Consider the following 204,019-nt stretch of genomic DNA (forward strand, 5'->3'; position numbering starts at 1 on the left):
AATTAACTATAAATACCCATTTATAGTTAATTATATACTGTATACATATAACTGTAACTATTTAATTAACTATAAATACCCATTAACTGTAACTTTAACTGTAACTATAAATATAACTATAACTAACTCTAAATATAAATATAAACAAATAGAAGTATACATGTACATAGACATATAAATATAGATAAAATTGTAAATATAAATACACTGTAATTGTAACTATACCTATATAACTAGTGCTGTGTTGCCTTGGTTTTTTAAGTTTTTCCAAGTTTTTTGATGTTAACATTTTTGTAACAAACTTTCTTACACGCTTTATGTAAATAACTTATTATTTCACATATATGGAGGAAAAAAATTTTTTCATTTTTTATGGAGGAAAAAAAAAATTTAACAGACTATTACCTTGTCCGGTGTCATTGGACAGGTGGCACTGTCACCCTCCAGTCACTGCCGCTTTTAGAAATCTATAAATGTTAAAACCAAAAATGAAAAGCTCTCTTTTTTACCTTGGTATCCATGTAATTTTATTTGGTGTTCTATCAAACAGTGCCACACAATTCCCTGCTACAGCTGATCCCAGCCCTGCTGCCATGGGATACACAGGGAGCACGGGATGTGGGCACTGCCATGGATATATTTTATAAGAAAAATCCTTTTGATAGGATTTTTTCCTAAATTTTTTCAACACCTTTTTTCTCTTGAGAAGCTGAGAAGCCTCAGAGGAAAAGAAAAACAATAATTATCTGCTGCTGTGGGATGCAACAGGGGCATCTGTGATTGGTCTCGTGGTTGATTTTAATTAATGGCCAATCCAGCTGTCTAGGACTCTCTGGTCAGTCACAAGATTTTATTATCATTCCATTCCTTTCTATTCCTTGCCAGCCTTCTGATGAAATCCTTTCTTCTATTATTTTAGTATAGTTTTAATATATCATTTTCTTTTACTATAATATATATCATAAAATAATCAATCAGCCTTCTGAAACATGGAGTCAGATCCTCGTCTCTTCCCTCGTGCTGGGACCCCTGTGAACACCACCACAGTTAACTACCAACTCCTAACTTCATCAAGGCCTACCCATTTATTTTAATTAACTCCAATAAAGTTTATCTGTGACTAAAATCTTAGCTCCTCTAAAATCTCTAAATTCCTTAAAGTTTCTGTCTCAGGGGGTGGCATCGCCGTGTGCCTGGGCTGCCTGCTCTGTCCTTCCTGCCCCTGAGCCCGTCCCTTGTCCTTGGCAGCACCACGGGATACTCATGGAATATTTTCCATGTCCGAGTGGCATCCGGCAGGGCCATCTGTGCCAGCTGCAGGGACAGAGCTGCTCCTGGGCGGGGAAAACTCGGGATCTGGCAGTGACATTCCGTGCCTCTGGTGTTTGTGACGTCCCCAGGACAAGAAGGCTGAGTAATTATTCTATTCTATTCTATTCTATTCTATTCTATTCTATTCTATTCTATTCTATTCTATTCTATTCTATTCTATTCTATTCTATTCCATATTCCATTCCATTTATTTTGTTTTCATTCTGATTTTTAGTCTTCCTATTCTATTCTATCATTCCTATTCTATTCTATTCTATTCTATTCTATTCTATTCTATTATCTATTCTATTCTATTCTATTCTATTCTATTCTATTCTATTCTATTCTATTCTATTCTATTCTATTCTGCTATACTAAAACTATACTAAAGAAAGAGAAGGATGCAGACAGAAGGCTTAACAAGAATGAATAATAAAAACTCGTGACTGACTGACTCCTCAGAGTCCGACACAGCCGATGGTGATTGGTCATTAAATAAAAGCAATTCACATGTTTGGATAAACAATCTCCAGAGCAGCAAAACGTGGAGAAGCTGAGGCTGCTCATCCTGCCAGGAGAAGAAATCCTGGAGAAGGGATTTTTTCAGTAAACATGACAGTGACACATGCCTTTGGAATGAGAATGGGAGTGACAGGATGGTTTGGGTGGGAGAGGTCACCCAGGGCCACCCCTGCCATGGCAGGGACACTTTCCCCATCCCAGGGTGTCCCAATGTCCAGCCTGGCCTTGGGCACTGCCAGGGATCCAGGGCAGCCCCAGCTGCTCTGGGAATTCCCAATGTCCCACCCATCCCTGCCCATTCCCTGGCTCCTGTCCCTCCATCCCTTGTCCCCAGTCCCTCTCCATCTCTCCTGCAGGCTCCCCCAGGTCCTGGAAGGTCCCAATTCATTCTCCCTGAATTCTCTCTTCCCCAAGGTGACAATCCCAAAATCCCATTTTGTTTGGTAAACTCCTGTGCTGATGCCACTGGTTCCACACAACCCCATGGACACAGACCTTGCAGGAGGGCTGGGACATTCGCCTGGGATGGTTTTTCAGGAGCAGTTTGTGAGGGATAACTCTCCCCACGCTCCCTGCAGGCCCTGATAAAGGCTGGCATTCATCACGGTGATGGAAGGGCGTCCTCAGGGCTGCTCATTCCTGTGGAGAATAATCAGGGCCTGGCATTAGGATCCCTCAGTTAGCTGCAGGGATAATTCCTGATGGAAATGAGGCATCCAGAGAGCCTCAAACTGTGCTTGACGAGGCTTTTCCTGATGAATCTCCCGAGCTTTTGGGCACCAGCAGAGCTGGGGCTGGGCTGAGCTGCAGGGCGCAAAGTGGGAGCTGGGCTTTGTAAATCTGAGCTTATGCTGTGGTAAACAGGGTCAGGTGGGAGATTGGGAAGGAATTCCTGGCTGAGAGGGTGAGGAGGGGCTGGGATGGAATTCCCAGAGCAGCTGTGGCTGCCCCTGGATCCCTGGAAGTGTCCCAGGCCAGGTTGGACACTGGGACAGTGGGAGGTGTCCCTGCCATGGCAGGGGGGGATTAGGAAATCTCTAATCCCTTTCCATTCAAACCATTCCAGGATTTTATGATTTTGGGCTCCATTCCATGATTTTATGATTTTGTGCTTCAATGATCTTTGGGAAGCTCAAGGCACTGCAAATACTCAAGGATTCATGATCCTGATGTCCGGTATGGAGCTATGGGAGCAGAGGATCCGTGGATTGTCCTGCCCCAGTGGCACCTCCTGATTTTGGAATCAGCCTCTGGAAGCCCCTGCTGAGCCTCACTCTGCCCCCCTGCCTGGATTCCAGGGGAGCAGATCCATCCTCTGCCCTTGTCTGAGGGCAGGAGTGGAAAAAAGCACAATCCTGAACCTATGGATGCACTTGGGAAATAAAGGGATTTTTGTGGGGCACCTGTGAGACCAAAGAGAAACAAACCCAAACATTTCCTTTTGTTATTTCCCAAGAAAAGTTACACCCACCATCCCTTGATTTTTCTTTCTCCCATCCAGGCTTTTCCAAAGCCATCGGACCCCAGGAGCAGCAGCTCCTGCTGAGCCCATTAATTCCACCTCATTCCCAGGGAGACAGTCCGATGTGAGGAGCAGCTCTCAGGGCATCCTTTATTCCCTACAAATAATTCCAACACAAAGCAACGCTGGTGTAAAACATCAGGACTCCAATTTATGAAATGCCTGTGGCCCGGATGAATCACTTTGCACATTAATTATGGTAATTTATGCAGATGAAAGGCCAGAACAAGAGAAGTTTCTATTTATTTAGACCAAAAGCACAAAAGACTCAGCAAATTGGGTTTTAACTGGTGAGGAAAAAGGGTTTTCAGTCATTGCAGCCTCACAATGGAACTCAGGCCGAGCTGGCATTAAAGAGATAAGGAAGAAGGATTTTAATGGGGTTTTTTAGCTGCTTTTTGCCATTAGTTCCTTGAATCATCCCAGAATCCTGGAGTTTTGGGTGGGAAGGGACCTTAAAGTTAATCCATGTCCATCCCCAACATCTTCCACTGTCCCAGGGTGTTCCAACCTGGCCTTTGGCACTGCCAGGGATCCAGGGGCTGCTCTGGCAATCCCAGCCCAGCCAGGAATTCCCAATGTCCCACCCATCCCTGCCCTCTGGCACTGGGAGCCATTCCCTGGCTCCTGTCCCTCCATCCCTGTCCCCAGCCCCTCTCAGCTCTCCTGGAGCCCCTTCAGGCCCTGCAGGGGCTCTGAGCTCTGCCTGGAGCCTTCCCTTCTCCAGGGGAACATTCCCAGCTCTCCCAGCCCTTGAATCATTGCACCAACAACATCAATTCCATTTCTTTTCTCCCAGAAGCCAAAGGTTTTCCTGCTGTATCCACCTGTTGAGAGCAGGACAAGATTTCCATTTATCCCCCAGCGCTGCCTTTCCCAATTTCCTGCTTTTATTCAGGATTTTGCACTGGAATCGCCTGGCATTTCCTTTATTGCCTAAAGAATAACTCAGTCAGTGCCTCTAAATAAACCCCCACAAGATTTCAGTGCTGAAAGTGGGAACAGGGGCCACCCCTTGGAAAAGCTGAAGGAACACGAAATTCTCAGCTCATTTGCAGAGTTGTCTTGATGAATAAATTAACTAAAATAGCGTTTGCTTAAACTGCAGCTTTCCAGGACAATTTGTTTGCTGTCAGAAATTAACACCCAAAAAAAGGAATTAAACCAGGCCACCAGGTCCTGTATGCAAGAGGGCAAAAAAACCTAGGTGAGTTTTCGAATCCTACAAAACCTGAAGGAATTGTATGTTACAGATAACAGTGCAGGAGGAATATTGTCCTGGAAATTCTGGAGAATCCCTGAGGGAGCCGGGCAGGGGCCGCACAATCCCTGAGGGAGCCGGGCAGGGGCCGCACATCCCGAGGGAGCCGGGAGGGCGAAATCCTGAGGGAGCCGCAGGCTGCACAACTCCCCTGAGGGTTTCCGGCAGGGGCTGCACAATCCCTGAGGGCCGGTCATGGGCCGCAAATCCCTGAGGGAGCCGGGAAGGGCCACCGGGACACAGGAGATCCCAGGATCTTCCTCTCTGCAATTCGCCAGGAGGCAACGGGCGGTCGGGCTCTGCTCAGAGGGACAGGAAGGGAGCGGCCTCAGGCGGCAGGGCAGCTCAGGGGGATTTGGGCAATTCCTGCAAAAGGTGCTCAGGTGAGCCCCCACCCTGAAAGGGATTTCACAGACTGTGATGTGGCACCTGAGAAGGGCAGGCTGGGAATGGTTGGAATTGGTGATCTCAGATGACTTTTCCAACTGAACCATTCCATGATTTTATCCTCGAGCATCATACCTTCAATCACCTTTACACCTTTCTGTCCCTCCTCCTCCTCCTCCTCCATGGTCTCACCCCCCCTCCAGCAGCCCTTTCCCCAAAGGCAGCTGAGGCCAAGTGCCAGAAGGGGAGGAAAGATGGGATCAAAGGCTCAGGGTGGATTTCCAGAGCCTCTCCTGGGTCTCCAGAGTTGAGAGCAGCTGAATAATTCATCCTTGGGATATCATCACCCGCCTTTGTAGGTCACCGGTGGCAGTGACAGACGTCGAGCACAAACCAGCGGCCTGAAATTGCTCCACAGAGGGAAATTTAATCCAAATCTGGGAATTATTTGGGAAAGCTAAAAATAAACTTTCAAAAAAAAAATCTGCTGGTGATGCTGGGTGTGCTCTGGGAGTCACACACTGGAATAAAGGAATTGTGAATCAGCTCCTCAGGGTGAAGGGTTTTGGGAGTCATCCAGGGGGCTGAAGCTGCAGGGAATGATGAGGGATGGAAGGTCAGATTTCAATCCACACAGGAGGAAAAAAGAAGGAGAAGGGATGAGGCCACCCGAGCACAACTGTGGCAACTCTCAACACTCCCTCAGTGACACGGAATTGGATCTCAGGCACTGTCCTCACCCTGTGCTTCCAGCCTGCAGTGCTGAGAGAAATCGGAAAGCTCTCGGGAAAATCTGATCCTGCTCGTGGAAAAGGTGCAGGTCTGGGTCAGGGAGGGGTTTGTCCATCAGGAACAGGCCAGGACCTGGCCCTTGGGAGCCTCCTCCCGGGCTGGGGACAGCTCTGGGACCCTCAGGACAAGAGGGACCCTGAGGGAGCTGGGAAGGGGCAGGGAAGGGAACAGGCTGGGAAGGGGCTGGAGAATCCCTGAGGGAGCTGGGAAGGGGCTCAGCCTGGAGAAAAAGAGGATCCAGAAGGGAAAAGCTCTGCATCAAAGCCTTCCCCAAACTCCCCTCACTTCTTTTTTCCCTCACATTTTCTCCCACTTTTTGATTTTCCCCTCATGGCAGGAGACACCCTGAAGGGAACCCAGCTGGGGAAGAGGCTGGAGAATCCCTGAGGGAGCTGGGAAGGGCTTGGCCTAGAGAAAAAGAGGATCCAGGAGGGAAAAGCTCCACATCAAAGCCTTCCTCAGACTCCCCTCATTGCTTCCCCCCATCATATTTTCTCCCACTTTTTGATTTTTTCCCTCACACCGAGGGGCTGAGGGGCTGGAGCTGGGCCAGGGAAGGAAACGGAGCCGGGCAGGGGCTGCACAATCCCTGAGGGAGCCGGGCAGGGGCTGCACAATCCCTGAGGGAGCCGGGCAGGGGCTGCACAATCCCTGAGGGAGCCGGCAGGGGCACACCTGGAGAAAGAGGATCCAGAAAGGGAAAAGCCTGCAGCAAACCTCTCAAACTCCCCCACTCTTTTTCCCTCACATTTCGATTTCCTCCCATTTGATTTCCTCGCAAGAGACCCGAAGGACCCAGCGGGATGAGGCTGGGAATTCCTAGGGAGCTGAAGGGCTGGCTAGAGAAAGAGGAGCAGGGGAAAAGCTCTCAGCAGAGCCTTCCCAGACACCCCTCATGCTTCCCGCCCATCATGATTTCTCCCACTTTTGATTCCCTCACAGGAGGGCTGGACGTGTCCAGGAGAAATGGAGCCGGGCAGGTGCTGCACAATCCCTGAGGGAGCCGGGCAGGGCTGCACAATCCCTGAGGGAGCCGGGCAGGGCCACTGGAGCACAGGAGGATCCCCAGGGATCTTTTCCCTCTCTGCAATTCCCTGCCAGGAGGGCACAGCCGGGCGGGTCGGGCTCTGCTCCCAGGGAACAGGGACAGGAGCAGAGGGAGCGGCCTCAGGCCGGCCCAGGGCAGCTCAGGGTGGGCCCAGCAGGAATTTCCCCATGCAAAGGGGGCTCAGGCACTGGAGCTGCCCAGGGAGGTTTGCAGTGCCCATCCCTGGGGGTGTCCCAGCAATTCTGGAGGTGGCACTCAGGGCTGGGGACAAGGTGGGCATTGGGGACAGCTGGGATTTGATGATCCCAGAGGGCTTTTCCAGCCTCAGGGATCCTCAGATTCTGTCTTGGGAAGCTCCAAGTTTGCATTTCCAGACATGCAGATGGAAAGATGCCGTGCAGAGCTGGAATTCCCCCCCCACCCCTGGCACACAGGGGGAAATTCCAGCTCCATCCCAGGTGGAGAAATTCCAGCTCCATCCTGTCTCCATCCCTCAGCTCTGCCCTGCTCGGTGCAACAGCTGAGCTGCAAACCCATTTTACTGAATTATTTCAACATCCAAACCAGGCTCTGCAGACTCACCCTGACTTTTAAATGCATTTATTTGAAATTCCTCAAATCCTAGTGGTCAGGAGACTTGAAAGGAGAGCAGGAATTTGTTTTCCTATCTTTTGACACCAAGAGCTGGAGGAGGAAGGGGACAGGCCTGGTTTGAGTGCCACGGGCACAGAACCTGCTGAGCTCTCCCACAGACAGCACCTGCTGGAATAAAACGCATTTTTAGACCAATCAAAATGTATTTTTATACATTTTTAATAGGGGCTGTCAGTTATACTGACACCTGCTGCCACTGCAGCTGTGGTTTCTAAGAGAACCGCTCATTCCCAGGCTTCCCTGGATAAATAATTCCTTAAAATCCTGCATTTCTTATAGGGAATGTTTCTCCACAATTTAATCCTGACACACAACTGGCTTATATTTCTCACAGCCACATCTTTTCCCTCATGATTTATATGAAGGAAATTAAGTGAGACAAATGAAATTCCACACACGACTAGAGACTTGATTTTCCTGGGAAAAATACTGCAGGAAAAGTGGGTTTGTGTCATTTGTAAGGACAAAACCTCCCCTAATAATTCCTTCTGCAATTATTTAGTCTTTAAATCTGCAACTAAATTCTAAACAATGCTAAAATATATACAATTTAAATGTACAATAACACAGCAGCAATTTTAGCCTTTGTCTGTTTGTCCAAACCCTTCTGTATCCTTGGTGCAATTAATTTTGGAATTTACTCCTGGCTGCAAATGTCTGGCATGGAATTAAAACTCCAGGATTTATGAAAACCATAGGGAAGACAAACTCCTAAAATCAGATAGAAAAGCAATCCTGTTTTCACTGAATCCAATAAAAATTCTTAAATAACTCAGTACCTGCGGGGTTAGAAAATAAAACAGTGCTGTACAAATATCACCGAGCCCAAGGGTTCGAATATAGGAACCCAAAATTGCTGATTTGTATCAGGTGGAAGTTAAACAGAAGGAGAAGTGAGGAAAAATTGCTGTATTTCATCACATTTTAATTGTAAATTGGTTTTGTCTGCTTTTCCCTTCATCTCCAAACCAGCATGAAAATAACATCAAGAAAATCAGAAAATTTCCCAGGGGTTTGGAATTCTGTGTTGTGTGGAAGATAAATATTCCAGTTTTGTGTTCAGACACTCCCACTGTCCCAGGGTGCTCCAGCCTGGCCTTGGGCACTGCCAGGGATCCAGGGGCTGCTCTGGCAATCCCAGCCCAGCCAGGAATTCCCAGTTCCCAATGTCCCATCCATCCCTGCCCTCTGGCACTGGGAGCCATTCCCTGGCTCCTGTCCCTCCAGCCCTTTCCAAAGTCAGCTCACGGGCACAGGCCCTGCCAGGATGGAAACACAACGTGCTGTAATTGCATTTTGCATCCAAATTAAAAAATCCAATTATACCCAATGCCTTTAAACACGGTTAATGAATTGAAAACTTCCTCAGGAACTCAGCCTGGAGGAGAGGAGCTTGGGGGTGACCTAAATGTGACCTTCCAGGGCCTGAAGGGGCTCCAGGAGAGCTGGAGAGGGGCTGGGGACAAGGGATGGAGGGACAGGAGCCAGGGAATCCCAGAGGGCAGGGATGGATGGGAGATTGGGAATTCCTGGCTGGGCTGGGATTGCCAGAGCAGCTGGGGCTGCCCTGGATCCCTGGCAGTGCCCAAGGCCAGGCTGGAGCAGCTGGGACAGTGGGAGGTGTCCCTGCCCATGGAAGGGGTGGGGTGGGATAGGATGGGATGGGATGGGATGGGATGGGATGGATGGGATGGGATGGGATGGGATGGGATGGATGGGATGGGATGGGATGGGATGGGATGGGATGGGATGGGATGGGATGGGATGGGATGGGGTGGGATGGGATGGGATGGGGTGGGATGGGATGGGATGGGATGGGGTGGGATGGGATGGGATGGGATGGGATGGGATGGGATGGGATGGGATGGGATGGGATGGGATGGGATGGGATGGGATGGGGTGGGATGGATGGGATGGGATGCGATGGGATGGGATGGGATTTAGGGTGTCAACTCAAACCAGTCTGGCATTCTGTGGAATGAACTCCAGAACGGGAATAAGGTTCAGTAAAAGAGGAAGAAGTAGAAGGAAAAAAAAGAAGAAATAAGGGGGGAAAAGCATTCACTAAGAATTTACCTTCCCAAGGGGAGGCCACACATGGATCTGGAGCTGATGTCCACAGCTATTCCCAAAAATCCCTCCTCAAGGCGTTTATCCCAACTGATCCCACTTGATATTCCCTGGAAAAGCCATGTTTGTTTCCCTTCCTGCTGGGAGTGATCCCATGCCCAGGAGCAGGGAATGGCCGTTATCCCACCGCTCTTCCCAAGGCTTGGGAATTAACTGCAGCTCGCTTCCCTTTAAGCTTTATCCCCACACTTTTATCTTCAGGCTCCTTAGGGCACATCCCAGGCAGCTCCAAAGTGGGAAAACAACAATCCCAGCCCATGCAGAGCTGTTCTATCGGGATTTCTCCACACGCTGCTCCCCCACCCCTTGCCCACTTTTATTTCCCGTATCCAAAGGCTCCCAAGTGCCTCTGGAGAGCTGGATTCTGGGAAGCAGCTGTCACCACTCTCTCAGCTTTTGAACATTTCTCTGGAGAGATTTTTTATCTTTCCAATTTTAATCCTCTCTTACGACTCCGGGATTTGTTTTTTCCACCAATAGTCCGGAGCCCGTTTTTATTTCTAGCACTTGCTGGTAATGAAATCGGGATTATTTGCCCTAAATCCATGAATTCATCAGCTATGCAGCAGCGGGATCAAGGCAGAAATATTACTGATCTCTGCTCCAGGGCGTGATTTTTATGGAAAGCAACAAGCAGATGGAAACAATAAGGTGGGAGCTGCAATTCTTTAGGATCAAATCCCTTGTTAACCACCCAAATCTGGGATTAGGCATGTGAGGTGCAGCAGGGTTTAACTGGGATTCTCCTGGAGGGCAAATCAGGTGGGAAAAATCCAACATTTATCACACAAAGTCCAAATTATCCCTCTTGGAATGAGAATTCCTGTAAACTAGAAGGTAATCAAGGGGAATGTCAATTTATTTTTGGAATTCTCACATCTTTTCCTTTGCTCCACCTGCCTCCCATCCCTCCTCTGGTGCTGGATTTAGGATGTGCTGCTCCTTATAATGCCCATTCCCCAAATTCTCATCTTCCTGAGCTGCTAAAAAGAGGAATTCCCTGGATCCTGAGTTTTCCAGGGTCCCAGATTCCCTCAAATGGATCTCCTGAATGGACACTTCCATGCTTGAGCTGCTCCAGGGACATTCCAGACACCTGCAGAGGTAACACTTCATTTCCAGAGGAATTCCCACTGTTCCCATCACACATGAAACATTCCCTAGGAATTATTAATCCTCAGATTCAGACTTTTTCCCCAGGAAAAGAAGCTGGATTTCGTGTTTTACTTTTCCCTACATTGGGCTGTGACAATCCAGCTGTGGCCTGATGTTTTCTGGGATGCAGAACATGCCTGGGATAACACATTTCCATAGGGAACACTGCAGCATCCAGAAAACCCAATCCCACAGGAAATTTATAAGGAAAATTCCGATTTATTAGGAAAATTCACTGCTGGGAAATTTGATTTTCATGGGCTGAAGAATGAAAAGCAAGTTTATCAGAGGAAGAAACAACAGCAAAAAATACTTGAGGGATATGGGGAAAAGCTCCCTGCAGCTGCTTTCCAAAGGCTGATGTGCAGAATCCATGGATTCAGACATCCTGGCACTCCTTTATGGGGAAAAGCTCCCTGCAGCTGCTTTCCAAAGGCTGATGTGCAGAATCCAGGGACTCAGACATGCTGGCACTCCTTGGAAGGAAAGCAGAGCTCCACCCTCCCCACAGAACCACTTTAAAACCCCAAATCACTGCAATTCTTAAATAATTTATCAGCTCTAATGGGGGGAAAAAAAACCACCCAAAAAACAATGAGCTAAATCTGCTGGAGGCGGAGCTGCTGGGAAAAGCCAGCCAAGGGAAGGCAGCCACAGCTTCCTGCTGGATCCCATTGGATCAAATCCTAATGGGTCCCCCATTGGATGGAATTCCATTGGATCCCATTGGATGAAATCCCCCTGGATCCCTTTGGACCAAATCGCACTGGGTCCCACTGGATGGAATCCCACTGGATCCCATTGGATTGAATCCTCCTGGATCCTGTTGGATCCCATTGGATGGAATCTCCCTGGACCCCACTGGATGGAATCCTGCTGGATCCCATTGTATGAAATCCCATTGGATCCCTTTGGATGGAAGCCTGTTGGATCCCACTGCATGGAATCCCGTTGAATCCCATTGGATGAAATCCCACTGCATGGAATCCCACTGCATGGAATCCTGCTGGATCCCATTGGATGGAATCCCGCTGCATCCCATTTGATTGAATCCCCCTGGATCCCACTGGATCAAATCCCACTGGGTCCCACTGGATGAAATCCCGCTGGATTCCATTGGATGGAATCCTGCTGGATCCCACTGGATGGAATCCCAATGGATCCCATTGGATGGCTGGAATCCCCCTGGATAGAATCCCACTGGGTCCCACTGCTGGATCCCATTAGATGGAATTCCATTGGATCCCATTGGATGAAATCCTCCTGGATCCCATTGGATCAAATCCCACTGGGTCCCACTGGATGGAATCCCACTGGATGGAATCCTGCTGGGTCTCACTGGACGAAATCCCGCAGGATCCCATTGAATAGAATCTCCCTGGATCCCACTGGATGGAATCCCACTGGATGGAATCCCGCTGGATTCCATTGCATCGAATCCCACTGGATGGAATCCTGCTGGATCCCACTGGATCAAATCCCACTGGAGGAAATCGCACTGGATTCCCTTGGATCGAATCCCACTGGATGGAATCCCACTGGATCCCATTGGATCAAATCCCACTGGATGGAATCCCGCTGGATCCCATTGGATCGAATCCCACTGGATGGAATCCTGCTGGATTCCATTGGATCGAATCCCACTGGATGAAATCGCGCTGGATTCCATTGGATCGAATCCCACTGGATGGAATCCCGCTGGATTCCATTGGATCGAATCCCACTGGATGGAATCCCACTGGATTCCACTGGATCAAATCCCACTGGAGGAAATCGCACTGGATCCCATTGGATCGAATCCCACTGGATGGAATCCCGCTGGATCCCATTGGATCGAATCCCACTGGATGGAATCCCGCCGGGTTGGAATGCCGGGTTCGGGAATGCGCAGAGCGAGGTTTCCCCTGAGTGGGACGTGGCTCCAAGGCCGCTGTGCCCATGGGACCACCCCGCGTTTTCCCGGGAATCCCAGAATCCCAAATGGATGGGAAATGAGAAATCCCTTTCCAAGCCCTCTGGTTCCAGTCCGTGCCCAGGGCTGCTGATCGGGATCCCGGAACATCCGTGAGATCCTGCCCGAGAGATTCCGTGTGCGAGCCCTCTCCCTGCTGGCCGCTCCAGGAATTCCCTTGGAATGCTCTGCCTTGCCACAGAAATCTGGCAAACACCTGAGGGCGATTTGATATCGAGTTTACAGGAAATAAAACAGTTTTTCTAAGAGAAAAACAGATTAAATACATTAAATACAAACCCCACTGCTTAGATACATTCCAGCTAACAGGTAAAACTCCATGGAAAAGGAATCCCAAGGCTCACTCTCCTCACTGTCCCAAATATCTTGTATTCCAGAATGCCATATTTCAGAATTTGCATGGCAGAATTTATAATTCCAAATTTTTATTTCACTTTTTCTTTTTGTTTTAATTTCAAGGTTTTTGTTTCAGAATTTGTATTCCTGGATTTGTATTTCAGAATTTTTACTTCCGTTTTTATTTCTAAATTTGTATTCCTGAATTCGGATTTCAGAATTTGTGTCTCGGGGTTTTTATTTCAGAGTCTGCATTTCCAAATTTATATTTCAAAGTCCTCTTTTTTAGAATTTTCAGCTCAGATTTTTTATTTCAGAATCTCTTATTTCAGAATTTCTATTTCAGAATCTGCAATTCAGAAACTGTATTTCAGAATTTTTATTCCAAAATTCTCTATTTCAGAATTTTTATTTCAATTTTCTTAATTTCAGAATTCTGTATTTTCCTACAAATGCTGTCTGAAAATCCGGATTAAAAACCAGGAGTTTCTTCCAGGATCAGGAAGAAGAGTGAAGGATTGGATGCTCCATCAAAATTTCTGTAAAACCACATAAACAATTTAAAAATCAGAAAAGATTAAATAAATTCTCTTCATTTGAAATTATTTTAGGCAGTTGTGATTAAAAATAAATAAATAAAAATACTCCAAGTACTAAAGTTACACCTCAGGCTGACAAAAGCAGCTGTGCCCCACTGGAGCTCTGCTCACTGCACACCAGGAGAGACTGAAATGAGATTTCAAGATTTAATTAAAAACCAATTTAGATTTTCATTTCACTGCTTGATCGTGGCAGAAAAATCTGATTAATGGAGGCCTTTTTGGGTGGATTTAGAGACCAGCCCCTGCCTCACTGCAGCCAAGAGATTTATAAAATATCTACACATTAAAGTGTAAAATGAGGTGTCTGATAAACATGGAGGTGCATGGAAATCCAGAAATATTACGGAAAATTAAATCCACATCCCTGAAAATCCTCTCTGCTCAAGGACAACAATGAGACACGGGCCATGCAATGCTGGGGACAGGAAAATATTGCAAGTTGTGCAATTCTAGGTAGAGAAACACGGATAAATAAATACACAAGGGAGCAGAGATCATCCCCTGGGTCTCCAGGGTCGTTCCCCTTTGGAGTCTCCCATATAAATTCATTTATCCCACAGAATTCCCAGCCCTCTCCCACTCTGCTGTGTGGGACAGACTCCATCCAAATAAACTTGGTGTGAGTGGCACAAGACCAAATTATAAATCATTGGGAATTTCTCCCCAACTTTCCCAGCTCTTCTCCCACTTCTTTGGGTGGATTTTGGGTATTAAACCAAGATTATAAAATATATCAAATGCATCTCTGCCAGGGATTTGATTGATGGGCAAGAATTTTAGGTCATACACAATTTTACTTTGTTTTAATCAATTAACTCCTTCCTCCGCACCAAAACCTTGGCAGGAGGGCTTTGTGTAAGGAAAACAGCGGGATTTTAATGTTTCCCGGAAAACCAGAGTTACATTTTAGACACTTCCATCTGAGGTTACATTAAGCTTTAACATTGTTCTCAGTTCTCCTTTTCGGGCCTTTGTTCCGCGGCCCTGAGGGACAGGACACAGGGAACGGGTTCCGTCGATCACAGGGCAGGGATGGATGGGATATTGGGAATTGGGGATTCCTGGCTGTGAGGGAGAGGAGTCCCTGAATGGAATTCCCAGAGAAGCCGAGGCTGCCCCTGCATCCCCGGCAGCGCCACGGCCTCAGGGCTGCCAGAGCTCCCGGAGCGCCTGGAAAGGACTCGCAGGCACCGGGGGGACTGTGGGGCTGTGCAGGTGCAGCAGTGGGACGGGCTGGTCCCTGTGGGTGCCGTCCCAGCGGGATATTCCCCGATCCCGATGGGATATTCCTCAATCCCAATGGGACATTCCCCAATCCCAGCGGGATATTCCCCGATCCCCTCGCGCTCTCCCGCCCGCCATGGCGGCCGCTCCCCCTCAGCGGCGCCAACCACGGCGGCGGCGCGGGGGGGGTCCGAGTCGGCCCGTACCACCCGGACCGTCACGGGGGGGGGAAAGCACGAACGCGGCGCGTACCACCCGCAGCACGGCTGAGGGGAGATCTGCCGCCACCTCCCGAGCTGAGCCGAAATGGTGCAGCGGGAAGTCACCCCCTCCTTCCGGCGCTGTTGGTACCGCCCGGCCGATCGCGCACCGCCCCCGGTCCCACGTGAGCGGTTTCCCGGCGTGCCCCGCGCTCGGCCGCAGCCGCCGCCGCTTCGCTCCGCGCCCCGCGCTCCCGGGAGCCTCCCGAGCCAGCGCCGCGCCGCGGGGCCGGGCCGCTTCTCGCCGCCATGTCCGGCGGGGACTCCACGGCCGCGGCCGCCGCCGCCTCCCCGCAGCCGCTGCCGTTCTCGCTGCCGAAGCCGCCGCCCCTCATGCAGCTGACGCCGGGCGACGCCGTGCGGCCGGTGGGCTCGGGCGCCGACCAATCGCCGAAGAGCGCGCGGCTGGCGGCGCGCCCCGATTGGCCGGCGGGGAAGCCCGTCAGCCTGCTGGCGCCGCTGCTCCCGCCCCGCGGGGAGCCCGAGCCGCTGCTGCCCTTCGGGCCCGCGGCCCCGCGGCCGCCGCTGCGCGGGCGCCTCCTGGGCCGCTGCGGGGGCTCCCTGCTCAGCCCCGCCATGCGGCCCGGCGGCGTCGACCGCGGCTCTCTCATGGTGAGTGCGGGCTCCGGGGGGGGGCGCGGAGTTACGGCGTGCGGAAGCTGGACCCGCCTTGCTGCTCCGGGGTCATCGCAGGGTTGGGTGGGATGGGCGTCCCGTGGTGCGGGGATGTGTCCGGGCGGTTCTGGGTGTCCCCGCTGGCGGAGACGCCAAAACCTCTCTGGCACCTGTCACCCGCACAAGGAGGAAGCTCTTGCTCGAGTACAGGTGGGACTTCCTGGGCATCAGTCCCTGCCTTGCTCTGGTGCCACTGCTGGGCCCCGCCTGGAGCCTTCCCAGGGCCAGCCAGGGCTGAGGCCCCTCTCCCTGGGGCTTCTCTCCAGGCTGAGCAGCCCCAGCTCCCTCAACCTTTCCTGGGCACTGAGATGCTCCAGGAGCTCCTGGCCCTGCTGTGCTGAGGAGCCAGAGCTGGACACAGCACCCAGAGGTGCCTCGGAGGGTCAGGATCCCTGGGAATGGGACGCAGCACCCAGAGGTGCCTCAGAAGAGCAGGATCCCTGCCTGACCTGCTGGGAATGCCCTTCCCGATGCCCCCCAGGGCACAGTGCAGCACAGACCTGGCTGTATCCAGAGCTGGGAAGGATCTGGAGCCCCAGGAGCAGCTGAGGGTGCTGGAAAGGGGCTCAGCTTAGAGCAAAGCAGGCTTGGGAGGATCTTCTCAGCACCAGGGTGGTAGGTGCCTCTGAAAGTGAATCAGCACTCCAAAGAGGGCCAGAGGATGTTTTTAGGAAACACTGTTCCACCTGGAATTACCTGGGGCTGGGAAACAGGAGCTGTCACTGCATGTGCTGTGGGAGGATGTGATTGGGAAAAGTCAGGAGTTCTGCCCAGAAGATTGAAAACTTTCTAGTTGCTCATGGTTTCTTTTCATCCAGCCCCAGGGAGACTTCTGGGATAAGAAAAAGTCATCAGAAAACTGCTTTTGGACTGAAAGGTGGTAGAGTTAGGGGAAATTAGGGGAGAATTCCTTCCCTGTGAGGGTGGGGATTCCTGGGATGGAATTCCAGGCTGCCCCATCCCTGGAAGTGTCCAAGGCCAGATTGGACACCTGCGATAGTGGAAGGTGTCCCAGAGGGTGGAACTGCAAGAACTTTAAGGTCCCTCCTACCCAAACCATTCTGAAGTTTTGTGATCAATAATTTCATATTTTTCCCTCCTGCTAAATGTATTTTCCAAGGGGAAATTCTGCCCAAGCTTTATCTCAAGGTACTCTCAGAGCTGTTGGAACTGCAAGAACTTTAAGGTCCCTCCTACCCAAACCATTCTGAAGTTTTGTGATCAATAATTTCATATTTTTCCCTCCTGCTAAATGTATTTTCCAAGGAGAAATTCTGCCCAAGCTTTATCTCAAGGTACTCCCAGAGCTGTTGCATCTGTGTGGAGCAGCAAGTACTGAAAGTGTTGCAATAATGACAAACTCTTTTCCTTTCTCCCTGTGGCGTGTGGGGCGGCTGCCTCGGTGCTGATTTCCCTGCTGTCGCTGTTTTGCAGATGGGGCACCCCGGAATGCCCCACTACCCCCCCATGGGGATGCACCCCATGGGCCAGAGACCCCCCAACATGCCCCCGGTGCCCCACGGGATGATGCCTCAGATGATGCCCCCCATGGGAGGACCCCCGATGGGGCAGGTAAGCAATTGCAGCAGGTTCTGTGCCAGGGCTCAGCCCTGAGGGGGAATCTCCTGGGGAAACTCGGGGTTAGAACTCTGCTTATGGGGAGCAGGGAATTGAGGCACCTCTGTAACTGGAATTGGAAACTGGTGTGGTAACAGGTAATTCATGCACCTCTAACTATCAATCCATAATTTGGGATTTATTAAAGTTTTTTGCATGATAACAGGTAATTAATGACCTCCAACTATCAGTCCATAATTTGGGATTTATTAAAGTTTTTTGCATGATAACAGGTAATTAATGACCTCTAACTTTCAGTCAGTCATTTGGGATTTATTCAAGTTTTTGGAATGAGAACAGGTAATTAATGCACCTCTAACTTTCAGTCCATCATTTGGGATTTATTCAAGTTTTTTGAATGAGAATAGGTAGTTAATGCACCTCCAATGTTAGTTATCATTCCATAGTTTGGGATTTATTTAAGTTTTTTGAATGAGAACAGGTAACTAATGCACCTCTAACTTTCAATCAGTCATTTGGGATTTATTCAAGATTTTTTTGAATGAGAACAGGTAACTAATGTACCTCTATCTTTAATTATCAATCCATAGTTTGGGATTTATTCCAGTTTTTTGGAATGAAAACCGGTAATTAATGCACCTCTAACTTTCAGTCCATCATTTGGGATTTATTCAAGTTTTTTTAATAAGAACAGGTAACTAATGTACCTGTAACTTTAATTATCAATCCATAGTTTGGGATTTATTAAAGTTTTTTGCATGATAACAGGTAATTAATGCACCTCTAACTTTCAGTCCATCATTTGGGATTTATTAAAGTTTTTTAGAATGAGAACAGGTAACTAATGCACCTCTAATTATCAATCCGTCATTTGGGATTTATTAAAGTTTTTGGAATGAGAACAGGTAACTAATGCACCTCTAATTATCAATCCATTGATATATGGATATATATATTCCAGTTTTTTTAATGAGAACAGAACCTCTAATTATCGATCCATAGGTTTGGAATGAGAACAGGTAACTAATGCACCTCTAACTTTCAATCAGTCATTTGGGATTTATTCAAGTTTTTGGAATGAGAATAGGTAGTTAATGCACCTCTAACTTTCAATCAATCATTTGGGATTTATTCAAGTTTTTTTAATAAGAACAGGTAACTAATGTACCTGTAACTTTAATTATCAATCCATAATTTGGGATCTATTCAAGTGTTTTGGAATGAAAACCGGTAATTAATGCACCTCTAACTTTAGTTATCAATACATAATTTGGGATTTATTAAAGTTTTTTTAATGAGAACAGGTAATTAATGCACCTCTAACTTTCAGTCAATTATTTGGGATTTATTCAAGTTTTTTTTGGAATGAGAACAGGTAATTAATGCACCTCTAACTTTAATTATCAATCCATAGTTTGGATTGATTTATTCAGGTTTTTTGGAAGTTTCCTGTAGATTTTGAAGGGATAAGTTTGTCTTGGGACTTCACGTTTCTGTAATTCTTGGCCAGTTCCTCCATCCACACACGTGAACATTCCAGCAAGAGCAGAACCAAGGAATTCCAGAATTGTTGCAGAATTCCTGTTGGGATCCTGGGCTTGGTTTGTAATCCCTGGATCCCATTGCTGCTGCTGCCCTGGCACTGGAAAAGGTGACACAGCCACGACCATGGCCCTGCTTTTGGCAGCTTTTCCTCTCAGTTCCCACATTTCCTGTGTGCTTTGGGATGAAATCCTCAACTCTGGAAAGAAATAATTCTCCTTGTGGGTTTAATAAATGTCCTTGGGATGCTCCTGTGGAAGAGAGCAGGGAAGGATTAAAGCTTTGGTGACAGCTCCTCTTCCCTTGCAATTCCCTGGGCACAACACCCATATTTTCCTTAAATCATAAGGGCTTGGTAGGAATTTTTTTTCAGTGGGGATTTGCAGCTTCTGGGGTAAAAATAAATTTCTTAAATTTTTAATTTTTAAAAAATGAGGAGTTTAAAAAATTAGTTTAAAAAATTGACTCATTAGTGCTGTATGTGTTCATTAGGAAGTGAAGTAGAAATTCTGGTTTATTTCTCTGCTTTTCTGTACCTCCTTTTCCACAATTCCCAGGGAATATTTCAATATTTCACATTTTAGGGAACAACTCAGGAGTTTTTGGTATCTGGAGAGCAAATGTAAGGTAAATGTCACACCTGGGAGTTCACCTTCCTTTGTTCCTTTATTCCCTGTAGCCTTGGGATTCTGCAGGAATTCATCATTCCCAACCTTTGCTGTTCCTGCTTCCACTCAGGATTTCAGTCATGGAATCAGCTCCCACATCATTTGCTCTTGTTCCTTCCGAGTTTAAATTGGTTTTTGTGTTATTTCCTGTCCAGCTTTGGAATCTGGACATGCCATTCCTAATGGGAACATCCCAGTTCCGTGGGAATGTGATGAAGGGAATCACAATCCCACAAATCTGTTTTATTTTTCCTTGCATAAGAGGGATGTTTGGGTTGTTTTAAATTAAAAAGAAGTATCAGATAATGGTTTTTAAATAGAAATACAGTATTTTGTGTGGAGAATATGCTGAAATGCTCTTGAATTGCAGATGCCTGGGATGATGCAGTCGGTGATGCCTGGCATGATGATGTCCCACATGTCCCAGGCTGCCATGCAGCCCACGGTTCCTGTGAGTTTCATTGCTTTTTTTAAAATTTTTAAAAACTCTTTTTAGAAGTTACAGTTAATCACTCTTGGCTTTCTTGAATTAGAAAAGAAGAATTGAAATTTTACATTATTTTCATTACAGTGGAGTTTTATGTGACTTTTGAATAATTAAAAAATAAGATTTTTGTGATTTTCAGCAGTCTTTAAACTCCTTTTCGTTTTTATTTCATTCCTTATCCTTCACTTCCTGCAGTGTGGCAGGAATCACTGTGACCTTGGATTGTTTAATTGTCTGACCAAGAGATTCTTCTCTCTTAAATTGTAATTTTTTAAAGAATTTAAATTCAATACTAAAGACATTTGAGTCCATTAGAAAGAGATTTTTTATTAAAAGTTCCTGAAATCCAGTTGAGTATAAAAATTGCTGGAATAGCTCAAGGAATGAGAAGTTCTTTGGGTGGAAATGGAAAGGGAAAAATTAAAACACAGGTGAAATCTGAGGGGAAAAAATATAAATTGAATCCTGTTCTTAAGAAATAAATTTAGTCCAAGCCTAAGAGATTCACTTAAAACCAGACCCAGCCATTTCAATATAGAAATAATTATTTTTATGGGTTTTTTTCCCATGCAGATTTAAATCCCTAAATTCCTCTGGAATTTCCTCTAGTGCTGAGCACAAACCTTTGCTGTGCTGATTTGAAGCAGTGAAATTTCTAAAAATCAGTATTTTGGTCAGATTAATGCTCTTAAAGTACATTAAAAATTCCTAGAAATTACTGGTTTGGTCAAATTAATGCTCTTAAAATACACAATAAATTCCTGAGAATTTCCTGGTTTATTCCTGTTGGATAATATCAAATCAAATTGATCCAATATGATTTATTTCCACTTTTTAACCATTTTTTTCTGTGTGCTTTCCTGAGGAATATTTGAAGTTTGTAGCTGAGTAGTGAAAATAAACCTTAAGCAAAGCTGAATCCACAAGGAGAAAATGGGAAAACTTGGAATTTGGTTGATTTTTTTCTTTATTGGAAGGAATTTCAGGCAGGAAGAGCTCCATGAATGCAATTTTAGTACACCCAAAGCCTTGTGCCCCATAATTATCCCCCCTAATGATGTTCCTAATTGCTTATTTAAGGAGCAGGAATAATTAGGGGGAAGCAGGAATCCTTATTTAAGGAATTGAGCCTTTTGTGGCAGAAAAGCCTTGTTTGAATAATGAATATTGGAATTTTTTTAGGATTTAATTCCTCAGGAATTAATTACTTTATTTAATTGTTTAAATGTTTAATTGTTTTAATTATTTTTACAGCCAGGAGTGAACAGCATGGATGCACAAGTAGGTGAGTAAAACAACTTGATATAATTTCAAAACATTTAACCCAAATCAGCTGAAACATTAAAAAATTCCCTTTTCACTAAAATGGAGTGAAACATTTCAGTCCTGGAGTCTCCATTGGTGCCCAGGACATTTTTTTCCTTGCACACATGGAGAAATATTTAGGAAAATGAAGCAACCAAACCATCAATTAATTTTTAATTGTTTATTTTTCAGGAGTAACCCCTCCTGGGACTCAGGTATGTTGAAAACACAATTCCAGAAGGTTGGAATTTCATTGTGGTGTGGGGCAAACTTGGTTGTGGGGATTTAAAGGAAAACCTTAATTCACTTTTTTTTTTCCAAGTTTTTGGTTGTTCCTTGAAATCTGTGGGCCTTGTCCCAATGTAATTATTAAATAGATGATGTCCACATTATTTCCATGAGATTTCTATCCTGTCCCTTGGCCTGTCAGGAAATCCAGTTTTCCTTGGCTGTATCCAATCCTCATCCACAGCAGGGATGCAGTCCTGATTCCAGGGAATTCATGGGAAAGCTGGCCATGGAAAGCAGCAGGAATTGTGGGAGGGAGCTCAGGGAACCAGAACCTTCCTGAAGCAAATTTTCCTCAAGCTGTGGGAACAGGGAGTGCTGCTGGAATTGTGACTTGGGGTTGTTCTGGTCTCACCCCTTCACTTGCACATCCTGAGGGAACCAGGCCCTTGGGAATGTGCAGTTGAACAGCTCCACTCCCAAATAAGGAGGGTTTTTGGGGAAAATACTGACTGAAGGTGTGAATTTGGCTTATTTGTGCTGCTGAACCACTTGGAAAATCCAGGATATTTGGGTGAAACCCATGAGTTAGTGAAGATTTTCCATTGTTTTGCCTCCCCTCAGACAGCGCATCCTGTGGTGGAATCAGGCCCTTGGGGATCAGGCCCTTGGGAATGTGCAGTTGAACAGCTCCACTCCCAAATAAGGAGGTTTTTTGGGGAAAATACTGACTGAAGGTGTGAATTTGGCTTATTTGTGCTGCTGAACCACTTGGAAAATCCAGGATATTTGGGTGGAACGCAGCAGTGAGTGAGGATTTTCCAAGGCCTGTTTTGTTTCCCCTCAGACAGCGCATCCCGTGGTGGAATCAGGCCCTTGGGAATGTGCAGTTGAACAGCTCCACTCCCAAATAAGGAGGTTTTTTTGGGGAAAATACTGACTGAAGGTGTGAATTTGGCTTACTTGTGCTGCTGAACCACCTGGAAAATCCAGGATATTTGGGTGAAACCCATGAGTTAGTGAGGATTTTCCAAGGCCTGTTTTGTCTCCCCTCAGACAGCGCATCCCGTGGTGGGATCAGGCCCTTGGGAATGTGCAGTTGAACAGCTCCACTCCCAAATAAGGAGGTTTTTTTGAGGAAAATACTGACTGAAGGTGTGAATTTGGCTTATTTGTGCTGCTGAACCACCTGGAAAATCCAGGATATTTGGGTGAAACCCATGAGTTAGTGAGGATTTTCCATTGTTTTGTCTCCCCTCAGCGCATCCCATGGTGTGGGATCAGGCCCTTGGGAATGTGCAGTTGAACAGCTCCACTCCTAAATAAGGAGGTTTTTTTGGGGAAAATACTGACTGAAGGTGTGAATTTGGCTTATTTGTGCTGCTGAACCACTTGGAAAATCCAGGTGGAACCCAGCAGTGAGTGAGGATTTTCCAAGGCCTGTTTTGTCTCCCCTCAGACAGCGCATGCCGTGGTGGGATCAGGCCCTTGGGAATGTGCAGTTGAACAGCTCCACTCCCAAATAAGGAGATTTTTTTGGGGAAAATACTGACTGAAGGTGTATTATATATTATATATTCTATATCCTGAGTGAGGGTTTTCCAAGGCCTGTTTTGTCTCCCCTCAGACAGCGCATGCCGTGGTGTCCGCAGTCCAGCAGAGCTCCAGCAGCAGCAGCTCTGCCAGCGAGGAGCACTCCAAGCAGGTCTGTGTCCCTCCCTTCCTGTGTGCTTGGAGCCCTTTTTGTACATCAGCACTCATTTCCCTTGTGATTTTCCCAGAAATCCACGTGGACGGAGCACAAGTCCCCGGATGGAAGAACTTATTACTACAACACCGAGACCAAGCAGTCCACGTGGGAGAAGCCAGATGACCTCAAAACCCCTGCTGAGGTAACCAAATCCCAAATTAATTCTGGGATATTGTGGGAACACAAGGATTTCCAGGCCTGACACCTGCAGCAGGGAGAATCCTGCTGGAAGCAGTGGTGTCAGCCTTCAAAACCACACAATCATGGGGATTTTATTTATTGAGAGCTCTGGGAATCGGGGTGTGTTCAACCCAAATCTGACTAGAACCATACATCCAAATGATCTATGTTTTATATTATATAATTAATATTGCGATGTTAAAATTATTAATACTTACATGATATTATTATAGTTATCATATATAACTTTCATGTTAATTATTAAACTTCATTGTTCTATTGTATACATAAATGTAGCCCTTCTGATTTCCAACATAGTTTCTCACTATTCTTCTTATGGTTATATAATAATTACATTTAATTACTAAACAATCATCACATCTAACAATTATATAATTTCTCATACTGCTTACACAGTATGCAGTTGATCTGGGAAAGCACAAAGCCTAACATTTTAGATTCTATCTTGAACTTTTTCCAGGCTTCCACTATCAGTGGGAGCAAACTCTTCCAATAGGAAATGTTCCTGAAATATTTGGATTGTTCTCCTTATGTGGGGAGAACCTGAGGGTGCAAAATTCCTCCATATTCCTCATTTTAAATAGGTTTTTTATTTTATAATGTGTCCTTTTTTATTTTTTAGAAAGTAATAGAAATAATTTAGAGAAGAAAAAATTCCTAAAAATTGCCATTTGGGTCAAATTAATTATCTTAAAATATACTACAAATTCCTGAGAATTCCCCTGGTTTATTTTTGTTGGATAATATCAAATCAAATTGATCCAATGTGATTTATTTCCACTTTTTAACCAATTTTTCTGTTTTCTTCAAGAATATTTGATGTTTGTAGCTGAGAGCTGAAAATAAACCTTAACCAAAGTTAAACCCACAAGGGAGAAAATGGGAAAACTTGGAATTTTGTTGATTTTTTTTTTCTTAATTGGAAGGAATTTCAGGAAGAAAGAGCTCCAGGAAAGCAACTTTAATGCACCCAAAGCCTTGTGCCCCATAATTATCCCACCTAATGATGTTCCTAATTGCTTATTTAAGGAACAGGAATAGGGAAGAGGGAAACAAGAATCTTTATTTAAGGAGTTCCTAAAGGAGATTTTCCTTGGAAAAATCTTTGTTTTCTCTCCATCAGCAATTGCTGTCCAAGTGTCCCTGGAAGGAGTATAAATCAGATTCTGGGAAGCCTTATTATTACAATTCCCAAACAAAGGAATCCCGCTGGGCAAAACCCAAAGAGCTGGAGGATCTTGAAGGTAAGAGTCCTGGACTTTGTATTTTTATTTTATATTTTTTTAATATTTTATATATTAATATATATAAATATATATTCATTAAATGTGTATTTTTTTTAAAGAGCAACAAAATCAGCTGGGGGGAAAGAATAAGTGGAAGAAAAATAATAGGCCGCAGTAATTTAAATATTTCAGTTCTTAAAATTGTGTTTAATAATCCTGACTTTCTTTCTGGGTCTTTGAACTATTTTTAAAATAATTAAAGTAATTATTTTAAACCTGAAAGTCATTTTTATATTCCCCTATCTTCCCATAATGGGATTTCTAAACTTTATTTTAATCTCAATTGATTTCAGTCTTTGAAGGGCACATACATTTGAAATTTTTGATAGTAACAAAAACATGTAAAACTTTGCTTTTATTAAATCAATAATTACGAGAACTCCCTGTGTACATGAACTATTTTTAAGCTATATTTTAATTGTTTTTCTCCTTTTTTCCTCTAGCAATGATTAAAGCTGAAGAAAACAGGTATATTTTTAACATTGTACTAATTTTTTCATGAGGGGCTGTGGTGGTTTGACTAGGAAGGAGTGGGAATTCTAGGATGTTGTGGTCAAACTAATGGTGTTCGGAGTTTTAATACTGACACTTGTTAGCTAGTGGAGTTTGGACACACAAACCCTTTGTTTGCCTGAGGGCCTTCAAGCCCTTTTTTTCCTGAGGGCCTTCAAGCCTGTTTTTTCCTGAGGGCCTTCACACCCTCTTTCCTGAGGCTCTTCACCCCCTTTTATTCCTGAGGGCCTTTTTTTCCTGAGAGCTCTTCAGCCCTTTTTTCCCTGAGGCTCTTCAAGCCTTTTTTCCTGAAGGCCTTCAACCCCTTTTTTCCTGAGGGTCTTCAACCCCTTTTATTCCTGAGGGCCTTCAAACCTTCCCTAGGATCCTTAAAACCCTTTTTTCCTGAGGGTCTTCACCCCCTTTTTTTCCCTGAGGCTCTTCAACTCCTTTTTCCTGATGGCCTTCAAACCTTTCCTAGGATCCTTCACCCCTTTTTTACCCTGAGGGCCTTCAGACTCTTTATTACCCTGAGGGCCTTCAACCCCTTTTTTACCCTGAAGGCCTTCAACCCCTTTTTTCCTGAGAGTCTTCAACCCCTTTTATTCCTGAGGGCCTTCAAACCTTTCCTAGGATCCTTCAAGCCCTTTTTTTCCCTGAGGGCCTTCAACCCCTTTTTTACCCTGAGGCTCTTCAACCCCTTTTTTACCCTGAGGGCTTTCAAACCTTTCCTAGGATCCTTCAACCCCTTTTTTACCCTGAGGGTCTTCAACCCCTTTTTTTCCTGAGGCTCTTCAACTCCTTTTTCCTGATGGCCTTCAAACCTTTCCTAGGATCCTTTACCCTGAGGGCCTTCAGACTCTTTATTACCCTGAGGGCCTTCAGCCCTTTTCCCTGAGGGCCTTTCACCCTTTTTCCCTGAGGCCTTACAAACCCCTTTCCCTGAGGGCCTACAAACCTTTTCCGTGTCTTTACCTCACCCTAAACCCCTCACTCCCCACTGTGGCCCCATCCCTAAGCTGCCCCTTTGCCCTGAATCTCCCGAGCAGAGGCAGCAGTGACCGCTGTTGTGTTTGTCCCCAGCACGAAGCCGGAGGACGCGGCTGCCGCCACCTCGGCTCCGGCCGCGGCCGGGGACGCTCCGAGCGGGGCCAGCGCGGCCCCGGCCGCCGAGAGCGCCACGGCCACGGCTGCTCCTGCAGGAGCTGCTCCCGAGGGAGAATCTGCCCCGGCTGCCACCACGGGGGACACGGACACGGCCAGCACGGCCACGGCCGAGGAGCAGGGCCAGGGCAGCGCCGCCCCCGGCACGCAGGACGGCAGCGCCGACACCGCGGCCGCCGCCACCGATGAGGCGGCCAAGCAGGAGGCATCGGGAGAGTGAGTGCCAGGGGATGGATGGCAGCTCCAGGAAAGGGGATTTGGGGGGGATCATTCCCTGTGAGGCTCTGGGATGGAGTTCCCACAGAAGCTGTGGGTGTCCCTGGATCCCTGAAGTGTCCCAGGCCGGGTTGGACAGGGCTTGGAGCAGCCTGGGACAGTGGGAGGTGTCCCTGCCGTGGTGGGATGGATTGGGATGATCCTTAATGTCCCTTCCTACCCAACCCATCCCATGGTTCCCATCCCAAACACCAAGGTCTTCCCACAGGCAAGTTCTTCAAGGGAATGAATAATTTACCACACGACAAGAAGGAATGGCTTTGAGGTGACAGAAGGCAGGCTTAGATCAGGGATTGGGAAGGTGCTGAGGCCCTGGCACAGGTGCCCAAGCAGCTGTGAGTGCCCTGGATCCCTGGCAGTGCCCAAGGCCAGGCTGGATGGGGCTGGGAGCACCTGGCACAGTGGGAGCTGTCCCTGCCCATGGAACTGGATGCAAACCAGTTACTGTCCCTTCCCAGCCAAGCCATTCCATGATCATTTATGAAACCTCAAGGCTTTGCTGCAGCTTTTCATTTCTCAGCAGCACCAGTGACAGAACATTCCATGGATTTCCCAGTGTCTGTAAGAATTTCCCAGGGTGCCATTAAACACTTCCCTATTTCTTCTCCTTTTCCATGGATCTGTGCCATTGCTTATCGCTGGTAGAAAATAAAATACTCAAGGGATTTTTATCTGTTCCAGCTACGATTCCTTTTTATTTTAAATAATGAAAGATCTATTGTGTGGAAAATTATAACTTAGGATTTTTATAATTAAAAAAAAAAGAGTTGCTGTGGGGGATTTTAGACAGCAGAACGTAATTAAGGAGAAGAGGCCCATTTTTATGCACTTTCTTTTATATTTTTATATAAAATGTTAATATTCCTGCTGAATTTCAACATAATATATTTAGGGATAATTTCTAGATAACCTTTGCAGGCAGTCAGTGTAAGGAAAACCCTTGTATGAACTATTAGAATTATTTTTTTACTTGAAGTTGCTGTTCATAAAACTCATTTTGTGGTGGTTTTTGACTCTTCAGTGCCTCTAACTTAGAAAAAAAATTCTGAAATAATAAAATTTGTTTTGCTTTAGTGCTGCTGCAAAGAAGGAGGATGAGGATGCACAACCAGTTAAAAAAACCTACACGTGGAACACAAAGGAAGAGGCCAAACAAGCATTTAAAGAACTGTTAAAAGAAAAGGTATCTGGGTCAATTATTAATATTTTATTGACCAATTATTAATGTTTTCTTGAGCTACAAAACCTGGTTGGTTTTTTTTTATTTGCCAGGTTTTACTTGGTTTTTTGGGGACGAATTCCTCACTCTTGAGGAAATGAAAGAAAAAGGACATTGCAATGAAAAGAATATTTTATTTTTTCCCCTTGGCTGTTTTTAAGGAATTATTCCTTGTTGGATGTTAATTCCAGGTCTGATTCATCCATAATTTCCTGTTTTCACAGCGGGTTCCATCCAATGCTTCCTGGGAGCAGGCCATGAAAATGATCATTAATGACCCCAGATACAGGTACTGAGCCCTTCAATTCCACACAAACCTTTTTTAGAGAATTTACTTCCAAAAATGTAAAGTTCTGTCTGCAACAGATCCTCCTGCACTCGTGCCATTGGCAGGGATTGGCTTCCTTCCTCCATAAAGAAATGCTTCCAACAGCTTCGTTGGTATTGGGAAAAAGTGTGGAAGTTGGGATTTCTTGTTGATTTGGGGATTAAAATGTTCAGATTAATTTTATCTCAAATCTAGATTATTCAAACCTGTTGCCTTTTGCTTTCTGGTTTTGATTTTCTTAGTTATTTTTCTTACGTTCCTTTTCTGATTGTTCTGGCTTTTCTTTCTTTTTCCTCAGTTTTCTTTTTTTTTCTGGTTTTCTTCTTTTTGAATTTTTCTTTTGATTAATTGATTTTCTTTTTTCTTTCTTTTTTGCTATTTTCTTTCATTTTTTTTTCCTGATTTTTCTGATTTTCTTTGTCTTCTCTTCTTGATTTTTTTTTTTTTTAAATTTATGAATAACATTGCTCTTTCCTTTCCTTTCCTGGGAAGTGCTTTGGCAAAACTGAGTGAAAAGAAGCAGGCCTTTAATGCCTACAAAGTTCAGACAGAGAAGGAGGAGAAGGAAGAAGCCAGATCCAAGTACAAGGAAGCCAAGGAATCCTTCCAGCGCTTCCTGGAAAACCATGAGAAGATGACATCCACCACCAGATACAAGTAAGAGACCTGGGATAAAAATCTGGGATACAAATCCTCATGGATACACTGCTTGGAGTGACATCAACTTCCATTTTTAGTTTTTTTCTTCCTTTATAAAAAAATTCAAAATATATCACAAAAAAAAAAAAATCTTCCAAGGGGGAAAATCAAGAATTCCTATAAATTTATTCCTTCTTGGAACAGAACTCTCCCTGATGATCTGGGGGATTGATGGATAATTCAGCCACCAATAATAATAATTAATAAATAATAAATTTATTTATTTATAAATAAATGAATAAATAGTGGTGTGGTTTTGCTGTGCTCTGCCCAGAAAAGCTGAACAGATGTTTGGGGAGATGGAGGTGTGGAATGCCATTTCCGAGCGGGACCGCCTGGAGATTTATGAGGATGTTCTGTTCTTCCTGTCCAAGAAGGAGAAGGTAAATTCCCCTCAGATCCACCCAGCAGCTCCTCACTTGTTCCTAAATCACTTTAAAGCTGTGCTTGAGGCTTTATGGCAGACAAACAGCAGCTTTTAGGGAAGGGTTTGGGGTTTATTGGGATTTATTGCTGCTGATTTTACCACGTGTTGAGTTTTTGAGGGATGTTAATCAATCACAGGATGGATTTTATTCTGAATCAGTGAAATAATAATAAGATGGGAAAATTGTGTTGTTTTGTGTCCAGGGATGAGGCTTGGAGCAACCTGGTCCCTGTCCAGGGCAGGAGGTTGGAATGGGATGAGCTTTTAGGACCCTTCCAACCCAAACCACACTAGAGTTCCACAATTTTATATAAATTAAAGATTAATTTCATATTTTCTTGGCGAACACGCTAGATATCTGACATTTCTATCCAAACCACCTCATCCTGAGCCCCAAAAATCAACTTTTCCCCTCAGGAACAAGCCAAGCAGCTGCGCAAGAGGAACTGGGAAGCTCTGAAGAACATCCTGGATAACATGGCCAACGTCACCTACTGCACCACCTGGTCAGAGGCCCAGCAGTACCTCATGGACAACCCCACCTTTGCTGAGGATGAGGAGCTCCAGAGTACGTCTGTGGGCTCTGGAATTCCCTGGGAAGGAGGATCCTTGCTGACATAGAAGGAATAACCTGATTTTTTTCCCTGTTTTCTTGCTAGACATGGATAAGGAGGATGCCCTGATCTGTTTTGAGGAACATATCAGGGCCTTGGAGAAAGAGGAGGAGGAAGAGAAGCAGAAAAGTTTGCTGAGGGAAAGGAGGAGGCAACGTAAAAACAGGGAATCTTTCCAGGTTGGTGCTGTTTGGGGTTCTGTGTAAAAATCTCAAGGAGTATCATGGGATATTTTTTTATTTTTTTAAATTTTATTATATATAATATAATAAATTAAATAATAATTAAATAATAATTAAATAATAATTAAATTTCATTATGTATATATATAAATTTTATTATATATAATTATATATATATATAATATATATATATTATATATATATATATATATATTATATATATATATATATATAAATATATAATTTTTTTTTTATTTTTGAGGGTTGGTTCAAGGGTGTATTCAAAGCCTGAAGTGTTGGGTTGTGGCATTTTCTCTGCTGTGTTACACACAAGGGAAAATCAGGGGGAATAGGCCCGGATGGGAAGGAGGTGCAGCCGGAATGTTGCAGGCGGTGGAGAAAAGCAGGAAGAACAACAGAAAAAGGGATTTTTGTAGAACAAAAGTGGAATTCCAGTTCCCAAGGAGGAGGAATGACTCCAAATTGCCATTTCCCTGTGTTTTTTGCAGCTGTTTCTGGACGAGCTGCACGAGCACGGGCAGCTGCACTCCATGTCCTCCTGGATGGAGCTGTACCCAGCCATCAGCTCCGACATCAGGTTCACCAGCATGCTGGGCCAGCCTGGTAAGGAGGGCAAACCTGGGATGGTTTGGGGCCACAGCAATCCTTCCTGCTTTTATCACCTCAAAATGCAGCTCTGGGGTTAAACCTGACCTGTGGCTTCACTAAACCCTCCCTCAGGATCAACAGCGCTGGACCTGTTCAAGTTTTATGTGGAGGATTTAAAAGCTCGTTACCACGATGAGAAGAAGATAATTAAAGACATCTTAAAGGTGAGCATTACCTGGCTCCTCCTTGAATGGCACAATTCCCATCCCAGGGAGCTGGGATTTCCTTGGAGTTGAAGGAATTGCTGATTTCCCTGGCACCAAAGGAGCTGTTTTTTCCAGGATAAAGGATTTGTGGTGGAGGTGAACACTTCCTTTGAGGATTTTGTCACTGTCATCAGCTCCACTAAAAGAGCCACCACGTTGGATGCAGGGAATATCAAGCTGGCTTTCAACAGTGTAAGTATGAATTAATAAATCAATTCATTAATTAATTGGGATATCTGGATAATTAAGATGGGAAATCCCTTCTCCAAACAGGAATTAGGGTTTCTTTTCTAACTGATTCCATAATATTTGAGGAATATTCTGTTATTTAGGGTTATTTCAGTTGCCATAGTAAAAATAAACCTTTATCCAAGCAGTCAGCATTCCCAAACTTGAGGAATTCTGATGCTTTCCTTTTGTACATAAGATTTGTGTGGTTCTGTGGTTTTGCATCATTGGATTTTCATCAACAGCAATTCCATGCTTGGAAAGGAAATAACTGATTAATTTTTGATAAAATAATTTAATATCATAGTTTTATTAATTAAGTAGAGGAAAAGCAATAAATTTCCTTGTCATTCCCAAGTGCCTCAGACACAGCTCTGAGGGTGCAGAAATCCCAATAAATGGAATTCTTTGCTCTCGTTGCTGCAGCTGCTGGAGAAGGCGGAGGCGCGGGAGCGCGAGCGGGAGAAGGAGGAGGCCCGCAAGATGAAGAGGAAGGAATCGGCCTTCAAGAGCATGCTGAAACAGGCCACCCCCCCCATCGAGCTGGATGCTGTCTGGGAGGATGTAAGGATGAGAATTCCCTGGGGAGAACATTCCCAAAATCCCAAACAGGCCCCTGCTCTTCCCTAAAAACCCCGCGTTCAGCAGGCTCTGCTGATGGGGCTTCAAAATCCCATCAAACCCCATGGATGGGGTTCAAAATCCCATCAAACCCCATGGATGGGGCTTCAAAATCCCATCAAACCCTGTATGGATGGGGCTTCAAAATCCCATCACACCCCATGGATGGGGTTCAAAATCCCATCACACCCCATGGATGGGCTTCAAAATCCCATCAAACCCCATGGATGGGCTTCAAAATCCCATCACACCCTGTATGGATGGGGCTTCAAAATCCCATCAAACCCCATGGATGGGGTTCAAAATCCCATCACACCCCATGGATGGGGTTCAAAATCCCATCACACCCCATGGATGGGGCTTCAAAATCCCATCAAACCCCATGGATGGGGCTTCAAAATCCCATCACACCCCATGGATGGGGCTTCAAAATCCCATCAAACCCTGTATGGATGGGGCTTCAAAATCCCATCAAACCCCATGGATGGATGGGGCTTCAAAATCCCATCACACCCCATGGATGGGGCTTCAAAATCCCATCAACCCCATGGATGGGGCTTCAAAATCCCATCACACCCCATGGATGGGGCTGCAAAATCCCATCAAACCCCATGGATGGGGCTTCAAAATCCCATCACACCCCATGGATGGGGTTCAAAATCCCATCAAACCTTGTGGATGGGGCTTCAAAATCCCATCACACCCTGTATGGATGGGGCTTCAAAATCCCATCACACCCCATGGATGGGGCTTCAAAATCCCATCAAACCCCATGGATGGGGTTCAAAATCCCATCAAACCCCATGGATGGGGTTCAAAATCCCATCACACCCCATGGATGGGCTTCAAAATCCCATCAAACCCCATGGATGGGGGTTCAAAATCCCATCACACTCTGTATGGATGGGGCTGCAAAATCCCATCAAACCTCATGGATGGGGTTCAAAATCCCATCACACCCCATGGATGGGGTTCAAAATCCCATCAAACCCCATGGATGGGGCTTCAAAATCCCATCAAACCCCATGGATGGGGCTTCAAAATCCCATCAAACCCCATGGATGGGGCTTCAAAATCCCATCAAACTCTGTGGATGGGGCTTCAAAATCCCATCAAACCCCATGGATGGGGCTTCAAAATCCCATCAAACCCCGTGGATGGGGTTCAAAATCCCATCAAACCCCGTGGATGGGGTTCAAAATCCCATCAAACCCCATGGATGGGGCTTCAAAATCCCATCAAACCCCATGGATGGGGCTTCAAAATCCCATCAAATCCCATGGATGGGGCTTCAAAATCCCATCAAACCCCATGGATGGGGTTCAAAATCCCATCAAACCCTGTGGATGGGGCTTCAAAATCCATCAAACCCCATGGATGGGGCTTCAAAATCCCATCACACCCCATGGATGGGGCTTCAAAATCCCATCAAATCCCATGGATGGGGCTTCAAAATCCATCAAATCCCATGGATGGGGCTTCAAAATCCCATCAAATTCTGTGGATGGGGCTTCAAAATCCCATCAGACCCCATGGATGGGGTTCAAAATCCCATCAAACCCTGTATGGATGGGGCTGCAAAATCCCATCAAACCCCATGGATGGGGCTTGAAAATCCCATCAAATCCCATGGATGGGGCATCAAAATCCCATCAACCCCATGGATGGGGCTTGAAAATCCCATCAGACCCTGGATGGATGGGGCTTCAAAATCCCATCAACCCCATGGATGGGGCTTCAAAATCCCATCAAATCCCATGGAAATCCCATCACACCCTGTATGGATGGGGCTTCAAAATCCCATCACACCCCATGGATGGAGCTTCAAAATCCCATCAAATTTTGTGGATGGGGCTTCAAAATCCCATCACACCCCATGGATGGGGCTTCAAAATCCCATCACACCCCATGGATGGGGCTTCAAAATCCCATCAAACCCCATGGATGGGCTTCAAAATCCCATCAAACCCCATGGATGGGGCTTCAAAATCCCATCAAACCCCATGGATGGGACTTCAAAATCCCATCACACCCTGTGGATTCTTCAGGAGAACTTGGAGTTGGGTGGGAAAAGCTTCATCCTTTTGAAACAAAAAACATCCTAAAAGAACTGGAAAAAAAACCAACCCCCCCCCAAAGTTATTTGAAATGATTTAGAACTTTGTCCTGCATAAAATACCCTGGAAAAGCTTTCCTTTCCAAGGATAATTTATAGAAATATTTGGGGTTTTTGTAAGGTTAAATGGAATGTGCAGGGAAAGCAGTGGGATTCTCCATGTTTCCATGAGTTAGAGCATTCCTGAACATTGGAAATTTGGGATTTGCTTGGAAATCTGGGATTAAAAATTTAGCCTTGTAGCAGTTCAAGGGCTTCTCAAATGGTGAAAAAAAATTTTTTTTGCAATTATTTATTAAAATAATTTTTTTATTTTTTCTATTATTTTTCCTTTTTTCTTTTTTTAAATTATTTTTTCATATTTCTGTTATTATTGGTTTAATTTTTCCCTATTTTTATTTCTTCAGGATTTTAGTTTTCTTATTTTTATTATTTATTATTTTATTTTTTATTTTTTTTTCTTATTACTTTTATTATGCCTTATTATTTTTATTATTCCTTTTAATCTTTATTCATTATTATTTATATAGTTTTTATTATATTCCTTACTTGTTTCTTATTGCCATTTTCATTACTACATTATATTTTATTATTTTCTTCTATTAATATTTTAATAATTTTATAATTTAATTTCTTTGAATTAATTTTCCTGACAGATCAGAGACAGATTTGTGAAGGAACCAGCATTTGAAGACATCACCCTGGAATCTGAAAGGAAAAGGATATTTAAGGATTTCCTTCATGTACTTGAGGTAATTGTTCCTTTATTTTTGAAATCAACAGACAAGGAAAATTCCTTCTAAATTGAATGGGAAGTGGAAGGATTTAATGGAATTTTTTCCATTAAATAATATCAGGAGATAAATTAGATTTTTCAGCTCTCACACTTGGGGGTCTTGTTGCAATTCTTGGAATTTGGAAGAATTTGAACTGAAATTTTGACTTTTAATTCTGTAATTTGCAATTAGGCAGAGCAGGGGTTGGGTTGGATGCAGGGAGCAGATCCATGGCAATCCAGGTGCTGCAGGGCAGCAGTGCCCATTTTTAGGTATTTTGACATTTAATGGTGATTGTGGAGTTTTTAACCTTTCCCATCTTTTGTGCATGAGGAAAAAGATCCCATCAATTCTTTGGGATGTCCTGTAGGAGATGATGAGATGGTTCTGCCATGAAATGGTGATTGTGGAGTTTTTATCCTTTCCCAATTTTCTTGGATGAGGAAAAGCATCCCATCAGGTTTTTGGGATGTCCTGTAGGAACTGATGGGGTGGTTCTGCCATGAAATGGTGATTGTGGAGTTTTTAACCTTTCCCAGTTTTCTTGGATGAGGAAGAGCATCCCCATCAGGTTTTGGGATGTCCTGTAGGAACTGATGAGATGGTTCTCTCATGAAATGGTGATTGTGGAGTTTTTAACCTTTCCCAACTTTCTTGGATGAGGAAAAAGATCCCATCAAATTTTTGGGATGTCCTGTAGGAGATGATGAGATGGTTCTCCCATTAAACGCTGATTTTATGGAATTTTTAACCTTTCCCAGCTTTTGTGGATGAGGAGAAAGATCCCATCAAATTTTTGGGATGTCCTGTAGGAACTGATGAGGTGGTTCTCTCATGAAATGGTGATTGTGGAGTTTTTAACCTTTCCCAGTTTTCTTGGATGAGGAAAAGCATCCCATCAGGTTTTTGGGATGTCCTGTGGGTGCTGATGAGATGGTTCTCTCATGAAATGGTGATTGTGGAGTTTTTAACCTTTCCCAACTTTCTTGGATGAGGAAGAGCATCCCATCAGATTTTTGGGATGTCCTGTGGGTGCTGATGAGGTGGTTCTGCCATGAAATGGTGATTGTGGAGTTTTTATCCTTTCCCAACTTCCTTGGATGAGGAGAAAGATCCCATCAGGTTTTTGGGATGTCCTGTAGGAGCTGCTGAGGTTTTACTGCCCATCCCTGAACTGCCCAAGGCCAGGCTGAGCCCCCTGCTCCAGGGAAGTTGTCCTTCCTTCCCCATGGTGGAACCAGCTGGGATTTTAGGGCTTTTCCAAGGGCAATCCCTGCTGGAATTCCGAGCTCTCCCCTCCTTGCCTTGCCCACAGCACGAGTGTCAGCACCACCACTCCAAGACCAAGAAACATTCGAAGAAATCCAAGAAACACCACCGGAAGCGCTCGCGTTCCCGCTCGGTGAGTAACCCTCCCTGTGCCATTCCCACTGCTGGAGCTGCCATTGCTGACTGGAACTCTCCCCTGGCTGTGTGTGAAGGGCTCCGAGTCCGAGGATGACGACAGCCACTCCAAGAAGAAGCGGCAGCGCTCGGAATCGCGGTCGGTGTCGGAGCGTTCTTCCAGCGCCGAGTCCGGTACGGGATGGGATGGGATGGGGTGGGATGGGGTGGGATGGGACGGGATGGGATGGGACGGGGTGGGGTGGGATGGGATGGGAAGGGATGGATGGGATGGGATGGGATGGGATGGGATGGGGTGGGATGGGATGGGATGGGATGGGATGGATGGGGTGGGATGGGATGGGATGGGATGGGGTGGGATGGGATGGGAAGGGATGGGATGGGATGGGGTGGGATGGAAGGGATGGATGGGATGGGTGGGATGGGATGGATGGGATGGGATGGGATGGGATGGGATGGGTGGGATGGATGGGATGGGATGGGATGGGATGGGATGGGATGGGAAGGGATGGGTGGGATGGGGTGGGATGGGATGGATGGGATGGACGGGATGGGATGGGACGGGACGGGATGGGATGGGAAGGGACGGGATGGGATGGGATGGGACGGGACGGGATGGGGTGGGATGGGAAGGGATGGGATGGGATGGGATGGATGGGATGGATGGGACGGGTTGGGACGGGATGGGACGGGATGGGATTGATGGGCTGGGATGGGATTGATGGGATGGGACGGGATGGGACGGGATGGGATGGGATGGGATGGGATGGGATGGGATGGGATGGGATGGGATGGGATGGGATGGGATGGGATGGGATGGGATTGCTTTGGGTTGGCTTTAAACCAGCTGGGCTCTTCTCCTTTGGGATTTATCCACTGATTCCTGGCGGTTTTGTTTCTCCCTGTGGCCGCAGAGAGGAGTTACAAGAAGTCCAAAAAACACAAGAAGAAGAGCAAGAAGAGGAGGCACAAGTCTGTGAGTGGAGCTCAGTTTTGAATTGGGTTATGGACAACCTGGCACCTGCTGTCAGTAATCCCAGCTGGATGATCCTAGGGCAAAACTGGGATCAAGCTGGAGGAGGGTATTGCCAAAATAACAACTTTCTGTTCTATATTCCCAGTATTAAACCACTTAAAACTGCTGAATGTGGAGGGTTTAACTCCAGGTGAAGGACTCCATGAGTAGCCTGGGATTTGCTGTTTATCCTGGCAAATCCAGGTGTTCTCCTAATGGGAAGAATCCAGGCATTCCTTGTGCCTGCCTGAGCATCAGGCTTGTGTTGGAAGCTCTGGAAGGATCCAGAATGCAGAAAGAGCTTCACTTCTTCCTGGGAAGGTGGGGAGGCCCTGACACAAGGTGCCCAGAGAAGCTGCAAGTGTCCAAAGCCAGGGTGGACAACCTGGGACAGGGGAAGGTTTCCCTGCTCATGGCAGGGGTGGAATGGGATGAAATTTAAAGCCCCTTCTAACTGAAATCATTCCATGATTCTACAATTCTTTAAATGGAAGTTGAACTCCAGAATATTCAACATTAATATTCACTATTCCCAATTTTTTTTTCAACAGGATTCACCAGAATCTGATGTGGAACGAGAGAAGGACAAGAAAGACAGAGAGAGGGACAGTGAGAAGGAAAGAGCCAGACAGAGATCTGAGTCCAAGCATAAATCTCCCACTAAGAAACGGCCTGGAAAAGATTCCGTAAGCTCTGCTTCCTGTTTCTCCCGATGCTTTGGGCTCTGCTGGATGCAGCTCCTCAGGTGTGCTCTGGGAGAGGTCAGAGGTTGCACTGGAGCATCCTGGAGGTCTCTGCCATTGCCCAGTTTGGATTTTGGGGTTTCTGAGTGGCACAGAGCAGCCCTGGCTGTGTGTGCCCATCCTGGAGCCTCCCTGGACAATCCCATCCTGACCTGTGTCCCTTCTCTCCACAGGGGAACTGGGATACCTCTGGCAGCGAGCTCAGCGAGGGGGAGCTGGAGAAACAGAGGAGGACTCTTTTGGAACAGCTGGATGAAGATCAATGAGAAGATCCTTGATACCAAAAATGTTTACAGGTGGCAAAATAAAACCAAGCCTTGTGTGGGCAAGGCCCTGGGGCCGGTGGCCGGTGGCCCATGGCCACAACAGCGGTGGCTTTTAGTTTTTTACCACTTCAATCCAGTCAAAAGTAGAAAAATCCTTGGAATTCTGAGGGCAGAGCTGTGCCTGGCCTGGAGCTGCGGGGTGGATGGGGCTGGGATCCCCTGGAGGGGACACCCAGGTGGCAGCAGTGTCCCCAAGCACTTTCCCAGTGTCCTTCCCAGGGCAGGGAACAACCCTGGGCTGCCTGGGCAGAGCCCAGTTCAGCTTAGGGAAAAAACTCCTAATTTAATTCTTTGTGCTTTTGTTCTTTGATGGATTTGCTTGGGTGGGATTTTTGGGAAGGCAGCAGGAGTAAGGAATCCGTGTCCTGCTGTGTTCTGCAATCCCCTGGATTCTGGGGCTTTTGTCCAGGACTGATTCGTGTCCCGATCCCATCGATCCCAAACGCAGGGAATGTCGTGGATGGGGATTCTCCTGCTGTGCCAGCAGAGGGAGCGTTTGGGACACAACCACCTCGGCATTCCCGAAATCCCAGCCCGGCCAGCCCCGGCTGTTACCCAGCGTTCCTCTCCACCTTTTCCCTCCCCCTTCCGAAAACTTAGGAATAAAAATCCAATGTTAAACGCAATTCCATGTGTTGCCTTAAGAACCTGCTGCAGAATGTAGCTGCACAGCCCAGAGGAGGGAGGAGGAAGCAGCTCCAGCCCTGTTTTCCAGCCCCTGCACGTTCAGGAAGGTGCCCCAGCCCTGCTCGGTGAGAAAATTGGGAAGCCGCTGTCCTTGGAATATTTTTGTACATTTTTATCAATGATTAAACCTTGTCTTTTAGCATGTACTGGTATTTATTTCTCCTTAAATACTCTGTACAGCTCTGAGCCACAGCCTCACTCACAAAACCTGCTTGAAGACTGTTCAGGTTCCTTTTCAGGAGTTTTTTCCTGAATTTTGACCACTTTTACCAGTGCATAAACACCCAGAGAGGATCAATTTATCCAGGGAATTTTCTAGCTGGGGTGGTTACAAGGCTCAGAATCCTTAAGAACACCCTGAGATTGAAATGAGTTATTTGGAATATAAAATGCAGGAGGTTGTAACCATTTTTCTCTGGGATGCTTTGGGATTTTCCTTGGGATGCTTTGGGATTTTCTGGGATGGTTTGGGATGGGAAAGCACATCCCAATCCTGCTGTTTCCCCCTGAAGGGTCATTGCTTATCACCCATTCCCTAGGGAAAAAACACCTGGATTTGGTCAGACAGGGCTTGGTGGGATTTTTGATATCCACGGGTGTTTGGTGTGGAAATCCAGGTTGGAATATTCCAGGTTTTTCCCTGCAGGCTCTCCTAAGGAAGGATGGGATATTTGCTGCTCCAGGACTGAAGAGTGAGCCAGGTTTGCTTTGCTCCCCTGTTTATATCCCAAAATGGGAACAGCCCAGCAGAGTTTGGGAAGCAGCTCCTGGAATCTGCCTTGGAGCTGGGAGAGGATTGAGAGCCTGACAGGTCCCAGGGTTTGTAAGCAGGGAGGAGCCTCTTCCAGTGCTCTTTTATTCCCTTGCATCCTCACAATTCAAGGCAAAAGTTGTTCCTAAGGGAATATCACCTTTAAAAGGTTTGCACTGATTTTTCCATCAAAAATAAAAACCTGGGAATGTCCATTATTCCAATGGTGGGGTTTTCTCAGCATCTTAATTCAGTTTGCTGGAAGAAACTCAGCTTAAACTGAGCCTGCTTTTAAACCAAGCAAGGCAGGATTGAGTTTTCCAGGGAATTGAGTTCAGGCTTATTTTTCCAGCTTTTTTTTTTGGTGTTTTTTCCCCTCTTTCATATTTCCTCAGCCCAATTTTTTTCCTGTGGCAGCACAGCCAACTTCTGCATTCCCACCTGGAAACTGGAAGGAATTTTAGCCAAATTGATTCTTCTTAATCAATTATTGGATTATTTTGGATGGTGTTTAACTGTGTCCTTGGCTGTGCTGGTTAATCCTGACCACCCCTTAGAATAATTTTATTAAACCATTTTAAAAATTACATTTAATACTAAAATTCAAGTTATTTAGGCCTTAAATATTTGGATTGTTTTGAGTGCATTTCTGGCAAATATTCATCCCCATTTATTTCTCTCCTGGTGTCTCCCAGGAACATCCACACCCCAAATTTCTTCCCTCAGCCTCTTCCAGAATAACAAAGAATTCTTTCAAAATTCTTTCAGTCTTCATCCACACAAGCTCCAGGTGTTCACCTAGCAAATATCAGCATTTTTTGGGGAAAGAAAACCAGGTAAAAGTGACCCAAAAAACCCCTCTGGATTTCAGTGTAGTAGTGTAAATAGTTTATTTGATTTTATGGCAGGAACAGACCAGGAAAGGAACGTGAACTGCTTTAGAAACACTTCTAATCTTGCTAAGAAGCAGATCTATGACTAGAAAAATATTAAAGAGAACATGCCAGCTTGGCTTTCATTGTGGGCTTTTATTATAAAAATACCTTTGAGCTGAAGAAAATGAGATTTAGTGCTTATACCCCAACAAGTGGTGAAATCTGAAATTCAAATTATCCAATTTGCTTTGATCCAAACACTCGTTCCAACAGTGGCATGTTCTCTTTAGCAGGTCAAGTACACAGTGCTGTAAATGCAAAACTTGGCAGTTTTTCAAGGAAAAATTCCTGGAAATTGGTCAATGTGGTAATTCTGAGTCCAAAACTGTCCTTTTAGTTAAATATAAAAACAAAAACTATAAGTTAAAATAACATTCAGATTGTATAGCACAGGCTTGATGCATTTATTTCCTTTTAAACAATATTTACAATATTACCCAGAGGCTAAAGTGGGGGGGAAGTGTAAAAACCATAAAAAACTGCACCAATTTTGTAGCAAAATATCTGTACATTTAAAAACAGATTATCATATAACTACACATTATCCAAGGGGGAAAAAAAAAAAAAACAAAACCAAAACAGGGACCTTCACCAGTGGTTCACAGGAGCACAATGGAAAAGGGCAAAGAAATTCAGTGGTTAAATACTATACAAGAAATTTTACAATTAACAGATGGATGAGCCCAGGCAGGGAAGCTGGAAGCAAAATGGGATTTGGGAAGGACGAATTTCTCCTCAGTCCAGCTCTTCCCAACTGCTGGCAGGGAGTGGGATCCATCCTGCTCCGGGCACAGGGAGGCACCGTGGTCCCAAACCAGCCCCTGTCCCTTTGCAGGCTGGAAATGCCTTGGAGAACCTAAACCCCACTGGGAGTGTCAGGCTGGGCTTCCCTTCCCAAGGAGCCTCAGCAGGATCTGAGCAGGATTGGAATCCCCCTGCCAGTCCACAGAGCCTAATACTGATTACTGGGTGTTAATTGCTTAGTGCTAATTAATAAATACGCTGTTATCCCAATGGTGCCCAGCCAAAGCCCCGGAACATCCCAAACCCCCGCGCTGGGCTGGGACAGCTCCTGTGGGCCCACCTTCCATGTGGAGGCTGCATGGGCTGGGAACAGGGCTGGGTTATTCCTTGAGATGATTTTAATTCCAGGTACAGAAAGCCCTCAAATGTCTTTGTTTGTAGATTGAATTAAAAAAGAGCTGTTAAGTGCAGCTGAAGGCCAGGCCTGCCCCTCGGCCCAGCGTTGAAAGCCAAGCACATCCCAGTATTCCCAGTATTCCCAGTTTCCAACCAGTCAGGCCCACGGGAGCCCTTGCTCTCACCAACCCAACCCCCCAACCCAACCCCTATTTTACATTTTGGTTACAAATCCTGCAGAGTCCAGAGAAACCCAACCAAGCCCAATCCTATTGCTTGGATCCGTCGGAGCGGGAGCTTCCATTCGAGGCACTTGGCGCGGAGAGCCCGGCGCGGGGCCGGCTCCCTGCGGAGGAGGAGGAGGATGAGGATGAGGATGAGGAGGTCGCTGTTCCCCGGAGCGGGACGGGCTCACATGGCCAGCTCGGCGCCGTTGGAGCGCAGCCCGTGCTCGTCGAAGCGGCGGCGCACGCTCCTCCTCAGCGCGTCGGCCCGGCGGTACGGCTGGTTCCGGAGATCTGCGGGGAGCCGGCAGTCAGCAAGCAGCGCCCCGCGGGACACACGGACACGCAAAGGACGGCACGACAGACACGCAAAGGCCCGCTGGAAGCCAGTCAAAGCAGCTTGTGGAGCACGGGAGCGGGGAAGGACGGGCGTGGCCGAGCTACGCGCCCCAGCGGCCGGTTAATACTGGTGGGAATGGCGCTGTGGGAATGGCGCTGTGGGAATGGCGCTGTGGGAGTGGCGCTGTGGGAATGGCGCTGTGGGAGTGTTGCTGTGGGAATGGCGCTGTGGGAATGGCGCTGTGGGAATGGCGCTGTGGGAATGGCGCCGTGGGAATGGCGCCGTGGGAATGGCGCCGTGGGAATGGCGCTGTGGGAATGGCGCTGTGGGAGTGGCGCTGTGGGAATGGCGCTGTGGGAATGGCGCTGTGGGAGTGGCGCTGTGGGAATGGCGCTGGGAATGGCGCTGTGGGAATGGCGCCGTGGGAATGGCGGTGTGGGAATGGCGCTGTGGGAATGGCGCTGTGGGAGTGGCGCTGTGGGAATGGCGCTGTGGGAATGGCGCTGTGGGAGTGTTGCTGTGGGAATGGCGCTGGGAATGGCGCTGGGAATGGCGCTGGGAATGGCGCTGTGGGAATGGCGCTGTGGGAGTGTTGGTGTGGGAGTGGTGCTGTGGGAATGGCGCTGTGGGAATGGCGCTGTGGGAATGGCGCTGTGGGAATGGCGCTGTGGGAGTGTTGCTGTGGGAGTGGCGCTGTGGGAATGGTGCTGTGGGAATGGCGCTGTGGGAGTGGCGCTGTGGGAATGGCGCTGTGGGAATGGTGCTGTGGCAATGGCGCTGTGGGAGTGTTGCTGTGGGAGTGTGGGAATGGCGCCGTGGGAGTGGTGCCGTGGGAATGGCGCTGTGGGAGTGGCGCTGTGGGAGTGGCGCTGTGGGAGTGGCGCCGTGGGAATGGCGCTGTGGGAATGGCGCTGTGGGAATGGCGCCGTGGGAATGGCGCTGTGGGAGTCTCCTCACAGCTCTCACCAAGGCCACATCGAGCCCAGCCAGGTGCTTTGGGGTGTTCCCTGCATGTTCCCACACACCTGAGCTGGAGGATGTTCCTCATGGCGGGTGTGTCACCCTAGCTGAGCCATGCCGGGATGGGTTTAGGATCCCTACAGCCCATTTAGCATGGAATGTTCAGGTTGGCAAGGACCTCCAAGATGTAAAGGAGGTGTCCTGGGAAAAGCAGCTGGCACTGGGTTGGGATTCTCCAGCTGCTTTCCATGGCTGGAGTGATGTTTAATCAGCCAAAGGAGGGGAGAGCTTGGGAGGGAACACTGAGCATGGGATGGGATGGGATTGGATGGATGGATGGATGGATGGATGGATGGATGGATGGATGGATGGATGGATGGATGGATGGATGGATGAGGGAGAAAACTGATGGATGGGATGGTGAAAGCCCATTACAGGTGCTACATGTGCTGTCACCTGTGCATCTACAAGAGAACAAGCACTAAAGACAATTCCTGTTCAAATATTGGTCCCCTGGCCAACAAATTTGTCTTGGATTGGGCAAATCTCTCAGATTTCCTGGATAACTTGTGTTGGGGGTTACACAGAACTCTCAAACTTCTCAGCTCTCCCCTCTCCACACCTGGAGTTGGAGATTGTCCACTTCATGTAGAACCCAACTGTGGGGCTGCAACATGAGGGACAAAACTATTTTGGGCTGGACTTGAAGAGAAATGGCCAAACCAGAGTGTGATGGTGGTCACCAACCAACAACACCTGGGGACAAGATTATATTGGGCTCAGCTTGAATTAAAATGGCCAAAATGGAGTGTGAAGATGGTCACCAACCAACAGCACCTGGGCACAAATCTGTTTTGGTCTCAACTTGAGAAGAAGTGGCCAAAACAGTGTGATGATGGTCAGCAGCCAACATCCTGTGGATCCCTGCACCTCCAGAGGTGAAAATCAAGGATCTGGGTCTCAAGTGGCCTCAAGGGTCTCACCAGTATTAGCTCAGCCACATCTACCACCAGCTGCCTGGCACAGAGAGAGAGGAGGAAGCCAAGTAAAAAGAGATGCTTGCCAGCTCTGGGAATCCTCCACCACGGCTGTGCTAGAAGAAATCCTTACCCTCGAGTGAACATTGGGAAATTTAGTGATATTATTCTTCTTTAGGGCTAAACAGAAAAAAAAAAAAACAAAAAACAAAAAACAACAAAGAAAAAAAAAAAAAACAAACAGAACACAAAAAAATGATGGTTAAGTAAAAAATGGGATGGAGAATGAAGAGCAAGTCAAGTCAGTGTTCAAACCTCCCGGGCAGAAACCACAGAGCAAGAGGGGTTAGACGGGGCACAGGGACAGGAGGCCGCTCCCTACCCCAGTTCCAAGCTGCTTTGAAGGTTGGCTCCAGGAAGAGAACACAGAGAGAACCCGGCAGAGCACAGAACCATGGAGGGGGTTAGTTTGTGCATTTATTGGCAGCACTGATGGAGTTACACAGGGAACGGCGGGAGGAACACTGCTGCCTTCTGAAGCTGAGTCCTTAATGAGGACAGCAGTGTCCAGGGCCATGCTGGGTGAGGGACACCACGATGGGAATCAGTTCCATGGCAGGTTTGCACTGACACCAACCTGGTGGTTCTGCCCTGTATTCCCAGCTCCCAGCCCTGCTCCACACACTGAGCCCAGCCTCATTCCCAGAGAATTCTGATCCCATGAAATAAAGCTGCCATGGAACTGACATGGAATAAAAGAGTTAAATGTGAACGTGACAGAACAAGGAGAGATTTCACCCCATGCAGCTGAACATGCAGGGGCTCCTTAGGATTCCTGGCCCACCCCATGGGTGTCATTCCCGAGCCAGAAGCCACCCCAGGCCCATTCCCAAGGTCCGTGCAGCCCGGAATTCACTCGGAGGTGCCACATGCACGGCACCCCGAGGTGACACCAGCCAAGTGAGCTGTCACTGCTTGGGCTCCCCAGCCCTTGCACTGCAGGACACTCATCCCAGTGACTCCCAGCTTGCTGCTCTATGGGACACGAGGACAGCAGATGGAATGGGATGGGAACAGGGATGGGATGAAGAGGACGTGCAACAGAGGGGACACCACTACAAAGTCAGGAGGACGCTGGACACCACTACACACTCAACAGTCACAGACTCCTGGCTGAGATCCGCACAAACAAAGTGGCAAAAAGTCAACAGCGACCTTCCTGGATTCTAAGAGCATCAGGTGTGAAAGAGGGAGAGTTTAGTAATGGAATTCCTCAGGGACAACAGGGTCGCAGAAGAACCGAGAGCCGCGCTTGGCGCTTCGGGCGGTGAACGGCACCGTCTTCAGCACTGCATGAAACAACAACAGCCACACACAAAGCACGGTCAGCCTGCTCCAGCAGGGCACACCTCAGGGCACACCTCAGGGCACACCTCAGGGCTCCCACTGGCCCTCTGGGACACGCTCCAGCCTGCTCCTCACTGGCCCTGAGGCTTCAGGAGCTATTTCATCCACTCGTGGAATCCCAGCCTGGTTTGGGTGGGCAGGACCTTAAACTCATCCCATCCCAGCCTGCCATGGCAGGGACACCTCCCACTGCTGCTCCCAGCCCTGTCCAGCCTGGCCCTGGGCACTGCCAGGGATCAGGGGCAGCCACAGCTGCTCTGGGCACCTGTGCCAGGGCCACTCCACCCGCCCAGCCAGGAATTCCTGCCCAATCCCTGACCTTTCCTTCATCTCAAAGCCATTCCCCCTCTATATAAAATAATTGCCTTGAAGAACTTGCTTTAAGGTGTGCTACAGGTTTGTGGGAAGACCTTGGTGTTTGGGATGATCTGGGTTGGAAGGGACCTTAAATCCCACCCAGTGTCACCCCAGCCACAGGCAGGGACACCTTCCACTGTCCCAGAGTGCTCCAAACCCCATCTGAGCACTCCCAGAGCTGGGGAGGTGCAGGATTTACTGGGAGATCTCCAGGGATGGGGAGGTGACCTTGGTCCTACCTGACCTTCCATGCCTGACCTTTCCTCCTCCATGACTTGAGGCCCCAAAATGGGCAAATCCAGGCACAAGAGTGCAGGAAATGTTTAATTGGAGCCTGGCACCCTCTCCCCTGGATGGTGTTTTCCATAGGGATGGGCATCTGCCACACAATCTGTTCCTTCCACAGAGCAGGAAACCATTTTTCCAATTAAATGGAGTCCCAGGAGTCCGGAGGAGTTGTGGAAGCAATGCCAGGTTGGATATTAGTGCCACCCTGCCCTTTAAATGGGGAATGTTATCTCAGGGCCATTAATCAAGGTTAAAAGGAGTTGGGCAAGCTTCACACACTTCATCCAATTGGGCAAAAATTCCCTGGCTCCCTTAGTGAGGGATCAAAGAGCTCTCCTGCCCTTCTGCAGGAAAAACTCCTGTGGAAAACTTCCAGGAGCAGTTGGCAAAGGCCTTTTATTTTTGGGCTCTGTGCAAGGAAATGGAGTTTGTGAAGCTCCTGAGGTGTTAAATCATTTTCCTTCCACACCACAGGTGAAAAACATGTGGAAAACTCCCCGTTCTGCAATCCCAGAAGCTGGAAGTGTTAAAAAGGATTTCATTCCTGGGAAAGATGCAGTTCAGGGGGCTCTCTCAATCAGCAAAGATTTGCAGCCAAGTCCTGACTGTGCCTGGCTGCACCAGGGGCTGTGTCCCTTCCCTCTGGGATCAGCAGGAAAACCTGGAGCAGTCTGGGGGCTGACTGAGGGATTTCTGGGATCAACCTTAATGAGAGCAGAGGCTCTTCATGCTGACCCTGATCCCATTTATGGGGAGAAAGGGATCTGGGACAGATCCACGGGGCTGGCATCAGGCGCTCCCTGCCTGCCCTACAACCCTGCGATGTCCCCAGGCTGGAAGAGAAGGAGCAGAACCCTCTGCACTGGCTCCAAGCACACAAGCAGGAGGGGAGCAGAGGAGGGGCAGATGCCAGGGCACGGCTGGGAGGGCAGCTGGCACAGGTACCTGTGATGATGTCCTCGATGGCGCCGTCCTTGCCCTCGTACACGTGCCGGTTGTCCTTGACCTGCCGGCGCCGCAGCTCCGCGATCAGCTCCTGCTGCTGCCGCTTGCTCTTGTGGGACGGGGACTGGGAACGCAGGGCAGGGTCAGCACGGAGCTGTCCCTGTCCTCCTGGGCTGCTGCTGAGCCCCACTCGCCCCTGTGCCCCGCGATTCCCACAGGAACTGCCATTCCCACCCCTTCCCAAGGCTGCAAACAGCCTCGTCCTCCTCTTCTTTCTCCTCCTCATCCTCCTTGTCCTCCCCCCAAATCTTCTCCTCCTATACTCTTCTCCTCCTCCTCCTCTTTCTCCTGCTTTTCTTTCCCTTCTCCTCTTTCTCCTCCTGCTTTTCTTTTCCTTTTTCTCCTCCTTCTCCTCTTTCTCCTCCTGCTTTTCTTTCCCTTCTCCTCTTTCTCCTCCTGCTTTTCTTTTCCTTTTTCTCCTCCTTCTCCTCTTTCTCCTCCTGCTTTTCTTTTCCTTCTCCTCCTCCTTCTCTTCTTTTCCTCCTTCTCCTTTCTCCTTCTCCTCCTTTCCTGCTCCCCCTCCATGGAGAAGTCAGGGAAGGATGAAGTTTAGCTCATTGCAACTTTCCACCTATTTAGTTTTCCTTCATTTTGCCGACTTCCAAAGCTGCAGAACCCACACTGGAACTTTATCAGCCTATCCCAGTTCCCTCCATAAAAACTTCCAGACTCTTTGGTAGGAAACTACAGTTCCTCACTTGGAGCTGAGGTTGCTGAAAATCAGGAACCCAATCCCACCTGGAAGCTGTGTCTGTGCCGTACCTTTTGGTCCTGTTGCTCCATCAACGCTTCTTGCTCCATGAGTTTTTCCATTAAGGCCTGCTCCTGCTTTTTCCTCAGCTCGTTCTCTTCCTCTGCTTGCTGTTTGTGAGAAAATCCACGGGTTAGAGATCCATGGGGAGCCGGGGAGGAATGGGATCTGTGCCACCATGGGGCTCTCTGAGGGAGGGACAGGACAAGGAGAAGGAGAAAGAAGAAGGAAAAAGGAGAAGGAGGAAAAAGGAGAAGAGAGGAGAAGAGAGGAGAAGAGAGGAGAGGAGAGGAGAGGAGAGGAGAGGAGAAGAGAAGAGAAGAGAAGAGAGGAGAGGAGAGGAGAGGAGAGGAGAGAAGGAGAGGAGAGGAAGAGGAGAGAGAGAGAGAGAGAGAGAAGAGAAGAGAAGAGAAGAAAGAGAAGAGAAGAGAAGAGAAGAGAAGAGAAGAGAAGAGAAGAGAAGAGAAGAGAAGAGAAGAGAAGAGAAGAGAAGAGAAGAGAAGAGAAAGTTGGGGGAGGACAAAGAGGATGAGGAGGAGGAGAAAAAGAAAGAGGAGGAAGAAGAGAAGGAAGAGGAGGAAAAGGACAAGGGAGCTCTGGTTTACCTTGTAGGCCTTCACAAAGCGGACAAACACCGGGAAGAAGACCGAGGGTGGGGTTGTCTTGGGATTCTCCCCGAAATACTTCACAGCATCATCGAAGGCATCCTGCAAGAGCCCAGCCTCAGTGCCCTGCACACCCTGCCAGGCATCCTGCCCATCCCCAGCACCCCATGGAAACACAGCCCATCCCTGGTGCCACCCCCCTCCCGGCGGAGCACAGGAGTACCTGGGCTATTTTGGCATCATCCTGGAGCTTCTTGAGCTTGCCCTCGTTGCTCTGGATGAAGTCCTTGAGCATGGTGTTGTGGTCGTGCATGGTGTACTCGCGCTTGGTCAGCTCCAGGCCCCGCTGCAGCTCCTTCACGTCCAGCAGGACGTTCTCCAGGGACACTGGGGAGGGGACAGGGACGCTGAGCGTGCCAGCTGTGCCAGGGATGTCCCAGCAGGGCAGGGCAGGGCACAGGAGGGGCTGTACCTGCTGCTGCCTTCTCCACATAGTGCAGCTCGTTGTAGAACAGGGCCACGTGCTGGTACTTCTCCTTCACCACGTTGGAGATGTAGTGCAGCAGCGTCTGCTTCCGGTCCGTGGACTTGGTCTCCAGGAGCTGGGAGCAGCAGGAACAATGTGGGGAGCAATGGGACTCACTGGGGTGCTCCAGCCTGTTCTCCATGCTGGGAACCACCAGCAGAGTCCCCAGCAGCCACCTGGGTCACCAGGACCCTCTGAAGGGCCACAGGGTTGGGATAGAGGCTGGAAAATTGGGAAAGGTTCTGGGGGTGATCAATGCGAGCCCAGGTAGGGAAAAGGCTGCGGTGCTTGGGTTGTGCCAGCCCTGGTGTGACAGAGCCCCTGTGCTGGCACTGCTGGGGCACATCCAGGGCTGGGGACAGCTCTGGGACAGGAGGGACCCTGAGGGAGCCGGGCAGGGGCTGCACAATCCCTGAGGGAGCCGGGCAGGGGCCGCACAATCCCTGAGGGAGCCGGGCAGGGGCCGCACAATCCCTGAGGGAGCCGGGCAGGGCTCACCTGGAGCACAGGAGGATCCCCAGGGATCTTTTCCCTCTCTGCAATTCCCTGCCAGGAGGGCACAGCCGGGCGGGTCGGGCTCTGCTCCCAGGGAACAGGGACAGGAGCAGAGGGAGCGGCCTCAGGCCGGCCCAGGGCAGCTCAGGGTGGGCCCAGCAGGAATTTCCCCATGCAAAGGGGGATCAGGGATTGGAATTGCAGGGATTTCACAGCCCTGTGGATGTGGCACTGGGGACATGGGGCAGAGCTGGGGATTGTTGGACTCCATGATCTTGGAAGGTTTTTCCAGCCTCAAGAACTGCACAGCTCCAGTTCCCAGCTGGTGCCCACAGCACATCCCTGCTTTTCTTACCAGGTCTAAACTCTGCAGCTTAAATCCATACACAGCCCCTCGTTTGCTGCTGTTCATGTAATTCCCAAGAGCCAGGATGATCTGCCAGGATGAAACAGAGCAGAGCAGGAATTCTCAGGACAAATTCCTGGAGGTTTAGACACCCCTGGAAGGAGAGCTGAGACCAGACCTACCTCCAGGATTTTCTTGAGTTTTTGGGATGACTTTATGGAGACAGAGGCAGCGATTATGGCGTGGAGTTGCTGTGGGGAAACACAGGGAGAGCTTTGGTTAATGCACATCCAGCCAGGAGGAAAATGAACATCCAAACACATCCTAGAAAAAAACCTTCCTGGTTTTCATCCATACCATGGGACAGAGCACTGATGTTCCTCTGCCATGGAGCCAGGCTGGGAGAGCTGGGAATGTTCCCCTGGAGAAGGGAAGGCTCCAGGCAGAGCTCAGAGCCCCTGGCAGGGCCTGAAGGGGCTCCAGGAGAGCTGAGAGGGGCTGGGGACAGGGATGGAGGGACAGGAGCCAGGGAATGGCTCCCAGTGCCAGAGGGCAGGGATGGGTGGGACATTGGGAATTGGGAATTCCTGCCTGGGCTGGGATTGCCAGAGCAGCCCCTGGATCCCTGGCAGTGCCCAAGGCCAGGCTGGACATTGGGGCTGGAGCACCCTGGGATGGTAGAAGTGTCCCTGCCATGGCAGGGGTTGGAATGAGATATTCCTTATTTTCCCTTCCCCCTCAACCCCATCTGGAATTCTGTGAATGTTCCCCTGCCCTGACACCCCAGGATTCCTAACCCAGGATTTACTCCCCTCAGATGTAAATGAGGATTCACATCCCAACCCCTACAGCTGTCCCAGGCATTCAGGCTGGATGAACACAATTCCAAGGGCCCATGAACCAGCACCAGCTTTTCCCAGCAATATTCCTTTGAGGCTGCCCAGGCTCCCCAGGGAATGGGCACATTCCCAAGAGCTCCAGGAGTGTTTGGACAGCACTCCAAGGGATGGCCAGGGTGGGGTTTTGGGGTGCCTGTGCAGGGCCAGGGGCTGGATCCATGATCCCCTGGTCCCTCCCAGCTGTGGATATTCCCTGCTCCCTCACCGGGGTGAGCATCTGGATGCTCTCGGCGAAGTTGCCGATGAAGGCCATGATGGTCATCTTCTGCATCAGCCTCTCGATCTTGCTGAACTGCATCATGAACCTGTCCTCGTCCGACAGGTTCTCCAGGGGCTTCCTCTCCCTCTCGTAGAGCCTCAGCACCTTCACCTCGTTCTCCGTGGGCAGGAACCGCATCAGGCACTCCACGAAATCCACCGGCAGCGTCTTCAGGTCAAAGCTGAGGGAAAATCCCAGGGAAGGGAGTGGGGACAGAGCTCCAGGCCAGGCCATGGGTGTCCCTCTGCCATGGAGCCGGGCTGGGAGAGCTGGGAATGTTCCCCTGGAGAAGGGAAGGCTCCAGGCAGAGCTCAGAGCCCCTGGCAGGGCCTGAAGGGGCTCCAGGAGAGCTGAGAGGGGCTGGGGACAGGGATGGAGGGACAGGAGCCAGGGAATGGCTCCCAGTGCCAGAGGGCAGGGATGGATGGGACATTGGGAACTGGGAATTCCTGCCTGGGCTGGGATTGCCAGAGCAGCCCCTGGATCCCTGGCAGTGCCCAAGGCCAGGCTGGATGGGGTTTGGAGCACCCTGGGACAGTGGGAGGTGTCCCTGGATGAACTGGATGGGCTTCAAATTCCCTCCCAGCCCAGAGCAGTCTGGGACTCAGCTCCACATGAAGAAAAGCAAAGAAGCAGCTGTGAAGCTCCTCCTGCCCTGCCCATGCAGATGGGAACAGGATCCAGGGATAATGGGAATGATGCTGCTTCCATTTCCAAACACGTGGCTGTTCCCCCAGCCCTCCAGGCTCACTTTTCCAGGGAAAAGAGGTGGGGAGGAGCAAATGTTTGTATTTAAATGGCCCAGAGCTCCCTAAAGCCCAACTGCTGAACCTGCCAGGACCTGGAGCAGGTTTGGGTCATTCTCAGCCAAAGGCAAAGCTTGGGCATCCACATTTGGAGATATTCCTTAAGGGAGGAGTGGGAGATGTTTGCCATGGCCAGGATGAGTCTGGATGGATTTGGGAGATATTCCTTAAGGGAGGAGTGGGAGATGTTTGCCATGGCCAGGATGAGTCTGGATGGATTTGGGAGATATTCCTTAAGGGAGGAGTGGGAGATGTTTGCCATGACCCCAATGAGTCTGGATGGATTTGGGATCAGCCCCAAGAAGCAGCTCCTGTCCCAGGAGCAGGGAAGGATCCATATCACTTCCTGAAGCTGCTCCACAAACCTAATTCCATGCAAAATCTGCTCCAGCACCTGGAGTAAACCCATCCTTCATGGAGCAAACCAGGAGAGCTGCCTCTTCCTGTGTTCCCTCTGGATTTTGCTCACTGGGACAGGAACCACCGTGGAGCTGCCCTGGCAAACTGGACAGGCTGGAAGGAGCTGCCTTAATAAAGGAAGCACTGGCTTGTCCAACCCCAACAGTGACTCAGCAGCACAAATCCAACTCTGATTTCTGGGAATGCACCATGGAATGTTTTCCCTCAGCACTCCCAGCCCCTCAGGAGCCCGGGGCAGGGTTCCTTGGCTGCACTCACACGTGGATGGCTTTGCAGATCTCGTCCGCCGTCTTGCCGGCCTTGCGCAGGGTGATGGCCAAGTTCTTGGCTCTGTTGGCATCCAGCAGTGTCACCTTGTTGGATCCCTTCTGAGGGATCTTCTGCTTGCTGGAGGTCAGGTCCATGGCGGGGCCCTGCGCTTTCGTTTTGAATATCTCCTCAAATTCATCCACGTTTAGATCCTGGAAAGGAAAGGAAAGGATTTATCCCGCAGGGAACACTCAAATCCTAATCCAGAACTGCAGGGAAAGCCTTGTGGTGGCTGAGACAGGGTCATGGAATCATGGAATGGTTTGGGTTGGAATCTTGAAGCTCATCCCAGTTCCACCCCCTGCCATGGGCAGGGACAGCTTCCACCAGCCCAGGTTTTTCCAGCCCTGTCCAGCCTGGCTTTGTAACCCAGAGAGCTCTGACAGAGGCTGAGGGATGGAAGGAACACACTCCTGAGCAGGGATGAGGAAATCCGGCCAGAACCCAGAAATCCAGCCCCAAACAGCTCTGCACAGGTGCAGAAATTCAGGAAAACATTGGTGAGCACTGGTGCTTTATCCAGCCATGGCCAAAGCATCCATGGGAGCATCCAGGACCTGGAATGAGCCCCTTCCCAAGGCCACTGTCATGGAGAACTTCCCACTCCCCACAACTCCCTGACAGGAGGGGACAGCCAGCTCTGCTCCCAGGGAACAGGGACAGGAGGAGAGCAAATGGAACCAGGCTGCTCCAGCAGAGCTTTAGTGGGATATTAGGAAATACTGGATATTGGCAAGCGTGGGCGGGCACTGGAAGGGGCTGGAGCCCCCATTCCTGGGGGGATTTAACCCCTGTGGATGTGGCACTTGGGGACAGGGGGCAGGGCTGGCCTGAGGGCTGGGCTGGGCGGTCAGAGAGGCTTTTCCAAGGCAAACATTCCCTGTGGGGCAGCAGGGAGGGAAGAGCAGGGCACCTCGAGGATGCGCTCGTCGTCGATCTCGTTGAAGACGGTGCCGTTGATCTGGTTGGGCTTCAGCGCCACCCAGTTGAACACGGGCATGCGGAACTTGGTCTTGATGGGCTTCTTGATCTTCACAGCTGGGGACAGACAGGGGCAGCTCCTGAGAAACCGCCTGGCAATGCCCCGGCAGCTCCCCAGCACTGGGGAAGGACTGGGCTGAGAGAATTCCCACTGGGAGCCTGGGAAGGCGGCAATGCCTGAGGAGGGGAGCCCCAGCCCTCAGCAGGGCAGCACCAGCCCCAAGGGCTCTGCAAACCTCCCAGAGGGAAATCTGGGATCCCTGGGCTGATCTGAACTGCCAGGCTCTGTCCAAACTCCACGGGAAAGGAGGAGAGTGGGTGAATCCCTGTCCTGCTGCTGGCAGAGCCACTCTGAGCTGTGTCACAAACAGGTGGCAGGAAGGGAAAAATGCCCCATTCCCAAGGGTTTGGGAAATGGGATTTGGGGAAACTGCAGCAGGGCACCTTCTCAGCAGGTCTGAGTTTCAAGGCCAAAGGGGATGAGCTGCAGCAAAGCTGGGCTTTAACAGGGGTTTAAAACCAGGTTTTAATTCCTGTGCTGAGCAAATCCAGCAAATCCGAGTCATTTGGGAACTTTGGAGTAATTTAGGAATTTAAACAGAGGAGCTGTGAAAATGAAAACTGGAAATGAGGCCTGACTGAGCAAGGGAACAACTCTATTTCTATTTCTATTTCTATTTCTATTTCTATTTCTATTTCTAGTCTATTCCTATTCTTATTCCTATTCCTGTTCCCATTCCTGTTGCTATTCCTATTTCTATTTCTATTCCTAATCCTGTTCCCATTCCTGTTCCTATTCCTATTCCTATTCCATTCAATCTGGAAGCCACATGTATTAATTTCCATAATCCAGTTCCCATTTCCTTTTCCTTACATGAGAACACAAATTTGCTCCTTGCTACAAAATCAATGAATTAAAGTCCATCAATCAACCTTTTGCTCCTGAACTACTCCCCAGAAAATCTGGCAAACACGGAACAGAAACCCTGGTCCTGCAGTGCTGGACACCAAGTGGGTAACAGAGAATACACAGAATATTCCAGTGGGAATTTTGGGAACTGTATTTATCCAGCTTGTGCTCATCTACACTAAACAGGGTTTTGCTCTCTGCTTAATTGATGGGGTTACTTAAAATAATTCCTAAAAGAAAAGAAGGAACAGCTTTGAACACCCATGGAAAAAGGAAATTTTCTACTTGTGCACACACTGGAATGGATAATTAACTGCTCCCAGGTTATTCCAGGACAGGGAAGGCAGGAATGCCTTGTGGCAAAGATAATGGAGCTCAGAACCCCTTCAGATTCCCCTTCCTCCTCCTCCTCCTCCTTTCCCGAGCTCTGGGTGCCCAAATCCCAAGGGCTGGCTCCAACCTCCCCCTGCCCATCCCCTGGGTACCCCCGGGTTCCCTGGACACCCCCAGGACACAGAAATGCCAGGATAAGGAATACTTAGCAGGAAGGAACCTACAGAAGAGCTTGATGGGCCCATCTTAGCAGGAAGCAGAGGGAACAGAGAAACAAGTGTTAGGAGAGGTCAGAGAAGCAGCATTTGTTATTTCCCAACTCCCCTCGGCCCCACAGCATCCCTGCCCTGGGAATGCTCCTTCCTGCAGAGCCCCTGCACCCAGAAAAGGCAATTCCAGTCCCATTCCCTTGGAATTCCCACTGACAAACGGGATCTGCAGCCCAGCAGCCCCCAGGCACCTCCACACCGACATCCTGAGGGATCAGGGCAGATTTTGCTACAGAACACCCTGGGACCCTCTGAGCCACCATGCTTCTTGTCTTCCAAGGAACCTTTTAAGGCTGGAATATTTAAGTAGATTTTTTTTGTCTTTAACAAAGCTCTTAATGAGAGTCTCTTGCTTTGGACTCCTAACGAGCTCTGGAGATTTCTGGGGACACCAGTGAGCCCTGAGACACCTGGCAGGAGGCAGTGACTAAAACACAGGTAAGGATGGGCAGCACATTGTTCTTCTTTCCAAAAAATCCCCAAATTTTGCCTTTTCTTCCCAAATTACCACGAAAAAAATCACAAATTTTGCACTGCTACTTCTTCTCAGAAGAAATCAAACCCATATTCTGTCAAACATAAACCGACCCTGTTCATAAAACATTTTTGGTGTGAGTTTTGCTCCACTGGAGAATCCAACTGTTCCAGACCAAACCCAAACCTTTGGGTTGATATCTCCCAGTGGTTTGGGGTGGGAGGAACATTGAGGATTACCCAGTTCCCCCATCCCAGGCTGCTCCAAGCTGGACCATTCAGGGATGTGTGGAGCAGCCACAGCTCCTCCGGGCAACCTCAGAGAGCCCGGAATTCTCCTTCCTTCCACTCCCAGGAGCTCCTCATCCCCACCGCAGTGAGGAACAGTGGGTTTGTGTAGGGACAGGAGCCCTGAGGGAGCTTTACCTGCCAGGCCGGAGTTGAAGACCACGGTGGGCGAGGCCGTGCCGGGCAGGGGCGGAGCCGAGGGCGGCGGCGGCGGCAGCGGAGCCGCTGGGGCCGCATCCGGAGCTGGGCCCGGCAGAGGAGGAGGAGGAGGAGGAGGAGGTGGTGGAGGAGGAGGAGGTGGAGGTGGCCCAGGCACTGCCACGGGGCCGTTGGGCACTGTGGGAGGGAGGGAAAATGGAGTTACTGTGGAGGGAGGGGCACAGAGAAAGAGCCACGGCATCCCCGCCATGTCCCCTCCTCACCCTGACGGAGTAAAAGATGGAAAACCCCTTTTTATTATTATTATTTTCCAAAAGCCAGGCCATGTCTTCCACCCTAAAGGAGCAGACCCCAAGGTGTGGGACACAAGAGGATTTTCCAGCCCCTTCCCTCCTGAGCCCTTGTTTAAAGCACAGCCAGGATGTTTTTTCCCCTATTTTGGGCCTGCTCTGCTGAGGAGTTGGAGTTTTTCCATGGAAATCCGCTCTCCCAGCTCCTGCACCTGTGCCAGGGGAACCCTCCTGGAAGCACAACCAGTGCCTGGTTCTCTCCCAGTTCAGATCCCAAGGCTTTTTCCCAGTAAGGCTTTTTTCCCCCAAACCATTCCCTGAGCCACCAAAGGCCTTCAGGGCCTGGAAGTGCCCTCGGGAAAGAAGGGATCACATTTCCATCCATGGAGGACGCAGCCAGGTGGGGGTCACGCTCTGCTCCCAGGGAACAGGGGCAGCAGGAGGGGAAGCCGCCTCAGGAATCAGGAGGAGTTTGCCCACGGGAATGGGGGTCAGGCCCTGGAACTGCCCAGGGCGTTTGGTGCCCACAGCTGGGATCCCCCTCTCTCCTTCCTCACCTGCCTCAGGTGAGCCGGGCAGGGCGGGCAGGGGCGGTGCAGGTGGGGGCAGTGGCACTGAGGAGGCAGCCCCAGGTGTGGCACAGGTCCCTGGCACTGCCTCTGCTCCTGCTGGCACCACCCCGGAGCCCAGGGCCACGGGGAGGATGGAGATGTCCCCATCCCCTTTCTTCTGGATCTTGATGGTTCCCTGCTTCTCCAGCTCGTGGATCTTCTTCTCCAGCGTGGACTGGCGCTGGATGGCTTCCTCCTTCTCCTTCACCATCTTCCTCAGGGTGTGAACCTGGCTGTTGGCATCCTTGTAGATCTCCTGGAAGGACACAGAGCAGGGAATGTGCATTCAGAGTCCCAAGGGTAGCACCAGAACAGCCTGATCCAGAGAAGGAATTGTGCTGCACGTGTCCAGGGCAGCCCCCCAGAGAAATTCTGGATTCTCCCACCCTTTGGAACCTCCACAGGTCCAAAACTCCCACCTGGAATGCTCCAGAGCTGGGGAATGAGATGTGCCCACCTCACTCAGTGATTCCTGGCACACCCAGAGGGATTTCTGTCCATCCTTTGAGTGCACACACAAACAATTCCACTGGAATCTGCCCCAGGTTCAATATTGGGAAGCCAAGAGAATTCCCCTGCCCCAGGTGTGTGATCCCCACTCCTGCATCCTGAATCCCCCCAGGGCTTCCCTGAGGAACCCACTCACCCTGATCACGTCCAGTTCTTTGTTCCTTTGCATCAGTTGCTTTTCCAGTTCCACAATTTTGGCCATGGCTTCGTTCTCCGTATCCTGGAGTTTTTCAGATAACTATCCAGCAAAAGAGAAATTAATTAAAGAACTAGAAAACTGGCAGTTTATCCATCAAAATAAGGGGTTAGAGGTATCCATCTTGGATAAATTGATAAATGATTGATATTGCAGGAAACCCTGAAGCCTTTCTTTGGAAAGAGAACAGATTCCTGCCTGAGATGGGAGACATCAAGTTGGAATGGGCTTGGAGCAGCCTGGGATAGTGGGAGGTGTCCCTGCCCATGGCAGGGGTTGAACTGGAGGGGTTTTAATGTCCCTGCCAACCCAAACCATTCCCTGGCTCCTACAGCACCTCAGAGAGGCAAACTCTGCACAGTGAGTTAAGAACAATATTTATTCCAAGTGATGGGAATACAGGGATGCTGAGAGAAGGAAAAGACTTTTCTCAGTTTTAAAGTAAGGAAAACCCCTTTTTATTTAAAATTATTCTCCAAAAGCCAGGCCATGTCTTCCAGCCTAAAGGAGCAGACACCAAGGTTTGGGACAGCAAACCCCGAGCATCTACACAGGAGGATTTTCCAGCCCCTTTCATCCTGAGTTTAAAGCACAGCCAGGATGTTTTTTCCCTATTTTGGGCCTGCTCTGCTGAGGAGTTGGAGTTTTGCATGGAAATCAGCTCTCCCAGCTCCTGCACCTGTGCCAGGGGAACCCTCAGTGCCTGGTTCTCTCCCAGTTCAGAGGCCCAGCAATCCCAAAGCTTTTCCCAGTGAGCCTCCCCCAGACTGGGCCAGGCCAGCCCAGAAGTGTTGTGTTAAGCCATTTTTATGTTAAAACGCTGTGAATGTGCAAAGCCTTGGCACTCACGTGGGACAGGTTCTCCTCCAGCTCCTCCACCCTCTCCAGGGCCGCGTTCTTGGTCTCGGCATCCTCCAGCAGAGCCCCCACGTCGAACACGTTGTCCAGGTAGGCCTGGATCTGCACCTGCAGCTTGTCACTCTCCGTGTGCTTCAGCTTCTGCAGGGCCCACGGGCACACAGGGCACACAGGGGACACTGGTGACACCGGGCACTGGCACAGGGCTGGGGACAGGGCCAGCTCAGGGCACCTCCACCACCCAGGGACACCCTCTGGAGCCCAAACAGGCCCAGGTCAGTCAGGCAGGGTCTTGTCCTCTGTCCCTGCAGGGGACATGGCAGCTTCCCTGCCCGTGGAATGGGAGCTTTAGGCTCCCTTCCAGCCCAAACCACCCTGTGATTCCTCTGTGCTTGCTGGGAAAGGCTCTGCCTGGTCCCCATGGGCTCCCAAGCACACCCATGGCCAGTGCAGCCTGTCCAAACACATCCCACAGACCCCACACGTGTGGGATCTCAGCACCTCAGGACTGAGGTGTCACCGAGACCACCCGTGGGGGGCTCGGGAATCCTGGAATGTTCCAGAAGTGTCTGGTGGCTGCACTTTGATCCTACACAGGAGACGACACCTGTATGAGGACAGGAGGGTTTCACCGGGGTGAATGGTGAAGGGATTGGTTAATTAGAGAGTGAAACACAGGGTTTAGGATTTCTGTACAGGGGGGTTTAGAGAAGTAAGATGGAGGAATTGGGGCGTGTCCTGTCCTTCTTCTTCTTCTTCTTCTCCTCCATCTTCTGTGGTGATGGTGGCACTTTGGGATTGGTCATTACTGAAAGTGCACCCGGCAATAAGAATAAATGGTATTGGGGAAAAATGATAAATATTGTACACGTAACTTTGGGTATAAAGATAGGTGACCGCCCGGAGGGCAGGGAGTGTGCTCATGGCTGGCTGCTGAGCAGAGCTCTGTCGGGCTGAGAGAAAATCTTTTAGATAAACAATTAATAAACACCGAGACCGAGACAAGAACTGAAGCCTCTTCTCGTCCTGGGCTGCCCCAAGGCCACCCCGGGCCTTTCCAGGCCCTTCAAACAGCCGAAAACCGGACACACACCCCTCTCCTGTGGTCCCTGGGCAGGGAGCTGCAGGGACAGGCATTGCCATGCCCACAGCAGCAGGGCTGCCAGGGATGTGCCACCGAGGATGGGCAGGAATCTGCCTGGAGAGGCTCTGGGGCCCCAACCCCTAAAGTGCCCAGGGCCGGGCTGGAGGGGCTTGGAGCAGCCTGGGACAGTGGAAGGGTCCCTGCCCAGGCCAGGGGGGGAATGAGAAATTCTTTCAGGTCCTTTCCAATGCAAAAGTTTGTGGGATCCCATGGAGAACAGAGAAGGGGAAACAAAGAAGCAGCTGACAGACAGACAGACAGACAGACGGACAGCAGAGGACTCTGGCTGTCAGAGAATCCCACAGGAGGCTCCTCCAGCCCCGTGGGGACGTGGCAGGGCGAGGGTGGCTGTGGTTCATCCTCCCTTTGTTATCAGGCTCCAGATTTAGCTGCAGGCTGTAATTCCAGCTGGCTGCAGCCGTTCCCTCCAGCTGTGGGGCAGCCCAGGGGCTGTGGGAAGGGGCTGTGGGGGTGTTTGGGGATGGGGGCAGCCCCACACTCACATCCAGGTACTCGTCCAGGCCCAGCTTGGTGAACTCGTACTGCAGGTGCACTCGGAAGTTCATGTCCTCCACGGAGTGCACCACGATGTTGATGAACTGCATGCAGGCCACCTGCAGGGACAGCCAGGGACACCAGGAGGGGGAAATGAAATGTAGGGATGTGGGGGAATCTCCTGTGGAGTGGCAGGAATTGGGTACAAATCCCAAAAATTCATCCTTTCCTTGCCACAACCTGCTGTGCCCAGGTGTCTCTCAAGATCCCATCTGACACCCCTGGAGCTGCTCCAGGAAGGAATTTCCCTCATCCTTGCTGGGTTCCTCATGGATAAAACCCAACAGCAGCCTCCCAAAATCCACCAGGATCCCTCCCAGACCTCCAGGAGGAACCTGAGGGTTGAAGCAATCTGATTTTCCTGCAGGAAGAGCCTCCAGAGACTCCACATCTCCAGGGCATTTGGTGGCAAGAAGGAACTGAAGGCACCCCCTGGATCACCAGTTTGGCACTGGGATTTGGCCACTTCCCTGGGATCTGTTCCAGGGCCCAGGGGAAAAGGGGATGGGATAAATCTGAGACTCCAGGCTGGTGCCTTGAGGGGAAATGCAAGGATCATGTCATTCCCTCCTTTTCTTTTTAAATCCAAGGAATTTGCCAGCCTCATTTTTAACCTGCTGGCCCTCAGGGCTGTGATCCCATCCTGGAAACATTCCTGGAGCCCACAGGAATCACCTCACTGGTGCTCTAACACTGCTTTTTGGCAGAAAAAGGTCTTTTACACAAAGCTCAGCACTAAACTGGTACAAAGCACAACAGAAGCCTCAGAATTCCAGTGCTGGGGTGGGAAATCCTGCTCAGAAGGGACCCACATCAGATCCAAGCCCTGAGCAGGAATTCAAGGGAGGCTTTTCCTGATTAAATCAGGATTTCAGTTTCTCACACTGCAGCAAAGACCTTCAACCCCCAGATTTGGGGGATTTTTGCCATCAGCCCTGGAACCATCGCCCTCCCTGGTGCTGCAGCTCTGCCTGGGCCAGCAGAAGGGCCCAGGGAAGGAAAATGCTGGAAAACCCAGGAGTTTGAGGCAAAGGGACTCACCATGAAGTCGATGTTGTTGTCCTCGTTCCTGAAATGCTCCATGAGCTTCTCAAAGCGCTGCTTCTCCCCACACACCTGAAAACAAAACCACACCTGGGTCAGCTCACAGGTCACCTCAAACACACCTGATCTGCCTGCTCACACCCTCTCCAGCCAGGGTAAAACACCGTCAGTAATTCCATGGGGGCACTGCAGTGTGGGGCTGAGCAGCCAGGCACAATTCCTGCGCCTCTGCAATTACAAAAGAACTCTTTTTATCTCTTTGCTCCTCCAAAGTTGGACCTCATCCACGAGTGGAAGGAGCAGAGCTGCACCAGGCTGTGCCGCAGCTCCGAGCTGAGTTTTCTCTGTAATTAGGGAGAAACCCAAATGACAGGGAGGGAAAAGAGAGAAAATTATCCCTGGCTGAAGGAGGAGTGGAAATAAATCAGTGTAACATCAGAATTCCAGAGTGACCTTCCCAAAAGCTGGATGAGCTCAATCCCAGTTTATTTTCTTGGCATTTCTTCCTGCCTTGGAGCAGAACACATTGGGTTCTTCAAAGCCCACCTTCAGAAAAGCTCCTCAGCTCTGGGTTTTTCCCAAAGCACCTGAATCCCGGGTTTATTTGGAAATTCCAGCCGATTTCCCACCCAGAGATGCCACGAGCACACCCTCCCCTCCCAAACTTGGTAATTCTGGAATGTTTTTGTATAAACCAACACAGCAGCTCTGCTGGGTGAGAGCCAATGCTGGGATTGCTCCCTGCACAGGGAATAATCCTGGATCCCTGTCCCAGCCTGGATCCCACAGAGCTCTCAGAGATTCTGGATTTCAGGGGAGCACCTGGAGCATCCCAAAGCTCCCTCTGCTCTCCTGGAATTCTGCTCCTCCTGCAACACCAACCTCGGGAAATGTGGATAAACCACGGAGCTGCTTCTGCCACAGCCATGGACAGCAGGACACAGGGCTGGGAGTGCTGAGGGAGCTCAGCTGGGACAGCCCATCCCAGCATTATTATTATTATTATTATTATTATTATTATATTATTATATTATTATTATTTCCAGTTATTTGGAAATTTTCCAGCTCCCCTGAAATCCAGAATCCCATTCCATTTTGCCTGCCCTGCTGGAATAAGAGGTGCTGGAATTGTTGGAATTAGAGCTCCTTTGCATATACATGGAAATGATGGATAATATCATTCCAGCAATTTGAATTATTGTTATTATTTCCAGTAGTTGAATCATTATTAATACTTGGATTTTTCTATGGTGGTTTTACCTGTTGGGAAACACCTTTTATGGTAAAAGGTATTTATTTCTTTTATATTTGGAATAGTACCAATTTGTATTTTGGGTAACAATTTGGTGTTTGTGTATCTCTTGTAGATTTTGGATAACATTTTGTTACATGTTTAAATTTTTAGTACTTGAAATATGTTTTTTGGTGAGCTTTGTTGTTATTATTTTTTTTGCAATTATTTTGTTGATGGGTTACATGGAAAGTTGTGACAGATTTTTTTTAGTTTTTGATTTGTTGTTTTCAGAAGTTCTTTGAATTGTTTTTTAAAGATGCTTGTTTGGATTGTTGTTCTATGTTGAGGAGTGTTTATTTTGTTGTAGATTTTTATCATTTGATTAGTTATAAATATAAATTACATATATGAATTATATGCTAATTAATTTAATTATTAATACTTATATTACTTAACATTATGTATTATTTATATATATAATTATTATCTTATATATAATATATATTATTTTTTAATTTTTATAATTATTTTATAATTACAATTAATAAATAGAATTATTAACTATTAATTATGTATTATTACTATATATAGAATTATACTTATTCTATAATATTAATAATTCTATTTAATAATATACTTATACTAACAATAATATATTTATATTATTAATTATATACTATTATATTAATTATAATTATTATAATAAGTATATAATTATTATAATAATATTATATTATAATATATATTATATTATATTATATTATATTTATATTATATTATATATATATATTAATATTATATATTTATATTATATATTGTATAATAAAATATATAATATATTATAATATATATTATATATAATTAATATATAATATTATATATTATATATTAATATTATTATTATAATATATTAATTATTAATTATATATATATTTTACTTATATTAGGTAATAATAAATAATTATTATTATTTATTATTGTAGTATTATATATTGATAAGGTAATGATAAGCTCAGTGGGATATCCATTCACAGTGTTTGAATTATTATATTTCCAGTTTTTGTAAATTTTCCAGCTCAGGTGGGATATCCCATTCCAGCAGTGTTTGAATTATTATATTTCCAGTTTTTGTAAATTTTCCAGCTCAGGTGGGATATCCCATTCCAGCAGTGTTTGAATTATTATTATTTCCAGTTTTTGTAAATTTTCCAGCTCAGGTGGGATATCCCATTCCAGCAGTGTTTGAATTATTATTATTTCCAGTTTTTGTAAATTTTCCAGCTCAGGTGGGATATCCCATTCCAGCAGTTTGAATTATTATTATTTCCAGTTATTTGGAAATTTTCCAGCTGAGCTGGGATGTCCCATTCCAGCACTTTGCTGCCCTGGGAGGTGCAGGAATTGTTGGAATTCCACTCTTCTGCACAAACATGGGAACCATGGATGGGACACCGGGGTGCTCCAGGCAGCCCCAGGAGAATTGGGGAGCCCCGGGTGTGCCGAGGCAGCCGCACCGACCTCCTTGAAGTTGTCGAAGGCAGCCAGGATGATCTCGTGGCCCCCTCGCACCAGGCACACGGCAGCCAGCAGCTCCAGCACCAGCGCCTTGGTCCTGTGGGAGAGCACGGGGACACTGAGGGACAGCAGGGACACTGCGGGGACGGGGGGAGCTGCAGCCTCACCCCGGGGGTGTGTGTGTGTGTGAAACCCTGCGGTGGATCCTGCAGCCTCTGTGTGTGTGTTTCACCTGGGATCCTCAACCTCAGTGTGTTGTGTGTGTGTTGAAACCCTGCGATGGATCCTGCAGCCTCTGTGGTGTGTGTTTAACCCTGGATCCTGCAACCTCTGTGTGTGTGTGGTGTGTAAACCCTGCGATGGATCCTGCAGCCTCTGTGTGTTGTGTGGTGTGTGGAACCCTGCGATGGATCCTGCAGCCTCTGGTTGTGTGGAGGTGAAACCCTGCGGAGGGATCCTGCAGCCTCAGTGTGTGTGTGTGAAACCCTGCGATGGATCCTGCAGCCTCTGTGTGTGTGTGTGTGAAACCCTGCGATGGATCCTGCAGCCTCTGTGTGTGTGTTTAACCCTTGAAATGATCCTGCAGCCTCATTTCATGGGTGTGTGTTTAACCCTGGGATGGATCCTGCAGCCTCTGTGTGTGTGTTTAACCCTGCAGTGGATCCTGCAAGCCTCTTGTGTGTGTTAAACCCTGCATGGATCCTGCAGCCTCTTGTGTGTTGTGAAACCCTCAGTGGATCCTGCACCTCTGTGTGTGGTTTAACCCTGCAATGGATCCTGCAGCCTCTCTGTGTGTTAACCCTGGAATGGATCCTGCAGCCTCTGGTGTGTGTTTAATCCTGCATGGATCCTGCAGCCTCTCTGTGTGTGTGTGTGTGTGAAACCCTGCGATGGATCCTGCAGCCTCACTGCATGTGTTTAACCCTTGAAATGATCCTGCAGCCTCACCTTCATGGTGTGTGTTTAACCCTGCATGATCCTGCAGCCTCGTGCGTGAAACCCTGGGATGGATCCTGCAGCCTCTGTGTGTGTGTTTAACCCTGCGGTGGATCCTGCAGCCTCTGTGTGTGTGTTAAACCTTGGGATGGATCCTGCATCCTCACCCTCGTGTGTTTAACCCTGGGATCCTGCAGGTGCTGCAGCCTCATCCTGTGTGTGTTTAACCCTGGGATGGATCCTGCAACCTCTGTGTGTGTATTTTACCCTGCAGTGGATCCTGCAGCCTCACCCCATGGGTGTGTGTTTAACCCTGCAGTGAATCCTGCAGGGTGCTGCAGCCTCACTGTGTGTGTTTAACTCTGCAATGGATCCTGCAGCCTCACCCTGTGTGTGTTTTACCCTGCAGTGGATTCTGCAGCCTCACTGTGTGTGTTTAACCCTGCAATGGATCCTGCAGCCTCACCCTGTGTGTGTTTTACCCTGCAGTGGATTCTGCAGCCTCACCTGTGTGTTTTACTCCGCAATGGATCCTGCAGCCTCTTGTGTGTGTTTAACCCTGCAGTGGATCCTGCAGCCACCTGGTGTGTTTACCCTGGGTCCATGCAGTCTCAGCCCTCCTGTGTGTAAACCCTGCAGTGACCATGCAGGTGGCAGCCCTCGTGTGATGTTAACCTTGAAATGATCTGCAGCTCTTGTGTGTGTTTAACCCTTGGAGTGGATCCTGCAGCCTCACCCTGTGTGTGTTTAACCCTTGAATTGATCCTGCAGCCTCACCCATGGGTGTGTGTTTAACCCTGGGATCCTGCAGGGTGCTGCAGCCTCATCCTGTGTGTATTTTACCCTGGAATGGATCCTGCAGCCTCTCTGTGTGTGTTTAACCCTGGGATCCTGCAGGTGCTGCAGCCTCTGTGTGTGTGTTTAACCCTGCAGTGGATCCTGCAGCCTCACTGTGTGTGTTTAACCCTGCAGTAGATCCTGCAGGGAGCTGCAGCCTCATCCTGTGTGTATTTTACCCTGGAATGGATCCTGCAGGTGCTGCAGCCTCTCTGTGTGTGTTTAACCCTGCAGTGGATCCTGCAGCCTCTCCCTGTGTGTGTTTAACCCTGCAGTGGATCCTGCAGCCTCACTGTGTGTGTTTAACCCTGGGATGGATCCTGCAGCCTCCCTGTGTGTGTTTAACCCTGCAATGGATCCTGCAGCCTCACTCTGTGTGTTTAACCCTTGGCCTCACCCTGTATGTGTTTAACCCTGGACTGGATCCTGCAGCCTCTCTCTGTGTGTTTAACCCCACAGTGGATCCTGCAGGGTGCACAGGGAGCTTTGCCTCTCCTGGGCCATGCAGCTCCCCCCTTTTTAAAGCCTCTCAAACCATGCAGGGATGGAAACCCCCAGTTGGAAACTGAAGCAGAAGGCTCTGGTGGGGCTGTGGCAAAGGCAGGGCAGTGTTTGAGGGGTGCTGCTCCCAGGGAATGCCCTGCACACCCCTGCAGGAGCAGCTTTGCACCCCCAGCCAGCCTTCCTTGAGCCCAGTTCTTAATGGGAGAGCTCAAAATTCCAATCTGCTGTTTCCCTGACACAAATCTGAATTATTCTCCGTGATAATTTGTATTTATAGCCCCCCACACACACACAATTCACTGCAGGCTGTTGGAGCACACATCCTTCTCCTGAAAAATCAGGAATCTGAGCTGATTTTCAGCAGTGAAGCGGAGAGAAAACGAGATCACTGAGGGAAAAACATGCAGCAAACTCTGTGTAACCCTGATGGAAACCATCCACAGTATTTCCTTCCAGGATTCCTGGAAAACAAAAGCCTTTCTGGGCAGCCGAGCTCTGAGCAGAGGCAAACCATGCACACACAGAAAAAAATTAGTCCCATGCTCAAGCAGCGACTCCAAGCAGATGTTACAGAACAAGAAATACCTTGTGGGCTCTCAAAGGGTCAGGGTTATCTTTGGAAACCAGAAAAAATGGTCACTTCCCTAGGAAATTTTAAATGGAATGTTCAATGCTGCCTCCTCAAGGGTTGGTTGTTCTCATTTTCCTCCTGGCACAGGAAGAACTCGCAGGGATTTTCAGGATCAAGGGGATTTGCTGCAATGTTCCCCCCATGGGGAGGGGATGGAGATCCCTGGGTGCTGCCCACCCCTCTGGGTGAGCCCAATTCCCTGGAGCTGCTGCTGGAACTGTGCTCAGCACACAATTGTTGGAATTGCAGCTCTGGGCACATCCAGACCTCACTCAGGGCTCTCCCACAGCTCCCCAGGGCTGAAACAAACCCAGGCTGGGATATGAGCAGGGGTTTGTCCTCACATTATTCCAGTCACACTTTAAAGCAGTTTTTTTATCCACCAAAATCAAAATAACCCACTTCTTCCAAAAGTGAAAACTTGGGCTCTCCCCTGATTTCCAGGCACTGGAAAACGATAAAAATTATAATAAAAAATGATGCTAAAAAATTATGATTAAAAACTATGACAAAAATGATTTTAAAAATTATAAAAACAATAAACTTCCCATTTATTCTTGGCTTGCTGACTTGGGGCTGAATAAAAGAAAGAAGGAAGAAGCTGCTTCCCTCAGGACAGAATTCCTGCTCTCAGCCTCAGCCCTGGAATCACATCCAGTGAGGTGATCAGCTCATCCCCTGCTTCACCTTTCCCTGGAACCACCTCTGTGCCAGAACTCCGGGATCTGCTGGAGCAGGGAGCACAGGGATGTGTGGAGAGCAGGGACATGGAACCACCAGCAGGCCCACAGAGGAGCCACAGCATCCTGACCCAGATCAGAAGTGAAACCTCTCCCAGAGAAATCCCAACCTAAGGATCTTGGATAACATTTCCTAAAGATTTTCCCTTTTTTTTCTTCATGCAGCTGCTCATTGCCACTGGGGTTTCCCTGCAGTGAACAGAGCTCAAGGGCTCCAGCAGCCACATTTCAGCTGAATCCCAAAACTCCGGAATGGTTTGGGTGGGAAGGAGGTCAAAGATGATCCAGTGCCACCCTGCCATGGCAGGGACACCTCCCACTGTCCCAGGGTGCCCCAGCCTGGCCTTGGGCACTGCCAGGGACCCAGGGGCTGCTCTGGCAATCCCAGCCCAGCCAGGAATTCCCAATGTCCCACCTAAACCCTCCCTCCCTCAGCCTGAAGCCATAGCTAGAGCTGGAGAAGCAGCAGCTTCTGGAAGCACTGGGATCAGACACTGCTGGTTTATCTGTACTGTTCCAGATCCCATCTGATCCAGAGCAAATCCTGTTCCTCCTCCAGATCCCCCTCTGGAAGCCCTTCCAGCCCTCTTCACTCACCTGCTCCGGCCCTGGGAGCCAGAGGAGCCTACCTGGGGTTCTTGTTGTTCAGGCTCAGGGCAATCTCATTGACGGCGTGGGGGTGGGACATGACCATGTTGAATCCGTACTGGGGAGGGAAGGGACAGCCCTGCCTCAGCCTGGCCCAAATCCCACCTGGCCCCAAATCCCACCAATCCCACCAATCCCACCAATCCCACCAATCCCACCTGGCCCCAAATCCCACCTGCCTCAGCCTGGCCCAAATCCCACCTGGCCCCAAATCCCACCAACCCCACTTGGAGCCAAATCCCACCAATCCCACCTGGAGCCAAATCCCACCAATCCCACCTGCCCCCAAATCCCACCTGCCTCAGCCTGGCCCAAATCCCACCAATCCCACCAACCCCACCTCCCCAACAGCCCCTCCTAGTTATAGTTATATGATGGTATTTCCCATTTATATAAAATAATAATATATAATTTTATTTATAACTTATAGTAATACACTAAACTCCATATTAATAATTTATTAATTATATTATTAATTTATATTATTTATATTAATATTTATATTTATATTAATATTTATATTTATATTGCATTATTTTCTATTTATATAAAATAATAATATATAATTTTGTATATAACTTATAGTAATACACTAAACTCCAGACTAATAATTTATTATTTATATTAATTTATTTTTCTATTAATGTTATAGTTATAGTTATAGTTATAGTTATAGTTATAGTTATAGTTATAGTTATAGTTATAGTTATAGTTATAGTTATAGTTACATGATGGTATTTCCCATTTATATAAAATAATAATATATAATTTTATTTATAACTTATAATAATACACTAAACTCCAGACTAATAATTTATTATTTATATTAATTTATTTTTCTATTAATGTTATAGTTATAGTTATAGTTATAGTTATAGTTATAGTTATAGTTATAGTTATAGTTATAGTTATAGCTATATGATGGTATTTCTCATTTATATAAAATAACAATATATAATTTGATTTATAACTTATAATAATACACTAAACTCCAGACTAATAATTTATTATTTATAATATTAATTTATTTTTCTATTAATGTTATAGTTAGAATTAGTTATAGTTATAGTTATAGTTATAGTTATAGTTATAGCTATATGATGGTATTTCTCATTTATATAAAATAACAATATATAATTTGATTTATAACTTATAATAATACACTAAACTCCAGACTAATAATATACCAAACTCCAGACGAACCTAATTAGCTGCACATCTAACGAACAGGATCTGGCCCAGCACATCCAGGCTCTCACTGCCCTTTCCTAAATCCTTAAATCCCTAAATCCCAAAATCGCGGTGTCCCATTCCCTCCCATGATGGGAATTTCCCGTTTCCATCGATGTCACCCCTAAATCCCAAAATCGCGGTGTCCCATTCCCTCCCATGATGGGAATTTCCCGTTTCCATCGATGTCACCCCTAAATTCCATCTCTGTGTCCCATTCCCTCCCATGATGGGAATTTCCCGTTTCCATCGATGTCACCCCCAAATCCCAAAATCGCGGTGTCCCATTCCCTCCCATCTGATGGGAATTTCCCGTTTCCATCGATGTCACCCCTAAATTCCATCTCTGTGTCCCATTCCCTCCCATGTGACGGGAATTTCCCGTTTCCATCGATGTCACCCCTAAATCCCAAAATCGCGGTGTCCCATTCCCTCCCATGATGGGAATTTCCCGTTTCCATCGATGTCACCCCTAAATCCCAAAATCGCTGTGTCCCATTCCCTCCCATGATGGGAATTTCCCGTTTCCATCGATGTCGCCCCTAAATCCCAAAATCGCTGTGTCCCATTCCCTCCCGTGTGATGGGAGTTTCCCGTTTCCATCGATGTCACCCCTAAATCCCAAAATTGCTGTGTTCCATTCCCTCCCATCTGACGGGAATTTGCCATTTCCATCGATGTCACCCCTAAATCCCAAAATCGCGGTGTCCCATTCCCTCCCATGATGGGAGTTTCCCGTTTCCATCGATGTCACCCCTAAATCCCAAAATCGCGGTGTCCCATTCCCTCCCATGATGGGAATCTCCCATTTCCATCGATGTCACCCCTAAATCCCAAAATCGCTCTGTCCCATTCCCTCCCATCTGATGGGAATTTCCCGTTTCCATCGCTGTCACCCCAGGCCGTGCCCACCTGGTAGTTCATGATGGCCCTCAGGCACATGATGCACACGTGCACGTCGTCCTTCTTGCTCACCAGCCGCGAGTTCTTCAGCGTCCTGCGGCTGGGCAGCGTGTTGTACCTGCAAAACACACCCATCCCATTCCCGTTATCCCGGGATTTCCTGGGAAAGGGACAGCAATAACCCTCCCCGGGGTGAGGGGGAGCACGCAGGGGTTCCACAGAGGAGGAGCAGAAAGCACTCAGGGGGATAAAGGAGGGAAAGGTCCTGGCAGGGATGAAATGAGGATGTTTGGCTGCAGCTGCACCTCAGCCCTTCCTGCCAGCACGGGTGACAGGGGATGTTCCCAATGGAACTGGGACAGGGAATTCCACACTGGTGTACTGAGACTCCCTGCCTCATCCCTGAAAATTCCTGGTTTAAATCCATGATAAAAGCAGGAACAGGGAATAGCACCGCAGTTTATTGTGACTTCCCAGCCCACCCCTGCAAATTCCTGGATTAAATCCATGATAAAGCAGGAACAGGGAATACCACACTGGTGTACTGTCACTCCCTGCCTCATCCCTGAAAATTCCTGGTTTAAATCCACGATAAAAGCAGGAACAGGGAATACCACCGCAGTTTATTGTGACTCCCTGCCTCATCCCTGAAAATTCCTGGTTAAAATCCATGATAAAGCAGGAACAGGGAATACCACACTGGTGTACTGAGACTCCCTGCCTCATCCCTGAAAATTCCTGGTTTAAATCCATGATAAAAGCAGGAACAGGGAATACCACACTGGTGTATTGTGACTCCCTGCCTCATCCCTGAAAATTCCTGGTTTAAATCCCTGATAAAAGCAGGAACAGGGAATAGCACACTGGTTTATTGTGACTCCCTGCCTCATCCCTGCAAATTCCTGGCTAAAATCCCTGATAAAAGCAGGAACAGGGAATACCACACTGCTGTATTGTGACTACCTGGCCCATCCCTGAAGATTTTTTGTTTAAATCCACAAAAAAGCAAGAATAGGGAATACCACACTGGTTTATTGTGACTTCCCAGTTCATCCCTGAAAATTCCTGGTTTAAATACACAACAAAAGCAGAAAGAGGGAATACCACAGGAGTTTTTGCAACTCCCTGGCTCATCCCTACAAATTCCCTGTTGAAATCCATGATAAAAGCGGGAACTGGGAATACCACACCGGTTTATTGTGACTTCCCAGCCCATCCCTGCAAATTCCCCTTTTTAACCTCACAACCCAAGAGAAGCCAGGCCCCACACCAGGGCTGGGTGCTCCCTGTGCCCACCCTGCCACAATTCCCAGCTTCCCACAATCCCTCCCCGGGGCTTCTCCTTCCCAGCTGAGATGAAAGAAATCCCCAAATCCAAACTCAAAGGAGTTTTTCCTTTTTTTTTTCCCCATCCATAAATATGAATGAACTCCTCAGCTCAGGGCACTGCAGGATTTTGGGAAACGTGACCCAGTTTGGGATCAGCACTCCATATTAACTAATGTATAAAGTATATCTAATAAGTAGATTAAATAATAAAAATATAATAAATTAAACATTTACTAATGAATATTAATTAAAAGAATTATAAAATCATGATAAATTATAAGTTATAAAATTATACATTGGTATAAAGGAGTTGAGTTATATTTAGTTTTTAGTGTGAGGGGTTGGAGCACTGGAGCTGAATTTTGGGAGCAGCCCAGGAGGAGGCTGCTGCCCCCAGCTCTGCTCCTGCACCTGGATATTTGGGATTTGGGATTCCTGGTGGGAATGGGGCTGCCAGGGCTGTCCCACATCCCCCTGGATCAGCTCTGTGCCCTCCTGTCCCAGCATCCCTTCCCCAGTCACAACAGGAGCTGAGTGACCCCAAACTGGGAATCTGAACTGGGAACTGTGGAAGCCTGGACACCCCAGAGCTGCCAATCCCACACATTCACCCCACCAAATGGGAAAAACACAGGAAAAAAAAAAAAAGGTTTTGAAGTATTTTTAGTCCCACAGAGACAGTTCCTACACTGGTTTATCTCAGATTTAAATTATGAAGGGCTGCAGGATTATTTTCCATACATTTTAAATCAGATTAATGAGATTTTTATCATGCCACTGATGGAAGAAAAATAATTTCCTCAGTGCCTGGTGAATGCCTGAATTTCAGAACTGAAGCATCCACCAGTTCTGTTGGCTCTAAGAAATGGGGAGCATTCTCCTTAAACAACAAAAATGACCATAAATACAGATTTTGGTATTTCCAGGTGCTTGGAAAAACAGAGTTTTTTCAAGCAAGGATACCCCAGCATGTTCAGCACTGGGTCTGACCTGCCTGGATCCAACCCCTTGGATGGGACCTTCCCAAGCTGAGATGTCCCTCCTAAACTCCTCCATACCGGGGTGGCTTTCCAGGCCAAACCAGAGCCACCAGAACCCAGCACCAACGACGATTTCTGGCTTGGACCCCCAGAAGGTGTCTCTGTCCCTGGAGTTCCAGCTCAGGATGCTTTTCCCTGAGTGTGCAGCCATCCCAAGGCTCCCTGATGGTTTTGTTTGCTCCCCAAGGTGGGGCAGTGTCACAGACATCTTTTATGGAAAATCCTTTCCTTAGGATTGTTCCTCCTGAGAAGCTGGGAGGCCTCAGGAACAAAATGCAAACAATGGTTATCTGCTGCTGTGGGATGCAACAGGTGCATCTGGGATTGGGCTCATGGGGTTGTTTCTAATTAATGGCCAATCACAGTCAGCTGGCTCGGACAGAGAGCTGAGACACAAACCTTTGTTATCATTCTTTCCTATTCTATTCTTAGCCAGCCTTCTGAGGAAATCCTTTCTTCTATTCTTTTAGTATAGTTTTAATATAATATATATCATAAAATAATCCATCAGCCTTGTGAAACACGGAGTCAGATCCTCATCTCTCCCCTCATCCTCACACCCTGTGACACCATCACAGGCCGCTCCAACCCTCCCGTTGTGCTGCAGCAGCCAGGGAAGGGTGGATGGGCCTGAGCTCCTCCTGCTTTCCCTCACGCTGCTCCCCAAGGCCTGGCCCAGCAGCTGGAGCACGGCTTGGCTTTGATTTCCTGTCTGCTGCAGGTCCCAGATGATGTCACCCCCAGGATATTTACCCTGCTAATTAAACTCAGATGGTTCCTCTTTCATTTCCACGGCCCCTCCTCGCAAGGGGAACCACAAAACCTTTCCTTGCCCTGCACAAGGGCAGGAGCTGCAGAGCTGGGCCTGGGGAAGGCCCTGCAGAGGGGAAGGGTCTGCAAAGGGGTGGCGCGTGTGGGGAGGGGGCTGGTCCAGAGGTTTGGGATGAGGAGGATGAGGAAGAGGGCAGGGTTTCAACAGCATTGTGGGGAAACCAACAGCCAGCAGAGCCAGGGCTGATCCTGGGCTGGAATACAGAGTTTGAAGTTCCTTTTCTCACTCAGATCTGACAGAAAAATGTTTCTATTAAAGAACAATTCCATCATTTTTTTATATTTTAGAGCCATGGAGGTGCTGCAGGGCTGGAGCCCCTCTGGAGCCAGGCTGGGAGAGCTGGGAATGTTCCCCTGGAGAGGGGAAGGCTCCAGACAGAGCTCAGAGCCCCTGGCAGGGCCTGAAGGGGCTCCAGGAGAGCTGAGAGGGGCTGGGGACAAGGGATGGAGGGACAGGAGCCAGGGAATGGCTCCCAGTGCCAGAGGGCAGGGATGGGTGGGACATTGGGAACTGGGAATTCCTGGCTGGGCTGGGATTGCCAGAGCAGCCCCTGGATCCCTGGCAGTGCCCAGGCCAGGCTGGAACACCCTGGGACAGTGGGAGGAAAGTTGGAATTAGATCCCAAACCCTGGAATTCCAGGACGTGCCCACTCCAATGGTGCAGACTTTGAATGCCCCAATTTAATACAAATCACTGCTGATTTCTCCCATCATTTTCACCTTTTTAGCTGCTAAAAATTATCCTGTTCTCCCCTGGCTCCCAGAGAGCAGCCCAGGCTGGGTCTCACAGAGATGAGAAGCTGCAGTTCATCAGGGCTGGGTGGGTTTTGGGTTCCATCCCTGCAATTTTTTTTCTGGCGGTGGGTTGGAAACTGTGGGGTTTGTATCAACTGACAGCAAAAATTTCCTTCAGAAAGGGAGGTTTTGGCTCATCCCAGCAGTTTGGGGTTTCTGTGATCTGCTGGAGCTGCTCAGAAAGATGTTCTGGTAAATTAGGAAGTATCTGACAAAAGGACGACTTCCCCAGGCCCCAGAGCAGTGGAAGTGTCACTGGCAAAGCCCAAATTCAGTGACTGCAGCTCCCAAAACCACGTCAGATTTAAGCCAAAATATCAGAGCCCATTTCTGGATTTGCCTGGATCATTCCCTCCTCACAGACCCGACAGATTCCAGAGGAAGAACTGAAGTTTCTCACTTCAATCCACATGAAAACTCCAACATTTTCCTCAGAAGAAAGGGAATTTCTAATGGGCTGGGACACTGCAAAGCCTGAATTAATATTTATCTGACAGCAGAGCCTGGCTCTCAGCAAAGCTCCTTCTCCCAAAAAAGCAGCACTGAAATCCCCCAAGGTTCTTCCCCCTTTTTCATCCTCCTGCCCTCATTTTGGTGTCGGCTTCCCAAATCCCTGTGCCTCCCCCGAAGGAAAATCCCCTCTCAGTTGCCAGGGAAACAGGAGCGGGGAATTGGCAGCTTCAGCACTGCTGAGGAGCCGCAGTGGGGCTGGAATTTGGGAGGGAAGGTCCTGGAGCAGGGACCCAGCTCTGCCCACCCCGGCCAGCTCCTGAATTCTGCATTTTCCTGGGGAGATCTCCTCAGCCTCCTCCCTTCCCCTCCAAACCTTTCAGCCCAGCCTGGGGAGATGGAGGTGTCCCTGCCCATGGAATGGGATGAGTCCAAACCCTTCCAACCCAAACCAGGCTGGGATTCCTCTGGGGTTCCTTCCTCCCACTGCACAGTTCCCACCATTCCAGGAGTGCCCACACACCCCAAAAATCTCATTTACCACCCAGAACCTCCTGGTTTTGCCCAAAAAAACCACCCTGCACCCCCTCCTCAGCGGAGCACCTGCCTTGTTCTGAGGAGAATGCATTCCTTCAGTTCACCAGTATTTACTTGTATTGTATATTTATAATATACAATATCATAATCATAAAATTATAATATACAATATTATAATCATAAAAATTACAATTCCAAAATTGGAATAGCAAAAAACCCCTCCCTTCTTAAAAATCTCTCACCTACCTTTATCTTTCAGGTTTCTGTTAATGCACACAATCCCTAGCTATTGAAAAAATACCGTTTTAAAAATAGATCTTTAAAAAACCCACGTATTTTTAAAAGACACATCTTTTTTAAAAATACCTCTTTAAAAGAATATAAAAAAATACAGATTTTAAATTTTAAAATTTATTTTTAAAATCTGCATTTTATTAAATGATTAAAATTATTTTATTAAATGATTTTAAAATCTGTATTTTATTAAATTATTTTATTAAATTATTTAAAATGTGCATTTTAATAAAAATACAGATTTTAAAATTTAAAAATTATTTTTTAAAACCTGTATTTTATTAAATCATTAAAATTATTTTATTAAATTATTTTAAATGTGTATTTTATTAAAAATACAGATTTAAAAAAATATTTAAAATTTTAAAACATGGATTTAAGGAAAGAAACCCTCCAAAACCCATTCCAAAAATGCTGCCCCAGCACTAAGATGGCTCTGGAGGCAGGAGGAAAATTTTGGGCTGGAAAACTCTGTCTGTGGCAGTTTCGGGTATGAGCAAAGCCTCTATTTATAACAAAAAGGGGAAATCAGAGGGACAAGGGCTAAAAGCTCTAAGTTCAGCTATCAAACACAACTATTTGCACCACGACAGGGAGAAGCCAGCTCCTGCTTCCATGCCAGCTGCTCCCTCTCTGCGCGGAAATGCCGCTCTATGGAAGCCAGGCTGGGAATTGTGATGTGCCAACCTCACGTGCTGAGCCCGGGTCCCTTCCCCTGGGGCTGGGCTGTGCCAGCCCGTGTGGGCAGCACCTTCTCCATGGCATGGCAGCAGGGCTGGCGCCGCGGTGCCCTGAGGGGACACAGCCCATGGCACTTACGGGACGATTTTCCGGGCGGCAGCGCCATCGGCGGAGCGCAAGGGGAAGCTGCTCCACAGGCAGTCGGCTGCCAGGCAGCTGTGGCAGCGTTTGAGCTCAAGGTGGTCGGGCAGAGAAACCAGTCTGAGGGGGGGTGAGAGGAGATGAGAGCACGGGGAACCGTGGGAGAGGTGGGAGAACGGGAAAAGAGCGGCCGAGCGGGAAAAGGGAACGGAGGAGATGTTGAAAGGGAGATTCAGACAGGTGAGGAATAAAGGGAGATGTGAGAAAGGGAAAGGGGTGGAAGGAGATGAAGAGAAACAATGTAAGAGACATGTAAGGTATTCCTGGGTTAGGCATTCCTAATCCCAAGCACTCCTCCCAAGGACACGGCAGAACCGGCGCCTCCTGCCAGCCTGGGCTCCGCCACTTCTGGCAGAACAATTCAGGAGCAAAAATCACCAAAAACCCTAAAAAATCCCTAAATCAACTGGCCAGGTGATCCTGCTGCACTCCACAGCTGGGTTTCTTCCCCAGAGCTCTTCTCCTCTGCACTCCCTGAGGGCTGGGAATTAAATCTTCCAGGTACAAGGTTTGGAGCCACTCAGCATCAACCCCAGGGCCGAGGTCAGTGCCTGGCACACCAAAACCATCCCTGCTGGAAGGGAAGGGCTGGAAGTGACTCCAGTTTGGGGCTCTGCAATGCTCACAGGATTATGGAGCAGAACTCCATAAAAACTTAAAAAAAGTCCCAAAGGATCCAGCACTCTGAGCTGCATCCTGAGTATCAGTACTGGGAGCTGAGGACATCCAAGGAATGGCAGAGAGGTGACAGCCAGCCAGCCCTGGGAGGTGATCCTGCCTTTTACCATAAATAAAAACTAAAAAAAAGGAATATTGGGAAAGAGAGAGTCAAGCATGGAATGGTGAGAGGGTGACAGCAGGTTTGGGGGAGGGAAGTGCCCTTTCCAAAGAATCCAGTGTCCCATTGATGGCAGCACAGAAGGAACGTGCTGCTGGGAGAGCGAGGACACAGGATGGGAGCCCCAGCCTGGCTGGGTCCACGGGAATGCTGAGGACATTTTGAATGGCACAAGGACACACATCCTCAGCCCATCCTGCCCCTGAGAGGCTCCCTCCACCTCAAACCACCATTCCTTCCCATGGCACGGGGCTCAGGGGGCAGGGAGGGATGCCCAGAGGGCAGAGCTGTCCCTCGGCGCCATTCCCAGGGATCCGTACCGGAGCGTGGAGTGGCGGCCGGAGCGGGACACGCTGCTCCCCACGGGCGAGGGCAGCTGGCTGCCCCTGTGCAGGTCCTCGATGGAGCGGCTCCAGGGCTTGGACTTGTCCATGGAGCTCTCCACGCTGCTCTCCAGGCTCTCAAAGTCAAACCTGCGGGGAAAAGGAAATTCCAAGGCTGGGTGAGGCGGGAGAGGCACATGCTAAGTTCTCATTCCCACTGCAGGTTTTGCTGGAATCAGAGAATCACTGGGCAAAGCCAAACAGGACAAAAAGATCTCCAGGACTATCAAATCCAAGTGATCCCCCAGCCCTGGGAAGGTCCCTTGCCACCCAAGCCATTCCAGGGTTCTGTGATCCTGGCAGATGGAATAATGATGGAAAAAGAGAGTTGTGGTGCAGGAGGGACACGGAAAAGCCCAGGGAAACAGGATGAGCTTCACAAGGGGAAGGAAATTCCTCAACAGGTTCACTCAGGCTGGGAAAGCCCTCCAAGAGCATGGAATCCAACCATTCCCAGCCTTGCCAAGGCCACCAGTAGGCCTTGTCCCCAAGTGCCACATCCACAGGGCTTTGAGGGCCTCAGGGACACATCTTCAAACAAACAAACAAACAAACAAACAAACAACTTCTTCAACACAAAATAAACCCAACACTGGCTGCTTGCTGAGGAATATCCCTGCCTGGAAGGAAAGGCTGCGAGTTCTGGGAGCTGTCTCCAGTGAATCTCCATAAATCAGCTGTGCCAGTGCCACTTTGGTTTCCTCCATCCCAGTCTGGCCCCACAGACCTCCCAGCACACTCAAATATCACCCCATCATCCCAGATTCCCTGATTTCTGACTCCCTGCCCGTTGTTCTGCTATTCCAAGCAGGAATTGCTTGTTCCCCTTCCAGCTCCTGAGGTCATTACTCATGTTCCCCATGCGAGAGGGGAAAAACCCAGCGAGCTCCTTGCGTACATTTGTATAAATTTAGGAAGAAAGGCTTTGTACAAACATTTCTTTTTGCTGTGCACGGTTTTTTCCAGTGGGTAACATTTGAAACCATAGGATTTTCCCTCATAAATTTTCCTGCAGCCCCACCACAAATCTCTTTTCTGGGCAGTGACGGACGTAAATCTGATGGCAGCCTTGCTAAAAATAAATTATTGGCTCTCCCCAGCTCGAGTTTCTACTCCAAAATTATCTTTAACCTAAGGCTTCTCTTTCATTTTTGTAGGAAAAAAAATCTGCTACGATATCCTGAGTGAATGTGGATTAATTCCCCATGGCTGGAATTGCCCACAGCCAGCTTGGATGGGGTTTGGAGCACCCTGGGGCTGGGAAGGCTCCCTGGCCATGGCAGGGATGGGATTTAAGGTCCTTCCCAACCCAAGCCAGCCTGGGCTGATTCCATCACCATAAAACAAAGTCTCAGCTGAAGATCTCCACTGAAAGCTGATTTTCCCCACTGGTTTTTCAGAGCCCATCTCGTGATTTACGACCCAAACAACTAAACCTGATCCCAACGTCCCAGATGTCAGAAACAAACTCAGTTTCCCAACTCCCAGACTGCCCCTGGAATTGCTGCTGAGCTGAGCTGCAGCACATCTGCTGCCCCAGCCTGGCTGCAGGGTGGGAATCCCTCTGAACACAAAGCCCTGGGCCCAAACTCCAACTGCAAACCTATTTCCAAGGAACCCTGCATCTTTCCACACATTTTGGGATGGGTTCTCTACCCCTAAGATGCTCAGAGACCAAAGATAAAAAATATGAACAGAGATTAATAATCCTAAAGTTTAAATTCAGGTTGGTTTTGGGGGTTTTTTTGTCTGCTGGGAAGAAATAATTCCAGCCTCACATCAAGATTTCCTCTGCTCTCAGGCCCACAGAATCATGGAATTATTGAGGCTGGAAAAGACCAGAACCACCAAACACTTCCATGCCACTTTTTGAACAATTCCAGGGATTGTGACCCCACCACTGCCCAGGGCAGCCTGTTCTATGCTCAACCCCTTTGGAATGAAGGAATATTCCCTAAAATCCATGTATTTCCTGGCATTTCCTGCCAGGAATGTCTCACTTACGTGACTGCATACTGGGCAAAGGACAGGTACTCCACCAGGACATCCAGGCCTTTGTTCTCCTCATTGAGGAACTCCCTGACCCACCTGTGACAGAAATATCAGACATTAGAGCCTTCCTGAGCCTTTGGGATTCCCTGGAATTCTCAAAAAACCAGAGGCAGAGCCACTGCAGCACTCTGAGCAAAAAAAAAAGGGTTTTCAGAGTGATTTAGAGGACTTTAAAGAGCCCTTTCCAAATGTACTGAAATGAGGGTTTTTTCAAGCACTGTGAAGGTCAATTCCTCACACAGGGACTTGGCTCGGTTTTTATCTCATCCTGGTTTCCAGCAGGCTGTAAAAGCAGGGAAAGAATCTCTGATGGACGCCCTGGGTGTACATTTAACAGCAATTCTGCCTCTTTTTTGTAAAAGGTGTTCACCTGTCACAGTGAATTCCGGCCCCTGGGCTTTGCAAAATAATTCAGGGAAGTCTGTTATGTTGCAAAGCTTTGATAATGCCAAGAAAAACCTGAAAATCCATCAATTTAGGGGCAGAGTGAGGGGGAAAGGGGGCTCAGCACAGCCCCAGCTCTTCTCTGAACCCCAGCTGGGGCAGCAAATCCCCTGGGAGGGGCTGGGTGCCACTGGCATGAGGGAATCCAGGGAGGGAATTGGGAATTCCAGGCTCGTGGAGTGGGAATTCATCACCTTGGACTGATTCTGATCTTCAGAATGGGCATTTTTATCATTTCCCTGCGAAAATAACCAGCCTGGTGTTTCATAAAATGGGTTTTGGAAAGAATCCCTCAGGCAGGGGCCCTAAGGAAATGGGCACTGGTGCTGTGCCCTCTTTTCTTGCCCTGGGGCATCAGTCAGGTTCCTCCTGCCCATCCTAAATCCAGGGGGATCCATGGATGCCCATGGGAGGGAATTCCTGGTGCTGGAAAAGGAGGGAACCCCTGGCAGGGCTGTGCGAGGAGGTTTTGGGATGGAGCAGCTCCAAGGAAGGTTCCCATCCCCACACTGAGACTGCAATTCCATCCACAGATTAAAATATCCCAAATTCCCTCAAAATGCCAGCAGAGTCCCCAAAAATCCGTGGGGCTGAGCTGGACACAGGGAGTGGGCCTGGAGAAAACCCCTGGAAAAGCTCCCTGGCCGATGCCCCAGTGCTGGACCAGCTTCAGGTGAAACTGGTGGCAACCAGGATGGGAAAGGGATGGCTGATAAAAACTAAACTCTGATAAAAACAAAACCCCTGGAAATTCCACTGCAGCAATCTGGGATGGATTTGCTGCTTTGTGCATAAATCCTGGTGCTGTTATTCCCAGCCAGGCTCCATGTTAAAGCTATGAGACAGCAAGGGGGGTAATACATACATTTATAGTTGCATTTAAAATTTAACAATTAAATAAATTAATACATTATATAATTTTATCATATTATAATTTTTAAAATATTATTATTTTTAATATATATTTTAGAATTTTAATTTTTTAAATTTTAAAATAAATTAAATTTTCTAAAAATATTATTTATTTAAATTTATTTATTATTTATTTGAATTTTAAAATGTATATATTATAAATTTATTACATACATATACAATTTTCTATATATTTATTCTGGACACAGCTTCACTCCCTGTGCTCTGACTGAGCAGGAGCTGACTCCAACCTTTCCCTAGCCCTCAGAAAAATGTGGATGAATCCATCAGGAAAGGATTAAAGCAGAATTATCCTCTTGAGATGCCCAGCTCCCCTTAACTAAGCCCATCAGGCTTTAATTAGCAATCAAGTGGCATCACTTATTGACATGCAAAAGGGATGTATTCTCAAAGACAGACACCTTAGAATTCAAAAATTAATTATTAAATAATAAAAAATAAATTAATAAATAAAATCAATTTTAAAATAAAATTAATTAAAATAGAAATAATAAAAAATAAAAATTAAATTGAAGCAGAGGCATCAAAAACTCTCACCCAATGTGGTTTGTCCTCAAGGAAATTTCCAGTTCTCGGAGCACCTGAGTTGACTCCTGGACTCGTCTCCTGAATTTCTGCAATGGAATGAGCGGCAAAAATAACAATTAGGCTCTATTAAAAAACATCAACATCTCACCCAGCACAGAGGGAATGAAGAAAACATGGGGGAAACTGAGAACTCCTCTAAATCCCCAGGAATGCAGCAACAACAGCCCAGCAGTCAACAAAACCACGTGTGGAGAGATCCCTTCTGTTCCCAGGAACATCCTGGAGCTTCCAGGATTAAGGAAATTCAAAACCTGGAGATAAATAAACATTTCTTTACAAGCCAAGCTTTGGTTTAACACCAAACTTTCTCCTGAAGGTTGCAGAGCCCCTCTGAAGGTGGCAGAGAGCCAGCGGGGGCACCTCGATCCCACCTGGAGCAGGACTGGAGGATGCTCCCCTCCCTGCCCATGGGAAGGGGCTGGAACAGCTGGAGAAATCCCTCTGGAGCAGCTCTTTTGGCTCATTCTCCTTCCTGAGCAAGGCAAATCAGAGCTGATCTTCATGGATGGAGTCGATCCCCATGGACAGAGTTGTGACTTTGGAACTGATCTCCATGGATGGAGTTGATCTCCATGGATGGAACTGATCCCCATGGATGGAACTGATCCCCATGGATGGAGATGATCCCCATGGATGGAGATGATCCCCATGGATAGAGCTGATGCCCATAGATGGGAATTGTCCCCATAGATGGGAATGGTCCCCATAGATGGGAATTGTCCCCATGGATGGAGCTGATCCCCATGGATGGAGATGATCACCATAGAAGGAACTGATCCCCATGGATGGAGCTGATCCCCATGGATGGAACTGATCCCCATAGATGGGAATTGTCCCCATAGATGGGAATTGTCCCCATGGATGGGAATTGTCCCCATGGATGGAGCTGACCACCATTTACAGTGCACTCAGCTGAGCCTCTGCCAGGCAAATTCCCAGAGAAAAGGACTCAAACCTGGGACACCCCTTCCCAGGGGGAGCAAAGGGCCATCAGACAGGGTTTAGCCAAAGCCAGCCTAAAGCCCAGCTCAGAGACAATGTGCCAGGTTATTTACTGAAGCCAACATTATTAAAACAAGCTGTGCTCCATGTCAGATGGTGTCCCTGGCTTCCCAACATCTGCTATCCTGCCCAAGCTGGAAAACTGCACCAAATTCCCAATTTCTCTCTGCTTCTCCCTGCAACTTTCCATGGCACTTGCACAAAGGCAGGAAGGAACCTGGAGCCCAGGACTGTCCTGGCAGGAGGAAACAAACAGGATGCTCCTCACCTTCCTGGTCACTGCTGGGTCCAGATATCCCTTCAGCTTCTGGATGTAAGTGTGGGGAGGATTCTTCACTTGGAACCTTTCCTGGAAAAGAGGCAGGAATAAACATCAGCCATTTTTCTGTATTTACCTTACCCAGAAAACACGTGCACCACATACATATTAAACAATACATATACATATATATATATATATAAATATATATAATCCTTTCTCTTCCTAAGTGGATAATCTATGCATGCAATTAATATAGATTGAAATGGATCTTGATACTTATATCAACAGTGTAAAAAGACACCTTAAACATTCAATGGGAATTGTGAATTTTAGGTGCACATCCATCTGAAGTTCCAGGGTTTCTGCTCAGCAGGAGCATGGAGAGGAAGGAGAAGGGTCAGGAGAGGAGATGCATGCACCAACACAAAATCCTTTTGGAAAAAGCCTTCCCCTATCCCAGGCTGCTCCAATCCCTGTCCAGCCTGGCCTTGGGCACTGCCAGGAATTCCCAATATCCCAATCTCCCACCCATCCCTGCCCTCTGGCAGGGGGAGCCATTCCTCAAGGTCCCAGCTCCTCCTGCAGGGATCACTCCATCTCCCATCAATCCCCCCTCAGCCCCAGAGCACACATTTTGGTGACAAACACCAAAGCCCTGTTTTCTGAGAGCTCCCCGATTTTCCCCTGCTTTCCCAGCTGGAATTTTATCCCCCCAGAGCTGCTGTGAAACACGAGCTGTTCCCTGGGCAGTGTGCTGTGTCCAAACCCCCTCACAGCATTCCCACACATTCTCATCCTACTTGTATCTTGGAAGAACTTTAGGCTATTCTAGCCCTTTCCCTGGAGGAAAGATCTCATCCCAATCTCCTGAAATTTCCTCTTTTATCTGAAACCTCCCTTTATTAGGTCAGGATGCAATTCTGACTGCATTATCCCGAGCTTATTCCAGAATGAACAGGACACTGCTGCCCAGTTACCAGAACTGTCTGAACACCACGAGTTCTTCCTGTTATTATCTTGCTGCTTGCTGGAAAAGAAGCAACCCATCATGGCCAGCAGGAAAAGAAATGAAGGAAAATCTCTTCTGTGAGCTCCACCAGCCCTGGTGGGAGCTCTGCAAGTCACAGAGCACTCATGGCTCTCCTCTTTTACAGCTGGATTCTTTTTCCATGCACCTCCACGCGGCTCTGGAATTGGCATTTCCTAGTTTATCTAAAAAACAGCTCAGGAAATGCAAAAAGTTCTTCCCTGAGGGTTCTTCTCTGGACAGAGTGACACCAGCAGGGTCTGTCCTGCTCCAGCACCACATCCACAATCATGGATTTTTCTTGGCTCTTTCTCAGGGATCCTTGGGCCAGGCTCACCTCAGTGGCTCCCATGGGGCACACAGAGAATTTCTGGATCCTCAGAGAGATTTGGGATGGAATAACCCTCAAGGATCCCCCAATTCCAGCCCCTGTCAGCAATGTCCCACCCCAACAATGCTCCACGTTCCCTCTCCCATTTATTCCCCACTTTCTGCTGACAGAGCTGTGCTCAGCCCAATCCCCCAGAGCAGCTCTGCTCTCATGGATTAATCCCTCTTCCCAAATAATCCACCCTCATCTGCTGAAGTGACAGGAGCTTTTGCCAGCCACCAGCTTTAATTGCCTGGAATCCTCAAAATGAAACGTTTAAAGAGACCCAGGGAGCACATTAAACAGTCTGGGATGCAGCTACTGGATGGTTTTGTTTGTTTTCTTCAAACCTGGCTGTAATTATGTATTTATGTAATAATCTCTGCAGCAGCTCCGTGTAAAAAGATGCTGCTCATTCTTGTGGAGTGGAATTATTTGGATTAAAGGACTTTCCAGACATTATCCATGAGCAGCAAACACCAGCAAGGCTCCTACCTGAGGAGTGACCAAAAATCACTCGTGGTAAACATCTCCTAGGCCTGGAAACATTTTTACAGCCCCCTCAAGTGTTTCTTTTTTGCTGGTTTGGAAAGCTAGGAGGGATTAGCCTTTAAAATTGCCCTTTCCTGGCTATGAGTGCTGTCTGGGTTGATCCAGCTCGGAGTGTTTTATATTAGAGGCTGATTAAGAAGCTGCAAGGGCCAGGCTGTGCAGGGAGGCCTCCAAGTCACCCTGGATGTCTGCTCACAGCCACCTCTTCCCAAAAATCCGACTGGGAGCTCCCAGGGGCTGGCAATGGAGTGGTTGCAAGCTGATCTTCCTGGAATCCACCAGGATCCTCTCTTGATCCCCCTTGGGAGCATCCCCACGCCCACACTTCCCAAGGCACTGCTGAGCCTCAGAAACCATAATTAAAGAGTTAAAAATCCCTGCTTCTTTTCCTGTCAGCTCCTCCCCTCCACTTCTGGCAATTCCCACCCACTCCTTGGCCAACTCTGCTTCCAAGCCCAGGATTTAACACATCTGAGTGATGAGGTCGGGCATTTTTTACCACACATACACAAAAAAAAGCCTAAAATCCGGATTGGAGCGGCCAAACCTTGCTCAGCAAATGCTGTGGGGTGACATCACGGCTGGGACGGGGTGGCTTCCCTGGATTGAGCCATTCAGACACAACAAAGTTCCTAAATCCGGGTGAAACCCTCTTTATCTGCCCTACGTGACTGCTGTGAGCTGCAGCATTATCTGCAGGCTGGGAGGACAGGGGCACGGAGCAGCACACTGCCTTTGTCAGCCACCTACAAAGCAAAACAGCTTCATTCCCAAGGATAAAGGTCCTTCCTGGCTTGGAAAATCCCTGAGAGGTGCTGTAAGCCAGGATGGAACAGCACAGGGAATGCAAGGACAGAGAGCAACGAGATGAGCTGGGCCCAGCACCTTCCTTTGGGGAATAAATGGGGAGAACTCAATGGGGTTAAATCCTGAGAGGGATTTGGGACAAGGGATGGAGGGACAGGAGCCAGGGAATGGCCAGAGGGCAGGGATGGATGGGACATTGGGAATTGGGAATTCCTGGCTGGGCTGGGATTCCCAGAGCAGCCCCTGGATCCCTGGCAGTGCCCAAGGCCAGGCTGGAATAACCTGGGATAGGGTAAAGGGTGGCATTGAATGGCTCTAAAATCCTTTACAGCCCAGCCCATTCCATGATTCCATAACTGAGGGGAAAATCAGGAGCACAACAGCTCTCCTGTGCCTCTTTCCCCCAGAATTAGCATTTTCTGTTCTGATGGACACAGAATTAAAGGGGGGCTGGCGAGGTTTGATTCAGCAGCCAGGAGGAACTGCTGGACCTGAGCACTTCCTCCTCCTCCACGCGATCCTAAGGGAACCTGACACATCTCCTGGTCACCCAGCTCTGGGAAACACATTCACTCCGGAACCAGGAAATTGTGCCTTCCCAACAACCCTGGCTCCCAAAGCCACTCAGGGCACTTTCTGCATCAGCCCATCTGCTATTCCCGTTATTATCGTTATCCTCACTAAGCTGTTTCGTTCCTGGCATTCACAGATGCTGGGGAAGCACCCGGGCTGGGATGAGAATCCCACAGGCTGTGCTGGGAGTGCACAAACCCCATGGATTGGGACAGTGGGGATGGAGATGGACAAGGAGATGGACAAGGAGATGGACAAGGAGATGGGGAGCAGGGCCTCAAACACATCATGAGCATGGTGCAGAATTCCCCATCTCCCTCAGATCCAGAGGGTGGCTCGGTCCTGTCCCAGCAATCCAACCATTCCCACCAGCAGGACAGCGTGTCACTGTGGAAGTGTCCTCGTGGAATGATATATAACAGTTATATATTCCAGGGCACTATTTATATATTGTGAATATATTTATATTTATATATTTATATTTATATTTATATTTATATTTATATTTATATTTATTGTAATATATTATATATTAGTATACATTTTATATATATATTTCTATAGACTACATGTAATATTTTTATTATATCTAATATTTATAGAGATAATATTTATATTTTCCAGGGCACTATTTTTATATTGTGAATATATATATTTTATATATTATTCTATATATTTTATATGTATCATATATGTATTATAATATATATTAGTATATATTAGTATATATTTATATTTTATTACAATATTTATAGAGATAAGATATATTTTTTCCATATATACATATATATACATATATATATATATATATATATATATATATATATATATATATATATATAAATTTATGTATTCCGGGGCAATATTGATATATTGTGAATATATACTATATTTTTATATGTTATATATATAATTAATATTAATATTAATTTTATGTATATTTATGTATTCCAGGTCAATATTTCTATACTGTGAATATGTACTATATTTTATATGTTATATTTATTAATATTGTGAATATGAATATATTAATATTATATATATATATTTAGATATTCCAGGGCACTATTTCTATACTGTGAATATATAAATATTTCACACCCCATATGCTGCATTTTGGTGCTTTCAGTGACACAGCTCACAGTGCCGTGCTCCCCAGGGAGCTGTGCCAGCCCCCAGGCTGTCCTGCCTGCCCAGTGTGCCCCATGGCATGGCTGGCCAGGGCAAAGGTGGCACCTGGTCCCCTGGCCCTGCTGGCCCTCAGTGCTGCTTCCCTGCCCTTCCAAAGGATGGGAAGGGCCCATCCCAGGGAAGGGACTCATCCCAGCCCGGGGGTGGACTGGCTGGCAGTTGTGCAAGGAGATTACTCCAGATTGCAAATTTCCTCCCCATCTGCTCAGGCTGCTGCCTCAGCCCGTGCTGGGCAGTGAATCAGCAGCAGCTGCAGAGGGTGGATCAGCTCCGAGGGGGAATTTGCACATCCAGGCTGGGATCAAACAGCTCCTGCCTGTCCCGCTGCCAGCAGGAGCTCAGCACGGAGCTCACACCTCTGCAGGGAACAGCCTGGCACAAATCATGGAATCACAGGCTGCACTGGGCTGGGAGGGACCCCAAAGCCATGGCAGGGACACCTCCCACTGTCCCAGTGTCCCTGGCCTGGGACACTGCCAGGGATGGGGAATCTAAAATCACTCACAGCAGCTCCTGCAATTTGTAATGTCCCAGTAAACTGCATCTTTAAATACCTCAAGCTTTACCTTCTCTGCACAGGAAACTCATGGGAAAAAAAGCAATTCTTCATTAAGCTTTACTTTAAGGTACCTGTGCAGTGTATTTAAACTGCCAGAGGGCAGGGTTAGATGGGATATTGGGGAAAAATCCTCTCTGTGGGGATGGACAGGCCCTGGCACAGGGAGCCCAGAGAAGCTGTGGCTGCCCCTGCATCCCTGGAAGTGCCAGGCCAGGCTGGACGGGGTTTGGAGCAATGTGGGATGGTGGAAGGTGTTCCTCAGGCTGGAACTGGATGGGCTCTAAGGTCCCTCCCAGCCCAAACCAGTCTGGAATTCCATGACTGTATCAGCCACCCCACCACTGCAACAGCTCAACAGGAAATGTCCCATAAATGTCCTTATCCCAATGTCCCTGACCTCCTGTCAAACTCACCCTGGTCCTGCTGAGCTTCCATCCCAAGGGAACATCCATCCCACTCTCCCAGTGTGGATCAATTATCCTCATTAGCCATTACTGCTGAACTGCATGGCATTTTGCTGCTGGCTCCCAAATTCAAATCCCACTTTGTCACATTTCATTTTTCCCCCCAAAATGCCATTGTTGTTGATCCACCACATCTGCTGACTGCTGCACACCCTGCACAGCTCACCAGCAGCTGCCTCAGCAGCTGGCACTGCACAACCCAGGCTGAACAGGGGCTCGGCCTGCTGGCCCTGGAGGGGACAGCTCCAGCTGCCACCATGAGCATGACGTGGGCAGCCAGACACTGCCCGGACTGAGATCATCTGCTCATTTGCTCATCTGCTCATTTCATCATTTGATCACTTGATCATTTGTTCATTTGATCATATGATCATTTGTTCATCTGTTCATTTGTTCATTTGATCACTTGATCATTTGCTCATTTGATCATATGATCCTATGATCATTTGCTCACTTGTTCACTTGATCATTTGTTCATTTGATCATTTGCTCACTTGTTATTTTGATCATTTGTTCACTTGATCATTTGTTCATTCGATCACTTGCTCATTCGATCATTTGCTCATTTGTTCACTTGATCATTCGATCATTTGCTCATTTGATATTTTGCTCATTTGTTCACTTGATCATTTGTTCATTTGATCATTTGTTCACTTGATCATTTGTTCATTCGATCATTTGCTCATTCGATCATTTGATCATTTGATAATTTGCTCATTTATTCATTTGTTCATTTGCTCATTTGTTCATTTGCTCATTTGTTCATTTGATAATTTCTTCTCATTTGCAAGACTCTGAGCTCAGGCTGAGCCTGTGCAGGGCAAACCCAGCAGCGTTCAGCAGCCAGAGGGAATCCAGGATGGAAGCATCGGAGGGGAAAGGGATACCCATCCCTCTGTGAGGGGGACATTGGCACCTCCAGGCTGGCATCACACAGCTGCTGCCTGCCCTGCTGCCAGCACAGAGTCCAGCCCAGAGCTGCCAGCCCTCTGGGACACAGAGAAACCCAAACCAGGGAAGGGCAGAACCCCAGGATGGGCTGGGGTGGCTGCAGCTGTCACTGCAAGGCCTCCAGGAGCGTTACCAACAAGGGAGCAGAAGGAATGAGTGTCTGAAGCCCCTGGGAACAGGAGGTTCCTGGCTCCTGTGTGGTCCTGCGAGCTCCTGCAAGGCCCAGGGTCGCTGTGGATGGAGCAGCTGGGAAGAGGCAGCTCCCCAGGCTCTCCAGAGCTCCTCACCTGGTCACAGATGAGCTCCCACTTCTTCTCGTTGTCGTACTGCCGCAGGAGCCGGGCTTTGTCGGGAGGCAGGTTCATGGCATTCTGTGGAGAGACAGCACACTGTGAGCATCAGCCCCAGCCAGGCCCACTGCAGCACACCCAGGCTGAGGCTGCTCAACTGCTTCCTGGGAATCCCTGATGCCAGGGCTGCTCAGGAACCAACCCTCCCATGTTGGTTTTGGCCCCAAAGGTGTCGGTGAATCACCAGGCACCCAAGGGCAGAGCTGGGACACACGAGGTGAGCGACCCAGGGCCAGCCCTGAGCTCAGTTCCTGGCTTTTTAGGAAAAAAATGTTCCCTACAAGGGTGGGCAGGCCCTGGCACAGCGTCCCAGAGCAGCTGTGGCTGCCCCTGGATCCCTGAATGTCCCAGGCCAGGCTGGACAGGGCTGGGAGCACCTGGGATGGTGGAAGATGTCCCTGCCCACTGGATGAGCTGTAAGATCCCTCCCAATCCAAACTAATTTTGGGTTCTGTGACCATCCACCTCCATCCAGCAGAGAGGACAGGATTCCCTGAGCTGTCACAGCACAGGAGCCACTCTGTGCCCCAGCCAGGTCCCATTCCCTTCCCCTAAGCACATTCCCAAGGGAAACACTGGCTGCAGGACAGTCCTCTCCCAACAGGACCATGAAACACCAACTCCATTTTACTCCAGCAGCCATCCAGGCTGGAAAAGCCACCACACAGCACTTTATCTGCATGACACAGATCCTGCAGCCAGGACTGCTGCTGCCCAAGCCCCAGAGATAACAATCCCAGACTGTGAGTGACAGGAGTCAGAAGGAAGGGGAGAGGCAGCAATTATGTGATCCCTATCGCTCCTTTGATGTGAGCTCTCCTTCCAGGACAGCTCTCTCTTGGGAAGGGTGGCTTTCCCAAGAGCCCTGGCCTGGAATGTGCAGCATAACTGTCGTGCTTGTGCTGCTGGAGAAGCCAGGGACAGCTGGATGGGACCCAGAACACCTGGACGGGACCCAGGAACAGCTGGAGAGCTCCACAAACACCAGGTGTGGAAAGGATCCTGATCAGCACAGCAAGGCCAAGAGGTGGTGGAGAATCTGCTGAGCATCTCCTGGGCTCCAGCATCTCCTGGGCTCCAGCTGGAATTCCCAGACTGGCCCCAGTTAACCCAGTTAATCCTGGGGACCATAAACCTCTGGCTGCCCATTCCCAGTGAGGAAGAGCCAGCTGGTCACGGTGGCACCGGACACAACAATAAATCAGAAATCAATAAATCAGGGTTTCAGACTGAAATCCCACTCCAGGAGCACCTTCCCAAGGAGTGTGACACACAACCTCCAGGTTTATTCCAGCAGGATGTCCTGGGGTCCCTGGAACCACCCCAGACCCATTCTCTGCCCAGACTTCATTTCCTCACACAGACCCCATCCTAGGAGGGATGTGGACAAGCAGCACCTGTGGCCATCAGCCAACCAGGACACCTCAGTGGCACCTGGAAAATGGGAATTGAAGGAAGCTGCTGGCAGGATCACAGGTGCCAAGGGTGGTTCTGTGCCAGGGGATGCAGTGCTGACCACACTGATGGGCACCAGGCAAGCCTTGGGAATGAGGGGCAGCTGAGGATCTGCTCCATCCCAAGGAGTGTTCCTGCTCCTGGGGATCCCCTGCACACCCCCTGCTCCCATGGCTGCTCCTCCCAGAGCTTGTTTTCCATCAGATAACAATGACTCTTTCTCCTGCTCATCCATGCTGTCATGTTGACAGTATTTATAGGCTCTGATCATATCTGTGCTTGCTTCTCCTCTCAGTCTCTCAGCAGGCACCTTATCAGCCCCGCTTATCATTTCATGCACTTCTTGGTATTTTTCCTGAGGGTTCTTCCAGCGCCATTGCTCACTGCTGAGCCATATTTCACAGCTCCACTGGCTCCCAGCTGGAGGAAGAGCTGCAGTGTTTACCTGCAGTGCAGCCCTTGCCAAGCCCTGATCTCCTGAGAGCTAATCAGCTTAGGCTCCCCGGCTGGCAGGGGGACAGGAACCTGCCTGGAACCCTGGGCAGGGCTCAGCCATGGCAGGGCTCCAGCAGGGATCTCAGCCTGAGCAGGGAAACAAGGGCCAGGCTGTGGTGGTGCTCACAGGGGTCCCAGGATGAGGGGAGAGATGAGGATCTGACCCCATGCTTCAGAAGGCTGATTGATTATTTTATGATATATATTATAATAAAATTATACTAAAGAACAGAAGGAACAAAATGTAACCAATGATTATCTGCTGCTGTGGGATGCAACAGGTGCATCTGGGATTGGGCTCATGGGGTTGTTTCTAATTAATGGCCAATCACAGTCAGCTGGCTCGGACTGTCTCAGTCAGTCACAAGCCTTTGTGATCATTCTTTCTTTTTCTATTCTTAGCCAGCCTTCTGATGAAATCCTTTCTTCTTATATCATAAAATAATCAATCAGCCTTGTGAAACACAGAGTCAGATCCTCATCTCTCCCCTCATCCTGGGACCCCTGTGAACGCTGTCACAGCCACCCCAGAGTCCCTCCATCCTTGGCCTGATCCCTGCTGGAGGGACGTGGGAAGGGCAGAGCCACCCTGGTCACCTGCACAGCCTGAGGGAGGCCTGGATGTGCCAGTGGGTGCCCAAGGAGGGCACAGGGATGGGGAAGGGTCTGCAGGGACAGACGTGCAGCATTTGGGGTCACTGGGTTTGTGCAGCTGCAGAACAGGAGACTGAGGGGAGAGATCTCAGCTCCTGAGGGACAGCCCCGACCTCTGCCTGCTCTCTGTGACCAGGGACAGAACCTGAGCAATGCCTGGAGCTGTGCCATGGGATTTCAGGTTGGATTTTGGGACAGGCTCTTCCCCAGAGGGTGCTGGCACTGCCCAGCCTCCCCAGGGAATGGGCACAGCCCCGAGGCTGCCAGAGCTCCAGCAGGGTTTGGACAGCCCAGAGTGGGATTGTTGGGGTGTCTGTGCAGGGCCAGGAGCTGGATCCATGATCCTTCTCACTCAGGATATTCCAGGATTCTTCCAGGATATATTATTATTATTATTATTATTATTATTCCAGGATACCTTCTCTGAAACCTGGACTAAGGATTTTCTTACTCTCAACAGCCCCTCCCTGCTGGAAATCGGGATCCCCAGCCACAATATTTTTACCTCCATGGGAAGCAATAGTTTGGTTTATTTCTACATCCCTGCATGGCACTGCCCCAGGTGGCTCCTGAAATCCCAGTGCACTGCTCCCAGGTCCCTAACCCCAGCCCCAGGATCTGAGGCAGGGGCTACTGAGCTGGCTCCAGGAGCTTTGCTGGAGTCCCCCCCAACCAGACACATTGGGTTTTCTCATTCTCCCTGCAATGACTCACCAACGTCTCCTGGCCACTTCCAGCTCCTACAACCCCAGGCTTCACACATCCCAGTGCTCTTCATTAATGACAGGTCTATGTCCTGTGGTTTCCCCTGCCATCTTTTCCCAATTAGAGCTTTGGAGGCTTCTGAGAGCAGAACTATTCCCTTCCTCAAACAATCCAAACCCCTGCCTGTGTCCCCTGTGTCACCACCCACTTGTGCAGCTGGAGCTGATTTCCATTAAAAATGGATCCCCAGCTTCCACGAGGATCCCATAAAACCCTTTCCTGTCAGTGGGAACTGCAGCTGAAGCAGCCCCACTGCTCTTCATCCTCATTTCCATCCTCATCCCCATCCCTGGCCAGGGATGGCTCCTCCCAATCCAGGTGAAAAATAACCATCCAGTGTCACAGACATCTTTTATGGAAAATCCTTTCCTTGGGATTTTTCCTCCTGAGAAGCTGGGAGGCCTCAGGAACAGAATGCAAACAATGGTTATCTGCTGCTGTGGGATGCAACAGGTGCATCTGGGATTGGGCTCATGGGGTTGTTTCTAATTAATGGCCAATCACAGTCAGCTGGCTCGGACAGAGAGCCCAAGACACAAACCTTTGTTATCATTCTTTCCTATTCTATTCTTAGCCAGCCTTCTGATGAAATCCTTTCTTCTCTACTTTTAGCATAGTTTTAATGTAATATATATCATAAAATAATCAATCAGCCTTGTGAAACACGGAGTCAGATCCTGGTCTCTTCCCTCACCTCCCTGTGAACACCGTCACAATCCAGCTTATTTTACTTTTAACATTTAAAATTTATTTTAAAAATTTTATTTTAACCTGGATTTAAAAAATAAAATAAATGAATTTCTGGCCAGGCTATTTTGCCCCCCTGTCCGAGCAGCCGAGCCCAGGTGAGCTCCACAGCTTCCCCCTGTTCCTTCCTCCCAGAGCGTGGGGGATCAGTCCCACCCTCCTCAGTGCAACTTTCCACTAGCTCAGGGTGCCCCCAGGCTGGGAGGGGGAGCAGCCGGGCTCTGGCACATCCCCCTGCCTGCAGAGGCTGCAGGAAAGCAGAGCCCTGCGCTTCCGAGGGCTCAGCAACACCTCCAGCACAGCCCTGGAGGAAGCACAGCTGGATCCTGCCCAGCCTCCTGCTGTCTGCAGGGGCTCCTGGCCAAGCCCTGCTGGCTCCAGGAGCACGGCACTTGGCTCTTCCCCCCCGAATTCCAAAGTTATTCACGTCTGCTGCTGCCTGCCAAACAACCTAGGTAAGCTTTCCATTCCTTTTGGTTTGCTCTGGCTTGGCTGGATAAAGCTGGGCCTTAGATTAATCACAGTAGCAGATGGAAAACTGGGGGGAGTACGAGCAGACCTCCAAAATATTAAACTGCTGAAGAGTTAAAAATAAAACCAGAGTGCAACAAGGAAATTTATGTGTTTTTAACCTATGAAACAAAGCCCGGCTCCATCCAAACTGGCGGAGCCTCCAACTCCAGGTTTTAGGACCAAAAATCTCATTTGTGGACTGATCTGCAGGGTTTGGGCACCACCACCATGGCTTGGCTTAGTCCTTGGTCACAAAGATGTCCCTTGGGGTTGTCCTGCTGTCCCTTTCCATGGGAAAAGGCAGCTGCTGGTGACCACACGTGGTGGCCCCAAAGTGCTCCTGCAGCCAGCAGTGTCCATGGAAAATGCTGGAACACATCCCATGTGGCAGAGCAGGACAAAGCACCCAGCCAGCACCATCCATGGAAAATGCTGGAACACATCCCATGTGGCAGAGCAGGACAAAGCACCCAGCCAGCATTATCCATGGAAAATGCTGGAACACATCCCATGTGGCAGAGCAGGACAAAGCACCCAGCCAGCACCATCCATGGAAAATGCTGGAACACATCCCATGTGGCAGAGCAGGACAAAGCACCCAGCCAGCACCATCCATGGAAAATGCTGGAACACATCCCATGTGGCAGAGCAGGATAAAGCACACAGCCAGCAGTATCCATGGAAAATGCTGGAACACATCCCATGTGGCAGAGCAGGACAAAGCACACAGCCAGCACCATCCATGGAAAATGCTGGAACACATCCCATGTGGCAGAGCAGGACAAAGCACCCAGCCAGCACCATCCATGGAAAATGCTGGAACACATCCCATGTGGCAGAGCAGGACAAGCACCCAACCAGCACCATCCATGGAAAATGCTGGAACACATCCCATGTGGCAGAGCAGGACAAAGCACCCAGCCAGCACCATCCATGGAAAATGCTGGAACACATCCCATGTGGCAGAGCAGGACAAAGCACCCAGCCAGCACCATCCATGGAAAATGCTGGAACACATCCCATGTGGCAGAGCAGGACAAAGCACCCAGCTGGAGAGGGAAGCACCAGCAGATGCCTCCAGGTGCCACCTGCAGCCCAGGTCACACCAGCACCAACGCCAGGGCCAGTGGTGGAATGGCTGAGCTGGGCTTTTTCCAAATTATTCCTCCTTTTCCTGAGGATCAAAAGGCCCAATGTTTTGGAAAACCAGTGTAGGAGCAACTCAAAAGCATGAGCATTGCTAATTAATAGCATTGCTAATTAATAGCATTGGGCTGCTGCTCTTATTGATCACATCAAGTCCGCATCCCTTTTATTAATGAATCCTTAATGACATTAATGAGCACAGAGTCCTCCTGATCCATTTGTTCCCATGAACGGCCCTGGATGTGTCAGTAGGAGCTCATGAGGCCCTAAAATGTGGGATTGTCCTCACCATCCAATGGGTGGGGATGGAAAAGGCAGGAAAGCACAGCCTGGCAAGGGAAGGGGAGTCTGACCAACACCAGCGCTGGAGGAAAGGACATTAAAACCATCCCAGCACAGAGTTAAACTCCATAAAAAGAGTTAAACACTCTCATGAAGGCACTGCTGACCTTGAAAGGAATAAAGGAATCCCAGGAAATCCTCCTCCTCTACCAATCCTCCACAACCATCCCTAAGCCACATCCCCAGGTGCCACATTTTGAACACTCCCAGAGATGGTGACTCCACCACATCCTTGGGCAGCTTGTTCCAATGCCTGACTGCTCTTCTAGGGGAAAAAAATTCCCAATATTTAACTTGAACCTCTCCTGATACAACTTGGAGTCATTTCCTGTCATCCTTTCACTTGGGACATGGCAGAAGAGCCCAAGCCCAGCTCACTCCACCCTCCTGTCCAGGAGCTGTAGAGATCAATGAGGTTCCCTCTGTGCCTGACAAAAATTCCAGAAGAAATTACGAAATTCCAGAATAAACTACAAAATTCTAGAAGAAATTACAAAATTCCAGAAGCAGCAGATCCTGGCCCCAAGCCCTGCTCACTTGCCATGGCTGGAGAAGGTTCCTCACCCTGCCCTAACCCTGCCCTGTTCCCAACCCCTGTCCTGTGACCCTTCCTGCAGAAAAAGTCTCTGTGTAGCTCCAGGAGCTGCCTACCAAAACAACCTCGGGATTTTTGTGCAGCATTAAAATTTAATTCCAGGGCCTGGCCTGTAAAACAGCCCTTAACATTCTCCTAGAATATTAAAATGCAACTTTTTGCAATTTTCTGTGCTGCTCAACTTCCCAGCCCTGCTTCAGTGTGTTTATTTAGGAAAGCCAGAGGCAACTGAAGCTGAGCTCCAAGTTCCCTGACTCTATGAGGAATCCAAGCTAGGCTAAAATTAAATGTGCTTATTGTTCTAATCCTCCTTCTCCCCTCCTGTTTTTTTTTTTATTAAATTTGTCTTTGATCTAAAAATACCAATGCTCTGCCTGCACCAGGCCTTTCTCCTCCTAAAGATGCCCTGGATCCGTAGGGAAGAGCAGGAGAAGCTCCCACAGCATGGAGGGACCTGCTGAGGAGAGAGGACACGGCGTGTGGAGCTCATCCCTGGGAAATGATTGGGAAAAACACCCAAGCCAAACTCCTGGAATTCTGGATCTGTGATTCCCCACGTGCATCTCTGTGGGCCTGAGGTCATCCAGGAACATCTACTTCACACATGGAAGGGGAAAGCTTCCAAAAGCATTTGGAAGGGGATGTAGAAAACCGTGGTGACAACCTGCGGTTCCTCAGCGGGTAAGGGAGGACTGGAGCATCCAGGAATCCTGTGGAAGGGGAATATTCCTTGGGACACCAGCACTTCCTGGGTGTTCATGGCCACCCAGCCCTGCTACACCATCAGCCTGGAATCGTGATGGAGCCAGGAGTTCCTGCCCCACGGGGCCCACATGCAAGGCACACACTGAGATTCCCATGTTTTGCCCCCACTGTGGTTTTCCATGACTTTTCTGAGCCCTTCTGTGCCTTTCCTCCTTCCCCACGTGCAGCTCTCTGCTCCCTTTGATCAGCACTCCATTTGCATATTTATCATTAATTAGCATTTCCTTCCCAGAGGTCAATCAGGGCACTGTAGGGATGGAAGCAGCACCAGGGAGCCACTGTGGGATCACTCTGAGTGATGGGACAGGCTGGAAATGAGGGACAATCTCCTCAGGTATTGGAATCCCCATCCCTGGAGGAATTTAAAGCCATGAGGATGTGGCATTGGGAGCAAGGGGCAGTGCTGGGGAATGGTTGGAGATCTTGGAGAGCTTTTCCAACCTTCAGGATTCTCTGATCCCAAACCCCTTCTCCTCACACAGCAGTGGGGTATCACTGGGAGAGCCATCCAATCCCTCTGAGGGAACTTTATCCAGGGAAACCTCTGGAAGGTTTTGGGACCTGAGGGCTGCAGAGACCACAGAGCTGCTTGTTCCTCTCAAAAATCCAGACTCAGCTTAATGGCCTCACGTTTTGGGAAAGCTGAAACCACATTAATTCACCACTGGGAAAGAATTCCATGGTAGGAACGCTTCAAAGGCCAAGCCAGGCCTGACTCACTCCAAGCTCTGAGCTCGTCCCATGGCTTCATCAAATTGCTCACTGCTGATAAGGCAAACCACAAAATCCAAAATTGAAGCCCTTCCAGTGAAATGGCAGAGAATGTGGCTCCCAAAGAACCAAGATGGGATTCGAAAGGAAGTGTCCCAGGCCAGGCTGGAGTGCCCTGGGATATTGGGAGGTGTCCCTGCCATGGGATGGGATGGGATTTAATATTCCATCCCAAACCAGCTGGGATTCTGTGATTTCTGTGATATTCCTGAGGATGAGAAGGGATTTTCAGAGGATGGGTGGAACAAAATCCCCCCGAGCTCCCCTCACATGGAGGATCCCTCAGTTCCCCTCCAAAGGGATGAGCTGCTCAGGGACATCAGCCAAGTCAACCTCACTCAGGAAAAGCTGGATAAAACTCTCATCAGAACACTTAAACTTCACCTAACTGCAATTCCTAAGGCAGTTGATGATCCCAAATTATCCTAAGCACACTTCTGTGATAGAGATGACGTGTATTTTCCAATCAGAAATGATGGAATTCCAGAGAGGGTGGATTGGGAAGGGCCTTAAAGCCCATCCCATCCATCCCTGACACCTTCCACTGTCCCAGGCTGCTCCAAGCCCCATCCAACCTGGCCTTGGACACTTCCAGGGACACCACAGCTTCTCAGGACAACCTGTGCCCACAGAAACTCCCCTCACACATGGACAGAAACCCATGGAATTCATCCCAAGTGAGCTCCTTATGCAACACCAACTGAGATCTCAACTGCAGCACCCACAGAAAAACCCCCACGTGGCAAAATCCCACCATCATCCCCTCACAAGCAGATGGAAAACATCCCCCAGAGCCAGAATAACCCACAGGGATGTGTTCAAAGGGACACAAATAAAATCCAAGAGCAAACCCAACCCACGGGCCCGGCACGGTTCAGTCCCAGGACACCCTGATGGATGCTGCTCTAGGAACAAAACCTTCATTTCAATAATATCAAGGGTTGGATAAACCAAGAAAAATAAATGAAGTCAGGGATAAAAAGCCTGGCCCGGGGCCTGGTCCCAGGTTTTCTGTCTCCAGTGAATGTCAGCATGATCCCTTCCTTGGAAAACCATGTCCCAGACAAAAGTGCTGCTCTGGAGGCAGCCAGGAACTCACTCAGATGCTCAGAACTGGAGCCTATTTTTAATTTTTTAATTCTCCCTGAGCTCCCAATTCTCTCTTCCCAACATCCCCCAGCCAATCACGGTCTCTGGAATCCCCTCACACTGCCCAGAGGGAGCAGATAAATCAAAAGAACTTGTTAAAAAATGCAAATTATTTACATCCCTCTTTGCTGCACTCAAGTGCTTGCTGAACAGGGACAGCAATTTATTTGGAAGCCTATTAAACCTAAAAATGTAAACACCAGAAAAGGCTCTCACACACCAAACCTCAATCCCAAGGGAATTTTTCACGGCAAGTCACAAACTTGGATTTATACTGGAAATATTTACAGGTCTCACTACAGCAGGCAGCACTCCAGCCCGGCAGAGGAGGTGCAGGGAAGCCAAAACAAACCCAAATCCTGCGATTTTCCAGCCCCAATGAGCAGTAATTCCTGCAGCAGGGCTGCTGTGTCCTGTGCTCCGGTGTCACTGTCCCCAGGGCTCCCTGACACTGCCTGGCTGGCAATAAATCACTGAAATCGTGTCTCACACACACATGGGCGTTGTGTGAGTGATTCCAGTGACTAAAATCCAGCATTTCCAGACACCAGCCCTGCTTTTTGCTGCTTCACTGGACACAAATCTCACGGCGCCTCTTTGAAATATTATTTCTGAAGTGTTCAAGGCTCCACGGATTTGCCAAGAGCAAGGCACCAGGATTTCAGTGGAAATCAGAGGTGTTTCCCTGAGCAAACACCTCTGTCTGCCCTCCCTTTGCTCCCTTCCCAGAAAACCCAGTGTCCAAATTCCAAATTCATCCACCTGTCCTGCCTGCTCCTGCTCCCTCCTCCTGGACACGGATATTTTACACATGTCAGACCCAGGAACGCATCAGTGTTAAGTTTCCTTAATTTTTTCTGGATTTGGGGAGTTTTCCATCCATTGTTTCTGGATCTCAGGTGGGTAATCATTTCCTTGAATTTCCCTGGGTCTGGGGGTTTAACCATTCTTGAGTTTCCTGGATCTAGGAGGGTTAAACTATTTCTTGAGTTTCCCTGTTCTGAGGGGTTTATACCTATTTCTTTGAGTTTCCCTGGATCTGTGAGGGTTTATACCTTATTTCTTTGATTTCCCTGGATCTGAGGGGTTTAAACCTTATTTCTTTGAGTTTCCCTGGATCTGTGAGGGTTTATACCTTATTTCTTTGAGTTTCCCTGGATCTGGGGGTTTAAACCTTATTTCCTCAACTTACCCTGGATCTGGGGGAGGGTTTATCCCTTTTTTCCTTGAGTTTTCCTGGATTTGAGAGGGTTTATCCCCCTTCCCTTTTATTTTCCTGGTTCTGGGGGGTTTTTCCTTCATTTCTTTGAGTTCCTGTGGATCTGGATGGGTTTATCCCCCTTCCCTCATAATTCCCTGGATCTGGGAGGGGTTTCCTCCCTATTTCCCTGAGTTTCCCAGCATCTCAGGTGGTTTATCCTTTTTTTCCTTGAATTTCCCTGCAGGGGCCATACAAGAAGCAGCTGAGGGCACTTGGTTTGTTGGAGAAAAAGACTGAGGGGAGACTTATCCCACTTTGGAGCTTCCTCCTGAGGGATCACTCTGCTCATTCCTTAAGCCCTTTTACTGTGGCCGTCCCAAAACCAGTCCCAAAGGAAGGTGCTAGACCAATAAATGTTTGAACTCGCCCATAAAATCCCTGCTAGGTTACTTTTTCCAAATAAATCTGTGGCTGTGCTGGCTGGGCTCCCGTTCCCGAGGCAGTTCTGGATGCTATTTTTAATCTCTGTGAGAAGATGAATCCCAAATTTCTGGGCAATGTAAGCAGGCACCTAAACTCAGGAAAAGAAGGGAAGGGAGAAGGAGAAGGAGAAGGAGAAGAGAGAAGAGAGAATTTCTTTCCAGCTCCTGTCATCCTTGCAACTGAATCCCAGAGGATTTCTCACCTGATGGCAACACATGTTTACAATTCCCTTTGTTTACCCACAAATATGTTTCTAATTTCATCTTTTCATGTCAGACACGCTTCACCTGCTCACCCCCCCCAAGACATCCACCTCGTGATTTTCCCGCTGCAGGAAGCCTGGAACCAGACAAAACTTGGATTTCATCAAAATTCCCTTTGATGAATGCTTATAAACTGTAAAACAACAGGAATTATGATGGAGAATTGTGCTGCAACACCACATTGGTATCTCCTGCCAGGGGCACACTGAAGGTGCTGCCAAAATCATGGAATCAAGGAATCATTGAGGTTGGAATAGATCTCCAAGAGCACTGAATTCAGCCTATGATGGACCACTCAGACCAGAGTGGTGCTGACGGCACAAAAATTGAGAAATTATTCCACACACCTGCTCTTCCTCAGGCTCTCTAAGGCACAACTGTCCCTAATTCCTGGCTGAATTCGTTTGGCTGTCAGGATGGTTCTGGAGAAGGAACTGGATTCAGTTACCAGTAAATACACAAGGACTGTGAGGTGCAGCTCCCAGGCAGAAGGAGCTGGGCTGGCTGTCAGCACAATCAGGAACTGAACAGATTCAGGCTTGAAGACAGAAACAGCCAAAAATTATTTCTAAAGAGGCTTTCCTGGGAATATTTTATTTCTAAAGAGGCTTTCCTGGGAATATTTTAGTCCCCTGGGAGCAGGTGCCTGTGGCATGTGGCACCTGTGTGCAAGGGTGTCACCCAGGAGTGAAACTCTGGGATTTCATGGTCACCCACGAGTGAAACTCTGGGATTTTCACCTCTGGCTCTGGAAGTGCTGACATGAAGAGAGCTTTGTGAAAGGAGCCCTGGCTCTCCTCGGCTTCCCACGCCAAGGGCTGGCAATGGGAATTGGGTGAAAGAGCTCCTGGGCTCCCAGGCAGAGCATGGCACGGAATGAAAAGGAGCCCTGGGCGGCACATGACCGGGATGAGCAGCAGGATTAATCCCACCCTGGCACCAGGAACAGCCAGCTCCCAGCCTGGCACTGGGACAAGCACTGGGTCAGGCTGGAATACCTCAAATTCCACTTGAAACGGTGCAAAAACAAACCAAAAATCCTTTTATCCACTAAGTATGATCCAAGTCTGGCACGGGCAGCTCCATCCTCGGAGGGCAAACGGGATCCAGCCCTGAGCAACCTGCTGGGATTGCCTCAGCCTGTCAGGGATTCCAGGGAATCTCACTGGTGCTGGGAGAAGCAGCAGCAGCAATCCCACAGCACGGGGCAGACAGAGCTGAGGAAGTTTTGTGCTCCACATCACAAACAGCTTTTACCTTCAGCTGGAGTTGGCAAAGCAGAAATATTCTTCCCGGCAATGGTACTTCCTTATCAGCCCCACACTTCATTACCCTTATCTGCAAGAACTCCGAGATGCTATCGGCAGCTCCCCGCTTCCGTGGCTGAAGGAATGCCAAAAAACCAGCCAAGAGTGCCAAAAAAACAGCCAAGAATGCCAAAAACCAGCCAGATCCTCGTGTGTGAGCTCAGCCACACTGCCTGGATGGAGTGCACTGGGGAGCCAGGGATCAGCTCCCCCTCCAAGCCAAAAACAGCTCCAGGGGGAGGCGATCCCTGCTGGGAGCTGTGTGTTCCTGGGGATGCTGTGCTTCCCCTGGCATCATCTCAGCTCCAGGGCCTCCACACAGCACCAGCCTGTGACTCCTGCACCTCCAGAACCCAGTGAGGGTGTCTGGAAGCCCTGTTGGAAGGGGCTTCCCTTCCACAAGACCCGAATTCTGGGTCCCACACAACGTGACGTGGTGCCAATCTGGAGATTTTGGGGGATTCTCCCCTCCCAGCCTCACCTGCCCCTCCAGTTGTCTGGGAACCTCTCAGGGATGGCCAGCAGGACTTGTGGGTTCATTTTTGGGGCACAAAGATGAAAAGAGAGCCCCACACCAAAGGGGAGTTGTAGATCTGGCTGTACCCAGCAGCTGCCACCAACACGGAGCAGTGACACCAGCACCCAGAGGAGAGGGGAGCGATGGCACAGCCAGTGCAGCAGCTGCTCCAGGACAAATCCAAACATCTCTCACAGCAATGGAGCTCTTGGATGGTGTTCCAGCACCACAGGGCCCCTGAGGGGAGGCTCCAATCCCAGGGTGCCACCAGCACCCCCATTCCCAAAGGGAGCCAGTGGGCATGGACCAGACCCATCCTTCCAGAAGGCTCCAGCTCCTCCATGCCTTTGGGAATGTCTTCTCCAGCTCAACAGGCACCAGAGATTATGGGAAGATTGTAAATCCCTGCATTACCAAGGCTGCAACCAATTGCTCCTAATGATGCCCCTTTGGAACATATGCTCAGCCTTCTGTCACCGCACTCAAAGTGGCTTTGGAAGCAGGGACAGCCCAGCACAGCCCCACAAACAGGATTTCACACTTCCAGGGGGGAATTCTGCCTTTGATCAGGCACTGGGGGACAGCAGCACCCCTGGGGCACCCACACAGCTCCAGAGGGAAGGACCAAATTGGGAGATTTGGGCTGGGACTTGGCAAACAGCTCCTTAACATTCAGCTCCAGACAGAGGGATGGCCCTGATCCCCAGGGAATGTCACATCCCCAGGGCTCCAGAGCTCAGGGAATGCTTGGACAAGGTCTCAGGGATGCACAGAGGTGGGGTGTGTGTGCAGGGCCAGGGGCTGGATCCATGATCCTGTGGGTCCTTCCAGCTCTGGTTCGAGGTGCAAAGGGAATTCCTACAGCAGCCAGGCACTCCAGCACTCAGGGGAAATGGGGCTGGGGGAATGTGGGCACCCCAAAGCAGGGGGGACACACTGAGCAGGAGCAGCAGCACAGCCCTGGCTGCCCCAGGGATCCCAGGCACGGAGAGAGCCTGGCTCTGCTCCTGGGAACAGCACACACAGAGCCACGCTGGGCACTGCACAGCTAATTAGTGTCCCTTTCTGTCACTAATGAGGCTGGGAAACAGCACTGGACGTGTGATGTCTGTGTTCCAGGATGGATCACAAACCCTCCTAGCCGAGCAGGGGAGGGGCTGGGATAAATCCCCTCTGCAGGAAGGGAATTACAGCTGGGGTAAGTTCCCTCTCTGCAGGAAGGGAATCCCAACGAGGAGCTGGGGTAAATTCCCTCTGCAGGAAGGGAATCCCAACGAGGGGCTGGGGTAAATTCCCTCTGCAGGAAGGGAATCCCAACGAGGGACTGGGATAAATTCCCTCTCTGAAGGAAGGGAATCCCAGCTCCATGGGGCTGGGATAAATCCCCTCTGCAGGAAGGGAATCCCAACGAGGGACTGGGATAAATCCCCTCTGCAGGAAGGGAATTCCAGCTGGGATAAATTCCCTCTCTGCAGGAAGGGAATCCCAGCTCCATAGGCAGCAGTGGGAGCTCCACACCCTCCTGCCAGGGTGACACAGGTGACAGAGTGAGGAGCACCCAGCCATGCTGCTCTTACATCCACTCCCAGCAGGGAAAAATCCTGATTTACAGCCCTCATTTCCTCCTGGATGCCCAATCCAGGTGGTTTTCCTATCAAAACAGGTGCCCACACTGAGCTGGCACAGGATGAGGAGACCAAACCAAACCCCACAACCCAAACCTCACAGAAAGCACCAGTTTTATAAACACATCTTCCCATTTCCTTTGGACAGTGAGGTCTGTGCCAGCTTCAGAAGTCCAAGAGCTCAATCCTTTTCCATAATCCCATTTATTTCTCCAGCTGTATTTTAGCCTTTTAAACAATGTAAAACAAAGGCACACCTGCAATTCCCTCCTCAATGCCTGTGTTCCAGAACAATGCAGGAACAGCCCCACAACACCTGCATTTCAAATGTCACCTCAGCAGGTGGTAGAGAAGAGCCCAGGAGGGACAGGTGACAGCAGAGGCAGCAAAGCACAAAGCCTGCTTTCCACGGGCTTTCTCTGAAATTTCCTTGGAAGTGATGTGGCATCAAAACCGACTTGGCACAAATAACAATTGTGGAATTAGGGCAGGACATGGATACGGCCTCTGCCCAGACTTCCAGCAGCTGTCTGGGGAATCTGAGCTGATATTCTGTATTTAAACAGCATTTATTTCATATTTCTAAGGTACAAGGTGGATTTGGTGGACAAGGATTTATTCCAGGAACTCCTCACAGGATTTATTCCAGGAACTCCTCATAGGATTTAATTCCAGGAACTCCTCACAGTGTAAGGTGAAACAAATCCTTAAATTTGAGTGAAATGGTGGAAACTGATTCTCACAACAGATTCCAAGGTACAAATGGATGGATGGAGGGATGGATGGATGGATGGATGGATGGATGGATGGATGGATGGATGGATGGATGGATGGATGGATGATGGATGGGGGTGTGCCAAGGACAGGGGGCACAGGGCAGCAGCTCAAAGGCCCATGAAATCATGGAATCATTTAGGATGAAAGAGACCTCTAAGGTCACCAAGCCCAACTCAGCCCAACCCCATCCTGCCACAGCATGGTCAGAACTCTCTGCCTTTCCAACCTGCACAGAATTCCAGGAATTTGGACCAAAACCTCAGGCTCAAAGTCACCCGAACAACACATCCACAGGGACGAACACAAATCCACACAAGAGCTGCCAGAGGGGAACGAGGAGAGAGGCTGGGACTGTTCCAGCTGGGAAGTGGGTCACTGAAACAGCACTCGGCTCATCATTAACCCCCTGCACTAATCAGGCTCCTTGGAAAGGTGGAATCCAGCAGGAAGAGCTCAGGAGACCCTGCCTGGATGCCCAGAGCTCCCATCTCAGGAATGAGGAGTTATCCCTGGGCACAGGGCAGGAGCTCTGTCCCACAGGGAATCTTTTCCCCTCCCAGGCATCAGCTGGGAGCTCAGCTCAAGCCTTGGAATGAGATTAAAGTGCCCTGAAAGAAACAGCAGCTCTGGGGAGCAGCAGGAGCCCCGGGAATTCTCCTCTGCGCCATGCCAACCTGGAAATGGGGCTGGCCTCCATGGGAAGCAGGAAATCCTGCATGGATCAAACTCCTGCACGTGCTGGGGGCTCAGCAGGAACCCAGGCTGATCCCTAGGGAATGGACAGCAGCAGTGTTCCTGCACTCTGCCTTTGGTTGCAAATTCAGGACAGAATTCAGGATATAATACAGAGCGTGTGGGACTCAATAACCACCCACCTTTTTTATGTAAGGCAGCAAAATAACTCAAATAAATCCAGCATTTAGTGGTTATTTTGCTCCTAAATTCCCAACTCTGCACCTCCAGCAAGTTCAGGGGAGTAGAAATTGGATACTTCAAAATCCCACTTTGCCTCTTCACCTGCATCCCAGTTTCCTCCCCAGCTCCCAGTTCAGGAAGGAAAACAAGCATCCCTCATGGACAAGGGCCAAGGGAATGCTCCTTGCCCTGGGCTAAGGGACCAGGAGGTTTCACTGTGGCCAAAATGTTATTTTTATAAATATTTGCCAAGCTTAATTACAACAAAAATATTCCAAACATTTTTTTTTCCGCCTCACAGAAAGCAGCAATCGAAACCTGTTGCTAAAGGTTCCCTTGGAGGAGTTGAAACCCAACTTCTGAAATGCAAACCCTCCCTGAACAAGTTAAAAGCAAAAAATGGGATGCTGGAACAGCTTCTGTGTCCAAACACAGACAGGAAAACAAGCGTGGATAAAAGGAAAAATCCAGCCAGAGAACAAGGAGTGGTGGAACTGCTCCGTGTGGGCTGGGGGCAGGTGGCCAGGCAGATGGAACAGCCTCATCCCAGATGGACACACGGCTCCAGAGGGTCAGCATGGAGCAGGAACCCCCCTGACAATGGGACAGGGAAGGGAACAGGCTGGGCAGGGGCTGCACAATCCCTGAGGGAGCCGGGCAGGGGCTCAGCCTGGAGCACAGGAGGATCCAGAAGGGAAAAGCTCTGCAGCAGAGCCCTCCCCAAACTTCCCGCACTTCTTTTCCCCCTCACGTTTTTCTCCCACTCTTTGGTTTTCCCCTCACAGTAAGGGAGCCGGGCCAGGGAAGGGAACAGAGCTGGGAAGGGGCTGGAGAATTCCTGAGGGAGCTGGGAAGGGCTTGGCCTAGAGAAAAAGAGGAGCCAGGAGGGAAAAGCTCTGCATCAAACCCTTCCTCAGACTTCCCTCATTTCTTTCCCCCCTCATGTTTTCTCCCACTTTTTGATTTTCCCCTCACGGCAAGGGGCTGAGGGGCTGGGGCGTGTCAGGGAAGGAAACGGAGCTGGGCGGGGCCTGCAGAATCCCTGAGGGAGCTGGGCGGGGCCTGCAGAATCCCTGAGGGAGCCGGGCAGGGGCCGCACAATCCCTGAGGGAGCCGGGCAGGGGCCGCACAATCCCTGAGGGAGCCGGGCAGGGCTCACCTGGAGCACAGGAGGATCCCCAGGGATCTTTTCCCTCTCTGCAATTCCCTGCCAGGAGGGCACAGCCGGGCGGGTCGGGCTCTGCTCCCAGGGAACAGGGACAGGAGCAGAGGGAGCGGCCTCAGGCTGGCCCAGGGCAGCTCAGGGGGGATTTTGGGGCAATTCCTGCAGGAAAAGGTGCTCAGGTGGAGCCCCCATCCCTGCAGGGATTTCACAGCCCTGTGGATGTGGCTGGGAAATGCTGGGGATGTTGGACTCCATGGTCTCCGAGGGCTTTCCCAACCCAATGGATCCATGGCAGCTGACAAGAACAGCTCCCTCCTCTGCCTACAAGCACCTGAGGCAGAACTGGTTCCAAGGCCTTTGCTCATCCCAGCTAATCCTGGATGTCCTGAGGCCAGCCAAGCAGGAATTCCTGGCTGTCACTGCTCCCACCAGCCAGGCTGTCAGGAAAAGGAGCACAAACACTTGGGATTCCACAGCCAGTGCTTCCCATTGACTGCAATCCATGGAATTAAAAAGGGCACTTTTGCTGCTCAGTCATACCATTAATATCAGCTAAAATTCCAGGCCCTCGGCTTAAAGTGAAACCAAAAGACAGCATGGTAAACCAGTGTGAAACCTTCCACCACCACATCCATCTTAATCCCTCTGGATTCCCTAAAATGAGACAGAAATATTGGAAGACACACAAAAGGCCACACCAGACACCTGTGAAGGGGAGGTCAAGACAATGCTGTTCTTTAACCACAAAATCATGGAATTCCAGACTGGTGTGTGTGGGAAGGGACCTTAAAAACTTCTCATTCCACCCCCCGCCATGGGCAGTCCTTCCAGTGGACCAGGCTGCTCCAAGCCCTGTCCAACCTGGATTTGAACCCCTTATTTTTCACATCTCTGCACCTCTGAGAAAACACCTCTCTCACTGTGCTTCATTAATGAACCTTTCCCCAGTGCTCTGAGTATCCAGGTTATTATTCCTGTCATTATTATTCCTACCAGAAAAGTGATCAAATCACCTCTATAAATACATCACAAGAGACATTGCTTCAGGTCCTTCCTGAATTTCACAGAAAAGCAGGAATTGGGCCCTGCATCCACCCCCAAACCCTGCACCCCAACCTGGTGGTGATGAATCAGTTTGTGGAATCAAGTTCACACCACCCTGAGAAACACAGGCCTTTGTCCAAAAGCATTTGTCAGAATAAAAACAGAACCACCCAAATTTGAACAGCACTCAAGTACTTAAAAAAGGAGGAAGGGCAAGGAAGGAGCAGAGAGGGCTGGACATGAGGGATTTGGGATGGAAGGGACCATCTCACAAGGATACCCACACATTAAGAAATGCAAGAGGCAGGAGAGGGATTGATGCAGTATTTTCTGCAGGGTGGCAAGATTTCTATCAGGGAGATGCTGTTTGTCACCCTCAGAGGCTGAGGTGCCAGTGGGAGCTGTTATCCCCAACACCTTCCATGGAAAAACACCTTTCTGCTAAACAGGCCCCACAAACCAATTGCAAACCACTCCAAAAGCAGCATCAGGGGCACTTGTGTCCCTAAGGATAAAGCCAAGTGGAGCACCAGAAAAAATGCTTTTACAGGGAATACCAAAAATACTGGAATTATTTAAATCCTCTAAACCTGCCCTTGTTTTCCCTTCACTAGCAGCATCACCACTGACTCTGCAGTGATGGGATCCCAAAGGGAACTTTCAGTGATCACGGAATCCCAGAATGGGCTGGGCTGGAAGCTGGAGCTCATCCAGTTGGAGCCCATCCAGCGCCACCCCTGCCATGGGCAGGGACACCTTCCACTGTCCCAGGGTGCTCCAAGCCCTGTCCAACCTGGCCTTGGGCACTGCCAGGGATGAGGAGTTCCCAGAGTGAGGATGGGATCCCAAAGGGCAGGAGTGAGGATGGGATCCCTTTGGGATGTGCTCTGGGGTGACCCTGCTCCAGATCACCCCACTGGGGTCCCCTCCATCCCATGAGGGCCACCAGAAACGCCATGAAAACCCAAAGCAGGAAAGCTCCAGCCTGGAGGAACCTGGTGAGATGCCAGGGGAGCAGGAGCAGGCAGAGAGGAGGGATCTGAGGGACGTGCCAAGGCTCCAGCCCCTGCCCAGGTGTGAGAACACCCCTGAGTGCCTCTCCCAGCCCAGCAGCTCCCTGGCTTTGCTGAGGAAGCTCGGGGATCCCAGCCCTGATCCCAGCTGGCCCTGAGCTCCCCCAGATCCACCCAGAGAGCCGAGGCCAGCGCAATCCGGGCGCGGCGATCCCGCGGGATCTCGGCGTTCCGGCGCTTCCCAGCTTCCCTGACAAGCACGGATTCCAGGGAAAGCCAAGCACGAGGGCAGAGGGCTATTTTCACTGAACATCTTTTACTGATTAGGGCCTCGTGGTCTCCACCAAAACATCCAACACAGCACAGCAAAGCCATGAATAAAGCCGGCACACGGAGCGGGGTTTTGGGGATGCCGCACGTTCTGGTACTCTCCAGGCTCCAGCACTCATCAGAACCCCGGGAAGCTGCCTAAGAAGCTCTAATTAATTAGAGTCATTATCCAAGCCATGCTGTTTCCCTGTTTACATAGGTTTAAACTTCATTATTTCACCCCAGGATTTTCTCCCGTTGCAGCTTTCCACACACCAGCTCTGCCATGGCCGTTTCTGCTCCAGAGGGATAAAAATCCCTGGGATCTCCAGCTGTCCCTTCCAACACCTACAGGGCAGCAGAGGCTGCTCAGGGAGCAATCCCAAGGAATTATGAATAATGCAGGGATCTCAGCACTGATCAAGGCCCATTAGGATTTCATTTAGCAGAAAACAGGGATCATTCTGCCTGTTGTTAAACCCAAAACTCCTTCCCACCCTGTGCTGTTCAATTAAACATAACAAGCTCCACGCTGACAGCCAGGATGCTCCTCCTTCCACACCCCAGGATTTCCAGGCACTGCTGTCAGTGCTTTCCAGCCAGTCTTAGGGGAGATTTATCTATCAGTATCGAGCTTGCTTTTGCTCTTAGCGAAACCTGACAGTTCTACAGAACTTTCAGCCTCGTAATTGGTCCAAAGAGCTGAGTCAGCCCCCATCCCATCTGAAATCCAACATATCCTAAATATAGGAATCCACCTCAGCATATTTGTCTTACATCTCTTCAATCCAAGCTCTTCCAGGTGAATCTCAGCCCGTAACTCAGAGCAGCAACAAACCCCAGAATCCTCATCCATGATTTCCCTCTGCACCCAGCCACTCCCTGCACTTCCAGAGTTCTCTGATTTTGCAGTTTTGCAGCAGGCTGGGCCTCTGGAAGCAGGACAATGCCAGGAGGATGCCCTGAGGCTCAGGACTGCATCCCAAGGATATCCTGCACACCAGCACTGTCCCGAGGGAGCTCGGGCTGTGCCTTCAGCTATTTCACTGCACTGCTCACAAAGAGCAGGCTGCTTTCTCAGGATTCAGTAAACAGGCTCCTTCTGCCAATTATGCAAATCAGATGCAGATTTATCCCAACAGACTTGGCCAGTCCCACCAAGGAGAAGGGAACAGCAGCATCCGGATGGTATCAGCCCCGTCCCGGTGCTCCATGAGGGGATCCTGAGCCAAAACCATGCCCTGACATGGCTGGAAGGGCTCCCCTCACTGCCCCTCACTCTGCAAAGCAGAGCCAGGGCACCTCTTCCATCCCAAATATCCAGCCACACCACATCTGGATCATCTTTAGTTTGATTTCCAAGATTCTGGTTGGTTTTCCTCAATCCTTCATGGAGGTGACACTCAAAGCACCCATGGGCCCACAAGACCCCTCCTGCTCCATCCATACCTTTGGAATTAGGGCATCTACACAGACAGAGAACAAACATTTCTTACACCAAAAATCCCCAAATTCAGCCCCAAATCCCATGGGAGAACATGCTGGTTGTAGGAATGATATACCACAGTCCTGAGGGGACGTGGCACCAAATGTGAGGCCCATCACCTCCAACACCTTCCACCCACACCCCTGCTCTTCCCCACAGCAAATAATCCCCTTTCTGAAGGCCCTGACACCACCTGGGTGCTAAATCCTGGCTCTGTTGCTCAGTTCTCCTGCAGAACATGGCTCTGGTTTGGAAAAGCATCCCGTGGATTTCCTGTGTTGAGATGGGTTTTGGGATTCGCTTCCTGCAGGAGCTGTTTGAAGCCAAATTACAAAGTCTCAGCATCAAGCTGAGGATCATGCTGCTAATATGATGCAGTCTAAAAACAGTGGGGTTATTTTATTCTTTAAAAATTTTATACATAATTTGATTATGTTTTCTGGGCTCCACAGCCACCTGGCAAACAGGAGGTGCCATAAACTCCCATGGAAGGCAGCAGGAATTCTTTGCCACGCTGGGCATTTTCCCACCCTGCACTTCAGAACATCCCCTGCCCTTACATAACAACTCCCTGCTGGAATTGCCTCTCTAAACCCACATCCAGACGTGTTTTGGAAAATGTGACTTGGAAGATGTTCTGGATGAGCCATTTGGAGACCAACACGGCCCCTCCCAGGGTCACACCTGGGGACTGGGGGCTCCCTCCTCCTCCTGCTCAGGGGAACTCTGCAGAACTCCTGGAACCTGCTCCAGGGACAGGATTAGGGCTCGGATCAGGAGCTGAGCCCAGCTCTGCACTCAGGAACATGGAGACACACCCTTGGGACAGGAACTGGCTTCTTTAGGGGATCACTCAAGGATTTAGGAACTGATCTTTAGATCCCACGAAGTTTTCTTAATTGCTGATGAATAAGTGGCCAAATTTTCAGGAAGAGTGGTGGGATTGAAGGAATAATCCATGGACATAGAGCAAGGGAGATGCAATGAGATGTATCCAACATGGAGTTGGCACCCACAGCATCAAGGCTGAGTGCTTGGACAACTGATCCCAAACTCTGCTCCTGCCTCCCAACATTCCTCCCATCCCTGAATCACCAGGGAGCAGGTTGGGATTGCTCAGGAGTCCACCATCACCACACACCACAAACACAGACAATATTTCCCATACTATTCCTAATTTCAGTAAGAGTCTCTAATCTCAAAGTTACTCCCCCTGTAAAAAATGTCTTTAAAAGGAACAACAGCCAAACACCCCTAAAATGCTACTCAGACTTAATATTTCTCACACTATTCCTAATTTCAGTAAAAATATCCAATCTCAAAGTTATTCCCTGCCCCAAAAAAGTCTTTAATAGTAACAACAGCCAAACACCCCTAAAATGCAACTCAGACTTAATATTTCTCACACTATTCCTAATTTCAGTAAAAATATCCAATCTCAAAGTTATTCCCTGCCCCAAAAAAAGTCTTTAAAAGGAACAATAGCCAAACACCCCTAAAATGCAACTAACAAAGAAGTTTTTCACCTCCTGAGAAAACCCCAAAGTGCAAAACACCAAAGGCACCCCAACCAGGGATTCAGCACAGGGAAAAAAACCCCACCAAAGGCCAAACCTGCTTAAGGCTGCTCTTTAATTAGATTTGTTTACAATAGCAATAGTATCGCTCTGGAGATATTCTGGGAAGCTCCTGCCAGAAGTGATTTACCTTCCTCAGCAGGAAAGGTCAGGCAGGGAGCAGCTTTTAGCACTTTCATGGACATCTGCTGATGCATCCGGAACACAAAGGAGGAGGCAGGAAAGGCTGGAGTCAGGCAAACCCTCTGAAATATGTTTTTGTCCAAACAATCTTTCTATTTTTTTTTTTTTTTTTTGGTATCCCAAGAACAATCAAGTAAACTTGGCTGGGTGTGTTTTAGTGCTTATGAAAGTGCTCTCCAAATTCTGCTTTTTGGTTCCTATGGAACGAGGCTGGGGCTGGGGGTGATGTCAAGCTTTGACAGGCTCTGAGAGATGCAGCCTCATCCCGAGAGCCTCCACATAATGGGAAGTGTCAAAAATCATCCCCATCCCCACTGGTGCCTGAAGAACTCAAATTATTTACAGCCAAACATGGCAGGACCTCCAAATGGAGGGGAATTGTCACTGGGAATTGTTGGCATCTGCTGGATGCCTTTCATTCCTGGATCAAAGCTCTTTAGGAACCTGAAGCAATTAAGGCTCACAAAGCCCCTGTGAATCACTGGAGGCTTTTATTGGGGTTTCTCCAGGCCCAGCTGAGAGCAGACACGCTCTGGGGCTTTGAAGGTGATTTGGTTGCCCGGGATAGAGGTGAGAGGTCTCTGTGAACTTCCCATCCCTGGCAGTGTCCCAGGCCAGGCTGGAAGGGCCTGGAGCACCCAGGGACAGTGGGAGGTGTCCCTGCCATGGCAGGGGTGACACTGGATGAGATTTAAGGTCCCTTCCAGCCCAAACCATTCCAAGATCACTGAAAGTTCTACAGGATGCTTCCAAAAGTCTGAAGTTTATGTGGAAAGCCATGAATAGCCAGGATTTACCTGCACTGAATGAGGATTCCTCCCCATGGTTTGACCCTCTCCTTAATTTGCATAACTAATTACCACACTGGGTTTGCTGCATTTAAACTTTAACAATCCTCAAGGCTCTTTACAAGCTCATGTATCACAAAATCCCAGCACCCCTGAGGCTGGAAAAGCCCTCCAAGGTCACAGAGTGCCAGCTGTGCCCATGCCCACCCTGTCCCCAGCCCTGAGTGCCACCTCCAGAATTGCTGGGACACCCCCAGGGATGGGCACTGCAAACCTCCCTGGGCAGTCCCAATCCCTGAGCCCCTCATTGTCCTTTTTGTCATGTGGGGAAAATTTAAAAATGGGAGAAAAAGTAAAGGGGAAGAACAAAAACCAACACGAGGGAAGTTTGTGGAGGGCTCTGCTTCCCTCTGGGACGCACGCTGGGCACCACAGCAGCTCCAGAACAGATCCCTGCCAGCCTCTGCTGCTGCCCAAAGCTGCCACTCCTGCAGCTCCAGCAGGGCTGGAAGTGGAGCTCAGAGTGGAGCATCCCACCCCTGCACCAGGGCAGAGATAAAGGAAAACCACAGGGAGTTTGGGGAAAAGGGGAAAAACGAGCTCTGTAAACACACTCGGTGTTCCTGGGTGGTCTTCCAGGAAATCCAGAGTTCCTTGGAGGCAGCTGGAGCAGCTCCTGTGGGGTGACAGATCCTCGGTGCTGCAGCCCCAGTGATGCAGGTAACTCTGGGGACACCCAGGCTCCTCACCTGGGATGTGCTCAGGACAGGCACAGCCCCAAAAACCAGGAAATCCCACTGCTCTGGAGCACTCCAACCCAGCAGCAGCTCCCACTCCCAGAACAAATTCCCTCATTCCCATCAACCCTGCTCCCCACCACCTCATCTCCACCCTGCCAAAGGGAAGTGCAAGGGAAGTATTCCAGTTTTTCCTACACGGAATTCTGTGTCCCAGCTGCTCCCTGAGCTAATTCCTGTCAACTCTCTGACCCAGCCCAAAAAGCCAATCCAGGCATTTGGGTCAAAGAGAAGACAAAGAGGGTTTTTTGTGTCTCTTGTTTTGTTCTATTTTTCAGTGAAATACCAGAAAAACGCTGAGAAATTCACTTTAAACTGAGAACAAAACATCTTGCTGGCTCACCATATATTAACTCCAAAATTCTGTATATAAACAGCCCTACAACCCTGCTGGGCTCAGAGCCTTAGTGAGAACCCAGGAACAGGGATTATTTTGGAATTACACCACTCAGTGAAAGCAGAATCTGGCCCCAAATCCTTGCATCCAGCTGCTGGTGCCATGTGTACATATCTGCAATGAAGTAAACAACAAATTTTTGGACAAAAATTAGAATAACAACTCGAAGTGAGGCTTTTGGCATCGTTCCCTTCAGCAATTCCTGCAGCAAACCCACAAATCTGTGGTTAAAAACGACTGTGGAAAGCGAGGCAGGACTAGGAAAAGTAGTAAAAGCTTTTCAAAGTCAAGTTGTGGCAGTTTTAAGAATACTGAGCTCTGGCCACCACAGATGTCCATGGATTCTGCAGTGCAGAGGGATGGCAGGAGCACCTGCAGGTGTCCAACCTGTAGTGGCCACATCCCTGCTTTCCCCATCCATCCATGATGGGTCAGACCCAGATTTCAGCTGATCCAAATTCATTAATTTGTCCTTTCATTATTTGTGCTGCCGCTGCCTGAGCTCTCTGTGTCCCCAGCTAAGCCAAAAATAGTGTTCCTGACCCAATTAAATTGCCATCCAGGATGACAAAAGGTGAGGAGAGAGGACAGAGCAACTGGAGCAACTCAATTAACAGGAATTAATTTGAAACTCAGCCCTCCTTGCCCACTGCTGAGCCACCCACGGGAGAAATAAATGCCATATGCAAAACGGTGATGTAGGCAGCTCGTTGCTCTTAGGTGTTTCAGTGGCTCAGATTTACATGAATTATAATCTCTGGGGTTTGATCTCGTGCTCCCCGCTCCCCATGCCCTTCCTTTTGATGTCACTGGGAATTTTCCCTGTGTGGGATTGCAAGGCAGGGACCTCTCTCTTCCTGTGAGACACAGACACAGGAATTGCTCCCTGGGGTCCTCCCTGGCCTTACACAACATGGGAAGCACAACCAAGCCTGGACATTTCTAAAAAGTCTGAGTAGAGAACTGAAATCCTGCTCAGAGAGAAGAAAACAGCAATAAATCCTCCCAGCCTAAACCAAGTTAAGATTTCGCTGCCTGCATCTGACATTTTATCTCCTGACTTCCCTGATCAGATACCAAAAAATCCCCTGGCAGTTTGTTTTTAATAACAGATATTTTTGTGATTAAATCCCCCTTACTGTCTATGGAAAACTCCCAGTGCTTTGATACTCCAGGCAGCATTTAACTCCTGGATGCCTCCAACACCCCCTGCCCACCCTCAGAAACCCTGCTTGCAAGGGAAAGCTGGGCAAGAGCAAAGAGAAATAACGAGAGGAGAGCAGGAAGCTGGAGGCTCCTGCACACTCCAGCCCATCCTACACCCACTCCTTTGGGGCAGGAGCCGGAGCCAAGAGCCCGTCCCAGCACGGAGGGAGGGATGAGCACACATCCACTGCCTTCCTCAACTCTTCCATCCCCCTCATCTCCTCATCCACCCCGGGAAAATGATTCCTGTGGACTGGCCTGACACGTTAATTGGTTAAAATCTTACTGCTGTGGCATCTAAAAGCTGTTGTGCAACAGTAATAGTTATAAAAACAGTGCAGTGCCCTCCAAAGTGGGGAAAATTATTATTGTATCCACAAATCCAACAAACTGATGCAGGACAAGGTACAGGGAGGATTAGATGGGATACTGGGAATGAATCCCTGGGAGGGTGGGAGGCCCTCAGGTTCCCAGAGCAGCTGTGGCTGCCCTTGGATCCCTGCAAGTGTCCAAGGCCAGGCTGGACAGATCCAAATCCCTCCTATCCCTCTGTGCCAGGCTCCTGCTGGCTGTGCACCTGCTTAAAATAAAATGCTGGCATCTCTGGGTGTAAGAGGGAAGAAATGCACAAAAAGGGCTTTAAAAAACCACCTTGCTTCTGACAAATCAGCAATAACCTGGAGTTAACTTCCAATTCCTTGGATAATTCCCTCTTTTCCTTGCCCTCTGCACTCTTTGGAGGATTTGCTGAGATTCCCATCCAGGGAAATGGGTCCTGGCTGTTTGGGATTTCTGGGAGCAGCAATCCATGGCATGCATCCCCCAAAACAGCAACACCCTCAGAGCAGAAATCAGTCAAAACCCCTCCATGATTTCCTCAGGGAGGATTTTGGAGCATCCCAAACCAGCAGAAATCAGTAAAACCCCCCATGAGTTGCTCAGGGAGGATTTTGAAGCATCCCAAATCAGTAAAACCCGCCATGATTTCCTCAGGGAGGATTTTGGAGCATCCCAAACCAGCAGAAATCAGTAAACCCCCCCATGATTTCCTCAGGGAGGATTTTGGAGCATCTCAAATCAGTCAAGCCCCCCATGAGCTGCTCAGGGAGGATTTTGGAGCATCCCAAACCAGCTGAAATCAATACAGCCCCCCATGAGTTGCTCAGGGAGGATTTTGGAGCACCCCAAACCAGCAGAAATCAGTAAAACCCCCCATGATTTCCTCAGGGAGGATTTTGGAGCATCCCAAACCAGCAGAAATCAGTAAAACCCTCCATGATTTCCTCAGGGAGGATTTTGGAGCGCCCCAAACCAGCAGAAATCAGTAAAACCCCCCATGAGTCGCTCAGGGAGGATTTTGGAGCATCCCAAATCAGTAAAGCCCCCCATGATTTCCTCAGGGAGGACTCTGGAGATCCCCAAGGCGGGGACTCGTTCCCTGCTCTCGGCTGGATCTGGAACGCCGCGCTTCCCGCCCGGGGTGAAGCCGCCGCTGTTCCTCCTCACGGTGAGCTCACAGCAGATAATTCTTGGAAGCAGGCACAGGAATATTGATGGGAAACATCTGGCAGAGGCTGCAGAGTTACCTCAGCTCGCCCGGCCCCGGCAGCGCTCCGTGGATGTGCTCCCCATCAGGCAGGGCCTCGCTGCTGTGCTCCTGTCACACCCAAAGTGCCCCTCCTTGTCCCTCCATGCCCTTGTCCTTCTCCTCTCCAACTCCCCTCTGGGCCAAGTGGCACCAGCAGCCACCTGGATGAAACGAGGCAGCTCTGGATTTCAGCCCCCTCCTGAGTTCTGGGAGCAGGGAATGTGGCACCACATCCCCGGCTCTCTTTCCAAAGGATGGGCTCCCAGGGGAGCCAGCCCTGCCCACTTCCACTCCAGGCACCTCAGTCCTTAAGGAATCACGTTTTAGAATCATTCAAGTTGGAAGGGACATAAAGGATTATCCATCCAGTCCCACCCAGGGACACCTTGCTCTGTCCCAGGGTGCTGGAATGCAGGATATGGATATAAGCTCTGAACATTATGGCAAAATGTCCCGAATTTGTCACTCCCTGTGACACAGAGCTTCCTGCAGCCACCTCTCAGGGACACACAGCAGGAATTTCAGCATCTCCACAGGAAAATACATTTTGTTACATTTCCTACAGCTTTTTTCCTGGAATATAATGGGATAACAAACACCCTCCTTCATCCTTCCAGGGCAGTTCTGCTACACTGGAGCCACCACTCCAAACTGGACAATTCCTTTGGTGATGCCTTAGTCACTCTGTACCCCTCAAACTGAGTATTTTTACCTGCAATAATCCAACACCCCACCCACAGACTATTCCATGCCCTTTGAAGCCAATGGCTTCCAGGGAAAACTGAAAACATTCCCAGCACCAATTCAATAAAGGCACCAAAATAGATAATTTTGTCTTGATAATTTTAACGTCTTCTTTGGCACATCCTTGGTTTAACCATCTGCTTAAACCCACACAGCCCTGTCACTCGGGGAGCTCTCAGGAGCTCCAGCTTAGATGATGGAGAATTCCATGGAATCACAGAATCAGTGAGGTTGGAAAAGATCTGTGAGACCATGGAGTCCCAGCTGTGCCCATGCCCACCCTGTCCCCAGCCCTGAGTGCCACCTCCAGAATTGCTGGGACACCCCCAGGGATGGGCACTGCAAACCTCCCTGGGCAGCTCCAGTCCCTGAGCCCCCTTTGCATGGGGAAATTCCTGCTGGGCCCACCCTGAGCTGCCCTGGGCCGGCCTGAGGCCGCTCCCTCTGCTCCTGTCCCTGTTCCTGGCATGATCCCAAATCCCCCCGGCTGTGCCCTCCTGGCAGGGAATTGTGCAGAGCCACAGGGTCCCCCTGAGCTCCTTTTCTCCCTTTCCCAGCTCCCTCATCCTCTCTCCATTTGATTCACTCTCCAAACCCTTCATTTTCCTGGCCAGGTGCAACAGGGATGATGCTGAACCTCAACACTGATTACACTGATGGAGATGGAGCACAACAAAAAGGATGGGGGATTTCTTTCCCTGTGGATCTGGGCTCTTCTCCTGGCCTGGGATACTGTAGTCCCTCTGAGCTCACAGAACTTTGTGGCCAACAGAGAGGAATGAGCAAATCCAGTGATGCTTTGAGAAGGCTGGGCAGAGTCCCAGAATAAAGCAGGGATTCATTCCCAGCATCTCCTCCATGGATCCACCTTGGGCAGCACCAGAGCCCAGCCAGGGCTGCACCCAAGATGAACCAAAATGGCCCCAAAATGCACGAGCGCTCCCGGGCTCTGTCCCTGGGATCAGTTCTGCTCCATTTGCACCTTGCAGTTCATTGTCCCATCCCAGCTTCAGCCCCTGCAGTCCCACCCTGCTTGTTTTTCTCTCTGCAGCCCACGGGGTTTGTGCTCCTGGGCTGAGATTTGGGTCATTTGTCCTTGGTGCCCAGCTGGAGCAGGAATTGTTTTGTCTCCCTGCTCTGTGCACAGAGCTCAGCAACGCTGAATGTGAAGCTCAGAGCTGCACACTAAAGCAGCACAGAGTCTGAAAAATATAAATGCTAAACCTGAGGCATCACCAGCACTGCCCTGCAGACCTGCCATGGCCACAACACTCCCAGCCCCAAGCTCCTGCTCCTCCTCGTGCTACAGGGAGCAAGTTCTGCAGTAAACAACTCCACAGGGAGAGGAACACCTCCCAGTGCCCGGGGTGGGCACTTCCCACCGGCAATTAGAGCCCAGCTGAAGGGCTCAGCTTCTAACGTGATCGGATGCTTGGAAAATCCGGTTGTTCATTTATTACTTCAAGAGGAGCTGAGCTCGTTTGAAAATCTAGTCCTGACTAGCCACTGAGCCTCTGCTGAAAACTGGTCCTTAATCTCACCACATCTTGGTTTCCTCACCTTTAATTAAAAGGTATTTAATATATAAACCTCCTCCACTGAGACTCTCAAGTAAACTCCATCAGTTTTCCCATCCTGGGAAGGATTGTGCAAGGTTTTCCTCGGTGACAGACACAAAGGAAACGCTCAAAAATTGTGGGATCCCCCCAGAAGAGCCAAGGGGCATCTAAATGGAAGAGAGATCTAGTATTTTCTGATTTCATGGTCATGGGTACTGCAGGCACAGGGTCAGACAGAATCTCCTGATCCCTGTTCCTGCAGTATTCCCTGAATTCCTCAGCCTGGCTGGAGGTGTGGATACCACAGTGACCCCCACCAGTGTCCTGACTCCCAGAGCAGGGCTGCAGGAGGAGAAACCCTGGCTGAGGTGGGAAGGCATCCCCCAGCCAGGCCTGGATACAGATATGGATTAGGGCACTACTAAAGCAGCCTTCAATTAACCCCAGGGGGAAACATCCCAGGCACAAAATCCCTGCACGCTCTGGCACAGACTGAAAGCTCTTCCCAAGGAGAGGCAAAAGCAGGGATGAGGGAGGGACTGGGGAGACTGGTTAGCCCTGCAGCAGCACTGCCAGCCTTTCCCTTTCCCAGGCACAAAAATCCCTCTGGACCTGAGCTCCCGACAGGAGAAACAGCTCCCAGGCAGGAGCACAGCCTGGGCTCTCAGGGGTGGCTCTGAGGGAAGGGCTGCACTTGTCTGGGGAGCTGTGGCCCCGTGTCCAGCGCTGACCACATCCCCTGGCCGCAGCCCACAGCTGGAACCACTTTCCCTCTCCAGGAGGCTGCTCTTGCGACACTCCCCAGCTGGGTGTTCTGCTTTCCCAGCACCCTGCTCCCGCTCTGAGCGCCATGCCATCCCTCTGGCTCCCATCCTCAGCAAAGGAAGCTTCTCCTGCTTCTTCCTCACACCCAGGCGGTTCCCAACACCAGCAATAACAAGAACCAACCATTAATTAACTGTTACAGTGCCACTCCAAATAAATATCCTGAGGGTGACCATGGCTCCCAGGTTTATCAGGGAATGATGCACTTGGATGGGTGCAGCTGCATAAATTCCCAGCAAATCATGGTCCATCCCTGAAGGTTAGGCCAGATCTTGCTTTGTCAAATACAGCGGGGATCTGTGTGCACCTCCACAGCCCATTCCAGGCAATCCCCCCCTCCAGGCAGTGCCCAAGCCCAAACTGCACTTGGCAGTGACTCCAGAAATAATCCAGCTGAGTGGCAAGTGGGCACAGAGGAGCCTGTGGTGATTATGTGGGCTCTGCCTTCATGTGAATCCCATTATTTATACAGAAACAGCTTTAAGCCAAGCACCACAAACACAAATAAATGGATAGATATCCCTGGCTCATGCCAGGCTGTCCCACACCAGGCTTTCACAACTCCTGCTGCCTGTCCTTTGAGGCAGGAAAGCAAATCCCTTCCTTGGAGTTCTCCACTGATCCCTCCCTGCCCCACAGCTTGTTCCTATCACTAACCCACACTCATCCCCTTACTCCTTTTTGGGATTAGCTCCATGGGATTGGAAACCCACAGGAACACCGAGGTCTGGTTTGCAATTCCCAGCGGGTGCTGTCCCCCATGGGAGGTGCAGGATGGGCTCTCCCCAGGCCACACACCCAAATCCCAACTTTGTGTCTCACTTTGTCCCTTCCACCTGGGGTGTTCGTGCCTCAAATCCTTTCTCCAAGGATTTTCAAACCCACTCAAGGGTTTGAAAACATTCCTGCCACCCCAAGGAGCACGGCTGGCACTCGCTGGGTGGAGACAAGCTGGAGGAGGAGTCCTGGAAGCCCGGAGATAAAATTCCCTCTGGCAGCACACAGATCCCAGCTGATGGAGAACACCACACCCAGCTCCCCGGGCTCCATGCAGACAGGAGTTCCCATGCATGAAGGATGCAGCAGCATCTCCCTTCGCAAACCAGGTCCTTGTCACACATAAAACAGCATTTTCACCGCTCTCACTCCCCATAAAGTCACTTCAGTTCTCACCTGCTTTGAAAGGAGTGATTACTGCCAGTGCTCCCACGTGAATAATATTCCTATTAAAAGTGAGGAAATGACACAGGGTTCCTCCTCAGACGTTACAAGTGGTGACAGAGCCACCATCAAGTCACAGCCTGTCCTGTCTCGAGTGCAAAGGCAGAGTAAAACATGAACCTACAGCTGCAGTTTACAGGAGGAACGTGACAATTTCCAAAACCCAATAAATCAGCAGGGTGCATTTATTGATCCTTCCCAGCATTTCCCACAGTGGAGATGCTGGGATGGGGCCTCCACACAGCTCTCCCTTCACAGGAGCACAGCCAGCTGCACCTCCCAGTCCTTGGGGTGTCCATGGGGTGTCCCTGGGTCATCCCAGGAGCTGGGGACAGGCAGATGTGGCCGGAGAAGCAGCTGTGCTGCCAACTCCCTGGCATTTCATCCCTCCCATGGAAATATGCACAGGGACCACAGCATCAATGCTGCTTTTGTGATCTCCTCAGCTGACTTCATTCCTAACATACATCCAAATGGAAGAAATTAAATGACATGACAAATCCATGACATTTTCCATCTGAAGAATGCCGAGGAGCTGGGATGAATGAGGTCCCACCGCTGCCAAGCGTGTATCTTCAGGAAACTCAGAGTTATCCTGCCAAAGGGTGGGGGGAGACCAGATCCCCTTCCTGTCTATAAATATTTTTCTGCTGCTCTGCTCCTTCAGCAGAGCTCTTCCAGATTTCTGTCGGAGCAAAGGAGCGCTGGGGCTGCCTCTGACGCAAGCCTGGAGCGACTCCAGCGACATCAAACACCAGAGGCAGGGAAGGTCTGGGCACAACCCACGCTCACGATGTCCCAGAACTCCTCTCCTCCCAAAAGCTTCACCCAAACCCCCGTGGCTGTGTCTGTCTCACAGCTCTCCTGCGGGGCTGGGTCATGGGGAGGTAACACTGCACGATCCCACATCCCTGAGGATGCTCCCAGATGCTCCCGGGTCCCTCATCCGGGGCTGGACGTGCAAACTCCGAGCAGCAGGTGGTTGGGAATTTGAAAATAGGAAGGCTTAATCTGCCTCCTGCTTTTCTGGAGCCTGCACAGCCCCTTGAGCAGTGCGAGGGAGAGGAGCCCGGCACGATCCCGAACCTTTCCCCCAAAGGGGAGCTCTCCAGGTCAGATGTTCGGGAAGCGAGCGAAGGCAAACCCTGGGGTTTGTACCTTCAATCTGCTCACCAGATGTGCACTTCAAACAGCCTCCACGTCCAAGCCAGCTGTAGGAAAAAGCCTTTAAAGTCCTGTGCTGTGTGACCTACATCCCTGATTCTTCACTCCTTCAGCAAAACTCTTCCTTTTTTCACTTGACCTCCGATTGTTTCCCGTTTTATCCCAAAGGCGTATCAGCCATACGAAAGTGCATCGCCAGCGATTTAAGAGCGAGGAAGAGAGAGATGTGCAGCTGACATGGAAAACCTTGATGTGTGTTATACCCTCGAGGCTCCAGCATTTCCCAGGCAGCACTTCCCATCTCCAAATCCCTAAAACCCGAGCTGGGCAGGCAGGGAGGGAGCAGCCAGAGCCGAACAAAGGCGGGAGCGCTCTGTGGAAGCGCTCGGCTGGAATTTTCTCCCCAGGTACTCAGAGCTGCATTCAATGGCAGGAGCATTAATGTCTAGTCCATTCTTCCAGCACATTGGCTTGACCTCCTCAGATGTTCAGAGCCGAGCAGCCTCTGGCTCTGCCCTCCCTGTCACCCCCAGCATGCCGGGATGCTGCAGGATTCCTGCGTGTGCCCCTCCTGCATCGGCTGCTGCAGTGGGATCATGCTGATGCCTTGTTTAGGCTGCCCTAGGCTGGGCAGAGTCCCAGAATAAAGCAGGGATTCATTCCCAGCATCTCCTCCACGGATCCACCTTGGGCAGCACCAGAGCCCAGCCAGGGCTGCACCCAAGATGAACCAAAATGGCCCCAAAATGCACGAGCGCTCCCGGGCTCTGTCCCTGGGATCAGTTCTGCTCCATTTGCACCTTGCAGTTCATTGTCCCATCCCAGCTTCAGCCCCTGCAGTCCCACCCTGCTTGTTTTTCTCTCTCCAGCCCACGGGGTTTGTGCTCCTGGGCTGAGATTTGGGTCATTTGTCCTTGGTGCCCAGCTGGAGCAGGAATTGTTTTGTCTCCCTGCTCTGTGCACAGAGCTCAGCAATGCTGACTGTGAAGCTCAGAGCTGCACACTAAAGCAGCACAGAATCTGAAAAATATAAATGCTAAAACCTGAGGCATCATTTTCCCCTTTAAAGGCTTGACAAGCCTTTACCTTGTCGAGTCTCTGTTCTAAATATCCACTAATAACAGGCATTCCCTGGGTGCTGTCCCTGTCCCAGAGAGCCGAGGTTGGCGCTGCCCCTCAGGAGCCCAGGTGAACCAGGGACAATCCCTGTGCCACCAACGCCTGCCCGCTCCTTCCACACGCCCTGCAGGAAGCTCTCAGTGCTCAGAGCTTCCCGAGCTGAGCCTGGAACAAACATGGCACAGTGCCAGGCTCAGCTCGTCCAAAACCATCTTAAAACTCTGCAGCCTGGCGCCGGTGCCAGGAGAGGATATGGATGTGCCACTGACCCAGTGACACAGTGACTGCGGGCACGGCTGGCACCAGGCAGCTGCCAGGGACACCACGGTGCTGCCAGCCTGTGCCAGGGGCTCCTGCAGGTAAAACCAATCAGGAATCAAGGGAAACTGTGCTGGCAGATGCTCCTGCACTCTGGGAAAGGGAATCCAACAGCGAAAAGGGAAAGGGAGACAGAAATGTAAAGAAAACAGAAAAAACGTTTCTGTCCACTGGAATCATATCCCATCTATTTTTAATATTAAAAAGGAAATGTGTTTGCTGGCTCATTTACAATAAAGCTTTTCATCCTCTGCAGCAGAGTAAAGCCCCAGTCACAACTGCAGGAGAAGCAGCATCACCAAGCCCCCAAAGCTGCACCTGGAGCTGGGCCAAAGGGGATAAATTAGAAATAAGGTTTTAGAAAAGCCCTCCCTGTTTGCATTCTTTGTGAAATACCATCGAACCCAGCAGCAGGGCAGTGCCCTTCTCCTGCTCAGTAACAGCTCAGGGTCTGGTTTTAGCCTTGGAGCTGGGAGATCAGGGCCATCCCCAGCCCCAGTCCCTCCAGCGTCCCAGCAAACAGCAAACACCAGGATTCAATCCTTCCACACAGGACAGCAGCACAAGGACACAGCGGGCTGGAGCTCACATTCCCTGCCTGGTGTGACAGGGATGTTGGGCACAGCTCCACACTGCCATCCCACCCTGGGTTATGCACCCCAAACCCTCCTGAGCATCCTGTGCACGAGGGCAGCCAGGTTTGGGCCCTTGGCCTTGCTCAATCTCAGACAATGCCATTTCCCTCTGTTTGCTGACATAATCCCTAAAATAGGAAACTTGTTCATAACAAAAACAGACACACCCACACCCACAATGACAAAACTGTCTCCACAGTAATATCAACACCAACCTGCTTTCTCCCTTGTTTTCTCGCAGAGTTTATTTGCAACATAAGCACAGATAAATGCTTTGTGCCTTTGATTTTTTTCTTGCACTTTAGGATGAAAAATCCCAGGAACAAAACTTACAGACAAAAGTTTTTCTCTGCCAACCCTCCAAACTGACCAGAGTTTATTTTAATTTCTGTGAAACAACATAAAAGCAGACATTCTAGGGAACGGGGCTTGTACTTCTGAGTGGGTACAGCTGTATTAATAAAATCACCATTTTCTCATTTGCCAAAAATCATGGATAGAAATGGATCAAAGCCCTTGCCAAGATGATGAGGTGGAGAATCACAACTGAGGTTGGATAAGACTTCTGAGATCACTGAGCCCAAGCCCTACCTGTGCTCAGCACTAACCCATGTCCCCAAGTGCCACATGCACACAGCTCTGGAACACTTCCAGGGATGGGGACTCCACAGGGGGAGACCCTCCAGGAGAGGAGGGAGCTCCAACAAACCATGGTGCTGATGTGGCAGAGGGAGCCAAGCACATCCCAGCTCCCACCATGCAGCCATGGGCATCCCTGTGTCTCCTCAGGCATTCAGAGGGATAAAAACATAATGTAGGAGCAGTGTGACAGGTACAGAGAGCGTGGTGACATCCCAGGGGTGACAGCCAGGTTTTAATGAGGCACTTCCACCTGGACAAAGCCAGCACAGATTCCCACCAGGAAGGGTTTGACAAACACAAAACGCTGTTTCCATGTCCCAGATCCCCCCTGGAAACCCAGCTGCAATGTGTGCTGCACCTCACATTACAGCCAGAGCTGGCATCTCATCCCAAACCAGGCATGAGAGCGTCACCCTGGATGAAAAGGGAGCAGCACCAGCACCAACAAGCACCAACACATGCTCAGTGCCCTCATGGCTTCCTTGAAATCCTGGCCACATTTCAGCAGGAGCCCTGTCCCTCGGCCCACTCCTCCTCCTCCTCTCTCCTGGAAGGATCCGCAGCCTGTTCCCATAGGAACCAGCACACCATGGCACAGGGACAGGAGGAGCCCACAGGGACTGGAAAGAGCCCACAGGGACAAAAAGGGGTCCATAGGGACAGGAGGGAGGCACAGGGACAGAAGGGAGCCCACAGGGACATCAGGGAGATCGCAGGGACAGAAAAAAGCCCAAAGGGACAGACAGAGCCCTCAGGGACAAAAAGGAGCCCACAGGGACAGGAGGGAGCCCACAGGGACAAAAAGGAGCCCACAGGGACAGGAGGGAGCCCACAGGGACAAAAAGGAGCCCACAGGGACAAACAGGAGCCCACAGGGACAAAAAGGAGCCCACAGGGACAGGAGGGAGCCCACAGGGACAAACAGGAGCCCACAGGGACAAACAGGAGCCCACAGAGGAGCTCACAGGGACAAAAAGGAGCCCACAGGGACAAACAGGAGCCCACAGGGACAAAAAGGAGCCCACAGGGACAGGAGGGAGCCCACAGAGGAGCCCACAGGGACAAAAAGGAGCCCATGGGGACTACAGGGAGCCCACAAGGGCACAAAGAAGCCCACAAGGACACAAAGAAGCCCACAGGGACAGAAGGGAGCCCACAGGGACAGCAGGGACCCCACAGGGACAAAAAGGAGCCCACAGGGACAAAAAGGAGCCCACAGGGACAGGAAGGGGCAGACACAGCCCAGGGACACCGGGGTGCACCCAGCTTTCCCTGGAAACCCGTGTGTGGAAGGAGCTCCCCTCGGAAGCACAGCCAGACAGCACCGGGCCCTCAGCACACACAACCACAACAGAAGTGCCCGTCTGAAGGGGAATTTTTTTTTAATGAAAGAGCCCTTTCAACTCCAGAAGGTACAAGGAAGTAAACACGCTCGTGGGTGTAAGAAAATAAAGCCTTTTCATTTAAGCAGCACTTAACATAAGCTGTAAAACAACAAGAAAATCCAGGCGTGCTCCTGCCACTCCGATGTCTCGCGTGCCAAGGCTGCGGTGCCTCCGAGCCAAGCACAGCCCTGCACCCCTCAGGTACCCTCAGAACATCCTCAGGTACCCTCAGAACGTCCCTCAGGAACCCTCAGAACATCCCCCCTGCTCTCCATGGCAAGCTCTTCCCAAGCCCCTGGAGCTGCTGCAGCTCTGGGCTGACCTTAAGGGAACGTGAAGGAAAATTGAGGGGGAAAAATTCATGTTGGGCCTTTTCCCTTGGCTGCGCTTTCTCCAGTTCCCTCATGCCAATTCCAAAGCCAGGGCTGTCTCCTGATCCTGCCAGCTCCTGAGGGGGTGCAGGACCATGGCTGAGCCAGGATTGGGCCCATCCCATGGGAAAACCTCTGTCTGTCCCTCTGCCCTGCCCTCAGACAGGGGAAACCAAACCCTGCAGCCACTTCGCTCTAATGGCTGCACAGGCACTGCTGGCAATGGCAAGGAAGGTTCCCTGATTAACAGATAATTAATAATTTTGTCCCACAGTTACCGGAGGATGTGGCAAAGCCACTCCACATTCCCTGGAGCAGCCCCTGGGAGCCTGGTTTACCTGGGAGCACTGGGCAGTTTAATGAGCCCTGGGAGGGAGGTAATTAAGTCACTCACTAATCATCATGGCAGACAACTCAGGGGACTTTTCACTGCAGCAACCTCTAAGCATCAACAGATTTCCACCCAAAACTGACTTTGTTCATCAGCTGAAATCCCTCCCACAGCACAGCTCCCCACCAAGGGCCTCATCCATCAGCTGTCAGGGGGCTCTTGGCACCAAAATTCCTCCTGTCCAGAGAGAACTGGCTGAGAGCATCCCAAAAGTGACAGTGATGCTGCTGAACTCTGCAGCACCTTGGCCACTGCCTCTGTCACCCACTGAACCCCAGGGAGGTGGTGGGAGGGTGGCACAGGAGGTGCTCCCCCCTTGGAGCTCTCACAGGGGACAGAGGATGAGCAACCCTAAAAGGCCTTCCTCAAACTCCAGCTGCCTCTGACAACCAAGCAAAGGAGAAAAGCGAGGCTGGTGCACACCTTCTGCTCATCCCAAGGTCTTCCAAAGTGTCCACAAGGATCTAATTCCTCTTTTCCCTGATCCCACAGAGGGGAATTTTTCCTCCAGACCAGGAGGGTTTGTGATTTTCTTTCACTTTTATTTCCGCAGCCTGCTGCTGCAAACCTCCTGACTGGTTTTGGATCAAGTGTTCATCCATCAACCAGCCCGGGCCAGGAGCCAAACTCACATCCCCTGGAGCCCCCAGTGCAGGGCCAGCCCCACTGGAAAGCCATAGGAAAAGGGCTTTTCCAGATGTCCAATGGGAAATCCACGCCAGCTGCCCACGCGTCTGCCCCGACCGTCAGCGATTCCAGGCTCCCCTTCCTCCTCTCACTCCAAATGCTCCAAAAGCACCATTAAAATAAACCCTGAGCCCTTGTGTCCCTGCAACCACGTCACAGCCCCTCTGAGCCTCACCATCCCAAAGGACAGCCAGCATTCCAGCCAGGCAAAACCCTCAGGAGAAACAGAAGCATTCACAAAACTCCTTTCAAGTCCCTAAAAATCAGAGTGGTTTCAATTTCTTCAAGTCCCTCAGAGATCTTCTTTCCTTACAAGCAGCTCGTGCTTCAGAGCCTCTTCACAAACCCACCCCCAGCTCTGATGCATTTTCCACTGCGTGAACAGCCCCAGAATCAGGATCTCCATGGGATGCAGGAGGAGCCTGAACCAAGGCCAGCTGCCCATTCTGCAGAGTTTAAACCTGCCTGTGTCCTGCTCAGGGAGCTAAACCAGAGCCTGCCTGGCTCAGTTCTGGGCTCACGTTATTCCTGCTCTTTGCTGGCGTGTTTGGATGTGCAATCCACATAATTATCCCAGATAATATGCCTTGTCCATGGCAAACATACAGAAATTCACATTCCTGAGCTGGCTATTAATGGCTCCACAAAATCCATTATTTTCTGGAAGGCCTACACCTACCTCTACTGCAGGAATTTTGCACTCAATTCACTTTTCAGCCCCAAATTCCTACATCTTCTATGGAGATGGATCCGTACATTGCAGCATTTTCTAGTTTTGAGGAAAACCAGGGAAGTTTTATCTTTACAGCTGAGATTTGTTGCCCAGAGAAGCTGTGGCTGCCCCTGGATCCCTGGAAGTTTCCAGGGCCAGGCTGGATGGAGCTTGGAGCACCCTGGGACAGTGGAAGGGGGTGGCACTGGATGGGATTTTAGATCCCTTCCAACCCAAACCATTCTGTAATTCCATAATTTATCAACATTTTAATGCTCCCAACGTCTTAAAAGTGTCTGGAAGGTGTAAGTGAGGTCAGGGTAGCACGAGATGAATTTCCCAAATCAGACACCCAGAGCCTGGATTTGCAGCCTGCCCCAGCAGCACCCCCAGCTCTGGGGACACGAATCTGTTGAGGCAAGCCCAGAGCTGAAGCTGTAATTTCACAGAAGGAAGAAGCGCCTGTGAAACGCCTTCCTTGAATGCAGGCAGGTATTTACAGTTAGCCCAGCACAAAAAATGCAAAAATTATCTGTTCAGACATGTGGTCTGACTTGGAAGCACCAGCAGGGTTAAGCTGCAAGCCTGGAAAAGTGGTTCAGGAGAAACATTATCCTGCTGGTATCATTAAGCTTTTTGATTATTTATTTTAATACTTTATGGTTTTTTTGCCCTGATCCTTAATTTTTCACTGTGACTTCCTTTCGTCAGGAAGCCTATCTGGGAAATGGCTCAGAATCCCAGGCAGTTTGGAAAGAAGCATTTTAATCACCTGCTCATGTGCAGGTCACTGACTTGGGAGGGTTTTTATTTCATTTCCAGGCTCGGCAGAGTCACTTCATTAAACCCAACGAGGCTTCAACAGGGAGCTTTTGTATTGGAATCTTTAAATTACCTGCAGCAATGAAGAGAAGGGAAGGAGACACCCCTCCCACATGGCATTCCTGGGATCCCTGTCCAAGGGGAAGGAGTGGAGCAGGAACTCTGGGCTCTCCTGGGACCACCACGACCCCACAGTGCCAAATTTTCACCTCCATCCCACCAAAGGAATTAAAATGCTTCACCCATGCTGCCATTCAGCTGTTGGCACAGGGAAATTCCAATGGGAATTTCACATATGGGCACATACAATGGAAAATTCCCATTGCTGGGGGGATTTCAAAGCCCTCTGGATGTGGCATTTGGGGACATGGGTGGCCTTGGCAGTGCTGGGCAAGGGTGGATTCAATCTTGGAGAACGCAGGATGGCTGCTGCTCCCTGCAGAATTCCCATTCTCCCCATCCCAAGGCCAGGAGGTGCTGGGAGAGCCCTGTGCCAGCCCCCAGGGCACAGCCAGCACGGTGCCACCCCTCGGCTGGGGACACCGGTGACAGGAATGGCACAACAGACGGCGCCAGTGCCAGCCCTGCCAGCAATCCTGCCCGTGCCAGGAAGCCAAAGGGAAAGGTCGAGCCAGGACAGAGCCCAGCAGCTCCAGGAGAGGCACAGAGAACAAGGGCACAAATCCCCTCCTGCAGGAGCTCAGATGCAAAGCAGCCCCTCATTGTTTTTAAGAGCTAAAATGTTCTTTTGGGGTTTTTTTTGGGGGGGGGGATGTTTGGCACTGCCATCCCTGCTGTGGGAGCTGTTACCCTCCCAACTCAGGAGTTATTCCTTCTGGGCTTGCCCTTCACAGCTCACAGAATCCCAGCTGGATTTCAGCCCCAGGACAGCAGGTTTGGAGGTGGCACATCCCCAAAAGCAGAGAGAAGGATCCCAGTGCTCCTGGCCCTGCCCAGTGCACCCCAATCCCCTCGGTCCCTGCAGGCACACAGGTGGCACCACAGCTCACTCCAGGCTGCAATTCAGGGATCAAAGCTGATAATTCCAGGTTCATTCACAGCCCTGCTATCTGGCCCCAGCCAGGAACAGCCGTCAGTCCATGCTGTAAAGCCACCTCTCTGCAAAGTGACAAAATGTGTCCCAGCACCCAAAAATACCTCACCACATGGAATCATGGGATCATGGAATGGTGTGGGATGGAAGGGACCTAAGGGCCCATCCCATCCCATCCCATCATGGCAGGGACACCTCCCACTGTCCCAGGCTGCTCCAGCCTGGCCTTGGGCACTGCCAGGGATCCAGGGGCTGCTCTGGCAATCCCAGCCCAGCCAGGAATTCCCAATTCCCAACGTCCCACCCATCCCTGCCCTCTGCCAGTTTCAATCCATCCCCCCTTCTCCCTGACCAAACCAAACACACCAAGCTGAACCAAGCTCTCTCCCGAGTTTAAGAACCCCAAATGCACAAGATGGAAAGAGCAAAGTAAGGAACTGTTAATATTACGGGAGTGCAAAATTTAAACACACAGCCCTGCCCCAGCTCTTGATTCCTGACCTCCCACCACAAATGCATCTGCAGGGAGTGCAACAATAACAGGACATAAAGCAGATCTGTGTGGGACAGGAATAAATTTGGGTCTGAAATGAGGGGCATCTGTTCTTTGTAATGGCAAACAGCAGAGATCTGCCCCCGTGAGCAAAACTGACAGCAAGAAATGCATCAAACCAGGGAGAGCTCCTCCTGACGTCAGCCAAGCTGTCCATAAGTTAACTCAAACCAGAATCTGACCAGGAATATACACAGAGCTGAGCACAAATTAAATGTAAATTGAGCTCTTCTAAAAAAGAAAACACAGGAAATATGCAGGATGAGGCTGATTACTCAAGAGGAGCTACCACAGGGACCGAATTTCCATCCTTCCTGAAAATAAATCAGGAGTTGCATGTACACAAATCTGACTCTGGGGCTAGAATATAGAAAGCTTTCATATGCATGCCTAAAATATTTATTATAGAGGTCTGGAGTTGTAAGACACACAGTGATATAATTAAAAAAGGATTGTGCTGTGCCGTCATCTGTCATGTCCTAACAAATGGGAGAGTGCTGCAAGAGCCTGGGGAAAGAGAGAGGCTCACCTCAAATCATTGCTGAGACCCCAAAAAATTAACTGAATATATAATAATCATTCGTTATTGTTGTTGTTGATGATGATGATAATAATAATAATATAATGACGTTGTAATAGCAACAGTAACAAGAATAAGAAAAATAAAATTTGTTTGGACCCCCTGGGCAGGGTTAATTTACTCCTTGATGGTCACAAACCATCCAAAGCACAGCTCATCCCATGGTGAAATCAGTCCTGGATCAAGGATCATTAAAACCAGACTCAGATTTAGATAACAGAAGCTTTTCAGTCTCTTGTTGAGTGGGAGCAAGAAGAAAAACCCCCAAAATGTCCAAAATTCACTTTTTTGAGAGGAAACTCATTTAGGGTAAGTGCTTTAATTCCCTACTGATGCCAAGCCCTGCTGCTACTCCTGAAAACTGGAAATACAGGATTTTTTTGCAGTGCTCTGGGCTGGCACCACCACCTTTGCTGCTCCAGGGGGTTACAGGGACATGGAACCAGGAACCCCAGGAATGTGGCAGCAGGGATGGCTGACAATGATCCCATCCCAGGGATGCTGACAATGATCCCATCCCAGGGATGCTGACAATGATCCCATCCCAGGGATGGATGACAATGATCCCATCCCAGGGATGCTGACAATGATCCCATCCCAGGGATGGATGACAATGATCCCATCCCAAGAATGCTGTCAATGATCCCATCCCAGGGATGCTGACAATGATCCCATTCCAAAAATGCTGACAATATCCCATCCAGGGATGCTGACAATGATCCCATTCCAAAAATGCTGACAATGATCCCATTCCAGGATGCTGACAATGATCCCATTCCAAGGATGCTGACAATGATCCCATTCCAAGGATGCTGACAATGATCCCATCCCAGGGATGCTGACAATGATCCCATCCCAGGATGCTGACAATGATCCCATTCTAGGGATGGCTGACATTCCAAGGATGCTGACAATGATCCCATCCCAGGGATGGCTGACAATGATCCCATCCCAGGATGCTGACAATGATCCCATTCCAGGGATGCTGACAATGATCCCATCCCAGGGATGCTGACAATGATCCCATCCCAGGGATGGATGACAATGATCCCATCCCAGGGATGCTGACAATGATCCCATCCCAGGGATGCTGACAATGATCCCATCCCAGGGATGGCTGACAATGATCCCATCCCAAGAATGCTGACAATGATCCCATCCCAGGGATGGCTGACAATGATCCCATCCCAGGGATGCTGACAATGATCCCATCCCAGGGATGCTGACAATGATCCCATCCAGGGATGGCTGACAATCCCAGGGATGCTGACAATGATCCCATCCCAGGGATGGCTGACAATGATCCCATCCCAGGGATGGCTGACAATGATCCCATCCCAGGGATGGCTGACAATGCCAGGGATGCTGACAATGCCAGGGATGGATAACAGTCCCAGGGATGGATAACAGTCCCAGGGATGCTGACAATCCCAGGCATGGATAACAGTCCCAGGGATGCTGACAATCCCAGGAATGGCTGACAATGCCAGGGATGGATAACAGTCCCAGGGATGCTGACAATCCCAGGAATGGCTGACAATCCCAGGGATGGATAACAGTCCCAGGGATGCTGACAATCCCAAGGAATGGCTGACAACCCCAGAGCTGGCCCCAGGCTCAGAGCAGGTGGCTGCCCCAGCAGGTCCCAACCCCAGGCAGCAGGAAGGCAGCTCCAGCACTGAGCCTTCCATGGAACGTGGATTTTGGAAGTCATAATCTCCTGTTTGATGAGAGAAGGTGACACCACAGGGATGTTCTGGCTGTCCCTGCATCCCTGGGAATGCTCCAGGCCAGCCTGGACAGGGCTTGGAGCAACCTGGCATAGTGGAAGGTGTCCCTGCCCATGGGATGTAAGATTCCTTCCAAGCCAAACCATTCCATGATCCCATGATTATTATCACTGTGTCTAAAAAACCTTCGGGGACACAACTCCTGATTTTGTTCTTTCCCTGATTTTTTCTCTGCAGGGATTATGAGAGAAACTGAGAAGTTTCAACTAAAAACAAAAAAGAAGAAAAGGAAAGAACGCTGGAGGTTTGGGATCAGCCTTCAGATTGTGAGAATTCCCTCAAAAACACGGGAAGGGCTCCCAACAAAATTCACCCCAGAGCAGCCGTGCAGGATTCAGCTCCTGAAGGATTTGCTGCTCACCATGCATTAACAGCAGCACTGTCAAACATTCCATCCTGGAATTCCACACTGGTTTGGGTTGGAAAGGACATCAAGGATTATCCCAGCCCACCCCTGCCATGGCAGGGACACTTCCACCATCTCAGGGTGCTCCAACCTGGCTTTGGACATTTCCAGCAATCCAGGGGCAGCCAGAGCTGCTCTGGGAATGCCATCCCAGCCAGGAATTCCCAATTCCCAATATCTCAATCTCCCATCCATCCCTGCTCAGCTTCAGTTGGAAGCTGAGAATAAAATGTCTCTGTAACAATGGCAAAGAGAACTATGTTGTTTTTTTTTTTCTCATATCATTATTAAATACATCTCCATCCTCCCAGGGACAGGAGTTTTCCAGGCACGTTCAGATCTAATATTTGCCAGGAAAATAAACGCACACAGGGAGTTTTCTGTGAGCTGGACAGGCAGGGGATGTGCAGAATATAATCCCACCCAAACATAATATTGGAATATAATCCCACCCAAACTGAGCAGGGTTTAGGGGCTGGCAGAGAGGATCAGGAAGGTGAAACCTTCCCAAATTCCTGGTTTTCCTTACTTAAACAATACCAGCACAGAGATTTCCACCCCAAGCTCAGGACAGTTTTTGAAAAATGGGATTAGGTTAACACTCCAAAAGCCCCCCTTGCCTGGGAGCTGGGACTGACAGGAAAGCCAAAGTTTAAAAGGTGGCAGAGGGAGAGAAAAGAGCCCTGGCATCCCCAAAAAGCTGAGGGAGCCAGAGCCAGGCAGTCTGGGGCTGGAAAAGCTCCTTTGTCTCCCTGTCTGGGTGTCCTGGGAGCCTTTCCTTGCCCACAGGGAACTCAATCCATCCCAAAGCCCTTGTGGGAGCTGCTCCCCGCTTCAGGGCACCAAACCCCCCTCAGCTCTGTGTCAGCTCCCAGAAGGGCTCAGAGCCAGCCAGGACATCCCTGGAGCCAGAGGGAGCACAGGGAAGGCTCCATCAGCAGATGGCCAGATGAGAATAAACCTAATTATGGGGCAATTTTTGTCCCAAAGTGGCTGGAGCCCAGCAAAATCTGCGCCAGAGTGCAAAAACTCCTTGAACTCAGGTGCTCTCCCAACCTGTTCCCTGCCAAGAGAAGCCATCCAGGGGCTGCAGCTGAGTGGAATTATTGTGATAATTCACCCTGCCGAAAATCTGAACAGCAATTAAATCCATTTCCTTCCCAAGTTCCACTTCCCTCATTAACACCTTGCACAGGCACAAAATCAGCCTTCGGGGAAGTGTCCCTGCAGCAGCCCCACTTCTACAAACAGCCCAAACCACACAAAGCCTCAACAAATAAATGCAGCTCCAAATAATGCCTTCTTTTTCCCTGAATCTCTCTCATTTTGTCCTTAACCACTTGTGTCCCATCGTTCCCAAAAGCTGCTTCCAAAACCAAGGCTGTGGTGCCAATTCTCTGCTGTACAGCTGGGTCCACACAACAATGCCAAACCCTGGGATTTATTACAATTTATTAGGATTTATTCCAGTGCAGAGTCAATAAGCAGCTCTCAGTATGGAGCATTTTGCCCTGATAAGCCTAAATTTGGGGCTGATGTCGTGGAGGTTTAAAGAATTGAAAAACTAAAATTGGTTTCATGTGTTTTGCTGTTTCAGGCTACATGAAAAAACATTTGCTGGGATTATTTTTGTAAGGACACCCGTTCAATTGGATTAATTATCCTCATCTGTTAGTACTCCAAATACTGCCATAATAAAAGCATTAAACAATCAATTGTTAATAATATATATTTATATTTATGTAGCTATTCCTGCACCAGGCTAGGTGTGTCAAAGCCCTGCTTTAAGGACCAGGTGAGGCACAAAAGCACCAAACAAATGGGAAAGCTGAGCCTGGAAACCTCCTGGATTTCAGGCCTCCAAGCTTTTCCAATCCATCCCCTAAATGAATGCCCAGAAAGATAATTATTGCTGCTTTGCAGTTGTCATGTGCCATCAGTGCTCCTGCCTTCACAGCAACTTATGGAGATTTCTCCTCCAAAAACAAGCAGGGAAGAGCCTTGCTGGGAGTGCTCGGCCAACATTCCCCATTGGTGGGAATTTCCATCTGTTGGGAATGCTGGGGAGGAAAAGCCTTGTTCCAAAGCACCCAGGGCAAGCACAGAGCCCTGTCCAAAGCACCCAGGACAAGCACAAAGCCCTGCCCAAAGCACCCAGGACAAGCACAAAGCCCTGCCCAAAGCACCCAGGGCAAGCACAAGGCCCTGTCCAAAGCACCCAGGAGGAAAAGCCCTGTCCAAAGCACCCAGGAGGAAAAGCCCTGTCCAAAGCACCCAGGACAAGCACAAAGCCCTGTCCAAAGCACCCAGGACAAGCACAGAGCCCTGCCCAAAGCACCCAGGAGGAAAAGCCCTGTCCAAAGCACCCAGGGCAAGCACAAAGCCCTGTTCCAAAGCACCCAGGGCAAGCACAAAGCCCTGTCCAAAGCACCCAGGACAAGCACAAAGCCCTGTCCAAAGCACCCAGGGCAAGCACAGAGCCCTGTCCAAAGCACCCAGGACAAGCACAAAGCCCTGTCCAAAGCACCCAGGAGGAAAAGCCCTGCCCAAAGCACCCAGGGCAAGCACAAAGCCCTGTCCAAAGCACCCAGGGCAAGCACAAAGCCCTGTCCAAAGCACCCAGGAGGAAAAGCCCTGTTCCAAAGCACCCAGGGCAAATACAAAGCCCTGTCCAAAGCACCCAGGACAAGCACAGAGCCTTGCCCAAAGCGCCCAGGACAAGCACACAGCCCTGTCCAAAGCACACAGGAGGAAAAGCCCTGCCCAAAGCACCCAGGACAAGCACAAAGCCCTGCCCAAAGCACCCAGGACAAGCACAGAGCCCTGTCCAAAGCACCCAGGGCAAGCACAAAGCCCTGCCCAAAGCACCCAGAGCAAGCACAAGGCCCTGTTCCAAAGCACCCAGGGCAAGCACAAAGCCCTGCCCAAAGCACCCAGGGCAAGCACAGAGCCCTGTCCAAAGCACCCAGGACAAGCACAGAGCCCTGTCCAAAGCACCCAGGGCAAGCACAGAGCCCTGCCCAAAGCACCCAGGACAAGCACAAAGCTGGGCTCATCTCTTTGGGATGCAGGCTCCAGGGTGCTCCAGCACTGATCCCACTGCATCCATCCCCAACGAGGCCATAAAAAGCCCATTTTTATTTTCCTCAGCCCAGGAGTGAACCCCAGCTGAGAAACAGAGACAAGCAGCATGATTCATGCTCAACATCTGCGGGCCAGAGCCACTTCTCCTTACACTGGGCTGTGCTCAAGTGGGTTTCCAGCAAAAAAAGGGGAATGAGAGCCCTTTTTATCCCACAGGAATGGTGCAGGGAGAGCAGCTCTGCCTGCCTGAGCTGCTCCCTGTGAGCTCCCAGCCCACTGGGAAAACACAGCCTGGGGGAGGCTTGGCTATAAATGGGAAAATATCCTGGATCTGCAGATGCAGACCCCTCAGAGAGGGACTCTGGGTAAGGGATGGAGGGACAGGACACACAGGGCACAGGGATGGATTCCCACTGCCAGAGGGACATTGGGAATTCCTGGCTGGGACAGAATTCCCACAAAAGCTGTGGCTGGATTCCTGAAGTGCCCAGGCTGGAGCAGCTGGGACATGGAAGTGTCCCAGGGAGGAGCACTGGGAAATCCTTCCATCCCTTCCCACCCAAAGCATTCCATGATCCCAGGTCACAGCCATCCCTTCCTGGTGCCTCCTTCCCATGCAGGAACACTCCAGAGAGACTCCCTGGCTGATTGTGCCATAAATAACCCCGGCACTGAATTACTGCAACAACTAAAACTTAATTGAGTCACCCAGGAAATTACTGGAAAATGATCCTTGTTTTTATCCCTAAGCTACTTAAGGGCCATGCAAGCAAACCTGTGGAATATTGAGCACAGACAGGCAGGGATAATATTGTCTGCAAGCAAAAAAAAAAATAAAAAACACAAAAAAACTGAATTGATTTTGGCAGAGGAGGATTAAGTTATGGAAAAGAAGCTCAGGCCAGAGCAAAGGAGACAGCAACAAAATAAAGAGCTGCAGATGGAATCACAGGGAGAAGGAAAAAACCACTGGAAGGGAGGTGGATAAGGGAAAGGAATACACAAAATAAAGGAGCATTTTCAGGAGCCACTCTGGGCTCACCAAGCACCTCAAACTACACCAAGATTGGATGAGTTAAACTCCTCCATCTTCAGATTAAAGCATAAAAGAATAAAAATCTATAAACGGCTGGGAGGGAGAAAATGAAGAGATGAGAGGCACCACAAACAACAGTAAACATGAATTATTCCAGCATTCACAAACTAGATCCAAACAGGCATCAAAATATTTACAACTCAAGAGTCCTGAGCACCTGAAAAGGTGAGGAAAACATGAGGGAAGGGAGGGATGCACTGCCACAGAAAAATGGAAGGAAAATATCCTTTCCCAAACACCAAAGGAACAGAATGAAAACAGGGTGTCTAAAACAAACAGATCTGAGAAACTCAACATGCAGGATGAGATAACAGCAAATCTATTCTAACCCAAACCTTAAAATAACCTGCTCTGGTTGTGCAGCAAGTGATGAACAACGTGAGCATTAACCACCACAGAACAGGCACCTCACTGCCAGGTTATCCACTGCTTGGAATAGCAGAATTCCCTTTTCCCCCTGGTTTTACCAGCTTTAAAAACCCCCAGCAGCAGCTCAGGGAAAAGCCATGGTGCTGCTGCACTCCCATCCTGGGGAGGACAATCCCAGCTCTCCCTCTCACATCCACGTGTTCCTGGGTGATCCCTAAACAGGCTGGGGAATACATTCATTTTGCCAAGAATTTTGGGGATTTTGGGAAAAATTTACCATTTTTTCTCTGGACTGCACTGAGGAAGGGCTGTCACCTCAGGGTTGTCACCTCAGGGTGACAGCAAAGGCTGCTCCAAGCTCCACCTTCTACCAGGGTCACAAAATCCAAAATTAAAATTCTCAGGCCTTTTCTGTGCTCAGCAGGAACTTTTTTCACTCTGCAGCCCCCTGGCACACAAAACCTGGCAAACAGCACCCACAAGGAGAAGTGCTCTTTCCCAGCTCCCAAAAAAACCTCCTGGATCAAGGAATACTGGTTTCATCCCCAGCACCAACCCCTTATCCTGCATCACCTCCTAAAATTCAGATTACACAACTCCCCCCTAAATACCAACATTTAAGCTAAAAGCATCTCCATTTAATGCCCATTCCAGGCATCCATCCCTCACGAATCTCAACACCTCTGCTGGAATTTCAGCTCTAATATTCCCACATAAAGACAAAAATACCACTTTACTTGGAGAGCTGAAGTCACCCCTGAAACGAGACATTTCCAGGGACAAAAAAATCCCTTTGGTTGGGTGAGAATCGTGACTGCTGTGGGGCAGCAGCACTTCTGACCATCCCAAATCACCCAATCCTGCTCAATCCCTGATTTTTCAGCAGCAGCATCTCTGACCATCCCACCATCCCAAATCACCCAATCCTGCTCAATCCCTGATTTTTCAGCAGCAGCATCTCTGACCATCCCACATGGATCTGCCAAATCACCCAATCCTGCTCAATCCCTGATTTTTTAGCACTCCAGTGCTAAATACTGTATATAAATATATAAATACTGTCCTTGAATGGGCTCCTGCTTCGTTTCTCCCTGGATTTCCTCCTCCAAATGATCCAACCCCAGCAGAATGTGAGGCTGCTGCTCCTCAGTTTTGTTTGGAAAACTGCTGATCCCTGAGCTGTCCATGAGCATCAGTTCTCCTGCTGTCTCCATCCCACCCATCCACCCTCCCAACTCATTTCCTAGGAAGAAATGGGATCCATGAACAAAGCTCTGCTTTTCCCATTATTCCATTCATCTCATGCACAAATACTGGGATAATGGAGTTTATTCAATCCCATTTGAGGTTTTTCCTGGCATCCTGGTTCAGAAGTTACCAGGAACTGCTTGATGTTTGAAAGGGATTTTCGAGGATTTGATGTAGGGGATTTGAAAACATCCTATTTTAGGTTGGAATGATGTTTTAAGGAAAGGGAAGCTCTCCTGTGATGGTAAAAAATAAAAATTAAAAAAAAATTAAAAAGGTAAAAAATAAATAAAAAAAAATTTGGTAAAAAATCCCAATGGCATTTAATCAGCCACTGCCAGCCAAACCCAAGGCACTGCCCTGATTACACTGAATTTTAAAAACTATCAAACTGTTCCTGCTGTACCCCACGCTGAGGTGGGACACCATCCCATCCCTGCACACTGAAGAGCACTTATGGTGATTTTCAGACTGGTTTCACCTCAGGAAAAAAACCCCACACGACATAAAAACCTCCAATCTGTTTTCCAGATGATTTAGCTGCTAAGTGAAAGGCCAGTAAAAATCTGCCTGGAACTGAAATTGGGTATGACCAAGTGAAATGGTTGTTCATGTAACATAAACCCCTGCTCAATATGGTGCTACCACAACCCAGGGACTCTGGGAAAAAGATGTTGCCTATTAAAATTAAATTAAATTAAAAAAAAACAAAAAGAAGAAAGTTTTCTATTTTCATATGAGTGTTGAGCAGAGGGAAGGGAGGGAAGAATCCAGTGTAAAGCACTACCTAAACAATTCAGAATGGTTTGTAAGTACAGCTATTGTTTTATTTGGAGTAAAATAAAGCCCTTTTTATTTTACAGGAGTTCCTGTGTTGCATGGGAACTGAGGGACCAGGTTAACACCTGGATAGGTGAAATTTTCCAGAGGTCAAAATGTGACATGAAAGTAGGAAAAATGGCATCAAAGCACAGCAGGAACAGTGTGAGGACACCCTGGGTGCCCCTGGCAGGAACAGCAGACACTGCTCTGAGATGCCAGCTGCTGGGAAAGGCTGCTCCAGTCAAAACCAGGGAAAATAATCCCAGTAATTAATCCTAACCTGGTGGAAGAGACTGGCTCAGCACAGGCTGGGAGCTGTGGGATGATGGAACAGGGAAATGCCCCTTCCTTAAACCACAGCTTTCCCTGGGGAGGAATCCCAGGATCCCAGCCAGGTTTGGGCCACAGGGACCTTAAACCCATCCCAACCCATCCCATTGGGTTGGGGACACATCCCACTGTCCCAGGCTGCTCCAGGGTCCCTTGGGCACTGCCAGGATCCAGGGCCAGCCCCAGCTGCCATCCCAGCCCCTCCCAGGCAGGAATTCCTTCCCAAAATCCCACCTAAAGCTCTCCCTGCCCCTGGCATCGCCTCCCACAGCCACTCCTGTGCATCCCAGCTCAGGATTCCCTGCAGCTGCGGCACAGCAAACCCAACCTTTGGGGTTTTTCCTTTTCCCCATCTCTCCCTTCTGATGGGTTTCCATCCCCCACTATCCAGCACAGCACACAGATCCCTCCTCCTCCTCCACCCCAAGCACACAAACACCACAGTTCAGCCTCCCACTAACGCAAAAAAATGTTAAACCCCGCTCCCTAATGAGGTGGATTGGCTGGTGGCATGTTGATATTCCTCCAGCCACATTCCCTCCCACGAAGCTCCAAATGCCTCCGAGAGAGCACACAGAGAGGGCTGAGCTCCCACAGCTGGGCTGGGAATGTCCTGGAATGTCCACGGAGCCAGGGATGGGGCAGGGGCAGCACCACAAACACCAGCCTGGCCTGGGATCCCCCCTGATCCTGGGCTGGGCACCGTCCCCCAGGGGAGGACAGGCACAGACATCTCCAAGGATGGAGGCTGGCCAGCAAAATCCATAAATCTGCTCTGTTAATCACTGTCTGAAGGCCTTATCACTGTTATTATTATTGTTGTTGTCATTCTCGTGCTCCACACAGGAGCTGCTGCAGAGGAAAGGGGAAGTTTTCACCCAAAATCTGCTGATGGACGGAACGAGCAGAACACAAAAAAATCTCTGCTGGTTGAAAAGAGGAGGAAACAGCCAGAATTGAGGCACCTTGGAACACAAAACTGGGTCCAAAACTGCCGAGCTCCCAGAGGAGCAGCAGCCAGGCCATGGCTGTGGCATCCCCAGCACAAGGTCAGTGGGATAAGAGCAGCCCATGCCAGCCCGGCCTCAGTGTTTTGGCTACACACAGTGAAGGCCTCCCTGTCTGCCTGGTATCTCTGTGGGAAAAGGCCCTGAGCAGGAAATCACGGCTGAAAAGAGTTAAAATGTGAGCCCGGGGATGGGCGGCCCTGGGACAGACCCTGAGCTGCCACAGCAGGAACATCTTCCTGACAAGGCATTCCCAAACCCGCTGTTTCTGGGATGGAATAAACCCAAACCTGCATTTTCCCATTTGAAAGAGGAGGTGCTTTTCTCCCTCCACATCTTCTCTGTGAAATATTTTGGCACAGCAGCAGCAGCAGCAGCTGGGACGTGGTACCAACAAGCCTGTAGGTTAAACTCAAACATCACAAATAATACCTGTTGTAATATCTTCAGTGCATCTGTACATTTATTTATGTGCTGTCTGGGCTGTTTCAATAGCAGAACAAGGCACACAAGTAACACTCTGCTCCACACGGGTTCTTGCACCTCAAGTACCCCCAAGCACTTCCTCGGAGCACCTCGAACAATTCCAACAATTCCAACAATTCCCTGAATGCCTCACAAGTGCACCGGGGCCGTTTTCACTCCACTTGCTGAACAGAAGGGATAATTCACCTTTAACAAAGATCTGCCATCAGACAGAAAATAAACACCAGCAAAACCAAACAAACAATAGCTCAGAGCTTTCCAAATAAAATTCCTTTTCCCTTTCAGTTGTGCAACCTTTTGTCCCCGAGCCAGCAGAGAATTCACTGCCAGAGAAGAATTTCATGCTTAATCAATTTTTGCCTCGCTGGTGTTTGTAGGTACCCCAGTTCCTCCTCTGCCCTGCAAACCCAGCTCAGGATCCCTTGGATCTGCCACACCCAAGGATGCAGGAGAGAAATGAGGTTTTCTGATATTCAGGAATTGATCTGCATGCCCCTGGCTGCTGAGGGATCCTGAATGGGGACTCAGCTGATGGGAACTCTTGCACAATTCCTTCCATGTTCTCATTGAAGCACTTAAATGTGACAGAATCCTTCCCTAGCAGGGAGAAAGCCCACCTGCCTTCTGCTCAGAGCAGGCTGCACTTCCAGGAATACACACGGATTTATTTCTGGAAAACACCTCTTGCCCCCACAGCCAGTGATGGGAGAGCTGGGAATGGCCCCAGAGGGAGCAGGAGAGGCCTGAGACAGGAGGAAAGGGCACCAGGCCCTGAGCTGACCCTGAAACCCCTGCGTGGGCTGAGCTGAAAGGTCACTTCCCTCTAATCCACACCAAGCCTGGGACTCGGCTTCCTAAACTCCTCCTGCCCTTTGATCTGGGTCAGCTGGATCTCTCACTGCTCCTGAGGGTGGTCAGCACAACAAGGAAAACACCCTGACTACCCCAGGTATAACAGGGTCTGGTATTAAAGGAGATAAAATCCAAAATTTTGAAAGCAAAGCGTTTTCCCCACGGTGTTTTGTGCACTCCATTGCCTGCTCAGGCACAGAATGTGGAGTGCTGGGATGGCTGGGGTGGGAAGGGACCTTAAAGGCCATCCCATCCCGTTATCCCATCCCACCCCATGGGCAGGGACACCTTCCACCCTCCCAGGCTGCTCCAAGCCCCTCTCACTCCTCTCCTTCCCCATCAGCACCGCCAGAGGCTCCTGCAAAATTCATGGAGCAGAAACGCCCGTCAAGCAGCAAAGTTGTTGTTTCATTTAGCAAGAAGCACATTGTGCGTTTGCCTCGCTCAGATACTCGTTTAGATGATCAAGAGAACAGGGACGTGCAGCTGAAGCTGAGCTCTCAGACACAATTCCCTGCCAGCTGATCTGACAGCTCCCAGACTGTCCCAGGGAGCTGCACTTTATAACCAATAACCCACAGCCATCCAGCCCCGCCACCTGTAAGCAGCTGCTATATCACAAGGATTAAATTAATTACCCAGCAATCCATGAATAATGATCCTGACATCAAAGGGACTCTGGTTACCTGGAGAGTTGTGGCCACCGAGCAACACCTGGCACCAATGCCATGAAAAATCACTTTTTTTGTAGGGATGGCATGGCCAGCCCTGCAGTCCTCAGAAGTGTGACTGCCCTGCTCACAATCCATTTTCCATCAGCTTCCTAGGAAAATCCTTGTGCCACAATTCATCCCAATGCCACCCGTTGTATCCCAACCTGCTGCCCATGGAGGGGGAATAATAAATGTAATTCATTATTATTTACATTTCCAGTTTTAGGCTTCTTGTATCTGAGAGAAGAGACGAATTCAACGTTCACCCAATATCCCTGGGAGAGTGCAGAGCCACACAGAGGCTCCCACACACACACTCAACATCAAAGCTCCTGTTTGAGCAGCCTTTAAGTTAAATATTTGTGATAGTTAATTTATTTGATCATCTGCACTTGCAAGGCTCGGAGCTGGGCAGAGAGGCCTTTGAAGCACTCCCAGCACAGTAAATCATTGGGAACCTTTGTCAGAAAAGTGCTGTATGAACTCAGCCAGACCATTTCCATCCCTTCCCAGCCCTCTGGATAACGGTGCCACCCCAAACCTGGCCCAGGTGGGACTGGGCTGTTTGTCTGTCCTCGGGGAAGCAGGACAAGGGCAGCCACAGGGGGACATGCCAGGATGCTGGATGCATGAACAACCAGCGTTTCTGCATTGAACAATTTGCTTCTTCATTGTAATTACTGGCTTCTGAAAGACTTCAGCAACTTTGCCAATTTGTACAACCCTCTATTCTCTGCTTTTGGCCTCCACTGTACAGTCATTTTGCAGACAAACAAGGAACAGATGTACACTCTAGAGCTGCCCCAAGTCCTTTTATAGTAAAGGATTTCTGGCCAAACAATATACGTTAAAAAGAAAAAAGAGGGGGAAAAACAATTTTTGTACTTTTTAAGGTATCTCTCACAACAGCCAGACACACACTACACAATCTAAAATCTCCTCACATGATTCTGGAAGGCTCAAGAATGTTCTGTCCTGGAGCAACTCCTGTCCAACACCCACGTGGGGAGCGTGGCCAGAGCTGCCCACAAGCTTTGGGGACACCAGGGGCAGCCCTGCTGCCACCACCAACCCCTTCTGCCCCTGGGCCACCAGGACACAACCTCTGAAAGGAGCTGCAGAATTCCAGAGTGGTTTGGGGTGGAAAGGACACGAAGGATCATCCAGTGCCACCCCAGCCATGGGCAGGGACACCTTCTGCTGCCCCAAGCTGTTCTGGAACACCTCCAGGGACCCAGGGGCAGCCACAGCTTCTCTGGGAAACCCATTCCAGGCCCTGCCCACGCTCCCAGCCAGGAATTCCTTCCCAAAATCCCAAAATCCCAAAACCCCATCCATCCCAGCCCTGTGGGACACCACTCCCGTGTCCTGTCCATGGTTAACCCCGCTCAACGTGACGAGGGAAGTCACAACCTCCGGGAGCTTTCCTGTGCATCTTCCTGCCACGGGATCCCTCCCTGGGGCCCAGCCCCGGCCTGGCAGTGCTGTCCCAGTTCCCAGGACAGTTCCAGGTCCCAGTTCCCAGGACAGCTCCCAGCTCCCGAGGTGTCCCCGGTGTTGGGAAGCGCCGGGTGCGGCTCCAGCCCCTCAGCCAGGACACAGAGCTGAGGCAGAGTCCTGGAGGTCCAGCAGAGCCCAGTTCCCAGGGCAGCTCCCAGTTCCCAGGACAGTTCCCAGTTCCCAGGGCAGTTCCCAGTTCCCAGGACCGTTCCCAGTTCCCAGGACCGTTCCCAGTTCCCAGGGCAGCTCCCAGTTCCCAGGGCAGCTCCCAGTTCCCAGCTCCCGAGGTGTCCCCAGCAGGGTTGGGAAGCGCCGGGTGTGGCTCCAGCCCCTCAGCCAGGACACAGAGCTGAGGCAGAGTTCTGGAGGTCCAGCAGAGCTCAGGTCCCAGTTCCCAGGGCAGCTCCCAGTTCCCAGGGCAGTTCCAGGTCCCAGTTCCTAGGGCAGCTCCCAGTTCCCAGCTCCCGAGGTGTCCCGGGTGTTGGGAAGCACCGGGCGCAGCTCCAGCCCCTCAGCCAGGACACAGAGCCGCTCTGCAGAGCTGAGGCAGAGTCCTGGAGGTCCAGCAGAGCCCAGTTCCCAGTTCCCAGGGCAGCTCCCAGTTCCCAGGGCAGTTCCCAGTTCCCAGGACAGTTCCCAGTTCCCAGGGCAGTTCCAGGTCCCAGTTCCCAGGGCAGTTCCCAGTTCCCAGCTCCCGAAGTGTCCCCGGTGTTGGGAAGCGCCGGGCGCAGCTCCAGCCCCTCAGCCAGGACACAGAGCTGAGGCAGAGTTCTGGAGGTCCAGCAGAGCTCAGTTCCCAGTTCCCAGGGCAGTTCCCAGTTCCCAGGGCAGCTCCCAGTTCCCAGGACAGTTCCCAGCTCCCGAGGTGTCCCCAGCAGGGTTGGGAAGCGCCGGGCGCAGCTCCAGCCCCTCAGCCAGGACACAGAGCTGAGGCAGAGTCCTGGAGGTCCAGCAGAGCCCAGTTCCCAGTTCCCAGGGCAGTTCCCAGTTCCCAGGGCAGCTCCCAATTCCCAGCTTCTGAGGTGTCCCGGGTGTTGGGAAGCACCGGGCGCAGCTCCAGCCCCTCAGCCAGGACACAGAGCTGCTCTGCAGAGCTGGGGCAGAGTCCTGGAGGTCCAGCAGAGCCCAACTCTCAGTTCCCAGTTCCCAGGGCAGCTCCCAGTTCCCAGGGCAGTTCCCAGTTCCCAGCTCCCGAGGTGTCCCCAGCAGGGTTGGGAAGCACCGGGCGCAGCTCCAGCCCCTCAGCCAGGACACAGAGCCGCTCTGCAGAGCTGAGGCAGAGTCCTGGAGGTCCAGCAGAGCCCAGCTCCCATGTGAGCAGCATTCATAGGCAGGACAATGCCCCCATTCTGGTGCTTTATGAATATCCTCCCCAAATGTATGTTTAAGGCTGCGCAGTCCCCGCGGACAAACACTTGTTTTGTTACAGAGAGCCCGGGCTGAATTGAAACCCAGCACACGCTGCAGCTCTGCAATATGGCACTGAGAGCCCAGCATATACAAGTTATACATTAGCCAAGCCTCTGGGCCGTGAAACACTCCAGAAAGGCGGGACTTTGGGAAGAGGCAGAGCCTGCACAGATTAATGCTTGTGTTTTTCAGTATATCCATAAGGAATTCTGGGCTACAGAGAGGAGCAGGGCCGGAGCTGTGAGTGAAAACATCACACACCTTTCACCAGACACGGATCACAGGTCAGGGAATCTCCTTAGCTGGAAGGATGATGGATCAAAAACCCCAAAATCCCACCCTGGACATCCCTGGGAGCGGTGTCCAAATGCTCCTGAGCTCTCAGTGCCCAGCACCCTGTGGGGAAGAGCCTTTCCCTGAAATCCATCCCAAACTGGAGCAGAACTAAGTGGCATTTCCCAGCAGCCACGTGGGCAGCAGCACAACCCTGGGGCCAGCTGGTGAGAGCACACCCAGTGATGGAAACCTGCTCACCCCCCAGAACTGAAACCGGGACGTGATAAACGGGAAATTCCCACTTTGGAAGCACCAGCAGCTCCAAGGGCTGTTACCTGACCAGCCTGAGCCCTTTGGCCCCGGGGTGGGGATTTTCTCTAACCCGAATATAAATCAAATGGAACAAGCTGGTGTCACTTATTTCCCATACCAAACTCCCAAACGACGAAAACAATAATTCAGCTGAGTTTGTCTCAAATGTGGCTGCACACTGCTCACCACAGAAATCCTCAGCAGCCGGATCACCAGCACTGCCTGCAAGCACACTGCAAACTGCTCTGCTGCTTTAAACCCTAATCTTCTGCTTACCAAAGAAAAATCCCTCTCACACCTCCCAGCAGAGTCAGGAAAACCCTCCAGAGGCACAGCTCCAACCCACACCTTCTGAGGACATGGAAAAGGAGCAGGAACAGCAATCCCTCCTCACGCCTGCCTTCCTGCACGGGGCAGTGCTTGGATCCTGATCAGAAAGTGCCTCATTCAAAGCCAAGAGGAGCCCAGATGCTTAAAAATCAGCTGGTGCTGAAGTGCTGCCGCATTAGCATGCTTTGCATAATTCATGAGCTCGTGCTGGGGAGAGCAGAGCGGGTCAGGGTGCCAGGGCTCCAACACGGATCCCTGTGGGCACAGCCGGGTGCCAGCCTGCCCTGCCAGAGCCAGGCCAGCCCAGGAGACAGGCAGGGCTGGGATATTTGAAATATCCCAGAAATGTGGGATATTCCAGAGACACTGCCCCTGCATCCCTGGCAGTGTCCCAGGCCAGGCTGGACAGGACAGTGGGACGTGTCCCTGCCATGGCAGGCATGGGATGGAATGGGATGAGATGGGATTTAGGGTCCCTGCCAGAGCCAGGCCAGCCCAGGAGACAGGCAGGGCTGGCTCTGCACCACAGGACCCCACAAATCTGGGATATTCCCAGAGACACTGCCCCTGCATCCCTGGCAGCGTCCCAGGCCAGGCTGGATGGGACAGTGGGACATGGCAGGGTGGGACATGGCAGGGTGACACTGGAGGAGCTTTAGGGTCCCTTCCAAGCCAGGCCATGCTGGGATTCTGTCACTCTGGCCTCCTGCCCTTTCAGAGGTTCTCTCCTGGTGCTCCAGGGGCAGCAGAAGGGGTTGGTGATGGCAGCAGGAGCCCCCAGGGGTGCCCCTAGTGTCCCCAAAGTTTGTGGGATATTGGGAAGGAATTCCTGGCTGGGAAGGTGAGGAGGCCATGGGATGGAATTCCCAGAGAAGCTGTGGCTGCCCCAATCAATCCCTGGAATTGTCCAAGGCCAGGCTGGACAGGGTTTGGAGCAGCCTGGGATGGTTTTGGTGCAAAAGTGGCACCAAACTCTCCTGCTGGACATCACTGACCCCAACACCAACTCGTGCAGCAGAGCCCAGGAATTTGACATTCCCTGTGCCCTAACCCCACAGTGGGCACCAGTGCCAGCCCCTTCAGCTGGGCACAGCAGCGCTGGTGGCCCTGGAGCCCCTGAGCCCTGCCCAGAGACCCTCCCCAGCCACCTCCCCACTGCCACACCACCAACCACGGCTGGGGCAGCAAAGGAAAGCAAAAGCAAAACTGCAACAGTCCCAGGGAATTCCCACCTCCAGAGGAGCACTGGGCTGTCTGTGCTCATTCCCCCTTCCAGCCTGGAAAAAATGAGCAGAAAGCTCCAAAGTCAAAGGGTGTTTGGGGGGAAAGGCAGGGATGGCACAAGGTTTGTCCCTCAGTGAGCAAACTAAATCAGAAAGTGAATTTCGAAGGTTGGTTTCGTTTTAGGATGGATCCAGAGAGAGAAATAAGGAGGAAAATGAAACCAGAGTCATTCACCCCCTCAGCTCCAGAGCAAGGGGACAGATTCAAACCACTTCTTCTGCCAGACCAGGATGAAAAAATCATTTCTTCAGCAGGTGCTGGACTCAAAATGGGAGCAGGAAACTGCCTGGGGAAGCAGGGATGGTGCTGGTCCCACATGGAACCCATGATCCCACATGCCCAATCCCTTCTGCAGCTGGAAGGAGCACCCAAAATTCCAGCAGGGAAAAACTCAAAATTCCAGCAGGGAAAACCCCAAAATTCCAGCAGCAACTCCCTCTCCCCTTCTCCAAAGCAGCCACACAAACACAGGACAGGGCTGGCAATTACCATGCACACCTTCACGTGAATGTTTTACTCCAAAAGGGGTTGGAGTCTTTAAGAAGTTGCCAGAATGATTCACAATCTTTGTCCAACAATCCCAAAATGCAGCAAAACCAGCAGTGTGCTTCTGGAAGCACAGGAGGAAATCAAACATGTTGGTCTGGGTTTGTTATCTGCTGAGCTTTGCCATTCAGGGGGAGAAGTTTCTGTGCACTTTAATACCTCCTCATGCAGCAGGAAGAGCTGAAGTGATTTTAAAATGAAATACTGAGGGCAGCCACCCGTGGCTTCAAGTCATTCAATCACCAATGAGAAACCACTCAAGAGCCACTGATTGATCTGAATTCCACCCTGCACCTCTCAGTTCTCTCTTCAGCATCACCCAGGCCATGTTGTAGCTCACAAGAGAGCATTTCACACCTCAGGGCCAACTCCTGCACGACCTTGCTCGTGCAGACAAAACAAAAATCCTAAAAACCCCTTTATCTCTCACACAAGGTTAAGGAGGTTGATAGAGATGTTTGATTAAGCTTCAGTGCTCTGAGGAAAGAGGATGGGACAGGTTAAAGGTAAAGGCAGAGGGTTTGCTTGACCTGTTGTTGCTCACTTTAAACAAAATTTAATGTGTAATTTGGAGGGTTCATCCCTCCACCATCACCCAAATTAATGGGATTATTTGGCATGGAGAAATGGTACACCAAAAAATATATGCATCTACATCAGCCCAGCCATTTTAGAAGTCTTCCAGGTTTCCAGGAGCTGAAATTAATTTCAGCAGGGTTACCACCAGCTAAATACCCACCACAGTACCCTCGTATTCCAGACACTCAAAGGAAAAAGTCTGTTTTATAAAAATGTTCTCCAGTGATGTCTGGGTGGAAAAACTTACAAATGCCATCCCTGAGTGACAAAGCAGCTGGGCAGAAGTGTCACCACCAGGCACTGCTGCACATTTAACCCCTGTGAAATGTATATATATTTAACCATGTGATTTATGAGGTTGTTTCTTCAAGCAATGGTGCCACTGCCCCAGTCACTTCACGAGACCTTGAGGAAAATCCCCACTGGCAGGAGCCTGTGAGAGCTGAGACCTGGACAAGGAAACCCCACAGGTCTGTTTGGGATCTGCATTGCAGAAATCTGCATTTCAGAAATCTCATTTTCCTCACGATTCCTAAAGCCACCTCGGCGTCTCTCACCTCTCTGCACCACTCCCACCTGCATCAGGTGCTCCAGGATCTCCAATCCATGCCAAGGGAATCCTGTTAAATTTAGGGATCACAACAAGGAATCCAGTGCCCCACCAAGGCAGGGAGGCTGATCCTATCCCACAGATATCTCCTGCAGCCCCATAATGATTTACAGACCCTAAACCATACATATATATATGTATTTTATAAAACAATGCCTAATATATCTGATAGACAATGAGGAAGGGGAACAAACAGCTGGGAAACATTAAGAGTTTTCACACTGAGCTTCCAAATTCTTCAGCAGGAGACACTCAAGCTGCCTTCCCTGGGATGGAAAACAGCGCTGGGACAAAATCCAGGGGCAAGGAGGGAATTCCAGCAGGAGGGAGATGCTCCTGTGGGCAAAGCAGGACCAGGTGGGTGCCTCACCTGGCCATGGCAGGAACACCTCCCTGACCCTCCACGGGCACACAGGAGCCCTTTGTGCACCCACACCCCTCTGAGGGAGGGGGAAGAGGATATTTCCTGTTAACCTCACCGCACATTTGTAATCCAGCAGTCAAATTATGTCAATCACAGCTCATTAGGCAGCGATTTCCCCTGCCAAGCCCGGCCTGGCTGCTTCCTCCAAACCACGTGGCATCTGCAAACGTGCAGCCCCGTGCTGGGTTCAGGGAGACCACCCTGCTGCAGGAGCTGCAGGCCTGGGACTGCCTCCCACAGCTCCCAGCTCCACTGCCACCTTTGCTCACCAGAATCCAGGATTTACGCCCAAGTGTCCATAGGGAAAGGTCCCACACGGCTGAGAGAAGAGAGCACTGGGCAAGGGACAAGGCTGGGATGTCCCCAAAGGGATGCACCAGTGCTGGGAAGTTCAGAGACAGAACCAGAGCTGAGATCCAGCACAGCCAAACTGGGAACTTGGTGGCAAAACCACAGCACTGCTTCCCTGGAGTTGACATTCTCCTGTAACCCTGGGAGGAAGGGAATTACCTCACAGGAAAAGGGGAGGATTCACATCAGCTTGAAAGGATGGAAGAACAACACTCAGCTTACAGAAACCTGGATCTCTCTTGGGTTGTCCTCCACATCCCATCAAACACATCCTCCTGGAACAACACAGAGCCCAGTGCCCACCAGCACAAACTCAACACACCAACCACGACAGCACATTTACTGCAGCAGTGCCCCAAACAGCACCAGGACACACAGACCCATGGGCAAAACCCTGATTATTGCCCAACAGAGCACGAGGAGTGACACAGCCCGTGACATCCCTGTCCCTCCGTTGGCTCAGGACATCCTCAGGAACACCGAGGGCACAGGGAGCACAAGATGTGAGAACTTCATCCAAAAAATGTGACCTGGAGCAGTTCCCATCAATTGATGCACTTCCAAGGAGGAACAGGAGGCAGGGAGGTGACAGTGTGTGTTTGAGGTGACCAGGTGTCTTTAAAGTGACAATGTGTGTTTGAGGTGACCGGGTGTCTTTGAGGTGACAGTGGGTGTTCAAGGTGACCAGGTGTGTGTTTAAAGTGACAATGTGTGTTTGAGGTGACCGGGTGTCTTTGAGGTGACTGTGTGTGTTTGAGGTGACCAGGTGTGTGTTTAAAGTGACAATGTGTGTTTGAGGTGACCAGGTGTCTTTGAGGTGACCAGGTGTGTGTTTGAGGTGGACAAACCACCACACCAGAGCCCTTTCTCAACACAAAACCCTCTGACAGCCCCACAAATGCAATGTGGCACACATCCATCAGCTCCAGACACAGCATCCCCTCGCTGAAGGGACTCCAGAGCAGCTCAGGACAGCGTGTTTGAGGTGGAGAAAATAAATCAGCTGGTGTCATGGTGAAATCATGGCCAAATGTGCTCTCCTCGTGGTTTGGAGGGCCACGGCTCCCTGCTCAGCATGAGGGGAGACAACAAAACTTCCAAAAGCACAGGAGGGACTCTGCCACACAGAATCCCCCCAGTGTGAGGAGGGAGAGCTGCACACAGCCACTCACCGTGCTCATCAACGTCCACACCAGCCTCGGGAATTTCAGCAGAGATCTGGGAATTGGTATTGTCAGCACAGCCCCCGGGACCTCACCAGGGCTCCGAGTGCGCCAGCGACGCCTGTGCCAGGCTAATTTCTTGAGACAGCACATAAAGAAGGTGAGATTTAGTCTTATAACCTTCAGCATCTCCTTCTTCAGACTGCCTGCTCCTGACTAATCCTCTCTCCCCACAGAAAATATTCCTCATGGTTTTTCCCCTAATCATTCCTTTCTTGTTAATCCCTGCACTTCTGCAGCCTACCCCATTCTGGGGTTTGACCAGTGGCACAGTCATCTCTCCCTCAGAGCCACAGAGAAAACAAAATAATCACAGCCTGGCAGTTTATTCTTTCATGAGCTGGTCAGAGATTTCCTGGAAGCTGCAGCAACACCAGTCATCCCTGGTGAACAGCACAAGGGTGATTTTTGGGGCTGTTTGAGTCCCATGTCACAGCTTTTCCCAGTGGGAGAAGAGATCACTGAGGGAAAATCATCTCATGCCACGTTTGTACAGAGTGCCCACTGCATGGCCAGCCTCTCGCTCCAGCAAAGCTGCAGCACTCACACTCCCAGCCTTAACTGAAGTCCATCTTCTAAAACCTGCAAGCACCTCGGGAAATGCCAGGCTGGGTGCTGCTATCTCCCGTGTATTTTACGTTTCCCGTTCCTAAGGCTGCCCCAAATGACGTCTCTGCCTTTTACCGATGCCATCCATCACCATCCCCGAAGCCAAAGCCGCCGATTTCCGATCTCCGCCCGCAGACCACGCAGGCACACGGAGCCGGGAGCCCTTCTGTAGTCACAGACGGACCCAGCCCGGATTCTGAGCCATGTGCTGCCTGCGGGAGCATCTCCCATCCCCAACACGACCCCGACAAGAGCAACGCGACACCAGGCTTTTCTCCACTGTGCCTAATAATCGTAACATCTCACTCGCCATTTGGCTCGTCAGTGGGGGTTCCTGACTGAATAGGCTTATTCTTTTCTTAGACATGATAATCTAATTGGGTCTAACCAGAAATAATCCCCAACACACACCAGTCGTGAATCCTCTCCCAGCGCCGGGAGCGTTGCGGGGAGCGGGGGGGCGGCTCGGGGATGCGGGACGGGAATTACCCGGCAGCTCCGGGCTCCCCTGGCACCGCAGCGAGCGCAGGGCACGGCACGGCACGGCATGGCACGGCATGGCACGGCATGGCATGGCACGCACATGGAGCCGCTGCCCTCCTCCCCCTGCTCCCTTCCACACGCAAACGTGGCTGCGAGCACAAAACCACGGCAGAGAAGGAAGGGATGGAGCCGCGCTGCCCGGGCACCCCAAAGGCAGCGGGAGCTTTGCCCGGGGAGAGCTCAGCCCTTCCTTCCCGCAGAGCTCATCTCACACGGCAGCGACCCGTCCGTGCTGCGGAGCGAAACCAAACCCCGCTGGCCCGCACACAGCCGGGGCAGCACCGGGGAACAAGGACCGGGGTGTCCCGGGGAAAAAGGACGGCGGCGTCCCCGGAGGAGAGAGCCGGAGGTGTCCCGGGGGCACTGAGCGGGTGTCCCCGGAGGAGCCGCTCCCGCTCCTCTCGCTCCCCGGCGGAGCAGGAGCGGAGTCCCCGCGGTGTCCCCGCCGGAGCCGCTCCCGCTCCGCTCGCTCCCCGCGGGCTGCGCTCCGCCGGCGCTGCCCGCCCCAGCCCCGGGAGCCCCGGGAGCCGCCCGGGCCGGGGCACGGCGGCCCTCGGGGGGCTGCCGAGACAAAGAGGAGCCGCGGCCCCGTCCCGCGGGCGGCGGCACCGCCCCGCCGAGCCCACCTGTGCCCGGCCGCTGCTCCCGAGCCAAGTTGGCGGCGCCCCCCCTTCCCCCGCCGCGCTCCTCCCCGGCGGCCCCTCCGCGCTGCCCGCAGACAATGGGGCCGGCGCTCACCAGCACCACGGCGAAGCGCTCCTCCAGCTCGCCGGGCTCGGGCATGGGCAGCTTCAGGGGCACGCTGTGCGCCCTCAGCTCCGTCTGCTGCGCGTCCACGCTCCCCGCGTTGCCCATGGCGGCCGCTCCGCGCTCTCCGCGCCCCGCGCCGGCCCGGGCGGGCTCCGCGCCCCGCGCTCGCCCTCTACCACCGCGGGCGCTCCGCGGCGCCGCCGCCCGTCATGGCTCGCCGCCCTCGCCCTCCTCCCCCCGGGGCGGGCTCGCTCCGGCTCCGGCTCCAGCCCCGGCTGCGGCTCCCCCGCATGCCGCCCGCACAAAGCCCCGCTCCGCCCCCGGCCCGCGGCGCCATGGGACTCGTAGTCCCGCCGCCGGCCGGGGGAGGGAATGCCTGGAAAAGGGTGGAAAAGAGTGGGAAAATGGGGGAAAGGGGTGGGGGAGACCCCGCCGCCTCCATTTTGCCTCGGCGGCCGCGCTGGCAGCGGCCGGGAGTGAGTGGACGCAGGGAATGGTTAAAGCGAGGGCAGGGGGAGAGCGGGGATTCGGGAGAAATCCTGCCCTGGCAGGGTGGGCAGGCCTGGCACTGGGTGCCCAGAGCGGCTGGGGCTGCCCCTGCATCCCGGGCAGTGCCCAAGGCCGGGGGGACGGGACTGGGAGCACCTGGGACAGGGGAAGGGGTCCCTGCCATGGCAGGGGTGGCACTGGATGGGCTTTAATGTCCCTTTAAATCCAAATGATCTGGGATTCTGGGATGCTGTGATTGACTCTAGACCTTTGCTGTGGAAAGCTGTGGTCCTGCTGCTCGCCAAAAAGGCTGTGGGTGCCCAAGGACCTGGTCCCCACTGAAATCAGGACAAACGGGGATGGAATTCACCACCCCGACACATCCGCACCCGAGCTGAAGCTGCCTGGGTGTGCTCAGGAGGTTCATCCTCCCCAGCGTGTCAAACCTGCCCGTTCCTCAGGTGTTACCCCCATTTCTTCAGCGTTCCCTGCAAGTTCTCCCCAGGGCAGGGTTTCAGCATCCCAGGAATGCAGGGCTGCACAGGGAACAGGAGCCTGGAGCCCTGACCCTGGAGATGCCATCAGCCCATTTGGTGACTGTGCTGTCCTCACTGACATCTGGTTTAACCCCAAATCCAAGACCTCATTCCCTCCTGTCAGCCCCACCAATCCATATCCCACTGTCCCCTATTAGCATCCCATTATCCTTCCAGGGAAGAACGATTTTCACTCAGCTCTCACCTTCATGACAACACTGATGCTGCTGCCTCTCCTGCTGGCCATGGAAACTGTCCACATGGAGCTTAATTTGGGGGCAAAAGCAAAAGGATATAAGCGCCATAGTTTGGAAAATGACCATTCCTTAGTTTCCATTCCCTGGGATAAGGGTTGTGCCAGGGCACGGCTTAGGAAGCGCCGCAGAAGCGACGTGCTGGGAATCCTGCATGGCAGCACGCTCAGTCCTGCAGGGAAATCCATGCTAGCAACAGGCAGCTTTCCTCCCTAAACCCACTGCTAATTAAATGTGCTCGTTGCAATTAAAAACCAAGATGTCACACATCCATAACAGGATGGGGAGGAACTCCTTGTCCTGGCTCACGGAGCACCAGGACATGGCCCGGGATCCCGAGTGTGGATTCCCCACTCCGCAGGCCCCAGGAACAGCTCAGAATTTCACAACCTGCTTTGTTAAAAGCCTGAAAATCTGGCAATATCCTCAGTAAACAAAGGTTTGAATCCCGGAGAGCTCTCGGGATTTAATAACGACGTTATTGTCGATAGCCAAGGAAGCGGTAATAGATAGTTTGCCCCGTGTCTTTTATCTGAGACTATCACAATTCTCTGAAAGATTAATTAGTTAATTAAGCTTCACAAGAGCGCTGTGAGATAAGGCAGCGTTAGAGTGGCACTGATAACAGAGGAGGGCAGGGAGCAGCGGCTGAGGACAGTCCCCAGCAGAGGATCCTGGGCTCTTCATCACCTGTGCTGACAAACCCACTGCAATGTGAGCAATCCCAGGATTTTCCCAGTCAGTAATTCCCACCACGGAAGCACTCAACAGCTTTCTGATGGTCCTTGTGGGTCCCTTCCCACTCAGCACATTCTGGGGTTCCCTGAACCACCTCAGCATTTTAATCCCTCTGGACACCGGGAGACCTGGGGGGACAGGGAGATGCTGCTGGCCACAAATACCTGGGAAAACTGCAGGATAAACTGGATTCCTGGGCTTCAGCACGCAGTCAAAGGCAGCTCTGAATCCTGCTATGAGGCATATTCAGGTCAAAACCGGCCTTGCAAAAATGTTTAATGAATTTAGGCATCCTTACACGCAGCGAGCATTTAACATCAATGCAGCAGAGCAAAGAGAAGAATTCTTGTAAAGGATGAGATGATTTTTAAGCAATTTGTTGTTGTCTCTAACCGGGATGTCGACATTTGCAAATGCCAAAATTAGTGTGGGTAAGTGAAAAAAGGGACTGAGCTGGCTCGTGCAAGGTAAAGAAATTATTCTGGGATAAAAACTAATAAACAAGACCTTTGTTTTCACAGTTATTTATTCAAATAAAAGAAGCAGCTACACAATGTGCAGTTCCCAGAGCTCATCCCAGGCACCTGGTGATTCACACCTGGTGATGCCCAGGGGTTAATGGCCATACCAGCTCTGCAAGGGCTCCCTGCCATGAGCGTGTGTGGAATTTCACTGCAGAATGAGACTGCTCAGCCTTTCCCCAAGGTCTGTTTGTCACCAAAATCTCCTCAGAACGAGCTGGAAGCTGTGGCCGAGTCACTCCTAAATTCCCCTGACCCCACTGCTCTGTTGCTCACCAAAATCTCCCCATGAAGAGCTGGAACTTTGGGGCTGAGTCATTCCTAAAACCCCCTGAACCACTCTGCACTATTTATATCCAAGAGGAACCTCTGAAGGGAAAAGATTGATTTGTGAACCCTGATTTTCCCTGATGCTCAGCACTTCCAGATGGACCCTGAGCTGCCATTTCAGTGAGGTTCCAGGGGATCTGACAAAGCTGGAGAGGCTTCACCAAATAGCCAGAGCCTGGCTCAGCAGTGGCCAAGGATGTTCCATTCACAATAAAGATGCAGAGCACCCATGAAGTCCATCCCTGGGCTGAGCAGTGCTCACTCCAGGAGAGGTTATTGATTGCAGTTTGTGAATGCTGAGCTTGCCTAGAGAGGGGCTTTGCTGCAATAAATGAAAAAATACATAAAAATCACAGGCTGCTTTCTGAGGAGAGCCTTCCCAAGGAAAACGAGCTCCTGCAGAACTGCAGGGTGGAAATGCTCAGCCCAGTGAGTCCTTAGGTTCATATCCATGCAGCCCTCTCGATTTTCTCTGCGGGCTGGAAATCAAATTATTAACTTTGGATCTGATTTGGAGATGAACACAAGATGCAGAGCTGGGATGGAGAATGCCCAGGGTGCTGAACATCCCTCCAGGTGTAAACTGAGTTTAAGACAAGATGCAGAGCTGGGATGGAGAATGCCCAAGGAGCACAGGGGTGTGAAGATGAGCACCTGGAGTTGAAGGTGAAGGTGAAGATGAAGATAGATGAAGATGAAGATGAAGGTGAAGGTGAAGATGAAGATGAAGGTGAAGGTGAAGGTGAAGATGAAGATGAAGATGAAGATGAAGGTGAAGATGAAGATGAAGGCTCTCCCTGGATGCCCCATTGCTGCCATCCCTGCTGAGCACACCCAGCAGCAGCTTGGGGTTATTGAGCCCAGCCTGGCTGGGAGCTCCTTCCTTCCTTCCCCATTTCTTGGCAGGAAGGCAGGCAGACAAAACACAGCCTCGGGATTCCCAGCAAGGCCAGGGACTGCAAATGCTGAGCAAAGTGAGATAATGGAGCAGAAAACAGGCCCGGGGAGGGAAGGAGTCAATATTTGATGAGGCTGCAGGGTGAGAGCAGGGCAGCGCCGAGGGCTGCAGGAGATGCTGGCTGGAGCAGGGGCCAGGAGAGGCCTGTCCCTGTTCCTGGGGAGTGCAGGGGCTGGAGCTGAGCCCAGCGGGCTCCAGCAGGGACAACACAGCCCTGTCCCCAAGGCAGAGGGCACACAGGGCTCACCAACACCCAGTGTGCTCCCACTGTGCTCCCACCAAAGGCTCTCCCCAAAGAACTGCCCAGGATGCTCAGGCAGGAGCAATAAAAGGAATTTCATTTATTTTTTCAGCTGATAGGAGCTGTTTAGAGGCCTTGAATGGGTTTCAGAACTCAGGAGAGAAATATGGATCCCAATTTACAGGGCTGATTAACAACATTTGCCTCCCAGCAAGGCAGAGGGAGGGGAGGGTTCCCAGGGCAGGAGTTGTGCAGTCACTGCAAACACCTTTTCCAGACCTTCCAGTCACTTTTCCCAGTGTCACCAGCTCCCTTCAGTGATGTCTTACCCAGAGCTGCCATGCACCTGCTGCTCCTGGGGTGCTCCAGGGACCCTGGGCCTGAAGGATCAAACCATCCCCTGTGTCCTGTCACCTTGCCCAAAGTCTCTCCCCATCTCTCCTGCGTGCTCAGCACTGGAAAGCCACAATTAGGTCACCCCAGAGCTTCTCCTCTCCAGGGACCTGCAAGGTTCTGTTTCATGCTAAATTAAACACAAGGCCAACGATGCAGGTTTTCCCATAGAACAAACATTTCCCCTTTGCCGGCAGCTCTGAACATCTGCCCTGCTGTTGCAGACAAGGAGAACAGCAGTTCCCTGAATTATTCACTGCCTGGCGGGGCAGGGGCAGCCTGGCTGCCTTGGGCTGAACCCAGCCTGCAGGGAAATGCTGGGGGATGCAGGAGGCACAGCCAGACCTGCTGCAGCTTTAACAATTTCTGTGGGCAGCCAGCTGGGAGGGCTGGGAAACAGCAGGGACAGAACTTCCCCAGCCCCTGTCACAGCTCAGGGGATGGCTGGGGTGTGCTGGCACCAGCCTGGCCTGGCAAAGGCACATCCCAAACCCTCCAGAAGGTTGGTGGTGTGGGTTGGGGGGCAGCTGCAGGGCACCCCCTGCCCTAGGGCACTTGTGTGTGGGCACCCAGCAGGGCTGGCAGAGCAGTGGAGGTGAATCAGGGGTGATGGGGCAGAGCTGGTGGTGCAGTGGGGATGGAGCAATGGGGATGGAGCTGGGGGAAAGTTCAGCCTGGCTCCAGGCAGAGCTCAGAGCCCCTGGCAGGGCCTGAAGGGGCTCCAGGAGAGCTGAGAGGGGCTGGGGACAGGGATGGAGGGACAGGAGCCAGGGAATGGCTCCCAGTGTCAGAGGGCAGGGATGGATGGGACATTGGGAACTGGGAATTCCTGGCTGGGCTGGGATTGCCAGAGCTGCCCCTGGATCCCTGGCAGTGCCCAAGGCCAGGCTGGACATGGGGCTTGGAGCACCCTGGGACAATGAGAGGTGTCCCTGCCATGGCAGGGGTGGCTCTGGATGGGATTTAAGGTCCCTCCAACCCAAACCAGTCTGGGATTCCACCTCTGCACCCCTGCACGAGCAGAGGAGCTCTCAGCAGCACTGCACCACACAGAGCTCAGGTTTCCCAGTCATTGGTAACACAATTAAAGCTCATTTCCCAGAAAACAGGCCAGGGTGACAAAATGAGCCTCCCTCTCCTCTGCAGGGCACAAAGCCCAGCCTAAGCCCAGCACAAAGCCCAGCCTAAGCCCTGCTGTGTGTGCTGTGTGTGTTTAAGCCACGCGCCCGCAGGTGCCTCCACGTTAAACCTGCCACCTTTTTAAATGCTTCAAAGGAAATGGAGCTGTTGCTAGAGCAAATATTTACAGCTGGGGAGCAGTGGCTGCATCCTCTGGCTGGAGCCTGCCTGCCTGCATTGCAAATCTCATCCCCCAGCCACAGAGCCAGGCCAGGCCCCTCATTAGAGCTGGGGAGGGCAGCAGGGACTGAGTGTGAGCAGGGCCATGCTGGGGTGTGGGGCACAGAAAATGCTCATCCAGAGGGATTGCAGCGTCCTGGAGGGCAGCAGGGATTGATATGAGCATGGCCATGCAGAGTGCAGGGTTGGGGCAAGAAACGTCATCCAGAGGGATTGCAGCGTCCTGGAGAGCAGCAGGGATTGATATGAGCATGGCCATGCTGGGGTGTGGGGCACAGAAAATGCTCATCCAGAGGGATTGCAGTGTCCTGGAGGGCAGCAGGGAGGCTCTGAGCCCTGTCCATCCCTCTCCTGCAGACTCAGCTCCCTTTGTTTGGCTTCTCCCTGCTGGCCACAACAGAGCTGCTGCAGTGCAGGGCCGGGTGGGTGAGCTCAGCCTGGTGCCAACTGCATGGATGGAGGGCTGAAATGCAGGCAGAAAACACAATCCATTGTCCTGGCCCTGAAATGCCAGCTTTGTTCCACGTGGAGCTGCTGGGTGCTCACCATAACCCCTTCCTTCCCTGCTGCACAGGGGTTCAGCTCTGCTCCCTGCCCTTGCATCCCACCAAAATCCTCAAAATCCCTGTCAGGGTTTAATTTGCACCTGGCAAAGGCAGATCCAGAGGGGTGGCAGTGCTGCAATGCCACAGCACAAAATCCCTGTCAGGGTTTCATTTCCACCTTCATTTCCACCTTCATTTCAGATCCAGGGGGGTGGCAGTGCTGCAATCCCACAGCACACCCTCCCTGGGCAGTGTTTGCAGTTTGGTGCAAATCCACCCAGATTTGGGTGTTTTCATCTCTGGCTGTGGGGATGAGATGGAGAAGTTCTTTCAGCAGGGACAAAATCCTCATCCTCAAGGATGAGAAGGACTGGGGACCACAAGGACTGGGCCCCTCCAGCAAACAGCTCCTGTGGCTGGTTTGGCAAAGAGCAGGATGTGGTCCAGGGGACAGTTTGGGATGTGCTTGGAGAGCTCAGATCCAGCCCATGTTGGGATATCCTTGCACAGCCCGGGATGGAAGCAGAGGGAATCCTGCTCCCTGCAGGGCTGTTCCAGTGCCCTGCTGCCCGTCCATCCTCGGCTGTGATCAGGACAGGCGTCCCTGTGCCCACCCAGCTCAGTCCCTGCTTTCAGGGATTTGCTTCCTTGCACAGACATCTTTTATGGAAAATCCTTTCCTTGGGATTTTTCCTCCTGAGAAGCTGAGAGGCCTCAGGAACAAAATGCAAACAATGGTTATCTGCTGCTGTGGGATGCAACAGGTGCATCTGGGATTGGGCTCATGTGGTTGTTTCTAATTAATGGCCAATCACAGTCAGCTGGCTTGGACAGAGAGCAGAGCCACAAACCTTTGTTATCATTCCTTCCTATTCTATTCGTAGCCAGCCTTCTGGTGGAATCCTTTCTTCTGTTCTTTTAGTACAGTTTTAATGTAATATATATCATAAAATAATCAATCAGCCTTCTGAAACATGGAGTCAGATCCTCATCTATTCCTTCATCCCAAAACCCCTGTGAACACTGTCACAGCTTCCAGTGCAAAGGGAGCAGGAGAGGTTTTTGCTCATCCCAAACCCCTTGCACACCCAGCTCAATCCCGTTTTATTATCTAAGAGGTTTGTGATCCAACCCTTTCCACCAGTCATCAGTTTAGGAGTTTTCTAACAGGTTTGCATCCCAAACCCCTTGCCCCATGTAGCTCAATCCCTGTTTTTAGGGATTTACTTCCCAGTACAAAGGTTTTTGCTCATCCCAAACCCCTTCCCCCTGCAGCTCAATCTCTGTTTTTAGGGATTTGCATCCCAAACCCCTTTTCCCACCCAGCTCAATCCCTGTTTTTATGGATGTGCTTCCCAGTGCAGAGGTTTCTGTGCATCCCAAGCCCTGCAGGGCCGGGCAGGGATCGGCCTCTCCTCGCTCCTGGCCACAGCCATCCCTGCCCCCCGGCCATGCCACCCCAGCCAGGGCCTTGTTTGGGAAAGAACCAAGTAAATAAACACCCAGCCCACAGCAGGATCCTCCCTGGGCACTGCTCAGCCCTCCCTGTGCCAGCAGTGCGTTCACAAGAGTCGATGGTTTTTCATGGTGTGGGCGTGATTAATGAACTTCATCACAGGACACTTTGATCCATCTCTTGTTTTTGAGGGATAGTCAAAAACAAGAAGAACTGCTACCCTTTGTGCTTTTGTAATTTTGTTAATCGTGGAAACCTGGGAGACTTTTGCATAGTCAGCACTTGCATGCATTAGAAAATACATTTGCAAAACACAACAACACTTGCTTTCATATTCCACAGCCAGCGAGCGTATCCCAGTTTGGCAGAGAGCTCAAAGGAAATTTATGACGGCCCAAGAATCTGGCAGGAATTTAATTAAGCCCTAATCTTGGTAACACTCAGCCATATCTGCTTCCACAGGGTCGTCTGCAGGCACAGCTGCCTCTGTGTGTGTGGCTGGGGTGGGCTCAGCTCAGTGCTCAGCAGGGTGATGGGCAACCCTGCCCAGCTGGGATGGCCCTGCTGGAGCAATCCCTGTGCCCAGATCCTTCAGTCCCTGTGCCCAAATCCTTCAGTCCCTGCTGGAGCAATCCCTGTGCCCAGATCCTTCAGTCCCTGTGTGCCCAAATCCTTCAGTCCCTCTGTGCCCAAATCCTTCAGTCCCTGCTGGAGCAATCCCTGTGCCCAAATCCTTCAGTCCCTGTGTGCCCAAATCCTTTAGTCCCTGGGTGCCCAGATCACTTAGTTCCTGATGCAGCAATCCCTCTGTCGCCTAATCATTTAGTCCCTGTAGGAGCAATCCCTCTGTCCCCAAATCCTTCAGTCCCTCTGTCCCCAAATCCTTCAGTCCCTGCTGGAGCAATCCCTCTGTGCTGTGGTCCTGCAGCTGGAGAAGGGCCAGGTTGGGTTCATTGGGCTCTCTGGGCTCACAGGGACACAGCTGACACCATTGGGGCTCACAGGGACACAGCTGTCCCCATTGGGGCTGTGTGGGCTCTCAGGGACACAACTGTCCCCATTTGGGCTCACAGGGACACAGCTGTCCCCATTTGGGCTCACAGAGACACAGCTGTGACCATTGGGGCTCCCTGGCCCACAGCTGTCACCATTGGGGCTCACAGGGACACAGCTGACACCATTGGGGCTGTGTGGGCTCACAGGGACACAGCTGACACCATTTGGGCTCACAGGGACACAGCTGTCCCCATTTGGGCTCACAGGGACACAGCTGTCCCCATTTGGGGCTCTCTGGGCACAGCTGTCCCCATTTGGGGCTCTCAGGGACACAGCTGTCCCCATTTGGGGCTCTCTGGGCACAGCTGTCCCCATTGGGGCTCACAGGGACACAGCTGTCCCCATTTGGGCTGTGTGGGCTCACAGAGACACAGCTGTCCCCATTTGGGCTCTCAGGGACACAGCTGTCCCCATTTGGGCTGTGTGGGCTCACAGAGACACAGCTGTCCCCATTTGGGCTCTCAGGGACACAGCTGTCCCCATTTGGGCTCACAGGGACACAGCTGTCCCCATTTGGGCTGTGTGGGCTCACAGGGACACAGCTGTCCCCATTGGGGCTCTCAGGGACACAGCTGTCACCATTGGGGCTCTCAGGGACACAGCTGTGACCATTGGGGCTCACAGGGACACAGCTGTCACCCCTCAGGGGCACAGGGGTTTGTCACACCTGCCCAGCAGCACCCAGAGGTGCCACCAGGGGTGGGTGGCACGTGCTGTGCCAGTCCCAGCATGGCCAGAGTGCAGATCCATCACTCCTGCTCAGCCTCACTCTGCAGCATTGCCTTTCAATGGGCACAAATAAAACCCCAAACCCAAAGATTTGAGCATCCTGCATGACAACCCCATTGCCCACTGTCCCTGCCCTGCATCCCAAATCCCCCCAGTGGGATTTCAGCCCTGAGAGCAGCAGAGGCATTGGGGTGCAGCAGTGCCCTCACAAAGCAGACAGGACATTATGGAAAGGGAGGAAATTGAGACTGAATTCCAAACTGAAACTCCTTTAATTAGTCATCTCTTCACTCAAGAACCATTTCCATTGGTGGGGACGTGATTCCTCAGTGCTGGAGGGATTTAAAACCAGACTGCTCTGTGCTCCAGAAAAGTGCTACAAGCAACAGTTCTGTGCTTGTAACGAGCTGGAAATACTGGCACGGCTCCATCTCCTGCACATATTTCCCCTTGCATCTTCAGAGGTTAAAATAAATTATCCTGAGATGTAGCAGATGCAGAATGCAGCCAGTGACACTCTGCAGCTTTTCCAGCTGGGTTTTCTTTCCTCATGGAGAGGAGCAGGAGCGTGGCCATGCCACCCTGCTGGGCTTGGGGAGGTGGCACTGGTGGCACTGCCCTGTCCCCTGTCCCCTGTCCCCTGTCCTGGCCTGAACCCACCCAGCTGAGCTCAGATAAACCCACCCAGCCTGAGCTGTGTGACCGTGCTCACAAGGGTTTTGAGGGTGAAGAGAGAGGCTAGAGTGTTGATTCCATCATCAGAAGGCTTGATCTATTATTTTATGATATATATTACATTATGACTATACTAAAAAGAATAGAAGGAAAGTTCTCAGAAGCTGGCTAAGCTAAGAATAGAAAAGAATGAATAACAAAGTTCTGTGTCTCAGCAGAGAGCGAGAGCAGCTCTGCCGTGAGTGGTCAGTAAATCCAAACATCCATGAGACCAGTCCCAGGTGCACCTGTAGCATTCCACAGCAGCAGATAAACATTGGTTACACTTTGTTGCTGAGGCCACAGCTTCTCAGCAGGGAGAAAAATCCCAGGAAAGGATTTTTCACAAAAGATGAAGATGTCTGTGACAGAGCTGGTCACACCAGCCATCAGCACTGGCGTTAATGGAGCTCCCAAACCCCCTCCGTGTCACTGTTGAGGTGGTCACGACACAAAGCAGAGATTGCAGGCAGTCTCAGATGGGAACTCTTTATTACTGAACATGGCTGACTTTGTATACACTTTCTAATTGTTTATGCTTCTAATTTACCTGTTAGCTACAATAAGTCAATGCAACACTATAAGTGAAAAGTTACAGTGATTTCAACTGACTTTCTAAAAATAAAGTTCTCTTATCTTTCTTCAATTCTTCACTTCTCTCAAACTCTTTAGTCACAGCCTCTCCTCTCCTCTCCTCCTCCTCCTCCTCCTCTCAAAGCCCCTCAGTGTCCCAAGGGGAGCACCAGGGAAGCAGATTGCAATGCAAACCCATCTTTGTAAGCACGGAGAAACTCCTGGGATTTCCCTCCCACACTCAGGAGCTCTCAGAGCCGCTTGTGCCCACAGAGGTTTTGGATTCCCCATCCCTGGAACGCCCCAGGCCGGGCTGGAAGGGTTTGCACACCCTGGGATGGTGGAAGTGTCCCTGCCATGGCACGGGATGGGATTTAAGCTCCCTCCCAACCCAACCATCCCAGGATTCTGGGATTTTCCAAGATTCTGGCAAGAGGGAGCAGTCTGAGTTTGCACACAGGTGAGAGGCAGGGAGGAGCAGGTACCAGTATTCAAATGGCCATCCAGTGTGAAGCAGAAGTGGTTAAACTGGAATTATTGGACAATGCCAGCGTGTTTAGATGAGGTTTTTGCACATGCACATTTCCCTGGCAGTGACAGCACAGAGAACCCTCCTGCCCTGAACCAGCAGCAGGGCAGCCCCAGCTGGCTTTGGGACACTTTTTCTTTCCCTGGGTTTATAATCCAGCCTGGATTTATTTGGGAATAAAGGTGAGCCAGACCAGGACTGCAGGACTGCATTCTCTGGGAGTGGCTCACTGCCTGGAGATTGGATCAGGGGGATGGAGGGTGACTCAGGAAACAGAGAATGAGATCTATCATGTGAAAATATCTGTGAATTGTGGAATTACGACAGAATCACCTCCGGGTTTAATGCTACAGAACATGGTAAAATGCTTTTAATAATCAATTGACTGGTCCTGGTGGCTGGAGGAGGTGTCAGAGCAGGAGGATGTGGTTGGGGACAGCCAGGACAGGTATCCTTGACTGGATTTCCCATGGCATTCCATGCCACAGGGAGAAGCTGTAGCACAATAAATATTTTTGGGGGGACAGAAATATTAAGATTCTTGCTTTTTCTACATTAAAAATAAAAAGCCATCCCTGGATCTCGGCTGGAAGCAGGGGTGAGGAGCAGCTGTGTGGGTGCTGTCACCCCTGGGTGCTGCCCAAACACAGCAGCACCACAGCCCTGCTGCTGTTGGGGCCCAGCACTGTGGCTGCTCATGGGGAACTTCAAAGCTCTGCCCTTTTTTGATGACACAAACAAAACCAGCAGCAGCAGCAGCCTTTCCATTATTTCAACAAGCCCTCAAATCCCCTGGCCCTCTTCCCTCTGCTGTTTCCCCCTTTGTTAACAAACACCAGAAGCCTTTTCTGTAGAAAGCAGCAGATTTGTGCCTTTGGTGCGTGGCCTGGTGGGCTGGGAGGGCTCCTGCAGCTCTGGAGGTGCCCAGGCTGCTGCCTTGGCCCTTCCCTGGCAGCTTCAGCCTCCCCGGGGCTCTGCCAGCCCCTGCCCGTGCCCAGGTGCCAGCAGGGTGGGGATGGCACAGGAAACGGGCACGGCCTCTCATCGGGGCTCATCCATCAGTGGAGATGTGGTTGGGGTGCTGCTGCTCAAACATTGAACAGCACAGCCCTGGGGAGCAGCCGGTGATGGGAGGGAGTCCTGGACACCCAGGGATGACATCCAGGGACCTCCAGGGACACCCAGGGACATCCAGGGACATCTAGGGACACCCAGGGACACCCAGGGACACCCAGGGACACCCGGAGACACCAAGGGGCACCTAGGGATGCCATGGGGCACCCAGGGACATCCAGGGGCACCCAGGGGCTTCCAGGGACACCCAGGGACACCCAGGGACACCCAGGGACACCCAGGGACACCCAGGGACATCCAGGGACACCCAGGGACACCAGGGACACCCAGGGACATCCAGGGACATCCAGGGACACTCAGGGATATCCAGGGACACCCACAGACACCCAGGGACACCCAGGGACACCAAGGGGCACCCAGAGACATCCAGAGACACCCAGGGGCTTCCATGGACACCCAGGGACACTCAGGGACACCAAGGGGCACCCAGAGACACCCGGAGACACCAAGGGACACCCAGGGACATCCGGAGACACCAAGGGGCACCTAGGGACGCCATGGGGCACCCAGGGACACCCAGGGACACCCAGGGACACCCAGCTGGTAGCCCTGGCCCTGCTGAGGAGCACCCAGGTGCGTCCCCACAGGTGTGTGGGGCTCCTGCTGAATGACAGAGGATTCCTGGCAGTGCTGGAGGAGCCTCCACAGGGAAACTCCACCAGAGATTGGCTCTGCCTTTGCAGGAAGGGTGGAAAACTCAGGGAGCAGCAGCCTGAAATGAGTACTGGAAGGAGTCGGGGGGCTGAGTGTCACAGATATGTTTTATGGAAAACCCTTTCCTTAGGATTTTTCCTCCTGAGAAGCTGGGAGGCCTCAGGAACAAAATGTAACCAATGGTTATCTGCTGCTGTGGGATGCAACAGGTGCATCTGGGATTGGGCTCATGTGGTTGTTTCTGATTAATGGCCAATCACAGCCAGCTGGCTTGGACAGAGAGCCGAGCCACAAACCTTTGTTATCATTCCTTCCTATTCTATTCTTAGCCAGCCTTCTGATGAAATCCTTTCTTCTATTCTTTTAGTATAGTTTTAATGTAATATATATCATAAAATAATCAATCAGCCTTCTGAAACACGGAGTCAGATCCTGGTCTCTCCCCTCACCCTGGCACCCTGTGAGCACTGTCACACTGAGGGTGACATTTCCCAGGGTGGCCAGGAGAGCAGCTGTGGCCACCAAGCCACTGTGCCTCAGCTGATCAGAGAGTTCCAGAGTGCTGTGGGTTGGAAAGGGCATTGAACACCATGGGCAGGGACACCTTCCACCATCCCAGGTGCTGCCAGCCCCAATATCCAACCTGGACACTCCCAGGATCCAGGGGCAGCCACAGCTGCTCTGAGCACCCCATGCTAATGCAGCAAAATTAATTAATATTAATCAGCCTGTTTGCAAAGTGGCCCATGAATAACTGCAGATTTCCTCCCCACCCCTCATTCCCCCACTGTCTCTGGGGCTCTCAGGCTGCTGCCCAGCCATTCCAGCTTTCCCTGCAGCTCCACAGGTGGGAGGAGGAGTGGGGCCAGGGGATCCCAGCTCAGCTGCACAGTTGTTGGGTGATCTGCTGCACTCCGTGGTTTGTGGGACACAAAGGAACAAAGTGCAACCCAGCTGAAAGGATTCCCACATCTCATCCACGTTTCCAGGAAGCTTTTCCCTAATGCCACGTGAGTACAGCACAAAGGGAGACACAAAAGGAGGAGGAGGGCAGCAAAAAAACAAATGAGTTTCCCATTTTTACAACATAAAAAATATCTTTGGAAAGGCTTTTTCTCAGTTAGTGCTTAAACACGAGGCTGGGCTTGCAGCAGTGGAGGGAATTGTGCACTTGGAGCTCCCAGGGTGCAGGATGGAAACTGCTCCCAGCCCACTTGTGTGATCTTGCCCTCCTCTGTGTCTCCTTGAATTTAAAATCATGTGTTTATGAGCTTAGAAACTGTTTGGCAACTTGTTATTTTGCACTCGTAAATCCTTTTTCTCAGATCTCGGGGTAGTTTATAAACATGAAGGAAGCCACAAGCGCTGGGGCAGGGCTCCCCAATCATACTGGTCCAACAGGTGGGGAATGGCAGCAGGGCTTGCCCAGGATTGCACGGGACGGGGCAGCTCCTGGAGATCTGGGCAATTTCCTTCCAGGCACACTGGGGCAGGTTTGAAATACATTAGAAAAAAAAAAAAAAAAAAAAAAAAAAAAAAAAAAGAAAAATAAAAAAGGGAGAGACAAGGAAACGGGAAGAAACATTTTCATAGGAATGCTGTTAGAAATTCAGGCAAACTTCATTGATGGCAAACAGTACCAACAGAGTGTCACTGATCCTGGGGCAGGGACTCCCTGGCATTGCTGATCCTTGGGCATCCTGGCATTGCTGATCCTGGGGCATCCTGGCATCCCATCTGGGTACCATGACACTGCTGTGTCCTCACTCTTGAAGTCCAACAGGATCCTGCTGTGAGTGGGACACAGCTGGCAGCAAAGGGCATTTCTGCTCCTCATCATTTCCATGACCCCCTTGGGAAACAAGTCTTGGAGGATTCTCCAGCAAACACCCCAAAGCAGAAGCTGCTTTTGGGGACAGGGAGCAGGACAGGGGCCCCTGTGGCATCCTGCTGTAAGGCTGGCACTAGCCTGGTCCTTGCCACTGCCAAGGGATGGGGAAGGATGCACATGAATCCCAGGAGCAGCTCCCTGCCTCTGGATGTGCCCACAAACCCTGCGGATCTTTGGGTGCCTCCACTGTTAAATCCCCAGAGATGCTGGAACTGGGGTGCAATTCCTTGTTTATCTCTCATTTCAGGTGCCCTTTCATTAGGCAGAACCTGGGGGCTGGCACCTTTTAGGAGAGGACTGGATCCATGGATTCCTTTCGCTCCCACTCCCCCAGTTTAACCCACAGGACTCATCACCTGCAGGGGTTAAATGAAATCTGTCACACTCGGGACACGCTGTGCCCCACAGCTTCCCCATTCTCCTCCTGACCCGCGCCTGTCTGGGTTTGTTCTGTTTTTCGGGGCAGAACTGGAACCAGCCTGGCAGCACAGACCGGACACGGGCCGGATTTGGGATCAGCTGATCCGAGCCTCGTTAAAGGCACCCTCGTTAAAGGCACCCTCATTAAAGGCACCCTCATTACAGGCGCACTCATCAAAGCGCCCCAGGCGGCTCCGACACTGTCTGGGTGCAGGCAGCCTCCCTCCTGACCCCCGTGCAGGTGCTGGGATGTTCCAGGCTAATTAAACCCGTGCCATTTGCATATTCCAGGTGCTTGTTAATGATCTCCTCCAGGGCTGTGTCTGGGTGCTCACTGTGCGCTGGGACGAGCATCCCAAAAGAACGAGCATCCCAAAGGAACGAGCATCCCAAAACAACGAGCATCCCAAATGAACGAGCATCCCAAAAGAACGAGCATCCCAAAACAAGCATCCCAAAAGAAGGAGCATCCCAAAAGAAGGAGCATCCCAAAAGAACGAGCATCCCAAAAGAACGAGCATCCCAAATGAACGAGCATCCCAAAACAACGAGCATCCCAAAAGAACGAGCATCCCAAAAGAACGAGCATCCCAAAGGAACGAGCGTCCCAAAAGAAGGAGCATCCCAAAACAACGAGCATCCCAAAACAACGAGCATCCCAAAGGAACGCAGCGCTGGGAAAGCAGGAGGGCGTGGGGATAACGGGATATTTGGGATGTTTGGGATGTTTGGGCTCTGGAGGTGCAGACGAGGTGCAGCTCTGCAGACAGAATCGCTTACACGCTGTCTGCGAGCGCGGATGGCGAGAGGCAGAGCGGCGCTTTCCATTCACAGCTAATGCCCCCGCTGAAAGGACACGGATAAATAAAATAAATGTCCCTGCTGAAAGGACACAGATAAATACCCCGCTGAAAGGACACTGAGCCCGACTCTGCCTTGTGCCGGGAAACAATCGGGATTGGGAAACAATCGGGATTGCCCGGGGCCGCATTCCTGCCCGGAGCACATCCACCCGGACCGGAGGCCAGATGGGGCCAAAGGGAGAGGATTTGTCCACAAAACCTGGGTTAAGATCATATGGGATGGGCACCGGGATGCTCCATGTGACCCAGCCACAATAAAATCCCTTCTCCCAGGCAAATTTCCTGCCCCACAGGCCAGGAGCTTGGAGAGCATCTCCCAGGATCTGTGGGATGAGGTGTTTGGCAATGAGCTGCCAGGACAGTGGGGAGAAAGCTGTGGCTGTCCCTGGATCTCTGGAAGTGTCCCAGGCCAGGCTGGATGGGGCTTGGAGCAGCCTGGGACAGTGGAAGGTGTCCCTGCCCATGGATGGGCTTTAAGGCTCTTTCCAACCCATCCCATCCTGGGATTCCATGACTCTTTCCAGAGTTCTCTACTGCAAACCGGGAATCAAGAGCTGTGGCCCAAGGAGCTGAAGCATTCCCAAATACTTCCCAGTGTACAGGAAAATGTTGGATCTAAGGTTTGGATCTTCTGGCTGCTCCAGAAGGAGCCACTCACCCTGCTGGCACCACCCTGCCCTGGCTGAGGCTGATTTTAGGAGATGCCAAGACTCCCAGGCAGTGTCCATTAACCAGGTCTTTTGCCATTGGAATTGTCTCCCTGCATTTGGGAGAATTCTGGATGCAGACACTGGGTGGGTGCATGGAAGTGGGGAAAATCCAGGATCCATCTCCTCTGTGGCAGCTGATGTAAGGAAGAGGAATCCCATTGTGTAACAGGAAGAAAATAAAGCGTGATTAGAAGAACAAATGCATTCCTGTAAACACCAACTTGTGTGGAAAAGCATTGGAGACACTTCCATGAGGAAACTGGAGTGTCTGAGCTGAGTGACACAGGCCAAGGGAGCTGTGAAACCCCAGCACACTCACACTTCCAAGGGTGGGTTTCTGTCTAGGTTTGGAAAGGCAGGTGCCTGCTAAGGAAGGCAGGAGCCTCCCCTGAAATGGAGAATGTAAACCCTCCCCACCCCTCTGAATTGCTATAAATTTTAAATTAAGGGGCTCTCAGGCAAAAATATGGGAGCAGGAAATAACAGTTCTTTACTAGGGGAGAAAATAAAAGGATAAAATAAACAATGCAGTACACTAGAACAACAGTGACAGAGTCAGAACCCAACCTGACACCCTGTGGGTCAGGGTGGTGGCAGCAGTGCCATTGGAATTGTGGCTGCAGAGCTCCTGCAGTGTCAGTGTGGTTCTGCTGGAGCAGGATCCTGGAGAATCCCATTGGAATTGTGGCTCAGACCTCCTGCAGTGTCAGGGCTGGTTCTGCTGGAGCAGGGATCCTGGAGAATCCCATTGGAATTGTGGCTGCAGAGCCCCTGCAGTGTCAGTGTGGTTCTGCTGGAGCAGGACTGTGAGAATCCACTTGCAAGTGTGGCTGCTAGGCCTTGGAAGGCAGTGTGTTCTGCTGGGAAAGCAGGGACTCCCTGGAGAATTACCCATTCTGAATTGCTTAAATTTAATTAAGGGCGTCTCAGGCAAAATTGGGGAGCAGGAATCATCTTCTGGGAGAAATAAAGGAAAATAGGCGTACTAAAACAACACTGACAGAGTCAGAACCAACTGAACCTGTTTTGCTGGGAGGTTGGCAGAGTCCCATTGGAATTGTGGCTCAGCCCTCCTGCAGTGTCAGGGCTGGTTCTGCTGGAGCAGGGATCCTGGAGAAAGGAGCAGTGTCCCTCTGAAGATCCAGGGGCAGAGGCAGCTGCTGTTCCTCTGGGCAATCCAGTGCAGAAGCCGTGCTGGTGTTCCAGAATCCCCAGATTGTATCCAGGCAGGAATGCTTGGCTGGTGTTCCAGAATCCCCAGATTATATCCAGGTAGGAATGCTTGGCTGGTGTTCCAGAAATTCTTCCAGGAGAATTTGTGTCCAGTCCCCAGATGAGGAAATGTTTGGCTGGTGTTCCAGAATCCCCAGATTGTATCCAGGCAGGAATGCTTGGCTGGGGTTCCAGAATCCCCAGATTGTATCCAGGCAGGAATGCTTGGCTGGTGTTCCAGAATCCCCAGATTGTATCCGGGTAGGAATGCTTGGCTGGTGTTCCAGAATCCCCAGATTGTATCCAGGCAGGAATGCTTGGCTGGTGTTCCAGAATCCCCAGATTGTATCCAGGCAGGAATGCTTGGCTCCTCCCTCTGGGCTCACATCTCCCAATGGGATGCTGCAGTTCTTATCAGCCATGCAGGGACATTCAATAGCTGTTATCAGCAGATGTCCCCCCAGAGGGAGGAGTGAGTGTGGTCACTCAGAGAGAGAGATAAGGAAAATGCCCACTTGACAAAAGACAACTGCCATACAGATGGTAATAGAAAACATCTTGCCTTCAATCTGCAACAGTTTCTCACCTAACATGGCCCTCCCAGCAGCTCCTGCTCCCATCTTGGAGTGCTTTCCATGGAATCACTTTGGTCATTCCTCTGTTTCATCCTTGGAGTGCTTTCCATGGAATCACTTTGGGCATTCCCCTGTTCCATCCATTTTGGTGACTCCCACACGGAGAGAGCGGCGTGAAAAGCAGGGAACAAATATTCCAGCAAACCCCAGAGTAAACGAGAGGGCAGCTGCAGGAATCCAGGGGATCCAGCCAGACACAAAACAAAGCTGGAGGCCTGCACAAGCTGCTTCTGTGCACCAGGAAAAAGCTTCCTGGGAGCTTCCCGAGGGTTTCCAGAGCACTTTGGGGAATATAAATTGTCCTTTCAAACAGCTGCTGCCGGGGCCAAGGCTGCAGATTAAATATTATGACAACATTGTGTAACAAAGGGACTGGGAATGCTGGGTTGGCCCCTGGATGCGGGGCAGGGCAGGGAGGAGGGGGAGCAAGGATTTCCTACAAATCCCCTGGATCCATCAGGGATGGGGACACGGTGCAGGCAGCTGGGCCTAATGGTGGTGCACAGCTGGGACACGGGGCACAGACTGCTCAGGGGGAAGGAGATTCCCAGAGCCAGAATCTGGAATACAGCTTTGGGAACAGCTTGTTTTTATAGCATCTTGCTGTCCTCCTCTCCTGCTTCTGGCTTCTCCTCAAGGAATGGTTTGTTCCTCCACAGCTTGGGATAGCAGTGCCCTGATGTTTTCTTTTTCTCTCCATATTCTGGTTGATTTTTCCATTTCCTGGGGGATTTTTCCTTTGGGAATTGTGCCGTGGCTTTGGCTGTGGTGTCACCCAGAGCAGGAGCTCTGTAGGTGGACTGAACGTTCTCCACAACTGCTTGGGCTGGCAGGCTCAGACTTCCCAATCCTTCCCTTCCAGGTGCTCTTGGATGCATTTTCCCACCACATCCAGGTAAAGAATGGAGCAAAGCTCCACAGAGCCAAGTGTCATTTGATTTGAGGTGACAAAACTATGGAAATGCAGGAGCCATCCCTAAATTTCCACGCCCAGCTGCTGTGACCACATGGGATGTGCGGAGTTCCTAAAAGCCCAAACTCTGGAATTAACCAGGATCCATTCCAAATTCCCACTTTGGCCAGACAACATCAGTGTTTGGTGCCTTCCTGCACTAATGGCTTCATAATTCCTTTTTTTAAGGCAATTAAACCAATTAATGCCGCTCTCGCTCTGATTCATGACATGAAATTAGAAGTTTCGGTGCAATTAGTGAATTCAGACCTCGGGAAATTTTGCCTTAAAAATCTGGCAGGATCGGGATGGCAAAGAGTGGCCGGGAATGTGAGGCAACTGTGCCCCCTGCAGACAGCCGGAATCCCTGGAAAAAATCCCTGGAAAAAATCCCTGGAAAACGGGAGGGGAAGGGAAAAGCCAGGCAGGAGATCCACTCACCAGATCCCCACAGCCCATCCCTCTGAACGCCTTGAGCTCAAAGGTTTCCTGAAATTCCATGAAACCTTGCTGATTTCATGGAATTTCAGAATCAAAAGACTGGGCAAAGAAGCTTTGATAACCGCGGGCCATCACTGCTGATTTAAAAACCAATGTTTTGATGTACAAAATGCTCAAATAATATGAACTGTTATCATGAGAAAAATGAAACGCTGAATTTTTGAAGGAAGATCAGTGTGCTCTTCAAATTTGAATTAATAATAAAAATTTCCAATTTTTCAAATGTATCCTTCAATTTCTTTTAATTTCAGTATCAGAATTAAAATTCTGTATAAAAGATGCTAGGAAAGACTGTTTTCACACATGCAAGTGAAACTGTGGTATCTCTGAGTCTACCCTTTGGTGTTACAACTGGGGAAAGGAATGTGACCCTGAAATTGGAGGTGAGTGAGCAGGGAAATGTCCCTGACTCATACAGGAAGTTTTAGGAATGCTACAACGATTTGTGTTATTCCTCACAGGAACGGGGACTCGGAGCTCCTGATGATCCCTCAGCAGGGATGGGGACAGCTGCTGCTCAGGTGTGCCCAGAACGGGGATTTTGGGGGGCACACATCCCAAAATCTGTGCATCCCTCCCTTCCAGAGGCACCTTCCCTATGGAATGTCCCTGTTTGCCACCACCCCACCACAGCCCTGATCCCTCATCTCCTCAGCCAGTTATTAATTGGTGTCCTCTCAGTCAGTTATTAATTAGCATCCTCTCTCCTCTCGTTCCTCATGCTAATTAATCCTTTCCCTTCCCCTGTTTTGGGTCAGGCCAGTTTCCCAGGGTGGGATCATCCCCCCTGCCAGAATTCCCTTTTATCCAGCCACAGCTGATTTCTGATTTATGCACAGCTCCTGAATTGGGGTTTGTGGGATCTTCCTTGCCCTGGGGTTCTGCCAGGTGTCTTTGTGGCCTGGGAATCCTGAATTCGCTGATCCACTGCCAGGGGAAATCCTGAACAGGAATCCTGCATTCCCTGATCCACTGCTGGGGAAATCCTGAACAGGAATCCTGCATTCCCTGATCCACTGCTGGGGAAATCCTGAACAGGAATCCTGCATTCCCTGATCCACTGCCAGAGGAAATCCTGAACAGGAATCCTGCATTCCCTGATCCACTGCCACAGGAAATCATCCTGAACAGGAATCCTGCATTCCCTGATCCACTGCTGGGGAAATCCTGAACAGGAATCCTGCATTCCCTGATCCACTGCCACAGGAAATCATCCTGAACAGGAATCCTGCATCCCTGGGAGCTCGCTGCTGCTCTGCCTCACCGGATCCATCGTCCTTGTTGGTTCTAATCGGAACCTACAAAGAACATCAAATAACATCCTTCTTGAAGAAAATCTTCACGTATTCCACGTTTGACAACAATCAGGCAGGACCTGCCTCATGACCCCCTTCTCCCTGCACCCTCTGGGAAAACTGTTCAGCACTTCCGAGGGTTAACTGTTTTTATTCGGTTTTTTAACTCTTGCTCCTGGGATGTCAGGACGAATCGCCCCCCCGCCATCCCCTCAGCCACAGCTGCGCCTCAGCCGCACTCCCCCCTCAATGTGAGCCCTCAGACAGCTTTAATTCCGGTTAATTAAGATTTAATTGCGGTTAATTAAAAGGACAACCGGGGACAGCCCGGAGCGACACCGCGACCCCTCAGCACCGCCGCGACATGGCGGCGCGTGACGTCACGGCGCCGTCCTGACGTCACGAGTACACGCAGCACCCCGTCAGCTCCGCCCCCGCGAGGCCCCCTCGCCGCGGGGCTGCCCCTCGCAGTGCCTGCCGCCGCCGCCGCGCTCCCGGGGCCGCCGCCGGCCCCGTTCCCCCCCGACCCGCGGGGCGGCTCCGCTGTTTCCCCGCCCGGCCGCTCGTCCCGGCGGTTAGCGGCGCTGCGGGCGCGGCGCGGGCCGCGCGGGGCGGTCAGGCGCGGCGGGCAGCCCGGCTCTCGGGGCGGCCGAGGCGGGGCGGGCGCGGCGGCGGCGGCGGCGGCGGCTCCGGCCGGGTCAGTCGGTGCGGGGCGAGCGGCGGCGGCACCGCGGGCAGAGATGCCGCTCTTCGCCGCCAACCCCTTCGAGCAGGACGTGGGTGAGCGGCTGGGCCCGGTGCAGGGCAGGCGGGGCGGCCTCCCGTCCCCTGCCTTCTCCTCTTCCTCCTCTTTTCCCGCTTCCTTTTCCTCCTCGTTGTTTTTCTCCTCTTTTCCTCTCCCTGTTCCCCTCCCCGCTCTCCCGATCGGTGTCGGGCCCGGTCCCGTTGGGTGTCCCGGTGGATGATCCGGAGGATGATCGAGTGCTCCCTGGGCAGGTTCAGCTCGGCCCGGGCCGGGTGCTGCGGGAGCAGGGCTGGCCTGAGGCAGCGGCAGCCATGGGGACGGAGCTGGGCAGGCAGCGAGGCCGAGCGCTGCTCTGGGTCACAGCCAGCCCTGGGAGCGCTCCGGGCTGGAAATGTCTGGAGAGATGGAAAAGGCCCTGGGAGGTGCTGGGCCAGCGGCTGAACAGGAGCCAGGGGTGCCCAGGTGGGCAAAAGGCCGGTGGGACACAGCCCCGGGGCAGTGCTGGGACAAGAGGGACCCTGAGGGGCTGGAGCGGGGCCGGGGAAAGGAACGGAGTTGGGAAAGGGCTGGAGAATCCCTGAGGGAGCTGGGAAGGGGCTCAGCCTGGAGAGAAGGAAGATCCAGGAGGGAAAAGCTCTGCAGCAGAGCCTTCCACGAACTTCCCACACTTTTTTTCCCGTTCACATTTTCTCCCAATTTTTGGTTTTCCCCTCACGGCAGGGGAGACCCTGAGGGGTTGGAGCGGGACCCGGGAAGGGAACGGAGCCGGGCAGGGGCCGCAGAATCCCTGAGGGAGCCGGGCAGGGGCCGCACAATCCCTGAGGGAGCCGGGCAGGGGCCGCACAATCCCTGAGGGAGCCGGGCAGGGCTCACCTGGAGCACAGGAGGATCCCCAGGGATCTTTTCCCTCTCTGCAATTCCCTGCCAGGAGGGCACAGCCGGGCGGGTCGGGCTCTGCTCCCAGGGAACAGGGACAGGAGCAGAGGGAGCGGCCTCAGGCCGGCCCAGGGCAGCTCAGGGTGGGCCCAGCAGGAATTTCCCCATGCAAAGGGGGCTCAGGGACTGGAGCTGCCCAGGGAGGTTTGCAGTGCCCATCCCTGGGGGTGTCCCAGCAATTCTGGAGGTGGCACTCAGGGCTGGGGACGGGGTGGGCATGGGCACAGCTGGGACTCTGTGACCTTGGAGGGCTTTTCCACCCAAAATAATCCCGGGATTGCTCCTATGGCTGTGCTGGGCACTGCAGCTCAGGGGTCCCTGGCTGCTCCTGCCCCATCCTGGCCGGGCTGGGGGCTCTGGCAGGGAAAGGATCCCTCAGTCCCTCCCTCCTTTCCCTCAGCAGCATCAGGGAATGGTTTGTGTCTGTTTTGCTCTGACTCCTGAAGTTTCCCAGCTTTTCCAGCATGCCTGAGGTGTCTCTGTGCCTGCTGGGTTTGCAGGGATCCAGGGAATTGTGGAAGATCTGCTGCTTTTCCTCCTTTTATTGGGGATTCCTTCCCAGCAGCTTCCCCAGAACCACCACAGTGGGAGTGTTGGGGTGGCTGTGCTGGGCTGGATCACCCTCATGGATCTTGTCCAGCTCAGGATATTCTGTGATTCAGGGATTACAAAACCTGCCTGGGCTTGGGGTGAGCACGGTGACTCAGTTGTTTTGGTTTGTGTCCTGCCCTGACTTGTGCTTTCTTACACTCGTGCTCAGTGTCACTCTTTGTTACACAAGGCCTGTTCTGAGTGGCAGCACTGAGAAAAGCAGGGAAATAAACGAGACACCACGCTTGGCTTTCTTGTTGGGATCCTAGGAAAGAGAAGAATTCAACATTCCTGGGATTTTTGTCCCTGCCAAAGTAGAAGAGATTGAGTGCTCTTGTTGCCACACAATCTCTGGTTTGTTTGTAGTATAAGTTGAGCTGGTTTCTTATTTTATTTATTATTTTACTTCCAATTTCAGTTCCCTGCTGCAGTTTGCTGTTTGACCACACTCGCCTTTCACGTGGCTCAAACTGATGTGTTTGTTCACGTGGATTTTTTTTGAACTCTGCAAGATTCTTTAACAAACTGAGATGCTTCAAGGACTCCCAGGCTGCAGAACTTCAAAACTGGGACTCTGTTTGCTTAAACTTTACTCAGTGTATTTTTCCTTTAATAATTTAATATTTATAGTTATAATTTATTATTATCACTTATTAAAGTTTAGCATGTGCAACACAATAGGAACTTGAATTATTGGGGCTAAATCTTAAAGTCCCTTTCCAGAAAAACTTTGTCATTAGAAGCTTTAAACAAATTAGTATTCTGTTGTAAATTAGAGCATGGAAGATATCAGATGATCACTTTTGGATGCTCTGGGGAGGTGCTGAGTTTGGAGTTTTGGTGCCTTTTGTGGCTGCAGCAGTGGGGCAGATCCAGCTGCCTCTGCATGCAGAGCTGCTCTTTTTTGGAGCACCTGTGGGGAAAAAGGAATTTCCTTTTCCTACCCAACCCAGCCCTCAAGGGTTTCCATTTCCCTTAGGTTTTATTTACTTTTTCTAGTATTAATCTTTCCGTTTCCCCCTTTCCCTTTTCCCTCTTTCCCTTTTCCCCTTTTCCCCTTTTCCCCCTTTCCCTTTTCCCCCTTTCCTTTTCCCCCCTTTTCCTTTTCCCCCTTTCCTTTTCCCCCTTTTCCTTTTCCCCCTTTTCCTTTTCCCCCTTTTCCTTTTCCCCCTTTTCTTTTCCCCCTTTCCTTTTCCCCCTTTTCCTTTTCCCCCTTTTCCTTTTCCCTTTCTTTTCCCTTTTCCTTTCCCCCTTTTCCTTTTCCCCCTTTTCCTTTCCCCCTTTTCTTTCCCTTTTCTTTTCCCCCTTTGCCTTTTCCCCCTTTGCCTTTTCCCCCTTTGCCTTTTCCCCCTTTGCCTTTTCCCCCTTTCCCTTTTCCCCCTTTCCTTTTCCCCCTTTCCTTTTCCCCCTTTCCTTTCCCCCTTTCCTTTTCCCCTTTCTTTTCCCCTGTTCTTTTCCCCCTTTCTTTTCCCCTGTTCTTTTCCCCCTTTTCTTTTCCCCCTTTCCCTTTTCCCCCTTTCCCTTTTCCCCCTTTCCCCCTTTCCCCCCCCTTTCCCTTTTCCCCCTTTCCCTTTTCCCCCTTTCCCTTTTCCCCCTTCCCTTCCCCCTTTCCCTTTTCCCCCTTTCCCTTTTCCCCTTTCCCTTTTCCCCCTTTCCCTTTTCCTTTTCCCCTTTTCCCCCTTTTCTTTCCCCCTTTCCTTTTTCCCCCTTTCCTTTTTCCCCCTTTCCCTTTTCCCTTCCCTTTCTCTCCTTTTTCCCCCTTTCCTTTTCCCCCTCTCCCTTTCTTTCTTTTCTTTCATTTCCTTTTCCCCCTTTCCTTTTCCCCCTTCTTTCTTTTCTTTCGTTCCCTTTCCCTCAGTTCCCAGCTGCTTTCCTGGCTGTGGCAGTGCTTTGGGCAGAGCTCTCCAATCTTTTCTCCTTTTGGCAATTGGAGCAGCAAACAATTCCCAGCCCTTCCAGCTGCTGCTGTGAGTGCTGTCCCCTGTCCTGGGCTGGCAGTGTTCCCTGGAGCCACACAGCAGCTCAGCTCAGGGAGCTCCCCCAGGGAAAATGCCCCTGGAATTCTTTATCACAGCACCCCAAGCAGCTCATTCTGCTTTTATCATTATTTCCATAAAAGCCAGCTCAGGTCCAATGTTCCTTCATTAATTAGGGGGCTGCAGAGGACAAGTCATTCCATGTTTTTAAAGGTTATGTTCCCTCTGTGCTGAAAAACTCCTGGAAAATGCATCCTCCCACATCTGCTCCTGCTCTGGCTCAGCATCTGTGAGGGAGTTACCCTCCAGAACTGCTCCTGCACTGAGGGAAGGAGAAGAGCAGCTGCTGCTCAGTTTGTGAGGCTGGCAGGGAGGGACACTTGCAGATCTCCCAGATCCCTGAGAGTTTGGGCAGGACAGAGCTGGGCTCCCGTGGCTGCTCCCAGCAGAGGGAATTGGCTCCTGTGGGAATGTGCTGGGAGCTGGGAGGGAGCAGCGCTGAGCGTGGGGTGCTGGGGCTGAGCTTGTGTTGGGATGGCCATGGAGGGGTAAATGAGCCTTGCTTGGTCGTATCCTATGCAAGCTGTTCCAGCTCCAGAGCTCAGTCCCCAAGGGCACTGGGTGCCAGAAGCCAGCTCGCTCTCAGACCAAGGCCGCGGGTCAGCCCCTAGCAAGCAGGGAATATTCAGCTCTTAGTGATCAGGCAGCTCTTGTGATTTCAGCTTTGCTTGCTGGGTAGCTTTTCCCTTGGCCTAAGGCTCCAGCAGACGGCAGAGAGAGGAGAAGCAGAAGACGCTGGCTGTTCCACGAGTATGGCTTTATTGGGGGGTCTGTGAAGGGTCTCAGCTCTTCTTCTTCCCAGTTAGTAGGGGTACAGTGTGCTACTGTTATACCCTTGGCCTGGATCCAATCCTGACCAATGGCAAAGGTGTTAGAGTGACCATAAGTGACCAATGGTAGGGTTTAACACAATATTGCCTTGCATGGCTATAGGGATAAGGTACAAGGCGGATGTCCCTGGAGACAGGAAACTTCTTTGCTGCTGTGTCAGCATTCTATTCTCCAAGGGGCCCTGGCTAAACCTGAGGGGTTTCCTACACAGGGGGACAGCAGAGGAGGTCCTGGCTAAACCTGAGGGGTTTCCTACACAGGGGGACAGCAGAGGAGGTCCTGGCTAAACCTGAGGGGTTTCCTACACAGGGGGACAGCAGAGGAGGCCCTGGCTAAACCTGAGGGGTTTCCTACACAGGGGATCAGGGGGACCCTGTGGCTCTGCACAGCCCTGCCAGGAGGGCACAGCCAGGGGGATTTGGGATCCCCCAGGAACAGGGACAGGAGCAGAGGGAGCGGCCTCAGGGCAGCTCAGGGTGGGCCCAGCAGGAATTTCCCCATGCAAAGGGGGCTCAGGCACTGGAGGTGCCCAGGGAGGTTTGCAGTGCCCATCCCTGAGGGTGTCCCAGCAATTCTGGAGGTGGCACTCAGGGCATGGGCACAGCTGGGACCCCATGGGCTTTTCCAGCCAAAATAATTCCATAATTCTCAGGTGAACTCTTCCTGGTGTAGCCTGTGATCATCAAACCTCCCTGTTGCCATGGGAAAGTTGGGATTATTTCTGCCCTGGCAGGAAAAGCTGAGTGATTTCCACTCAGGGAAATTTCAGTGGATCCTTGGGAAGTACTTCAGGATACCCTTGGGAATCTTTTCACTCCCTAGGGATTGCATGTCCAGGGAATCTGCAGCTTCCAGAGGCTGTTTTCATTTGATTTTCCTTTTTTTTTAAAGTATTTAAAATTGCAGGCACTCTTTTATTTTCCACACCATCCATGAATTTGTTGTTCATGCCCTAAAATATTGATGCACTTAGAAAAAAATTTAGCAATTCCATCATTTTTGGGGTTAGTTCTGAAGGTTTGTGGTTTCAAAATAATATTTACTTCCTTGAAGTAAATATTCCAGTTTGTGAGGATTAATTATGGCCAAAATTCTAAATTTCCATGTTTTTTACATCTGTAACAAAAGGAATTTGGGATATTGGAAAAAGATTTCCTTCTGCTGAGCAACCAAAATAAAATGGAGTTTAGTTGGTTAAAGCTTAATCTTGAAGCAGCAAATGCCATCAAATATTGAATTTGCTGTTTATTAACTTGGGATTTAAATAAGCTGGCTAATAAAAACTTAAAAGCACAAATAAATACCATTAACCCTCATTAATTAATCTATAGAGTGAGTGGGACTAGATGAGCTTTAAGCTCCCTTCCAACCCATGAAATATTAATTAGGGATACATTTTATCGATAGAATCTGAACTGAAGCAACAAATCATTTAATAAATCTCCTTTTCCTTTGCAGAAAAAGCCACAAATGAGTACAACACCAGCGAGGACTGGGGGCTGATCATGGACATCTGTGACAAGGTTGGGAGCACCCCCAATGGGTAAGCCACTGCTGCTGGAATATTTTTAATTCATTTTTGTGTCATTTTCTTCCTTTCTGCCCTTGAAAATAATGAAGATTTTTGCCTACCCTAAATAAAAATACAACTTAACATAACTGAGTTGACTTTGCTGAATGGTTTGTACATGAAATAAAATGAAAATATTAGGACTAAAAGTGTGTTTTTCTGGCACAGAGGCTTTTCAGTGCTTTGCTAACAGTATCTGGCAGTGATACTATTTTTTAAATGCTGTATCAGCTTTTCTTTTTTAGGATTTCATGTTTTAAATGTTCCAAATGTGAGTGTTAATGAAGGCTTTGATGTGCCTGAGCTCCTGCCAGCCATTAATGCTCATTTCAATTGCAAACCCCTCAGCAGAAGCATTTAAAAAGCTCTTTATTATTCTTTATTATTCTTTATTATTCTTTATTATTCTTTATTATTCTTTATCATTCTCCTCTCACCTCAGGTTGTGCTGAAAGCAATTTTGGCACCCTTTGTGTGCTCAGGCTGAGGGAGAGGGGACCCAAGAGCTGAATTCCATGAAATGCCCATTTATTGAATGAATTCCATGAAATGCCCATTTATTGAGTGAATTCCATGAAATGCCCATTTATTGAATGAATTCCATGAAATGCCCATTTATTGAATGAATTCCCTGAAATTGCCATTTATTGAATGAATTCCCTGAAATTGCCATTTATTGAATGAATTCCATGAAATTGCCATTTACTGAATGAATTCCATGAAATGCCCATTTATTGAATGAATTCCATGAAATGCCCATTTATTGAATGAATTCCATGAAATGCCCATTTATTGAGTGAATTCCATGAAATGCCCATTTATTGAATGAATTCCATGAAATGCCCATTTATTGAATGAATTCCATGAAATGCCCATTTATTGAATGAATTCCATGAAATGCCCATTTATTGAATGAATTCCATGAAATGCCCATTTATTGAATGAATTCCATGAAATGCCCATTTATTGAATGAATTCCATGAAATGCCCATTTATTGAATGAATTCCATGAAATGCCCATTTATTGAATCCTCTCCTTTTCTGGGGACATTTCCTGCTTTGTCTGTGCAAACGTTGCCATTGCTTCCCTTCCTGCCTGGCTGCAGCTTTGGGAATGGATGTGGGAACGGGAAAAAGGGAATTTCTGCCAGTGCAACTGAGGACAGACAGACAGACAGACAGACTGCTCTGTGAGCACATCTCTGCCCAGCCCTGAGAGGTTCAGTTTGGTGGCAGTTTTGTTCAGCAGGTTCAGGTTTGGTGACATTTTTGTTCATCAGGCTCAGGTTTGGTGACATTTTTGCTCAATAAGTTCAGGTTTGTGGTGGCATTTTCATTCTGAAGGCTCAGTTTTGGTGACATTTTGGTTCAATAGGCTCAGGTTTGGTGACGTTTTCACTCAACAAGCTCAGCTTTGGTGGCACTTTTGTTCCTTAAGGTCAGGTTTGGTGACACTTTTGTTCAGCAGGTTCAGGTTTGGAGCCATTTTTGCTCAATGAGTTCAGGTTTGGTGACAGTTGTTTTAGCAGGCTCAGCTTTGGTGACATTTTTGTTCCTTAAGATCAGTTTTGGTGATATTTTTGTTCAATAGGCTCAGGTTTGGTCACACTTTTGTTCATCAGGCTCAGCTTTGGTGACATTTTTGTTCAGCAGGCTCAGCTTCAGTGACATTTTCTTCAATAGGTTCAGCTTTGGTGACATTTTTGTTCCTTAAGGTCAGCTTTGGTGACATTTTGGTTCAGCAGGCTCAGGTTTGGTGACATTTTTGTTCAGTAGGTTCAGGTTTGGTGACATTTTTGTTCAGTAGTTTCAGGTTTGGTGACGTTTTCACTCAACAAGCTCAGCTTTGGTGACACTTTTGTTCCTTAAGATCAGATTTGGTGACACTTTTGTTCACCAGGCTCAGCTTCAGTGACATTTTCTTCAATAGGCTCAGCTTTGGTGACATTTTTGTTCAGCAGGTTCAGGTTTGGTGACATTTTTGCTCAATAAGTTCAGGTTTGTGGTGGCATTTTCATTCTGAAGGCTCAGCTTTGGTGACATTTTTGTTCAGCAGGCTCAGGTTTGGTGACATTTTTGTTCAGTAGTTTCAGGTTTGGTGACGTTTTCACTCAACAAGCTCAGCTTTGGTGACATTTTTGTTCCTTAGGATCAGGTTTGGTGACATTTTTGTTCCTTAAGATCAGTTTTGGTGACACTTTTGTTCAGCAGGCTCAGCTTTGGTGACATTTTGGTTCATGAGGTTCAGGTTTGGAGCCATTTTTGCTCAGTAGTTTCAGGTTTGGAGACATTTTCTTCCAATAGGCTCAGGTTTGGTGACATTTGTGTTCAATAAACTCAGATTTGGTGACTTTTTGTTCAGCAGGTTCAGGTTTGGTGACATTTTTGTTCAGTAGTTTCAGCTTTGGTGCCATTTTCACCCAATAATCTCAGTTTTGGTGCCATTTTCACTCACTAAACTCAGCTTTGGTGCCATTTTCACCCAATAATCTCAGTTTTGGTGCCATTTTCACTCAATAATCTCAGTTTTGGTGCCATTTTCACCCAATAATCTCAGTTTTGGTGCCACTTTGGTTCAGTTCTGGTGCACTTTGGGCCCATTCCTTGCCCAGCCCCTGTCCCTCCCATTTCCCCAGAATTTCCTGCTCCTTTGCAGAGCCAGGGATTGCCTTAAAGCCATCATGAAGAGGATGAACCACAAAGTTCCCCACGTGGCTCTGCAGGCTCTCACAGTGAGTATTTTTTTTATTATATATAAATTATTTATATATATATATATAAATTATATATATATATAATATATGTTATAAATTTGCACTCTTTTTTTAGTTTTCATTTTTTTCCCTTCTTCTTTTGGATTATTTGCTTCTCTTTTATTTTCATTTTTTTTTTAAAATTTTGGATTATTTGCACTCTTTTTTTAATTTTCATTTTTTTTCCCCTTCTTCTTTTGGATTATTTGCTCTCTTTTTTATTTTCGCTTTTTGAAATTTTGGATTATTTTTTAAATTTGCATTTTTTCTTCTTCTTCTTTTGGATTATTTGCTCTCTTTTTTATTTTCGCTTTTTTTTTTTTTAAATTTTGGATTATTTGCATTCTTTTTTTAAATTTGCTTTTTTTTCCCTTCTTCTTTTGGATTATTTGCTCTCTTCTTTATTTCCACTTTTTAAAATTTTGCATTATTTGCACTCTTTTTTTAATTTTCATTTTTTTCCCTTCTTTTGGATTATTTGCTCTCTTCTTTATTTCCACTTTTTAAAATTTTGGATTATTTGCACTCTTTTTTTCAAATTTTCATTTTTTCCCCTTCTTCTTTGGGATTATTTGCTCTCTCTTTTATTTTCACTTTTTGAAATTTTGGATTATTTTTTAAATTTGCTTTTTTTTTTCTTCTTCTTCTTTTGGATTATTTGCTCTCTTTTTTATTTTCACTTTTTGAAATTTTGGATTATTTTTTAAATTTGCATTTTTTTTCTTCTTCTTTTGGATTATTTGTACATTTTTTTCCCAATTGTGTTTTTGCTGTCAGCTTTTAGGAGCCTGTGTGTCAAACTGTGGGAAGATTTTCCATTTGGAAGTTTGCTCCAGGGATTTTGCCACTGAAGCTCGAGCTATAATCAACAAGGTAATTGCTTTAGAACCTGGATTTCCTGGGGAAAAATTATTTTGGTAATTTCTCCATATTAATGTTGTAGTTAATGCACATTTTCTGTGTTTTCACTGAAATTTGTGTTATTTTTACTCTGAAAAAATAATCCATTAAAGAGCTGACAGCTGATAATCCTTCACACTTTTACAAAATCACATGAGCAATTTTAATTAAAACCCTAAGCTCCATTAATTTGATCTTGATAAGTGCAGCTTTTCTTGAGGAGAGTTTTTATTGGGCTTGAAGGAAATTCCTGGGCTGAAGTGAAAGGGAAAATGATGAGGAGGTGAAATACATTTGTGCAAGGGAAGGGATGAAGTTACAGACAATCCTTTTCAGAGATTCTGGGAATGCTGAGTGAGGAAATGAGCAAAAGGAGGCTGGAATGGTTGTGCTCAGGCAGCTCTGGGCTCCAAATGGGGCTGTGAGCAATGGAGGGAGCAGCAGCAGCTTCTCCTAATTCCTGCTCCACTTGGGGACAAACCTGCCTGATGGGTTCAAAAGGAGTTCTCACATCCCTGCAATCATCAGAGGCTGAGCAAGGCAATTAAGGAAAGTAATCAAATTGCTGGGAAGCAAAATGAGTTCACAGCTCTGGTGCTTCTGGCTTTTGTGGGAAAATAGGTCTGGAGTGCTGCCTGTGTTCCCATTGGGCAGGTCCATCCTGGGGCTCCCTGACCTGCAGCAACCAGGGGTGGGCAGGGATCCTGGAATCCTGGGATCCCACCAGGGATGGACAGGGGTCCTGGAATCCTGGGATCCCATCCAGGGGTGGGCAGGGGTCCTGGAATCCTGGGATCCCACCCAGGGATGGGCAGGGGTCCTGGAATCCTGGGATCCCACCAGGGATGGGCAGGGGTCCTGAAATCCTGGGATCCCACCAGGGATGGGCAGGGATCCTGGGATCCCACCCAGGGATGGGCAGGGACCCTGTGATCCCACCCAGGGTTGTACAGGAATCCTGGGATCCCACCCAGGGTTGTACAGGAATCCTGGGGTCCCTCCCAGGGCTGGGTTCTGGAGCACAATTTCTGGAGCACAATGTTCTTAGGAAATACTGACCCTTTATCCCCAGCTCAGGCCCTCTTGGAGGAATAATGAATTAAACTGAGCTTTTTTCCCTCTTCTCCATGAGGAAATGAGTTCAGCCAAGTGTGACAGATGTGTTTGTGCTGCTCCCGAGCCCAGCAGAGTTTCTGGTTCAGAAATGCAGGTTGGAGCCTGGCACTGCCCTCCTGCCCAGCCCAGCTGGCATCTGATTCCTTGGGGTGGGAATCCTGTCCCAGAGCCAGGAGCTGGGGCAGCCACAGGAATTCCAGGCAGGCCATGAACTGATCTTGGTGTGCCCCCACTCCAAACAAATCATCTTCTTTTACCAGCTCAGCTCCAGTTTGGGAATAGAAACTGTCCCCATGGATAATTCCTTTTTGTGGGGGAAGCTGGTTCAGGGAGACAGGGCAGGGGTTTGTGAGGGTCTCAGCTGGGACAGAGCTGTCCTGGCATCTGAGGAGGAACTGCAGAGGCCAGAGAAGGTGGATGGCAGGGAAAGATTCCTTGGAGGAGTTCTGGTAGGAAAAGATTTCTTGGAGGAATTCTTGTAGGGAAAGATTTCTTGGAGGATTTCTTGGAAGATTTCTTCTAGGGAAAGATTTTTTGGAGGATTTCTTGGAGGAGTTCTTGTAGGGAAAGATCTCTTGGAGGAATTCTTGTAGGGAGAGATTTCTTGGCGGAGTTCTTGGAGGAAAATATTTCTTGGAGGAATTCTTGTAGGGAAAGATTCCTTGGAGGATTTCTTGGAGGAATTTTTGTAGGGAAAGATCTCTTGGAGGAATTCTTGTAGGGAAAGATTTCTTGGAGGAATTCTTGTAGGGAAAGATTTCTTGGAGGATTTCTTGTAGGGAAAGATTTCTTGGAGGAATTCTTGTAGGGAAAGATTTCTTGGAGGAATTCTTGGAAGATTTCTTCTAGGGAGAGATTTCTTGGAGGAATTTTTGTAGGGAAAGATTTCTTGGAGGAATTCTTGTAGAAAAAGATTTCTTGAAGGATTTCTTGTAGGGAAAGATTTCTTGGAGGAGTTCTTGGAAGATTTCTCCTAGGGAAAGATTTCTTGGAGGAATTCTTGTAGGGAAAGATTTCTTGGAGGATTTCTTGGAGGAATTCTTGTAGGGAAAGATTTCTTGGAGGAATTCTTGTAGGAAAATATTTCTTGGAGGAATTCTTGTAGGGAAAGATTTCTTGGAGGATTTCTTGGAGGAATTCTTGTAGGAAAAGATTTCTTGTAGGGAAAGATTTCTTGGAGGAGTTCTTGGAAGATTTCTCCTAGGGAAAGATTTCTTGGAGGATTTCTTAGAGGGAAAGATTTATTGGAGGGAAGGATTTCTTGTAGGGAAAGACTTCTTGTAGGATTTCTTGTAGGGAAGGTGTTCTTGGAGGGAGAGATTTCTTGGAGGAGTTGTTGTAGGGGAAGCCAGGAGCTCATACCAGAGCAGTTGATGTGGTTGGGAAGTGGAAAACAACACACTGGAGAAGGAATGAAGAGAAAATTGCGGTTAAATGGAGGGTGAGTAACACAGAGAGGCAGAGATTTGGGCTAAGTGTGGTAGGCAGCCTGAATTCCTCCAGAAATCTCAAAACTGAGAATCTCTCAGCATGTTCTCTGCAATATCAGATCAGGGTATAAAAGGTCAGATATTCTACACTCTCCCAAATCTTCCCAATCGACACAATTATTAATAATTAAGCGTATTTATAGTAAAATGGGTTTGGTAGCAATTTTGCTAACAGCTCCTTTGGTTCATTGTGAGGCTCAAACATCCCTTTTATCCAATTTTGTCTTCCAGGCCCACCCAAAAGTGAGTGAAAAGCTAAAAACCCTGATGGTGGAGTGGTCAGAAGAGTTCCAGAAGGACCCACAGTGCAGTTTGATATCTGCAACCATCAGATCCCTGAAGGAGGAGGGGGTCACCTTCCCTGCCCCAGGGTCCCAGGTGGGAGCTCCCAGGCCCATTGTCCTTCCCCAAATCCCCTTTTCCTCCTTGTCCCAGGAGTTCTCCTGCCTTTGGAGTCCTTTATTTTTCACTCCTGCTGCTTTGTTGTGCCCAATCTGACAGCAGGTGGTTTTTTCCTGACTTCTGTTATTGATAATTCTAAATATTTCCATGTTATTCAGTCCTGAAAATTAAAATTACAATTTCTATTACAATTTCCTCACACAAAGTTTACGTCCCTCTATATGAAACACAGAGGTTTTTTAACTTTTACAAACACTGAGTTTTTTAATTTTTACAATCCCTCCTCCCTTCACAAAGATGTTTTCAGTTCTAAATCTGATCTATGTGTAAAACATATGGCAGGAACATGGGAGAGTTGAGCACTGGCACCCAATTCCAGTTCCTGGTGGGAATGAAAACTCCAGGAATGATTTCACTGTGCTGCTGGGGAGAATTGTAGGATTTCACTCAGCAGCTCCCAACTGCAGCATCTTCTCTCTTGAAGGGAGGATAAAAGTGGGAAGAATCATTTAAGTGCATGGTCTCACTGTAATAAATATGACTAAAATAATTATGTCAATAAAATCAGTTACATCAATTAAATCTCAGTATTTATTTTGGGTTTTTTTGGTTTTTTTCTGCTGAAAACAGAAACAAGCCTGAAGGGTGGTGATTTTTATTTCTAGGATTCCATAATCCACCTGATCAGGAACAACTCGGTGCTAATTTTTAAAAATACCAAATTATGGAGATGTCATTGTCACTTGTCCCTCTGTTGTCCCACCTTTGCAGGCTTCCACCAGTGCTGCTAAGAATGGCTCCTCATCCAGTAAATCCAAAGAAGATGAGGATATAGCTAAAGGTGAGTTGCTGTCCCAGCCTTGGGTTGGACTCCAGAAGTTTGGTTAAAAAATGGGAAATGGGAATTTGGGTGTTTTCCTGTTGCACAGAATTGAAATCAATGCCACAGTGGGTTGGGAATTGTGGATTCCAGGTGTTTCCCTCCTCCATGGGATGTGGGTAAGACACATTTCCTCCCCATCACACAGCATTTTACATGTTAACCTCCAACACTACAGCAGCAGATACACACCTTGTTTAAATAAAGCAATAAATCCTGTTTTTGTTAAATCAAACAATCACACTGCTCTGTCTGCAGGGGTAACCCCTCAAACCTGTTCTGTTCCTCTCTGCCCACCTGCAGCCATTGAATTGTCCTTGCAAGAGCAGAAGCAGCAGCAGCTGGAGACCAAATCCCTGTACCCCCCTGCAGAGACGGCCCCAAACCCCCCGAGCCTGCGGAAGGTGCGAGCTCTGTATGACTTTGAAGCTGTCGAGGACAATGAGCTCACCTTTAAAAGTGGAGAAATTATTTTTGTTTTGGATGACAGGTACAATACACTCAGGTGGAGCTGACTTTGTTCCACCACTCTTGTTTCTCTCAGGGTAGCACATTTTTCCTCTGATGCTTTTTTCCCCCTCACAGCAATGTCATTGTCACTCTGCCCTCCCTCACATCCCTTTCTCTTCCTTTTATCTTTGCAAATTCCTTGTTTCTGACCTCAAATAGGGAAAACCTCGAGTATTTCATCCAGTTTGTAGTTTGGAAGATAAATCTTAGTTGGTTGTCTGACATAAGAAAATACACTGGCATCACATTGCATCTGCTTCCAGCAGCTGTTAAACCTCTGGCTAGCAAGAATCAGATTTGCCAAGAATAAAACTGATTTAAAATAGCTAAAATAATGATTGTTGTTAAGACCTCTAGGGATATATACAGCTTTAAAGGGCTGGCAAGTAATCAATATAAAGATTGGATGGATTGTGTTCAATTTTCAGTGATCCCCTGACTCCTCTTCCTCCCTTCCCTCCCCTGTTTGGCTTTGTGCTCATCCCTGCAAGTTCTCTTTTAGATATCTCAGGATTTTGGTCAAAACCCACCAAATGTGTCTGTGTAGCTCAGATTTTCAGTGAAAGCCCCACATGTGTCTCTGGCTGTGTAACCCTTTCTGTTTCCCCAGCGATGCCAACTGGTGGAAGGGGGAGAACCACAGGGGAGTGGGGCTGTTCCCTTCCAATTTCGTCACCTCTGACTTGTCTGTGGAGCCCGAGGCCGGTGAGTTCCCTGCTGAAATGATGGTGGATCCTTGCTGCTGCAATCCTAATTAGCCCAGCAGCAAAATAATCCCTGTCAGCCCCAGGAAAGAACTGAGAGACACCCTGCACAGATATTCCATAACTCCCCTTAATTTCTGTCTCTGTTTCTCTTTGAAGTTATTACCATTTTCTGTGACAGAAATTTGGTTCGATTCACCAGAATTCCTTGTCAGCAACATATTTACAAATCCAGCAAATTGCCATTTCAAATGTCACAGTGTCTTTTCACACAGAAAAATAACAAGGAGCAAATGTTTGTTTGAAGTTATGGCAGCAACAGAGAGAAAAGAAACTCATCTCTGTTCTTGCAGCAGCTGTGGATAAAATCTCTGTTCCTGAGGACGCTGCAGAAGAAATTAAGAAAGCAGAACCTGAGCCAGTTTATATTGATGAGGTATGAAGCCACTTTAAAATAAAATATTAAAGTGAATATTTTAATATTCCTTCAGTGCTGAATGTTGGCCGATGATTCTGTGTTTATAAAGAACTTTGATTTGAATATTAAACCAATCTTGGCATGGCTGGGAAATCAGAGTTCCTCATCTTGGCTTCCCTTTCAGGATAAGATGGATAAAACACTGCAGGTGCTTCAGAGCATAGATCCCACGGATTTAAAGCTTGATTCTCCAGATCTTCTCAACTCAGAAGGTACTTGCAGCACTAAATGAGCTCTTTTTTATGACTTCTTCTCACAATTACCTTTTGTGGATTGAGCTGGGAGTTCTTTGTGTTTATTTTAGGCTTAGGGGAGCTGTGCTCTGTACTAGCAGTGCTGGAGAACACTTATTTCACCGTGGGAGTGTGGGGCTCTGGGGATAATTTGAATTTTTTTAATAGTTCCAAGGCAGCTCCACGTTTAGCAGAGTCATTTGCATAACTCCCAGCTCTGTAAAATGCCTGAGCTTTGCCAGATCCATCCACCAGTCCCAACCCTGAAATAAATAAGAAAATAATTTTACAGTAGCTGGATAAAATATTTCTGGCTGCATTTAAACATTTAATTGTGCAAGACATCAACTGCCTCAACACTTTGTCTTCACAGATATCTGCCAACAGATGGGTCCAATGATAGATGAAAAACTAGAGGAGATAGATAGGTGAGCACAATTTATTCACTCATTTCCTTCAGATTGGGCAGGTTTAATGAGATTTCCTTGCTGCTTTCATCTCCTGAGCTAGAAAACCTTGCAAGAAAAATGTAACAACTTTATTTTTTAATGCTGAAATATCAAGTTCTGAGTGTGTGCACTGAGATTTGATTGCTGCTCTCCCAAAATTCCCTGCACAGCTCACGGATGCTTTTTACTTTGGGATTTTGTGTAGCCTTCTCCAGCCTGTCCAGAGGTTGGAATTTTCAGTTTGTTGGGGATTATTCCAGGTTTTCCTCACCTCTCCCTCCTCAGGTTTGGCTGCCCAGGGCCTGAAGGAGCTGATCAGGAAAATGGAGAGGGGCTGGGGACAAGGGATGGAGGGACAGGAGCCAGGGGATGGCTCCCAGTGCCAGAGGGCAGGGATGGGTGGGACACTGGGAATTGTTGGGAATTGGGAATTCCTGGCTGGGATGGGTGGGCAGGCCCTGGCACAGAGAAGCTCTGGAGCGAGTCCTGAGGAGGCCACGGAGAAGCTCCAAGCACTGGAGATTCTCTCTGGGGACAAAATGCAGCAAAATCATTGTTCCAAAATCTCCTTTTCTTACCCCTCCCTGCCTTCTCCCCATGGTGCCTCCCAAATCCTGATGCTGGGCCAGAGCAGCACATGGAATTGTGGATGATGGCTGGAGAAGGGAAGGCTCCAGGCAGAGCTCAGAGCCCCTGGCAGGGCCTGAAGGGGCTCCAGGAGAGCTGAGAGGGGCTGGGGACAGGGATGGAGGGACAGGAGCCAGGGAATGGCTCCCAGTGCCAGAGGGCAGGGATGGGTGGGACATTGGGAACTGGGAATTCCTGCCTGGGCTGGGATTGCCAGAGCAGCCCCTGGATCCCTGGCAGTGCCCAAGGCCAGGCTGGGGCACCCTGGGGCACTGGGAGATGTCCCTGCCATGGCAGGGTGGCACTGGATGGGCTTTAAGCTCCTTCCCACCCAAACCATTCGGGAATTTTGGGATTCAGCTGAAATTTGGGACGCTGGGAGGTGCCCATGGCAGAAGGTTGGAATGAAATCTTGTAAGATCCCTTCCATCCCAAACCATTCCATGGTTCTGTGACTGCTGGGGATATTTGAGGGTGAAAAGAGCAGGGAATTCCACCTGGGAGTTGCTGGTTTGGTGCCAGCAGTGACTGTGCAGCTCTTGGATTCTCCTTCCACTCACACAACAGCAATTTTTCAATATGAATGGGTTAGAAAATGACCATTTACCTTTCAGAGGTTTATTTTTCTTGCACATTTCCTGCAGCACTGGTCTTTCCTCCCCATGTAAGATGAGAAGCATCTTACCCATCTGCAGGATGTCCCAGCAGCTCAGTGCCCTCTCCGTTTGTCTTGGACAGGAAACATTCCGAGTTATCCGAGCTGAACGTGAAGGTTCTGGAAGCTCTGGAGCTCTACAACAAACTGATGAATGAGAGCCCCATGTACTCAGCCTACTCCAAACTGCAGCACCCTGCACAATTCCCAGCCACCTCCTCCGGGCTCTCTGTGCAGGTCAGTGTCCCTGGGATCTGCACATTCCCTGCTGTGAAACAATCACAGCAATCTGACATTGCCTTTGCCAGAAATTGGGATTTATGCACTGGAACAGAAGGTTTTGCTTGGCCACTGTTGAAAATTCCAGCAGATCCCTTCCATAATTCATTGCTTGCAGTTGGGATTGGGTGTTGCAGCAGCCTGGTGGGATTCTTGCTGTGAGTCATGTCAATCTCCAAGTGAAATGTTCCCTTCTTATCTCATGGTGGGGATGGGAGGGAACTGGGATATCACTCTATTAATCCCAAGTGTATTTTTTGCTAAATATAGAAACACTCTGCTTTTAGCTCCTTTTGCCCTTAGAAAAATGAACATTTTGTAGCAGTTCTAAACACGTGGTATTTGTGCTCCAAACTGTTTTACACTGGCCCTAATGATGGCTTAAGGAATAAACATGGAGGGGAAGGAGAGATTTTCAAAAAGCACAGAATGAGGGTTTTTACTTGAAATGAATTTTACTTTCATGTTAATTGTTCAGTGGGAAAAGAATAGTTGCCATGGCAACTGCTAGATCTGAAAATATGTCAGTTAAAAGTAATTCCGTGTCCTTAACTCCAGTAACGATGGAAAATTCATTATATTTGGAGGTTACAAAGTAATTTAAGCCAAAAGGCAGCTGGAGTTTGCTGTTTCCTCCCAAGCCTGGTGCCTAGGAATGCAGGACAATGCTGGGCTTTATTTGGGACAAACCTGTTTATTCAGGTGCCACCTGAATTTGGAGGGAATCTTGCATTATTTCAAGCAGAACTGGCAGAGAGTGCAGCTTTGCTTTCCAGCTGTGGAATATTCTGGTGGGTTGCGTGGGGGCGTACAGGGCCCTGGATCCGGCTGGCTGGTGAGGGGCAAGGCCAGGGCCCCTGTGCATCTGAATCCAACCCCCCTCAGCGTCCTGGCCTCGGGCTGAGCTGGGGGATAGCTCGGAGCAGCGCGGTGAGAGATGAATTAGGAGGCGACCACTTGCTGGGGGTAAACTGTGGTTTATTACAGAAAACCAACGAGGAGGGGAAATGTTGGGTTTTTGCGGCTGTTTGAGGGCCTGGAAAGGCCCGGGGTGCTGGGACAGCCCGCGTTTCAAAGGACGAGAAGAGGCTTCAGTTCTTCTTTCGGTTTTTTATGTTTATTAATTGTTTATCTAAAAGATTTTCTTTCAGCCCGATAGAGCTCTGCTCAGCAGCCAGCCATGAGCACACTGTGCCCCCCTCCAGGCAGTCACCTATCTTTATACCCAAATGTTACGTGTACAATATTTATCATTTTTCCCTAATACCATTTATTCTTATTGCCGGTGCACTTTCAGTAATGACCAATCCCAAAGTGCCACCATCACCACAGAAGATGGAGGAGAAGAAGAAGAAAGAAGAAGAAGAGAAGGACAGGACACGCCCCAATTCCTCCATCTTACTTCTCTAAACCCCCCTGTACAGAAATCCTAAACCCTGTGTTTCACTCTCTAATTAACCAATCCCTTCACCATTCACCCCGGTGAAACCCTCCTATCCTCATACAGGTGTCGTCTCCTGTGTAGGATCAAAGTGCAGCCACCAGACACTTCTGGAACATTCCAGGACTCCCGAGCCCCCCAAGGGTTGGCACCTCAGTCCGAGATCCTGAGATCCGACAGGGAAACACCCAGCAAATGGCCCTGAACAGGGGACAGGAGAGGGTTTTAAGGGAAAAGGGGGGAAAAGGCAGGGAAACCCGGCTAACCAATAGAAATACATATTTGGAGGTACGAAACATAACTGATATACTAAAGTAACCAACTGTTATAAATCATAGGAGGGGCTCCGGGGCTACAGCCAACCATAACTCCCAGAGAAAAGAAAATTCTCGAAACCTGGGAGGAGAAAAGGGGTGATTGACTGAGCCTAAGGAGGAGGCACTTTCACTTTATAAGAGAAACCAGGGGAGGAGCAGTTTCATTTCTATAGCAACTTAACTGACAGGGTCCTGGGAAAGGAAGAAACTATTTAATACAGAAAATGGGGGGAGCAAACTAACAAACTTAAGAACACACTACAGCAGTGGGTTCACTCCAGAGCTCGCTGAGCACCAAACCTGCTGGCTGTGCTTTGCTTTGCAGTCGTATCCTGTGCAGCCTGGCAGTGGCACTTACATGGTCCAGGGGGTGTCCGTGTCCCCAGGGTACAGCCTGGCCCCCGAGCAGGTGGCCCAGGTCAGGCCCCTGCCCCAGAGCCTCAACTCTGCAGCCCCTCAGCCACCTCCAGCTGCTTATTTAAGGTATGGACCCAGCCATTTCTTCTTCCTGGGGGGAATTTTGCCACTTTGCATTTACATTTAGTGACGCGTCATTTTGGAGAGGAAAATACCAATTTTAGCAAACCAGGGTGCAATGAGAATATTATTCTGGGTAAAACTGATCCTGCACGAGGAGGTTCCCCAGGAAGGTTTTAAGAAAGGTTGAAAAGGAACCTCTGATCTTGGCTTTAAGCACTCAGCACCAAAGATTGAAAATTAAATAGTAGGAGTAAGTTGAAGAGCAAGAGTAAGTTGAAGAGTAAGAGTAAGTTGAAGAGTAAGAGTAAGTTGAAGAGCAAGAGTAAGTTGAAGAGCAAGAGTAAGTTGAAGAGCAAGAGTAAGTTGAAGAGCAAGAGTAAGTGTAAAAGGAAAAGTTACGTAGTAGAATTATTGAGATGCTGAAAGAATTTTGAGGGTGAAAATGTTTCTTTGTGCAAAAATACTGCCATGTTAGAGGCATGAAAAGTATGGAATTCCTGGGAAACTGTTGATTAACATGGAGGAGTGACAGGAGGGAAAGTGCAAGGCCAGAGCTGGTTGCAGTTGAGAGCGTGCATGTCAAAAACTGGATTTTTGCAGCCGGCAAAACATGAAATTGCTTGCAAAGTGACCGTTTTGGTCAAATGTACATCTTTTGGGGGCTCCCAGCCTGTTTTGGGGGTGCCCTCGATGCTGAGGTGTCCCCTGTGTCGCTGTGAGCGTGGTTGGTGTTGTGTCCCCGCAGCCCCGGCCCCGAGCCCGCGCTGCCGCCGCCCTTCCCGAGCGTCCCCGGCACGGCCGCCTTCCCCCAGCACCAGATGGGCGTGGACGTGGCAGCGTTCCAGAGCAACCCAGGAGCGGGGTACCCCGTGGCACTGCCCGCTGCCTCCCTGCTCCAGCAGCAGCAGCCCGGTTTCCATCAGCAGCCCCTGCTGTGAACAGCTGGCACCGAGGAGCTCCGAGCTCAGCGGCCTTTGGGAGTCCCTGCCGTGGATATCCAAGTCCATCCTCTCTCCAACAGCCCAGCTCGCTGCGTTAGGCTGGTGCAGAGTAAAAATAGGCACCAGCTCTGATGGTTATTTGCATTTTTGCATCCTGAACTAGATTAGGGGATGGTTTAAAATAATTCCCCGTTCCTCCGAGTCCCTTTTTTTTTTTTCTCTCTCTTTCCCTGCGCTTTCAGGAAACGTCACTTGTGAATCTTTGAAAGATTGGCCCAAAATAATTCTCTTTGCAATGTGTTTCTGGAAGCTTGAGGATGCTGAGATGCTGTTGCTTTGCCTCCTCTGGTGTCTTCTGTAATCCTGGTGTCCCAGTGGCTTTAGGGACCCTCTGCACTCCGGAGTCCCCTTCCTGAAGGACGCGCACAATCCGAGGGGTCCCTGGCTCCAGCTGCAGGAGGAAACTCTGCCCTCAGAACCACATCCCTGTGGAAACAGGAGAAAAGGAGGGGTTTAACAGTGGTTTGGAAATCACAGAGGATTGCTGTGTTTTTGCTTGAGGAAAAGAAGTTTTCCTCCAAGTGCCCGGTGTCTTGGCAGAGGCGGCACTGCCAGCACGAGGCTCCTTGGCAAGGGCAGGCCGGGCATGCTCCAGGAACTCACAGGATCTCTCTTCAGTTTCCCTTTCTGGCTGGATGTAGGAGTGAAGGAGCATTGGGATTGCTGGTGGGAAAGGAGGGGCTGGGGAGTGCCTGAAGCTGCTGAGGCCTCTGAGGGTCTGCTCCCTTTGCAGGGGGAACAGGAGCCCTCCTGATGGCACCAGGGCCTTCTGCCTCCCTGGATTTGCTCTCTCTGCCCTGTGGCCGTGTGTGAGGCAGCCCTGAGCCCAGAGCAGCTCTGGGGAAGGGGCTTTGAGGCCATCCATGTGCTGGGGTGCCATTGGGCCTTTCCCTGCAGGAGGCATTGCCTCGGAGCCAGGCAGAAAAGGAATCCAAGAATTCCTTCCCTGATGCACTTTTTGAAGGGTGGGGTTGGTCCAAGCCAGCACACGAGCTGGATTATCCTTTGGGAATGTGGGAATTCCTTCTTTTTCTTGTTTCAGCTGCGGAACAACAAAATCACTTCATCCTCCTGTTTAGCTCCTCACTGGAGCATGGGCACATTTATCCTGCTTTTAACCACCTCTGCTGAGGGATAATCCGTGGCTTGGGGAAATAATGGAAGCAAATGACTGATAAAAAGATCCCCATTAAATGCAGGAAGCTCCCAGATGTCTCAATAAACATTTTTGATGTCTAAACTTCATCCCAGACTGGAACTCCCAGGCTGCTGAGTGACCAAACCCAACCCACCCTCCACTCAGCACCTCCTTTTATTTAATTATTTGCTATCTTACATTTGCAGCCTCGTGCTCATGCAAAAAGTGCTCTTTAAATCACTTTTTATTGAAATGTGTGCAATTGAAAGGAGGATTTTGTCTTTCCTTTGGACATTAATTTGTCTTGATCCTTGCCCTGGAAGTAGCTCAGTACAAATAACACCCGTGGCAATACTGAAGTGTTCTGGTAACTTGTTCCTTGTGTCTTCTGAGGAAATGAATGGATTTCAATGCTGCTGTTCCAAATTCTTATTGTTTGGAGCTTTTATTTGTCAGAGTTTACTTTGTTCCAAGTTGGTTTGGGGTAGAACTAAACCTTGCTCACGTTGCTATCAATGTTTGTTAGGAAATTTAAATTGGTGGTTTTTTTGGATTCTGAGCTTTGGGCCAAGAGAAATCTTCAATTGAGCCAGCCAGATGTGATTTGATGATGTTAATTGTTAAGTATAAATAATGTATATACTCATTTGTCTGAGATTTTCTACACAGCTCCACACATGCCTGAACTTTTATAAAAGCAGGATTTGTCCTTCTGTCACCTCTTCTACTCCTAACTCTGTGATATGCAACTTGTAGATAGTGTAAAATAATTTAATTATTATTAAACCAGTGTATTTAGAGGGGGTTGGTGTTTCTCTTCATACTTCTAGACATGATCATATTTATTTTTAAGGCCTGATTGTAACTGAACATGCTGCCAAAGGATTTCTCTAACTCCAGATTTCTACCTTAGGTTTCTACCTGCTGTTTTCTATCAGGAATTCAGGGTGGAGAACTCCTGCTTTTTCATACAAACCCTTAACATAGGAACCTTTCTAAGGAGACTTTCCACGTGGTGTATTTGTTTCATGGGTGTTAAGTGTCACTGTGAGATCCATTTCCTTTGGTGTCAGCTGGGGACCTGTTGTGTCTGTTCAGTTTGTCACCCCAGAGTGCTCTGAGGGCTTGTGCTCTGTCACCTGATGTCAGCCACGCTTTGTCTCTCCAATTGGCTCCAGAAATAATGGTAAAAATCAGATTATTGAAACCTTCCACGTGCTCTTGTGTGTTCTTTGTGCTGCAGGGGTTGGTGGGGATGGCCTGGGCTTGTGGGACTCTGTGGCCTCTCTCAGGGGTCATTGCCTGAGATCAAGATGATTTTCTTCCCTTGTTTTTATCTGTGCATCTTTTCTGAGAGCTCCCAGGCACTGCCCCTGCTTGCACTGAGAGTCTGTGGGATGAGAAATGTTTGTTTAAAAACACACCCAGGAGAGCTCCCTGCTCAGAGAGGCAGGAGCTGAGTCCTGTGCTCCTGCCTGGGAATTCTGCTCATCCCAATCAGGGTGAATCCCTGGGCTTTCATCCTGTGCATGGACACCAAAAACACCTGAGAATTCTGCTCATCCCAATCAGGGTGAATCCCTGGGCTTTCATCCTGTGCATGGACACCAGAAACACCTGAGAATTCTGGTTCATCCCAAAAATCAGGGTGAATCCCTGGGCTTTCATCCTGTGCATGGACACCAGAAACACCTGAGAATTCTGCTCATCCCAATCAGGGTGAATCCCTGAGCTTTTATCCTGTTCCTGAAGCTTTCATGGACACCAGAAACACCTGAGAATTTTGCTCATCCCAAAAATCATTGCGAATCCCTGGGCTTTCATCCTGCTGCTGAGGCTGTGCATGGACACCAGAAACACCTGAGAATTCTAGCTCATCCCAAACAATCAGGGTGAATCCCTGGGCCTTCATCCTGCTGCTGAGGCTCTGTGTGTGGACACCACAAATGCCTGCAAAGAGCCCCAAAAATTGTCATTTACACATCAGTCACTGGTTTTCATCCTTTTTTTTACAGCCCTTCTCACCCCAATGTGTTGATTTAGGGTCACTTCAGGCTGGAAGTGAACCTTTAAAAAGCCAGATCATATCCTGAATTACTGGGAAATGCTGGCATGTTTTCCCTCTGAAGGGAATGTTTCCCTGGGAAATCAGCCACCTCACGGTTAATGTTTCAGCAGAAATGCCTTCCTAGGACCAGCTGAGGGATGAAGCTGAATGTAAAAATAATCTCATTTAGACCACAGCCTGAGTGACCCACATTCACCTCGGCCACAGAAACCAGGCTGCTCCTTTCAGCCCAGGATGGAAGGATTTGGTGTCTGGAGTGAGGCAGGAGGATGCTGGCTGTGCTCAGAGTGTGCAGGTGTGAGCGAGGGTGTGCCCATTGCTGCTGTGCCCATGCCAGTGAGGGTGTGCACAATCCTGCTGTGCCCATCCCAGTGCCAGTGAGTGAGGGTGTGCACAATCCTGCTGTGCCCATCCCAGTGCCAGTGAGTGAGGGTGTGCACAATCCTGCTGTGCCCATCCCAGTGTGAGTGAGTGAGGGTGTGCCCATTGCTGCTGTGCCCATCCCAGTGCAGTGAGGGTGTGCCCAATCCTGCTGTGCCCATCCCAGTGTCAGTGAGGGTGTGCACAATCCTGCTGTGCCCATCCTGGTGCCAGTGAGGGTGTGCACAATCCTGCTGTGCCCATCCCAGTGTGAGTGAGGGTGTGCACAATCCTGCTGTGCCCATCCCAGTGCCAGTGAGTGAGGGTGTGCACAATCCTGCTGTGCCCATCCCAGTGCCAGTGAGTGAGGGTGTGCACAATCCTGCTGTGCCCATCCCAGTGTGAGTGAGTGAGGGTGTGCCCATTGCTGCTGTGCCCATCCCGGTGCCAGTGAGGGTGTGCACAATCCTGCTGTGCCCATCCCAGTGAGTGAGGGTGTGCACAATCCTGCTGTGCCCATCCCGGTGCCAGTGAGGGTGTGCACAATCCTGCTGTGCCCATCCCAGTGTGAATGAGTGAGGGTGTGCACAATCCTGCTGTGCCCATCCCAGTGTGAGTGAGGGTGTGCACAATCCTGCTGTGCCCATCCCAGTGCCAGTGAGGGTGTGCACAATCCTGCTGTGCCCATCCCAGTGTGAGTGAGTGAGGGTGTGCACAATCCTGCTGTGCCCATCCCGGTGCCAGTGAGGGTGTGCCCATTGCTGCTGTGCCCATCCCAGTGTGAGTGAGTGAGGGTGTGCACAATCCTGCTGTGCCCATCCCAGTGCCAGTGAGGGTGTGCACAATCCTGCTGTGCCCATCCCAGTGCCAGTGAGTGAGGGTGTGCACAATCCTGCTGTGCCCATCCCGGTGCCAGTGAGTGTGTGCACAATCCTGCTGTGCCCATCCCAGTGCCAGTGCCAGTGAGGGTGTGCCCATTGCTGCTGTGCCCATCCCGGTGGGAGGTGAGATGTGTCTCTGGGTGATGCTCGGCAGTGGGACGCAGGTAATCCAGGTCCTGCTTCCAAATCTTCCTCGGATCTTATTCCAGCTCCTCATCTCCTGATTGAGCTGTTTTCCTCCGTGCCCTGGGCATGGATCTCTCCCGGGCTGGGAGTGCTGTCGGTCGGTGCTGATGGATGTGGGAAGGGCTGGGCAGGGCCTGGGGCTCGGCTGGAGGGGCCCGGTGGGCACCGAGGGCGCTGCTTGCCCAGGGTATCCCCCAGGGAAGGGACCTTAAATCCCATCCAGTGCCACCCCTGCCATGGCAGGGACATTCCCACCATCCCAGGCTACTCCAAGCCTGGCCTGGGACCCTGGCAGGGATGCAGGGGCAGCC

The 204,019-nt window shown here is 49.8% G+C and overlaps 3 protein-coding genes across 15 annotated transcripts; 2 read left to right on the forward strand and 1 right to left on the reverse strand.

Annotated features, from left to right (window-relative positions):
* Positions 1-15,329: 15,329 nt before the first annotated feature.
* Positions 15,330-39,234, forward strand: PRPF40A (pre-mRNA processing factor 40 homolog A). Its single transcript, XM_064718176.1, has 26 exons — positions 15,330-15,788; positions 17,286-17,423; positions 20,010-20,090; positions 21,381-21,411; positions 21,624-21,646; positions 23,287-23,364; positions 23,441-23,551; positions 24,734-24,854; positions 25,340-25,364; positions 26,472-26,768; positions 27,903-28,011; positions 28,272-28,336; positions 28,868-29,032; positions 29,349-29,457; positions 29,919-30,069; positions 30,161-30,294; positions 30,807-30,921; positions 31,039-31,130; positions 31,248-31,364; positions 31,827-31,964; positions 34,794-34,889; positions 36,229-36,315; positions 36,395-36,491; positions 37,232-37,293; positions 37,884-38,018; positions 38,249-39,234. Exons 1-26 carry the CDS (start codon positions 15,426-15,428, stop codon positions 38,339-38,341), a joined length of 3,033 nt encoding a protein of 1,010 aa, XP_064574246.1. The 5' UTR covers positions 15,330-15,425; the 3' UTR covers positions 38,342-39,234.
* Positions 39,235-40,712: 1,478 nt separating this feature from the next.
* On the reverse strand, positions 40,713-156,179 carry FMNL2 (formin like 2). 12 transcript variants are annotated; one of them, XM_064717792.1, is made up of 29 exons: positions 155,952-156,179; positions 90,131-90,214; positions 83,356-83,436; positions 82,035-82,111; positions 80,073-80,156; positions 78,006-78,158; positions 76,785-76,907; positions 70,698-70,806; positions 68,537-68,613; positions 64,263-64,356; positions 61,508-61,582; positions 60,415-60,525; positions 58,759-58,908; positions 57,850-57,951; positions 57,150-57,459; positions 56,282-56,479; positions 55,337-55,357; positions 53,802-53,926; positions 52,838-53,040; positions 51,300-51,534; positions 50,378-50,446; positions 50,205-50,285; positions 49,301-49,430; positions 49,052-49,215; positions 48,829-48,930; positions 48,235-48,333; positions 47,413-47,536; positions 44,549-44,595; positions 40,713-42,432 (listed from the first exon to the last, which is right to left on the reverse strand). In XM_064717792.1, exons 1-29 carry the CDS (start codon positions 156,066-156,068, stop codon positions 42,394-42,396), a joined length of 3,384 nt encoding a protein of 1,127 aa, XP_064573862.1. In that variant the 5' UTR covers positions 156,069-156,179; the 3' UTR covers positions 40,713-42,393. The 12 variants fall into 12 exon arrangements, with proteins under 12 accessions (XP_064573862.1, XP_064573859.1, XP_064573860.1 ...); XM_064717789.1 differs by having other exon boundaries at positions 44,502-44,595; XM_064717790.1 differs by lacking the exon at positions 44,549-44,595 and adding an exon at positions 45,631-45,764.
* A 22,149-nt stretch (positions 156,180-178,328) lies between these two features.
* STAM2 (signal transducing adaptor molecule 2) lies at positions 178,329-201,425 on the forward strand. 2 transcript variants are annotated; one of them, XM_064718305.1, is made up of 14 exons: positions 178,329-178,431; positions 184,249-184,333; positions 187,017-187,092; positions 187,891-187,986; positions 190,851-190,997; positions 191,793-191,862; positions 192,205-192,391; positions 193,022-193,116; positions 193,469-193,551; positions 193,718-193,805; positions 194,200-194,254; positions 195,641-195,794; positions 197,920-198,077; positions 198,820-201,425. In XM_064718305.1, the coding sequence occupies exons 1-14, from the start codon at positions 178,392-178,394 to the stop codon at positions 199,010-199,012; spliced, it is 1,527 nt and encodes a 508-aa protein (XP_064574375.1). In that variant the 5' UTR covers positions 178,329-178,391; the 3' UTR covers positions 199,013-201,425. The 2 variants fall into 2 exon arrangements, with proteins under 2 accessions (XP_064574375.1, XP_064574376.1); XM_064718306.1 differs by having other exon boundaries at positions 193,472-193,551.
* Positions 201,426-204,019: the final 2,594 nt, after the last annotated feature.

Source organism: Zonotrichia leucophrys, chromosome 7 (assembly GCF_028769735.1).
Source record: "Zonotrichia leucophrys gambelii isolate GWCS_2022_RI chromosome 7, RI_Zleu_2.0, whole genome shotgun sequence".
Classification (NCBI taxonomy): Eukaryota; Metazoa; Chordata; class Aves; order Passeriformes; family Passerellidae; genus Zonotrichia; species Zonotrichia leucophrys.

Coding starts and splice junctions, on each gene's coding strand:
- FMNL2 (XM_064717786.1), bottom strand. CDS start 156,068: ATGGGCAACGCGGGGAGCGTGGACGCGCAGCAGACGGAGCTGAGGGCG. Junction 51,535..52,837: donor ATCTGCAAAGCCATCCACGT/GTGAGTGCAGCC, acceptor ATTTTCCCTCAG/CTTTGACCTGAAGACGCTGC. Junction 50,286..50,377: donor AACTCAAGAAAATCCTGGAG/GTAGGTCTGGTC, acceptor TCATCCTGGCAG/ATCATCCTGGCTCTTGGGAA.
- PRPF40A (XM_064718176.1), top strand. CDS start 15,426: ATGTCCGGCGGGGACTCCACGGCCGCGGCCGCCGCCGCCTCCCCGCAG. Junction 23,365..23,440: donor GCGAGGAGCACTCCAAGCAG/GTCTGTGTCCCT, acceptor TGATTTTCCCAG/AAATCCACGTGGACGGAGCA. Junction 36,492..37,231: donor TTCTTCCAGCGCCGAGTCCG/GTACGGGATGGG, acceptor CTGTGGCCGCAG/AGAGGAGTTACAAGAAGTCC.
- STAM2 (XM_064718305.1), top strand. CDS start 178,392: ATGCCGCTCTTCGCCGCCAACCCCTTCGAGCAGGACGTGG. Junction 187,987..190,850: donor CTCGAGCTATAATCAACAAG/GTAATTGCTTTA, acceptor TTTGTCTTCCAG/GCCCACCCAAAAGTGAGTGA. Junction 192,392..193,021: donor ATTTTTGTTTTGGATGACAG/GTACAATACACT, acceptor CTGTTTCCCCAG/CGATGCCAACTGGTGGAAGG.